Source organism: Periplaneta americana, chromosome 16 (genome assembly GCF_040183065.1).
Source record: "Periplaneta americana isolate PAMFEO1 chromosome 16, P.americana_PAMFEO1_priV1, whole genome shotgun sequence".
NCBI lineage: Eukaryota > Metazoa > Arthropoda > Insecta > Blattodea > Blattidae > Periplaneta > Periplaneta americana.
The window spans coordinates 12,568,148-12,826,182 of NC_091132.1; the positions used below are offsets into that span (position 1 = coordinate 12,568,148).

Genomic DNA, 258,035 nt, shown 5'->3' on the forward strand with positions numbered 1-258,035 from the left:
TATTTCAAAGTAAGAAGGAATCTCCTAATCGGAAGGTTTTCAATCGAATTTTACTGGCGATTATTATACCACAGTCTAGCATATACAGTCACGAAGCTTGAGTTTTGAGGGTGCTGGAAACAATAGACTGTGCAGGCACTATTTCGCATTGTCTGTAATGGGGAGATAGTAGCGATCCTAGTGGTGAGCAACTATCTATGGATGCATATTTACTACGTATTGAGCTTCGTGACTATATATACTAGACTGTGATTATACCGTATAAGCCTCTATCTAAAGTGAGGACATTTTAATACTACTTTTGAAAGAAAAAGTAACTCCGACAGACTAAAAAATGGTTATTTCAACAACATAAAATGGATGTGAGACGTGGCTGCCGTTAGATATGGCCGCAGTTTTTAATTATTTAAATACCATAACATGACTAGAACAGAAATTCTATAACGAAATCATAATATATAGCTACAGACAAGAGACTGACTTGAAATCTATCAATTACGTTGCAGTTTTATTAAGAACACGCTTTATGCTTTCAAACTCAGAATACACAAACGCACATTTACAGTTAGAATCACCTTCTAGTGTTAAGTTCATTACAGAGACATTATGCATGCCTTTTCTATTTAGCAGTAAGTTGTTTTCCTAACATATATTTTATTAATGATGTGATTATTATCTGTGCCGTAATTGCGTCACAAAACATTGACCTATGAAGTGTGAACTCTGAGGCAGGGAGAGCTTCTGGAGCTCTGACAATCTCCGGCGCTGCCGAATGCTGTTAGCAGATCAATGCAGCTGACCTTATTGTCCAATACCATCTGCGGCTAATGAACCGCCTTGAATGGCATGCTAATCGACAAGAGCTGTAGCGTACCCCCTGCCAGAATGTTAAGTGAGAGAGGGCGGATTCCTGAATCTACGAGTGGAATAGTACACGTACCTGATCTTGTAGAAAGCGTTCTCGTATTCGTTAGTGAATTTAGTAGGGAAAGAGTGTGAATGCTTTCATTGTAGCCAGTAGACTCTAGCAGTGCATCGTGCGTTACTTCGAAGAATTTCCATATAGATATTAACAGTTATTATTTTAAGGGAGGAAATGTGTGTGAAATTTTGGTCATTTTCCGATATAAAAACCCATTTCCATTTTTATTTTTGCACAAAAATAATCGGTGATTTTTTTATTTATACAGGGTGAGTCAGGAAGATAGTTACATGGTTTGAGGAGTGATAATATTGGTGATTCTGAACAAAGAAAGATTATACGAGTTTGAACATATGTCCTTTTCTTAACGGTTTCGGAGAAAGCTAATGCAAAAAATGAGGCACGGGAAAAGTGCAGGTGATGGTAAATTAAAACATTATTACCTTAGGCCCTGTTTACTGTTCTCAAACCAGGAGATTAACCGTGAAAGGAATGTGCTATCTATTGCGTCATCTATTGGAGCGAAGTAATAATAATAATAATAATAATAATAATAATAATAATAACAATAATAATGATGATGATGTTGATTTATTTAACCTGTCAGAGTTAAGGCCATACGGCCTTCTCTAACACTCAACCAGGAGTAAAACTGTGTTGCAAAAAACACTACAAATTTACAACGTACACTACAATTTTACACACAAAACTGAATAAGATGATAATAATAATAAAATGTAAACAACAAGTAAGTAGAAATCAGACATAATATATAACATACAGAAAGAATGAAAAAAGCATAATAAAATGTGAACAACAGGTCAAAATAAATGAGACATACAAAGTATAAAAAAATAAGACAATTATTGATAAATAGATAGATAACTAATATTATCGTTATAACGTCAGTTTAAAAAACATGCGCTCTCCTGCATATGTTATTTCCTGTATGGAGTGATTAAAAGACCAAAAGATTAACCATGATCTAATTTTGTAACTAGGGTAGTATAAATATGTGTGTATCAGTGTTATCGTTTGTGCTTTGAGAGTTAGCCAATGGAGATGCGTGTACCCAGGTGTGTGACCTTATGACATCAACATTCATTCACAGCATTACCCCGCAGCGTCTCATTCCCCTGAGACTTTCTCCTGGTTGTAGTACAGTAATTGTGTACTTTTCTTTACAGAGCATGTTCAAAAAGTCTACTATCAACTTCGATGCACTTTGCAGCTCTTGTAGACAACTGCTGTGTTGCTGATCTGAGCTGATTCGGACATTCCTGTACTTGAGCACGAGCATGTAAAATGCGAGCGAGAAATTCCACCCTTGTTTCCAATTTGCGCTTGTACACTTCGCTCTTAAAGCCAACCCCATACACAGTAACCCAAATGGAGTAAGGTCGGGTGACCTCGGTGGCCAAGAAATGACTCCACCGCGACCGATCCAACGCCCAGGATACGTTTCACTGATTCCACTGCAACCTACTGTCGTTTTGGTTGCGTCCGCATGTGAGTGAGACTGACGCTCGTGATTTTAAAATAGATGTATGTCAGATACTGTTAAGGACAGGACATATGTTCATATAAACATTTTTTGTTCGGAATCACCAATATTTCACCCCTCACAGCATGTATCTTACCTCCTGACTCACTCTATGTTGTTCGAATTTTATCAACATAGCCGCCCTCAAAATTCATGCTTTAGTCATATTTCAGAATTACAAACAGGTTTTCATGACAGAAAATCGACATTTTAAAGTCATTTTTTCACACTTTTATTTTTACTGCATTTACTCACATTCAAATACTGTAATTTTATGCTAATAAGTTGACATTTTTACTGCACGTTCTGAAAAATAAGGTTAATAAATCTACAGAGTCTTTTTTTGGTAAAGTAAATATTTTTAAAATGGAAAAAATAATGCATACTATCCGGACAGTAAGAAAAATAAAAAAAATTTGAAACTGATTGGATCAAATTTTTTTAAGATTATTCATACATTCAAAATTCAAATTATGGCTCTGTTGTTAAATTATATTAATGTAAAAAAAATGCTGTGCAGTTTTTTTTTCAGGCCTGTACTTTTTATTTTGTGGGAGTAAATACATTTTGAAAAAGTATTTTTTTTTTCGAAAAAAAATTCAAAAAGTAGCCTATTTAACTATTGGTAACGAAACTTGGGACCATTAACATTAATACCAAAAGGTTTCTCCATACAAAAAATTAAGTGTATATCTTGCAAAATGTGGAAAATAGAATTTTCACCCATTTCATCCCTTAAATTTGTTTGAAAATGACGACTTCTAAAAATCACATTTCATTTCTGAAATTTTCGATGCAACACAGAATGAAGCGTAAGTCATATCATTGAATTCAGGGGGTTAATTTTTGAGCTACTTCAAACAGAAAACTTTAATACAGTTTTGCTCCTTCTTGGTTACGTTTCGAGAAAAAATGTTTTAAATAAAACGTGTAGTAATGTATTTTAGGAAACTATTGACTAAATTCCCAAGTCAGTTTCCTGTAACAGACCAGTGAATTCTGATAATAAATTATTGAACTAATTTTAGTTTTTTCCTTAAAAATTTGCAGAAAATTGATTCGAACGAATGTAAATTTTTGTTTCTCAGGTCAATTTTAAGGATACACTGAAATGAAATTTTAATTTTCTAAATTATTCAAACTAGAGAGGTAAAATTTCGTATAATTATCATGCTGCTTATAGGGTAAAGGTTGGATATATTGTGATAGTTCTTTTTGAGAATTTATTACAATTTTCCTGAGCGAGAAGAAGATCGGTTTTTTGCGCCAACGGAATGTTCGTGGACAACTTGCTGCACAAAACTGGTCCTTCTCTCGCTCAGTAAAATTGTAATAAATTCTCAAAAAGAACTACCACAATATTACTCGTTTCACAATATTACCAACCTTTACCCTAAATAGTCTCTTTATAAAGTTCATGTAATTTGATTAAGAAATGTATGACATATTAACATTGTTGTAAAATTGTAATGCATTTTGAAAAATCGCTGTTCTTCCCACAAATTTCAAAATGTTTGCCTGAAATTTTGTCTACACACCTACAATAGTGTCAGAGACAGAACTTTTTGTCAAGGATTTCCATCCCATTTACTCAATAAATAAGAAAAATATTTAATGCACCCGAATATAAAAATTCCCCAAAAAGAAAAAACTGCAAGTGGATAAAAAGTAAAAAATGAGATCTAAAGGGAGTCGTGATAGCACACATTCAAGAACATCCACAAAAAAAAAACATGTGCTACTACATTTGTAGAAAGAATATCATTTTTAGTCAAGGAAAATGTTCATAAAATCTAAGCCTAGAAAAAATAGTTTAGTTTGGAACTACATAAACGAAATGCAATTTCTTTTAACTCTAACGGGTGATTGGATAGCTCTCTTTGCATGAACATTGGTGTAGGGTTATTTTAGACCTTAAGGGGACACGCAACTTAAAAATTGGAGAAGAAGTGTCATAGAAATGAAAAATTAAATTTTTACACTAATTTACGTGACAGAACTAAATCAATACGCAGAATTCTTCCCCTATTCATTGAGAAGTCACAGTCAAATGCACTAAGCCAAAAAATAAAAAATGATAATTAAAAGTGATATTTCAATTAATGATTGATTAAAAATTGAAATATTTTTTATTTTGAAAAGTATTGGATCTAATGAGCTGAGATTTTGCATGTTACTTTCCATGTGTATATTAAACTTTTTCTCCAAATTTGAAAAAGATTGGTAAAATAGGAAAAAAGTTCCAAAATATAGTTGAGTGTCGCCTTAAGCAATTTTTTAGTGATAACGGAAAATCAAGATGACAAAATTTTACCTCTGTGTACTCCTAAATTGTAAGGAACCGTGACAACGCAATGAAAAGTAATTGCCTGGAGTAAATAGATATGTACAGATCGCTTGTGCGTTTGTTAAAGCGATGGAGGAGAGAACAAGAAATGTGAACATAAGCAAATGCGTTTAAAGACAGGTCTGGAAATTTACTTTCTTTTATGAAAGTTTGCCTGTTAACTACTTTAAAAACATAAAAATTAAACAGCACATCATTTGTATTTTTTTTCTTGCGACATTACGTAAAAGCCATCCACATGGCAATAACTTTTCGCTCCTTTATTCAGAACAATTTCGGTTAATTATTCGCCGAAACACAACAGACTGTGTACTTTCGGCCACTGATTACAACTTTGTACGACGACACTACTGACTTGTTTAAAATTACACGTTTTTTTCTGAAAAAAAAAAAGCTATCCAAAACACAGCAAAATGGTGCCGGTACTTCACTTTTTTGTTGCTCGTTACTAAATAAATCACCCACCAAAATCAATGACATGACTTACGAATCACCCGGTATATTAAGTGATGCATAATGCATATATTAATAAGATGGATTAGGAAATTTGGCGATATTGCAACAATATTTCATTTATAATTTTTTTGTTATCATTTTTCCTCCATTGTGTAAATTAATTAATTCGTCTATATTTTAAATTCAGGTTAATGAGTGATTTAAGGAATCATTAGGCCTACGAACGTTCGAGGAACTGAGACTCATCTGTAATGGATACTTTAATGTTGTTCGAGAAATCGGCTATTAAAAAAGAGTACTGTAAACTCTGTAGTTTATGGTGGTCTGCAAATCTTCGAAGCTCTGTGATTCTAAACTGTATAAAGTTTGAGAAACGCTGTAGTCAGATTGTGATATTATATTGCCATTATAGCCTAGTTTCTGAGTCGTGTGCGTCTGTTTATGGGCAGAACATGCAAAGATCAGAAATGATGCGTTTAAAAATATAACGCTCGCAGGCAGCGTTGCCAACTCGATTCTTAAAAACCCGCTCAGATACAATGCAGAAACCGCTAAATTGCTATATTGTCAATGTAAAATAAGATTATTTTACCGCTGTGAGTGTTAAAAAAACCGCTAAATCCCTATAGCGCCATGAGCAATACAAATTTCATACATTTTACCCGTTAAACTTATACTGAAAAACGCTAGGTCTAGCAGTAAAACCGCTGTATTGGCAACACTGCTCTCAGGTCTAAACATAACGGTATTCCCGCATGATGATCGTCTCTTGTTTGAATATTGACTCCAAGTCGCTGGTGTATTGTTGAGTCTACTTTCATTCTCTAATGCATCATTCAGATTTCTTCTATGTCTTTGAATGTGCCATATTTCATTATATTTTCAAACTCCGTTATTGAGTCTGAAAATATGTTCACCGATCTGACTTCTATTGTACTCTTGTTGCGTCAAAGACTCTGGAGGTGACTTTTTTTCTGATATCATTGAAATATACTTCGAATTTCCGTCTAGGAATATTATTTTATCCTTTTCGTATATCACTACCAATATTATTGTTATTTTTAGGTTAGAAACGATTCTGCTAGGATGCACAATTATAGGAAACTCGGAAATACGGTGGATCATGAAGCGCAGTTTAAATGTACTGACAAGATTATCCATAGTTTTATTTTGCTTTTTAGCATGCGACATTGTCGTTATTTCGTACATGTTTCGCTCATAAAGAAATTCGAACAATTTATTCAAACCCGATGGATAAGGGCTACCTATCACCACAATGCGCAAAGAAAAACGTCAGCAAAAGTATGGTTCATATTTCAGGAGTACATTCGAGCAAGGAATGAGAGTCCCCCCCCCCACTCTTATAACCAATCCCTGACACGGAATCGCCCGCCAATGACAGAGTCTTGTTTGTCCCAGTCGGCCAATGAAACCTCCCCCATCCACCTGCTTCTTCAAAGACCCTGAGTTATAACCAAACCACCGTTTCTAGCGCGTGAAATGAGTTGAGAGCAAGTGCAGTGTAGTCCCTTCGTTGTTTATAAATGAGGGTAAAAACTATTAGCCAATCAAAGGCAATTTAATACGTTTGTACGTACTGTGTACTACGTTATTGGTCTTCTTTGCCCGCCCCTATCTCGGCGATGGAACCACTGCCCAGCGATGAACTCAGTGACTCGTAGAAAGAGGAACTGGGTGACTACAAACACTATTTAGTCTACTGTTATAATACTACATATTACTAAGGATGATGTATTTATCTTTAAGAATTTGAGGGACCACGTAAAAGATTTCCTACAAGCTTCAACTTAATTTTTTGTCTGAGTAAATGTACGTATTATGAAAGGGTATCAGTCTAAATGAGTTAAACATATTTTTTTTTTCGTTAAAGTTAAAACGATTATTTTATGTAGAGGAGTTAACCACTGTAATTATTTATTCTTATATACAGGGTGAGTCATAAGTATGTTTGGAAAACGCGTGAGCGTGCTCCTGGATCAAAAATAAGAACAATTCCTTACATGAAAATTTCACGGAAAAAGCTTATTTACTTTGTTTTTGTTCTTTTTTGTTGTGTCAAAAGTACATATTTGGAAACTTGTCATTTAACGTTTACAAAAGGTGCTCAATGTGTCCCTCTCCATTGTTTACACATGCCTGACCACGACGTACACACGACTGGCAAGTTCGCTCAAACACCATGTTGTCATCACGGATCAATTGGCATGCATTTTCAATACGTTGCAATAGCTCCTCTGCATCATTCATGTTGTATAGACGACAGCCTTCAAGTGACCCCATCTAATGTGGTGAGGTCGGTTAATCAGGGTGGCCAAGACACTGGTTCAACTAGTCCAATCAAAAGAAAAACAATGTGCTACTGTCTTGTCACTGTGTTGTTTGTAAACAAACACTGGTACAAAATCAAAACAAAAACAACACAGTAATATCATCAGATACTTCTGAAAACAAAAGTCATTATTACTAACTTTTCCAATAAACAAGCATTTTCCGTCAAATTTTCATATAAGGAATTGTTCTTAATTTTGATCCAGGAGCAAGCTCACGCGTTTTCCAAACATACTTTTGACTCACCTGTATTTGTATGTGTACATATTTAGATGCCAAAATAATTTTATTTAAGTTTGTATCTAAATGTATAAGTGAAAATAAATTTATTTCTTGTTCTTTACGTATCTTTTGATGTGAATGCCGAGCATGAACAAAGCGATCGCCTATCAGTAACGTATTTAGTGGTGTTCCTGTATTGGGTGGAATCAGCTAGTTTTCCAAATTAGAAATTCCCATAACAGAGGATTCCAACGGGGGAACTCCATTGTATCTTTTCTTTGCCACAGAATGTGGGCGAGAAAGCGGACTGTGATTGGCAGGTTGCTGACGTTACGTCTGTTTAGGAGGTGGTACCACTCTCAACCGAAGTGGCAAAAAAATGTCACTGAATGGACAGTGTATTCAAGGACACACCCCAGAAACGCAAAGTCCGAGTGTCTTGTCTTTGACGCAATAAGACTGACAACTTTGATTGGTAGATTGCTGACGTGATATGTTGGGTGGTACCTGACTGGCTTTTTACTCAAGGACACGCGCCAAAAACGCTGGCATTGGCTATATCAGCTTACCCTCCCCTCTTACCCACAAGGACCATACTCCCCTCGCAGGGCTCCTTTCGTTAAATTTTGACACTAATACTAGTGACAGACTACAGTCGCTAATCGCAATTACCGAAAATATGTGGAAACTAGGTTACGCTTGGTCCCGTCTGGTCAACAGCTGAATCACCATAGAGGAATTAATTTTCTCCATGTTCATACATTTACGTTCGTTTTCCCTCTCGACGACATCTGAAGTTCATACTTTCTTTCGATGTTTCTTCATTGTTTTTCCTTTTCTATATTGTTGTTTCTTGCAGCTTGATATGGGAATTTATTTGTTAAATTTTTTTAGAAATCTTATAACCTAAACTAATACAATTTATAGGCCTACCATTATTATTTATATTATTCTGCAATAAAACATATTTTTAAAATTAATCCTAACCTCAACTATATCTTCGTAATAGGGAGTCAGTTTAAAAATCTGCAAAATAAATAAGTTAATCCAAGAATCATTGAAGCCTTCTATTGCTCTCCGTCTGTCATTTGCTAATATATTTCTTTTCGCTTTTCTCATATCTGCATTACATTTCTCGAACACTTCAAATAATAACCAAATGTCATTTTCTAGCCAATCACTTCATTTTCTTTTCTCTTTCATAAACTACACGAAAGTGATAATAAAATTTCATAGCAGCTACTACGACTTCCTAAATAATAGAAAACTTCAAAATATCAAAGTGATTCGAAACTAGACATTACTAAAATGTTACTTTCGGCCACTGGGCTGTGCCTTGGCGCGATTATCTAGTTCTGGAAAATGGATTCACGATCGCGATTAGCTCGGTACCTAAGCTGTAATCAATTATCGACAAGCTGTAAATGCTACCAAAATAAATAAATTAGTCAAATATATTTTATGCTCGACCATGCCGAAATGTAGTAATTATACACCTGGAAGCAGCCCTTTAATGGACCTCATCAAAGTACACCTATTCATTAAAGTTCAGGTGTTCCACGAATCAGAAAATACCATAGTAGCAATACGAAAGCGCAAGTATCGATTATTCTCGCATATGAAATCGAAAGACAACTAGTTCTGTTACTATAATAATTAGCGTTAATTGTAAATAATATTCAAATAAATTCAATTTGTCATCTCGTTTTTCAATGTCTAATTCAATTTCAAGGTTATATCAAGATTAATGTTTATTTTACTCTCTAGATTATATCAAGGTCAATATCGACATTTCTTTCTCGGATAAAATCAATACTTTCGCGTCTGCGCACATCTCACAATTTACGAGGTATTGCACAAGGTCAGTTCCGCTCCTCAGTCAGATAAGAATAACATGAATACTTATGAATAATTTCAAGTTATAAATATGGTCGAGCATAAAAAGTCGTATGAAACTTGACTATAATGGTAATTAAGACGCTCGTATGAAAATTATGAAACTCGCTTGCGCTCGTTTCATAAACATACTCGCGTCTTAATTACTACCATTATAGGCTCGTTGCATAATGTACTACAGTATTTTCTGTTCCCCATGAAACACGTAATATGACAGGGGACTTTTCCAGTTGTCAAAACTAAAAGAGTAACACTAGATAGAGCATATGTTTCATTGAGTAAGTACATATTACAGAAATAGGTAGATGTTCAGCACATCAACCCTATATTGTATTTTTTTTTGTCAAGGAAAAATACTAGTCTACGAAAACACCCACCCTTACCACTTCGTAGCAACGTCGTATTGTATTTCTGGTCCAGGGAAAATACTCCCCTTGTACAAAAAAAATGCATTTTTACGAGTGTTTTTGTAAAATACGAGTATTTTTCTTGGACCAAAATACAATATGGCATTACTACGAAAACTGTCATTTAATTTAGAGACTGGCAGCATTTTATATAGCCAGTCAGGAGGATGGCCCTTGTAATACATGTATTCCCTTCCTGTATGTGATTAATGAGAAGTTTAAGAATATACAGAATAATAAAAGCAAAACTCATATACTAGATAACTTGGGATATTAAATTCCTGCATCTCTAATTACTTGAAAATTGTGCGATTTTCTTCCACGTTAATAGCACGTTATAATTCTCTGAATAGAAAGAGATCAGTTCCAAGATTCCGGACATCGGATAAAAATGATGTGACAATAAAAATATCTAGTTCGTTCTAAATCTGTTTGCTTCTGAAAAAAAAAGGTCGTATTATATCATAGCAAAAGTCTTTCAGAATAATATCCTTCAGTTATTGCATATTTTACATTCTGCAGGAAGTATCACATTGCAACATGCCGATAATAGATTTCATAACTGAGAGGGTTATAGAAATATATCTGAACGATTCAGCAATTTCATCTCCTAGATAACGGGTGTTGCCAGGCCAACGAAGAGACTAGACTATCCGGTTGTCTAAATGGAGAACAAGGTGCTGCAATACTGTTTCGTTGCCGTTATTTATTATTAACGCACATCCCATTACTGCTGCAATGGGAAAGATCTCATGGGTCTGATAACCACCTCGAAGCCCTACATTTGGCGCCAGTGCCTGAGTTATCATGAAGAGTTAACAAGAACACCCCAAATAAATAACGTGAATTACATCTCAAATTAGAATAATTATTTATGTTGCATTTTATTCACACTGCAAATGGGTATAGGGGAGAGTTGGGTAGTATCGGACATCGGGTAATATCGGACAGTGCGTTTCTTTCATCTACCACAGATGGTAGTACCTGAATGACGTGTTTACGTAATTGTATGCGACATCACAGAAACGTAACCAGGTCATTCAGGTACTATCATCTGTGGTAGATGAAAGAAACTCACTGTCCGATATTACCCGATGTCCGGTACTACCCAACTCTCCCCTATATCCAGTGACAGTGATAACTAATTACACTCAATAATGACAATTAATAATAAACACAATTATTAATAAAAATACAAATAATAATAATAATAATAATAATAATAACAATAACAATAACAGGGAACATCCTAAATTTAATGAAGCACGATCACTTAAAATAACATTTAAAGTAAATCTAATTTGTATCTTAATCCTAAGTTCGAACTAAAACCCACGAGTATGATATGTTCATACCTGCACAAGTACCTTTCAGCACTACACTCATTTCGCTGTCAACTCACTCACTACACTGGAACTACGACACATTTCACTGATCAAATACTTAGCATTGCCACTATAAACTATGAAACTTTACTGACAGAAACACACTTCACTTACACAACACACTTCACTGACACAAGACACTTCTTCACTGATACAACACTTCAAATAACAAAATATCATTTACACCCTTTAAATAGTGTGTATAATATACTACCGTCTATTAGTAAAATCCTTAAGCCTATTTTTAAATACATTTTTTGTTATTGGTAAAGCCTTTAGTAAGTCTGCAGGTAAAGCATTCCAGTCCCTGATAGCACGATTGAGAAAAGAAAACTTTCCAGTGTCCGTCCTCTGCCTTCTTTCCCTCAATTTATATGAGTGGTCGTTCCTTGAAGAGTAATTTTGCGGCTCCAACCTATTTTTTATTTCTCTCCAGGCAGGCAGGTTATCGTAAATTCAAATTGTTAGTAGAACTATAACGGACAAATACATGGAATTTCAAAAATAAATTTGGAGAAAAATAAAAATAATATTGAAAAATCGTCAGTGGGGTACTGTCCGTTACTCAGGAGAAGACGAGGGGCAAGAATGTGACCTTCTTGACTATCGCTGCTGATTATTATAAACATCGCTCAGATAAGCATCCCAATAGCCAGGTTATTACTCGTGCAGGAAACATGAGTAACAATGCGTATGGAAATTAAAGCTACGTTGAACAGAAGGAGACCTAATGTTTCCAGTTACTACTTCACAAATATTGACGTGTTGTCGTACGTTATCTGTTCACATCCCTTTCCCCTCAGTCCGCTCTCATCTTCTCCTGAGTCACCGACAGTAATTGCATTACCCCTATTGGTGACAGGACGGTTAAAATCAATCTAAGATTTAACGAAAGAAAGTAAAAATCTTTAACTATATTAAATGTTAGTATTTTTATTAACTTCATCCGAGGAATAACCACTAAATGAGGGGGATCCAGCAAGAAAGTGCCAAGCCACAGTTTTACACATTTGATACAAGGCAAGTTGAATGTTTGGTCAAATTCTCAAATCACAGAAAAAGTTAAATTTTGATTCTACAGAGTGATTTATATAGAATTGACACATTTCTTTCATTAATTGTTTCAAAACGAATTGTGCTAGCGACAACTTATTATGCCAAAAATGTAGAGGAATTTTGGGAGATTATTTACCTCTATAGCAAATGTTGAAAATGTCCTCCATCCTGCATAAGGCACAACTCAACACGTCGTTCCATGTTACTGGCCACTCGTTGGAGGACTCTGTTGTCAATAGCTTGAATCTCCTGTGTGATGTTGTGCTTCAGATCGTCCAATGTCTGGGGACGTGTGGCGTAAACCCTGTCTTTTAAGTAACCCCATAGAAAGAAGTCCGGCGTTGTCAAATCCGGAGATCTCGGTGGCCACAGGTTCCTGGAAATTATTCGGTCGTCAAAGAAACTTGAAATTAGTTCCATGGATTCATTTGATGTATGGCATGTAACGCCATCTTGCTGAAAATATCCTTGACTCAGCTCTACATCGTCCAGTTGCTCAACAAACTCCATGAAAATCAGTCGGTACTCTGCAGTGTTCACAGTCTGGTTAAAAAAACATTGGCCTCACTATTCTCTGTGCGGTTATTGCGCACCAAACTCCGATTTTAACCGGGTGCATAGGTGCTTCATGGATGACATGTGGATTTTCGATGGCCCAATGGCGTGAGTTCTGTGAGTTCATATAAAGAGTCGTTGATTTAATGTGTACTGCATTTTCACATTGACACAAAATGTCGAAAACAGCTGCCAACAATAGGAATAAAACATAAACATCTGCGCATCTAGTGACAAGGAATCGAAACTCCAGAACATTCTGCTTAATTTGGTGCTAAAATTGGGTCAGTGCTGCCAACAATAGGATTAAACATAAACATCTGCGCATCTAGTGACAAGGAATCGAAACTCCAGAACATTCTGCTTAATTTGGTGCTAAAATTGGGTCAGTGCTGCCAACAATAGGATTAAACATAAACATCTGCGCATCTAGTGACAAGGAATCGAAACTCCAGAACATTCTGCTTAATTTGGTGCTAAAATTGGGTCAGTGCTGCCAACAATAGGGTTAAACATAAACATCTGCGCATCTAGTGACAAGGAATCGAAACTCCAGAACATTCTGCTTAATTTGGTGCTAAAATTGGGTCATTGAATGAATTTCCAACGGAATAATTAAAGAAAGAAATATGTCAGTTCTATATCAATCACTCTGTACATGTATAATGAGTTTTCTTGATATATTTGTAATTAAAATGTGAAATATAGTGTACATATTTTTTATTATTTGATACTAAAAATTTATAATTATACAGTATGTGTAGTGTCCCGTGGCTTGACACTATCTTGGCCAAAAGAATTACTAATTATATAGTGTGAAGTTTTTTTGACATTAGAAATCTTATATTTTCAACTATTATTTAATAGTTAATTAAGCAACAATTTTAAATTTAAGAATATTTAAGAATATCTTGACTCACATAAGGTAAGAAAAGGGACAAAACGTTAGACATTAATGGACACTATCGTCACTTTAAATAAATAATGAAAAAAAAAACAATTAGAAACATGTTTTTTGAAACGAAATGCATATTTTGTCCAATCAACACATTTACATTTAACATTTATAAAGCCAAGCAACACTTAACTGTATTTCAGTTTTTGATGTTAATTCTTGTTCAGATAGTGGCAATATTCAGAATCAGAGCTGGAATCACTGCCTTCATCATTTGATTCATTAGAAAACTTCAGCTTCCTCCTGTGCACCATTCTCTCCAAACTACAGTCGCGACGCTGTTATTCCCGTCGTGACTCCTCTTTGCTTACGTCTTAGGAAGTGAAGGCTCTATAAAGTCTAGATAGGTAGTATCATTCGTCATTTTTGTTCTTTCGTTGCCGAGCTACCAGACGAGGAATCTATTAGCCACACCGTTAAATATTATCATGTCGGAGCTCCTACGATAATAAATCAAACACACTGTAATTCAGCAAATAATTGAGCGGCAAATAACGTCCTCGTGTGCTTTCTGCGAACGGCAACGAAAGAGCCAAAATGGCGGGCGATTATATTAAGTATTTATCGAGCTTTAGGAAACGCATAACGTCATCATCAGCGAATCACAAGACGCATACGTTTAAATGTACCCGACCTGGAACGTGATTAGGTGCCGGAAATAAGAGCGACGGGACTATACCTTTGTTGCTTGACATTGTCTTGCCGTTATAGAAGAAAATAAAACAGATAATAGAGCCATCTGTTAGGTTTTCTGCAGAACATCTCGTCACCTTAATTTTAAATATATTATTTCCCATGATATGGCATGATTAGTTCAATTTGGCCAAAAATGTGGTTTGGCACTTTCTTGACGGAACCCCCTCAAATAAGTTATACAGACGTGGACAAATTATTAGACTAAAACGTTTTTCTTGGAAACATAATATAATTCGTCATATCAACTACATCTTCTGGTATATTTTTCCAATGATTAAGTGTATTTTTTCTGGCTATGTTGGTACTACTGGTGTTATTAGTTATACACTACAAAAGATATTCAACAGTCTGTTCTCCCATGGCCTGTAAGAAGGCCGGACTTGAACGAAATTGAAAATCTGTGATCTATATTGAAGAAGAAAGTGAACAAAAAGAGGCTTACAACAAAATAGTCCACACCTGTGGAGTAACGGTTAGCACGTCTAGCCGCGAAACCAGGTGGCCCGGGTTACCTGGTTGAGGCTTTTTCCGGGGTTTTCCCTCAACCCATTATTAGCAAATGCTGGGTAACTTTCGGTGTTGGACTCCGGACTCATTTCACCGGCATTATCACCTTCATCTCATTCAGACGCTAAATAACCTAGATGTTGATAAAGCGTCGTAAAATAACCTACAAAAAAAACAACAAAATATGGACTCATTTAAGCAATGTCTGAAATCTGGCTGAATGATGCTGATATTCAAAGAAAGTGTCAAACTTTGGTTTCCAGCATCCCTGACAAAATCAACGTGTTAATAGAGAATAAGGGAATGTTCACAAAATATTAGTGACCTCCAGACCAGTGATCGCCAAAAGCTGTGTCGCGACACATGCCCCTGCCTCCACTCAAGCGTAACCATGGCATCATACCTCCACCCTCTGTTTACAGCCTTCACTTCGATATAAGTAAGGACATTTATCAGCAGCGGAAGTACGAATGTAATGTTGCAAGTATGTAGGATAATATGTTTCGATGTCTTTTCGAAAACAGATAATAAATAAAAACTTAATTTTAAGGAGCATGGAAGGAAAAGTTTTTATTTTGTGCAGATGGCAAAAATATGAGATACTTAATTTGTTGTAAAATTTTAAATGGAGTATAAAACAACAATGTACGTTGTCATTATTCTTCTTGTTATGAAGACTACCACGCCCTTACCTGTAACTTGAATATTTCATTAATAAACGAACAATAAAAAGTATCAGCTTTTATGTCCTAATCGGGGTAAAATACTTCGACGTTTTTTTCGACGTATGTAGTGTCATTTGAATATTTTATTAATAAACGAACAATAAAAAGTATTGGCTTCTATGTCTTAATCGAAGTAAAATACTTTCACGTTTTTTTCGACGTATGTAGTGTAATTTGAATATTTCATTAATAAACAAACAATAAAAACTATCGGCTTCTATGTCTTAATCGAAGTAAAATACTTCGACTTTTTTAAAGTATGTAGTGTAATTTACAAGTTCGTGACCAGCCTGGTGCGTTTTTCTAATTTCAGATATCTGCTGATGTAAAGTACACGCTCTTTCTATGGTAAATAAGAAAATTAATTTATTTTATTTTATTAATAATACAAAAATAATGACTAGGAGAATAAAAAATTAACATGGAAAAAGTGTGTGTAGTTAATAAGTAGAAGAATATTATATTGCTTACATTTTTTGGTCACAGTCCGTCTCTGCACTGTTATTTACTGCATTACCTGAGGAGATACCCACTCCACCCCTCCCCTTGCGATAGTGGTGTGCGGGTTGCATTTATATTACGTCACAATTTCGTGGCGTTTGGCAGCCACTGCTCTAGACTCAATTTTCTGTTCATTATTTCTGTGCCAAATACACTTTTGTTCATTATTTCTACCGATAAATACAGCTTTGTTGCACATATAGTTAATTTAGTGTAATAATTTGTCCACGTCTGTAATACATTTTCGTATATTGCATAGTTTCGTTATGGATCATATTTCTTCATAACCGTAACTCGTTCCCTTGTTAGTGGAATAGGTTGTACCAAAGGAAGACGAGGCTGAGAGTTGTGCAAGAGAGAGAGAGAGAGTACAATCTCTTACAGCTAGGGTGAAAACGTATGAATAATTTCGCAGGGCTTGAGGTAACGGTCAAATCGGGGTCATTAATACACCGAGGCAAGGACTCCGCTGCTCTAAAACCAATTATGTGGGCTGCTACCTGTCCTTAATACAGGATTACACAATAGCCATTCCGACACGTGCCCCTCACCTCCAGTTCATCAGTTTTTATTCTGCAACGAAGAATGATAGTCTTTGTTTATCGAACAGGCTTTGTTCATTGAACCACCAGTACCAGCCATTGTCGCGTCACGGACTGAACATGGACGCTGTATTGCTATTAATTTGCTATTTTCTATTTGAATGCACACAATATTGATTTTACGAAAGGTGGCTTTAATTGTACCACTATAACAATAGCTCTGTTTGTGCATATCAGGTATAAATCCAGAAAACATCCTAGATCTTTGTCATTTTTAAATTCGTGATACTGTTAAGGCCCATTCACAATGAAAATTAAACATAACCGTCACATAAACACAGAAGTTTGCGCCCAGGCTACCAAATGTGATCATTCACAATGATTCACATAAGCATTGACATAAACATTACCGTTAGACGTTAACATGAAAGTTTGCAAACTCCAAACTTTCATGCTTATGCTTACGTGATTTGCAAACAGAACACAATCTGAAGAGCGCTGAAGTATACGACAGAATATGAGGAAATGGCGTCGTTGTTATGTTTCCATGGTTACCAAGTATGTTTGCTGTTATGTTTATGTTCCCATCGTGAATGATGGTATGACTTCTTGATTTTACCGTAACGTTAAGTTAACGCTTACGTTATGTTTAATTTTCATTGTGAATGAGGCTTTAATATTGTTAACATAACAGTGTTTATGTCAGGGGTTTTCAAATTTTTTCTTCGAGTACCAATAGTTCAATGTACTTGAAAACTCAAGTACCACCTACCAGAACATAAGTAGGGGTTTACTATAAATTAAGGGGGTGTGGTACCCTTCATACTCGCAATGTTAAATTCGTCACATTGAGGTACAGTAGTGGCAAAAAAAACCAGACCGACCATTGTAGCTGATTTCAGAGCCTTGTTCACTCCAGAGCAGGATAGACTGGTAACTAAGACTTTCGTGGTTCGAATCCTGTCTGGGAAAGAACTTTTTTTTTTTTTTTTTTGCTCCTTATTCAAATTTATTCCCAATACTTTTCGATTGCAGCGGTATTTTAATACTTAATTAAGTTATTATTCCGAGAACATGAATTTTACCAGCAATCTCTCACAAGTACCATACGTAATTTTATCCATGACCATAACGAAAAATTATGTTTTATAAAAGAAAATATGTTGAAAATAAGTCCTCATATAATCACATACCATGGCATGAATTTTAGAATCGATACGTGTACTAGGTAGGTCATGATGTAGGAGGCCATGATTAGTGAAGAATGGTATCTAAGGCGTTGGATAAATAACAAATTATAATTAATTATATAATTTTATATTTTTTCATTTTAAACGTGTATTTTCGTCTTTTTGAAGTTTCAGGGATTATTTAGAAGTGTTCACGGGACCAATGTGATTAAAATAATTTCACATTTTACTTCTGTAAACTTAAGAGGAATATTAAAACGTATTTAATCATCGTGTCTGTTTAGCTCAGTTGACTAACGCGTGTTATAAAATTATAAAATCCTATAAACCCAACTTTGCAGGTTCAAGTTTCCTCGCATCTCAGAAGGTAAATTATTACAAAATTAAAAAAAAATATACGTATTAGATATGGATGCAATGCATAAATTACGAATTTCGGCGTAATACATAGAGAAAAGAGAAGGAGATTGAGTGTATGTATAAAGAAGTAGAGGTAGTGACATCTAGTAACTAGTATATTAACTTCTTGAGTAATAGTTGAATGGAAAAGTATACGTGTGTGCCCGGGTACTAAGAAAATACTAATGAACTGTGAGATAAAGTTCAAACTGTGAGGTAAAGTCTTTATCTTACTAGTGGAATAAAGTAATCTATACTAATAATAAATCTGTAGCCGAAATTTTTCTGGTAATTTTCGATTTTCCAAAAATAATTGGCCCTAACATATACAATTAACCACCCTGAAACCGAAAATCGCTTTTTTGAAATTTTTGTCTGTCTGTCTGTCTGTCTGTGTGTCTGTCTGTCTGTATGTTTGTTACCTTTTCACGCGATAATGGCTGAACGGATTTCGATGAAAATTGGAATATAAATTAAGTTCGTTGTAACTTAGATTTTAGGCTATATGGCATTCAAAATACATTATTTAAAAGTGGGGTTATAAGGGGGCCTGAATTAAATAAATCGAAATATCTCGCTTATTATTGATTTTTGTGAAAAATGTTACATAACAAAAGTTTGTTTAAAAATAATTTCCGATAAGTTTTATTCCTTGAAAAATTTTGATAGGACTGATATTTAATGAGATAAATGAGTTTTAAAATTAAAATAACTGCCATCTAAGGCCGTGTAATGAATTAAAAAACAAATGACTTCGTCTATAAGGGGCCTTGGATAACAACAATCGAAAGCTATCAAATAATGTAGCCTACCGAGAATGTTTCTGTGTTTGTATGAAGTAATATCGGAAGCTAAATTAACCGATTTATATAATTAATTATTATTTCACCATTGGAAAGTGTAGTTTCTCTAGATGGACATAATGCTATAATGTTATTACAGTAACTTGTGAGTGAATCGAGGACAGGTAAGATTAAAATAGCTTCTTATGCACAGAAAACTTGATAGGCTATTCTGTACATTCGTTTCCTGTATTTCCTAAAATAATTTTTATGACCAAATGAGTGGTCTCTGGTTCAAAATGATCGCATTTTAATTATGCAAATACAATTTAAATTAAGTAACATAATAAACGATTTATCCTTATATCAAACACGAATGTTCCCTGGATCAAATGTCCTATTTTAATTATGTAATTACTTTATATTTATTTCTAACGGGTGCAGCGGAGCGCACGGGTACGGCTAGTGTTGAATAAAAGTCTACTTTACAAACGCAAAAGTATTTAGTAAAGGCATGTTTTTCGTTATGGTCATGGATAAACAGTTTTAAAATCCAGTTGATATTACAGTAAAATCGTAGTTAATGTAGACGTTATACATTGAAGCCACGAGCATGTTTAATAAAGTCTGTCAGTATGTGGGCGGAGGTCCAGAGGTGTGAAGTTTGTTATAAATACGTGTATGTGGCACAATTAAGCCGCTTGAAGTTTTAAACAGGTTTTACGAGCGGACAGCTTATATTCCTGTAACTCTATTACGAGACTTAACTCAAGTTCGGGTGTGAGATATTTATGCATACAAATTTTTCAGCGGTAGCAAAAATTTTCACTGCCTCTTGTTGATTAATTTATGGCAAGAATAATCCGTCGAGAAAATCTAAATAATTCCATTTAAATGCAAATTTCATGCATCCATAAATATTACAAGTAAGTCCATGGCGGGGAAAATGTGTGTCCCGTCATCGAAGGACTGTTTACACTTTATTTTTTCCCCTCCGAAATGACGGCACATCGGCTGTGTGCATGCCGAGACCAGATGAAATCAATAACTGTCGTATAATATCATTATAATTTATATTATTATCATTACAATAAACGTCAGTGTTTTGTCTGTAGTATAAGCATGGCCGCATTCCAGGAAATTAGTAATTTGCAGGTTAGTCATCATCATCGTCATCATCATCATCATGGCTGTTATCGAGCTTTGAGGAATGTAGCCCATTGTCTTATATCGACTTAAGAATTTACCTGTCAATTTCTTCATTGGTCGGTCCTACTCTCATTCTCCGTTTGGAGTATTCGTTTTAGAAATCTTGATCTGAATATTCGATGTACAGTCCTAGAAAAAAGTAATGATCCGAGATCTGATTGCAGTCCTCCTGTATGTAGGCAACAAGTTTCGCAAGACTATCCACAATTACCATTATAGGTATACAGGCGTTCTTGTTTACCGTCGCACATGCGCAGTGAGTTGCATCTGGAACTTGCTAAAATTAGGCACCCCATTTCTTTTTTTTTTTTCTGGAAACTGTACGTGTTGAAGGGGAAAGGATTGTTAAATTTATTTTTTTTTCCTAAGTGGTGCACTCATTTTTTGTACATAAAATATCATTGCTGCAAAAATTTTAATTCAGAATTAGTTTAAAAAAGGGCCTAAATTTTAAAAGTACCACGCTATAGTAATTCATTAAGAGGTTAGGTACAGCTTAAAGGAGTCAAATTTAGGAAATATTCAACTTTTTTTTTCTTCCATTACTCTATCCTGTACAATAATGAAAATTAGTGTAAAACAGTGTCCTTCTGTTATATGATAAACATATTTTTACCATTATAAAAAATTATTTATATATTTTTTTCAAAGTTCACTGTGCAGTGATGCGTTTCCCTCACAACTCAAAAAGTATCTAACATTCTGTGATGAAATTTTTTGTGCATTTATGCATGTCATATCTACAATATGATGCAAGATCACTTCTCCACCTTTGGTAGATTGTCTGATAAAAAATAAATTCATTTTTAAAAATGGTCAAATATGTAAAACAAAATAATAAAAATATATTCTTTATTGAGGAATATAATTGAAAGAGCATGATATTGTAAACATGAGTTTCAGCAATAAAATAAAAGAGAGAGAACATGAAAAAGTTAACAAGTTTATGAGTTATGAGGGAAACGCTTCATCACTGCACAGTGAAATTTGAGTTTTGAAAAAATATATATACATATAAATATTTTTTTAATCGTAAAAATATTTTTTTCATATAGCAGAAGGACAGTGTTTTACACATACCAATTTTCATTATTGTACAAGATACAGTAATGGAGGAAAAAAATGTTAAATATTTGCAAACAATTTACTGCTGTAAGCTGTACCTAACCCCTTAAACTAGATACACCGTATCTCAGCCATTTTTAAAGATAATTCAAAGTTTCTATGACATTTTACTCCTGAAAGCACGTTCTTTAAAATGTCTGTAGCATACTGTCATAATTTTTATGATAAATAATTACATTTCAAGAATGAATTTCAGAGGTACTTTTATAGAAATATGTAGGTATGCAACAAAATAATAAATTTTTATTACAGAGAAAAGTTTTCTATTAAACTAACGGATATATGTAGCAAATATCATGCATGTAGCACTAATACTTCCGAAGATATGTATAACTTTCCGTATGGAATAAAGCAAAAAATTAAAGTTACGGGAAATTTCAGTATGTGTGTAATAGTAATATACGTTACAAGAGCGGTATGTTGACGTTTTCATGTTTGAGGAAAAGATTGAAAAAGCGAAACGTAGTTGAGCTTTTTTAATTTCCGAGAACATGAAAACAAACATACCGCTCGTGTATCGTACATTATTTTGTGCGAAGATCGTTTATTACATACCTGAAAGACGAATTACTAATTAGTTACAATGAAATCTCCATGTTGATTTCTGTTTAATGATGCCAACTTCGGAACACCAAAATATCTTTCTTCAACACTGTTGCTGTAAAATGTTTTCTGTGTTTACTATACTCCAGCAGGCCGTGATATACGTCTGTCTTTTTTTCCCCCAGTCTATAAATGCGAACTTAAAACAAACGTTAAGGTTATGTAATGATTTATTTTTCATTTTAATATTTTAACAATATTATTTATATAACATATTGCAGTAATAACATCGGCATCTGGAATCTTGTTGATTTTTTCACGGCTTCCTTAATGTCACTTGTATCATGAATGCAATAAGTTTCGTGGAGTAGTAGACCTTACTTAATTTTTGCAAATATTTAAAAACAATAATTAACATTGCAATTTAGGTAAAATTGCAGTGGTAAGTTTCCAATTTATAATTATTACTATGTTAAACGTCTCTAAAAATAATAATGTTAAAAGCCTAAAGCAGTAAAATGAATGTCGCGCTTAAGCGGTAAGAAGAGGGAAATTGTTATGTGTGTTACGTTGGGAATACTGAATGTGGTATTTCACACTTACCGCATATTGGTTCTGTGCGGAAAACAAGCAAATACGCACGATCTCGCACAAAAGGGAATTTTAAAGGATTTAAGGATATTACATGTAAATTTTGGTAAACAACCCCTCGCTCCAAATAGTAAGCCTGTAACATCCCAGTTGTAAAATGAAATGCCATATTTTTCACTGAGGTATGGAAGACAAGGTACATATTTAGCTCGCTTGTCATCATTTATTTCCAGTGCCTGATTCGTGTCTCATTCAAAGCAAATCGTAGGATCTAAGACCATCGCTTTCTGGGTTCTTCTATTGATGGAAATTATATCGACTCTTCTATGAGAATCATCTTCAGACACACAATGAATCTCCTCATATACTTCCCATCCTCTGTTTCTAAGCAGAGATGGTGTCTGTTGTTACGCAGTAGCTCTCCCTTCTTACAGAACCCCAGTACGTGGCCAAGTGTTTCACTCTCGCTGCAGCCGGGATGGCGACAACGGGTAGTACTGAAGGTTCTGCCAGGGACAGATCTCACTGCGGTGACGTTGCAAGACATCTTGATGGCATTGATGTATTCCGAGGACGAAAGACGCTTTTTACAACAAAATAATAATTTTTTATTACAGAGAAAAGTTTCCTAATAAACTAACGGATATATGTAGCAAATATCATACATGTAGCACTTACAGTTCCGAGAATATACGGGTTAGTTAAAAGTCCCGCACCACCTAAATAACTTTTGAAGCATACGGTTCAGTGACATGAAACTTGGTATGTGGGGATAACCGTATACTAAGAACTCAATAATGGTATCACCGAGTTTTTTCTACTTCCGGTTTAACCGGAAGTAACTCCAACTCTCTTATTTTAAATGGAACACCCAATATATATTTTTTTTATTTTTGAATAAAGCTCATTAAGAGATTTTCAAAAAGTACCCACTGAATTTGTACAGAAGTATCGAGTGTGGGTACTTTTTGAAAAGCTCTTAATGAGTACTATTAAAAAATATAATATTATATTGGCTGTTCCATTTAAAATAACAGAGTTGGAGTTACTTCCGGTTAAACCGGAAGTAGAAAAAACTCGGTAATACCATTATTGCGTTCTTAGTATATGGTTATCCCCACATACAAAGTTTCATTTCACTGAACCACATGTTTCAAAAGTTATTTAGGTGGTGCGGGACTTTTAACTAATCCTGTATAACTTTCGGTATGGAATAAGGCAAAAAATTAAAGTTACGGGAAATTTCAGCATGTATGTAAACGTTTTTACTAAACCAGCTGCATTAACTCCTTTTAAAGAAAGATTTGGTAACACAAACATGTGAATGACGTGGAAAAAAGACTTGATTGTAACGGAAGAGCATTTTAACAACATAGTGCATAAGGACTCTTTTTAGTGCTCGTTATTTTTTGTGATGCCCCTATTGAATTCAAATAATGTCTGTAGTTTTTTTAAATCATATTATGATAACTACAGTATTAAACAAAACACAGTAGAATATTTAACCCCTGTAAATATCAAGTTAACTTGCTTAATTTATTCTGCTCCCGCTTCCAAAACGAAAATAAAGATTCAATTTCTGACGTCATGTGCAATTGTTAAGTAATACAGAGCGTGAACAATACTTCGCTGTACAGCCATTCTGTAACTCTTTTATCCGCGGGTGCACCAATACAAGAAACGTATAACCACACGAAATCTTTATTCAATTCGTTTTTACAGCCTACTGCTGCTTGGAGGTACATTGAAGCTTTGTGCATTTCCTTCTTTTCAGTAGAATAATACAGCGCTGTACCTTAGAAAACTTCTATTTTCAGTTTGTAAAATGTTAGCACATGCAATTACGGAAGGAAAGAAAAGCTCTTACTTTTCTTTTTTTAGTGAACCTTCCTTTTACTCTGTTTTCTTAAGACTTGTAGTATAGGCTGAAGTTCGTGCAGATGTACGTAATTTCCCATGTTATCAGATTTTGCCTATTTAGTTTATATTCGTGCATTACATTAAGAATGACGGGTACTGTAAACCAAAGCCACATTGACTTTTGTAACTTAATCGTATCTCATCAACCCCCCGCATATATTTTCAGGACTTTTTACACATGATCCTACGAATATAAATATTAAGCATATAAACTTTTAAATTTCCAATGGCTAAATGTGAAATTTAAATATGATTTATGATATATATTTGATGTCAACATTTACATCCATGTAATGTGGACCCCACAATTTTTGTATCCGGTGCCACAATTACATTCATTACAGATATACCTTTTGTAGACGCTCTTATAATTTGACTTTCGACCCCATTTAAATTGATTAGTATTCCCACCTTTAAAACCTAACAACCTAATTTTGATCATCCAAAAATTACCACTTTTACGACTCTGTTCTTGATTTTCAGTACACTTATATCGAACACACACTGTTTTTAATAATACTTGTTACTAAAAAATACTACCCCATTGTCCAATATATTCGCTATTAATTATGTCTGTTTCTTGTTTACATTTCATTTTCAGATATCACTAATTTTCTACGTGTTATACTTCACTATCCTAGCCAGCCTCCCCCGCCATACTCCTCACCTATTTTCATTATCTCTATCGTTTTACTTAACTTCCTATTACACTTCTCTAATTTATTCAAAATTGACACTTTTATCACACCGTTCTTGATTTTCAGTTCACTTAAACTATACCGAACACACACTGTTTGTAATAATACTTGTTACTAAAAAATACTACCCCATTGTCCAATATGTTCTTTATTATATCTGTTTCTTGTGTACATTTCATTTTCAGATCTCACTCATTTTCTACATGTTATACTTCACTATCCTAGCTAGCCTCCCCCGCCATACTCCTCACCTATTTTCATTATCTCTATCGTTTTACTTAACTTCCTATTACACTTCTCTAATTTATTCAAAATTGACACTTTTATCACACCGTTCTTGATTTTCAGTTCACTTAAACTATACCGAAGACACACTGTTTGTAATAATACTTGTTACTAAAACATACTACCCCATTGCCCAATATGTTCTTTATATATCTGTTTCTTGTGTACATTTCATTTTCAGATCTCACTCATTTTCTACATGTTATACTTCACTATCCTAGCTAGCCTCCCCAGCCATACTCCTCACCTATTTTCATTATCTCTATCGTTTTACTTAACTTCCTATTACACTTCTCTAATTCATTCAGAATTGACACTTTTATCACCCTGTTCTTGATTTTCAGTTCACTTAAACTATATCGAACACACACTGTTTCTAATAATACTTGTCACTAAAACATATTACACCATTGTCCAATATGTTCGCTATTAATTATGTCTGTTTCTTGTGTACATTTCATTTTCCGATCTCACTAATTTTCTACATATTATACTTCGCCATCCTAGCTAGCCTCCTCCACCATACTCCTCACCTATTTTATAACCTCTATCGTCTTATCTAACTTCCTATTACACTCCTCTAATTCATATTTCAATTTACTTACTAAGTCCTTAGTCATCTCTTCCTTAGCCGTCTCTGGACCAGAAACATCCACTTCACTATTTTGTGTTATAAACTCGTCATTCTTTTTCTTCACTTCACTGAGCCCTTGCACTCACAAAAACAATTTCACTTTTCCTTTCGGCGCTGACCTTCCTTCCCACTAATCTGGTTAAATCACTTCCCAAATCACTTAAATTTTTACTCATGTCACTAAACCTCATTGCATTTGTGGTACTTAAGCCGCTCTTATCTGGTTTCTTCACATATGTTTTCTTCTTCTGTATTCTTGATGCCGGCATTTCCTGGTTCTGTCTCGCTTCCTCCGGCGCGATCTGCAATTCAGCCATTTCTCTGTCGTCTACACGTACCTGGTCAACGATTTTGTTATGATAGTTACTTTCCACCACAATTGCCGATTGAGCAGCCTGTCCATCACCTGTCACGTATATTTTGTCCCAGTTCGAATTCCGATCTTCACTAAACATATGTTTAGTTGGGCTGGTCGGTATTAATCCATGCCAATGATTTCCTTCAATTTCTCTTCTTTCCAGTTTATACGATAACTGCGGTTGCTTCATTTTATTTTTCTCTTGACCATTCTTCTTACTCACGATAGTCCTTCCATCAGTTTGCCCGTTCGTACATTGTGACCCCGTGTCTTCAGGTCTCCTCTGCTCTTTTGCATATTGATGTTCTCGCTTCTTCGTACTTGATCCAAATATTGGATGATATTCATTTGGAAATTTAAATATATATTTAATATAAAAATATAATGAATAAGTTGACCATACTATTGCCTCTTTTCTGAAAACTGCCAGAGGTTAGAATCAAAGTCTTGCACACATTTTTTCCTATTGTTCCGATCTGTAATAACAGATCAAACTAATAGAGTCGAAAATAATTAAAAGCAGGAGCAAAACAATAATGCAAATAATTTGATAAAAAAGGAAATTTTGCTCCTCTGATAGGGTTTTGTTTGTTTAGTTTAAATAGCTTTAATATAAGATATTAATATGCAACAAGTGTAGAATAAAACAAATTTTTACTACTGACTTAATCATATCTAAAGAAATATTTAAATTTTTATGAATGAAAACTTATCCACATAATATTGTGTACTACAGCCCTTACAAGATGTGTGCACGATTTGAGAACTCTAGCTTTAACAATTTCTGAGAAAGCGAGACTTAAGTTTTTAAAAGTGTTATTAATAGTTACAAACTGGGATAAGAACATTATTAACACAAGCGTGCTGGAGTTGAATGAATGCGTATATTAATAATCTATTATCACATGTGTATTGCACAGTATTTTATCTACGTCTGCCCAAAATTATAAAAAAACTAGTGGCTTGTGCAGCAAATGCTGCTGCAAACTAAGTTCGTTAGACGTTCAAATAAAAATTTTTCAGATTTATTTTCAATGAAGAATACTTGTCTTTTTGATAGTTATTTGCTTCCATAATAATGAAACATACTCCCTCTGAATGGATTTTATTAGGCCAAATACTTTTTCTTGAACTCATCCAACTTCAGTTTTTGAGTTTCAACGCGAAAACGCAAGTATCAATGTCAGGACGATAGCAGTAGATATTTCAGGTCATTGTGGATTGTAGGCAAAAGTTAAAAAAATGTCAGGTTTGCTAAGCTTTTGAACAATAACATTTTCGTATAGCTGCTGCATGTAGAACTTGAAATGTAGAGCGTAAAATCATTTTATCCTACTAAGAGATCTTGCTGAAATGATCTGGAGACTACAAAATTTTCTAGGCCTCTTATTTTATCAGTAAGTAATACCTTTTGATCTTTCCTTAGGAACTGTAATTTTTGCGCTCTCTCGAGCCAATACTGAAGACAATGACACATATCAATAACTACACTACACCGCCATTAAGTATATGAAAAAGACCCAACCCCACTGGTTTAATAAGTATAAAAATATTTTATTTTTAATAACAATATTATTATCTTACTTAAGTTTTGTAGTTATATATAGCAGTTAGTAAATTATAGAAATGTAGATCTAAATTAAGATATTCTCTACATTTACTTATATAACCTGAAAACGTTTCACTTTCATGTCATCAATATAGCATCAATATTATGTACAATTAATGAAGAATAGATGCATCATAATATTAACTATAATAATATTTAATTCCTAATGGTAATAATGTCATAAAACCACCTCAGGTTTTGTAGATTTGAATATCCAATATACAGCTGTACTCAGAAGATTATACACTACAGAATCAGTTTTTAATAACAAATTGAATTGAGCTCTAAATATGTCGGCAATCCTGCAGGTCATGGCCTTCGTGTAATAGCCTATTGTTTATTGTAGTGTGTGTTTTGTTCTGAAATTCAATCAAGTCAGCCGTGATTCTCAAAACTGACAACAGATGGATTTTGGAAAATAGGAAAATTATGTAGGAAAATTGACATTTCACTGAAAACTACTACTTTTCCGAAAAACTTTGGATGCCAATCATGAAAATGAGGGGTCACTCATTAAAATCCGTTCAGCCGTTTTCCCGTAATTTCCATTACCATTTCAAATTATATATATATATATAGATTTCGTTTTTTCATAGTACTATTAATATAATACTGAAACTATCTAAGCAGCAGTTATAAAAAATTGTAGATGTATCCATAGCGACGACAATAAATCTAAACTTTTTTATGTAGACTTGTGTCTATCCTGCAATTGAACGTGATAACTTCAACTCTGCTAATTAGATTTTAGTGTTCAATTTTCAAAGCCACCAAAGGTACTAACGAAACTTTTTTATTACATGCTTTTAAAGGTTTTTCTTTTTCAATAGAATTCATATTGAAGGGACACTAGGACTGAATTTTTGGCCAAAATTGTTAGGTACAGCTTACAGCAGTAAAATTTTGGAAATATTCAACATTTTTTCCTCCATTACTATACCTTGTACAGTAATGAAAATTAGTATTTGTAAAACACTGTCCTTCTGCTATATGATTTTTTTTTACGATTTAAAAAAATATTTAGCCTACATTTTTTTGTTTTCAAAATTTAGTTCACTGTGCAGTTATGAAGCATTTCCCACATAGCTCAAAAACTATCCAACATTCTGTGATGAAATTTTTTGTGTATATTTATGCATGTCATATCTGTAATATAATGCAAGATCACTTGTATAACTTTGATAGATTGTCTGATAAAAAAATAAATTCATTAAAAATGGTAAAATATCAGTATTTTCTTCTAACACAAAATAAAAAAAAATATTATTTATTAAAGAATGTAGTTGAAAGAGCATGATATTGTAAACATGAGTTTCAGCAATAAAATAAAAGAGAGAGAGAGAACATGAAAAAGTTAACAAATTTATGAGTTATGAGGGAAATGCTTCATCACTGCAATGTTAACTGCCACCATTTCGAATTTTGAAAAAAATATATATATATATTTTTTTTCTTAATCTTAAAAATATTTTTTCATATAGCAGAAGGACAGTATTTTACTCCTATCAATTTTCATTATTGTACAAGATACAGTACTGAAGGAAAAAAATTTGAATATTTCCAAAACTTTTACTTGTGTAAGCTGTACCTAACCTCTTAAAAATTCAAATATGTCCCAAGACCATAATATTTAAAGAACTATATTCTTCTGGCAAGTGTGTCTTCTATTATTTTTTAGTAGAAAGAGGTTATAATAAGCAAAAGAAAGAAAATCATGTAGCCTATTTGTGAGCACTAGAACCTAAGTTTGACAAAACAAAATGTAGTTATATTTTCACAAATTTCGCATTGCTTAGCAACCAACTCCTCTTAAATGTTTTAATTTTGTCTGTGTTGCTGTTTAACCCTCGTTACTTGATCTAATAATAAATCTGTAGCCGAAAATTTTCTGGTAATTTTCGATTTACCAAAAATAATTGGTCCTAACATATATAATTAACCACCCTGAAACCGAAAATCGCTTTTTTGAAATTTTTGTTTCTATGTCTGTCTGTCTGTCTGTCTGTCTGTATGTATGTATGTTTGTTACCTTTTCACGCGATAATGGCTGAACGTATTTCGATGAAAATTGGAATATAAATTAAGTTCGTTGTAACTTAGATTTTAGGCTATATGGCATTCAAAACACATTATTTAAAAGGGGGGTTATAAGGGGGTCTGGATTAAATAAATCGAAATATCTCGCGTATTATTGATTTTTGTGAAAAATGTTACATAACAAAAGTTTATTTCAAAATAATTTCCGATAAGTTTTATTCCTTCAAAAATTTTGATAGGACTGATATTTAATGAGATAAATGAGTTTTAATATTAAAATAACTGCCATCTAAGGCCGTGTAATGAATTAAAAAACAAATGACTTCGTCTATAAGGGGCCTTGGACAGCAACAATCGAAAGCTATGAAAGATAGCCTACAGAGAATGTTTCTGTGTTTGTATGAAGTAATATCGGAAGCTAAATTAACCGATTTGTATAATTAATTATTATTTCACCATTGGAAAGTGTAGTTTCTATAGGTGGACATAATGCTATAATGTTATTACAGTAACTTCTGATATAAAATAATATAATATAATATAATATAATATAATATAATATAATATAATATAATATGTAATATTACATAATATAATTTAAGTTATTTGAAGGGTTCAGAACCATAGTGGGCCAAGCGCCTTTTACTGAATACGTAGAAAACAAGGGTTAAAATTAAGTTATTACCATAATTCAATGGAAACCTATAACAAGTAAAATAAAATATACACATTAAATCTAAATGATGTGAATCTTCATTAAACTATGGTTGCATGTAATAAAAATTAAGAAACATATTAAAGGAATTGTCATTGCACCAAATGAGTGTCTCTGGACCAAAATGATCGCATTTTAATTATTTGGATGCAATTTAAATTAAGTAACATATTAAACGATTTATCCTTCTATCAAACACGAATGTTCCCTGGATCAAATATCCTGTTTTAATTATGTAATTACTTTATATTTATTTCTAACGGGTGCAGCGGAGCGCACGGGTACGGCTAGTGTAAAATAAAAAAAAATGAGTTAATACTATAGAGCTTCATTGGCTTCTGATTGTCGATTCTTAATAAAATACAAACTCACAAAGTGCACGGCATCGAAATGTTTGAATTATTATTATAATTAATTAATTAATGGTCATTCAGATGGACTTGTATTCCATTAATGCTGTAAAACAATTTATTCTGACTGCCGATACAAAATATGATCTGCTCTGAAAGTATGAAGCATTTCTGCGACCTGCAATAAACGGAGACATTGGTGGAGATTCGGAAATCGATTTTCATTAAACTTTTTTATCCTGTGAAGCTAGTCTGTTGTCATATCCGATAGCAGCAATGCACCCTTGTTGTTTTAATTTAAAAGGGTATTCTTGCATAAAGCCTGAAGATGAAAACCGCATAGCTTATGTAGATGATATAATCTCCACCTGGACGTGTCAAAATGTTGTGTCTTAAAACTTTGTTTTTCCTAACTGGTTTTGACTGATGAACTGTACTTCTTTGAAACACTGCCACAAGTAACTACGGTACATATCGTCGTTGTTCCGGCAATAACTCATATGTGACATATTTATGGATTTTCAGACTTTTGCTCTATTAAATAACTTAAATAGTGATACAGCAAATAATAAAATCTCCTATATGTAATTCTATTTCTTTCTTTCGAAAATGTAAGAATTCACAATCTCCTATGTACCACTGCCATAGAAGAATAAATGTTTTTTCTCTTCCTACTGAAAATTTTCATATTTTGCGCATAGGAGTTATTGCAGGAAAAACGACGATATATTCCTCAAGGAGTGACAAACTTCTTTAAATTTCTGCGACTTTAAGTGTAATTTTATGCGGCTCTTTTCGGTGTTTAAGAGATTGAAAAATGCCGCGTAGCTTAATCATTTTGTATGCAATGAATTGTCGTAGTGTAACCAAAGCTTCTCTAACTTGCTATTTTTTTACCATCACTATGTTTACTATCCTTAACAACTCTAACGTCTGAAGTCGACAAATTTTGGATACAGGGTGGAAGGGAACCTACTACAATACTTCACGGTGATAGTAAATCAAATCAATCCGAACAAGTTTTGTCAAATAAGTTTTTTGATACGTCCAATAGTTTTGAGAATCCGAAATGTAACGTGTTGCAACGCTGAAAAGACACAATGCTCCTTGAGGTGTAACTCCAATCATCTTCTTCGAAAGACTTGCGAGATGAGAATGTAAACAAAAACGTCTCATCAGATACGTTTCGATCAATATTTACTGTAGGGTAAAGTTGCCTAATGCCGTGATATCCCTAATCCCGTGATACTTTTTTAAACTGAATGTCAGTCAAAGCTTTGCCGTTGGACCATAGCGTCAGATATCTTTCTCGAAAGAGTGCATCTTTCTCGTACTTTTGAAACATCGGTGAACGTCCTAGCAAGACACCCAATCCCGTGATATTCAGTGAAAAAAAAGTATCACTAAATTAGGAGTATCACGGGATTAAGCAACTTTACCCTACATCAAAACGTAAAGTTATTCCATGAATTAATTACTCAAATTCTTTGGATGTCAACATACTTTATTACGCTATAACCTCTTTAACTCTAAATTTAATGCCATGATGCTTATTTAACATTCACAGTATCTGTTGATTTCTTTGTTTTTTACGTAATTACAAAATAGTAAAGAATGTACCTACATTCTTATGAAACAAAATTATTTCCATTAAGATTCCTTTACATTTGATGTAAAATCAAAATAAAAACATTATTACAAATACACATTCTGTAACTCAATCTTCATTTAAGTTATCTTTGAAGAAATTAAAAATTAGTTAATTTAGAAAATAATTTAAGTTTACAGTAATGTTAACTAATGTGTTAGGTGTTACGAATGTACAGTAATTTCATCGATGAGACGTTTTTGTTTACATTTTCCTCTCGCAAGTCTTGCACTCGCCCCCACTGCGAAACAATGACCTCAAGAAGCACTGGTAGGTACTCTTTGCAGCTTTGCAACACGTTGTATTTCGTGTTCTCAAAATTATTAGACGTATTAAAAAACTTATTTGACAAAAGTTGTTTGCATTGACTTGGTCTATTACTTCTGTGAATTAAAGTAACAGGTTCCCTTCCACCTGTAGTAATATCCTTCAGAGTCACGATATAAGTATAACTACAAAAATAATAAAACATCCAATAAAACAATCATTGTATAAGAGTCTTAATTACATATTTGTATGAGTTTTTTTTTATTTTTGAAAACTCAGAAATTTCTGTTTTCTAGAATTCAGGATCCTTGTGGTCTGGCAGTGTTATTTGTTATTGTATGTTTGTATGTATTTATTCACACTGCAATGGGTATATACCCGGTGGCAGTGGTAACTAATTACACTCAATAATGACAATAATAAACTTATTAATTAAAAATACAATTAATAATAATACTAATAATTAATACTAATACTAATAATTATAATTATAATAATAATAACAGGGAACATACTAAATTAAATGAAACGATCACTTAAAATAACATTTGAAATATTCTAATTTGTATCTTAAAACTGAGATCGAACTAAAACCCACGAGTATATGTTCATATCTGCACAAGTACCTTTCAACATTACACTCATTTCGCTGTCAACTCACTCACTGCACTGGAACTACGACACATTTCACTGATTCTATCCTGATTTCACTAACACTTCAAAAACATTTCACTGTTCAAATTCTTTGCACTGCCACTATAAACTATAAAGCTTCACTGACAGGAACACGTTTCACTTACACAACACACTTCACTGACACAACATAATTCTTCAATGATACAACACACTTCACTGACACAACATACTTCTTCACTGATACAACACTTCAATAACAACACATCATTTACACCCTCTAACTACTGTGTATAATTACCATCTATTAGTAAGGTCCTTAAGCCTATTTTTAAATGCATTTTTGGTTGTTGGTAAAGCCTTTAGTAAGTCTGCAGGTAAAGCATTCCAGTCCCTGATAGTACGATTGAGAAAAGAAAACTTTCCAGTGTCCGTCCTGTGCCTTCTTTCCCTCAATTTATATGAGTGATCGTTCCTTGAAGAGTAATTTGGCGGCTGCAACCTATTTTTTATTTCTCTCCAGGCAGGCTCACCTCTGTATGTTTTGAACAGTGCGCATAATCGAATTCGAGTTCTCCTGTCCGTGAGTGTGTCCCATTTTAATGGTGAATTTTTCCGAAAACACTTAAGAGCCCGTTTTTGAATCTTTTCCAGTGTCTTAATATGTTCTAATCTGTAAGGATCCCAACATGCAGCACCATATTCCATTACTGGACATTACTGGTCTTGCTTCTGTAAGTAGAGTTTAGAAAAAGAGCTCAAACAAGTGGATAAAGCATTTTTGGGACCCATGTTCATAATATAACACATTTTAATCTTCTACGTTGAGGAATGTTCCTTATTGTTTTGACGTACCTTTTTGTTACACCCTGTATAGCAATAATACGACTTGTACGTAAATCAGTGTGCGGCTTGTCAGCGAGTAAATGTAACACAATTTTAGGAATAAACTATAAACAAATTTTATTTCTCCTGACATCACGAATGACGATTGCTATAAAACATTTATTTTCTTCGCACCTAAGACACTGTTAATTGATGCCGCGACACGTCAATGTCTCACTGCTTACAGGTCGCCTCAAATAGAGGCAGTAACCGCCTTTATGACGCGTCGTAAACACCGTGCTATTTGATTAGGCGCAATAACGAGCGAGCTTTTATGCCGAGACGCTTGAGTGGGCACCAATGAACCTCGTCCCATATTATGAGATTTGTGGTTGTGGGTCAGGATTATAGAGATGGATCGCAACGTGCATGCTAAGTGCCAACTGTACCAACGAGTAGTATGTATTGCTTTTATAACTCTACACAAGTAAACACAGAGTAATTCCGTTATTTGACCCAATCCAGATTTTAAGCAATATTGTAATAGTATATTGCGGTACAAGTATGGTACGTGCATTATAATATAATCGAGGAAACAGTTTTTGTGCGAGATCGTGCGTATTTGCTTGTTTTCCGCACAGAACCAATACGCGGTAAGTGTGAAATACCACATTCAGTATTCCCAACGTAACACACATAACAATTTCCCTCTTCTTACCGCTTAAGCGCGACATTCATTTTACTGCTTTAGGCTTTTAACATATTATTTTTAGAGACGTTTAACATAGTAATAATTATAAATTGGAAACTTACCACTGCAATTTCACCTAAATTGCAATGTTAATTATTGTTTTTAAATATTTGCAAAAATTAAGTAAAGTCTACTACTCCACGAAACTTATTGCATTCCTGATACAAGTAACATTAAGGAAGCCGTGAAAAAATCAACAAGATTCCAGATGCCGATGTTATTACTGCAATATGTTATATAAATAATATTGTTAAAATATTAAAATGAAAAATAAATCATTACATAACCTTACCGTTTGCTTTAATTTCGCATTTATTTTCGCCCTCTGCGTTTTTATTCATTCTGTTTTCACTGTAACTCCCTTTTTTTTTTCTTCCAAAAATTTTATATTATTTTCTTTGTTTTTTTTTCTCTATCTTTCAATATTTTCATATTAAGTTATCTTTCTGATTTTTTATTTGCCCATTTCTTGCTGACTTTGGTTTTCTTACCATTTTCTTCTTTTTCTTCATGTATTAAGCTCTGAACTTCGTTACGTCTACCGTTGTTCAAGTCATTTCTTCCTCGGTCGTTCCACGCTTCTCCTTCCTTTTCTTTTAAAGTTAATATTCAATATTTATTTTGGATATGTCTTTGCATCCATTCTTTGTATGTAGCCTAGTCCAGCCAATGTTTTCTAATTCTAGTCAAAACGTCACTGAACAGCGAGCAAGGTTGAGTCGTATTCTACGTTGATCTTTAAGATTATAGCTAGTATAACAATCAACGAGTTGACTCTCTGACAGAAACAAAGATATTTCTGCAGCTTCTAGTAAATTGCCTGGGAGTAGCAGATAAACTCGCTTCGCGGAATCGACATTTCATTGATTTCTTTCAAATCGACAAACTCAATTTACAACTCAAACAAGACATTCAATTAATGGCAACAAAGCTGGTAATCAGATGAAGCTGCTCGACTGTGTACATCCAATGAACGAAATGTGTTTGATCTTACTTTATTATGCAGAGCAGATACGTTTATGAATCAAATTAACTTTTGCGTTAGTTTAATATCATATTTTCGTACAGAAATATGTCACAACATCCAGCTTTTTAAACTAGCGTCAAAATTACACGACAGCGTGTGTTTAAACTTTTCTTTATAGTACAAGTGAAATCTGTGGGGAAAGGTCTGTAAGCTAAAATAGCCCTGTTGCATTTAGAAGATTGAAATGAATTATTTTAATTTTTTTATGTTTATTGTTCCTCATATTTCTTATATTTTAAAAGCAAATTTTTCCCATTTCTACAAAAAAAAAAGTCATAATGTAATGAAATAAGGGTTGCCAACTTTAACCGGAGTCTCAGCCGGACCTCTTTATAAGAACATTAACGAATAACCTGCATTGTTGTAGTCTGAAAAATGATCTGATAGGCTGTTATTTCTTTTAGGGCAATGGAGAAACACTGACAAACCTCTATGTGGAAGTAAATTATCAGAACCAATCCTAATCCAATTTTGTTCCCGACTGGTCTCTGTTGATAAAACTTATGTTAAACCTCTAGAACTTGCTTCTAATATCCCGCATTTTATTAATGCCTGAAAACTTCAATAACTATAGAAGTATAATGTAACTCTCAGATAGCAACAAGAGTGAATGTAACAAAAAAAGTCTTCATAATAATAATAATAATAATAATAATAATAATAATAATAATAATCTTCTTCTTCCCTTCAAGTATTAGGCCAAATGGTCTGTTACGATCTCACAGTTGAATTTTAAATCCAGCGCTTCTTTGGACGACTGAGAGATCTCTTCCCGTTTGGACGATAGTGGAGCATGACTTTTGGGTTTCTATCTCCATGCATGCGATGCAGATGATTTACCCAATTGTTCTGATTATGTTTTACGTGATTAATTACAGATTCTAGTTATAATTATTCCATTACAATAATAATAATAATAATAATAATAATAATAATAATAATAATAATAATAATAATCTGAATTACCGTGACGCTTTCCCGCATTCATTTAATCAAACTTTACAGTAAAACTCGTGACAGATGTTTCATTTGTAACTAAAAGCGCATTCACGTCGTGGTGGTTAACATTTCTGCTATGTTTTACCTTATTCACGACGCAACCATTGTCGCCAAATAGCGGGAAATTTCCCGGGCAGTGGGAAATTTTGCCTATTTTGAGGACTGGACGAAAAGAAAGTAATTTATATTTAATAACTGGGATTTCTGAATCATCGACCAGTAAAGGATAAAGTGGAAAAACGCTAGGATGGAAATGTAGCGTATTAGCTTATCTGTAGTTTGGAGAGAAACAGTGAAAGATATTAACTTATTTATCAACATTCACACAATAAAAGATTATTATTATCATTACACACCAATGTGACAGGGACTTTTTACCGCTTCTCATCAGGCTCTGAAATAAACATTACTTCAACAATGTAGGTCTACATGCGTAATGAGCACCAACACCGAAACGAAAAAAATGATGCTAGTGTCCCAAGTTACTGTTCACAAATATTGTACTACTACTACTACTACTACTACTACTACTACTACTACTAATAATAATAATAATAATAATAATAATAGTGTCCCAAGCTACTGTTCACAAATATAATAATAATAATAATAATAATAATAATAATAATAATAATAATAATATAATATAAACACGCGAAAATATCAAACATAAAGAAGTTTCGATCGATCACTAATTGCAATATAGAGCAATTCGAAATGTCGTTACTCGTGGTTGCAAATCTGACTGGCAGACGGATACGCTTTTATGGTGAAAGTCTGACTGTGAGCCAGGAAAAGTTTATTTTGTCTTCTTAACTGAAAATTTCGTGTTGAAAAGTAAAATTTCAACACTGTAGAGGTAAAAATTTTCAGCGATCGTCTGGCAACATTGGACACAACTTCACAAAACACAAGCCTAACGCCTAACAACTGAATAACGAAATAGTAAACTTCTTTTTTTAACTAGCCCTCAGTAGTGAGCTAACTTAACAAATAATTCTTACTCGTCGTTTAGGCTTCAGTGTTACCAATAATACGAAATTGTAATATGATCTAAGATGTTATGAAAAAGTATAAATTATAATATATAGGTCTTTCGATAATTAGGCCTAAATATTATAATACTTTGGGTTATGAATTATGATTGATTAAAAGTTAAGTCTATATTTGGTACACTAATGGCTAGTTTGTTCAAGTAATGTTTAATTTTGCTTAACGAATGTTAAATTAACAGTCTGTTTATTTTTAACGCTTTGTTAATATATTTTCCATTTGTTCAACATAATTTTGTTTAAGATAACCAACACTTAACTAATATAACGTCTGTTAGCACTATTTTAACTACTGAAAAGCAGTTGGTAATGATTCTACACATGTAAGGCAATTTTTGATTGGCTAAAATTAATCTTTAAATTCTATATTATAGAATGAGTCATGAAACTTGCATAAAATGACAACCTGTTATAGTAGGCCACGCTCCATAAACAAACAGTTGACAAATGAAAGTTGTAGGTGACGTGCTGAATAATAATTACAAAGTCAGGTTATATTTCCTCATTGCTATTATGAATACGAAATACGAAAGAAATAATATAACACTGATGTATTTAAACAGTCCAAAGTATTTTTTAAATGTTATATTACCAGTCATATGCTAAACATTCCCTACAGAGAGACACAAAATATTAATTTCGCAACTTTTGTTCGAACAGCTGTGGAGACATCGGCCATATTTAAGTAACTGTTAAACGAGCCCGAAATCCTAAATTTAAAATTAACAAACTGTTAACAATCTGTTAAACCAAACTGGTGTTGAAAACATACAGTTTTATTAATTAACAAACTGTTTAGAATTTAACAGTCGTTAAATTTTCTAACAATACTTGGAAAAACCGGCCATAATTCTATAATAATTGTAATCCTGGTACGTTTTCAGTTGAAAATGTGTGAAATACGGACATACAGGATGTAATTTTAACACTATTTTTCTTTTACTACTTACTACTAAAGTGTGCCGTTACCATATGAAGGGACAAACAAAGGAATATAGACCATCATGTCATTTTTATCTTATCGGGTTGCATACCTTTAGAATTATAAGGCTCAGCTGGTTCAACTTGTATATGTGTACAGTAAAATAATATGCATGTTTATCTCGTGTGCTTTTGGGCATTGTATTACTTACTCAAATGAATTCTAAACTTTGAAATAATAGTAAGGCACCCTACTGTTGCATCGTAACTTAAGGGGCATATACAGTGTGTCCCTGATTGATGTATACACATTTTGAAACACTATTTCTCAGCAACGAGATTAGACAGAAATACTATTTCTGCGGTTTTGTATTCCTTAAGCCCGTAGATCTTCAAAATATCCCCTTTCCGCCACAGTACACTTCCAACAACGACGTACAACAGAGCGACATACCAACTGGATTGTTGCTAATAGAATATCATTACAGGCATGTTCAGTCTGAACTCTCAGTCCCTCCAGTGTTTGTGGTTTTGTGGCGAACACTCCTCAAGATGGAGTCTGGAGGGGTTAAATCCGGAGATCGAGGCGGGAACTCCGCAGCACTTCCTCTTCGTCCTAGCCATCTCTGCGTCGTCCTCATTTAGTGCTTGGACAAGTCTCGCAATGTAAGGCTTCCATTTTTGAGCTCGCAAAATTCAATGAACACTGGATTTGCTGATACCAATCTCACGAGAACGTTGCCTCATTGAATTCTTTGGGGATTGTGCAAAAGCCTGCATGACTGCATTTTTTTTATTCTTTATACCTATGATTTGACAAAAAATGTCTGTACACACAACCATTTCCTCTCATTTAACTGAAGAGCCTCTCAAAGGAAAATGATACAAAAATATAGATTAATTAAGGAAAAATGACAATTGTAAACAAATTCCTGAAGAGGTTTTATTTGTTATTTTATTTTTTATTCTTTATACCTATGCTTTGACAAAAATGTCTGTACACACAACCATTTCCTCTCGTTTAACTGAAGAGCCTCCCAAAGCAAAATGATACAAAAATATAGATTAATTAAGGAAAAATGACAATTGTAAACAAATTCCTGAACAGGTTTTATTTGTTATTTTATTGTTTATTCTTTATACCTATGCTTTGACAAAAATGTCTGTACACACAACCATTTCCTCTCGTTTAACTGAAGAGTCTCCCAAAGCAAAAAGATACAAAAATATAGATTAATTAACGAAAAAATGACAATTGTAAACAAATTCCTGAACAGGTTTTATTTTTTATTTTTTTTTTTATTCTTTATACCTATACTTTAACAAAAATGTCTGTACACACAACCATTTCTTCTCATTTAACTGAAAAGCCTCTCAAAGCAAAATGATACAAAAATATAGATTCATTAACAAAAAATGACAATTGTAAACAAATTCCTGAACAGGTTTTATTTTTTATTATTTTTTTTATTCTTTATACCTATACCTTGACAAAAATGTCTGTACACACAACCATTTCTTCTCATTTAACTGAAAAGCCTCTCAAAGCAAAATGATACAAAAATATAGATTCATTAACAAAAAATGACAATTGTAAACAAATTCCTGAACAGGTTTTATTTTTTTATTATTTTTTTTTATTCTTTATACCTATGCTTTGACAAAAATGTCTGTACACACAACCATTTCTTCTCATTTAACTGAAAAGCCTCTCAAAGCAAAATTATACAAAAATATAGATTAATTAAGGAAAAATGACAATTGTAAACAAATTCCTGAACAGGTTTTATTTGTTATTTTATTGTTTATTCTTTATACCTATGCTTTGACAAAAATGTCTGTACACACAACCATTTCCTCTCGTTTAACTGAAGAGCTTCTCAAAGCAAAATGATACAAAAATATAGATTAATTAACGAAAAATGACAATTGTAAACAAATTCCTGAACATGTTTTATTTTTTATTTTTTTATTCTTTATACCTATGCTTTGACAAAAATGTCTGTACACACAACCATTTCCTCTCATTTAACTGAAGAGCCTCTCAAAGCAAAATGATACAAACATATAGTTTAATTAACGAAAAATGACAATTGTAAACAAATTCCTGAACAGGTTTTATTTTTTATTTTCTTATTATTTATACCTATGCTTTGACAAAAATGTCTGTACACACAACCATTTCCTCTCGTTTAACTGAAGAGCCTCTCAAAGCAAAATGATACAAACATATAGTTTAATTAACGAAAAATGACAATTGTAAACAAATTCCTGAACAGGTTTTATTTTTTATTTTCTTATTATTTATACCTATGCTTTGACAAAAATGTCTGTACACACAACCATTTCCTCTCGTTTAACTGAAGAGCCTCTCAAAGCAAAATGATACAAACATATAGATTAATTAACGAAAAATGACAATTGTAAACAAATTCCTGAACAGGTTTCTTTAAATTTTTTTTAAATACTATTCAGTACATTGCAGTGTTATACAATACAAAAATAGTACAGCGCATCATAACGAGCAATTGTCTTCTTTTTCTTCTTCTTCTTCCTCACATGGTTTAGGCCTTTAGATCTGTCCCGAAGCTAACTAAACTGGTCGCTTCATCTCCTTCTTTGTCGTCCAACGCTTCTTCTTCCTGAAGGTTTGTAAGATAAGGCTTGCCGTGGATACCTTGAAGAGGGCATTCGTAGGACACGTTCTTTTCAGCGTTTTTGATACCTCTGTATTCCTTCAATAATGTTTTCTTCCATCAATTGCTCTCTTAATAATAATATTAATAATAATAATAATAATAATAATAATAATAATAATAATAATAATAATAAAAGCCGTAAATCCCCAGTGAGGCAAGGCCTCCTGCTTGGGCAGGGGTGGCTCGAGTCTTGACCATCAGAAGAGCCGACCTGATGATCTATTTACATTGTTTTTTTTTTTTGGTCCACAATTTCACTAGCCCTGGTTGTTGTTGCTGCCGCTTAAAGTTGGTTGACTGCGTCCCTCCACCGTGTTCTTTGGCGTCCTATTCTGGTCCACAGTCCTCCTAGCTGTAACTTGAACTCGTCCCCCCATCTGGTTCTCGGTCGTCCACGGTTTCTCCAGCCAATTCTTGGATCCCACAGTGTCGCCGTGTGTGCCCATCTGGTAGGTTGCGTTCGTACCACGTGTCCTCCCCAGCGCCATTTCATCCTATTAGCGAGTGTGACCACGTCCTCTATGCCGCTTCTTCGCCGTACTTCTTCGTTTCTGACTCTGTCCTTCAGGCTTATTCTGAGTATTTTCCTTTCCATTCTTATTTGACATCTTCCTAATTTTAATGTCTGTTTCTTGGTGAGTGACCAGGATTGCGCTCCATACAGAAGTACAGGTGCAATGCAGCTGTTGAAGATCTGCCTCTTGTTCTGCAATTTCTGGCTCTTGTCCATTACGATGAAGAACAGACTCCAAAACGTTTTCCACGCTGATGCTATTCGTCTATCAATTTCTTTATCCATGGTGTTCTGAAATGATATGGTCTGGCCAAGGTAAATGTAGGCTATTGCGTGACAAATTCAATGTTCGCATTGTTGACGATCATCTGCCCTTCTGCGTCGTTAGTCAGTACTTTGGTTTTGCTGATGTTCATTGTTAGGCCTACTGCCATGCTTTCTTCGCACAAATCGTTCACCATCTCTTCCAATCGTTTCCTGGATCTGGCAAACAGAACCACGTCATCAGCGAAGCGTAGATTGGTCAGTTTTCTTCCGTCAATAGATATGCCGTGCTTGCGACCCCAAGGTAACTTGGCTCCCTTATTACAGTATTTTTAATCCTATCTCTTCTATAATTCCCAACAATGATCGTAGACACCTCATTTGGGCACTACACCATGAAAAAGCCAAATCTGAGGTGTGTTTAAGAGAGAAATTCCTCTATAATTCGTATATTCATTTTTGTTTGCCTTTTCAAATAAATTTATAATTTTGGCATTACACCATTCATATGGGATTCTTCCTTCGCTCCAAATTAGGTTAAAAAGCTGTAATAGTCTATTTTTTAATTTCTTTCCTCCATACTTCCATAATTCCATATTGATATTATCGCTTCCTGGGGCTTTTCTATTTTTGGCTGCATTCAAAACTTCCTCTAGTTCAGGGTTGGGCAGAATTATGCACTCTGTGCTTGCACGGTGTACTACGAGAGAAATGTTCTTAAAGAGTGCACGAAAACCGGTTTATTTAAGTTGCGATACGTACTGTATGTTTCAAAAGAAAATGTTATTCTACCAAACTACATAAGAACACAAAGTAATGAAACACTTCCTTAAACACAAAACAAAACATGTCTGTTGCACATTAATTCCTATTACTCAATTTCTCAAGATTTGGAGAAACTGTATTAGCACAAGCTATGCGAAGAACTGCCGTTAAAAGCCCATCATTTCTCGTTTCAGATTTGTTTATTTTCGTAATAGAAAATAACTGTTCACATCTATAAGTGGAACCAAATAAACACAAAACTGCATAAGACTCGACCTTGAATCATATTTCGCTCGCATCTCGATCACATCGCAGGTCAATCAATTCACACTATAATGAAGGGGGGACGTTATCAATAATCAGTTGGAATCAGAACATGTAGCAAAAATACGCAAATCCATTTCCAGTAAATCTAAATCGTGGAACCTTGATGTAAATTCCTCTAATACACCGGATAGAATACATGCGTACATTTGGAAATTTTCGTTGTTCAAAATTCTATGCGCTTAGATAAGGATGGGAAATGATATATTTCGCCCTTTTGCATTCGACGTGTCCATAACAGCAATTTCTCCTTAAAAGCTGCAATTCTATCTGCAAATTGTGTATTAAGAATTTCTTTTCCCTGAAGTCCTAAATTCAGCTCATTTAAAAGCTGTAAGATCTGTTACAGCTGCTGGCACACTACAGCGCTCGCACTTGGAATTCCCCTTGCGCACGGAGGGCAAATGCACTCAAACGCCCATCGCTGCTCCAGTTCTTCTCTTGTTACCTGATTCTGTTCATTCAAACTTTGTGTAATAACCCTCTCTTCTGTCTCTGTGTATAATGGTTCTGTATAATATTGTATCCATTGTTCCTCGTTTATTACATTTATTATAGCTCTATCGTTTTCTTGTTGTCTTAAACTTTTGAATACTCTGAAACCAAAACGTTTGTCCCCTGTAACATCTCTTTCTATTCTGCTTGCGAATTGATTCCAGCTTTCCTTTCTGTCTTGACAGTTTCCTTACCACAGCTCTTTGTCTTTTATACGTTATGTGGTCTTCTATATTTTTGGTCGCCAGCCATTTTTTATATAATCTCTTCTTCTCTTTAATTTCCTCTTCCAACTCCTCATTCCAAAATTTCATTCTGTTCGGTTTTCTTTTACTTTGCATTCCTAACACCCCATTGGCTACATTTTTTACTACCGTCTTCAATTTGTCCCAATCCTTATTCCCATCTCCACTTCTTCCTCTTATTTGTTCCAGAAAATATTTCTACCAGGTATGCCGCGTATTTGTTCGTTCTCTATCAGATGTGGAAGTAACGGTTTTAGTCTGTTTGCCAAAACTTTCATCAAGAGTTTATAATCCGTATTAAGTAAAGTAATGGGACGGTAATCGGCAGTGGTACGTGGATTTGTTTTGGGAAGTAGAATGATTATGCCTTCTCCAAAGTTATGAAGCTCCTCTTGTGTAGTACAAATGTCATTGAAAGCTGCCAAAAGGGGATTTTTTACGATATCCCAAAATGTTTTATAAAAATCATATGTGATACCATCATTTCCAGGGGATGTGTTTTTTTCTTGTGCCTAATAATGCTTGTAGGAGTTCCGCTTCACCAATCGGCTGTTGTAGTAGTTGTTGATACTGTTTTTGCTGAATTTCTTTTCTTCGTTTTTATATCACTAACCATTGAAAATATGCGCTTTACAGATGAATTAGAATGGGGCAAAGAAAGGCAAATTTTGGCTAGTTTTCCTCAACTTTTTAACAAAAATTCAGAATTGAAATTGTGACATTCTTCTATTCGCTTCCAAAATTATAGTACAGGAAAATTTAGATAAGCAGTTTTCTCTTCAGAAGAAAAGTAATTGGGTAAAAGACTCCATTTAATACTGATTCTTGGTTTACTTTTGTCTTATACTTATCAACTAGTGAAGTAAGTGTGTTACTAGACCTTTGAACAATCTTACTGACACCTAATGCAGTTTTTGGATCTAGAAAAGTCAAATTACTTATAACATCTTGTTGAAGGGGGAATCTTTTCAAGGACTCATTGAAAGCTACTTGATATAACTCCAAACATCGTAATCTGAACTTTTACTTTGTCATCAGATGCCTTTGTTGTAAAAACACTGGTAATTCTGGGGACATTTTTCAACTATAATGCATTTTTTATGTGAGGGCGTGGAGTTGTGTCTTTCTAATTCACTCTTACCGGCCGATAGTTCCTTTTGCAACACAAACATTTTACTTTACAGCGATCATTAGATTTAGCCAACCAACCTTTAAAATGAGGTTTCTCCAACCATGATTCAACTAATTGTTTCCGCCAAGATTTCTCACTTTTAGATAACTCTTTCCTGATTTCACGTTTTTTTTTTCGGCGTGGACAGTCTTCTTGAGGATCACTCATTTTACCAATAAAATAAACACACGCTTAAAAACATCAGTAATTTAAAACTAAGAAAATAAACAGACACTTAAAGAATATAAACTTAAAACTATGGTCATAATGTACAATATGTAGCCTACATTTACCCCGGCTGTTAACACAAGAACTGAAACTACAATATATTCCTAACGTACTCATGTTCACAACAATCTACTGTCTACTGAAGTACTGAATCGATTTGAATATAAAGCGGGAAGACGCAAACGACAATGGTAAATGGCAGCCAACAAGCAGTAAAATTAAATCTCATTGGTCGTTTTTATATGAATCACTCAACTCTTTGAATTGAAATTGTATGTTGTAACAGCCCGTTATTGACAAACCAAATATTAAGCATATAATAGAGTTTTCAGTGTTAAATCACTTTTATGTGCTTTTAATGAAAATTAAGAAACTTATTTTATATCTGAAAAATAAAAATATTAAAAAAAAATAACAAAATTGGAAAGGTGTGAAAATCCCTACATTTTGTGTCATTCTGTCAAAAAATCCCTCAATCCCTTTTCGACCAAAAAATCCCTACGCCGAGGGATAAATCCCTCAACCTGACAACACTGGTGGCATCAACACTCTCGTTATCGGTGAAACTTCTCTTTCTTCCGCATCGCCCTTTCAATACATCTTGCGCCGTTCCGTCGACTTCAAACTTGTCTCGGATTCTTGTGATAGTTAACCTTGTTGGTGGTTGTGTTCCAAATACAACCCTCCAACGTCGTTGAACCTCAACAACATTCTCCACTTTCCAATAACATTTCAGTATCCACTTACGTTTATCAAATGATAATTGCACCGCCATGTTTGTTTATAAACAGATGAACATGTTTCCATGCTTTCCACTGCCTTCCGAATCATAAACCGCAAAAATCATCTGTCTCATTTTTTTGCTGTGAAATAGTATTTCAAAGAGTGTATACATCATTTTGGGACACTTTGTAAAGTCTACACCTTCGGAAACCGATTTTTTTTTTATTTTTGTTGAATTGACTTTCCTCGATAGTATGGTGAAAAAATGTTAAATATTTCTAATATTCATCCAGTTATGACTTAAAACGTGAGACTATCAGTTGACTTCGCCATTTAAATATGGACAAAACTTCACAGCTTCGATAAGTTTGTAGTTCATTTCCCATAACTTACGTTTTCCAAATCTGTTTTCCTCATAACTTCCATATTTTTAAGATAAATTCATGAAATTTTCCTTGCAAGTGTATTTCATAATAGATAACATATCCTCCTGCCTTTAGTACTGTTTCAACATTTAAGTTTTTTTTAATACTTCTTAATGTAATAATAATATTTTACAATTCATGGTAAAAAAAAATCGCATTTATCTTCCCCATATCCTTGGCTTCTGCCCCTATAGTGAGGCCCTTCGCAACATCCGTCCCCATGCTGTCCGTTCTATGCTGGCCGAGGCACTGAAGGAAGTAGGGTTTACAGTCCATCAAGAGGTGCAGGGACTAGCCACACAAGGAAGTGTTCGGCGAATTGATATCATTGCCATTAAGAACAACTCGGCATACATTCTCGATCCCACCATCAGATTTGAGACACATGCAGATCAACCGCATGAGGTGGACAGTGAAAAGAAACGGATCTATGAACCAACAATCCCGTTCTACTACTGGGTTCAAAAAGTTCCCGGAATTTTACTACCATTTTTCGTATTAATATATAACAAGGGATATTATACATTTGTTTTGTTGGTAACATTTATGATGTCATTTCCTTAAAGTTTGTTGATAATGGCGATTGTTGGTTTTGAGTTGTAGGCAATTGTTTATTATAGTGTTTTGTTTGTTCGTCGCACTTTGTAATTATATCCACAGAGCAACGTACAAACATCAAGTTCTGTGTTTTGTTACACAAAACTCCTGCAGAGATTTCTTAAACAAAATTATTGCTGGTGATGAAACTTGGTGCTACTTGTACGATCCAGTCCCTAAACGACAGTCATCTGAGTGGAAATTGAAAACATCTCCTCGGAAGCAAAAATTTCCTAGGGACACTTCCAAAGGCAAAGTTATGTTGGAAGTTTTCTTCGACTCTCAGGGTCTCATCCACCATGAGTTCATTCCAGAAGGTCGTACTGTAATGAAAGAATTGTACGTAGAAATCCTCCTTCGCCTCCGGGACTCAGTGAGAAGGAAACGTCCAGAAAAGTGGGTAGAAAACAACTGGTTCCTTATGCATGACAATGCACCTGCTCATCGCGCAATTATTGTAAAGAATTTTCTTGCCAGCACAACATAACTGCTTTGGATCACTCACCAGACTCTCCTGATCTCTCACCACCTGATTACTTTCTGTTTCCCCGTCTGAAAAGTCATCTGAAAGGACGGAGATTCAATGCTGAAGAGGTTATCGCAAACGCGACGAGAGCACTAAGACGGGTTTCACAAAATGGCTTCCAGGCCTGCTTCCAGGAACTCTACACGCGTTGGCAAAAGTGTGTTGTTGCGGAAGGCAACTATTTTGAAAGGAATGCTGTAGAATAGTGTTTAAGGTACGTTGTTTCTATGATACTAGCAAATTCCGGGAACTTTTTGAACCTAGTATGTATAAAGATAAATATAGCCTGTCCCACATTGATGTAATAGGTCTGATGGTGGGAGCACGAGGTACCATACCCTCCTTCTTTGCCAACAAATGTAAAAACCTGGGCCTAACACACAGCATTGTGAAGGAAATAGCCATTAGTGCCCTCAAAGGATCGATTCAGATATTGAGAAATCACTTGTATGGGAGTGATAATGGAAATTTCAAGTTATCTTAACCGATGGCTGTTGTGGTTTAGATATCAATGCCAATCACTCCGTATTATTATTTTCCTCGCGGCATTCAAATCATTCTAACCTATCTGATAATATCCCCCCTTTCTTAACTGCAAATGAGCACAAACGCTACTTAGGTATAAATTTTACTGACATTTTGCATATCTGATTCCCTAACCGTTTCTAATGTGTATCATTTTACCTTTTAGGTGTGTTTCCAAATTATATGTAATACGCTTTGTCAAATCTGGCAACCTTTTCATAAGGGAAGCTAAATTTATTTATTATATTATTCAACTGGAAATAGCAGGAATAATTTTATTAACACACTCATATGAATAAAACTGATAATAAGGAATGAAAAATATTCAACATTGTACAAGATATCAGCGAAAACAATTTTTCCTGTACACATAGCACCCAGCAGTTTAAAAATATAATTACCTTTAACAATAAACTTTTTTTAATTATAAAAATTGTTTATTAATCTAGAAGTATTGCCTAATTACTATACCAAATTTTAGTGCAAAATTAGTTCAGCATATTATAAATTAAATTTTGAATTTTACCAAAAATATAGCTATTAGCGAAAGGTGTACATATCCCCTTAAGGGCGTTTAGTTTCATTTGAAATGCCGAGGCTGAAAAAAAAATTGTACCCACTCCTCTGTTACTTCAATTTTGTGGAGTAATTTGATGTACGCCTACACGCCTTTTAGAAGCACAGAGGCAGAGCATTGGATGGGGGGGGGGGGGGAATAATGAACATATCGACGCTTGAACCTGTGACTTTTATGAAGTTATTAATAAGATTGTATTTAATTCAGTGTTCGTGGTGATTTTAATTTGCGCAGTTTGTTGAGAAAATTTGATTATATAAACATTAAAGTTGTTAAAAATAATTAGTATTTTTTTTACTCCAAATGTCAAAACAATCTTCTCCTAATCCCGTCAAAGCATTCGTTTCCGTTTGTACGATTTATTTATAACAGAAACATTTTCGCTCGACAAAAACATAGAAATGTAGCTATTCACGGAAGCAAGGAAGATGAAACGTGAATGATCTTTATAGTTATAAGTTTGGATAAGTAACTAATTATAAGAACCTAGAAAGGATCATTTCATTACCAAAAAGGCCGAAATAGGCTTCATAAAACCTCAGAAATCCAGGTTAATTATCAAATTGCATAAGTAACTTCTGTAGTTGCCTGCAAATAGTCCAGGAGTCCTCTTCGTTACAAATGTTTTGTAGTAGTGATGTCACGAAAATTTCAGAAGCTTTGATTTTTAACGGTAAAATGACTTTTCGTAGGAATTTCCAAAACTGACACTTTTCCACGGCTACATTGCTTTGCTTTGATTTACATGCAAAATATTATCAAAATAAAGACGCAATACTATAGGACTTGAAGTCAGACGATCTCATTGTTTATCTTATGAAAGTGACGCCTCTGGGCGAGACATAATTTTCCCATAACCCAGGATTGAAGGGAAATTCTTCTAAGAGGGTCTGGAAATTAATTTGTGGAATTGTGAGATTGTATACAACACTGTACATTTAAAATCCAGTACATAAGATGACGTAGGATAAATTGTCCACTTTCCGATTCCTTGACTGAGTGAATAAAGACTTAAGTTTACATAATAACCAAATTCCACTTACAAGGAAATCTTCCTCATCTGGTACAAACGCCTCTTAAAATTTGCACACGAATAAAGATTGTAAAGGATATGTTACTTACAAAATTCTATAAGACACTGAAACTGCAGAGGTGTTTAAAATATAAAACATACTTCTTGTAATTTGTTCGAAAAGTGTAAGTTTTATATTTTACATTCCAGTTGTCACATGGTTTTCCACTCGGTCCCTTCTCACACCATTCTCTATGTAATTATAATTGGATTGTGGATAAATTATATATTTACGTGAAACTCTTCGCTGACAATTTTATATTTTATGCTCGACCATGCCGAAATGTATTAATTATACACCTGGTAGCAGTCCTTTAATGCATGTCATTAAAGTACACCTACTCATCAAAGTACAGGTGTTCAGCTAATGACAAGTCAGCTTTGTACCGTTATAAAACCTCAGCCAATGACAAGTCAGCTTTGTACCGTTATAAAACCGCAAGTATCGATTATTCTCGGATATGCAATCGAAAGAGAATTAGCGAAAAGTCACGGAGGCTGGAACTCCAATACTGTCGCAGAAGGTTATGTTACTATAATAATTAGCGTTAATTGTAAATAACATTCAAATAAATTCAATTTGTCATCTCGTTTTTCAATGTCTAATTTAATTTCAATGTTATATCAAAGTTAATATTTAGTTTACTCTGTAGGTTCGTATAGGCTATCAAGGTCAATATGGACATCTGTTCCTCGGAAAAAATCAATACTTTCGCGTCTGCGCACATCTCACAGTTTACGAGGTATTGCTCAAGGTCAGTTAGATACAAATAAAATTAATAATTTCAAGTTGGAAATATGGTCGAGCATAAAAAGTCGTATGAAACTCGCCTATAATGGTAATTAAGAAACTCGTATGAAAATTATGAAACTGGCTTGCGCTCGTTTCATAAACATCCATACTCGCTTCTTAATTACTATCATTATAGGCTCGTTGCATAATGTACTATTATTGTACAGTCCTTGCTGATGAGGAAAATTGAAGGATCACGGAGGTCCGTGTGAAGCACGTATGTTTCAAGAGTCTGATAGAAGTATCCTCAAATGGAGATTTTAAGCTAAATTCTCACACTTTTTTATGCTTTGCAGTTGTACTCATACTCGGTTCAAAAAGTTTCCGGAATCTATTTTTTTCGCCGAAATGAATAGTGTTGTGTGGTATATTTCTGTTTCTGATGTTGGCATTATTCATTACGTCACTTCCACAGAAATTTCATGATCATAGTCCTTATTGTTGTGTGGCTACTGACTGTTATTGTTTATGTGATATTCATTCGTCGAATTTCAGAAAGTGGGATACAGAGCAACGCACAAATATCAAATTTTGTGTGTGTTTGTGTTTTTTTTTTTTGTACGTCTTCTTCACAGACGTTAAGAAACAAACAACAACCAGATGCAACATAACAACAATGACTGTAATCATGAAACTTCTACGCGTAGCTAACGAGAAAGACAGACTACGGCGCGGCGTCACATTCTTAGTCATAACATGGCCAACATTGAACAAGTTTATTTGTAAATGCAAGTTTAACATGAGTTTAATATAGAAATTCCTTTGTTTTTTAGAACTTTGTAGTTATATTAGGCGATTGTCAAGAGGGCCATGACTAGACCATGATAATCACGTGACTAATTCGTACGCGTCTACGGAAGTGATGTCATGAATGATGCCAACACCAGAAACAGAAATATACCACATAACATTATCCATTTTGGCGAAAAATATTTAACCCTGAAACTTTTTGAACCGAGTAATGTTAGCAGCTAACATTTGCAAGTAGACTTTCCTTTACAGTTTCTAGACGTATGAGAGTTTTCGAATGGAGTTTCTATCTACTGGTTTTGAAAGATTTCTTTGTTGAAGTGGTGGATATAGGGTACTAATGATACAATATATAGAATGGAAGATTTTAATTTTGAGCATTCTTCTTGCTCCTTTTCAAGCATGTATTTACAAATATTATGTGTTACAGTATAAACATAATTTTTCACACTGCTAATAAATAATGCATTATCATAAGTTTGTGTGATTTTCATCTATTGTTTTCAGTGTTCAACAAATACATTGTAATCCAAAGTTAAACATATATTTTAGTATTTCTGAACTATATATTTGTTCAATCACAGTGTTCATTTATAATAACTTGCATATGAACGTATGTGGAATATGTTACTGAATAATTTGTGCCATAATTCTGTAAAGTTAATTATTGTTAATTACTTCTTTCTGAGTAATAAATCACGTATGTCTGATTTTCATATTTCATATTTAATCAATGCACACAAGGTGAGTAATAATTCTCATATTATTATTATAAGAAATACGTAAGCCGTTCCTCAATTGGTATAGCAGTGACTTACGACCACAACCACGAGTTCAAATCCCGATAATGACTGATTTGTACTTATGGTGGACAAACGTAAGGCTATAAGGTTTATGTCGGAATTCTGCCACTTTCCCTTATTCCACCAACACTGTTCACAAGTCCCCTTTCATTATTTCAGCTTAGCTGAGCAACACAATCGGCAGCACATTCTCATTCTACAACCAGTGCACAGAAAGCCTACTTAGGCTGAAGTTTTTAGAATAATGTCGTCCCGCTTAGTAATGTCCTACACTACGTGTACAATGACTTCCAGAAAATTCATAGCTGTCAGTTCATCACCATAGAAACATGCTCAGGAAGAAGAGTCCGGGGCAGAAGAAGATATCAGTTGTTAGACGACATTCAATTTCAATTCAATTTATTTGGCCATTAGACATACAGTTTTAGGCTTCGTCAGAATACATTGAAAAACATGTAAATACATTTTAAAAAACACTAATAAAAGACACAGTAAGATTTAAATAATACAATGAAAACCTGAAGTAATTTGAAACTTTTAGATTAAAGAAAACTAACTAAATTGGAAGTAAACTTATTTATTAAAATGCAATTTCATACAAATTTGTGTTGAAAAACTCAGCAACAGAATAAAAAGGATTATTTAATAACCAATTGCAAAATCTAGTTTTGAAGCTATTGATTGGTAATTTATAATATTGACTGGGGAGCTTATTATAGAATTTCATCCCCATAATTAAAAAGTTTGTGTTGCTCTTGTGTAATCTACAATATGGAATATTAATTTGTTCACTATTTCTAATTTCATGATCATGTATATTGGTCACTAATGAGTAATTGTCGATATTTTGTCGAGTGTAAAGTACTAGATCATATATATATATATATCTTCTTCTTCTTCTTCTCCCTTCAAGGTTTAGGTGATATCACCTGTTCCGGTCTCTATCGTCCAGCCACCTCTTGCGAGGTCTACCCAGATCCCTTTTCCCGATCGGGCGATAATTCATTATCTTCTTTGGTAGCCTATTCTCTGCCATTCTGTCAACATGATCTTTCCATTTTGTTTTATTTTCTTCTACCATGTCGTGTACTGAGAAAATATTGAGATCTGATCTTATTGTTTCATTTTTTATTTTATCGGCTTTAGTGCATCTTCTTACGTATCTCATAAATTTCATCTCTGCTGATTGTATACGTGATTCTTCTTTTTTTGTTATTGTCCATGATTCAGAGCCATATATAAGAGTAGGTACAGCCATAACTTTATAAAATTTCATTTGAGTTTCTTTTCTCGCTTTTCTTCCTAAAGTTCTTCCAATTGTTCCACATATCATCTGAAATCTATTAACTTTCTTCTCAATATCTTTCTCATAATTAAAACTAATATCACATCCTAGATAATTGAAGTGGGATACTTGTTCTAAAATGTTTCCATTTACTATTATTTTAGATCTAACAGGATTTTTCCCTTTAAAAGCCATTATCTTTGTTTTGTTTGCAGATATAGTTAGATTGTAAAATATTGCGTTTTGGCTTAATCTATACACTGCTCTTTGTAGGTTATCTTCTGTTTCCTGGATAATTATTTGATCATCAGCGTATAGTAAAGTATTTAAAGGTGTGTTAGATTCTATTTTAATCGCAGTCTGTATTTCATCTTTCCACTTCAAAACTAGATCGTCAATATATAAATTAAACAGAGTGGGTGATAAACTGCACCCTTGTCGAACACCTAAATTTGTTAAAATTGCTTCTGACACTTTAAAACCTGAGCTAATAACTATTTTGGTATTTACATATAAACTCTTAACGGCACTAATAAGGTGCTTAGGAAAGCCTCTTATTTCCAGTATTTTCCATAAAAGGGGTCTTTTCACTTTATCGAAAGCTTTTTCATAGTCAATGAATGCTAAGTGGGTTTCCAAACCAAACTCTCGACGTTTTTCAATAATCTGCCTCATTATAAATATATTATCACTAGATGAGCGTCCTTTTCTAAAGCCTGATTGTTCCTCTGATATTACTACATCAGCAATAGCTTGTAATCTTTGATTAAGAATTTTTCCATAGATTTTATATCCTGCATCTAATAAGGTTATTCCTCTATAGTTTCCTGTGTCATTTCTATTACCTTTCTTGAATAGGGAAATAACTTTGGCTGTATTCCATTCCATGGGCACTGAACAATTTTTCCAACACATGTTCAGAAAATGAAGGAAACAGAATTTTAATATCATTCCACCATATTTAATTAGTTCAGCATTAATTCCGTCCAATCCAGTAGCTTTTCTATTTTTTGTTACTTTTAAAGCCGCTTCTAATTCTTTTATGTCTATTTGATCTATAGAACTACTGTCACTTTCTACATAATAATTCTCTTCACAGTTTTCATCATACCATAAGTTTCTGTAGTGTTGTATCCATTGGTGTTCTGTAATAATGTTAATACTTGCAGTATCTTTCTCTGCTTTATTTAAATGTTTCATAAGCTTAAAGGCTACGTTCTGTCTTCCGTGGATGTCATGTTCAATGTTAGCAATAAATCTTTCCCAAGATTCACTATGAGATCTTTTTATCAAATTTTTTGTTTCATTTCTTTTCTGTTTATATATTTCCCAAGCTTCATCCGTTCGTGTTTGTAAGTACGATTTATAAGCATCCTGCTTTTCTTTAATACTATTAGCTATTTCTGTGTTCCATATTTTCAGACCCCTTTTCCGATTTGATGTTTTACTTTTTCCAAGTACCTCATTAGCTATTTTCAATATTGCTGATTTTAACCTACTCCATTCTTCTTCAATATTGTCTTTAGTTTCAACCATTTGCAGTTCACGTGTGAGTCTTTGTTGGTATAAGTTCCTTATACTCTCTTCCTGTAGAAGATGCACCTTAAATTTAAAATTCTGATTTTGAAGTTTCGTTGAACATTTTAGTTTCTTCCATCTTGCCCATATTTCAACCTTTGAAGTAACTAAAAAGTGATCGGAGCTTATATCATTGCCTCTAAATACGTGGGTATCTCGAATTTGGGAAGACATTTTCTTATTGGCTATTACATAATCAATTATTGAGCGTGAGCCCCTTGCATTCCAAGTATATTTATTTATGTCTTTCTTTCGAAAAAAGGTGTTGGTAATTTTAAGCTGATTAAAAGTAGCAAAATCTCGTAGTGTTTTACCATTTTCATTTAAGGTAATTTCACCAAATGCTCCCACTATATTTACTATTGGTACATTTCCTACTCGGGCATTCAAGTCTCCTAATATTAACATGTGATCAGTTTTATTGTATTTATTCACTTGTTTTTGTAATTCTTCATAAAATATTTCAGTATCTTCACGTCTTCCTTCCTCAGGTGCGTATACCCCTATGACACATAAATATCCTCTATCGATTTTAAATCTAACAATCACTATTCTTTCATTTATGTAGACATAAGATTCTATCTTTCTTTTCCATTTTTCATCTATTAGGATACCTACTCCACCCACTGCTCGTTGTGTTTGTTCAACTCCACTGTAGATCAAAGTATAGTTCTTTAAGTCTTTTGTTCCTCTCAATTTCTTCTTAGTTTCTGTTATAACGGCAATATTGATATTTCGTTGTTTCAAGTTTTCTATGAGCTCCAGTTCCTTTATATTGAATCCTCCTCTTATATTCCAGGTTCCTACATGTAAAATATCTTTAATACCAGTTCGTTGTCCTTTATTATGGCCTTGTCGTCTTAATTGATTGCTATCCGGCTGATTCCTTAGAGACTTATGAGTTGGTAAGTTTTTACGTGAGTGGGTAACCAGCCCACTGCACAACCTCCGCTCTGGAGGACCGGGTTTTATTTCGGAGTACCTTCTCCTAGGTAGATTGCCTACCAAGGCTAAAGAGATCTACCTTCCCTGAGCTGATCGGTTTTATGGCGCCGAAAACTCGCCAGACACACCTTCACCTTCAGTAAAAGCAGCTCCACCACGTGCAGGTAGGTGATAGGAGTTTAATGGGAAGAGGCTATAAGCCGCAAGCTATGGAGGTATTTTATAGTTTGTAGGAGCTCATCCCCATAAACACCTCAGCAATTCCCAATCTTTAGGAGCCATATATATATATATATATATATATATATATATATATATATATATATATACACAAATTTATGATTGTTAAAATCCGTGATTGTCTGAAAAGTGGCCGACAATGTTCCAGATAGTTTGATTTACATAGAATTCTAATGGTTTTCTTTTGTAAAATCAACACGCTTCCAATTTTGGTTCCATTTCCTCAGAAATTTTAGGGCATATCGTATTATCGACTGAAAGAAAGAAAAATAGGCACATCTTAAATATTTTTGAGAAACGGAAGTCGTTAATTTCTTTAACAAATATAAAACTCTTGATAGCTTTGTGCATATTGATATATGGATCATACGCGGAGACTAAGAGGAAAGGCAGAAAATCGGAAAGATGGAGAATGCTGGGTTTTCAGTGAAAGACCTACTTCTTGTCAGAAGACTATGTAGTCCACACATGTGGAGTAACGGTCAGCGCGTCTGGCCGCGAAACCAGGTGGCCCGAGTTCGAATCCCGTTCGGGGCAAGTTACCTGGTTGTTGTTTTTGTCGGGGTTTTCCCCCAACCCAGTACGAGCAAATGCTGGGTAACTTTCGGTGCTGGACCCCGGACTCATTTCACCGGCATTATCACCTTCATTTCATTCAGACGCTAAATAATCTAGATGTTGATACAGCGTCGTAAAATAACCCAATAAAAAATTAATAAAAACACTATGTATGTATATTTATAGGCTACTTCTTGGTGCTTCTCTTAGCCATATTTCGTGTTTATCGCTAATAAAAAAAAAGCTCTGCGCATGCGCATGACAGTGAGGGGTCTTTCTGTCGCTAGACTCTTGTTTCAGTGCAGATATACGAGGAAAAAACGGAAGGTCGTACCATTTTACCTACGCAGAACATTTATTATTCCATATTACAAATTCAACAGTTGCATGCTTTCATATTCTGTTGTATAGAAAAGTGAATCTCGAAGATCCTACTTGCGGAAAATCGACACTGACGCCGAGTTTCGTGCAAAATTCTGAACAGATGTAAAATGCTGAAGTATTCATATTAGAGTAAGAACATTGTCACAGGTAAAGGGGAACCTTTCTGTGTACCATTTTAATTTAAAATTTAAAGGTAGGTAGAGTGCAGAGGAGAATACAGTGCGTGCGTGTGCGGACGACGCTACATTACACTCTGAATTATTGTTTCTGTTCCATTTACAGTAGTTGAGAGTTTAACTTTTTCAAATAATTGCCTCTGTCTAGACCAGGCCTGCACAAGGTTTGCGCTCTCCGAGCCGGCTCACAGCTTATGAGCGGAATGCAGATATTAGCTGCGCTCTGTATAAGGGTGGACTGGAAGAAGGGGTGATCTCGTACAAAATATACACAGAAGGAAGTACTATTACGAGTGCTTATGAAATGAATTCCCATTCAGTGTTTGCAGAACTATCTTGGACTATTATTAATTAATAAAGAAATATTTATTTTACAGAGGTAATAGAAATTCTATAGCTACTTAAATGTACAATATCATTTTGTTATATTTTTATTTATGAGTACATCAAAACGAGGTTTTATGCTGTTGGCAGCTGAAAGGAACAGTAGCCTACTGATCGTAATGAAATATCAGTTACATATGTTCGATGTCTGCCTTTATTAAAGTTGATTAAAGAAAACAGTTGCTCACAAATATAAATGTTGAGTCAAACATAGCAATTATTTTCACAGCAAGCCTGTGTAGTCGTGGATATTATTGCTAATATTTAGTCTTGTAAAACTCAACCAGGCTAGTAGTATTATACAAACGATGTTTATCCCTTAGGTCACAGTGAAGATCAATAAGTTCGAGCCGTAAATCGTTAAATGTTAAATGTTATGTTCCGTCTTTTAGATTCCTCCATACTGTTCTGTAGCAGAAGGTAAGCAACGTGAAACAGTTACTGAGAATAGGCCTACACACTGCACTCCACTAGATAACTGAGTGGTCGTTTCCCTCTCCTCTACCTATAGCAAGTCTATGTCATTCTGTCGTATCTTTCCGTTTCGGCGAGCGGTAAACACCGCTCTCCCGCTCCGAAGGAGCGCGCGCGCTCGTTGAGCGCTGTTTGTGCAGGCCTGGTCTAGATCATCTTCACTTTTCTATGAAATCATTGATACGTATGTTAAGAATTATGAGAATGAGTAACGAAGGCTAAAACATTAAAATGCAAGCATGAGCAAGTCAGCGTTCATATTATTAAAAATTTATGTAAAGGTTACTTAGCACTGACTGTAACCAAGTTAATGAAAAATAACAAACCCAGGTGGGTAACGTGGGTAAAATAATGTGCTCGAGCTAAAAAGAAATGGAAATATAAACTATAAAAGAACTCGCACTGTTTTTTTCCCTCCCGGTAACGGTATTCAGGGTACATTCTTTTTCCATACAGAGAGGTAAACACTGATTACTTTATAGGTCTTCAACCTCAATCGCCAAAACACATTACTATCACTCACGTTTACTTAATCCCTTCACTCGCAATGTTCACATCAATGGGTTGCTGTTGATTTGATTTGCAACCTCTCTTCAACACTATTGGAAGAGTTTTAAAAGAAATGAATACACATTCATTTAATGTAAACGAAATAGGAATTCAAAACATATTTCAATATAAGCACAAATGTATTAGAATTAAAAATTTACAGATGAAAAATGTTACAATTTCAGTTTAAATGTGTGTAAATACAAAATTTCATTGTGACTCCCGATTTTTTAAAATATGAATATGTTAGGAAAAGAAAACTACAATCACTTCAGATACGGCATTCAAATAAGGAAAATCTCATTGAGAGAATTGGCGTCTGGAAAGGTTCCCAAAATGCTGGCTGCGTTTCCAGTTGGATGGCTATTCCTATTCATTGCCGTAGATAATTGGTGCAGTGAGGGTCTCCAGTAACAGTCACCAAACTTCTACCAATTTCTTAAACCAATCTTTTGCTTCTTTACACCAGGAGCCTATTGTTTCAACAGCAAAAACGATGAATATGTAATTGTCTACTAGATGCACGTATTTATGACGTTTACTGCGTACGGCATATTCTGCTGCAGAGCTTGCGATTTTAGAAGTTGATGGCAAGTAGGATTGAGCTAAGGTATCCACGCATGTCGTATCCCACATTAGCGATTTTCCTCCGCTCCACGGGACCAAAGTTAACCCACAGGGCGCTTTCCACCGTGCGACTAATCCCAGAGGGTTCTAAAATAGCAGGGACACCAGAAGATGTTAATGCTCTCTTGATTATGTCGTTAATTGTAGAATGTCTATAAAAACGTCCCTTACTCTTGATACAGCTCAGAGCATGATGACCGTAAGTGTCTGTCGACAACTTCCCCACATACAAATTCATGTGGTAGGTAGATTTTGGATCCAAGACGCAGAGCGACTGCAGTCTTAAAAGATTTGTTATCCATCAGTGTTCCAATATTTTGGGAAGGTAGAGCTTGTATCCAGGAAACCGCTTCTTTTACGATAAAGAAAATAATAAACTTAGTATGCCCACATATTACACTGTTAACTTAATTCGCCGCTATGCTTCAGAAAACCGCGTAAGTACTTATGTACAAACACTGTGCATATTAAAAATAATTAAAACACATGTTTTTTAGTTGATGGCATAAGGTTAGATAAATAAATACATAAAAATATGCTCTCTGGACCAAAAATGAATGATTCAATAAGGCAATAAAATTTTATACCTACGTGGTATTCTGATGTCGTTCCTAATTCGCTTTATCACGTCCGTAATGATTTAATATAGGTAATTTCCTAGTACCCGGTTCTCGTTACATAGGTCGTTTTTATGTTTAACATATTTAGTATAACTTGTTACTTGTGGGCCATCCCAAACCCCGACCTCCAACCTTAAGAGCGCCAGTCCTTATATATCACTGCCATCGTGATCTAGACCAGGCCGTAATGCAGGTTGTGTGACGTCACTCGATGAGTCGGGCTTTTCTATTTGCCTATACGGAGCTGAGTGAAATATATTACTTTATAGCGTGTCGGCGCTCAATTTTATTTAGTGTAATGTGTGTATAAGACCCCTTCACACTTCTTATTGCATAATATGTTGCTGAAATAATTACAAAACTGTGTTATTTTAATGTGAACGGAGTTTTACATGTTAACATAATCTGGTTGCATCAACATTTTAAGTTTGGAATGGAAGCTATTTTTAGATTTAATAAAGAAGAATTATTTATATTCTGATTTTAATTTAGCACATCTACCTGCCTTACTTGTAGGTACAAAATTTACCACAGTCCCTCCTATGAAATTAGTGTATGTACAGTTGTGTGTTAATCTGGTAGGTTAGATAAATACAATTCATTACAACCCAGTATAGTAGGGAACAAATAAATAATACAATTAAATTTTTATTCAATGTAATATGTGCATAAGTTCCATTTATGTGTTGCATAATGTGGCAGGAATAATAAATAAAACTGTGTTATTTTTATGTGAAGAGAATTTACCATGTTAACATAACCTATCTGCGTCAACATTTTAGGCTTAAGTTGAGAACGAAAACTGTTTCGAGATATACTAAAGAAGAATATAGTTTTAGGATAAACTTCAGAACACGGTTACCGTCCTTACTTATAGGTAGAAAAATCAGCAGTTCCCCCTATGAAATGTAGCCTACATACGTTATATTACTTAGTAGAGCTGAGGTATAGTTCCGGTAATTTCTGAAATGAAAACAGTTGAATTTATTTTTTGTGGAGATGCATTTGATCCTATAAGCAAGGCATATTAAAATCCTGAACGAACCGAACTAATTTGTATATGCAAGATGTATGAATACGAAGGGAACTACCTCAGCGCTAGTTTAGCCCTAGTAACATATTAAAGTAATCAGACTTCAGACTGGAGTACCGTCTGAAACGAATAAATACAATTGAAGTGTAGACAAATTGCATTTATAAGTTATACGTAGCGTTATGCTTAATTATAATGCATAATTGTGAATATGGAAATAAGGCAAGTACTGATAGAATAAACATAACCTATAACTTCAACACATTAAAATATGCGTGCGATGCAACTGAAAATTGTTGAAACGTGCATAAATGAATGTGCAAGAATTTCGTAATGAAGCATGAATGCTTTATTTCAACCAATTACAATTCTAGATACTGTAACAGTAATGAAAACTATAGGGTATAATTTTTCGTAATATACTATATGTATCTCGTTTTTAGTTCAAATTCTGTATATTATCAAACGTCGTATTATTTACTCGTATAATGTAGGTTATTCACAAAATAAAAAGGGCGCAATAATTTAAATTTAATAAGACAAATACGGTAAACTAACAATAATGGATTAGACAAGAGTAACATCGGTAACGCTGCACTTAGGCCTAATCACAACTTACTTTACATGCCAGTCAATGTTTCACTTTCACGTATATATTATTACACATATTTAGCCTACTGTTTATAAGACCAAAATTTCACTTAACCACATAAGGGCGCAATATTTAATCGAAATAAAGGCAGGTATTACACATATGAACTTTGCCTGCAACAACGTAATTTTCACACCAAAAATAATATTATACCTTAAATTGCAAGTGAATTGTGTCTCAAGTGTCTCACAATCACTGTTTAAAATTTTACTGACGCAATTACACTGCATTTCAGAGAAATATATGTTATTCTTCATGCACTGCAACTAATTCATATGGTTGAAAGACCGCCTTTCGCGATCAGCTGTTAAGCGAGTCACGTGGTCTGCCTTACGGCCTGTATTAGATCACGATGGCAGTGTTATATATTCGTCAGTCAAGGCCTTCTGACAAATAAAAGCAAATGACAATAGATATCTCAGTCGTGACAACCTCATAAAATATCCTATCAATTAAATAATCTATCTTGCTACGTACAACATAATTATATTATATTATTACCCATTTCAGCGAGTACTGACGACCATTGCAAAATACGACAATTTGGTCCAGGAAGCATTCTCTTTTGGCACAAGGGTGATTTATGTAACATGTTTCTAATTTAGTCTTTTAAATAACGGTACATTCTTTAATAAATCACTGAAAAAGAAATGTGAATATAGGAAATGGAGTACGAAATTATTATTATTTTTTGGCGCATCATTTTTACGTAAATAACGACAAATAAAAAGGGAGAGAAGAATCCAAAAAGGATAGCTGCCCTTGAAAAAGGGGTACCGAGCGGTAACAGCACCTAAATTAATTGTAGATCAACAATATCCAATTTCAAATTTAAATTTTATTTTTATTTTATTTTAATTTAATTTATTTTGGGGGGGGGGCAGCTAACCTCGACATGAATAATTTATTTTTCATATATAGAGCTGTACAGATGGTTATTTACAATTAACAAGGAATGTCTTAAAACATTAATGGCTATATCTTGAAGTTCCAAAAGATCGATATGGAAACGATGAAAGAAATTGATACAAAATCTTGATATAGTGCCCTTTGCACCAAAGAGCAAGCCAATTACTTCCCAGCGACAAACGGGTATGCGGTATTTCTCTTCCAGATAAGGAAAGCAGGGTTCATAATCTCTTTTCTTTTCCAGATCTACTTCTTGTGGTTGGAATTCGGCACCCTCAAATCTTATAGTGGGATCGATTATGAAGCCAATCTTTTGGTTGTTATCAATTGCTATGATGTCGGCACGTTTGGTGGAGCCGTGGATGAAATACAATGTACTTCTTTATAAATGTCAAATTTTCCAGACTAGCAAGTACGTACACTGCGTTTGTCAAATGCGCATCACCATGCTTTCCAAAAGGCACTTTTCAGTGCCCGACACCCCGACTTATATTTTATGATGTGTTCTTTCTTGCTTTAGGTGGCTCCGCCCCCTAAAACCCCTCGGGACTTGGCCCCCAAACCTTCATGCAATTAATTTATAGTAATTAACCGGTCCATCACATTTGAGTTGAAGGTAGGAGTTACATTTTATAATGTATTCTTTCTTGTTTTAGGGGGCTCCGCCCCCTAAAAACCCCTGTTGGGGACTTAGTCCCCAAACCCTCATACAATTAATTTATGGTAGCCTAATAAACCGGTCCATCACCTTTGGGTTGAAGGTACGAGTTATATTTTATGATGTGTTCTTTCTTGCTTTAGGGGGCTCCGCCCCCTAAAACCCCTGTTGGGGACTTGGCCCCCAAACCTTCGTGCAATTAATTTATAGTAATTAACCGGTCCACTACCTTTGGGTTGAAGGTACGAATTACATTTTATAATGTGTTCTTTCTTGTTTTAGGGGGCTCTGCCCCCTAAAACCCCTGTTGGGGACTTGGCCCCCAAACCTTCATGCAATTAATTTATAATAATTAACCGGTCCATCACATTTGAGTTGAATAAATCACTGAAAAACAAATGTGAATATATAGTATGTAGAGTATGTACGAAATTATTATTATTTTTTGCGCATCATTTTTACGTAAATAACGACAAATAAAAACTAACATGCCACATAACATTATTTTAAGAAATACAGGAAACAAGCATGAATAATATTCACCATTCTTAATGATCGTGGGATAGAAAAAAAAAGTATGGAATAGAAATTACAAACAAATGTGCGTGTAATAAACAATAAGCAAACCATCTTCGATTAATCATTTCAAAACAACGTGAATATAGTGTGGATTGTGTAGGAAAATAATTTCTTATATGTTGCTCCCAATGTGCATCATTGTTAACTTATGAAAACAAATGAAATTTAACATGGCATATAAACACTATTTGAAGAAAGATAGGAGATATTAAGTAATATTCATCGTTCTTAATTATCTTCGGATGGAAAATAAAAATGAAATATGTATAAAATAGAAATTACATACAGGTGAGCATATAAAAAGCAGTAAGTAGAATCATTTATTTGATTAATAAGCTTAAATTACTCCAGGTTTAGTGTAAGAGTGGTCTATGTAACGAGTACCGGGTACTAGGAAAATACCTTAATATAATATACGGTACATTAAACTAGATGCATAAAAACGAAGTAGGACAAAATGTAATTCAATCACACGAGACAACTATATTGTAAGTAAAACGGTGAAACAGTGTCTGTAAAACGAAAAAATTATCACTTTCCGCTCAAGTATGGATCAGTTTTCGTATGTTTCTCATTTTGTCAATATATCGATAGTCGCGAAGATAATAAAATAAATATTTATAAGTTACCAGTATATATTTTTATAATTTTTACAACCATTTGCATTTTTACTACAATAAATTTATTTCGAATATCATAAGCAAATTGTTGTAACCAAATACACTTCTGTAAAAAATTGAAGTCTATGAAATGCTCGACATCTATTGCTACATTTGTAAACCAAACGACATAACTGACCTTGACAGATCATAATGCTTCCCTCTACTATTTCAGTGTAACGTACAGACCTGCTGGTAGGCAAGCTAGAAAACAGTTCAAAGACATTAGTTTTGTGTTCATCTCGTAGGAACGTTGGAAGCAAGTGTAAATGGAATTGAAATCGACACTAAATTACACAGGTATGTTTTTAAAGTATTATTTAATTGCTGTTATTGCATGATATTGAAAAATTGGTTTTGTGAAAATAATTGGGATGTATACATGTTCGTGTGACTCGTTATAGAAGATGATACTAACCAAACTTAACCTAGTACTGCCTTCGAAAATGACTGTGCTTACAACAATAATAATATTGACTGTACATACCATTCCATAGTATTGTAACTAAAGTGTGATCAACTAATGTTGGTATGTTTGTCCCATAATGCAGGTGATAGTTGTGCGGAGGAGGAATAAATCGGTCGTGGAAAGGTAAGAATTTCATTTTCACGCTATACGTGAGAATACCGCATAAGTAATGTACAAAGACTGTTCAAATTAGAATTAATTAAAACACATGTTTTATTGACGGCACAAGAATAAATCAATGAATAAGTACGTAAAAAGGATATGTCCCCTGGACCAAAAATAAACAATTCAATAAAGCAATAACAACAGATGTACTTACGCGGTATTTTTTTATGTACTATGGTGTAGGGGTGTTTTATATCAATAGAAATGCATGAGAATGCTTATAAATAGTGTGTCATAGAGGCCATACGGCGTCTGAGAACCTACAATTTTTTAATAAATCTTACGGGGAAGAGAAAATTTTGCCCGTAGGGATACACACAGCGTATGAAAACCTAAGTTTTTACACGGAGATCTTGGTAAAGGTTACTTATGTTCCGGCCATTATAGGAACTTGCTAAAATACCTTGAAAATGCCTTGGATTTAGAGTATTGATTATTATTAGAAATTGATGTGATAGACTTTCCCATATTTATTGTGCGTTTAATTTCCTTCCGAGTGTCATTTATATTTGTTACTGTTGCTCCATTTCGTACAATATTCTGGTCACGAGACATAATCATATACTGTATATTTTCGGGATTTACTTCCAAACCTATGTATATACTATCGGTCTTACTAATAAAAACTCTATATGCAGACGTTTAACTGTCTTATACTTATACAATGAGTAGCTCGTTTATAAGTTGTGTGTAAATTTCTTGCTAATAATCACTACATACGTCGTGTATAACAGTATAACTGTTACACAGCTACGTCATAGTTTCGTCATTACTTCATTACGAAAGGTAATAGAATATCTGAGATTCTCTATTGCATCCGGTAGAGCGCTCTAGTGTGGCGTGTTAAATATCGATAACTGGCTCTAATCGATTACCACACTACATTTTGGTCAAAGAATACAAGCTACAGCAATATTATTCTAATAATTTTATGATCTTTGGTTTGTTCTTCTGTGGTTTCAAGGTAACCATCATCGTAAAATGACAGTCGATACGAACAGCTGTTAGAGGGGCGGCCATTTTTTTTCGCTATATACAACGCTTAAACAAGGGGTTTCGTGTATATAACTACTGCAAAGCAATTCCCATTGTATAGTTACAGCCTGTTTATACGTCCATAGCTTATTCACGGTTTATTAGTAACGTTTTCTGTTTCAACTCTGCATAAGTCTCGTATAAAAACTATACACGGTTTATTAGTAAGACTGATACTGTATATTTTCGGGATTTACTTCCAAACCTATGTAAATACTATATATATTAATAATAGGGTATTTAGCCGAAAAAATGTGTAATTTATTTAGTTCAAATGTGGAGTATTTTTCTTGAAAATGAGACTTTTTGCGTGGCATTTAGAGACATTTATCATGACCGGTTAGCAACACTGATTCTGCTGGAACTAGCACGTTCGTCTATTCTGTTTGCTTCTAACATGTGCCGAGTAGCACGTACGACAGTACAGAGCTTCTGTGAACTCTCGCCGTACGTCGGACTGTCTCCAGCCATTTGTTTAACAAGCGCCATATTAAAGCAGCCTAACTGTTTTTGTTGTCTTACTTTGGCCATCAGAATTAACCTCAAGGCTGCACGCATGATATATCTCACCCTTTGGAATACTTTGCAGTGCAGTGATGTCACAGGTCATTTGACCAATTAGCAGACACCGGACAGGTTTATGATAACAGGAAATGTTGCGTGGACGTTCCGAATACTACCTCTGTCTATCATACCAATACAGTGAGTTTCAAAATTATGACAACACTTTCATACGCTTATTATTCGAAGAGGTGGAAAAATTCAAATATCTTGGAGCAACAGTAACAAATATAAATGACACTCGGGAGGAAATTAAACGCAGAATAAATATGGGAAATGTCTGTTATTATTCGGTTGAGAAGCTCTTATCATCCAGTCTGCTGTCCAAAAATGTGAAAGTTAGAATTTATAAAACAGTTATATTACCGGTTCTTCTGTATGGTTGTGAAACTTGGACTCTCACTCTGAGAGAGGAACATAGGTTAAGGGTGTTTGAGAATAAGGTGCTTAGGAAAATATTTGGAACTAAGCGGGATTAAGTTACAGGAGAATGGAGAAAGTTACACAACACAGAACTGCACGCATTGTATTCTTCACCTGACATAATTAGGAACTTAAAATCCAGACGTTTGAGATGGGCAGGGCATGTAGCACGTATGGGCGAATCCAGAAATGCATATAGAGTGTTAGTTGGGAGGCCGGAGGGAAAAGGAACTCTAGGAAGGCCAAGACGTAGATGGGAGGATAATATTAAAATGGATTTGAGGGAGGTGGGATATGATGATAGAGACTGGATTAATCTTGCTCAGGATAGGGACCGATGGCGGGCTTATGTGAGGGCGGCAATGAACCTTCGGGTTCCTTAAAAGCCATTTGTAAGTAAGTAAGTAAGTATTATTAAGTATTGGTGATACAGAATCGCCGACATAGCTCAGTCGGTAGTATATTTGTCTGCTGAAGTGCTAATCCGGAGTTGCACTCGGGCTTGGGTTCGATTCCCGCTTGAATTATTGCTGAGTTTTTCCCAACCGTAAGACGAATCCTCGCCCTCATCTCGCCAAATGTCATCTCTTAATGATTAATTCTGTCGACGCCAAATAACACAGTAATTGATACAGCGTAATTAAATAACCAATTAAAAAATTAATGGTAGGCGTACAATAACTTGGTGCATATAATTTGTTTACTTTAAACTCTCCCAAAGTTTTTATTGACATATTATAAACACCCAATGTAAGAATCCCTTGTTACACGACATACATGGATTGCATACTATTTTTGGCCGATCTCAATAAAAAATCAATTATCTATACTAATAATAAATCTGTAGCCGAAATTTTTCTGGTAATTTTCGATTTTCCAAAAATAATTGGCCCTAACATATATAATTAACCACCCTGAAACCGAAAATCGCTTTCTTGAAATTTTTTTTCGTCTGTCTGTCTGTCTGTATGTTTGTTACCTTTTCACGCGATAATGGCTGAACGGATTTCAATGAAAATTGGAATATAAATTAAGTTCGTTGTAACTTAGATTATAGGCTATATGGCATTCAAAATACATTATTTAAAAGGGGGGGTTATAAGGGGGCATGAATTAAATAAATCGAAATATCTCGCTTATTATTGATTTTTATGAAAAATGTTACATAAAAAAGTTTCTTTAAAAATCATTTCCGATAAGTTTTATTCTTTGAAACATTTTGATAGGACTGATATTTAATGAGATAAACGAGTTTTAAAATTAAAATAACTGCCATCTAAGGCCGTGTAATGAATTAAAAAACAAATGACTTCGTCTATAAGGGGCATTGGACAGCAACAATCGAAAGCTATGAAAGATAGCCTACAGATAATGTTTCTGCGTTTCTATGAAGTAATATCGGAAGCTAAATTAACCGATTTGTATAATTAATTATTAATTCACCATTGGAAAGTGTAGTTTCTCTAGATGGACATAATGCTATAATGTTATTACAGTAACTTCCGAGTGAATCGAGGACAGGTAAGATTAAAATAGATTCTTATGCACAGAAAACTTGATAGGCTATTCTGTATATTCGTTTCCTGTATTTCCTAAACTAATTTTTATGACCAAATGAGTGGTCTCTGCATCAAAATGATCGCATTTTAATTATTTAAATACGATTTAAATTAAGTAACATATTAAACGATTTATCCTTCTATCAAACACGAATGTTCCCTGGATCAAACGTCCTATTTTAATTATGTAATTACTTTATATTTATTTCTAACAGGTGCAGCGGAGCGCACGGGTACGGCTAGTTATGAATAATTTTTCATTTAAATAAATATTTATTTTTGGACGCTAACATTTTCATGTGTGATCGCCGTTTGTTTTTTGTCGATAAGCGTCATTCATTTGTTGTTATTCGTATTTGTTGATAGAAGTTAAGGTACGGTCACATGTCGCTACTTTTGCATAGCAACTTTTGTACTGCAGCTGCAAAAGTTGCGTGTCGTGTTCACACGTAAGCCAAAAGTAGTGCATTGCACGCTACTTTTCGTGCTGCGCAACCCAATTGCAACAAAAGTTGCAACTGGAGGTTGCGAGTCTGTTCACACACAAAGCGCTACTTTTTCAGCCGCAGTCATGCTGCAGGTTTCCATCTCCGTGTTGACTTCTCAATATACATTTTGTGGTATGTTCGCATTATTAATAAACTCATGCGAAAGCTTACTTATCTATTATTTGCTTTTCTGTCCTAACTAGTATTCAGAAATTGACATTATTTTTACTATAAAGCTTTTAAAAACGCCTATATACTTGAATGATAACCAACAGCATATTCACGTAATCAATGTTGGCAACCCTCCTGTTTGAAACTACGCTACAGAAAAAAAAAGAAAAGAAAAGAATTATATCGTCAGCAAATATGCTCATACTGTGTTGTGCATTTAATAACTGTTACAAATAATTTATTTTCATCACATCTAACATTAAAATACATCCAAGAAATAAAAGTATCATTGGCACATTTGGGTGGCAACACTGGTCGCAACCGCAGCAAAAGTTTCAACAAAACCGATATCAAAAATGCTGCGGCTGGAACCCTGAGAACCCTGTTCATTTCACACGTCGCTACTTTTAAGCTGCGCTCAGCATGAAAAGTAGCGGGCAGCAGGTTCGGCAGCCGCTACTTTTCGGGTTGCACCGTTGTTCACACGTCGCAGTACAAGAGTTGCGCAGTTTTTTGTACTGCATCGCTGCAAAAGTAGCGACTGTGACCGTACCTTTATTCTTTTTTTTATTATTCGGTGGCGATTTTGAAAATGATGTAATAAAATAAGTTGTAGAGAATTAAGTTTTGTCTTCAAAGAAGTAAATGGGTAATACATTAATTATACATCAATATAAATAAATAACACATAGAAAATGATTTTAGATGACACATTAATTATACATCAATGTAAATAAATTGCATATCGGTATAGGTTAATGCTCGAATACTTATCTTGTGCGAGATCGTGCGTATTTGCTTGCTTTCCGCACAAAACCAATACGCGGTAAGTGTGAAATACCACATTCAGTATTCCCAACGTAACACACATAACAATTTCCCTCTTCTTACCGCTTAAGCGCAACATTCATTTTACTGCTTTAGGCTTTTAACATATTATTTTTAGAGACGTTTAACATAGTAATAATTATAAATTGGAAACTTACCACAGCAATTTCACCTAAATTGCACTGTTAATTATTGTTTTTAAATATTTGCAAAAATTAAGTAAACTCTACAACACCACAAAAGTTACTGCATTTGTAATGCAAGTAACATTAAGGAAGCCGTGAAAAAATCAATAAGATTCCAGATGCCGATATTATTACTGCAATATGTTATATAAATAATATTGTTAAAATATTAAAATGAAAAATAAATCATTACATAACCTTACCGTTTGTTTTAAGTTCGCATTTATAGACTGGGGGGAAAAAAAGACAGACGTATATCACGGCCTGCTGGAATATAGTAAACACAGAAAACATTTTATAGCAACAATGTTGAAGATAGATATTTTAGTTTTTAAAAGTTGCCCTCATTGAACAGAAACCAAGATGGAGATTTTATTGCAATTAATTAGAAATTCGTCTTTCAGGTATGTAATAAACGATCTTCGCACAAAATAATGTACGATACACGAGCGGTATGTTTGTTTTCATGTTCTCGGAAATTAAAAAAGCTCAACTACGTTTCGCTTTTTCAATCTTTTCCTCGAACATGAAAACGTCAACATACCGCTCTTGTAACGCATATTACTATTACTTCATGGATGCTTTCGCGTTCAGCCACGACCCCACGAGTGGCGCTCAGAGCAACAATCGAAAGTCGTCAGAAAATTTAATGGTTTCCACGCTTATGTCTTATCTAAATTAATTCTTGTTTTCTTACAAATCTGCACTCCAATAAATTAATTTAGAAAGAATACAGGTATAATAAGACATTTAGTTATTTCCTCATAGCACATAGTGGTGCACGTCACTGATAGTTCGTTACTTTTAAGTAAATAAATAAAAGTTGACTTGGTTTATTTACTTACAGTACGTGTGTTGTAAGTTTTTACTTACAAGGCTTACCAACAAAATCGGTAAGGTTGTTAAACAGCACGATCGGCCAAAAAGGATTATAATATAAACTTAAACATGTTAAGAGTAGTTTCCCTGATACAGTAAGATTTTAAGTTAAAATTTTACATCAATTATTGTAATATTAGCTTAAACATTTCATTATGAGTAGTGCCTGTGAAGTAGTAACATTTTAAGTTTAGAGTTTACAGCAAAGACTATGTTTATTCTTTTGTAATACACAACGACAGTCTAATATATACAGTCACGAAGCTCAATACGTAGTAAATATGCATCCATAGATAGTTGCTAACCACTAGGATCGCTAATATCGCCTCATTATAGAGAATGCGAAATAGTATCGGCACAGTCTATTGTTCCTAGCACCCTCACAACTCAAGCTTCGTGACTGTATATACTAGACTGTGACACAACACAGCCCTACTCTTGAAAACGTTCTTCTATTTGTGTACTGTAGTTGTTGACCTTGATCCGGGAGCAGTCCTTTTTTAATCGTATAGCTCGACGCACCACTGCTCTTCAAGACATTTCGCTCATTGCACAAACTCCGTACTCACTTAATTACAAAGAATAGTTAATGGCTAAGACTCAGGCTTCTAGTCATGTACAGGGACATAATTTTATTTTTACTTGCATTTTTATTGTACCTGCATTTCTGAATGTACTTCACTCTCACCCCTTCACTAATGTCCTTGCTCCCGTCAGACACACAAACTTACGGCCGCTGTTGCATAATATAAATATGATTGCGTTTTCTATAGAAGAAAGAACCTACATTAATAATATCGTACTAAAAAATTATATTCAAGAAACGATAAATTCAATTTCAGAGAATATGCTTCAAAATGTTTTAAATAATATGCGTACTGAATTGAAGCCTGCATTGTAATGAACGGCAACCATTTTCAGCAACTTGTTTAAAAATTCAGATTAGCTTTTTTGAATTGAGGTGGCTAGAAGCAAAGGAATGCTAGTGACATTTGTAATAACATGAGTTAAGTGCATCCAGTGTAAGCAAAGTATCTAAAATTTTAGTGGCAAAGGGATATTTTAATCGCATCACACATTAAAATTTAAATAAATAAATTTCACCGATTTTACGAAAGCTTAAGTATTTAAACCCCATTTTCTCAAAAGTAACTTAAGTGCACTTACAGCCCTTTACTTATGACCCCCTCAATTTAAATGCACTCTCTATATTGTATGTTAACACCAATAATTAATATGCTAAGTAAAGTAGACCTTACATAACGAACATAGCCGCCTGAAAAGTTGAGTTTTGAAAAAAAAATGTTACTACTCTACTGTATTTTGATAAATTCCGTAAAAGTGATGATCAAACTGAAAATCTTAATATCGTATTTCCCTACAACATAAATGGATACACTACTTTTCTCTCCTCCTATACCTAGTAAAATGATTTGTTTACATATTGCACTAGTAACATCAAACTCCTGTAATGGAAGGGGGCAACAGTGTCCCCGAGTATAGCCAGATTAATGTTAAAAATGTTGGTAAAAATAAAGTGATGTCCCTGTATATAGTTTATAGTTACGGGGTATATACAGCTTTTTATAGGCCGCATAGAGAGATGCACTTCTCATTGCATGTCCAATATCCCCCGCCCCAAGGACGTCGGAGTAATTGACAACAGATCTCACTTCATTGTGCTAGTCTCAATTCGCTTGGGTCTTGTCAAATCCGATTACACGTAACCTGAAGGAAAACAGTTGATTGCGAGTGGCCAAGTGTTTTTGACAGTTCTGCGGTGTTTTATAATGGTTTTTCTTCTAGTGTAGTTCACATCAATGTCATATGCTCGCCCCGATCGATGTTTGCTGCCTGGCAGATATCACCTTCATTGAAACTCCTGATCCAGATCGTTGCAATACTTTCAGTTTAAAAAGTTTCTTCGACAGATACAGTAAAATGTCGTTATAACGAATTTGAAATTACATCCTAAAATAAATCGTTAAAACGTAATTTTTCTAAATTTACATTAATAAACATTGCCTCTAAAGAATCCACTAACTGGAATTAAGAAAAACCATATCTTTACAGTGTTATAAGAAAAATGTTTCCTGTTATTCAGGGATGTGAAAGAGTCGGCGCACTGATCACCGTGCTTTCTCGCCACATCTCTCTCCTTCACATCACTGTCATCTTCTATAATTTAATTTTCTCTTGTAGAAAGAACTGTTTTCATTGCTACTTGTTGCTAAGAACTAGGGTTGGGAAGTTACACAAAAAAAATTCTGCGCGACGCATAAAATACGCGTAAAATGCGTAATTTGTGTTATAAATTAAAAAAAATGCAATACATAAAATTTGTTTATGCTCGACCATGCCGAAATGTAGTAATTATACACCTGGTAGCAGACCTTTAGTGGACCTCATTAAAGTACACCTACTCATTAAAGGTCAGGTCTTTCAGCCAATGACGACTCAGGTTACAACTGTTCAGCCAATGACAGGTCAGCTTTGTACCGTTATAAAACCGCAAGTATCGATTATTCTCGGATATGCAATCGAAAGAGAATTAGCGAAAAGTCACGGAGGCTGGGAATCCAATACTGTCGCAGAAGGTTATGTTCTATTACTATAATAATTAGCGTTAATTGTAAATAATATTCAAATAAATTCAATTTGTCATCTCGTTTTTCAATGTCTAATTTATTTTTAATGTTATCTCTGTAGGTTCTTATGGCCTAGCAAGGTCATTGTGAACATCTGTTCCTCGGGAAAAAAAATCAATACTTTCGCGTCTGCGCACATCTCACAATATACGGGACATTGGCCAAGGTCAGATACAAAGAAAATTAATAATATCAAGTTAGAAATATGGTCGAGCATAAAAAGTCGTATGAAACTCGCCTATAATAGTAATTAAGAAGCTCGTATGAAAATTATGAAACGAGCGCAAGCGAGTTTCATAAATATCCATACTCGCTTCTTAATTACCTTCATTATAGGCTCGTTGCATAATGTAATATTAATACATTGAAACAAATTATTAATAATTGAGTTCCCAGGCTACCAACTTGCTTTTCTTGCGGTAATCCATTCTAGCTCTTCATATTAAGTCTTCATTTCTTCTTTGTTTGAAATAATAGATATATGCCGATACCACACGATATCCCCCGTGTTGCTTAGCTACTCGCCAGATTCCAGAGTCACTAATCATCAAAGATTTCCGACAGTTTCCATCATGTGCATTTTGTCATTGTTTTCTACTCTTCCAACAACATCTTTTTTTTTTTTTTTTTTTTTTGTAATACTCTCTTTAACATCTGTGGTCATATCGCGTGTTTAGAATCTGTGGGTATATAAGTAGGTCGTTTTTAATATTGTTGAGTTCCTGTTTCTATTGTGTGTTGTAGGTGGCTTGTGTTCATGTAATTGATTATAGATTTTGATTAACGTTTATGATATTGGTGACTGAGGCGGTGGCGAATCATGCCATGTAAATTTTCAATCCGGTATTTGCCTTTATGACTGAGAGAAACCATGAAAAACCCCAGTCAGATTGGTCGGTTATGAGATCTGAACACGGGACTCCAGAATGCGAGTCTCTAACACTACCGTCTGAACCAACTCGCTTGGTTATCTATTCTCACTGCATCTTTTGTTTTTATACTTTTTTTTTTTTTGCTGAACTCCTTGTACCATTGAGGTAATATATAGGGCCTAATATTTCGTGCTTAATGCCAACTTCGTTCATTTTCCTTTATTCGCTGACCGAAAAAGTAGTCCTGTTTTTATTTGGTCATTTAACGACGCTATATCAACTCCTGCGTTCTCCAGCGCCGATGGTATTGGTAATAGCCAGTTGGTATTTGGTGAGATGAGGCCGAGGATTGGCCATAGATTACCTGACATTCTCCTTACGGTTGAGAAAATCCAACAAAGTAATCAGCCCAAGCGGGAATCGAACCCATGTCCGAGCACATCTCCGGATCAGCAGGCAAACGTGCTACCGCCTGAACTATGCCGGTGGCCGTCGTCCTGTTCTCAGAAGACAATTTATTTTTCTAAGAACTGTCTGTGGACACTTCCCAGAGGTGGCGCCTTTGTTTTCTACTGCACACTTTCAGACTGTTCGTGATGATTTTGTGATCTAAGAGTGTAGACATGTTGAAAGGATGGAATATTGGAATGACTTAATGAACTTCAGTTCACAGAATATTCTCGAAGCGCTCAGTAAGAGTTATAATCAGTGAGTCCGAGCTTAGTAAGTTCTTGTATATTAGCCACCGGCGTAGCTCAGACGTCTAAGGCGTTTGTCTGCCGATCCGGAGCTGCGCTTGGGTGTGGGTTCGATTCCCGCTTTGACTAATTACCTGGTTGGATTTTTACCGAGGTGGTTGTCTAACTGTAAGGCGAATGCCAGGTAATTTACAGCGAATCCTCGGCCTCATCTCACCAAATACTATCTCGCTATCACCAATCTCATCGAGGTAAACAATAGTTGTTGATGTACCGTCGTTGAATAACCAACTAAAAATAAAAATAAATATCCTGTATTAAAAATAAAGCCCCGGGCTGTGACGTCGTGGTCGAAGGCATCCTGCCTAGGACTCGCGTTACGGAATGCGCGCTGGTTCGAGTCCTCATGAGGGAAGAAATTTTATCATCAAATTTCGGCCAGTGTATGGGACCGGTGCCCACCAGCATCGTGATGCACTTGGGGAGCTACGATAGGTAGCGAAATCCGGTTATGTAAACCAGCTATAACGGCTGGGGGGGGATCATCGTGCTAACCACACGATACCTCCATACTGGTTGGATGATTCTTCGGCATGTGGGCGTGAGGCCAGTAGCCGGATGGTCGGTCTTGGCCCTTCATGGGCTGTAGCGCCACGGATTATTAAAAACTAGCCGTACCCGTGCGCTCCGCTGCACCCGTTAGAAATAAATATAAAGTAATTACATAATTAAAATAGGACATTTGATCCAGGGAACATTCGTGTCTGTTAGAAGGATAAATCGTTTAATATGTTACTTAATTTAAATTGTATTTTAAAAATTAAAATGCGATCATTTTGATCCAGAGAGCACTCATTTGGTGCAATGACAATTCCTTTAACATGTTTCTTTTATTGTTATTACATGTAACCATAGTTTAATGAAGATTGACATATCTTTTAATTTTAATGTGTATACTTTATATTACTTGCTATACGTTTCCATTGCATTATGGACTAATAACTTAGTTTTAACCCTTGTTTTCTACGTCTTCAGTAAATGGCGCTTGGCCCACTATGGTTCTGAACCCTTCAAATAACTTAAATAGTGATACGTGATATGTAATTATATTTCTTTCTTTCGAAAATGTAAGAATTCACGATCTCCTATGTACCATTGCCATGGAAAGAATAAATGTGTTTTTTCTTTCTACTCAAAAATTTTATATTTTGCACAGGAGTTACTGCAGGAATAACAACGCTGTAATCTGAGGCGGCGGTGAAAATGTATTGTATTGTTGTTTTAAAAGTCTTGTATATCCTTAAATATCAGTTCTATCAAAATTTTGCATGGAATAAAAATGTACAGAATAGCTTATCAAGTTTTCTGTGCATAAGAAGCTATTTTAATCTTACCTGTCCTCAATTCATCAGAAGTTACTGTAATAACATTATAGCATTATGTCCATCTAGAGAAACTACACTTTCCAATGGTGAAATAATAATTAATTATACAAATCGGTTAATTAGCTTTCGATATTACTTCATACAAACACAGAAACATTATCTGTAGGCTATGTTTAATAGCTTTCGATTGTTGTTGTCCAAAGCCCCTTATAGACGAAGTCATTTGTTTTTATTTAATTGCAGCGCCTTAGATGGCGCTATTTTAATTTTAAAACTCATTTATCTCATTAAATATCAGTCCTATCAAAATTTTGCATAGAATAAAACTTATCGCAAATCACGTTTAAAAATACTTTTGTTATGTAACATTTTTCACGAAAATTAATAATAAGGGAGATATTTCGATTTGTTTAATTCAAGCCCCCTTATAACCCCCCTTTTGAATAAAATATTTTGAAAGCCATATAGCCTAAAATCTAAGTTACAACGAACTTAATTTATATTCCAATTTTCATATAAATCGGTTCAGCCATTATCGCGTGAAAAGATAACAAACATCCAGACAGACAGACAGACATACAAACAAAAATTTCAAAAAAGCGATTTTCGGTTTCAGGATGGTTAATTATACATGTTAACACCAATTATTTTTGGAAAATCGAAAATTACCAGAAAAATTTTGGCTACAGATTTATTATTAGTATAGATAAAAGCTGAAGATATATCGTACTGTATGCAGGAAGAGCTTCGCACAGCAAGTAGGCTACGACTTACTTGGTTTTATTCCTACAAAACTTGAAAATAAAAACTGCTCAAAATGTACATTTTGTGGCTCTATAATAATTAAGAACACACCAACGCAGCGAGCTGAAGCACATAGTAGAGTATGTAGCTTATTAATTTACTTCCATGAAAATAATTTATTACTCCGAGTATAAAATCGTGTAAAATATTAGTTTTTCAATGCGATGTAAATTACGTGTAATTTACAGACGTGGACAAATTATTAACAAAATTGACGATTTTTATGACAAATCTGTTTACAAAATTTGACTTTTCAATGTAGACTATAGTTGACAATTTTGCATATTTCTATCATTACAATAGATATCTATTGTAATGATAGAAATATGCAAAATTGTCAACTATAGTCTAAATTGAAAAGTCAAATTTTGTAAAGATATATAATAAAAATCTTCATATTTTGCTAATAATTTGTAAATATGCAAAAATGTCAACTGCTGTTTAAATTGAAGAGTCAAATTTTGTAAAAATATAAACAAAAATTTTCAGTTTTGCTAATAATTTGGAAATATCCAAAATGTAAACTGTAGTCCAAATTGAAGAGTCAAATTTTGTAAAAATATATAATAAAAATCTTCAGTTTTGCTAATATTTTGTAAATATGCAAAAATATCAAATGTAGTCCAAATTGAAGAGTCAAATTTTGTAAAAAAAAATATACAATACAAATCTTCAATTTTGCTAATAATTTGTAAATATAGAAAAATATCAAATGTAGTCCAAATTGAAGAGTCAAATTTTGTAAAAAAAAATATACAATACAAATCTTCAATTTTGCTAATAATTTGTAAATATACAAAAATATCAAATGTAGTCCAAATTGAAGAGTCAAATTTTGTAAAAAAAATATACAATACAAATCTTCAATTTTGCTAATAATTTGTAAATATACAAAAATATCAAATGTAGTCCAAATTGAAGAGTCAAATTTTGTAAAAAAAATATACAATACAAATCTTCAATTTTGCTAATAATTTGTAAATATACAAAAATATCAAATGTAGTCCAAATTGAAGAGTCAAATTTTGTAAAAAAAATATACAATACAAATCTTCAATTTTGCTAATAATTTGTAAATATACAAAAATATCAAATGTAGTCCAAATTAAAGAGTCAAATTTTGTAAAAAATAATATACAATACAAATCTTCTTTGTACATATACAAAAATATCAAATGTAGTCCAAATTGAAGAGTCAAATTTTGTAAAAAAAATATACAATACAAATCTTCAGTTTTGCTAATAATTTGTAAATATGCAAAAATATCAAATGTAATCCAAATTGAAGAGTCAAATTTTGTAAAAAAAAATATACAATACAAATCTTCAGTTTTGCTAATAATGTGTAAATATGCAAAAATATCAAATGTAGTCCAAATTGAAGAGTCAAATTTTGTAAAAAAAAAATATAAATACAAATCTTCAGTTTTGCTAATAATGTGTAAATATGCAAAAATATCAAATGTAGTCCAAATTGAAGAGTCAAATTTTGTAAAAAAAAAATATACAATACAAATCTTCAGTTTTGCTAATAATGTGTAAATATGCAAAAATATCAAATGTAGTCCAAATTGAAGAGTCAAATTTTGTAAAAAAAATATACAATACAAATCTTCAATTTTCCTAATAATTTCGAAATACGCAAAAATGTCAACTGTAGTCTAAGCTGAAGAATCATATTTTGTAAAAATATGTAATAAAAATGTTTAATTTTGCTAATAATTTGTCCACGTCTGTATATAAGATGCGTGTCATGTAATTTACGCGGTCATCCCTGGACGGTTATCTAGCGCCTGAATAAAATGATAATAATAATAATGCCAGCAAAATGAGTCCAGGGTCCAGTGCCGAAAGATACTGAGCTTTTGCTCTTAATGGGTTGAGGGGAAAAACAGGAAAAAACCTCAACCAGGTAACTTGTCCCAACCAAGATTTGAACCTAGGCCCGCTCGCTTCACAGTCAGGCATGTTAACTGTTACTTAACAGCGGTGGACATCTCCTTTCTTCATACCACTGTCAACTTTTTCTATTATTTCTCATGCAGAGAGAAATTTTCTTGTTGTTTTTTGTTGCTGGAAACAAAATTCAACTATATCTTGTTCTAATGGGTACTACTACCCCTCAAAATACTAGACCCTTTTTTTAGCACTCTGTATTACATTTTGTAAATATGGAGTTTGTTGGCGTACAATATACCTATTTTTAATATCTTATACTTACTTACTTATGGATTTTAAGGAATCTGGAGGTTCATTGCCGCCCACACATAAGCCCGCCATTGGTCCCTATCCTGAGCAAGATTAATCCAGTCTCTACCATCATATCCCACCTCCCTCAAATCCATTTTAATATTATCTTCCCATCTACGTCTTGGCCTCCCCAAAGGTCTTTTTCCCTCCGGCCTCCCAACTAATACTCTATATGCATTTCTGGATTCGCCCATACGTGCTACATGCCCTGCCCATCTCAAACGTCTGGAGTTTATGTTCCTAATTATGTCAGGTGAAGTATACAATGCGTGCAGCTCTGCGTTGTGTAACTTTCTCCATTCTCCTGTAACTTCATCCCTCTTAGCCCCAAATATTTTCCTAAGAACCTTATTCTCAAACACCCTTAATCTCTGTTCCTCTCTCAAAGTGAGAGTCCAAGTTTCATAACCATACAGAACAACCGGTAATATAACTGTTTTATAAATTCTAACTTTCAGATTTTTTGACAGCAGACTAGATGACAAAAGCTTCTCGACCGAATAATAACAGGCAATTCGTTAATAAAGCTATATAATCAACCAACAAACCTAATTACAATTATACTTGCCTCCTATCTATTTTTAACATTATTCATTAAAATTTCTTAGAAGTTGATAATATAATTTAACTGTGAAAGTTTTGTAATTTTAAAATCTACGTCTGATCTATAGTAGCGATAATGTCCCGTTAATATTTTCTGCGCTGTCAAGATTTAAACAGTAGCAAGCGTTGAAGTTCATATTTCTCAGAAACACCCTCACCATGATTTCAAGAAGGATTAGTTTACAACGCATCTAGCACGTGAATAATATGCTGTACAACCAATTATATTTCGCTACAGCTTTGTAGAGTTCTTGTGTGAAGTATCTCGACAGATTCTGTAAACTACTCGAATAAGCAACAATTAGCGGGAAATGCTAAACCCACTACAGATGGAGAAAGCTCATCCAATTAGCTGAACCCTTGTTAAATATCTGACAGATCTTTTGTTACTTCTAGTCCTTCACATGATCTAAGTCTGGTCTTACACTATATCTCTCCACCATTCACATCCCAACACTGTCCCATTGTATTGTCGTCTCTTCATTACATCGTCTGTAATTTAAGGGAACGTCAAAGTTGTTGTTCCGTCGGTTGTATAATTGGTTGATGAATTAGTCAGTTGATCGGCAGATCGCTTGCTTGATTAGTTAACTGATCGCCTGGTCAGTTGTTTTTTATTTTGGGTTGGTGTGCTTTTCTTTCACTTTGTTATTTAACGACGCTATATCAACTTACTTACAAATGGCTTTTAGAGAACCCGGAGGTTCATTGCCGCCCTCAGATAATCCTGCCATCGGTTCCTATCCTGAGAAAGATTAATCCAGTCCCTAGCTTCATATACCATCTCCCTCAAATTAATTTTAATATTGTCCTCCCATCTACGTCTCGGCCTCCCCAAAGATCTTTTTCCCTCCGAGTCTATATACATTTTTGGATTGGCCCATACGTGCTATATGCCCTCCCCATCGCAAACGTTTGGATTTAATGTTAAATTAAAACAAAAAATATGGTTTATTTAACGACGCTCGCAATTGCAAAGGTTATATCAGCGTTGCCGATGTGAAGGAATTTTGTCCCGCAGGAGTTCTTTTACATGTCAGTAAATCTACTGACATGAGCCTGTCGCATTTAAGTACACTTAAATGTCATCGACCTGGGCCTGGATCGAACCCGCAACATCGAGCATAGAAGGCCAGCGCTATACCGACTACGCTACCGAGGCCGATGGATTTAATGTTCCTAATTATGTCAGGTGATTAGGAACATTAAATCCAGATGTTCGAGATGGGCAGCGCATGTAGAACGTATGGGCGAATCAAGAAATACATATACAGTGTTAGTTGGGAGGCCGGAGGGAAAAAGACCTTTGGGGAGGCCGAGACGTAGATGGGAAGATACTATTAAAATGGATTTGAGGGAGTGGGATATTATGGTAGAGACTGGATTAATCTTGCTCAGGATAGTCCACTGGCGGGCTTATGTGAGGGCGGCAACGAACCTCCGGGTTCCTTAAAAGCCAGTAAGTAAGTACCGTAAGTAATTATGTCAGGTGAAGAATAAAATGGGTACAGTTCTACGTTGTGTAACTTTCTCCATTCTCTTGTAACTTCATCCCTCTAAAGACCCGCTCCCATTTAATGGAATCAGACTGAATCGAAATGAAACGTCTGTCAGCGCCCACATATAATGGAATCGAACCGAAGCGTGTAGAGATTAAAACGGATTTTAGCACAGTTATGTGAACACGCGGAAAGAGAAGAAATAAATATCCAAAATAAGAAAAGGAAATACTGGATGCATAGATTTTTTTTTTTTTAATTTTATTGGGTTATTTTACGACGCTGTATCAACATCTAGGTTATTTAGCGTCTGAATGATATGAAGGTGATAATGCCTGTGAAATGAGTCCGGGGTCCAGCACCGAAAGTTACCCAGCATTTGCTCATATTGGGTTGAGGGAAAACCCCGGAAAAAACCTCAACCAGGTAACTTGCCCCCACCGGGATTCGAACCCGGGCCACCTGGTTTCGCAGCCAGACGCGCTGACCGTTACTCCACAGGTGTGGACTTGATGCATAGAGAATGTTGATTTTATTTGACTATATTCTGAGAGATAAGCAAAATTTCGTTCTTCAACGCTGCTTTGGATTTTAATCTTTACCCGATGTTTCCGTTAATTTACTTCTTTATTTTCCTTAACCTCTGTTCCTCTCTCAAAATGAGAGTCCAACAGCCAGATAATCACCTCAAACGGGAATCGAACCCATTCCCAAGCGCAACATCCAGATCAGCAGGAAAACGCGCCACCTCGTGAGCTACGCCGGTGGCTGTTGATCGATTGTTAGTCTAGTGTTCGTTTTTAACTTGAAACGTTCAAGAAGAACCCTATACGAATAAAATTGTCCCATTTTCTTGTAATACAGTGGCGTCATTCGTGGGATTTGGAAACAGAAGAGTAAGCGGTTTTGCAGCTGTCGTCTCTCCCCAGTCTTTATTGAGAAGTGGCATATGACCCATATTTTTGGTCGCCTCAACCATCATGCTGCAGGTATCGACGGTATCCAAGGAATAGTATTGCAGCATCCCCCTACATCAGGGGCTCTCAACCTTTTGAAGGCTATAAGCACCGCCCACATGTGATATTAAGGCTGGTTCACAATAAACCGCGAACGGAATCGACGAGAACGAGAATGGTAATATTGTTAAAATAATAGTAATATGCGTTACAAGAACGGTATGTTGACGTTTTCATGGTCGAGGAAAAGATTGAAAAAGCGAAACGTAGTTGAGCTTTTTTAATTTCCGAGAACATGAAAACAAACATACCGCTCGTGTATCGTACATTATTTTGTGCGAAGATCGTTTATTACATACCTGAAAGACGAATTTCTAATTAGTTGCAATGAAATCTCCATCTTGGTTTCTGTTTAATGACGGCAACTTCGGAAAACCAAAATATCTTTCTTCAACATTGTTGCTATAAAATGTTTTCTGTGTTTACTATACTCCAGCAGGCCGTGATATACGTCTGTCTTTTTTTTCCCCCAGTCTATAAATGCGAACTTAAAACAAACGGTAAGGTTATGTAATGATTTATTTTTCATTTTAATATTTTAACAATATTATTTATATAACATATTGCAGTAATAACATCGGCATCTGGAATCTTGTTGATTTTTTCACGGCTTCCTTAATGTTACTTGTATCAGGAATGCAATAAGTTTCGTGGAGTAGTAGACTTTACTTAATTTTTGCAAATATTTAAAAACAATAATTAACATTGCAAGTTAGGTGAAATTGCAGTGGTAAGTTTCCAATTTATAATTATTACTATGTTAAACGTCTCTAAAAATAATATGTTAAAAGCCTAAAGCAGTAAAATGAATGTCGCGCTTAAGCGGTAAGAAGAGGGAAATTGTTATGTGTGTTAGGTTGGGAATACTGAATGTAGTATTTCACACTTACCGCGTATTGGTTCTGTGCGGAAAACAAGCAAATACGCACGATCTCGCACAAATGTATTTAAATGTGAGCATTCACAATTAAATTTCACGTTCCCGTTCCCGGGCTCCGTTAAGCTTCTTGTTGATTGTGAATGCTCACATTTAAATACTTTTATTTTAACAATATTTCCGTTCTCGTTCTCGTCGTTTCCGTTCGCGGTTTACTGTGAACCAGCCTTTAATGAGCGAGCACAATAAAATCGAATAGGTTGAATATAACTAATAGGAATAAATAAATACATAAACAAAATGTTAAACACTCGCCACAGTAATGATATCATTGAATTTGAATGTCACTCAGAATGTTAGTTGCAAAAGACGTTGTCTTGGTCTCCAGCGCGCCTTATCTACCTTCCTGCCAGTTGTTTCTTAAGGTAGTTACGAACATTTGCTACAATGCAATAACGCAAAAATAACAAAAGACTGACAAGCCCGAACGAACGAAACCCATATTAACAGCTTTTATTCGCTTCTGCTGCCATCTGTAAGTAGTTTTTGCCGGCAATTAGACATACCGCGATATTCAAAACAGGAATTCTTTGAGTCGTCCTTTCCTATGACGTTAGTACAGGGACATCATTTTATTTTTACTTGCATTTTTATTGTACCTGCATTTCTGAATGTACTTCACTCTCACCCCTTCACTAATGTCCTTGCTCCCGTCAGACACACTAACTTAAGGCCGCTGTTGCATTCGAAGTCTTCAAGCAGTGAAGTAAACACTGCAGTGTATAGTGTGTTTCATAAATATGGTTGCGTTTTCTATAGAAGAAAGAACCTATATTAATAATATCGTACTAAAAAATTATATTCTAGAAACGATAAATTCAATTTCAGAGAATATGCTTCAAAATGTTTTTAATAATATACGTACTGAATTGAAGCCTGCATTGTAATGAACGGCAACCATTTTCAGCAACTTGTTTAAAAATTGAGATTAGCTTTTTTTGAATTGAGGAGGCTAGAAGCAAAGGAATGCTAGTGACATTTGTAATAACATGAGTTAAGTGCATCCAGTGTAAGCAAAAGTATCTAAAATTTTAGTGGCAAAGGGATATTTTAATCGCATCACACATTAAAATTTAAATAAAAAATTTCACCGATTTTACGAAAGCTTAAGTATTTAAACCCCATTTTCTCAAAAGTAACTTAAGTGCACTTACAGCCCTTTACTTATGACCCCCTTAATTTAAATGCACTCTCTATATTGTATGATAACATCAATAATTAATATGCTAAATAAAGTAGACATTACATAACGAACATAGCCGCCTGAAAAGTTGAGTTTTTGAAAAAAAAATGTTACTACTCTACTGTATTTTGATAGATTCCGTAAAAGTGATGATGAAACTGAAAATCGTAATATCGTATTTCCCTACAACATAAATGGATGTACTACTTTTCTCTCCTCCTATACCCAGTAAATTGATTTGTTTACATATTGCACTAGTAACACCAAACTCCTGTAATGGAAGGGGGCAACAGTGTTTCCGAGTATAGCCAGGTTAATGTTAAAAATGTTGGTAAAAATAAAGTGATGTCCCTGTATAAAGTTCGTAATGTACACCGTTATGAAAGTACACTCGTTTGTAATCACGGAAGGTGTCTATGGGCATACTGTACATTACACTGCAGTGGTCTATCCCAGGGATGTCGAACAGCGCTCTCGAGCTGTGAACTGCAGAGCCTTCACTCCTCCCTTACCGTGCAACGGTTGAACAAAGGTAGCAGGCAGCCCGGCCGAATGATCGTAAACAAAAGCGAAATTGCGGCTGCTGGTACTTTGATTACTTCTATACATCTTACCAATTGATTAGGAACTCAGTTCAGATTTGCACTTGATGAACTCTGATAAACAAAGAATGTAGCCTACACGAGGATGAATTGTGATAATAATAATAATAATAATAATAATTTATTTATCTATCTATGTATCTATCTATCTATGTATGTATCTATCTATCTATCTATGTATGTATGTATCTATCTATGTATCTATGTATCTATCTATCTATGTATCTATGTATCTATCTATCTATGTATCTATGTATCTATCTATGTATCTATGTATCTATGTATCTATGTATCTATCTATGTATCTATCTATCTATCTATCTATCTATGTATCTATGTATCTATCTATCTATCTATGTATCTATCTATCTATCTATCTATCTATCTATCTATCTATTTATGTATCTATCTATCTATGTATGTATCTATGTATCTATCTATCTATCTATCTATCTATCTATCTATCTATCTATCTATCTATCTATCTATCTATCTATCTATCTATCTATCTATCTATCTATCTATCTATCTATGTATCTATGTATCTATCTATCTATGTATCTATCTATCTATGTATCTATGTATCTATCTATCTATCTATCTATCTATCTATCTATCTATCTATCTATCTATCTATCTATCTATCTATCTATCTATCTATCTATCTATCTATCTATCTATCTATCTATCTATCTATCTATCTATCTATCTATCTATCTATGTATCTATGTATCTATCTATCTATCTATCTATCTATCTATCTATCTATCTATCTATCTATCTATCTATCTATCTATCTACCTATCTATCTACCTATCTATCTATCTATCTATCTATCTATCTATCTATCTATCTATGTATCTATGTATCTATCTATCTATGTATCTATCTATCTATGTATCTATGTATCTATGTATCTATCTATCTATGTATCTATCTATCTATCTATCTATCTATCTATCTATCTATCTATCTATCTATCTATCTACCTATCTATCTATCTATCTATCTATCTATCTATCTATCTATCTATCTATCTATCTATCTATCTATCTATCTATCTATCTATCTATCTATGTATCTATCTATCTATGTATCTATGTATCTATCTATCTATGTATCTATCTATCTATGTATCTATGTATCTATGTATCTATCTATCTATCTATCTATCTATCTATCTATCTATCTATCTATCTATCTATCTATCTATCTATCTATCTATCTATCTATCTATCTATCTATCTACCTACCTACCTACCTACCTACCTACCTATCTATCTATCTATCTATTTAGGATATTAACCTGCGAAACAACAGCACAAGGCCAATTACAGTTTAGCACAAGATACAAAACAAAACAAAACAATAAATGATGATGAGAATGAATGATAGAAAATGGCAGTGAGATGAAATAGAATCAATATAACAGTCTATAAGTAATATTGTAAAGATATGCAATTGACAAGAATAGTATGATACATATCTTAACATATGGCATAAATTAATAAAACTGACATAAAAATTCAAAAGATATACTACACATTAAATGGATCCAAGTTCATTCCATACAAATTAGCATATTTAATACATCTGCAGACCGGAGAGAGAGATTTAGAATTTCTATTATAAAACATTTTATGAAATCTTAAACCTTTAGCAGGAATACGAAGACTGATATTGCTTATGAAAGATCCACAATCAATATCACCCTTAATGACTTTACAAAAAAATAAATAATCAAGATCCTGACGTCTGGTAAACAAACTACCGCAATTGAAATATTTGCAATTAATCTCATAGTTATAATCGGAATTTGGTAAAAATCTATAAGAACACAAGGAAATATCAGGATAATAATAATAATAATAATAATAATAATAATAATAATAATAATAATAATAATAGAGTTTTATCTACTGGGTCATTCCATGAATATTGTTCGTTAGTGACGGAAATAAATCATAATAATAATGTTGTTAATATCATGTTTTAAATATCAATTTTGTGTGTTTGTGTTGTAGCAGAGCAACTTCAAGTTCAGAAACGTAAACTGTTTTGATGTATAAAATTAATTACTTTTAGCGTGACCTGAAATTTCTTCATAGATTTTGTTACAGATTCAAAAATATCTCCTCCTCGAGTTCGATCCTTTAGTGAAATGACATCTACAAGATCCCCATGAACATTGAAATCTGAATCGACACTCCTTATGAATATACTACAGTTAGCTGCGCCGTATCTTTCCGGTCGGTACTTTCATCAACAGCTATAGTGAGTGACAAGTGAAGGATTTTATTCTTGCTATCAGTTGTTCCTCCAAGTTATCCCCCAATTATGATACGCGCTCTGCAACAATATTACGAGACAAACAAATAGATTTAAAATCATTCACGTATTCCGGACATATCCCTTTTGCAACAGCTATGAGACAGGCTTTCACAAATTCTCCGTCAGTAAATAGCTTTGAAGCCGTTGCAATAATTTCACAAATTTTGTAGCTAGCACGAACCAAGCTTATTCTACTAACACTCGATGATGATAGAAGGTTTTCAGAATTCAATCTTGATTTTAATTCTTCTACAGCCTTTTCACGAGTGAAACCGGATAACTTTTCTGGTCCATAAGCTTCAGCATGACGTGTAGAATTAAAATGCCTTTTAATATTATGATGGCTAATATATCCAAGTTCTTTTCTACATATTAAGCAATGTGCCTTTCCTCCTTTAAGATAAATAAATATTTATCTGTCCACTCACTATTGAATCGTCGTTCCATATCCATACCAGCCGCCAGAGTTGATAAACACACTGCGTACAGAACACTGCTACAGCGAGCTGACTGACTGTCGTTTCAGCTCAGCTACGGTAGGAAACAGTATTAATCGTTTCACAGTTTGAGAGCGCTGTTCGACATCCCTGGTCTAGACAATTCCTCAGTCAATGAATTACATTTTGACTCCATTTAATATTTTAAAAAGTCAAGTCTAATATTAAGGACTAGCCGTACCCATGCGCTCCGCTGCACCTGTTAGAAATAAATATAAAGTAATTACATAATTAAAATAGGACGTTTGACCCAGGGAACAACTTTTACAACAGCGCAAGATAATCTGCTTCGCTCATTACCCAATTTTTTTTTTTGCATTGCATTTATTGCATATATATTTTATGTATTTTAACACGATTCAATTGCGCATAGTTAAAATTTGAATTATAAAATAATGGATTGCTAAGCTAACGTACTATTACTGCTTACTAAATCAATACACTCTCGTTGTTCGTTAATTCTCTGAGATTAAAATATGAGTGTACATAAATATTATTTTAAGAAATACAGAAAACGAATGTACAAAATAGCCTATCAAATTTTCTGTGCATAAGAAGCTATTTTAATCTTACCTGTCCTCGATTTACTCAGACGTTACTGTAATAACATTATAGCATTATGTCCATCTAGAGAAACTACACTTTCCAATGGTGAAATAATAATTAATTATACAAATCGGTTAATTTAGCTTCTGATATTAGCCTACTTCATACAAACACAGAAACATTCTCTGTAGGCTATGTTTAATAGCTTTCGATTGTTGATGTCCAAGGCCCCTGTTTCGATTGTTGTTGTCCAAAGCCCCTTATAGACGAAGTCATTTGTTCTTAATTCATTGCACCGTCTTAGATGGCGTTATTTTAATTTTAAAACTCATTTATCTCATTAAATATCAGTCCTATCAAAATTTTGTAAAGAAAAAAACGTATCGGAAATCATTTTTAAAGAAACTTTTGTTATGTAACATTTTTCACAAAAATCAATAATAAGCGAGATATTTCGATTTATTTAATTCAGGCCCCCTTATAACCCCCCTTTTAAATAAAGTATTTTGAATGCCATATAGCCTAAAATCTAAGTTACAACGAACTTAATTTATATTCCAATTTTCATATAAATCGGTTCAGCCATTATCGCGTGAAAAGGTAACAAACATACAGACAGACATACAAACAAAAATTTCAAAAATGCGATTTTCGGTTTCAGGGTGGTTAATTATATATGTTAGGACCAATTATTTTTGGAAAATCGAAAATTACCAGAAAAATTTCGGCTACAGATTTATTATCAGTGTAGATTACTATACAGAAGAGCGTAGTCCTGACGGAAAGTTGTAACTGTTTCACTGCCATTTCATATTCTTACTGAAAAAGCATTGGTTTCTTACTCAAGCAGTTATAAATTTGTTTCTTTTGTAGCCAAATAATCTAATCATCGAAGTGTAGTAATTTTTGAATTGCGTTGTTGTTTTATAAAGGCTCTGTCTTCACTCGAGGTTGTGGCACGATTCCAGAAGGCCGTGAATCTCCCCGTTATGGGCTCTTTGTTTCGTCATGTCGTGATATGAAGTCGCGAATTCCCCAGTGTTCAATCAGTCAAGCAGTAAAACGCAGCAACTGAAGCGTAAGTTATTAACGAGCTGGTTCACAAGACGATCTGCGCATGACTGAACTTATCGTATTGCCTATGGTTTCGCGAGATGTATTAACATCACCGAAACAATTTTGCAAAATTTATCATCTGCTATGCGGTGCAAAATAACTTTAGGATCTTACGTTGTGACAATTTCAGATATATGCAACATTGATATCTTCTTCTTTTTCTGCTTCTCCTCCTCCTAGAGCGTAACCATTGTCAGTGATCTAATATTTTGATATTTATGTGCTGGACAACAGCCATTGGCCAATAAAAATCCAGCACAGTGATACAATTAATACATTAAAATGAACAACTATGGTACAAATTAAAGAATGGAGCGTGTAAAATGGACAAACAGAATAAGAAATAAAGCTCTATTGGAAAGAGTGGGTGAAGAAAGAATGATGCTGAAACTGATCAGAAAGAGAAAAAGGAATCGGTTGGGTTACTGACTGAGAAGAAGCTGCTTATTGAAGGATGCACTGGAAGGAATGGTAAACGGGAAAACAGTTCGGAGCAGAAGATATCAGATGATAGACGACATTAAGATATATGGATCATAATATGCGGAGACTAAGAGAAAGTCTGAAAATAGGAAAGATTGGAGAATGCTGGGTTTGCAGTGAAATACCAGCCCTTGGAAAAACACTATGCATGTATTATTATTATTATTATTATTATTATTATTATTATTATTATTATTATTATTATTATTATTATTATTATATACAGAAAATACCATTTTCATAAGAGAGATATGAGAACGTAGACTAGCCTACAGATAAAAAAAATATTTCGTCGAATGTCTCGAAATCTACTTCATAGCACCACAATACCTTGTCTTTAGTCTTAGTGTGATGATGAATTAGGAGGATGACAATATGGAAGAGACAGGTGAGAATAAAGTACGTTGTATAATATAGGTAGTGACGTGGATAATTGCGATGTTACTATGGTAACGGCGCGGCTGTTTAAATTGAAAGTCGCATGAATATAGCCTAACACATCGTTTAATTAGATTTGAGGAACAATAGAGCTGCTTCCTTGTGGACATTATTCCTTCAGCTTTGTATAGTGATCGGTCGGTTAGTTTGACGTTTGAGAGACTGTGATTTGTATCACACTAGTCTCTTCACCAGGACTGTCCAACACGTAGGTCATCGATCCTGATATTTGTGTCGTGTATCGTACACTTAAAGAAGAATAAAAATCAAGATTATAGGTAACATATTAAACTTAAGTTACTTTGTGTTTTTCATGTATTATTTTCTGTATTTCCATAGTTACCATTTTATTGAATTGAAACACTAATGATTTTATTAGTACTACTAGGCCTACAAGAATTCTATGACGTTTCAAACCACGATCCTATCAGGATATATCTGGCCAAACGCTATTATGAAAGAAATAGGAGCCTATCTAAAAGTCTGAGAATATTAGAGCACCTAACAATCACTACGTTTCCATGGAGTATTCAAATCGATTTGGATATATTACCGTACTGAGTACGGTCCCCCCCCCCCATCCCTATTTTCATGTAATTTTTGGTACGTATTGAAAACAATTTGAATACAGAAGTGAAGATATGGTGGGTAACTTGTCATCGACATGTTAGCACTCTGTAGAAGTTTATTACGTACAATATACTTAACTTTATTTCAATCGGTAGTTACGTATGGGATTATAGGATGGGATAGCTTATTTAAATCCAATTTTAATCCACTTTATTTATTACAGAAGAAAATAATTAAAATAGTATGTCTTCATATACCTATTGATTTCCCATCTCAAAAACTGCTTTTAGACTTTAATGTTCTTAACATAAGACAAATTTATTATAGTGTATTAATAAAATTCATACATAATAATCGAAATAATTTTGAATTCTATTATCACAGTTATGAAACAAAAAGTATGAATTCTTTAAGATTGTTTGAATCAAAATGCAACACTGCTACAGTATTTAATCATAGTAGTAATTTAGGCCCAAGAATATATAACAAATTTATATTTAAATATCCTAATCTTGTCAATTCTAATAATTCTAGTATTACATTTAAAAAGTTATGTATTGATTTTATATAAATTGAAAAATTGTAAATTTAAATTTATATATTCTTATTGCATAGTAGACATAAGACAATTGTATTATAAACTTCTTAATTTAAATTCAGTAATCCGCTCCTGAGTACGAGTTCTACTCATTCAGGGGCGAGCTAAAGTTTTTCTGTATATATTATATTTTGTTACAATTATTAGCAAAATAAATAAATAAATAACTCGACTTTTCAACATACAAAATTGCGCTCGCTCTTGGTAAAACAGATGACGCACCAAACAAATGACGATCGTTCACACATCACATTAATTTCATAATTAACTGTAAATGTCACTAAAACATGTATTTTTTTCGATGTCGCGTAGTTCCTACACATGGGTTTTTTACGAAAAATAATCCTCATTGTGAGATCTAGCGATTCCCAGAGTTTGTTGCAGAGATCTTGAATCACCCTGCATATCAGGCAAAACCTTATCACAGGTCATTTTGTATAGTTTTGGTTCATATATTCCTGCTATATCTTAATCCGTCTGTTGTAAAGTATTTAAGATATGAATCACAATTTTTATACATGATGTACCTATCTGGTGTGGAACAACATCTGCGGTCCACCAGTTCATTTGACTTCACACTAATTTTGGACTGTACAACCCTGTTGTACGCACATGCAGAGCCAGTTTTGTTCTATTGCTGGCAGTAATCAAGCTCTTGTAACAGCGTGACGTGTTACAAAGACGAACCGCTGATTGAATGTGTTGTCCATTGTTGCTAAGAAGGTGCAATTTGATGCAAATGTGCTGTTGTTGATTAGAGCTGAAGAGAATAAAGCTACGAAAACTTATTGAGCATTTCATGTAATAGTTGTGTTTGTGTATTAAATTATTTTAAAATGGTGTATATCCTTCAAGAGAGAACATAAATCATTCTTATTGATTAAATTGAGGAAATTACAAAAAATAAGCTGTGTTTTTATCCTACAATCAACAGATAATAACAAAAAAACACGTTGCTAGGCGACGATAGAAAACAAAAGAGCGAAAACAAATGAATGAGGTGTATAAACAATTGAATGCTCTTTCATATTTCAGTATACAAATATAGGGATGCCATTTGGAATTTCAAAGTGGAGGAAGCTGGGGTGGGGGGGGGGGATGAAATCTAAAATGCAATTATTAAGCCTGGTTTCAGACTTCCCCCTCAATATCTAAATTGATGTGTTTTTTCTTTGTTTAAATTGAATTAAATTTAAATAATTAGTTATTTAGACTGGGAGTTTTGAAATTAAAGCCCTGTACAGTACAGGGACATAATTTTATTTTTACTTCAATTTTTATTGTACCTGAGTTTTTTTAATGTACTTCACTCCCATCCCTTCTACTAGTAAACTTCCAATCGTCCTCCATACAGAACCAAGGCCGCGTATGGTGTCAAAGTCGCCTTACGGTCTTAGTAAACAGTATAGTACTTTCCAGAAATATGTTCGCGTTTTCCAATGATGAAAGAGCTTTCAATATTTAATCTATTTTCGCACAGATACTGTCGTCCGTTTGCCTACGTCGCTTCCCGGTTTCCCTCACTCGCTTCTGCTCGTCCCCCTGTAAAGGCTAGTGGCTGGGCTCTCTTAGCTCTTTTCTGAAAACATTCATTTCTGTTAGGAAATGGACGTCTATGTAATATTATACAACTATTTAAAATAACTTAAATAAAAGGGCCTCGTTAAGTACGATCTTGCGACAAAACTGCGTGGACGGACGGTAGATAGCATGTCTGAGTAATTTTATCTTTTCGGATCGGGCAAAAGTGAAGACTGAATTTACAGTACGTAAGGTACTCTTTTATAGAGTAGGTACAGAATTATTTCAACATGAGTTACTGGTACGAAGGACGAAACTGACAATTGTAATTAGGTGCAATAGTCTATAGTGCGATAATATGCACAAAAGAACTGAAGCCTGTATCGAAATGAACGGCCACCATTTTAAAAAATGTGTTTAAATATCCATATTATGATTATTTTTTAATTTAACTTCATTCTCTAAATTGTACGCTAATGTACTGTAAACAGTATAATATACACTGCGAATGAATAGCTCAGCTCGTGAGTAAAAACACTTATTGTTAACTAGCCGTACCCGTGCGCTCCGCTGCACCCGTTAGAAATAAATTTAAAGTAATTACATAATTAAAATAGAACGTTTGATCCAGGGAACATTCGTGTTTGATAGAAGGATAAATCGTTTAATATGTTACTTAATTTAAACTGCATTTAAATAATTAAAATGCGATCATTTCGGTCCAGAGACCACTCATTTGGTGCAATGACAATTCCTTTAATATGTTTCTTAATTGTTATTACATGCAACCATAGTTTAATGAACATTGACATCATTTAGATTTAATGTCTATACTTTATTTTACTTGCTATATGTTTCCATTGAATTATGGTAATAACTTAATTTTAACCCTTCTTTTCTACGTATTCAGTAAATGGCGTTTGGCCCACTATGGTTCTGAACCCTTCAAATAACTTAAATTATATTATATAATATTACATATTATATTATATTATATTATATTATATTATATTATATCATATCAGAAGTTACTGTAATAACATTATAGCATTATGTCCATCTAGAGAAACTACACTGTCCAATAGTGAATTAATAATTAATTATACAAATCAGTTAATTTAGCTTCCGATATTACTTCATACAAACACAGAAACATTCTCTGTAGGCTATCTTTCATAATTTTCGATTGTTGCTGTCCAAGGCCCCTTATAGACGAAGTCATTCGTTTTTTATTTCATTATACGGCCTTAGATGGCAGTTATTTTAATTTTAAAACTCATTTATCTCATTAAATATCAGTCCTATCAAAATTTTTAAGGAATAAAACTTATCGCAAATTATTTTTAAAGAAACTTTTGTTATGTAACATTTTTCACAAAAATCAATAATAAGCGAGATATTTCGATTTATTTAATTCAGGCCCCCTTATAACCCCCTTTTAAGTAATGTATTTTGAATGCCATATAGCCTAAAATCTAAGTTACAACGAACTTAATTTATATTCCAATTTTCATCGAAATCCGTTCAGCCATTATCGCGTGAAAAGGTAACAAACATACAGACAGACAGAAAGACAGATATACAAACAAAAATTTCAAAAAAGCGATTTTCGGTTTCAGGGTGGTTAATTATATATGTTAGGACCAATTATTTTAGGAAAATCCAAAATTACCAGAAAAATTTCGGCTACAGATGTATTATTAGTATAGATACTGTACTGTATTTTGATTAAAAAAACCTAATGAAAATTATCAAACTCAAAATCGCGATATTTCCTAGTTTACGTAAATGGATGAAATACTTTTCTTCCCTCCTATACCTATTAAAGTGAATTGTTTGTATTTTACGCCAGTATCATCGAACTCCAATCATGGAAGTGGGTAGCAGTCGGTGTTTCCGGTTCTCAGCCGTTAATTCAAAGGTATAGACAGGTTAATATTAGAAATGTTAGTAAAAATAAAATGATGTCCCTGTAGTAAGATGTTTTCACATCAAGAACTCATAAATTTAATCTGGTTACCACGAGAATTAAAATGACTGCAAACCACTGAGTTTAGATGGAATGGTGGCTATGGAAACGGGAGTACCTGAGTTCCATTGTCGTCGTTTTTTTCCCCGCAGTGTCTGCAAAAGCTGCGTGTTGATAGGAAAGCCCGGAAAGAGTCCCGTAGTTAAAGTTGTGCACTGCAGACCGCAGCACTGATTGCGCCTCGCCACACGCCCGCCACAACGGCATTAGCGTCCGTGACGAGCGGGTTGCCTGTCCGCTCAAGCTGCTGCGCTCAATTTGCAGGTCATCCTGCCAGCTACATTTCCCTTCAACTGTCCATTTTTACGGTCGATGTCCAACAACTTCAGAAATTCAAGCAACTAACTACAATTTGACACTCTTGTACGTCGTCTCTCTTTGAGGTACAGTATCAACCCCTTCGTATACAGTTCGTCGCTTTTGATATTCATACACTTGGATTTTATGAATACAGCAGTAAGATTTTCATACCAAAATTACTCTAATTGAATCATTTCTTTAACATAAAGTTTCCAGATAGAATTATTCACATAATACTTAAAATCAAATAAAATCAACAATTATTTAACATACGATGAAAGAGTAATAGAACGGAGAAAAATTCTCTCCGGCGCCGGGATTTGAACCCGGGTTTTCAGCTCTACGTGCTGATGCTTTATCCACTAAGCCACACCGGATACCCACCCCGGCGTCAGACAGAATCGTCTCAGTTTAAGCTCCAACTCTTGGGTTCCCTCTAGTGGCCGCCCTCTGCACTACGTCATAGATGTCTATGAACGTAGGACTGAAGTCCACACATGTGCTGAGGTGCACTCGTTATGAGTGACTAGTTGGCCGGGATCCGACGGAATAAGCGCCGTCTTAAATCACGAAGTGATTTACGCATATCATATATATTATTTATTTTTTTATTGTTTATTTTTTTATTATTTTAATGTACCGAAGTACATATATATATATATATATATATATATATATATATATATATATATAATTATTTAACATCTTGATTACACAACTTTTAACTTTTAACACTGTATCACTTCGGAATATGTATGATAAAACTTTCTTGTGTTAAATTTTAACGTACCTTGTTTACATGTTTCGACCTATTTATGGGTCATCTTCAGAACTGGTCGTTGTTGGTCTTGGCGCCTCTTGTTTTCTGTGTGGGTGCGTTCGTAGTGTAGAGTCAAAGAGTGTATGTGTTTTGAAATTGAGTTGTGTGTTGAGAATATCGTTGGGGTGTGTTTTCGTGTGTCTATATATTTCATATTGTTCTAGTGTGTTGAGGTTCTGGCTTTTTGGTTGGATGTGCAGTATTTCCATGTCTGTGTTGATGTCTCTGTAGGTGTGGTTGGCATTTGTGATGTGTTCTGCATATGTGGAGGTGTTTTGTAAATTTGTTATGGCTGTGATGTGTTCGTTGTAACGTGTTTGAAATGATCTGTAACACCTGCAACAAAATCTACATAGGACAGACAGGCAGGTCATTTCAAACACGTTACAAAGAACACATCACAGCCATAACAAAATTACAAAACACCTCCACATATGCAGAACACATCACAAATGCCAACCACACCTACAGAGACATCAACACAGACATGGAAATACTGCACATCCAACCAAAAAGCCAGAAACTCAACACACTAGAACAATATGAAATATACAGACACACGAAAACACACCCCAACGATATTCTCAACACACAACTCAATTTCAAAACACATGTCCACACCTGTGGAGTAACGGTCAGCGCGTCTGGCCGCGAAACCAGGTGGCCCGGGTTCTAATCCCGGTCGGGGCAAGTTACCTGGTTGAGGTTTTTTCCGGGGTTTTCCCTCAACTCAATACGAGCAAATGCTTGGTAACTTTTGGTGCTGGACCCCGGACTCATTTCACCGGCATTATCACCTTCATTTCATTCAGACGCTAAATAACCTAGATGTTGATACAGCGTCGTAAAATAACCCAATAAAATAAAATAAAAAAATCAAAACACATACACTCTTTGACTCTACACTACGAATGCACCCTCACAGGAAACAAGGGGCGCCAAGATCAACAACGACCAGTTCTGAAGATGACCCATAAATAGGTCGAAACATGTAAACAAGGTACGTTAAAATTTAACACAAGAAAGTCTTATCATACATATTCCGAAATTATTTAACGTGTAAAATACAGAGTGGAAGTGAAATGACCTTGCAGATTGAAACGGACGCTAGGGTGAAATTAAAGTAATAGAAAATCTACATTACGTTTCGTGATTACATCCACGGTTATTATTAAATAAAATAAAATAAAAGAAAAAGCAATATTTTAACAAGAATTTAGGGAAACGGGACACCATTTAAAAAAAACGGGACATTTGGCGTCCCGAGCATACTCTTCTCGGGAAAGGGGACAAGAGGCTGAAAAAAAGGGACAATCCTGTTAAAAACGGGACGTCTGTTCACCCTATTTTAAGGTTATCTCTGTATTTTTGGAACTCATGTCGTACACGTCATAATGATTGGAAACATGATGAATCAAAGTTTCATCAGATATCTATGAGAAATTTCTAAATACAGTGGAAGCTCTTAAGTTCGACAGAAATCAAGTTCGACATCCTATAGTTCGACTGCTGACATAGGAGAATTAGACACGCCCCTATACAGGCACTAAGAAATGGGTTTCCCATTTGAATGGGAATTGGTCTTGTGTCTTGTAGTGATACTTTTGTTAAAGAAAAACAGAATATTTTATTGATTAGGACATCCATATTGATCACTGATTTTAAATTAATGAACTCTTCTTTTTCTATTTGAGAATTGTGCCGTTTGTGAGACGGAACTGTCGAAACCCACTGTGGTACTAGAAGCGCATACACAAGTCTCGGGGCGGGCAGGAAATGCAAGTACAGTACTGTATTCGTTGATGGATAACCAATAAGAATTTGTATTAATTTCACCTGGCACACCCACTACCCTTACTGGACTGAACTTTTCAATTCTGTTTTGCCGAACTTAGGAGAGTTCACTGTACACAATGTTTTCAGCCATATTGTATTATCGTCATTCGTTTGCTTTCTAAATGAACGACGATCATCGCTGTTAATTCAAAGCGATGAAGTTAGCGGATTCAGACCAGTCCGAGGACAATGGATTTGAAGAACAATAAATCCTACATGCTAGACGAAATAATATAGTAGAAACAAAGGAAGGGACATCCAGAATATGCACTATGGAAGAGTTAAATGCCTATGTCCAAACCTTTGATTCCAACAGTGTTTGTGATTTATAAGTTCAAATGACGTGAATATGTTAGGAGAAAATCCACAAACGATTAGGGAAAACACGGGAATTTTACTGGAAGCAAGTAGAGAGACAAGTTTGGAAGTAAATCCCGAAAAGACAAAGTATATGATTATGTCTCGTGACCAGAATATTGTACGAAATGGAAATATAAAAATTGGAAATTTATCTTTTGAAGAGGTGGAGAAGTTCAAATATCTGGGAGAAACAGTAACAAATATAAATGATACTCGGGAGAAAATTAAACACAGAATAAATATGGGAAATGCCTGTTATTATTCGGTTGAGAGACGTTTATCATCCAGTCTGCTGTCGAAAAATCTGAAAGTTAGAATTTATAAAACAGTTATATTACCGGTTGTTCTGTATGGTTTTGAAACTTGGACTCTCACTCTGAGAGAGGAACATAGGTTAAGGGTGTTTGAGAATAAGGTGCTTAGGAAAATATTTGGAGCTAAGAGGGATGAAGTTACAGGAAAATGGAGAAAGTTACACAACACAGAACTGCACGCATTGTATTCTTCACCTGACATAATTAGGAACATTAAATCCAGACGTTTGAGATGGGCAGGGCATGTAGCACGTATGGGCGAATCCAGAAATGCATATGGAGTGTTAGTTGGGAGGCCGAAGGGAAAAAGACCTTTAGGGAGCCGAGACGTAGATGGGAGGATAATATTAAAATGGGTTTGAGGGAGGTGGGATATGATGATAGAGAAAGGATTAATCTTGCTCAGGATAGGGACCGATGGCGGGCTTATGTGAGGGCGGCAATGAACCTTCGGGTTCCTTAAAAGCCAGTAAGTAAGTAAGTAAGTAAGTATAGGTTCAAATATAAAGCGTTCATAACACAAATGTGTATAAATATCGCGACTACCAAAGACAGCAATTAGCTATGAAACGCAGATGGTACCCAAAGGTATGTAGGAATGTTTTTACCCAGATCAGGATGTACTCTAATTCCCAGAAGGTTTAGTAATAACTATATGAGTCTGCTTTCATCAAATAGTGATGCAGCAGTAATTAGATTTGACATATAACAGAATGACCCCAACAATCATAATTGAATAAGGAAATAACATTAACACCAACTAATGGAATAAATTAAAATGAACACTACAAGTAATAAAATAATATAATTAATAACAGAATGAAACTAAACATGTTTGACTGAATCCAGCAGATTAAATGAATAAAGAAGTTTCGTAATTAATACGCATGTATACAGTGTGTCCAAAAAATACAGATTTTAATGGTACATAATAGTTACCAGAATAAGTAAAAAGAAAACGTATAATGTATGTATTATGTATTTATTCACACTGCAAATGGGTATATACCCGGTGGCGGTGGTAACTAATTACACTCAATAATGACAATTAATAATAAACACAATTAATAATAAATTAATGATATTTTATTTTTTTATTTTAGTTTATTAGTAGGTTATTTTACGACGCTTTATCAACAGCTTAGGTTATTTAGCGTCTGAATGATATGAAGGTGATAATGCCGGTGAAATGAGTCCGGGGTCCAACACCCAAAGTTACCCAGCATTTGCTCATATTGAGTTGAGGGAAAACCCCGGAAAAAACCTCAACCAGGTAACTTGCCCCGACCGGGAATCGAACCCGGGACACTTGGTTTCGCGGCCAGACGCGCTAGCTGTTACTCCACAGGTGTGGAATAATGATAATAATAATAATAATAATAATAATAATAATAATAATAATAATAATAATAACAACAGGGAGCATCCTAAATTAAATGAAACACAATCACTTAAAATAACATTTAAAGTAAATCCAATTTGTATCTTAACCCTAAGTTCGAACTAAAGCCCACGAGTATGATATGTTTATACCTGCACAAGTACCTTTCAGCACTACACTCATTTCGCTGACAACTCACTCACTGCACTGGAACTGATTCTATCCTGATTTCACTAACACTTCAAAAACATTTCACTAATCAAATACTTTGCACTGCCACTATAAACTATGAAACTTCACTGACAGAAAGACACTTCACTTACACAACACACTTCACTAATACAACATTTCAAAACTGCAAATTCTTTACGGTACTATAAAACATGCTTTGCGATCGTAATTTGTTTCCTACATAGATAGTCGACTGAAAATGACGGCTCCGTTCAAACATTTTGGTGAAGGTAAATTAGTGAAATAGAATTTTAGTAAGTCAATTAATATCTATTTTTATTGTATTAGAGTACTTTATTTCTAATTTTTATATACCGGTACTTTCTTCTGTTTTTATCACTTCTCTAGCATTTGTTTCTTTGCTTGCCAACATTTCAAACTGCAAATTCTTTACAGTACTATAAAATATGCTTTGCGATCGTCATTTGTTTACCGCATAGACGGTCAACTGAAAATGGCAGCTCCGTTCAAACGTTTTGGTGAAATAGAATTTCAGTAAGTCAATTAATATTTTATTGTATTAGAGTACTTTATTCCTTCTAATCTTTATATACGTTCTTCTAATAGTGTAATAGTCAATTAAATCCCACTCGAGTTTTGATTTTCTCTAGATAAATCTGCTCTTGTTCCACTCGCATATTTATCAATAAAATCTAAACCTCTAGTGAGATTACTGTTCAAAACACGCAAATTGGTCATATTGAAAATTATGTAATTTTTATTATTTTTTTTAATATTTATTGATAATCTCTCCGTCAATAGTTGTATGATCCTGTTTAATATTGCTCCATAATCTGACTGTCAAGCTAGGATGACGTTTTAGAAAAAGTTTTGCCAACTTGTAACCAGGCATATTGTTTTTGAAATTAGTCACTTCGCATCCTGCTTTATCATGATAACTCTTCATTGTCCTTTTTCTTTCTTTCTTTCTTTTCGTTTTTTTTTTCTTTTTTCTGTTTTTCTGTTTTCCGCTTTCTTAAACCAGTACGTACACAACACCCATGCCCGAGGCGGGACTCGAACCCACAACCTTTCGGACCAAGCGATAGAGACATGCCGTGACCCTACCGCTTGAGCCATCCGGGCCGGCAATCCTTTGTAGATCTTGTTCGCCCATTGGAAATCCAAATTCTGCCATCTTTTCGAGATGTTTTGCAAATACTTCCTGTTCTTCATTTGAAGGGTATACCCCTATCCAATAACAATTGCTGTATATTCCAATAAATCTTTCCATGAAATTGTGTTTTCTTTCTGTAAAACGCCCCAGGGAAACTTATTTTTTTTACGGCCTCGAGTGGCCAAAATTTGAACTGTTTTGACATTATTAACACGGTGGAAGGAAAAAATGTGCATGACAGCAGTCTGCACTTCTCTGTTGATCCCATGATATGACAAATGTCTCAGTTCCAGTCGGGAATATGTTGAAAAATAGCTCAACAATTGCTGTATCTGTTGCAATATTTTTTCCCAATAAAATTGTGTTTTATTTTTGTAAACGGTTCTAGTCGAACTTATTTTTTACGGCCCTCGTAATTGCGCTCGAGTGGCCAATATTTGTGCAAGCACTTGTTTTGACATTATTAACATGGTGGAAGAAAAAAATTAAACTTTTTTATCCGCCCCCATGAGAATATTTGCTTGTTAAATACGCTCCCGTTGGCAAAGAGAAAACTATGTAGAGCGCTCTTTATTTTTTTCCTCTACTTCTAGCTGTAATTATTACTTAATTAACGACATTGCAACAAAAAGATTAATATAAAAAGCACCACATAGTTTGTAAATCGATGTAGTGTAATTTAATTAGCCTTATTTCAATTTGTTGTAGGATTTTATGTGCTACATATTTCTGGCATATGTGTTCGTAACTTTGAACAAAATCGCTTCGCTAAAAGTCTAAAATTAAACGTGGGTGAAAACTCTGCCTATACAAGGCAGTTGTTTACGAAACTACCTGCTAAATTAGGTTTTCTAATCCGCTTAAGTGTTTCCTGTTTACATACTACCAGTCTTTCTTTATCCCCTTGAAATAGAGAAGATGCATATTTAAGACGCTTGGGAAATCGATTTTTGCCCATTTGCACACTGCTGATGAAGAAGAATGTAACGTGTGAAGTGTACAGACAGAATAAGAAATGAAGCTGTGTTGGAAAGATTGGGTGAAGAAAGAATGATTCTGAAACTGATCAGGAAGAGGAAAAGGAATTGATTGGGTCACTGGCTTAGAAGAAATTGCTTACTGACGGATGCAATGGTAACGGGAGAAGAGTTCGGGATAGATGATAGACGACATTAAGATATATAGATCATAATTATGCAAAGACTAACAAGCAAACATTCTGATGGAGGCAGATAAAAAGGTTATTATTTTTCTTTCACCATGTTAATAATGTCAAAAGAAGTGCTTATACAAATTTTGGCCACTCGACCGCAATTACGAGGCTTTCCAGAGAGTGATTTTCCCTCGGGCTGTCTACAGAAAAAAAAGCACAATTGCATGGAAAGATTTATTGAAGCAGATACAGCAATTGTTGCACTATTTTTCAACGTATCCCCCACTAGAATTGAGGCATTTGTCATACTATGGGTTAAATTTTTGTTTATAGTTTAATAGTTTGAATTGCATGTCTAAAAATAGTATGTATAGACAAGGTCAGTTAAAATTGAACAATTACAAAGAGATTGTACAATCAAAAAATTCGTCAAGATTATAAAACGGATTTAAAATTAACCTTGTGTCACAGTCTACTATATACAGTCACGAAGCTTGAGTTTTGAGGGTGCTAGAAACAATAGACTGTGACGGTACTATTTTGCATTGCCTGTAATGAGGCGATATTAGCGATCCTAGTGGTGAGCAACTACCTAATGTTTGCATATTTACTACGTATTGAGCTTCGAGACTGTATATACTAGACTGTGGTTGTGTCGTAGAAGTCAGCCGCGTGGAATCGGAACCAGCGTTTCAGAACCTCTCTGTTGAAAAATAACTCAACAATTGATGTGTCTGCTTAAATAGATTTTTCCAACGAAACTGTGTTTTCTTTCTGTTAACGGCCCCTAGCGAACTTAATTTTACGGCTCTCGTAATTGCGGTCGAGTGGCCAAAATTTGTATAAGCACTTCTTTTGACATTATTAACATGGTGAAAGAAAGAAAATTAACATTTTTATCTGCTCTCATCAGTATGTTTGTTTCTAAGAGAAAGGAAGAAAATAGGAAAGTTGGGGAAAAGCTGGGTTTCAGTGGAGACTTTTCCTTGGGCAGAACACAATGAATGAATGAATTAATTAATTAATTACACTGTTATATCGACTGATGTGCAGTACACTAAAATACTTCAAGTTATGAAGGATGATGTCCCAGATCAATAGAGCAACCGTGATACACCTGATAGAGGATCCTGTGATTATTTTTTGATAGGGAATCTCTCTAGCCTGAAAAACCTATTGAAGGTGAAATGTACAGAAATAAAATAACGACCCACAACGTTACACTGCCTCGGGTGTAACAGCATTGCGCAAAACGACATTCGATTGTTTCTAGAGGATGCTGCGTTTGTTGGAGGGAAAATAAATATTTTGACGGGAGGAAAATGTGTTACTCATGATTCAGTATTAAGCTGGAAACTAAAAACGACGTAACGTTGTTATTCTAGGGAACGCCTCAATATTCTGTTCCTCAGACATAATGGCTTACATGTATTTCAAAATATATTAATTAGCGTTATAAGTTTTATTTTAATTTATCATGGAGCATATTTAAATATTAACAACAATACACACACACACACACATATATATATATACTTTATTTTGTGTATATATATATTTTTTTTTAATAATAATAATAATATTTATTAATTCTATACACTTGAGCTACATTAGGCATTGCAGCCCGAAAGAGCAGAAGCTCGTGCTCGGGCGCAGTTTAGATCAGTTATACAAAATATATCACAAAATTACGAGAGTTCATTGAGCACAATCACATTAATAAATGGTAAAATACATACAGCATGTAATAACAGGGTCTATATACAAATAGAAAATACAGAAGTACATGAATATTAGAGTAACAATTTTAACTCAATTAGCTTAAACAATTAAATAATTAATCTGATTTGTTTCTTAAATCTATGTGTGTTAAGTGTACTTAGCTCAGGGTAAGCTCTAATTAATGTATTATATATTTTGGGTCCAAAATTTCTGCTGTGTTTTAATCCAGCAGTTGTGCGGCATTTGGGAGTATTTAGAAAGAAACTGTAGTTTTGTCTCGTCTGGTATTCATGAGGATCAAATTTAAATTTATTGTGGTTTTTATGGAAGTAAATCAGCAATTTTTGTTTATAAATTTGTTCTTGATTTGATACGCCAAATTCCTGAAAAATTAATTTTGTTGGGTAATCAAAAGGTTTATATAGACAAATTTTGATAATTCTTTTTTGGAGCAGATTTAAAGGACGGAGAGTCGATTTTGCCATTCCTCCCCAACCTAAAATACCATACTGAATTATTGATTGAAACAGAGCTAAGTACACAGTACGCAGAACATAAACAGGTAAATAAGAGCGTAGAATGGAAAATTTGTGGATTGTTTTACGCAGTCTGTTACACAGAAAGGAGATATGCTTGTCCCATTTTAAATGTTGGTCAATAATAATGCCTAAATATTTAACTTGTGAGGATATACTCAAAGCGTTACATGAGCAAGTAGGTAGGTTACAATCATGTATAGTTATACTTATATTATTATTTATTTCTAGTTGCTATATAATAATAATTAATAATAATTTATTTAATCTGACAGGATTAAGGCTATAAGGCATTCTCTTCTATCCTACCAGATAGCACATATAAATACAAAAAAGAAATACAACAAACACTGATGAAAATAATACAAATTAAGTTAAAGCCCTATAGAGGGTCAACACAGTCAAAAGAACACTATACAGCTCTCATCGAGCTAATACAAGAAAAAAGAAAGAAAATAGAGATAGCAATGATGATAGTGATAACTGATAATAATAATAGTAATAATAATAATAATAATAATAATAATAATAAATACATTACATATTAATTGTCAATTTTACAACAGCATAGTTACAATATTTACTATATGTCATGGGTTAAGGCGAAGTTGCGCAACCTGACAGGTGTTCAACAAGCAATTCCATGAACTGGAATGTGATTTTTTAATTTAAATTTGAATTTTGATATTGTCCGACAGTCTCTGACATGATCAGGGAGGGAATTCCAGAGGCGTGGAATAGATAAGCTGAAAGATGATGAGTAGAAGGATGTTCTGTGCAGAGGAATAGAGAGAAGGTACATGTTCCGGGTTCGAGGTAGTGAAAGGTAAACAAAACGAGATGCTAGGTAAAAGGGTGTGGAGGTGTGGATGATTTTAAATAGTAATAAGAGAGAGTTGAAGAATCTTCTTTCTTTAAGTGAACTCCAAGACAACAATTCTAGTGACGGTGTTACATGATCGAATTTTCTAATGTTACAAACGAAACGAACGCAGATATTGTGAACACGCTGTAGTCTATGGGCAAGATCAGTATTTAGATTCGTGAATAGAGAATCGCAATAATCGAAGTGGAGCATCACTAAAGTTTGAATCAGGTTCTTTTTAAGGCTGAGAGATAAAACGTTGGTTAAGTGTCTGAGGGAATGAATTATGGAAAAAAGTTTGTGCGAGATCGTGCGTATTTGCTTGCTTTCCGCACACAACCAATACGCGGTAAGTGTGAAATACCACATTCAGTATTCCCAACGTAAAATTTCCCTATTCTTACCGCTTAAGCGTCATATTCATTTTACTGCTTTAGGCTTTTAACATATTCTTTTTAAAGACGTTCAATATAGTAATAATTATAAATTGGAAACTTACCACTGCAATTTCACCTAAATTGCACTGTTAATTATTGTTTTTAAATATTTGCAAAAATTAAGTAAACTCTACAACTCCACAAAAGTTACTGCATTTGTAATGCAAGTAACGTTAAGGAAGCCGTGAAAAAATCAACAAGATTCCAGACTCATCATAGACTGGGGGAAAAAAAGACAGACGTATATCACAGCCTGCTGGAGTATAGTAAACACAGAAAACATTTTATAGGAACAATGTTGAAGATAGGTATATTTGTTTTCCAAAGTTGCCGTCATTGAACAGAAACCAAGATGGAGATTTCATTGCAACTAATTAGAAATTCCTCTTTCAGGTATGTAATAAACGATTTTCGCACAAAATAATGTACGATGCACGAGCGGTATGTTTGTTTTCATGTTCTCGGAAATTAAAAAAGCTCAACTACGTTTCGCTTTTTCAATATTTTCCTCGATCATGAAAACGTCAACATACCGCTCTTGTAACGCATATTACTATTTCTTAAATACAGACGTGGACAAATTATTAGCAAAATTGAAGATTTTTATTATATATTTTTACAAAATATGATTCTTAAATTTAGACTACAGTTGACATTTTTGTGTATTTCCAAATAATTAGCCAAATTGAAGATTTGTATTGTATATTTTTCAAAATTTAACTCTTCAATTTGGACTACATTTAATATGTTTGCATATTTACAAATTATTAGCAGTACTAAAGGTTTTTATTGTATATTTTTTACAAAATTCGATTCTTCAATTTGGACTACAGTTGACATTTTGGATATTTCCAAATTATTAGCAAAACTGAAGATTTTTATTTTATATTTTTACAAAATTTGGCTCTTCAATGCAGTTGACATTTTTGCTAATTTATAAATTATTAGCTAAATTTAAGATTTTTATTATATATTTTTACAAAACTTGACTCTTCAATTTAAACTACAGTTGACATTTTTGCATATTTCTGTCTATTGTAATGATGGAAATATGCAAAATTGTCAACTGTAGTCTAAATTGAAAGGTCAAATTTTGTAAACAGAATTATCATAAAAATCGTCAATTTTGTTAATAATTTGTCCATGTCTCTATGTAGGTCACTTGACTTTGAAAATTTAAATTTGAATCTAAATATACCCCTAAACTTTTTACTGTCTTACTATATGTAATTGTAGTATTATTTATTTTTGTATTGATACAGTGGCTATATATAGGCCTACTCGTATTTAACCTAGTTCCTCCATTTAAAAGGATTTAACTTCTGCAACAAAACAGCGCAATCTTGCAATGTTGTCTACATCTTAGAAAACGCATTTACTGTAGAATTCCATACTTGGAGCGTGGTAATATGGGGTCTTGGCACCACATCTGTCAATACGGACGTCTGAAAGAGATGTATGGGTTTGCATATAGATGGAGCGCTGTGACATCTCTTTGCCTCGCATATTTCGTTACGGTACTTCCTTTGCCTCGCTAGCGAACTCTCCTGCATATTTTGTACGCTATAAATCTTTGCTGCAAAAGCCTTTCCGGAATCTGAAGAGCACAGCTTTGATTTTAAACCTGATTCCTTGTACTCTGCGCCAGAAAGGAACAAGGAGATCACGCAAGTAAAGATCTGGAAAAATGCTCCCACTTCACAAAGGCGTGCTGGAAATGTGGCGTCGTTCATGATGCCCCCCACCCTGAGAGTTGGAGGCAATTATTTTTCGTATCAGTGACAAATTAACTCGAATGTAGACATATACATAATTAACAACAATTAACGTCGCTAAGTACTCCACAGATGCCTGACAGCCGGTTATTGAATCTGAATAATTCAATAAACAGCGATTAGCAAACTGTGTTCCGTGAATCGGATCCAGAGGGACGTGTCATGAGTTAAGCTACGGTTTCGCTACGACGATCTTCGTCGAACGAACATCGCTGACGATTGAAATCGCCAGCGGCCATCGTCAGAGAATGGTTTTTTTACCGGCGAACTTCGTAGGTGGATAGTTTATTGTTTTATATAGTTGACCATGTCTGATCAGCTGATAAGTGGATGACAATATGATAACGTTATAATATAAGTTTTGCCTTGAAAAACAAGTACGGATCTTTAAAGTAGTTAATATCATGTCTAGAAATAGATATACAGAGAGGTCTTTTAATTAATTGATATTAAGACATCTTGAAAATGAATCCACCAAGTTTAAGGAATATTTCAGACTTTCTCCCGAACAATTTCATTTTGTTTTAAGTTCAATTGAAAATGATATTGTAAAATTACACACAAAATTTATTCACAAACCAATAAGCCCAGCTGAAAGATAAGCATAACTTTAAGGTAAAAACCAATTATATAAAAACTTTATTTTTACTTTTTACAATGTTATTTTTTTTCATTTAGGAGCATTTATTTAGGAAATAATATTACAAATTAAAAAAAATAATGTGAGAAGGAGGTTGTTGCACTTCTCTCCTCTGCTCGGAATTCCACTTCTCTTACTATTTCACACTCAAACTTTTGCTTCAGTAGCTAAATCTGCCGCATCGTGTGTGTCCTTCAATTATGAATCACTTTACTCAATTGTATTAACAGTTCTGGTTGTTGCAAAATATAGATTTGTTATTGTTTACATTGGTTCTTCTTTTTGGCTCATATCGAACAGGGATTTGTGTTTAATCAATTAATATATATCGTCCTCATTAGTGAAGAAATTGCAGAAAGATTTCAGTTTTGCCGCCATTATGGTATGTATGATGTATAAATCACATGTTATTAAATTATTTAATTCATCACCTACTGTAATTTTACAATTGGTTTCTCGGCGATGATCGCCAGGTTTTTGCCTCCAAGGCAAACGCCGACGATGTTCGTCGAGCCCAGCGACGTTCGTTGACGTTCATCGCCGTAAAGAAACCATGCACATTCAAATCAATGGGACAGAATCCCAGCGAAGAACGCCAGCGATGATCGTCTGCGAAGATCGCCGTAGCCAAACCGTAGCTTTACAAAGATATTCGGAGGTACATTATTCTAATGGAAGAGGGAAATTTGAATTATTTATTCTAAATGAAAAAGTTGGGGAGGATTCATCGAATCTCTATAATACCGTGAAACCTTTATGCTGTTCGTGACTGTTACTGTGGGCATGGTTAGGATTATAAGCTTGTTTGGGATTTGAAATAAAAGTGTGATAATGTTTTTAAACTTCCCGCATTTAAATTTTACAAGCCTGAGCTTTCTCGTTATTTACTTCATAATCTCTTCCTCATTCCATGAGGCCTAGTCTGCAGACAACAATGCAATTGATAGTCGAAACGATTCACACATCAATATGACGCCAATGGGTTGTTTTAAAATGTAATGAATTATTATGTTATTACAAAGAATTGGAGTCGTTTGAAAATTAATACTACAGTTAAGTACTTCAGAATTAGACTATGTTAAATTAATTGTTCTGTCTTTATAGTTCCCGCATTTATTAATTAGCTTGATTATGTTAGAATAATAATGTTTGATTAAATTAAGATTAAGTTTAATATTTCGTTTTCGTTTCGTATGAAACTTTACCACATGTGCTTGGGAGTTGCCCACAGGGAGAAGTACTCAGAATAAAACGTCACAACACCATACGTTCTATGATCGCAGATGCACTTCGATCCAAAAATCTAGGCGTTCACGAGGAAGTTCATTGTATTGCTGATGGTGGAAGTAATCGTAGGATCGATATCATAGCTATAAATAGGAATAAACAGACAGCCGGAATAATTGATCCTACCATCATATTTGAAATCTCAGCCACTCAACCATCTAAAATGAACGAAGAGAAAAAGAAAATCTACGAGCCCACGATTCAGTACCTATCGGCGAAATACAACATAGAAAAAATCACAGTTACCGGTCTCTTCTTCGGAGCGAGAGGCACCATCCCGAAAGCCTTTGTAAAGTGGAGGGAAAAATACAAGCTGACGAGAGATCTTCAAGATGCCATCGTCACCACCATAATAAAATTTTCTGTAGCGATATTTTGTCAGCATCTTTATGGTGCAGGCCCTACATTCAATTTAAATTACACTTGGTTCTATTTTTTTTTCTTATGTCTTATTCACTTTTGTCTGAAACCTGTTTATATAATTTTTTATTTTAAATTTTATTGTGAGCTATTCTGTGTCACAGGGCAAACCCAAAATATTGGGTCAGGCTACTAAATTAAAATTAAACGTTAAAAATGTTTCACGCGAAACTCTTTTTAACACGGTTCGTCTTTTATAAATCACGAATTAAAGAATTATCAAAACACATTATTCATTTATTAATTCATACGTCATCGTTATTGTTGGAATTGCTTATATGAAGGAACAACATCCCAGGTAAGGTTGCCAACTAGCCGGAATTTCACCAACACGGCCGGAAATCTTGACGGATCAATATAAGACCGGTGATCGATATCAGCCCCTTACCGGCCCTACTTGTGCCGGCAAATTTATTAAATGAGTTTGAGAACTTATAATAACAGCTTTCATCATATATGCTAAAAGGGATTTTTCTCTATTTCGTGGGACTTTTAACCTGTAATTCAGAGGAGCTAAAGATAATATGGAAATTTTAAAGTATTCTTCACAGTGGCGGCTCGTGCCTTTCTTTGATGGGTGTTCACAAAAGTAATATGAATAATGAACACATTGATATATTATCGTATAGCTGTGTCACATGTCAGAGATAAACGAGGTCTAATATGCATGTACCAAATCTACGCATATACACCAAAATTAAAACCATTAAACAAGAGTAGAGTAAAATTAATTCATAGGACTCACCTTCACTGCTGTTGTAGATAGCGTTAAAAATCTGGATTTATTTGTAGAGAAACTCCATGCGCCTAGTTTTGAGAGACGCAAACTTATCAATAACTTTATTATTGAAGTCTCTAATGTTGTTAACAAGTTTTTTTTCACTGCCAACATAGCCAATGCACTTAATCGGTCTTCTGTCATGATGTTACGGGGGAATGTTTTAATCCTCTTTTAATTTAACATACGTCCGTCTCCAAACTTCAAGTGTTACTGTTTCAGCTTTCAATACTCACCAATGCAGCTTGTATTTTCCTTACTTTGGTGAACAAAAGACAATAGAATCAGCCCCCGTGCGTATCGGTATTTTGAAAAGAAAGAGTAAAGAGAGAAAACGAGGAAAGAGGGAGAAAAGAACAGGATGCCAGACCCAAGAGAGATGGAGCATCTCTGTTTCTCTGTCACTTGCACGTTAAGACCTATGCGAGCAGAGCTATTGTAGCCATTGGAACAAACCAGAAAATATTCTCGCCTCAGGCTATTTCACCCTGCTAGAGAAAAACTGTACGAGCAGTCAACCTGTCCAATGGAGATTTAAAGACACACGACACTCGAACGGGAAATTTGAGACGAAAAAGGTAGGAATGTCACTGCACATTGGAAAGTAATACAGTAGATGTAATAATATTAATACAGTAATACCTATGATTATTGTTGGTTTTTAAGGTGTACACGTGCTCCTGTGCTCATATAGAGGAGCCGCCGCTGATTCTTCAGGCTAAAATAATACTTGATGATTGTACACCTAAAGTGGAAGAAATTTTAAGTATTAGACAAAAACTAAGGCTGCAACTAGATGAAGATATACTCTATGATGAACTAACTGTGCTTGTTAAATGACGTGGATTCTTCCTCGGGTCTAGGAAAGATGTCAGTGCACAAATTATAGCTAATCACTAAATTGTGCACCAATATGCCTGGGTTAAATCCCAAAAATCTCTCCGCAGTGCATATGAGGAGAAGGCATAATATGTCATTGTTAATAGCGATTCGTCCGTCAGATGGGGATGTTAAGCCTGGCGACCCCCTTAGTGCTATTCGACAGTAGGCTACGTGCCATCACCGGGTTTCCCCTTCTCCCTTCCTCACCATCATCATCCTCACCCATTACACGAACACTTACACATATACTTACCGTAGTACACGACATAACTCTTCATAGATACACATCATGCATAACGTGGCCCGCCGAAGTGGTGTGCAACTTGAAAATGGGTCACAGTCATGCCATCTATCCGCAATATGCGGAACCCGAATCACGCAAGTTAAATGGGTAGGGATTAGATACACACAGATTAACCATATTATTATTATTTTTTTATGTTCACAAAATTGGACAGTTCACTATTTTCTCCTCGAGTAGAAGATTTTGAAAAAAAAGTATATACAATTTGTCTATTTCGAGAAAAATTATTTTTTATACTCCCAATTACACTATATACCTTTATGCTCTACCATGCCGAAATGTAGTAATTATACACCTGGTAGCAGAACTTTAATGCATGTCATTAAAGTACACCTACTCATTAAAGGTCAGGTCTTTCAGCCAATGACGACTCAGGTTACAACTGTTCAGCCAATGACAGGTCAGCTTTCTACCGTTATAAAACCGCAAGTATCGATTATTTTCGGATATGCAATCGAAAGAGAATTAGCGAAAAGTCACGGAGGCTGGAAATCCAATACTGTCGCAGAAGGTTATGTTCTGTTGCTATAATAATTAGCGTTAATTGTAAATAATATTCAAATAAATTCAATTTGTCATCTCGTTTTTCAATGCCTAATTTAATTTCAATGTTATCTCTGTAGGTTCTTATGGCCTAATAAGGTCAATGTGGAAATCCGTTCCTCGGAAAAAATCAATACTTTCGCGTCTGCGCACATCTCACAACATACGGGACATTGCTCCAGGTCAGATACAATGAAATTAATAATATCAAGTTAGAAATATGGTCGAGCATAAAAAGTCGTATGAAACTCGCCTATAATGGTAATTAAGAAGCTCGTATGAAAATTATGAAACTCGCTTGCGCTCGCTTCATAAATATCCATACTCACTTCTTAATTACCTTCATTATAGGCTCGTTGCATTATGTACTATTTTATTACTTGTTCTAATTTCCCCTTCAGTATTTCTCCTACATTTCATTTGCTATTCTCTATTTGTTCATTAATCCTAATATATCTAATATTATATACTCCTTTCAAACCCCCTTTTCCCTCTCTCTAACTACTATTCACTAAAATCTCAATTTCACATTTTCTCTATGAATTATCATATTGAATTATTTGTCCTATTTGTTCTTTGAACTTTTCTCCTATCTTTCTGTTATATTCATTTGCTGTTCCAACGTTCAAATGTTAGTACTAATTTTATGCTGGCACTTGTTCACTTCTCTTAACTCTTTTCTCACTATTTTCACTCATTTCTATTTGCGCTCACTTTCACTTTCTCACTATTCCGCTTATACCTAATCCTTTCTCACTATTCTCACTTCCTATAAATACTTATATTTTATTCTGCACATCTGCTTATACACTTCCTCTCTCCCCTATACTTCTCTATCTCTTACAATTTCACTTTACTTGCACTTTTTGATCACATCCTCTTAGCAGGTATATTAACTTGACCACCTAGGACAAAATAAATGTGTGTTGTCGTATATTGCAAAATGTGGAGAACTATATAAAATAGCGCGAATTTTCAGAAATTACCTTCATTATAACTTCACGTCCGTCCGCTCTATCTCTCTAAATTTCAATTTAAAACAATTTTAAAGCAAGGGGTGGGAGGAGAGAGGTTCTCTTCGGACTATTTTCATCGCTGTAAATGGGAAACGTGACGCACCGAATATTGGATAAGATGAGAAGATATCGATTTGTTGGAACCGCTGCAGTTTGTAATCAAGGGTCCCATGTGCATGCTGAGGAGGACTGAACTAGGTGCTACAATCGAATGAAAAAATCAAGAAGAGTGCATGTGCTCCCTACGAAAAACCTTTTTTTTTTAGTAGGTTATTTACGACGCTTTATCAACATCTTAGGTTATTTAGCGTCTGAATGAGATGAAGGTGATAATGCCGGTGAAATGAGTCCGGGGTCCAGCACCGAAAGTTACCCAGCATTTGCTCGTATTGGGTTGAGGGAAAACCCCGGAAAAAACCTCAGCCAAGTAACTTGCCCCGACCGGGAATCGAACCCGAGCCACCTGGTTTCGCGGCCAGACGCGCTGACCTTTACTCCACAGATGTGGACAAAACCTTTGTAACACCCACTCTCTCACAAATATTTGCACCATGAAATCATTTCTGAAAGATATGTCGGCTCTACTTCCTTTTGCCAAGCATGCAGCAAATTCATACATTAACATATTAATCAAAATGGTTGTATGTTGTGATGCAGGGTTTATTTCATTTGCGTACAGGTAATATATAAGCTACAGTATTATTATTATTGTTATTATTATTATTATTATTATTATTATTATTATTATTATTATTCTTTTGAGAAGATTAACTCCGTACGTAGATGAAATTATTGGGGATCATCAGTGTGGTTTTCGGCGTAATAGATCGACTATTGATCAGATTTTTTGTATTCGACAGATAATGGAGAAAAAATGGTAGTATAAGGGTACAGTACATCAGTTATTCATAGATTTCAAAAAGGCATATGACTCGGTTAAGAGGGAAGTATTATATGACATTCTTATTGAATTTGGTATTCCCAAGAAACTAGTTCGATTAATTAAAATGTGTCTCAGTGAAACATACAGCAGAGTCCGTATAGGTCAGTTTCTATCTGATGCTTTTCCAATTCACTGCGGGCTAAAGCAGGGAGATGCACTATCACCTTTACTTTTTAACTTCGCTTTAGAATATGCCATTAGGAAAGTTCAGGGATAACAGGCAGGGTTTGGAATTGAACGGGTTACATCAGCTTCTTGTCTATGCGGATGACGTGAATATGTTAACAGAAAATCCACAAACGATTAGGGAAAACACGGAAATTTTACTTGAAGCAAGTAAAGCGATCGGTTTGGAAGTAAATCCCGAAAAGACAAAGTATATGATTACGTCTCGTGACCAGAATATTGTACGAAATGGAAATATAAAAATTGTCGATTTATCCTTCGAAGAGGTGGAAAAATTCAAATATCTTGGAGCAACAGTAACAAATATAAATGACACTCGGGAGGAAATTAAACGCAGAATAAATATGGGAAATGCGTGTTATTATTCGGTTGAGAAGCTCTTATCATCCAGTCTGCTGTCCAAAAATCTGAAAGTTAGAATTTATAAAACAGTTATATTACCGGTTGTTCTGTATGGTTGTGAAACTTGGACTCTCACTCTGAGAGAGGAACATAGGTTAAGGGTGTTTGAGAATAAGGTGCTTAGGAAAATATTTGGGGCTAAGAGGGATGAAGTTACAGGAGAATGGAGAAAGTTACACAACACAGAACTGCACGCATTGTATTCTTCACCTGACATAACTAGGAACATTAAATCCAGACGTTTGAGATGGGCAGGGCATGTAGCACGTATGGGCGAATCCAGAAATGCATATAGAGTGTTAGTTGGGAGACCGGAGGGAAAAAGACCTTTAGGGAGGCCGAGACGTAGATGGGAGGATAATATTAAAATGGATTTAAGGGAGGTGGGGTATGATGATAGAGACTGGATTAATCTTGCACAGGATAGGGACCGATGGCGGGGCTTATGTGAGGGCGGCAATGAACCTTCGGGTTCCTTAAAAGCCATTTGTAACTAAGTATTATTATTATTATTATTATTATTATTATTATTATTATTATTATTATTATTATTCCCGAGGTTCACTCAGCCTCCTATAAAATTGAGTACCGGGTCTTTCCCGGGGGTAAAAGGCGGTCAGAGCGTGGTGGCGACCACACCACCTCATTCTAGTGCCGAGGTCATGGAAAGCATGGGGCTCTACCTCCATGCCCCCCAAGTGCCTTCATGGCATTGTACGGGGATACCTTTACCTTCATTATTATTATTATTATTATTATTATTATTATTATTATTATTATTATTGTTACTGTTGTATAGCCGCCACTGTGATCTAGTGGCTAGAACTCTGGACTTACGATCCTGTGGACCAGGGTTCGATCCCCAGTGTACATCGGATTTGTAACTTGTGTTGGGAAGCTCTGGTCTTCCATAATTTTACTCACCTTGTATCTCAACAAAAGCCATTTCCGAGAAATCATTCTATTCAGATAGAAAGACGGACGGAATGACCATAACCACTTTTTTAGTGTGGTAGCTATTATGTGATATATAACATAGTTCTGTGAAAGTCTGAAAGTCAATGTTTTTTACCTTCATAATATTCTCTCTCTCTCTCTCTCTCTCTCTCTCTCTCTCTCTCTCTCTCTCTCTCTCTCTCTCTCTATAGAGCACAAAGGAAGAATAAAATTTTAGATTCATTTGTTTCTCTGTTTTGTGTACATTTAGCCACAATAATGGAAGCTTATTGGCAATATGTTGAGCTTTATTTAAAGAGTATCGTGTGGGTGAGTTTTGTCTGCACGTATCAAACAAAACTTCCATCTGCTCTTAATTTGTGACTTAATGAAAAAAATGTTCATATTTTCATTGATACACTGTCATGAGAATTTAATATTGTTTGACTGAATGATTTTGTAGGACTGCTACGTAATTTTGAAACAGAAATGAGGTCTTTCAGTACAAGGCCATGTGGTCTTTCTACAGATTTTTACATATGTCCACAATTCAAATTACAGCATTTCTAAGGAAAATAGATGCCGGAAGTCAGTTTTAACATACTTAGGACATTATTTATGAATTTTTATGGAACATTTATAAATTATCCTTGGCTTACTATATGCCAAAAATGTATAATTTTGATATGGATGGATGGATGGATGGATGGATGGATGATGTATACGAAATGATTTTGTGATGTGTAACTACAAGAAGATTTTTACATCATATCGTCGTTGTTCCTGCAATAACTCCTATGTGACATATTTATCGATATTCAGATTTTTGCTCTATTAAATAACTTAAATAGTGATACAGCAAATAATAAAATCTCCTGTATGTAATTATATTTCTTTGTTTCGAAAATGTAAGAATTCACAGTCTATGTACGACTACCATAGGATGAATAAGTGTGTTTTTTTCTTCCTACTGAAAAATTTTATATTTTGCAGATAGCACTCATTGCAGGAACAACGACGTTATAAACTATCTCTACGAATATAGTTAAAAAGTGACGGGAGATTTTTCAAATCCCATTGAATTACGTTAAACGTTTTTTTTTTTATTCTTGGTATGAAATTTTAGATTAGGATTTAAAAGGAAACTATGGTGAAATAATGGTGAAAAATTAAGAAACTCCAGTTTGTATTATTTTAAGTTCATAATTATATTTGAACCTTCTAGTTTCATAATATGGTTTCATTCCCTATTTGAGATCCCTTCAACTGTGTCACGTGACTTTTAATATTGTAATAGAGAAAATGCTGTTTTCTCGACTTTAAAGTGTTAAGCAGTTTCTTAAATATAAAAAAACTCCTTGCAGAAAATTGTCAGATTGGTCTAAAACCTCTAACAGAGGTCAATTAAAAGTTAATAAATGAAATTTAATTATCATTTTTATGAAATATTAATATTAAGTTCCTTTCGGACATATTTATATTGCACTTAGAATAAAATATTATGTGATGGTAAATTCATGAAATTAAAAAAAAATTGTGATTCTCTATTTAGATTGAGATTAAAAAGGATAATTAATTTTTATTTCCGTAATTATTTTCAAACTTTTTAAGCAAATATAATCTAAATATTTTGACAACTTTGTTGCACGTAGCGTTTTTAGTGACTTAAACGTAGGACACATAGAACTAAAGTGGGAAATTGGAGATTAAGACCAGTATATTTACAAATGTTAATCTATGCGGATGATATAGCATTAATAGCAGAAACACCTGAAAGGCTACAACACATTCTGATGGAATGGAACGAAGAGTTAATGAGAAAAGGGATGCGGATTAATGTCAACAAGAGTAAAGTAATGTGGATCTCTGAGGAAGATAGACAGGAAACAGAATTTAACATTGAATATGAAGGACAAAACCTGGAGAGAGTGGAAAGTTTTAAATATTTAGGAACAATAATAACTAGTGATGGGAGAGTAGATCAAGAAGTACTGAACAGGGTAAAGAAAGCAACATCAGCATACTATCAAATAAATAATACAATAGTTGGGAAAAAAGAAATAACCACCAAGACAAAAATACAGATATATAATTCAATAATTAAACCTATAATACAATATAGTACCGAAAGCTTACCACTCTTAGATAAACATCGAAGTAAATTAACAGCAGTGGAAATGAAATATCTTAGAAAAGCAGAAGAGATAGGATAAGGAAAGACAGGATAAGAGAAGAAGTTAAACTGAGAAAAGCATTAACAGAGGTGATTAATGAAAGGCAGTTGAAATGGTTTGGGCATGTATATCGTATGGGAGAGGAAAGGAAGGTTAAACAGGTGATGGAAATGAGAGTGGAAGGAAGAAAGAGAAGAGGAAGACCAAGGATTAAATGGGAGGATACAATAGAAAGAATAGGCCAACAGAAAGGAAAAACAATGGTAGAGATGAAGAGAATGTGTAGAGACCGGGAAAAATGGATGAAATGGACGGAGAGGGGCGAACCCGACGCTTAGCAGCAGAAGGGACTGAAGAAGAAGAAGAAGAAGAAGAAGAAGAAGAAGAAGAAGAAGAAGAAGAAGTTTAAAATATATTTAAGAAATATAATTTCGAAATTACTAGCGCGAATGCCACTAAATTTTGTACAGATGATAATATTGTAGGCATGTTTGTGTAGTTTAAATTTCATAAATTTTGGATAGAAATTGGAGAAGTTTTAAAAACGTATTCCTAAGCGTCTCTTTAAGTATTAAACAAATAGTACCTCAGACAAGAGAGTACACCCTATCCAATAAGGAACGAACTGTGTAGAATGACACAATAAAATAAGGTGAAATAATTAAAAAATCACGCGTCTTTGCAAGGGAATTTGGGGCTTTGAGAAAGAATCTGTGTGAGCTCTAAGCCTATTGGTCACTTGTCACACTTGAAGCAGTAATTAGGAGAGGGAGAGACCGATTTATTAGCGAAATGATATCTCCATATTTTTTTTGTTACATGTATTCGCGGGGATGTTCTGGCGACTTGGTTAGAATTAGCTTCCCACACAGATGGTTCACGTCGTCTGCGTCACTTGTCAGCATCGGACAGATTTAGGGCCACCTTGGGCAGGGTTCTACATTGACACTCGTCGAGGCGTAAAATCAGAGAGTTAGACTGGACCCGTGGGAAAGCAACTGCAAGCTTGGGATTTTCCAAAGAACGGGGTTCTCCAAAATTGAAAAACTAATTTGATGTTGTGGGAAGTCCAAAAGTTTAAATTTAGAGATGACATATTTCGCGCCCAATAAGAAGAGATCGTGGTTCAACTTATGAGGTCACTCTGGACCAATAGGGAATAGATTTTAGGCCGGTTAAGTGACGTAGTTGTTAGCCAATAGGATAGTTAGTTTTAGCGTAGGATAGGTTTTTATAAATAAGGGTGACGGGGAGCGGAGATGATCACAACTTCTCATCGTGTCGGCGGCCCTACATACAGGGCACAATAACTACTTCGTTTTGTGTCGACAGGACGACGACTTCTTTTCGTGTCGACGGCACGACACACTGAGTTTTTTTTGGTGTCGGCGGCCCAACTTAATAGTCTTTCTTTCGGCGAAGACTCGATAGATTGAACTTTGTCATCGGCGAGACTACTCGCCAACGTTTAGGAGCTTCGATCATAGTGTACGGGACAGAGTATTGAATTTATAGTATCGGATAGAGCTTATTCAGAGCTGCCATAGAGTCGACACAGAAGTGCGACCAACGATTGAATTATAAGTCAGCAGGAAATACATACTCTAGGGTTTACCAAGTGAATACGACAATAAACTTATAGTTTTGGAGTTTACACTGCCTTTTATATAAGTAGCCGGCTTGGTAATATTCCTGACATCATCCTACACCACAACCGTACCTCGGCTACCCTGAGTGAATCTCACGCAACACCGAGACGCACCCACCCTCACACTCCATCTTTCACCGTTCTGTTGAAGAAACTTAAAATAATTTTGAGAAGGTAAAGCCGAAATTGGGCGTAACTTAACAGCTACCACATGATGGAGAGAACAGTGTGGGATGAATCAAGAATTAAAGATGGATAAAGGAAGACGTGTAAATAAAAGGCACACAATGATATAATCGCGTCCAATATCCATAGAATTCATAGAAAAGGGAGAGGAGAACTTTCGAATCACAACATGTATGTCAAAACTGAATAGATACTGCAAATAATTCCTTAGTAAATTTTGATGCCACACGACCCACTTCCGGTTTTAAAAAATATGGTCCACCACTGTGGAATAACGGTTAGCACGTCTGACTGTGGAACTGTTGGGCATAGATTCAAATCCTGATTGAGACAAGTTACCTGGTTGAGGTTTTCCCTCAATCCATTAACAGCAAATGCTGGGTAACTTTCGGCGCTGGACCACGGACTCATCTCGCTAGCATTATCACCTTCATCTTATTCAGACGCTAGATAACCATAGCAGTTGATAAAGCGTCGTAAAATACCACAGTGAAAATATGTATAAAAATTGTAGTGACAATGCCATTTCACATATTTTGCCATTCCCTTTTACTTATTTGTGAGCAGGATTTCTCTGCATTGACATCAAATTAACACGAAACAAAGAAATTGCATTGCCTCGCTACTATAGAGAATTCCACGTTAAGAAAAAAGCTTTGGTTTTATGGGCCTTCCCTTATACATTGTTTCCATGGCAACTGGTCATTTGATGGAATAGCTCCATACGCCCAATGCTTTTTTTTCTTAAGGGTATATGTACGTGAACGACCTCAATTATTATAAAAAAAAAGCAGGCTCTAAATTTCTAAAATATTATAAGGAAATGAACTCATAATTGAACAAAAATTACAAGGTACCACAACAAGACTTATTATAATTTAAATATCTGATAAAAGTATGAAAAAAGGTTACTAATAATATTTTTAAGAATTCACTTTGTACTTTAAATTACATTTTCCAAATTTTGAATATTTTCACACATATTATTTCACAACTCCATTAGAAATGGAATTCTGAAATTTTGTACACTGATTTAACATGAATTGATCCAAAAGGTAGACTATAATAATGCGCATTTCTTTGAAAATAAAAAAATTAGGTCACGAAACATTATGTAAACTTTAATATATTTTATATAGGACAAATAAAAAATTAAGTATATTAAAATAAACAACTCTACATGTCTGAGGGTAGTCTACTTTTCAAAAATAAGTGTTTATTACATGCAGGAAAAATATTAAAGATGTCATAGAGACCATAACAATGTTATGGTTACCAAATGATGTAACTGCAGAATTTGTTTGTTTTTTTTTTTCATACTCTGATAAAACTGGTTTGAAAAATATTATTAGTAAACGTTTTTATGCTTTTATCAGATATTTAAGTTCTAATAAGTCTTGTTGTGATGCCTTGTATTTTTTGTCCAATTGTGAGTTCATTTCCTTATTAAATTTTAGAAATTTAGAGCCTGCATTTTCTGATAATATTTGTGGTCGTTCACGTACATATAACCTTAACGTGTTATAGGCCTCGTGGAATGAGAAAGCGATGATGAAGTAATTAATGTCTTGTTACATTTAAATGTGGAAAGAATAAAGACAAATAAGAGGATATATAAAAATGTTATTCAGATTGCAAACATCTGTACAATCCGAACCATATTCCCAGAACCACCGCTAAGACAACACGGGACAAAACGTGACAAGAGACAAACAACAGTACTGTGGACGAAAGATAATTTTTTTTTTTTTTTTGCCTACGCCGGGAATCAAACCACGAGTCGCTTGGATGGAAAACAGGAGTATTAAAAAAAATCGACGTGCAGTGACTTCCTCTGCCACAAGTATCAGAGATCGAACCTTGGTCTTTCATGAAAAATCGTCATCTCACAAGAACCTGTGAAAGATTAAAAACACAAAACTATAAGCCAGTGCGATTTTATTATTTTGAATATCGAATAGCGATGTTACTGCTTGCCTGTAATATTAAGTTATGAGGAAAACACGCCGAGGTTTATATTACAAGATGGGTTGTGGGCTTCTATAAGAAGTCGTCGGCGCGTTTCAATATCTCTTCCGCTACCTTGATCAAAACACGACAGATGCAGCAAGACACAGTATGCCTTTCGTTTTAGTATGTGAGCTGGGGTATTTTTTATACGCTCGCAGCTATATTGCTTCTTATATTTCTCTGTCATCGTGTACAGAATTGACTCATTTCCTATTCAGTGCTTCGTAAATCAACTTTCATATCTTGCTGTTCATAACAGATGCGTTTCTGTTACATCTGCATTCAATAATATCAGATATTTTTAACAAACACGGGTGAAGAGTAAGTATTACAAATGGTTGTTGAATAAATTATCAAGGGAATGAACAAGTAAGCCCGTTGAGGAGAGACTCTCCTGACAATGAACGAAAATGGAATGCCGATAATCTTTTTTTTCGTAACATCGATAACACAATTGGCAATGTTTATGTACGTATTGCCGAATATTTACCTGTTCTTTATGCTTGTGTATAGAAGAATTTAAATAACGACACCAAAAATCAGAGATTTCAGCATCCCCGGTCACGAAAAAAAAAAATGTATTTTAAGACCAACTGTAGTAACTTTCCAGGAATATCACTTTTGCTGACGTCATACAAAATTTTGTCCAATATTCTTTTGAGAAGATTAACTCCATATGTAGATTAAATTATTGGGGATCATCAGTGCGGTTTTAGGCGTAATAGATCGACTGTTGATCAGATATTTTGTATTCGACAGATATTGGAGAAAAAATGAGAGTGTAAGGGTACAGTACATCAGTTATTCATATATAATTATTTCAAAAAGGCATATGACTCGGTTAAGAGAGAAGTTTTATATAATAGTCTTATTGAATGTGGTATTCCCAAGAAACTAGTTCGATTAATTAAAATGTGTCTCAGTGAAACGTACAGCAGAGTCCGTATAGGGTAGTTTCTATCTGATGCTTTTCCAATTCACTGCGGGCTAAAGCAAGGAGATGCACTATCACCTTTACTGTTTAACTTCGCTCTAGAATAGGCCTGCACAAACAGCGCTCAACGAGCGCGCGCGCTCCTTCGGAGCGGGAGAGCTGTGTTTACGGAGAGGAAGATACGTCAGAATGACATAGACTTGCTATAGGTAGAGGAGAGGGAAACGACCACTCAGTTATCTAGTGGAGTGCAGTGTGTAGGGCTATTCTCGTAACTGTTTCACGTTGCTTACGTACTGCTACAGTACAGTATGGAGGAATCTAAGAGACGGAACATAACATTTAACATTTAACGATTTACAGCTCGAACTTATTGATCTTCAATGTGACCTAAGGGCTAAAGATCGTTTGAATAATACTACTAGCCTGGTTGAGTTTTACAAGACTAAACATTAGCAATAATAACTACGACTACACAGGCTGGCTGTGAAAATGATTGCTATGTTTGGCTCAACACTTATATTTATGAGCAACTGTTTTCTATAATCAACTTTAATAAAGGCAGAAATAGAACATCTGTAACTGATGTTTCATTATGATCAGTACGCTACTGTTCCTTTCAGCTGCCAACAGCATAAAACCTCGTTTTCATGTACTGATAAATAAAAATATAACAAAATGATATTGTACATTTAAGTAGCTATAGAATTTCTATTACTTCTGTAAAATAAATATTTCTTTATTAATTAATAATAGTCCAAGATAGTTTTGCAAACACTGAACGGGAATTCATTTCATAAGCACTCGTAATAGTGCTTCCTTTTGTGTATATTTTCTACGAGATCCACCCCTTCTTCCAGTCCACCCTTATACAGAGCGCAGCTAATATCTGCATTCCGCTCATGAGCTGTGAGCCGGCTCGGAGAGCGCAAACCTTGTGCAGGCCTGCTCTAGAATATGCCATTAGGAGAGTTCAGGATAACAGAGAGGGTTTGGAATTGAACGGGTTCATCAGCTTCTTGTCTATGCGGATGACGTGAATATGTTAGGATTAGCTTCGATTACATCTGTATGCTACCTGTAGGCCTAGTAGTTGTACAGAGTTGCATAGAAATATAATATATAGGAGAGAAGTTGTTAACTGTGTCTAAATGCACCACTATAAAGAGGCAATTCCTCTTATAAAACATAATCAGACTTTGTAGCCAAAAAAATATATTCCACATGAAACTTCTGTATAACGTTTAATAAAAATCTGTTAGCTAGGAGAGAATTTATTAATTTTGTTTAAATGCATTCCTAAAAGGAGTAGTTCCACTTATGGAATCGTAAATATAGTTTGTGCACAAAAAATATATGCTACCTGTAACTTCCGTACTATGTATCATAAAAATCTTGTAGTAGGAGAGAAGTTATTAATTCTGTTTAAATTCACCCACTATAAAGGGGTAGTTTTTCTTGTGCAAACGTAATCAGAGTTTGTACACAAATCACATGTGTCACTGTAAGGCATGTACAAAGTTTCATAACAATGCCTTAGACTGCAGAGAAGTTATTAATTATTTACATTCTGATTCACTATGCGCTTGTTAAGGTTATATAAAAATGTGTCCAATGTTTTTTTAAAGCGATATTCCAATATCATGTGAATAATATTGTAGGCCTAAAATACTTTCACAGTGATTAAAAATTTCCTTAGTCAATGATTCTTTTCTGCTGTTAAGCCAAACATGGAACAGTTATCGTGCTCCCCACCACTGAAAAAAAATAATTACCGATAAATGCGCAAGACCGCGAAACAAGGATTCAACACTCTAAATCAGGGTTGGGCAGAATTATGCACTCTGTGCTTACACAGTGTACTACGAGAGGAGTGTGCTTCTAGAATGCACGGAAACCGGTTTATTCAAGTTGCGGTACGTACTGTATGTTTCAAAAGAAAATGTTATTCTTTCTACCAAACTAAATAAGAACACGAAGTAATGAAACACTTCCTTAAACACAAAACAAAACATATATGTTGCACATTAATTCATATTACTCAATTTCTCAAGATTTGGAGAAACTGTATTAGCACAAGCTATGTGAAGAACTGCCGTTAAAAGCCCATTGTTTGAGATTTGTTTATTTTCGTAATAGAAAATAACTGTTCACGTCTATAAGTGGAACCAAATAAACACAAAACTTTCTCACACAGCTTATGCAGATTGGGAAAGCGTCCTCTTGGGAATCCATCATAAAACTGCATAAGACTCGACCTTGAATCATATTTCGCTCGCATCTCTCGACCATATCGCAGGTCAATCAATTCACACTATAATGAAGGCGGGACGTTATCAATAATCAGAATCAGAACATGTAGCAAAAATACACAAATCCATTTCCAGGCAATCTAAATCGTGGAACCTTGATGTAAATTGCTCTAATAGACCGGATAGAATACATACGTACATTTCGAAATTTTCATTGTTCAAAATTCTATGCGCTTGGATAAGAATGGGAAATATATTTCGCCTTTTTGCATTCGACGTATCCATAACAGCAATTTCTCCTTAAAAGCTGCAATTCTATCTGCAAATTGTGTATTAAGAATTTCTTTTCCCTGAAGTCCTAAATTTAGCTCCTTTAAAAGTTGTAAGATCTGTTACAGCTGCTGGCACACTACAGCGCTCGCACTTGCAATTCCCCGTGCGCACGGAGGGCAAATGCACTCAAACTTCCATCGCTGACATAAATGATGCTGTATTAAATGGTAAAAGAATTGTTGTAACGGACGTAACCGGCTATACTAAAACTCACATTATATTTGGAGAACTTTAAAAACATAAGTTTTTCAATTGTAATATTTAAACCCTCTGTAAGAAGGAAAATACTTTATAAACTTGTAATTGAAGTTACATTAGTGAGAACGTACCTATATGAACAAATTTCATGTTTCAGAACACAATAAATCACTAACAATTGGCTCTTTTTCACCCACATAGGAAGCCTCTCTCTCTACGACTGAACAGAAGCGAGAAGTGTTAGGAAGAACTCCTTGTTCATACCTTCTAAATATAGTTTTACGCTGACAATCAGTAAAAGCTATTACTCATAACATTCTTAAATATTAAAGAACACGAATTCATATTCACCTATGCATAACTAAAGTCGAAATTTGATTTTTGTCTACCTAGATCGGGAAAATTTCACACTGTGCGGCGGTCGTATTAGGATGTGCACAAAAGTCCGGTCTTCCTAGTGTTAAATCCTATTTTTTAAAACATTTGTGCTTTCTGGCAAAGTCTAAGTAACTATACTTGTTTTTTTGAAAGATGGGGTATGACAGGAGCGTTGCGATCGGCAAAACAACTGAATATCGCATAGCGTGGGAGGCTTGTTGCTATGGTAACAGCGGCTGAGTTGCCAAATGTTAATGACGCTAGGACGCTATTCCCACGTGTTCAGTCGCTTTCTTGGTACCATTCATTGTGTACACAGTGTCAGCTATTCGTACATTTCGTGTTTCGTTCTTTGTTGATATTTGCATCGTATTATTCATACCCTCGTGTGATATACCGTATTTCCTTTAGTTAATATTATATTCATCATTCATTGTTTCGTTAGTGTTTTATTGTCAGTGATTTATAGTGCTGTTTACTGTATCAAATTCTTCGTACAGTATTGTGTTTTATAGTGGTTTTTATATTTAGTACTATTTTAATATTGCTTTTTATATTTCTGTCATCTTGTTTTTGTTTACACTTTACTGCTGCTCTATTCGTGAGTGTATTTTAGCTGTTAAAATATAAATTCTGTTGTAACATCTCGTTGTATTATTTTAGATGCGAAGAATATGCGATATTTAGTTATATTGTTTCTTTATTTTATGTATCACAGTTCTATATAAAGCATGAAACATTATGTATTGTCAATGAATGTTTTAACGCAAGCCATTTAACGTCATCTGCTAGCTCACATCAGCTGATAGTGTGGTCTCACATGTTGGCAACATAGCGCTGTAGTTCCAAACTCGGCCGCTTAGCTGTCATACCCAAAGAGTTTGTAATTTCAAACTCTTTGGTCATACCCCATCTTTCAAAAAAACAAGTATAAGTCTGCAGAAAGAGCATTCTGGTCGATGATAGATCCGTTGACAAAAGAAACCTTTCCATTGTGCGTCCTACGATCAAGAAGGCCGTGAGCTTAGTGTATCTACAAAGAAATAGCTGTTAAATTATTTGCTTTAATTACAAGTTGTGGGAGTGTATGATTTTAATTTTATTGTGATTTCAGTTCATAATTATGTTTTCTTCGTGTTGACTACTTAATTGAAGTGAATTTCAAGATTTGTTTTAAATTAATTATAAAAACCGTTTCCTGAAGTGTTGCCAAGTAAACAAGTTCCTAGCAACCCATTACTCTGAACTTTTTCAAGTATATGTTATAGATTATTTCTAGTGTTACATACTATTTATTATCATTTTATTAGTGAATTATCGTTATTAATATTGTTCATCATGACCACTAATATTAATTTAGGCCTAACGACACATACTAATGAGTCTGCACATATGCAGTCCCAAGCTATCAATGCTTTAGTAGACAATGAATCCGATTCCGATAAGAAGACTTAAAAGAATGCTCTTGACCTTCCATTCATTTTTACTACAGCTATTTAAAACATTGTTATTTTTCTTTTGGAGTGTTGCCACGGGATAACATCTCCACTCTTGTCATATTCTTTTATAATATTTACGTATTGTCTATTGTAGACAGATTGTAAATGTGGCATAATTGTAAAAAAAAAATAAAATAAAGAAATAATAATAATTGTGCTTCCTTTGTTTCCGTTCTCTCAATTTATACGAGTGGTCATTCCTTGAATATTCCTGTAGAGTCTTCTAGCGATGTTCATATTTCAAATTGATTATCCCGATATTCGATCGTCAGGAATTTCTCTCTGGAAGGAAGCAGGCCACTCGGTAAGACATCGTGTACCGCAAAGCAGGTTGCAGGTAATCCAGGACTACACGCTTCAATTGATCCGCCTCGTCTTCTATAGAAAGTGTGTGAATGGAGGGATTGGGCGTAACCTTTCGAGATTCTCATCACTTATGCACGTCAAAATACTACTGGGTGTTCAGTTCAAAATGTGTCTTGGCTCGCTGCATGCCGTCATGTGGCTAGCTGATGAGCCTAGAGAATTCAATCTTCCTACACTTCCGCAGCTCAGGTGTATAATCTAAGAGGCAAAGAAGTTGGCTAGCAAGTACGGCGTTCATTCTGAAGAGTACGTGCCGATACGTACGGTAACGCCGGTAGTGGCAGGAATGTGAACTGTTTGGAAATACGTACTGTCGAGGTATGGGGAGAGGGTTAAGACGATTACTTACATATTTGTTGACATTAACTTCGACGGTCAACATGGACACGGAGCATTTGATTTGTATTGTGGAATGTTACCATACGCAACCGATGATAACAAATACCCTGCGTACGACTTGCCGGCGCAAAACACAGTTCGAAAGAGGTTATGGTAGCACACATACCGTACAGACCGCCATCTGTTGCTACGACGTTCAAGTTATACCGTACAAATTCTCAAGTTCAGATTGAAGAACGCCTTAAATAATAGGCAACTTCTCTAACATATAAACTGAAACTCGCTTCAAATCGGTGACCCAACAACAGTGACGTCATGACGCACTTTGAAATGAACACCCAGTATTGTTTGCGTAGGTACGCCTTTCACTAAATATTTGCGGTCTCCCAGAAGTTTTCGTTATCCCCATCTGCTTCTGTATCGGACAGTAGCTTATAAGTTTATAACAGATTCTCATATTTCCTTTCTTTAGCCAACAGTTTGCTCAGTATTTCGCATATATATAGAATGAAATGTAAGTAATGTCATTAATTTTATGGGTTTTTCATTGAGATATTTAAAAAAGCTTTCGTTTCTGCTTTCTTTCCTAAATAAAAATTGTTGTGTCTGAAAAATTTCATACCATGTTTTGGGAAAGCCATTGATTTAATTTCCAATGTGGTCAGTCAATTTAAGAGAATAGTGTGATTTTAATTTTTAATTTTAGTAAGTTATTTTACGACGCTTTATCAACATCTTAGGTTATTTAGCGTCTGAATGAGATGAAGGTGATAATGCCCGTGAAATGAGTCCGGGGTCCAGCACCGAAAGTTACCCAGCATTTGCTCATATTGAGTTGAGAGAAAACTCCGGAGAAAACCTCAACCAAGTAACTTGCCCCGACCGGGAATCGAACCCGGGCCACCTGGTTTCGCGGCCAGATGCGCTAGCCGTTATTCCACAGGTGTGGACGAGACCAGTGTATTATGATAATAAGTGATTAAAAGAATTTTAGTTTTGTCCTTTAAATGTGTAGAAATTTGCTCCGAAGGAATGTAACTTTTCGTTCTGAAAAGGAATTTTGAAATGTTGCATTTGTTCGGGTCAAATTTCTGCACATTTAAAGAGAACAGTACCATTTTTTTTTCAATCCGTTTATTATCGTAATACAGTGCTCTTTTAAATTGACTGACCATATTGGGAATTAAATAAATGGCTTTCCAAAAACACGCTATGAAATGTTTCATATAAAACTGTTTTTATCTCGAAAAGATAGTAAAAACAGAGCAAAATTGTATTAAACTTATTTGTTTGAAATATCTCAAAGAATACCTCCTTCAAATTAATGACATTGGGTTCACTTTGTATATTGTTTAGGCCTATATATTATATTTTTTTTAATGGGATATGATGATAGAGAGTGCATTAATCTTGCACAGGATAGGGACCGATGGCGGGCTTATGTGAGGGCGGGAATGAACCTTCGGGTTCCTTAAAAGCCATTTGTAAGTAAGTATTTTTGTGCGAGATCGTGCGTATTTGCTTGTTTTCCGCACAGAACCAATACGCGGTAAGTGTGAAATACCACATTCAGTATTCCCAACGTAACACACACAACAATTTCCCTCTTCTTACCGCTTTAGCGCGACATTCATTTTACTGCTTTAGGCCTTTAACATATTATTTTTAGAGACGTTTAACATGGTAATAATTATAAATTGGAAACTTACCACTGCAATTTCACCTAAATTGCACTGTTAATTATTGTTTTTAAATATTTGCAAAAATTAAGTAAAGTCTACTACTCCACGAAACTTATTGCATTCCTGATACAAGTAACATTAAGGAAGCCGTGAAAAAAATCAACAAGATTCCAGATGCGGATGTTATTACTGCAATATGTTATATAAATAATATTGTTAAAATATTAAAATGAAAAATAAATCATTACATAATCTCACTGTTTGTTTTAAGTTCGCATTTATAGACCGGGGGAAAGAAAAGACAGACGTATATCACGGCCTGCTGGAGTATAGTAAACACAGAAAACATTTTATAGCAACAATGTTGAAGAAATATATTTTGGTTTTCCGAAGTTGCCGTCATTAAACAGAAACCAACATGGAGATTTCATTGCAACTAATTAGAAATTCGTCTTTCAGGTATGTAATAAACGATCTTCGCACAAAATAATGTACGATACACGAGCGGTATGTTTGTTTTCGTGTTCTCGGAAATTGAAAAAGCTCAACTACGTTTCGCTTTTTCAATCTTTTCCTCGACCATGAAAACGTCAACCTAACGCTCTTGTAACGTATATTACTATTCTATGACCACTTTACGGTGCTTCCGTGATCTTGATCTGTCATGCAGGCGGTCATGATGCGAATCCCGATCAGGCGTGGGATTTTTTTTATTGAAATATACCCTTTACATTATTATATCATTGACTAATAGGATATTGGCACACCTGTAATATGTTTGGGAATGAAAATGAGTGGTAATAATCTCCTTGTGGCGTCTGTGTCACAAAAGAATTTGGTAGAAAAGCCGAGAAACATCTGCTGTATAAAAAGATAATGGTAACCAGATTTTTTCAGCCTACACAGTATATACACCTTAGCTTTGTCACTGATTACTAGTCAGTATCATCAGTGATGTAACTTGTGCAATGGAGGAGAAAAGGAACTGACCACTCTACTCATTATCTCCTGGCTTGATTGCCTCATGAGTGATGCTTTATTGGTGTCACTTATGGGGTTCCAACCAGACTGTTGACTTAACACAGGAAAGTTGTTAATTATGTTAGAAACTATTCCGGCATTTTATCTTAGTGACTAGTTTCGGCTTGACATCCGCCATCATCAAATTTATAGTGACATCCTGCGCTTGTTTCCGGTTTCTTCTTTTTGGTGCCTTGATGAGGATGCGTTTATGATCGGTAGTGTTGTGTCAAATAAGAAATTTACATGTGTTTTGAGAATGTGTTGTGCGTGTTTTTTATGTAGATCTACGTACATATTTCGTATTGTTCTAGTGTGTTTAGTTTCTGGCTTTTCAGTTCAATATATTTCCATGTTTGTTTCTTTGTTACTCTAATTGTGGTTGATGTTTATGTGTTTTTAATATATTTTTTATTTCATTATTTAACGACGCTGTATCAACTACGATGTTATTAGGGTCGATAGAATTGGTGATAACGAGATGAGGCCGAGGATTCCCCATAGATTATCTGATATTTTCCTTACGGTTGGGGAAAACCTCGGGGGAAAAAACCCAACCAGGTAATCAACCCGAGCAGGCAAGCGCCTTAGCCGACTGAGCTACGCCGGTAGCTTTGATTATGTGTTTTGCGTAGGTGGAAGTATTGTGTGATTTGGTTTTGGCTGTAATGTCTTCCTTGCGTCATGTTTGTAAAGATGTCCCAGTTTGTCCGATATAGAATTTGTTACAACTATTGCATGTTAATTTAAGTTGAAGCTATTTGTTTGTTTCTCATTTTTATGTTGACATAATTTAATTTTGTAATTCAAATATGTATTAAATATTAATATTGTTTAGTTCTGTAGGCCAACTTGTACGAAAAGAATGATTTTTGTTATTTGGCGTGCATCCATATTAATTCTTGTCTGTTTTTTTTTATGAAAATCCTTATTAATGCGTTGGAATTATCCTAGCAATTTATTTAATGTTGTTCTGTCCTTTTGTATCAGTAGCTGTGGTGATTAAAGGAAATTGTTAGTCTTCAAGTTTTCAAACGCAGATATATTTTTTAGAAATGTTAAATGTTGGGGAATTTTATGGTACGGAAGGGAATTTTTTAGTTTCTAGGAGGGAAATTTTATTAAGTGCAACACTGACTAGCCATGAAACAAATACATATTGCAGAAGCGAACAGAAACATGGTGGAGTTGTATTGTGTTTATCAACACAAATGTTGAAAAATTAATACAGATTTTTTTTTTAATTAATACAATGGAGTTATGATCTGTAGTTTCGTCACATCTTGTTCCAGATTTATTACATACAGCCACTTGTAAGGGTAATGCGGACTTAAGTTATTTGCTTAGCATTACAATTAGGTTATGAAAATGTTGGTAACGGAGATATACAATGTGTGTAAATGAATAGAAGAAAACCAATCCTGTAAGGGATAATAATACATTTTTATATTAATAAAGTAGTTATTATTAAGTATCCGAAATTCAATTAGGTGACTGGGTAGAATTTATGAAATGGCTTCTGATTCCGAATCTTGATTCTGGCTCCCACACCATCTTTTACTAATAGACTATTTGCTTATTTTATATCTCAGGTTTATAACAAAAAAAGTATTGTTCTTGCAGTAAAGGCTTCTGGAAATATTTAACAATGAATTAAATAGCACCAACAAACCCAATTTATTTTTTGAAATGTTATTATTTTCATTGGCAGTCGGCTATCTTTCTGTCATTAGTTCAATTCATTGATGATACCATTCTTTCGATACGGAATCAAGAGGAGACAAATACTGTTTCCTTTCGTAATTCTCATCAAAATTATTGAAGTGCTGTCCATGCAAAAAATTAGCCATCAACCACAATAAATCCTAACTATAAGGTACAATATTTGAACTATAGGCTAAATAAGATAAATGCTGAATTGTACCACACCCAGAATTCATTAATAGGATCTGTGTTTTTCGTTTTATTTATTTATTTTTTTTTTTGTGAAAATTGCCTTGTTTGTGTCATTTTTGCAGGTTTTTGGTGTTATCACGATACATTTAAAGATTTTATGAAAAAAAAATTTTCTTGTATGTAAAGCATTTATTAATGGACAATATTGAATTTTTATTAAAAGGAACATTTTCGTATTATGCAAAGTAAATAAGATGGGTACAATATCATCAATGAAAAGTAGGCCTATAATACTTTGTATTTAGCAAATAAATTGACAAAGGAGGACATTGCTCTAGGTCAGTGTTCTCTTCTTTCATATTACAACATAAGTTTCTCAAGACTTCTAAGTAGAAAGAAAAGAAATGTTCACATCAACATTGGCATATGGATACCAAACTGACTGAAGTACTCTGCTATTAAATTCACGGTGACTGTCATGCAAATTATTCAGAACTTTCCCAATATTTATCTTTACATCTCGCAACACATTTTAATTTGTTTACTCGTGACGTTCACTGTACCAATTCATGGTAACTGAATCATTTTGATTTCCAAAAAACGGAATAGATTTCACCTTTCCCACTATGGCAGCGTTCGAATTGAAGGGTAGAAAGCCGGAGAATTTTCCCTGTTCTGCATTTTTCTTCCCAACTTTTGCATTCCTGTGTTCATTCCCGACTGGGAAAAGAAACTTCCCCTCTCTAAATGTATGTTTTAATATTATTAGTACCATACCAGCCTGAATTTTTTTTTAATTCCTTATTTGTCCATAAAAGAGTTCAAAACTATAGGACTAGTCAAATTAAAATAAATTAGCACCAATGTAAACCCACACGTATTTCATCTAAATTGTAGGGACAGAGGTTTGTTAAAATTCTTTTGATGTATCTTTTAAAACACCTTACTAGTAAATCATTCACATTTTTAATTTCATCAGGCAAACCATTATATATTTTTAAGCCATAGACCATATAGCTTACAAGTTGTTGAAACTTGTCAAATGATGTGCTAGAATTTTAAAATTATCCTTAAAACGAATGTTGTAATAATGAAAATCATATACAGTAGAACTTGGTTATAACGACATCCAAGGGACCTTAAAAATTATGTTGTTATAAACGAGTGTCGTAGTAACCAAGATTCACATTATCAATCTAGTGAGGTGGAAAATGAAAAATAACAAACTTAATTAGACTTATTTTAGATTTATGTATTGACTTTTAAGCCTACCATGAACATAATAAAATACACATAGGCCTACAATTATAAGTACAGTATTCTGTATTAAAACATTTTGTTCAGTACTCACCAAACTATTTTACTTAGGAGTGAAATAATCAGTCATTTTACTCTGTTGTCTCGTACTTGCCCAATACACACTTTCTAGGACTAAATTACGTTCTATGTTCATAATTTCAGTTGCAATTTCACTGCTCTCTTCCTAGCTTCATAGAACATGTTCATAATTCTAATGACTTTTAAAGCGTCACTCACTTCTTTTAGTGACCATACTGCGTTAGAATGCGTGCACTTAGTGAAAACTTCCTGTCGAAACTGATCTAATACCGCATGAATTCGGGCAGGTTACAATGGGGTGGGGAATCCGCCTGCATTCCAGAGGTCTATGACAGAAGGGGACAGTAAAGAATTTGTCAGGGCCAGATTTCAACAAAATATTTCTTGAAATACTTTGGTTCTTAGAAAATCTTATTTCAAACTGAGATTGAAAATGACGTTATATGCGAGGTAGATGCATATACGTTTGTCATATTAAGCAAGGTAGAAAAGCATATGTCTTACGAGGAATTAGTTTGGACCACAGAATATTTGACGTTATAGGCTAGGTGTCGCACAAAACGAGGTCGCTATAACCAAGTTCTACTGCAGTTCATATTAGAATGTATTAATTTTATAAGCTTAAAAATATATAAAGCATAAACTGTTAAAATATGTATCTACTGCCTACCCACTTCACTTGACGTGATTCGGTTAAAATATTTAAACTCTTAAAAAATTCCATATAATTTATGATGTACGATTATCAACGCATGCCATGCATCTTACAACATGCTTCTGAGCAATAAAAACATCACTCATCTTCTGACTTGATTCCCAGAAGCATATGCTATATGATAATCTGGATTCTACTTCAGCATAATAGAAATGAATAGCGATATTTTTCCTGAAATTTCATTTGTGATGGCTTTAATTTGTTCCTCTAGAGTGAATTTCCTGTAGCGAGTTTGTTCTGAATGCCGTTTATCATCACCTGGCTCTCAAAAACAGGGTATTCATTAATATAAAAGAACTTACAGCCTATTACAACACTTCAGACTGTGTCTTTTTTTTTAACTATGTCAGAAAAACTATACGTTTTTATGAACGTTTGTTGCTATTGTTAGTTTTCATAATGCGGTTTTGTAATTGATTTGTGAATTATCCAGTACCTATTAAATCATAACGTAAGATAGAGTTACCATGGACTAGAAATTCAAAATACCATATTAGATTAGTGTAACATGTAACTAGTCAGCGATGTATGCAATGGAAGGGGGAAAAAACTGGCCATTCTACCCCATATCCTCTGGCTTGGTTGCCTCATGAGTGATGCCTTATTGGTGTCACGAGATTACAACCAGTCTTTGGACTTCTGACTAAACATACATACACACATCAGATGTCACAGTAATTGACATTAAGAGTAATAAATACACTTATAAATAGCTTTTAAGGAACCTCAAGGTTCATTGCCATCCTCACATAAGCCCGCCATCGGTCCCTATCCTGGGCAATCCAGTCCCTAGCATCATATCCCACCTCCCTCAAATCCATTTTAATATTATCCTCCCATCCACCTATCGGCCTCCCCAAAGATCTTTTTCCTCAAGTTTTCCAACTAACACTATATGCATTTCTGGATTCACTCGTACGTGCTACATGCCCTGCTCATCTCAAACATCTGTATTTATATATATTATTTTAATGTACCGAAGTACATATGATATTTCCATGCAGATATTCTGCGTCATCATACGATGAAAGAGTAATGGAATGGAGAAAAATTCTCTTCGGCACTGGGATTTGAACCTGGGTTTTCAGCTCTACATGCTGATACTTTGTCCACTAAGCCACACCGATTACCCATCCTGGCGTCGGACAGAATCGTCTCAGCACATGTGTGGACATCAGTCCTACGTTCATAGACTTCTATGATGTAGTGCAGAGGGCGGCCACTAGAGGGAACCCAAGAGTTGGAACTTAAACTGAGACGATTCTGTCCGACACCGGGATGGGTATCCGGTGTGGCTTAGTGGACAAAGCATCAGCACGTAGAGCTGAAAACCCGGGTTCAAATCCCGGCGCCAGAGAGAATTTTTCTCCGTTCCATTACTCTTTCATCGATCTGTATTTAGTTTTTCTAATGTGAGCTTTCTTTTCAAAATTCACTATCTTCAGAAACCTGATTTTAGAGGAAACGCGAATTTCATCCCTCTTTGCCCCAAATATTTTCCTAAGCACCTTATTCTCGAACACCTTTAACCTCTGTTCTTTTCTCAAAGTGGAAGACCAAGCTTCACAACCATACAGAACAACCGGTAATATAACTAGTCCTATTATAAATTCTAACTTTCAGTAGTTTTGAAAGAAGACTGGATGACACAAGCTTCTCAACGGAAACAATAATAATAATGATAATAATAATAATAATAATAATAATAATAATTTATTTACTAATAATAATAATAATAAAACTACCTCTGATTGAGGTTCTGGCTGATATGTATATCTATTATCAGACAGAACATCTCACTTGACAATATGTGTAAGATGAAGAACAATTGTTTGTATCCATCGGAAGTTTGAATAGTGGAATATGTAGCTAATCGGCGATGTATGTAATGGAGGGGGGGGAAAGGAACTGGCCACCCTACCCCATTATCTCCTGGCCTAAGTTACCTCATGAGTGTTGCCTCATTGGTGTTACTTATTGAGGTTCAAACCTGTCTTCGGACAGTTGACTAAACAACAATTTTATAACAATATACTTTAAACCCGAATATGTTATAATTATTGATATAAGTACTTAAAAAGAAATAAATAACAAATTATGCCAATGAGAAATTGTTCCCCGCTCTACATTTTTTCAATTGGAACACTGCACTAGGGTCTTATTTATATTACTTTGAATTATGAATCCTGGACTGAATACTTCAAGTATTGAATACAGCTAGTATGATGGCAGAAAAACGTAAAAGCAATTCCGTGATTTCAACTTAGTAAAGTTGTAATGCCTAGAATATTTTGGGATATGTTTAATAAGGCCGGTTTTATCGCAAACACGAAAAATTATTCATTTGCTGTATCAAGTTGCAAGGATTGAATTACTTTTTTTTTTTCAGAGTGAATGCACACTTCGTTGGGATGGATTCTGACATCTTGTCTCGTTTGATTCCACAAGGAAAAGAGACAATCCGCCCCGCATGCAAAAAATGTGGTTATGCAGGGCATCTGACATTTCAGTGTAGGAACTTCATTAAAGTTGATCCGAACAAGGAAATTGTGCTTGATGTGAGTAGCACAAGCAGTGAGAGCGAGGTGGAATACCTGACACCACTCACAGAACTGCGGGAGAAGGAGCTCAGGACCAAGTTGAAGAAGGCAAAGAAGAAGAAGAAGAAAGTAAAGAAGGAGAAGAAGAAGTCCCGAGACAGATCATGTTCACGGTCTGACGATAGTGGCACTGACAGTGACGACGACAAGAAGAAGCATAAGAAACATAAAAAGAAGAAGAAGAAAAAGAAACATTCACATCACAAAAGCCATAGGAAAGACAGAAATACAACTTCGGAAAGTTCAAGTGAATGAGACTAATGAAATACAAAACACTTATTCATGCCAGTGATATTCATATTGACAACTCCATCTCTCACACTGAAGGAACTATGCTATGTTTAAACTGGTTAGAATGAGAATACATATCGACGGCCTAGTTCAAAAGGAGGAAACAACTCAAAATTTAAACGATGAAAGAGTAATGGAACGGAGAAAAACTCTCTCCGGCGCCGGGATTTGAATCCAGGTTTTCAGCTCTACGTGCTGATGCTTTATCCACTAAGCCACACCGGATACCCACCCCGGCGTCGGATAGAATCGTCTCAGATTAAGTTCCAACTCTTGGGTTCCCTCTAGTGGCTGCCCTCTGCACTACGTCATAGATGTCTATGAATGTAGGACCGAAGTCCACACATGTGCTGAAGTGCACTCGTTATGAGTGACTAGTTGGCCGGGATCTGACGGAATAAGCGCCGTCTTAAATCGCATATCATATATATTTTTTTAATGTACCGAAGTACACATGATATTTCCATGCAGATATTCTGCGTCATCATACGATGAAAGAGTAATGGAACGGAGAAAAACTCTCTCCGGCGCTGGGATTTGAACCCGGGTTTTCAGCTCTATGTGCTGATGCTTTGTCCACTAAGCCACACCGGATACCCACCCTGGCGTCAGACAGAATCGTCTCAGATTAATCTGCATGGAAATATCATGTGTACTTCGGTACATTAAAATAATACATACGATATGTGTAAATCACTCCGTGATTTAAGATGGTGCTTATTCTGTCGGATCCCGGCCAACTAGTCACTCATAACGAGTGCACCTCAGCACATATGTGGACTTCAGTCCTACGTTCATAGACATCTATGACGTAGTGCAGAGGGCGGCCACTAGAGGGAACCCAAGAGTTGGAACTTAATCTGAGACGATTCTATCCGGTGTGGCTTAGTGGATAAAGCATCAGCACGTAGAGCTGAAAACCCGGGTTCAAATCCCGGTGCTGGAGAGGGTTTTTCTCTGTTCCATTACTCTTTCATCGTATGATGACGCAGAATATCTGCATGGAAATATCATGTGTACTTCGGTACATTAAAATAATATATATCGAAATTTAAAGTTTTGAGAAATCTATAGTTTAAAGCTTCATGTTGTTGTGAAAAAACAAAGAGTTGTTGAAATTACTCCAAATTCTGTTTGTTGTTTTATATAAGATGATTCACGAGGATTTACTGCCACTTACGGAGCTTATTTCCGAAGACATTCTGAGCAAAAAAGCCATATCAACATGTCCTAATCTCAATATTTTCAGAGTTACACCCTAGATCATATATACCCAGATTGCTCGGCCTTATAGACTTTGACGGTAACAACTCTTGCTGCCATCTAGTTGTTACATGAGGAGTCACGTCATAACTCCCATTTGAATTGCATTAGCGACTGTACTGCCATCTCGTGTTCATTTATGGCGTAAGGGTGGTGATCCTGGCAGTTGTTCTCTTCAAAGTGCTACCGATTTTAACATAGGGATGAGCTATCTGTTATATATATGATCTAGGATTACACTGATTTGAAGTTGTTTGTAAAATACCATTATTCTTTAGTTTTAAGGGTAAAAGAATATTACAGATAAAGATTGAACTATTCAGAAGTATAATTTCTTTAATTATCTATTATTTTGAAGCTAAAAATGTGTTGTAAATTCCATAGTTACTTTGTGCAGAATTTTTTTCTCGATTTTTAACTACAAAATTACATTTTTTTTTATCACAATTTTATTGTTACAAATCACGCCAATCTTATTCTTTAAGATCGTACATTACTTACTTACAAATGGCTTTTAAGGAACTCGCAGGTTCATTGCCGCCCTCACATAAGCCTGCCATCGGTCCCTATACTGTGCAAGATTAATCCACTCTCTATCATCATATTCCACCTCCCTCAAATCCATTTTAATATTATCCTCCCATCTATGTCTTGGCCTTCCCAGAGGTCTTTTTCTCTCTGGTCTGCACTCTATGTGCATTTCTGGGTTCGTCCATACGTGCTACATGCCCTGCCCATCTCAAACATCTGGATTTAATGTTCCTAATTATGTCAGGTAAAGAATACAATGCGTTGACTAGGGTGCATAATTAAACTGTAAAGAATCAAGTTCCTGAACTCGTATGATTTGTAAGAATTGTGATAAGTGCGTAAGAATGATGTAATTTTTAGTTAAAAATTGAAACTCGAAATCTATACAAAGCAATTACAGTGAAACCTGTTCAAGACGGAAATGACATGGTCCTAATTTTTTTTCCGTTGTGGACAGGTTTCCGTGTTATTCAGGTGTGAAGTTAAAATGGAATATTTTATCATTTGTATAAATAAAAAAAATGGCATGCCGAAAATTGTAGGAATCACAAAATATTCCGTTTAACACTACTGACATTAAATTAGCTTCCTGCCGCTTATTTAATTGGTGAATGATCTTGATGCAAATCTCATTTCCTGTATAAATTGTATCGTAACTCACTCATTAAACACTATAAAGTTTATTAATTACACTAAATTTAATATCTAACCCTATACTACAATACTGCACTGTATATCACAACACATTAGGCTATTTAATTGGACTAGAAGTCGTTCATTAGAAGCCTTGAATTCTGGTTTATCTAATTTCTTTTCCAGATCAAGGGTTTGCATTGCAGAATAGATCCAGAAATTGACATGATCTTTGAAAGGGAAAGAAGAATCCACTCCCACAACAGTTCATTAATTTCTATGTAACCAGTTGTTTTCAGTTTCCTTTTTATGTCACCATTATTGACCGCAAGCCACTCATGATACGGTCTTTATTTTTGAAAGTGTTAAGTTACACCTGAGATTTCCATTCCTAAATTTCAACATTATTTTCCATACGCTTTGTTTCTAATTTTCCTTGATAACTTTTACTTCATCAGTTAATGATATTGCAACATTTTTACGCAACTTTTTTTTATCACGAAATCACTAATAGACTTGCGTTCTACTCAGCTACGACAGTATACAGGGGTGAAGCATTGAATTTCTTTGAAGGGACTCGTCTACCAGTCAATAGGGTAATAAAATTTATGACCACCAGGCCAACACACCCTCGCACCCTCAAAAATTTTGCGAAGAAAACTTGTTTTTATCTTAGTGACCTACGTATTTCGTACATCCCTTGAAAGCACATACTGTTTCAAAATATAGTTTACATTACAGTAGTGTGTCGAAAATATTGTTTCCGTTTTGAACAGTAGCAGACAGTTTCCGTTTCCATGTTGGACAGTTTCCGTTTTATTCAGAAAAAATTACACATAATACATACGAATTTCGCCGGGACCAATAAATTGTTCCGAAATAGACAGGATTCCGGATTATTCAAGTTCCGATTTGAACAGGTTTCACTGTATTAACAACCAGTGGCGGTTTCTCGGGGGAGGGAAGGGAGGAATGTCCTCCTCACATTTTTCTTCTTTTGAAAGTAAATATCAAATTATATATATATATATATATATATATATATATATATATATATGCCTTGTTTTCGAGGAAGATTCGATAATTTTTAAGTTCACAGCTATAAGAAAACCTCGGTTGATCGAGTTTTAAACAACGCGCACTCATGTGCCGCTAGAAAACTGTGAGAAAGATGCGAGATTGTTTGTGTCGAGGAAAGCAAATCCTTTCCTCCTTTACTGCAGTTAACACACATAGACAACAGCGCACTAGCGGCCAGAGAAAGAAGCAGAGTTTTAAGGCAACCGAATGAACAGTAAGGGAGGAGATTCTCCTCTGAATCAGTGCATGGGCGGGAAATAGAAACCAACTGGTCTTGCAGCAAACTCGCTACCGCTGCCATCTAATGATGCTGCATTCAACCAGACTATAACACATCTAGGAGGAGGCACAATAAAAACAGTTTTAATGCAAAGCTATGAAAGACACCATATAAACTTTTTTTTAACTTATAAATCAAAATATATTATTCATTGCATTTTATATAAGCTACTACTCATGGTTTGAAACTTTTGAGGATATCTGAAAGCTGAAGTTAGATTTATATAAAACAAAGAGGAAGTATTTGTACGTTAGTATCGCAGATCTTTATGGGCCCTGAAATTCACTTCCATTCATTGTCTACTAGATAGGACAACAGCCAAGTTGTCAGTTTTGTACAAATATATTTTAAATTGAAAGTACTCCAAACTACATTATTTTTAACACAAAAAAATTAATCGGCCACCGGCAGCTTTGAACAATAATGGTAGTATGACTTTACAACAACTGACTTTCTTCAAAAGCATGTGATACTGAACTTGTAAAATGTACATGTGGCAACACAGACCATGTGAGTGGGTGCAGTGTTCTCGCTTTCCTAACAGATTATTTCTCAATCCCATTTCCGTAAAACGGTTCCAGTTACGAGTTAGTAGCTGGTCTCTACCAACACGTGTGATGCTGTAGTATGCGCTAAAAATGCTACAAGTTTGTGAATTTCCTTGCAATTGTTAATTTGTGCAATTATCCACCAATGAATGGAAGTGAAAACATATTTGGACAATTTAGGAAACTCAGTTTACAAGATTATTGCTATACGAAAGAGAAGGCCAACCCTAACACTACCTGGTGTCACATGTATGCATGTAGGCTAATTTGTAGCATGTTTCTCTCAAGAAGGTGTCATTTTGCGCTGTTAACTTCTTTCCTCCTCTTAAAAAACATGCAGGAGCCGCCACTGTTAACAACACATTCTTAGCTTCAAAATACTAGCCAATTAAAGAAATGGTACTTCTGAATAGTTCATTCTCTATTTGTAATATTATTTTATCCTTAAAACTAAAGAAAATGGGTATTTTACAAACAACTTCAAATTAGTGTAACTCTGAAAATATTGAGATTAGGACACATGTTTATATGACATTTTTTGCTCAGAATGTCTTCGCAAATAAGCTCCGTAAGTGGCGATAAATCCTCGTCAATCATCATGAGCTTTAAAATTCAGGTTTCTCAAATATTTTAATTTTGAGTCGTTTCCTTTTGAATTGGGCCGCAGCCAATGTACAGTAAAACCCCTATTTAACGTTTTTCAGGGAACAAATGTCTATTTACTTGTCACCATTGTGGTCTAGTCTATTGGCTAGAGCACTGGACTTATAATCCTGTGGAACCTGGTTTGATCTCCCTGGTATAATCCTGATCTATAACTTTTGTTCGGCAAACCCGTTGTCCAGGTAACACAGGGGTTTTCTCTGGAAGCTCCAGTTCTCCTGTAACATCCCAATAAATTTCCATCATCTCATTGCTGGTGTAGTGTAGACAAGCGTATGGTGCATGCTGGGTAATGACTCTGTCTATAAATTGGTCTACACAACTGGCTTCATATGAGTGAATGGTGAACAGTCAAATACCCAGCATTAGTTAAAAAAAATCTTTACCTTAAATAGGGGTTTACACTAATCAGAGTTTCCATTATTTTCATTCAGTGTACAAATTTTCTAGAAATCCCTCCAAACAACATAGAAAATTAATATTTAGCAAAATTGCAATATACCAGGCCCCAAAATGTATTCCCTTAACTAATCTGGATGTTTAACAATAAAAGATACATACTTAACATCTCAATTTTTTAAATAATCTAAAAGTGTTCTTTGATTTTTAACACAACTGTGCTTCAAATTCATAATGTCCCTTTCCAGTGAGTTTACAACTAAGATGATGTTCTTCTTCTTCTTCTTCTTCTTCTTCTTCTTCTTCTTCTTCTTCTTCTTCTTCTTCTCTTCAGGGAGTAGGAGAGTCTCCTGTTCCGTCCTCAACTTTCCACCTTGTTCTTGGCCGACCAATATCTCTTCTTCCTTGTGGTTTATAATCCAACACCTGTTTCGGTATTCGTTCCTTATCCATTCTTCTTAAATGATTCGACCAACGAATTCTATATCCCTTTATTTTATCTATAATTGGGAGCAGGTTTAGTTCATTCCTTATGTCATCATTTCTATATCTATCCAATCTTGTACATCCTTTTACTCCTCTGAGAAATTTCTTTTCCGCTGACTGGATTCTATTAATATCATTTTTCTTAGTCTGAACTAAGATGTTAATATATGCATTTAAATATGCAAAATAAACATATGTATGCATTTAAAGGGGAAACCCTGGAAATATGCAAAATAAAGTTGACTTCATTCGAACATAAAAATCATGATCGACAAAGATCCATTATTAAGAAAGGGCACATTTTATTTAAGAATTAGTGACATTTGTTACATATTTTCTCACAACAATGACCAATGACCCCATGACAGGTCAAATCGGCCCAGACAGTGATGGAACGTTACAGCTTTCACCTTTACAGACAATTGACATTTAATGGTGTAGGGATATCAGTCCTATGTGCCCGCAAGGAAATGCCCCTGGTACTCATTTCTGTTAGAACCTGAGTGGATCCCAGGGCCATAGTGTGCTTGGAATGATTAGATCAAGGGTAAAATCCATGACCCCATCGGGAATCGAGCCCGCGACCTTCCAGCTTGAAGCATTACGCAACGATAATAGTGAAATAATTTTTTTAATCCCACGACCTTCTAGCTTGAAGCATTACACAACGATAATGGTGAAATAAATTCATTACCGAGTGGAAGTATGCAAAGTATATTGTTTTTAATGATTGATATTTACTACTTCTTGCATAAATATAATACCAAAACATAATGAATTTAGTTTGGGGGTAATTTCTTTAATATGATTTTTCGAATTTAACATAATATATTGTCGATTTAGTTATCAATAAGAGAGAGAATATTATTGGATGCGTAAAAAATGTGTTGGGGGAGGGAAGAGGAAATGGTAATGTAGATCAAATATAAATTATTCTCATAATTGACAGTATGAGCGGTTTCCCCGCTAAACCTAATGGTTTTTTACAGTAATTAGAGGGGGATGAAAGTTTGAAATATATAATGCGGATATATTTATGTACTATTGGCGACACTGACGTATCTTCGCCATCTATTCATGGGCTATTTTCCAGTAGTCGAAGCTTCAATAATGGAAGAAAACCTTGACGTTTTTATATTTAAGTATATTATGCATGACAATTATGTAAAATAACGAAATGTAACTAATTTCGAATAAAGTTACACTGTTTTCACAATATATTAATTTGAAAACGTGTAGTCTCATAAAATGAGTAGGTCTACTCTATATTTTTAAAGTGAAATGTTATAGGCATATTTATGTTCGGAATGGCAAAAGAATGATGTCTTTAATATTGTATAATACCCGCTACCTGATGACTTTCAGTTGAATACAAACATGCAGCGAGCACATACATGAATGAGTTTAGCCAGGACGAATTTTAGCTACATTGAATTTGAGCTTTCTCTGTTGGCAACCGTGGTATGTTGACATTGAGAGTAGTCGTGTTATGGTGTGGGCAAGTTGTGTGCGTTTTGAGGTTAGAAATGGAAGTTGATAAGGGATTTTGTGTAATAAATTCCGTAAGATAAAATAAAATTAGCTTTGTGATTGATGTTATTGACGTCTTTATATTTTAATAATGTCTACCGTGAACAAAGACTCGACATCAAAGAAAAAGCCCCGTCTTCCTACAGGATGGGCCGTATATCCATCGAAGACCTATCCAAACAGAGTTTACTATTTTAATAGTTTTACTGGTTGTACAACATGGGATAAACCACCGGTAGGCTGTGATGATGTAAGTACGGTATTTGTTTAGAGTTATATCGCAAAATTAAAAATAAACCAAATACATATTGCATGTAGATTAGATGCGTAGTACGTAAAAGATCAGTCGAGTATGTTGCTAAAAATTGTATCTTTGTCATGCCCTATTGCTGGTAACTTCATAAACAGGAACAAAAATGTGAATTTTATTTATTATGCATTCATATAATAGAGCTAGAAATATTATATTTATAATAGGTCCGAAAAGTTTGAACATAAAGTTGTCGGTTACAGCGTAGTATTATCGAGTTGAAAGTACTTAAAAATACGGTGAATGTTACTTATGTCCCGCCCACTATAGGAGACATAGGCCAGTTTTATACTAATCCTAAACATCTTGACGTGATAATAAAAACCTAAACTAACCTAACCTAACCGCGTCGGTGTCTATTCCAAAATCGGAGGAAGTCGCTCAACGCTCCTTTAAACATCCCCAATATTCGTTCAGTGGGCGGTGGATACTCTACGTTGAACAAAAATACCACCAAAATTGTCATGTTGGTATAAATTAGATACTATTAGCAGCAATATTTATTTCTTGTCAACGAAGAATAACCAGGTGAGATACTGTGTATTGTAGCTGGTATTTTGTAGTAAACTATGAAACCTGCATTTGGTTAATTTTCCGTTATTTGAAATATGTAGAAGGCTTTGACCAACTCTGTAACGGGTGACGTTTTGTTCTTTAGGCTTTCTTTAGTTATGTGTTTAGTATTTTTACTTATATTTATGTGATTGAACATATACCGGTATCATTCTCAGGAGTAGACACTTTGCAGTTACCGGTAAGAAGAATCTATTTCTACACACTATACAGTGGCCGTTTTGTTTATTTCATTTTTTAACTTGGTTTATTTTACGATGTTTTATCAACTGCTATGGTTATTTAGCGTCTGAGTGAGATGGAGATGATGTCAGGAAAATGAGTCCAAGTTCCAGCGCCGAAAGTTATCCAGCATTTGCTTATAATGGGTTGAGGGAAAACTCAGAAATAAATCTGAACTAGGTAACTTGTCCCAACCAGTATTTGAACCCGTGTCCCTTCTTTTTACAGTCAGGCATACTAACCATTGCTTCACAGCAGTGGGCTTCTGTTCATCCAATTTTGGGATTTGAAATAGATGACCATAAATAATTGTACCTACTACTTTTGCAACAGTTATGGGCAATTATAAAGGGTTCTGGTTCTTCGTTTTTACCATGTAGGCTATTTCATTTCTGCTTGCTTTTGTGCCACTGCCTACTGAATCGGATCGTCTTCACAGGCAAATCACAACTCATGTGATAATAGAACTTCACAGAGCCCGGATTAATTAAACAAAAAAAAATAAAATAAATTTGTCTTACTTTAAGAATCTTAAAGTCTAAAAACAATCTTCGAAATGGAAATCAATATGTTGATGAAGAATATTTTAATTATTTTCTTCTGTAATAAACAAAGTGAATAAAAAAAATTTCACAGATAGCCTATACTTGAAAATAATGGTTTTATTTTCCCTGGCAGAGTTAAGGCCATCAGGTCTTGTCTTCCACTCAACCAGGATCAAAACACATTCAGAAAAATACATACCAGTATACAAGCATTAACATTTTATGTATATAATCACAAAATCAAAGTAGTAGTACAATTTGTATAATCAGTATGGCATAACTGAAACAATGACAATCACTTAGAAATTAGTGTTAGGGTAACAGAAACAACACAGTAATAATAATAATAATAATAGTAATAATAATAATAATAATAATAATAATAATAATAATAATCTAAACTAATAATAAATCTGTAGCCGAAAATTTTCTGGTAATTTTCGATTTTCCAAAAATAATTGGTCCTAAAATATATAATTAACCACCCTGAAACCGAAAATCGCTTTTTTTTAATTTTCGTCTGTCTGTCTGGATGTTTGTTACCTTTTCACGCGATAATGGCTGAACCGATTTATATGAAAATTGGAATATAAACTAAGTTCTTTGTAACTTAGAATTTAGGCTATATGGCATTCAAAATATTTTATTTAAAAGGGTGGTTATAAGGTGGCTTGAATTAAATAAATCGAAATATCTCCCGTATTATTAATTTTCATGAAAAATATTACATAACTTAACAAAAGTTTCTTTAAAAATAATTTCCGATAAGATTTATTATTTGCAAAATTTTGATAGGACTGATATTTAATGAGATAAATGAGTTTCAAAATTACAATAACAACGCCATCTACTGTAAGGCGGTGTAATGAAATAAAAAACAAATGACTTCGTCTATAAGGGGCCTTGGACAACAACAATCGAAAGCTATGAAACATAGCCTTCAGAGAATGTTTCTGTGTTTGTATGAAGTAATATCTGACGTTAAATTAACCGATTTGTATAATTAATTATTAATTCACCATTGGAAAGTGTAATTTCTCTAGATGGACATAATGCTATAATGTTATTGCAGTAACTTCTGAGTGAATCGAGGACAGGTAAGATTAAAATAGTTTCTTATGCACAGAAAACGTGATAGGCTATTCTGTACATTCGTTTCCTGTATTTCCTAAAATAATTTTTATGACCAAATGAGTGGTCTCTGGATCAATATGATCGCATTTTAATTTTTTAAATACAATTTAAATTAAGTAACCTAATAAACGATTTATCCTTCTATCAAACACGAATGTTCCCTGGATCAAATGTCCTATTTTAATAAAATTATGTAATTACTTTATATTTATTTCTAACGTGTGCAGCAGAGCGCACGGGTACGGCTAGTATTAATAATAATAATTATGATTATTATTATTTATTTATAGTGGCAGAGTTAAGGCCATAGGGTCTTCTCTTTTAAACTTGACCACGTCACAAAGTAAGTTATACAAGCAATAAAATTTAACAAAAACTTAAAGAACAGAATACTAACATATTACAAAAAATAATAGCATAAAAAATGGACACTAAACGATATGAAAATAATACCATAATAGAAAAAAGAAAGTAAGAAAGAGAGAGAGAGAGAGAGAGAGAGAGAAATCTCATCCAGCCACGAGGATCCGGAAATTAATTAATTAAATATGAATATTGTTATAAAAATAAAGTGTAATAATTAAGCACCATTGATTACCAATTATAAAATAAAATCTTAGAAGATGACTATAAAATTATACTGATAAATAAAAGATTTTATGTAAAATTAGCATATCCTTAATTAAGGCCTTCTGAGTGGTATAAATGAAATTGTATAATCTGCAGGGAATCTTTGAGAATTTGCGAGATGATTTTTTGAATTTAACTCCAGATCAAAACAATACCATTCAGTTCACAGCGTTATAGCTCTAAAGATTTGGAATATAATAAAAGCAACTTGGCCAATACAAATAGTTCACAGGGAAAACGTAAGGAAGAATACAACATGAATGTAATAAAATAATAAAAAAGAAAGAAAAAAAAACGAAATGGAATGTAATAGAAAAAGAAAAAAATACGAAATTTAAATAAATTCCACAATAAAAAGGGTATGATGATAAATTCATCTGGGGATAAAAAAATGAAAAGGAACAAAAAGAAATATAAGTTATATATGTTTTATAAAATTATCGGAGAGAAAACTGCTTATAATAGAAAGAAATCTGAATTGAAAAAGTGCAAATTTAGTTTATTTTTGAAACTAGATAATGTCCGACAGTCACTGACATGTTGTGGTAGAGAGTTCCAGAGATGAGCTGCAGAAACGGTGAAAGATGATGAGAACGAGGATGTTCTGTGTTTAGGAATGGAGAGTGTGATAGGGTGTTGTGAGCGAGTATCTATTTCGTGATATGAGGACAAATGTTGAAAACGAGAAGCTAAGTAGCTAGGGTTAGATTTCTGAAGAATATTGAAGAGTAAAGTGAGACAGTGAATAGTTCTTCGCTCTTTGAGACAACTATATTAAAAAAAATAAATAATAATAAGAAAAATGTTCTAGCTGCAAAAAAAAACTGATTCTCTGCATTTAAAATATTCCTAAATAACCTAATTTTAAACGACTGAGGACTAAGACTTCCCCAGATTTCAGCGGCAGCGAATTTCAGGAGTGAGCTGTGGCTATTGAGAAAGAATTTGAATACAGATATGTCTGATGATGTGGTATTGATAACAACAGATTGTGTTGTGAACGTGTATTACGATTATGATGTGAAACTAGAAGAATAAACCGAGAGGCAAGGTAGTTGGGTGTGGAATCATGTATAATTCGATATAGCAGGCAAAGAGAATGTACTAAACGTCTATCTTGCAAGCGGAGCCAGGAGAGTTGTAGAAAATATTCTGATTATATGATCATGTCGGTGGATATTGAAAATAAATCGGACGCAGACATTATGTACACGTTGAAGTTTTTGAGGAAGTTCAGCACTTAGATTGCTATATAAAACGTCACAGTAGTCAAAGCGTAGCTAACGAGAAGACAGCTACGGCGCGACGTCACATTCTTAGTCATAACATGGCCAACATTGAACAGGTTTATATATAATAGCACTTTTAACATGAGTTTAATATAGCAATTCCTTTGTTTTTTAGAACTTTGAACTTTTATTTATATTAGGCGATTGTTAAGATGGCCATGACTAGACCATGTTAATCACGTGACTCCGATTCGTGCAGAAGCCTGTCTTTCTCGTTAACCACGAGTCAAAGTGAGGTATCACAAGGGTCTGTACTAGGATTTTTTTTACTTTAGTAGGAAGGAAATTTTTCAGACGTTTCAAAGAGTGCATGATAGGGAAACCTTTCTACAGATATATTTGATTTGCTTATTCCAATTCATATTAGAGTTGAAATAGATGCCGAGGCTTTTTACAGTAGCACTGAAAGGAATGATTGTGTTGTTGAGAGAGACAGACTGAAGAACCTCTGTATCTAGATTCTAACTCGTGTATTTTCTGCTGTGCTACATGCATGACGGAGTACTGGCCCACTTTAATTTGAATGTTCTTACCCACGAGCTTCCAAAACAGGTCTATCAGCCATGGTTTACCAACACCATGGCCTCCCAAGTCTCCCGACTTGAATTTTCTAGATTTTTTTTTGCTTCAAATGTTTTGTTTATTCCAGGCCAGTTGATAATGTTAACTAACTCCAGTAACGCATTGTCAGTGGTTGTCATTGCATTAGACACACACCGGAGATATTCGAATATGAACAAATGAAGACTTCCTTGTCCCCCAAAAAAAGATATCTTTCCACAAATTGTTTTTAATCAGTTCCAGGATTGATTTGGAATAATTATACTATTTTTGATATGGGAAGTATCAGTACAAGCAGTCCACGAATCTAAAAGTAATGCACACTCGTGTTCAATAAATGGGGAAAAATGCTTCCAGGTACACTGGCGTTCAAAGATACCTGACCCTACTAATCGATAGTGATCGATAATTTGTTCGTGTAAGTGTCGCTTCTTTAGTTATTACTTCTATGAATAGATGGCAAAGGTAGAAGTCAGTGTCGCCAACATTACATAACTATACCTGCATTATATAATTCAAAATTTCATCTCCTTTAATGACCATGAAAAAAAAAAAAACTCTAGATTTAGGAGAATCCGCTGTTATATCTTTGGTTCTGACTTATCCTGTGGTTAGAAAGTTCGCTTACACGATCAGAAACTCTGTAGTCATGTATCTTTGGCGTTCAAAGATACCTGACCCTACTAATCGATAGTGATCGATAATCTGTTCGTGTAAGTGTGGGTGCTTTAGTTATTTTTAGTAGGTTATTTTACGACGTTGTATCAACATCTCAAGTTATTTAGCGTCTGAATGAAATGAAAGTAATAATGCCGGTGAAATGAGTCCAGGGTCCAGCACCGATAGTTACTCAGCATTTGCTCGTATTAGGTTGAGGAAACCTCCGGAAAAAACCTAAGCCAGGTAACTTGTCCCGACCAGGATTCGAACCCGGGCCACCTGGTTTCGCGGCCAGACGCGCTAACAGTTACTCCACAGGTGTGACGCTTTAGTTATTACTATAGAGTTAAATTATACTAACTCTGTGGTTATTGCTTCTACAGGGTTGTTTCCGATCTCTGATAACGAATTTGAGAATGTGCGTCAGGATCACACCGACAGCTGAACTGTGGCGCGAGGTGACAGACCAGTAGTGAGTGATTTCATAATCAGAGTGCACGGTGTATCACAGTAGCAATGCCCAAAAAAATCGAGCCTTTTTGCGAGGGGTACATAACAGTCCTTTCCGATGCCAAATACAGTTACGTGAAAATCATAGAGGCCTGCAAAAAACGTGGTTTCGTTATTTCCAAGAAAGGCATCTTGTGTGTACCGAATAAGACTGGCAAAGCTCGGATGGGATTAATTCCAGAGTGGAAAAAGCAAGCAAATCCACCCCCCCCCCGTCATAAGTCGCCGCACCCCACGAGATGATACAAATTAATCCCATTCGAGCTTTACCAATCTTAAGTATACAGAAGATGCCTTTCTTGGAAATAACAAAACCTCGTTTATTGCAGGCTTGTTTTGTTTTCACTTAACTGTACTTGGCATTGGAAAGGGTCGTAATGTACCTCGCCCAAAAAGGCTCGATTTTCTTGGGAATTTCTGCTGTGAGTCGCCGTGCACTCTGACTATGAGATCACGCACTACTGGTCTGTCACCTCGCGCCACAGTTCAGCTGTCGTCGTCGTCGTCGTCGTGTGATTCCTGACGCCCATAATGTCGTTCAAATTCCTTATCAGAGATCGGAAACAACCCTGTATGAATAGATGGCGACGATAATAGTCAGTGTTGCCAATCGTACATAAATATACCCGGATTATAGAATTCAATATTAAATTTCGTCCCCCTCTGCTGATTATAAAACAACAATGGGTTTAGTAAGTTATTATAGGCACCGTGCATGGATCTCAAAATCGTACTGGTGACGCCGCGCAGTGTCTCAATTCCTAATTAACTACAGGCTGGCAGTCATTCACTAGTCATGTGTGATATAGAAATTACATGCGGCTTTCTGCCGATAAAAAGTTGTAATATTGGTAAGAATGGGTTCATTGATTCATAGTGTTCTGCCCAAGGGCAGGTCTTTCACTGCAAACCCAGCAATCTCCAGTCTTTAATTATTTTATAGACTCAGTGGAAAGTTCAGTACTGCTAGAGGAGTGTAAAAATGTAACTACAAAATTCCTGAAATGTCAGTGAAGTTGTTTGGCATTTAAATCAGATTTCAGACCATTGAATGAGGGTGAACAGTCATATTACGAAAACATTGATATACTTATATTTGATGGCATGATATGCGTAATATTTGTGTGTATAATGTCTCTATAAATTACGTATTTTAATGTGATTTAATTCTAAGAGTAATCTTAATTACACTTCCTGAATAATGGGCGACTGCAAATTCTCTAAAACATAACATAATGAACAATATCATCAACATACTACCTCTGATTGAGGTTCTGGCTGATATGTACATCTGTTATCAGGCTGTACAACTCACTTGACGATATGTGTCAGAGGAAGAACAATTGTTTGTATGCATATGAAGTCTGACTAGTGTAATATGCAGCTAGTCTTCAATATATGCAATGGAAGGGAAAAGGAACTGGCCACCCTACCCCATGATATTCTGGCCTAGTTGCCTCATAAGTGGTGCCTTGTTGGTATCACTTATGAGGTTCAGACTTCTCTTTGGACAGTTGAATAAACAACAAGATCAACATGCGGAAGCAATTCAATTGATAGTTTGTGTAAAATGTTATACTGTATATTTTAATTCACTCAATGCACCTTTCAACATGAATTCGAACACTGGCAACGCTGTAAGTAGTTTCGACTTCTTCAGCTGTTAATTTACCATCGTGCAGATACGGTTTGTTATTATTCCGGGAAAACCTGACTTCATCACCACCTTCTATTAAAGTCAATAATCCGCAATCAGTTGTTACGAATGTGTCATTCGATCTGCCTCGGTAGCATTTAGATTTGAAGGCCACCATCTGATCCACATTGTGTGGCTGTTCCACTTCTGAACAATTAATTGTCACTCTACATTTTTCAATATTATAGGCATTTTTCCCGAATACTTTCTCTGCTAGGCCAAAACCCAAAATTACAGTAACCATTGTGGATGTCAACAACATTAAAGTGGCGGTAAAAATACATCATAATTATAATTGTACGATTAACTCCGAACATCACCCTCACAGCAGAATAGGACAATCCAGTTTTCATTTTAATTGTAAAATATGAGTAGACGATTTTCTTTACTAATCTTACTCTTGGACAGAATTTTTCGAAAGCTTTCGATGTGAAATTCACTAATAAAAATGGCAAAAATAACATGTATGGTCTAGCTACATCTTGGGGCGTTTCGACTATCTGTGGTAGCTATTTTTGGGTTAAATGATATAATTGGAAATATTTATTATGATTCTACGGGTATGATTGTGTTTCAATTGGCAGCAATTTTAACAATATATTCGAAACCACAAATGTCACTCCCATTAAGTCTGGTAGTTCTGTCTCATATTTTATTGTAGAATAATTTCGGAAACCTTGAATTTAATTAAACATATCATCTGTTCCTGAACGCTTGTCATAACATTTCTTATGTGACTTCAGTTCGGCATGTAATGGAATAGACACTTGAGTAGACAATTCACACAATTCAATTGTGAAAAAAAAAAACAAAATCACTAAGAATGGTTTCATTTACTTCTGCCTGTATGGCTAATTCATTTTTCGAAATAACACTTGTTGAGCATTCGCCTTCCATAAAACTTAAATTTTCATCTTTTCTTCTTCTTTATGCGTCTCTTTCGTACCTTTCCGGAGCTAGTTGAGATGAGACAGTCTTTTTCTTGTAATCTTTTATAAAAATACTGGGAACGGTATGTTAGTTTTGGGGGTGTTCTGATCTCGTTCCCAATAAAATTAATACCGCAAATTCTTGCTGCGGGTGTTGGTTTCCAAGGTGAACCATCAGCACTTGAAATCAAGAATTAAATATCGATATGAATAAATAAGTATATTATTATTTATTGTTGCTAATGTTATACATAATATATATGTAAAGAACTCAGTAATTATGTACTTTTTTTGAAATTTGAATGCTAAATTCCTGTCGTTGTTAACTTAATGGTTATTTATAAACATAATACTATATACATTCTGTTTTTTATATCAGGCCTAGTATGTAATAATACAATGATTACAAGCAGTATAGCCTTATTTACTTTCGTCTGCGTACTGCTTGGATTCACAATTAGCGTCGTTGCGCTTCAGTTTTCTGTTTTGGGAATGAATAAAAACAATATCGGTTTGAGTGTTCCTATAAGCATTACTCCACTCAAGAACACAGCAATTTGCGTTACCTTTCCGCTTTTTAGGATCATCCATATTTCTAATCATTTAACCTGAGATGTTAAGTATATTCATACGCTTCAAGCACAACTCTATCGCTGCTGTCCCGCAGTTAGTAACAACAGTCACCACCAGAGGAGCTTGCACGGTGCCTATAGTAATTTATGTTTAATCTACATCATACGATGAAAGAGTAATGGAACGGAGAAAAATTCTCTCCGGCGCCGGGATTTGAACTCGGGTTTTCAGCTCTACGTCACTCATTACGAGTGCACCTCAGCACATGTGTGGACTTCGGTCCTAGGTTCATAGATATCTATGACGTAGTGCAGAGGGCGGCCACTAGAGGGAACCCAAGAGTTGGAACTTAAAACTGAGACGATTCTGTCCGACGCCGGGGTGGAATCCGGTGTGGCTTAGTGGATAAAGCGTCAGCACGTAGAGCTGAAAACCCGGGTTCAAATCCCGGCGCCGGAGAGAATTTTTCTCCGTTCCATTACTCTTTCATTGTATGATGACGCAGAATATCTGCATGAAAAATCATATGTACTTCGGTACATTAAAATAATATATATTAAAATAACTACTGAAGCTTTCCTGGCGACGTGATAATTCTAAATTTTCTCGGGCTTCCAGCCAGGTCATAAGTTGGTGATCCACCGACGTTTCGAGGATGTTCATCTTCCTCATCTTCAGGGTTAAGTGATATCTGAGGGCTCAGCTCAGAGTTGTTTGCCCAAAGGGCAACCTGTTTTAGGGTCTTATATATGCCCTCTTCAGGTTACGATATTTTCTCTACAGTGACAGTTGAAGCGTGGTCCTGGCTAGGCTTCGCTCGTTGGACTCTGCACGGGTCAGCGTCTTCTCCGCTCACACCAGACTGCTGCGTTGGCCTTGGATGCTGTTATTCTTGCAGATTTATGTGACTGGATGAAGCTGCTCTCTGTGTTGATTGTAGTTTCCGTTTGTCGCGCGGCCCTATTAAGGGCCGCTGTTGGTTGTTTGTCTGTGGTTGGTCGTGTCACGTTTCAGTGGTGCTATTGATAGTTGCAGTTTGTTACCCACAAAGTGGTGAGCAACTTGTCTTCGTAGGAGCCGTCTTGCTGTCTGGTTAGCAGTTGCTAAAGTCGTTCGTCTTGTCTTGGGTTGGGCGTCTGTCGTGAGGAGTGAAATTATGAACATCACAATTTCATCTCGCAGTCTGTTGATCTGTTGGTCGATGTAGCTTTCTATTTTCTGCATTGTAGATTTTAGAGCTGTTGCTACTATTTGTTCGGTGTTAGTCTGTGTCGGTTCCGTTGTTGGTTCTGTCGTCTCGGTCGTTGTCGGGTTTACCCAAGGCTATCTCTAGTAAAGGCTGAGGCTTTAGACTTGGCAACTCCGCCTTCGAGGTTGGCCGACGTGCTGTTCTTAGATAGAGTCTTATCTAAACACGATGGACTGAATGAAGCTGAACTCTTTAGCGATAGGTACATAAAAAGCGCAATTATATTAATTGTCTATGAATATATTTACACAATGAACGTCTATCACATTTCATGATAACGAAATATTATACTGAATATTGCTTTTCTTCAGATTGTGTTCTAATTATAGAGCATGTTTAACCTAATGAAATCAATCATGCATTTTATTAGCACTCAAGGGTTGGTAAATTCCTAAACAAAACAAATACAATGAATACAATTCACATATTAAATCTTTAACATTTTCTAACTTTTCATATAACTTGTCTATCAAGTTAATTAAAAAACTGTTATCATTATTAATGACATCATGAAAATTGTCACAATATTTAAACGCCGCCTGTAACTGGCTCCATTCACTCAGAACAGAGTTCCTAAAAATAAGTTTGTTGTCAGTAAGCACACTTGCATTAGGCATTATTCCACCGTTGACATGAACCTCAGTAGTAAGATCCTTATTTATTCTAATACTACAACCAACCTTAGGAATAGTTGTAAAATCTAATTTATATCAGATATAAATACTGACAGTTGTATGTACACGCCAGTCTTGCGGATAAGACAGAACCTTCGAACGCATATTTAATAAAAAGTTTTCATAGGAAGTAACTTTATTTTCCTCTTCAATTCATCTTTTCTCGTCTTCTTCTGCAGTCTTCAGTCGCTTCTCCACTTCCTTTTTTCTTTCCTCCGGAGATTTTCTTTTCACACTCTCGTTAATGCTGAGGTAAGAAGGCAAGCCAGGGAATAGTTTTGGAACTGCACTTTTACTTAAAATACGAGTTCCAAGTACACGTTCACATTGTTTTCCATCCTTATCTACATATCTTTCAACTGTAATTAAGTCGGAATCACGAAAATGTTTTATGCACACAATGGATCTGTCATTTGGTTTCCAATTGTCACGTGGAATAGCACGAATTCATTCGTGTCTAAGCGTAATTTGTTTAGGGAAATTAAATGATCGAACATAGCCCTCCGTTTTAATTGACGAGGCATAATTGCTTTTATACCCGGGTACCACACAGGAACTAGGCATTTTCACATAAGACACAAATATAATCTACTTAGAACCGCTAATTTAACATTCTAATGACAAGCATTACAGATAACTTCCTTGCAATAAATGGCGCGAGTGACCGACTGTAGCACGTCGCTCCGACGTTGCCAATTTTCGCACGCCGCAGCCTTTACTAGAGATAGCCTTGGTTTACCGCACTGGCGTACGATAATCCAGGTCTTGGTTCGGGAAGCTGGGTTGGAATGGATTGTGAAGGTTTAGGAATTGGTGGAGGGATCTGTTGAGGTGTTTGTACCGGGATGTGGGTTGGTGTTTGTTGGGTTGGGTTATATCGGGGGTAGTTTGGACAGCGTGCTTGGCCCGTATAGTGGGTATCGCTCTTGCAGCTGACGCAGAACTTGACTTGGTTGTCTGGTGGGTGTTTGCAGTTGACGGGATTTTTTCCGCAAGTGAAACACGTCTTGTCGTTTCGGCAGTCGGTTTTGTTATGTCCATACTGGGCGCAGTTCTAACACGGCCTGTGGAATACTGTCTCGTGGGCTGGCTCGACCTTGTAATTACGTCCGGCTATGTTGATTCCACATAGAAGTTGGTCGGCTGTGGTCACGTCCTGTGCTATGAGTCGAACCATCTGCGTCGGCTGGTTAGTCTGGGCGGAGGTTATTCTAGAAATGCGCTTGATTCCAGGAAACTTTTCTCGTAGAATCTGCAACAATTCGTCCTCCGGGATCTGGGTGCCGACATTCTTCATGGCGACACTGATCTCTCGGTTTCGTGGAAGTCTTTGTCCTTGGCGAGATGGTGTATGGACGATGAAAAGTTGTGCGGACGGTCCAAAAGTTCTAGCCGGTATGGCTTTAACAAATCGTTTCGCCTCGTCAATCGTCGGGAAGGTAAGTGTCGTCGTTCCTGTAGAGTGGGCCCAGTATTGTCTCGGAGTTTCCATGTTTAAGTTGTTTTGTCGTATAAGTTTCTGGATGAACAGTGGGTTATTGTTGTCAGTCGTGTGTCTAGTGATTTTTACAGTCGTTCTGCTGTTAAGTTGTTCACTTGCGGCTGTGGTGTCTCGGTCTGGTGGTGGTGTGGGTGCAAGGGAATTCCGGGGAGCAGGTTGTGGAGTGGGCGTGACCTTCTCGGCTGCCGTGGTCGAACCGGCGCTCGCGGTTGGTCGAGTCTTCTTCTTGCGCCGTGACTTGACGTTCTGCCAGTCTTGGTCTACCTCTCCTTCGGATTCATTTGAACCTTCAGAAGGCATAATCGTGGTGTAGAAGTACGAGTCCTGAATGTGTTGCAGTGGAGGGGTTTCGGGTCTGGTGTGGTACCTAAGAGGTTACGTCCAATTTCGGCTTCCCCTTCAAAATTTTCTAGAGCTCCTTCAGGGGAACAGCGTAACCCGGAGTGAGACTAGTGGCCAACAGGCTTGGAGCTCACATATTTAGTTTTGTACAGCCCCCAACCCCTTGCAAGGACGCGTTTTGCGTACCTTTTAAATTTTCCTCCCAATTCTCCTTCGATTTTTTTCGATTTTTTCGGCAGATTCACTCGTGGTGTAGAAGTACGAGTCCTGAATGTGTTGCAGTGGAGGGGTTTCGGGTCTGGTGGGTTCGGAGGAAGGACCTTCTGAGGGCCGGTCGGGTTTCACGGATCGGGATGGTGCAGGAGGGTCAGTCGGTAGCGTCCAAGGTCCTTGTAGTGTTGCGGTCGGTGGCGCAATATAGCGGGCTTTCTTCCCGAATTGCTTTGGGTCGGGTCTCGTAGCTTTCTGCAGTTTGTGTCGTGTCGAGAATGTGAACACTCTCGTTCTTGGTCCAAGCGTCAATGTGTCGGCCCGATGAGGAGGTTGTAGCGTCGCTAGTAAGTCTGGGTCAGCGTCTTCGACCATTACTGATCGGTTCGCTCTTTCAGACGGCCAGTTCTTTAGTTCGGTCCACGGATCTAGTGTTGTCAATTTAGTCGGTCGCTTAGTTGTCTCATGGGTGTCTGTTGTAGGCTGGTCGTGTGTAGTCTCAGTCGTGTCATTTGTCGTAGTAAGGTCAGTCTTCTTTTTCTTCTTTCCCTTCTTCATAGTGGTCGGAACGATGAAAAGTTGACCACCGTGTTCGTCCGTGACGACTACTGCGTCAGGTGGTTGTCGCCGCGGTCCGCGCCCACCGCTGCTGGTGCTCATCTCAAGGCCACCCGGCGATGCTGTGTCGCGAAGTTCTCGAAGATGCAGTAGAGCCTCTGTTGTACGTCTCTGTACCTCGTCCGTCGGGGGTGTCAGAGTTGATTGCTGGCAGAGCCAGCGGTCGTTTTAGGGTCTTACATTACAATGCCCTCTTCGACCGTGAGTGCTTGTGAGTGCAGTGTTATTAGAATGTTGGATATTTAGGGCTTTTATGAGATTGAGATTGAGACGTGGAAAGAAGACAGGTGGGTAGAAAGTAAGAAAGAAGATTTAAGAAGCAGATTTTAAATTTTGATTTGTTGTTATTTGAGGAGTAACCATGAACTGTTTGTGATGTAATTTGTTTACTGGGCTTGCGTGAATTTTGAATGTATTTTTTTTATTGTTTAGTTATTCAACGATAGCTATCATGCATCACTAAGCAGTGGTGAGGGCAGTCACAATTTGTTTATATTGTTGTTATCCTTGTGTTTGTGCGTTGGCATTTTGACTTCAGCTGTCCAGCAGTCGGAGAGATGTTCGCTGGTACGTTATGGTGTGGGTGGAGTATTTGATTTCGATTTCCTCTCGTTGTAGATGAAAGTGGATTATTAATTGTATGTGTCGGGTTCTGGTCCATGACATGTATGTGCATTCCTCAACGATGGCATTCTTGTGGAGTATTTATGGGAGACAGGCCGCGAATGAGCCGACTCCAGGAGACGAGGGGTGTTGTAGAGAAGGAGAGAGAGGGAGGGGAGAGTTTAATAGTTATTTTGTGGATTGAAATGATCATGATAGGCTTGTAGGAGTTTTTCAATGGTTGTGTTCTTGTTGGTGTGTGGGGGATTGTTAAACATATGTTGTGTGTATGGGCGACGTAGTGCGAAGTGTGTGCATTTAGTGACTGTTCGGATTAAGTGTGTGGAGAGTGGTTTCGTTTTGGTGTGGATGTATACGGTGTCGTTTCTGGTATGTTTGGGTAGTCGAAATATCTAGCGCAATAATTTCCTTTCACGGGACTCAAATTTCTTTTGTGTTGAGGGTGAAGATTGCAATAGAAAGTAGGAGGAGTAGGTGCACTGGGATCGAACCAGTGCTTTATATAGGTGTAGTAATGTGTTGGCGTGGCAGCCTTGTCGTCTAATGCCGCTTAGGTAGCTTACTGCTTTAGTGGCTTTGTTGTATTTGTCCCATATTGTTTGCGCTATTGTAGTCCAAGAGAGTTTTGATGTGAGTGGAATGCCTAGATATGGGGGGAAAAAATCGGAAAAATCGAAGGAGAATTGGGAGGAAAATTTTATAAGGTACGCAAAACGCGTCCTTGCAAGGGGTTGGGGGCTGTACAAAACTAAATATGTGAGCTCCAAGCCTGTTGGCCACTAGTCTCACTCCAGGTTACGCTGCTCCTCTGAAGGAGCTCTAGAAAATTTTGAAGGGGAAGCCTAAATTGGACGTAACCTCTTAGGTACCACATACGCGAGGGGGGGCTGAGATTGATCAAGTGATCACGGAACGGGGCGAGGAGGAGTTGGCTGGTGTTTGCCGTTAGAATGGCAAGACGCCGTCATCTGTTGTTCGATGACAAAGCATGTGAAGGCCGTCGGAAGAAGCGCCGTGTAATCTAATCTGCAATTTGAGAGGTCCCTGTCCTTTCAATTTGCGACTTATTGAGTGACCTCGTATATTTAATAGACTACTTATATTATCTGAACTAGGGCATACATCGTTTATAATAAGAGTGGAATATATATGGGGAAGGGCATATAGGTCCGTGGCCCATTTCTTATAGGGCTCATCCCGACATTTGTTTTACGCCTGAGGAAAACCACGGAATACCTTAGGCAGGATGAGTTGTCTCATATATAAGAGACTAGCCAATTTGGCTATTATGTAGGAGGTGATTGTTGTCCTGAGCCTTGTTGAATCGTCTCAATTTTGAGACAAGCCATTTGGCTATATGATGGCTCAATTACGAAGAGTGGGAGAGATGTAATTAGTTAATTAATTTAAAGTAATTAGGGAGATTAATGGGGATATGAGTGCAGGTCCGTGGCCCATTTCTTTTAGGGCTCATCCCGACATTTGTCTTAGCGCCTTAGGAAAACCACGGAAAAACCTTAGGCAGGATGAGTTGTCTCAATATCAGAGACTAGCCAGTTGGCTCTTAGGTTGAATGACTCTATGAATCGATGGATATATACTAGCCAATTGGCTCTATGATACTTCCATCGATCAACAAAAATAGATATTGTTAGGGAGGGATTTTGTTTAGCCCAGTTAAGACAAGGTCATTTTAAAGCGGTTGCACTATCCAAGGAGTCTCATGGAGTTGAGTCGTGGCTACCAAAACCTGGGAGTAACGCCATATGGGGGGTACCTAGCTCCTTAATTTATAGTGCCAGAGGGAGTCAGCCGAGGAGCTGTTATTAGTGCGGACCGCGGCGAGAACGTTGCCGACGTGTCTTCTTGCTTTGTGCTTTCCGGCTGAATGACCTTGGGTCGACGGCCTTCACCTGCTTTGTCATCGAACAACAGATGACGGCGTCTTGACATCCTGACGGCAAACACCAGCCAACTCCTCCTCGCCCCGTTCCGTGATCAATTGATCAACCTCAGCCCCCCTCGCGTATGTGGTACCTAAGAGGTTACGTCCAATTTCGGCTTCCCCTTCAAAATTTTCTAGAGCTCCTTCAGGGGAGCAGCGTAACCCGGAGTGAGACTAGTGGCCAACAGGCTTGGAGCTCACATATTTAGTTTTGTACAGCCCCCAACCCCTTGCAAGGACGCGTTTTGCGTACCTTTTAAATTTTCCTCCCAATTCTCCTTCGATTTTTCGATTTTTTCGACCTTGGGTCTCACGGTTGGGCTCGGCGGACGAGTTCTCCGCTGATGACGGCCCGTCGTCCGGGCGGTGAGAAATTTAATAGCCGGTGACCATGCCGCGCTTAGTTCGAGACCCGAGTCCCGGTTCAGGTTACCGCGTTCCGCCGCTATGGCCAGGGTTTCTTTTACTCGTCTATCCCAATAGCCCGCATACTTTACCAGGACCTCGGTGTTATTGAAATTAGCCCTATGGCTTTTTTCAATGCAATGTTCAGCCAATCCGGATTTTTCGGGCTGCATTAATCTGATGCTTCTTTGATGTTCCGAAAGACGCGTCGCTATTGTGCGTCCAGTCTGTCCAATGTAAGCCGCATCACATTCACACGGGATGCGGCAGATCCCTGGTACTCTGACGCCTAGATCGTCTTTTACTGATCTGACCTTGTTCCTGATTTTTGGCGGAGGTTGTGGATTGTTTTTATTCCATGCTTGTGGAGCAGTCTGCTTATCTTTCCCGACAACTTCCCTGTGAATGGTAGACAGGCTGTGGCTGGTTTTTCCGCTTCTAGTGAGTCCGTGATGGGCTGCTGCTGCTGCTTCTTGTGTCTTGCTCTATTCAAAGAGGCCGTGATGTCTTTAGCCAAATATCCATTCTGCTGGAGGGTGAGCTTCAGGTGTTGAAATTCAGTGTCTAATTGCTCCGGGTCCGATATAGAGACTGCTCTATGGGCCAGTGTGTTAAGTATGCCCATCCGCTGCGCTTTGTGATGGAAACTATTCGCGTTCAGGTACAAGTTGGTATGTGTGGGTTTACGGTATACCGCATGGCCCAGAGATCCGTTGTTATTTCTGGAGATAAGGACGTCCAGAAATAGGAGTTTACCGTTCGTTTCAACCTCCATAGTGAACTGGATCTGGGGTCGTAGACTGTTTATATGCCTGAGAAAATCTGGTAATGTGTCTTGTCCATGAGGCCAGATGACGAACGTATCGTCTACGTATCTGAAGAAATGTGTAGGCTTTAATGGCGCTGTAGCTAGTATTTCATGCTCCAGATGCTGCATATAGTAGTTGGCGATGGCTGGTGAAAGCGGGGAACCCATGGCGACTCCGTCTATATGTTCATAGTAGGTGTTGTTCTGTAGAAAATATGTGGAGGTGAGCGTGTGGCGGAACAATTCCGTGATGTCAGGAGGAAATTGATCGGAAAGCAGTAGCATGGCTTCCGAGAGTGGAACCCTGGTGAAGAGGGACACTACATCGAAGCTGACTAGAAGGTCGGACGGTTTCACTTTGATGTTGTCGAGGATCTCTACAAATTGTGTAGAGTTCTTCATATGATGTACGCACCCACCCACCAGTGGTTGTAGTAGGTTGGTGAGATAGCCGGCCAAGCGGTACGTAGGGCTGCCAATCGCATCCACTATAGGCCTTAGCGGTACCTCCGGCTTATGTATCTTGGGTAGACCATATAACCTGGGTCGTATACTGCCTGACGGTGAAACTAACCGCTTACTCTCGGCGCGGAGACTGGATTTCTTGATTAGCTGGTTGGTGCGTCTCTCTACTGAGCTGGTGGGATCTTTCTGGAGAATTTTATAGGCCGGATCGTTCAGCAGTTGATCGATCTTCTCCTGATACTACGTTGAGGAAAGGATGACTGTGGCGTTTCCCTTATCCGCTGGCAGAACGACTAAGTTGTCGTTCTTCCCAAGCATCTGCAAGGCTCTATTCTCCTCTCGGCTGATGTTGGGCTTAGGAATGGTGGCCTTGGTAACAGCCCTGGCAACTTCTCGGCGTATTTCTTCCGCGCTGTCTGATGGGAGCTGGTGGATAGCGCCTTCAATACTGCTAATGATGTCTGCGACCGGAATTTCCTTTGGAGCGAGAGCGAAGTTGAGACCCCTGGCAAGTACTGATGTGGTGGCCTCATCTAGCTGCTGATCCGTGAGGTTGATTATGATGCGACTGGTCTCTAATGGCGGAACTGACTCTGTAGATTTGATTAGGCCTTCGAATTTCTTGGTGTGTCGTTTCGTGCATCGCAGAAGAGATGCCATGGCTTGTGTGAACGAGGACTGATCCACCCTGTCCCAATCCATAGATGAAAGTCTACTCGATAGAGCCAGACAGGATTCTAACAGTTTTTGGTCGATTACTGACAGCTCTAACCAGCGCTAGGCTAGTGCGTCTCAATATCTTGGCCGTTGTAGTGTTCTTGACTGGATAGCGGAGTCTGACAAACTTCGGCGTGACTTCCTTGTCTCTGCATCTTGTTAGAAAGGCCAAGGAGCTAAGTAATTTCCCCTTAGTCTCTCGCAGGTTTTGGTGTCTTCTGACTGACTTTTATTGGGGCAGTTAAAAAAGTATTGGGAAAAACGATGTAGATTAATATATATTAATTCGAAGGAGCCAGGTCATAAGTTGGTGGTCCACCGACGTTTCGAGGATGAGGGTACCTAGCTCCTTAATTTATAGTGCCAGAGGGAGTCAGCCGAGGAGCTGTGCGCCGATTGGCTGTTATTAGTGCGGACCGCGGCGAGAACGTTGCCGACGTGTCGTCTTCCTTTGTGCTTTCCGGCTGAATGACCTTGGGTCTCACGGTGGGCTCGGCGGACGAGTTCTCCGTTGACCTTATGACCTGGCTGGAAGCCCGAGAAAATTTCGAATTAATATATATTAATCTACATCGTTTTTCCCAATACTTTTTAAACTGTCCCAATAAAAGTTTGTTATACTAAAAGCCAGGTTATGAACCGACTAAACCGGAAGCAACGTTCTGTTGCTCTCTTTCTGAGCTCTGTTGCCACATAGTGGTGCGAGATTCAAAGCGTGTTCAGCGTTTGTCACCGATATGTTTAAAATAACTACTGTATATAGTTCTCGATAACACTATCAACAATATTATTAATTAAAATTACTGTTTTTAAGAAAGCACGAGCTAATGACGCTGGTACGAAATGCGACTCGTAATGCACGTGGTACTGCAAATGAACTGGGAAGTTTGGCTACACTGTCTCCGTGATTCCGTTGCCAGATTTTCGTTAGCAGACGACATTTTCACGTGAGGTCCAATGAAAAGCTCCATTCTCCTTCCCCCTTCGCCCCGCCATACTCAACGTGTCATCGCTGCACAGGCTACCCCTCTAACCCACACTTTCCTCTCGCCCTGCCAACTACTTCCTGTTTAGTCGGTTTATAACCTGGCTTTTAGTATAGTTTGTTATATATTTGTTGGTTCTGACTCATCCCGTGGTTAGAAAGTTCGCTTACACGTTCATAAAATCGTAGGTCAGGTATCTTTGAATGTCAATGTATCCCCTACTAATCGATAGTGACCGAAATTTATTCGTTTAAGCACAGTCTATGGTCTGTCCAAAACTACTTCCGACCTGACAAATGGTGCCTTTAGCATGTTACCATGGTAACGGGACGGTGTTACCGTGTCTATGTTTACAAGCTGCACGTGAATACCACGGTCTAGTGGTGAATACAGTGCCCGGAATGACTTTGAGTTGGCTGGTTAGCGCGTGCTTTGTGTGAATTAAAAATATTATTTAGTCGTATTATTGTTTTAGTGTATCGATAATTATTATGTTTAAATTATATTAGACCCTAGATCATATATGTAACAGATAACTTCTCGCTACGTTAAAATCGGCAGCACTTTGAAGAGAACAACCGCCAGGATCGCCACCCGTCCGCCGTAAATGAACACGAGATGGCAGCGCAGTCGCTAATGCAATTCAAATGGGAATGATGACGTGACTCCTTATGTAATAACTAGATGGCAGCGTAGTAAACCTGACAAAAGTTGTTAACCTTAAAGCCTATAAGCCCGACATATCTGTTACATATATGATCTAGGATTAGACGTATTATCTTCGTTGTTATTGGTGGAATGTATGGCTAGTGTGAGTTTTCTAGTTTCTGCGAGATTTTCTAAACAGGTGACTTGTGCAATGTCGGAAGGAAGGAAAGGCAGGCGGAGAACAAAGAATATTGTACAAGGTGCCCCGTTAAAGAGTCAAGCGCGAGAGATGGTGTGTTATGTAAGAGAGTATTTTGAGAGGGAAAAAGATAATGGCGGGCGTCTTTTACCTTTGGCGCAAGTCGTAATGAGAACTGCTGCTTGTGTTAAAATTAATAAGAGCACTTTATCGATATTGGAAAAGAAAAAGGCTGTGTATATTTTCAATCATAAATATTTTTACAGTTTACAATTTTTTCAACGCCTTTCTAACAACATTACATTGAATAATATCGACACTCATAAAAGTAAAGGCTTCGTATTAAATTTAAACCTGTTTTTACAGTTTACAGTCCTTTCGACGCATTTCTAACGGTATTACATTGAATAATACCGGTACTACTACTACTACTACTACTACTACTACTACTACTATTATTATTATTATTATTATTATTATTATTATTATTATTATTATTATAGACTAATAAAAATAATGTACACTAATTTTAATGCCTAATGTTCAACAAATTGGTTAGAAATGTATGTGTTCATGTCAGCCGTTCATTACTGCACTCTATCGGCAGCGCTCTCGCTTACACGAAAGATGGGCAACATGACAACACTGCTCCCCGTTCTCTGTAAGCTGTCAAGTCGGAAGTATTGTATATACAGTCACGAAGCTTGAGTGCTAGGAACAATAGACTGTGCCGGTACTATTTCGCATTGTCTGTAATGAGGCGATAATAGCGATCCTAGTGGTTAGCAACTGTCTATGGATGCATATTTACTACGTTATGTTATGTGGAGGAGTTCCGAACCAGTGGTGTATTTCTAAATAAAAAAAATGGCCTGGCTTTGGGATTTCGGTGGTACTGGTAGTAGTTGTTTTCGTCGACGACGCTGTTGTCATCATAATCATCATCATCGTTGTTAAGTCTGAAGAGTAGATCTCATTATGAAATTGTTTTCATATAAATAAAATATTACTTTTTATAAATGTAAAATTTTACAAAAATATGAAAATCATAAAAGTGCCCTGGCGCTGCCCGGCCACAAAAAATAATGGTCTGAAATACACCCCTGTTCCGAAATAGGCTGTATTACGGTCTAGCCAACAATGGAGCACATATTGAACATTTAATTTAGTAAATTTAAGTTTAGGAAGTTATTACCCAAGGTAAATTATATTTTCATCCTACAACCAACTGACGGTAACAATAATCTAGGTTGCCAGGTGACGATAGAAAACGAAGCGAAACTTCTCGTAGACTGAAGCGTTGTAGCTTCATCTAGCAACAGAAGTTGGTTTGTAGATTCGGTACTGGAATGTGAGTCCTATCTTTGATCATTTTGATGATTCCGCTACTTCTTGTCGAGGTGCTGCTAGGTACTTGGTTCACGTCGATAATTGTGTTGGTGTTGGTCTTGGTGTATAAAGCTGTAGCCCGTATTATGCAGCCACGCTAGTTATCTCCTTGATTTTCCATTCGCTCTTTGTTTTGAGCGTGTGTTAAAAAACGTTCGTGGTTTTTTATTTTTATTGCCTAACGTGAGAGTTTCGTAAGACTGGTCTGAAAAGGTAAGTACATGCGGTAGTTCTCCAGTTTTACTACATGTTGTTTTGAAGATTGTCTTACACATATGTATCTACTATTGCGTTATCACGTTAAGGTACAAATGGTCATTCCACGAAAATATCAACCTCCATGTCCATTTACGAAACTATCCAAAACGCATTATGTGATATATATGAAATCCTCAAACTCTACTTTTCGGATATGAAAACCGTTTTTGCATGGGAAAATGGATGTTGAAGTAAATTTGAAAAATTGTAGTGAAAGTAATTTATATTGCGAAAGTTGACAAAATGCATTAATATTACAGATTTATTAATTTGTCCATTAAATGTGAAGCACAGGAACGCCATTTCATAATTTCAATTAAGAAACATGCCAAACGAATTATTTTGCACCAAAAAGCGGATGCTCCCTGGACCAAAAATACACAAATTCAATCTTCTAAGACGATTTTTTTGTTTGAATACTTTCGTTTTATAGTTTATTTCAGCTATTTTAAAAAGGTGATGAATGTCGTTCCTTTAATTCACAACTACCTCGAACCCGGGTCCTTGATTCTACGTACCAAGCGCTCTGACCACTGAGTTCGATCCCCGGCGCCGGAGCGAATTTTTCTCCTCAAATATTAATTGTCAATATTACAGATATTATTCTGTAGGACAAATTAATAAATCTATAATATTCTCATAGCCGCATACATTTGTACACATTACTGTGCACGTAACTGCTGAATCCCGGCCAAACAAGTCACTCAGCTGAGTGCGCTCCTAGTATAATGGCAGTTGACATTGGACATATACGTCAACATATATGCCTAACTTGGAGTCAGGCCACAAAGGGAAACATTGAAGGAGGAGGTTTCGGTCCGGTACTGTGGATTGAATTCGGCGTAGCTCAGTGGTCAGAGCGCTTGGTACGTAGAACCAAGGACCCGGGTTCGATCCCCGACGCCGGAGCGAATTTTTCTCCTCAAATATTAAAATGCATTAAGTTTAATTGATCATATAATGCTTAGGAATTATGATTTAATAACGGGACCAAGTTCACCAGGAACTTTAAAGCTTTTCTTGTCCGTAGAGTGCCAGTTTGATTCGAAAATCTTATGGACTGCAATTTCAGTCGTTGATATCTAAAGGTTACCCTACTGCGTCATGTCTGGAACGAAATTGACGTTTTTTTTTTCTTTATAAAAAGCTAACCGTTGGATATTTTCTTTAAGCTTTATTTTCTCTTAGAAAATGTAATTTGTCATAAAAAATTATATGAGCGATTTTTTAGATTTTTTTTTTTTTTCATTTAAGGGCACTTTTTGTGAATTGAAAGTGCGTCATGTCCGGAACGAAAATTCTTCAGTGATTTTCGAGACAGAGTAATTGCTTCGTACTAGCGTACTTACTTAAATGAAGTCATATAAATAGGATTATGTTAGTGCTGCAATAATATCACTTCTCACATTCCCTTACCCACCACTTGTTCATTCAAGGTACGCGGTGTCAAAGTAATAAGGCAGGATCAATACTGGAATAGGTTGTTCCCAGCGTGTCATTATCGATACCAATAAAGAAATCCAAAGAAACTTGCATTGAAAAAGAAATGGAAGGAGAATTACTCCTGTTGTGAGTTAATTACACATCCATAATGAATAATGCGCAAGGTGCGAATTAACGGGGGGGATGGGGGATTTCCCCCCCCTCTTGGGAAGTTATGCCCCCTCTCATAAATTTATATTAACATCCCTGCCAGGGATAACTTCTATCCCCCCCTCACAAAATATAATTGTATTATTTTAATACGAATATACTTTATAAAGTAAGCAAAGAAAATAATATTGATGTATTATCATCACCGGCAAGCTGACAACAATCGATAACTTAGGAACTACACATCTTATCCTAAGTCTGCTCATGGATATAATTATTATTATGATCAAGATTGCAAGACAAACAATTCAGTGCGACCAAGTGTTGAACCGTATCGAATGAAGATAATAGTAATTTTATGTATGGTATTCTCTATCTAGGATTCTACCCCCGTCTCATCAGAAATCTTAAGGTACGATCACACGTCGCTACTTTTGCAGCGCTGCAGTATAAAAAACTGCGCAACTCTTGTACTGCGACGAGTGAACAACGGTGCAACCCGAAAAGTTGCGGCTGCCAAACCTGCTGCCCGCTACTTTTCCATGCTGCGCGCAACTTAAAAGTGGCGACGTGTGAACAGGGTTCTCAGGGTTGCAGCCGCAGCATTTTTGATATCGGTTTTGTTGAAACTTTTGCTGCGGTTGCAACCAGTGTTACCACCAAAATGTGTCAATGATACGTTTATTGTTTGGATATATTTTAATGTTAAATGTGATGAAAATAAATTATTTGTAACAGTTATTAAATACACAACACAGTCTGAGCATAATTGGTGACGATATAATTCATTTTTTAAATTTTCCGTAGCGTAGTTCCAAACAGGAGGGTTGCCAACATTGATTACGTGAATATACTGTTGGTTATCATTTAAGTACATAGGCGTTTTTAAAAGCTTTATAGTAAAAATAATGTCAATTTCTGAATACTAGATTCGACAGAAAAGCAAATAATAGATAAGGAAGCTTTCGCATGAGTTTATTAATAATGCGAACTTACTTACTTACAAATGGCTTTTAAGGAACCCGAAGGTTCATTGCCGCCCTCACATAAGCCCGCCAGCGGTCCCTATCCTGAGCAAGATTAATCCAGTCTCTATCATCATACCCCACCTCCCTCAAATCCATTTTAATATTATCCTCCCATCTACGTCTCGGCCTCCCTAAAGGTCTTTTTCCCTCCGGTCTCCCAACTAACACTCTATATGCATTTCTGGATTCGCCCATACGTGCTACATGCCCTGCCCATCTCAAACGTCTGGATTTAATGTTCCTAATTATGTCAGGTGAAGAATACAATGCGTGCAGTTCTGTGTTGTGTAACTTTCTCCATTCTCCTGTAACTTCATCCCGCTTAGCCCCAAATATTTTCCTAAGCACCTTATTCTCAAACACCCTGAACCTATGTTCCTCTCTCAGAGTGAGAGTCCAAGTTTCACAACCATACAGAAGAACCGGTAATATAACTGTTTTATAAATTCTAACTTTCAGATTTTTGGACAGCAGACTGGATGATAAGAGCTTCTCAACCGAATAATAACACGCATTTCCCATATTTATTCTGCGTTTAATTTCCTCCCGAGTGTCATTTATATTTGTTACTGTTGCTCCAAGATATTTGAATTTTTCCACCTCTTCGAAGGATAAATCTCCAATTTTTATATTTCCATTTCGTACAATATTCTGGTCACGAGACATAATCATATACTTTGTCTTTTCGGGATTTACTTCCAAACCGATCGCTCTACTTGCTTCAAGTAAAATTTCCGTGTTTTCCCTAATCGTTTGTGTATTTTCTCCTAACATATTCACGTCATCCGCATAGACAAGAAGCTGATGTAACCCGTTCAATTCCAAACCTTGCCTGTTATCCTGAACTTTCCTAATGGCATATTCAAGCGCAAAGTTAAAAAGTAAAGGTGATAGTGCATCTCCCTGCTTTAGCCCGCAGTGAATTGGAAAAGCATCAGATAGAAACTGACCTATACGGAATTAATAATGCGAACATAACCACAAAATGTATATTGAGAAGTCAACACGGAGATGGGAACCTGCAGCATGACTGCGGCTGCAAAAGTAGCGCCTTGCGTGTGAACAGACTCGCAACCTCCAGTTGCAACTTTTGCAGCACTCGGGTTGCGCAGCACGAAAAGTAGCGTGCAGCACGCTACTTTTGGCTTACCTGTGAACACGACACGCAACTTTTGCAGCTGCAGTATAAAAGTAGCGCTGCAAAAGTAGCGACGTGTGACCGTACCATTAATTCGCACCCTGATAATCCGTAATATTTAAATCGAATATCAAATAACAGAAAAAGAAATCATATCAAAGGAAAATGGAAAAGAAACTAACTAATATACGACACATTAAAATAAATTAAACTGATCTTTGCTTTAGCTTAGTCCACATTAGTCTCTGACCACGAAAACATGAACATTTTTAGCAGACTATAAATATAGCCAAACCTCGTGTCGATACATACGTTAATTCAGAAGAATTGCTACGGATTTAAAGACTGAAAACAGTAAAGTAGCAACAAATGGTACCTTAAGCCAGTGGTTCCCAATCTTTTTTGACTGACGACATACACTTTTCTGATCGCCCACGATATCTCGACACACTTATTTGTTTTTATTAATAACAATATAATAACAACAACCAGTGATTTTCTTGTGGAGGAAAAGGTGGTGAAACTCTGGGTAGAATATTTTATAGCGTACTGGGAGATGATTACTGTTCACTGCTCGGGAATTTTGTCGTTTTTAACCTCCTTTCGTCCAACTAAGACTCAAGGTCTAAGCGGAATTCAAAGAAAAATTAAATTAAAAACGTAGTTATTCACACATATTTCGCTTGCATGATCAAAAATGCAATGAAAAAAGTGCCGGAACGCCGTTCCAGCGCGTTCCGCCAGAAAAAAAGCACTGAAACTTCTATATCTGCAGTGCTTGAGAAAAGTGACATAAGTCAGTTTCCACAAACCTTTTTTGATAATTTATTGACAACTTACACTGGTTTATGTCGATTTGATTTTTTTCTGTATGAATTATTGTAATGGGAGGAATACTTATGTATTTTTTTCCAAGCGAGCAGATGTTCCGTAAATTGTCAATAAATTATCAAAAAAGGTTTGTGGAAACTGACATGTCACTTTTCCCGAGCACTGCAGATATAATATCGGACATCCACTGTTGTAGATAGTTCGATGTTAACACGCAACCGAAAATTCTTAAAAAACAAAAACAAAAAACAAAAAACAAGCGGCAATTTGAGTGGAATTAAAAAAATACAAACGTAGTATGTGTCAAAAATCCCAACCTATCTATGCTGGATGTCCGATAAAAGATTTTTTATGATCGTTTTTGAAAACTCACCTATTCAAATTAATGTGAAGTCTGCGCTTGGTGGGTTGCACAGAATTTCTCTATACATGGCCGTACGGTTCACAGGACAAGTAGGCCTAAATCATCGTCAGGATGCAGCAGTCTGTTACTTTGTTTAGAGTTCACTATTTGCATGGTAGAAAATGCTGATTCACACAAGTATGACGTTGAAAACGGTAGTTATAAATGTATTTTTAGTTTATTCGGTATCATCGAATGATTTGACAAAACATTTCCGCATATAAAACACTCGGGATTTTGTTTATATTCATCTCCACGCCACGTAAAACCATATTGCAAGTATTCATCACTACATTTACGAAACGCAGTACGGTTTTGTGAACCCTGAAGGGAATTTTCGCGCACATAATTTGAATTAGCACTGCTGTTATCTAATTCTAATCCAGAGCTTGATTTCGAATAAAAAATGTGTCCATGATAAAATCTAAATAAAGAACTTTTCATAAAATAGTCGCACTATCATACTGAAACTGATCAATAAGTTCTGACGATTCTAAACTCTAGGGCCTACAGTATTTATTACTATAGTCCCGTCGCTCTAATTTCCGGCAGCCAATCGCGTTGCAGGTCGGCTACATTTAAACGTGTGCGTCTTGTGATTCGCTTATGAAGACGTTATTCATTTCTTAAGGCTCGATAAATACTTAATATAATCGCCCGCCATTTTGGCTCTTTCGTTGGCGTTCGCAAAAAGCACAATTATTTGCTGAATTACAGTGCATTTGATTTATTATCATAGGAGCTACGACATGATAATATTTAACGGTGTGCCAAATAGATTCCTCGTATGGTAGCTCGGCAACGATAGAACAAAAATGGCGAACGATACTACCTACCTAGACTTTATAGAGCCTTCACTTCCTAAGACGTAAGCAAAGAGGCGGAGTCACGCCGGAAATAACAGCGTCGCGACTATAAGTGGATACAGTAAACGAATTACTAAGCATTGTTGCAGGTGTTCACGTTTCATTGGTAAAGTCTGTCTCAAAATAAAATGTACCATATCAAAGACTTCGTTGTAAATAAAACATTTTGTTGTAAAGAGGCTTTCAGGATGACATAAAATTTATTTTTCAATTCCAAAATTTCGCGACATATTCCATGGGGCTGTGCGACACACCGGTTGGGAACCCCTGCCTTAAGCGAGGTCGGGGATATATTGAAAACGTTGCTGCCCGAGGTCATCATTCACTGGATTGTGACTAAGCGACAGTCGTTACATTTAAGGAAAATTCGTAATTGTGCTAATGGTGAAAACTTGTAGATTTTGCGGAATACTTCACAGTCCAATACCAAGATGTCTACACCTGTGGAGTAACGGTTAGCGCGTCTGGCCGCGAAACCAGGTGGCCCGGGTTCGATTCCTGGTCGGGGCAAGTTACCTGGTTGAGATCTTTTCCGGGGGTTTCCCTCAACCCAATATGAGCAAATGCTGAGTAACTTTCGGTGCTGGACCCTGGACTCATTTCATCGGCATTATCACCTTCATCTCATTCAGATGCTAAATAACCTAAGATGTTGATAAAGCGTCGTAAAACAACCTACTAAAAATACCAAGATGAGGTACAAATTGCGCATTTGTGTCGGGATCAAATTTCAATTTTCATGACCGTAGTGTGGCTGGAGGTAGAAATTTAATTTCTTCTCGATGGAGCTGCCTCACATTGAAAACAGCGGTTCAAATTCCTGTACGAATATTTGAGAACAATAAACTCTAGTCACATTGTTGAGTTAGAGTTTTTAGTGGCCATCGCAAGTTGTTTTGAAGAATGCGCTAGACTTGTGTCATCAGAAACCCAAGGGATAAAGATTACGTTTATCACCGAAGGAAGATCAAAGGTAATGCAACTGGCACCTCGCTCGCTATGGAAAAAGTGATGAAAACTTTCGCCACACAAACTGCATCTTATTGAGCCTATAGCAGCGATGACCAAAACTCGAACGGCAGTGATTGTGATTACACTCGAGAGACAGTCTATAAAGTAAAGGGACGGGGAGAGGTACTTGGCATGAAAACTACAACCATTGGGGTTCGTGCACTAACATTGAGTTCTTCATTAACCTGCTAATAAAAATCGCAAGCTATGCTGTATAATCTAAGTTGGAATTTTCAAGTTAAAGAAACGATAAAAAAAATCTGTTCCTCCATTCACTGTTTGAGTCGCTTGAGAAACTTCTTGCCCCAGCAACTAAAACTTACCCTAGTACAAACCTTAGTAATGCCTCACTTCGATTATTGTGACGTTTTGTTAAATGACCTAAGTTCTGAATTGTTAGTCAAGTTACAGCGAGCTCAGAATATGTGCGTCAGATACGTGTGCAACATCCGACGATATGATCACATATCACCGTCCTTCGCAAGTCTTTCGTGGCTCCGACTTAAAGAACGCAGAACTTTACACTCTTTATCTTTACTCTATCGAATTCTGCACACCTCAACACCAAATTACCTTTCGTCTCGTTTCTCTTATTTATACTCTAACCACGACGCAAATACCAGATCACTTATCTGTGGCGCGCTAAGTATACCTCTTCATAGAACATCTTGTTATTCATCATCTTTTACAGTATCCACCTCGCGTCAATAGAATTCCTTGTCACAAAGTATTAGGGGCTGCAAGACAATAAACACCTTTAAAAACAGCTTAAAAGATAACCTTATTAGCATTTCACTCCAATCATACTGATTTAAAATATCACTGTCTATATTGTTACTTCATTCTTTAGACATCATCCTGATACTGCTGTATTTTCAAAATTTTCTCATAATAATCTCTTTCTATCATCTAATATTATTTGAAATATATTAACATTCTATGTATTTTAGCTTAATTCTGCTACACAGTTTATTTCAGTGTCTAATTAATAGTTCATAGTAGTTTGTTGTCTAATTCGTATATAACTCTTGTATACATGTAACTCTTACTTGATCAAATTATTGAATTTTTTGTAAGTTCATGCATATGTATATACACTTTTTGCTGGTTGAGTGGAAGAGAAGGCCTTACGGCCTTAACTCTGCCAGCTAAAATAAATCATTATCATTATTATTGTTATTATTATTATTATTATTATTATTATTATTATTATTATTATTATCAGTAATGTCACTACTGTCATCAAGAGCCAATAATATGTATATACATATATACATTTTCTTGCCTTTTTTATATATATTCCTCATGAACACAATCAGAAATGTCCTGAACTCTCTTCTGAATATTTAGTCGAGAAAGCGCAATGTTTCAAAATTAATTAACAACTTTCATTGGACAAATTATTTCAGCCACCTTGATCATTACGCTTTTAAAAAAATAGTAGAGTGATACGTATCGTACACAAAAGAAAAATTTAATTTTATGTTGTAGTTTCTAAGAATAGATTGCAGTTTGTTTAAAAACCGATTGTTGCAAATCATCTTCATTTTCTGCCATCAATATCTGGTCGTCTGAAAAAAATGACTCTTTGTAATAGGTTACTGTATTTCTATCGATGTAATACTCCCGAGGGTTATATTGATTTCCAATCTTTAATTATTTTGTCCAGGTATTATTATTATTATTATTATTATTATTATTATTATTATTATTATTATTATTATTATTATTATTATTATTATTATTATTGTATTTCAACGTATCAAAATTTATACCAAAACTCAATGAATAGAGAGAATTTTAATTCTTATATTTACACCATAATTCAAAGAGGATGGTGCAAAAGTAAAGACCTCTAGCGAGAGTGACAACAGTGGTAAACGGTAAATTATTAAAAATTGTGAAAGCGACACGTCTCAAGTTATTGTGTGTTTATTTGCTAGTTCATGTCATCACCACCAGAGACGTAGCGTAGTGCTACATAAGATAGTGACATCGAAGCAAGTAAGAGGAGTTTTGCGTCATTGAATTCGCACAAATGAGGGGCCGTTATAACAGGACAGTGAAACTTTAGAATTGAATTTAATAAGAATGCACCACATAGGAACTGCATTGCGCGCTCTGTGACGTAATTTGAAACTGGTTGCTGTTTATGTCCTAGGAAATGTCTGTGGACAGACCAGACTTCGGAAGATACAGTAAACAGGGTACGAGCCGTGTACGAAGTAATCCTAGCACGTCAACAAGGTGGACTAGTAGGTAACTATGGGTGCCATAGTCCACGGTATAGAGATCTTATGGAAGCGTAATAATATCCTTATAGAATGTTGGATCGACCATATAGGATATGAGTCACCAATGTCACTCTGACCCCCGCGATCGCCAGACTTAACCTACGACTTCTTTATGTAGGAGTATACCAAAGACTACGTGTCTATCACCCCTAGGCCACAGAACTTGAAATATCTGAGTGATGCATCACAAAAACAGTGGAGTCAATATCAGAGGACATGCTGTCATGAGTATTTTCTCGACATCTGTCATGTCATCAACAGGGCTCATGTCGAGGTTTTGTAGTGCACAAGTAAAACTTGGAAATTAACGCGTCTTTTCATGTTAATACAGTTGTGTTGAGTTCATTCAGTTATGAATAACATAAAGTTTACTTTTGCACCACCCTTTTTGAATTACCTTGTATTAGTACATTCTCAAAAAATTTCATCTAATTCAAATGAGAATAATTTTTCAAGGAACATTTTATAGATAGAAAAATGCTGAAAAATAAGAACATCTGAGAAAATATTGAAAGAAATGTGTACTGAATTTTTAAATTTTAGTATTTAGTATTTATTTATTTAACCTGGTAGAGATAAGGCCATCAGGCCTTCTCTGCCCCTCTACTAGGGGATTACAACTATAATATGAAGAATAAAATTACAATTAATATTAAATTTACAATTATAATAAATTTTATACACATGCTTTGGAAAAATGTCAAGTGGGACTTAGAATTGGCGGTACATTGAATTACAATTAATATTAAATTTACAATTACAATAAATTTTATACACATGCTTTGGAAAAATGTCAAGTGGGACTTAGAATTGGCGGTACATTGAATTACAATTAGTATTAAATTTACAATTACAATAAATTTTATACACATGCTTTGGAAAAATGTCAAGTGGGACTTAGAATTGGCGGTACATTGAAAGAGGAAGAAAGATTTTAACACAATATTATTACGTCACTGTGCATTGCGCCTACATAAAACGCAGAATCGTTAATAAAAAAAAGAAGATAGGCCTATAGAAGAAATTATTGTAAAGTTTATTGAACAGACAGTTACAGTAGAATGTGGGTGGGTTATTCAGCTTAAAAATGAAATGCGTATATGAGGGTTAAATCTGTGAATTTGTTTCCAGGAAGAAGATTCTGATGAAAGTTCAGATGTTAGACGAAGATCGAGCGACAATTCAGACATCGAATCACGTGCAGCATCATCATCGTCATCTCTGAGACATACAACTAGTGAGAGTGAAAAGAAACCCGATTCTACTGTCTCGAGTGAAAGGAATAAAACAATGAGGAATGGAATTAACGACAATGTTCGTGTGAATAAGAAGACACCTTCAACGTCATCATTGTTTGATGTCAAAGACTTGTGTCAAAACAAAGTTGATAATCATGGGGAAAAGAGGCAGTGGAAAGAAGGGTCACTAACTGGCAGTAAAACCAATCTTGAAAATTCACCATTAAAGAAACTTAAATTAAATTTTGCGAGTTCCAGTGATACTTCGGAAAAGAGGACTGACAGTGATAGTGATGTGAGAAACCAGACAGACCTATTGTTAAGACTTGGGGGAGATGCTTCATCAGGCAGCCCGAAGAAAAGTTGTGTTGAGTTACCAGAAGACGATTTACGTCATATTCTCAAAGCTAAGAGAAACCGTAAACACAAAAAAAGTGTTGAAGTGCCTAAGTCAGAAGCTCAAGGTTAGTGAATATTTTTTATTTCATGAATCAGTTTTAGTGACATTTCTATTTCAAGAAGATTAGATTTACTTACATTCTCATTATAGGTTATACAGGGTGTAATAGTAATATAGGCTACGTTACAAGAGCGGTATGTTGACGTTTTCATGTTCGAGGAAAAGATTGAAAAAGCGAAACGTAGTTGAGCTTTTTTAATTTCCGAGAACATGAAAACAAACATACCGCTCGTGTATCGTACATTATTTTGTGCGAAGATCGTTTATTACATACCTGAAAGACGAACTTCTAATTAGTTGCAATGAAATCTCCATGTTGGTTTCTGTTTAACGACGGCAACTTCGGAAAACCAAAATATCTTTCTTCAACATTGTTGCTATAAAATGTTTTCTGTGTTTACTATACTCCAGCAGGCCGTGATATACGTCTGTATTTTTTTTCCCCCAGTCTATAAATGCGAACTTAAAACAAACGGTAAGGTTATGTAATGATTTATTTTTTCATTTTAATATTTTAACAATATTATTTATATAACATAATGCAGTAATAACATCGGCATCTGGAATCTTGTTGATTTTTTCACGGCTTCCTTAATGTTACTTGCATTACAAATGCAGTAACTTTTGTGGTGTTGTAGAGTTTACTTAATTTTTGCAAATATTTAAAAACAATAATTAACATTACAATTTAGGTGAAATTGCAGTGGTAAGTTTCCAATTTATAATTATTACTATGTTAAACGTCTCTAAAAATAATATGTTAAAAGCCTAAAGCAGTAAAATGAATGTTGCGCTTAAGCGGTAAGAAGAGGGAAATTGTTATGTGTGTTCCGTTGGGAATACTGAATGTGGTATTTCACAATTAGCGCGTATTGGTTCTGTGCGGAAAACAAGCAAATACGCACGATCTCGCACAAACGATATAATCTGCCAAAATTATATAGACTGGTTTGCTTAACAAAATGTGTAGTGAAATTTAATTATTTCTTATAATTGTGATTTTAATTTGAAAAATACCATGTTTTTAAGATTGATAGTATAGTCTAATAAGTTATGTTTACATTTCAACTGAAAGTGAATGCCACCAAATGGCTTATAATGATGATAGTGGAAGCTTTCACAAAAATGCATGCATTTCATGTGCGACCACCCATAGTTCCATCTAGCGGTTCACAGTTAAAACTTCTCTTGAATGAGTATTCTGCTTGTAATTTTCAGGAAAAGGCACAAAAATTTTCACAATGCTAATATTTTTGTCTTGGTACGGAAAGTAATCGCAGAGTCCACTGCAAGAATGTTGGATGTCATTTGGAATACATTTTTCAGGAGAAGCAATTGAAAGTTTGAAATGCTTAGCTCTCAAAGCTTAACTGTGATTTTCCGATCATTACTGGACAATGACTATCAGTGTTAATGCCATAATATAACTCTCTATCAGGGGCAGACGCAGGATTTTTTTTCGGGGAGGGATTTGAGGAGATAGTAAAAATGGAGTAATGAGAAATAAGTTTATATACTCACAATTTGTTTCCGAGTCACAAACATTTACAAGTTGGCCTGAGTAGCGTAGTCGGTATAGCCTTCTGTGCTCGAAGTTGCGGGTTCTACCCCAACCCAGCTCGATGGCGTTTAAGTGTGTTTAAATGCGACAGGTCTCATATCAGTCGATTTACTGGCATGTAAAAGAAGTCCTGAGGGAAAAAATTCCGGCACACCAGCGACGTTGATATAACCTTGGCAATTGCGAGCCTTGTTAAATAAACCATAATTTTTTAATTTTAACATTTACAATGACTTCAATACAAAAATAATAACAGAATGACATTTACAGAAGAAGGCGACAAGGCTTCTTTGACATTTCATCCAGTACTTCATGAGCTTTTACTTCTACATTTTTATGTATATACATCAAGGCCAGTGCATTTATTCTGTCTGCTCCTCAAGTAAGTCTTCAAATACCGCAATGTTGAGAACGACCATTCTGGTGTTGCTGTAGTTACAGGCAACGTGCAGAAAAGTTTCAGCGCCTTGCAAGTGTAGGGAAAAATAATTTCATTGCACCTGTTCAAAGATGATATAAAATCAGTAGGTATTAGGTGAAGATTTTTCTGATCAAGGAAATTTCTTCTCCACATCTTCAATTCATTGAAGAAAGACTCTGGTGATGCATCAACATCATTGGGCCACTGATTTACTACAGCTTGAACAGCAGTTTCTAAATCTTCATCTGGTGCTCGCACTATGTTTTTAGGCAGAAAAGTTTGTATGGACTTTAGGATTCCCTTATGATTTAAAAACCTGTCCTTGAGCTGACTAATGAAATAGTCTAATAAGAGAAGGAAAATTAAAAGCCTAAAATACTCTTCATGACTCTCTGTCTTGAAGTAAGAACGCTGTGTTTGTCTTACTGCATTTCTTGGAATTTAACACTTAAGCAAAGAGAATTTTCGTGGAAAACTCTCTAATTCCTACGTGCATTCACGAATTAAAATTAATATTATTTTTGTTTCTTGTTTAGTATTTTTTCTCAAAATTTCGGGAGGGGATATATCCCCTTAATCCCCCCCCCCCCTTGCATTCGCCCCTGCTCTCTATGTACATTCTATATGTCTTAAGCTATGCATTGACAGTCTTGGTTCATTTTCGACAAGAAAGTGACATCCATCATTCTTGCAGTGGACTCTTCAATTGCATTTACATGAGTTATGAATTATATAAGACTTTTTAATATAAATAAAGCATACTTTATGGGTTTGAAATCACTTTGTGATGTACAATACTGGAGGTATTCACACTATTTAAGATTGCAAACTGTAATCAAGAGGTAGGCCTATTCTAAAAAAAATGTTTTCTCTCATGGAATCACCTTTTTTAAAAGTACTGGGCGCAGTCCAGAAAATGTTCAAGCTATATATCCACATTACAGATTAAGTTATATTAATTCATTGATTAAAGTTCTCGTTAACACTTTGTTAAAAACATAAAATTTACTTTGTCATACGTTAAAAGTGTTAAAATTGTTAAAAAAAGGTATATACCTTCGACAGACGGCCTGTTTCGACGCTGTGTGTCGTCGTCCTCAGTGTCTCTTGAACCACTGGTGATCTTGACTCTGCGATGTGCAGTTGTCGATGGTAGGAGTGGGGGTGTGTTGCTCCTATGGTGGGGGTTGGCTGTTTGTGTGTTATGATGTATTATGACGTCAAATAATGTGTGCGTATCGAACTGCAGTTGTGTGTTAAGTATATATTGTGCGTATGCTATTGTATTCTTATATATTTCGTACTGTTCTAGGATGTTTAATTGTGAACTTTTTGGTGTGATGTGTAGAATTTCCATATCTGTTTCTATATTATTGTAGTCATGGTTATTGTTGATAATGTGATCTGCATAGATATGGAAATTCTACACATCACACCAAAAAGTTCACAATTAAACATCCTAGAACAGTACGAAATATATAAGAATACAATAGCATGCCCACAATATATATTTAACACACAACTGCAGTTCCATACGCACATATTATTTGACGTCATAATACATCATAACACACAAACAGCCAACCCCCACCATAGGAGCAACACACCCCCACCTCTATCATCGACAACTGCACATCGCAGAGTCAAGATCACCAGTGGTTCAAGAGATACTGAGGACGACGACACATAGCGTCGAAACGGGCCGTCTGTCGAAGGTATATGCCTTTTTTTTAACAATTTTAACACTTTTAACATATGACAAAGTAAATTTTATGTTATATTAATTCCTGCTACGTTTAAAAATATTACACAGTAGGCCTGCTAATTTTGTAGGGAGTTTATAAATGTTATAAAATACTTACAGTACAAGGTGGAGCAAAATGTATTGTACATTTACATAATACAGTGCGATCGAGAAGTCTCTCCGCAGTGCTTGTGTAGCCACGGTGTAGCTGAGAACCCATTAGGCAGAGAATTCAAGTGGCAGTACTGGCTGCTAAGCATATGATGAAGTGAGGATGTGAGATTGTCAAACCGGAATTAATGGGGAAGTGCCAACTTTCTACAGGATTACTAGAACTAATGGAGCTGGTGAGGGACTTTGATCGCACTGTACAACGTTGCATAACAGTACATAGCAACAGCAGCTTTGGAATTGTTTATTCCAAGTGATCTGCCATTTAATTTGCGATGAATCAGTGGTCCATACAAATACGCATTCAGGTTGTGAAAGCTTGTATTTGTTTAAATAGTGTACAAAGTTTCTTTTGCCAAAGACATCGTCATCGTGTTCCTGACAGACGGACAATTGTGCGATGGGTCCAGTCTTGGAGGGAGCATGGAAAACAAGAAATCCGTAGGTAGGCCAAGAACTGGCCAAATGCCTTAGAATGTCAATCTTGTTCGAGCAGAAATGCAGCGAAGTCCACAGCACTCAGCTAGATGATATTCACTGGCAATGAAAATCGGCCTGCGATCACTTCACCGGATATTGAAAGCAGATTTGAAATTCCATCTTTATAAGCTGCAAGTAGTTCGTTGCTTACGTCCAGTTGACCGGCAGATGAGAATAGCTTTCTGTGCGCAACTTCAAGGAATTATTGCTGAGAACAACAATGTTCTGCCTAATTTGCTTCTGTCGGATGAAGCACATTTTCATTTAACTGGATTTGTCAAGAAGCAAAACTAATGTCTAATGTGTTGCATTTCGTTTTTAGAAACTTCACCTGCTAATTCTGGACTAGCAGCAAGACGCTTGAGTGATCTTCAGAGCAAACTTGCTGAAGAACGGAGAAAAAGAGAGAAATGTGAAGGTATTTATAGCATTATTAGTCTCTGAAAACGAAATTCTTATAAGTATTATGATGTATGTTCTTATCTTAAGAGTTATTAGTTGTTTTACATCTTGATGACACAACTTTTAACACTATATCACTTCGGAAAACATATTATGTGTCTTTCACATGTTAAATTTTATTACCTTATTAACGCCAATAGCAGGCCGAAATATGTTAACAAGGTAATAAAATTTAACACGTGAAAGACACATAATATGTTTTCCGAAGTTATTAGTTGTTTTTGATTTCCAAGAGCTGTAGTTCTGTGTAAAAAGATATATTCTTTTATAAAAAGAGAAATAGGCTAGGCCTATACCATAAAATGGAGTCAATTGTTAAAGGGTTGCTGTTATTGTCTATGTGTTCCTCAAGGGATTCTTAACCTACGGGTCTGACTTTCAGTATGGATTGCCATGGCTTTTGGAATGGGTTTCCATATCTTCTCGAAAAAAAAAGTTAAAGAATAACAGAACTAATCACAATCATTAACTATTTAATAAGATGAAAATATTCCTGTAGAATTGAACAACCTGTAATTATTATTGTACAGGAATCATTGTGCATGAAAAACAGTTATGCTATTACTTTAACTTTTTTAATACACGTGTGATGTTCAGAAAGTAAGTTCTGATTGTTATTAAACTTTTATGAGAATAGAAAGACAAATGGGTAATGAACTCTGAGATTGATAGGACCTATTGAATTTACATCATTAAATAGGCAATTTGTGCCTCATTTAGCAGGCATTAAAGACCTCTTCCATTATCTCACGCCCTTCCTTGATTCTCCTCTCTTCTTACTTGGCCTTGGGGTGACGTCATCACTGATCTCATCCAAGGGTCAATTCCCAGAATCATCACTAGGGAGCGGATTTTTATGTACTAAAAAATTTAAATATATTTATTTTTTATGTGCTAAAAAGTACGAAAATATTTGCTAAAAATTAAAAAAATATTTTGTTTTAAATATGACAAAAATACCTTACGTAGCCTGAAAAAAAAAATGTTACTAGGTACTCACCAATCACACTTGAGTATCAGTTGCTAGTAGTTGGCCGAGAATTGCAGTGAACAGCAAAGGTCATCTCCAAATTCTCCATCACAAATGCATGCCTATTATCTCTGAACAACGACTTATAGGCCTACTGTGAAAATGATCTTTCCACATCACAGGACGTCAGATGTGCATATTTAAAGAGAGGAATGTCACAAACACCTACACCGTCAATTTCACCTACAGACACACCCTCCAATACTTGAGCAACTTTACACATTTTTTTTAAATCCACTGTTTTTCCCAAATACATTCTGGAATTTGTCCCTTAGTACTTGTACTTCTGAACCTGGTAGCGAGTCTAGTTTAATTTCCACGGCACGCACCTCCCTGTTTCAGACAACAGGTTTTTGGATGTTTCGAGTTTTTTTTTATGGTGTCACACAAAAAGCTTAGATTTGCTAATAGGAAAGCCAAATCGTTTTTTAAACAACCATCTTTCAGCATATCTTGAAGGATATCGATTGACAAAGCCCGATAACAGGGAATCACAACAAGATGTATTGCCTTACTTGATGGGCATGAGTGAGAGGCGGGAGATTTGTTTAAATTAAATAATGTTTATACCCGAGCTCTTATCTGTTGTGTTTCACAAACAAAGCGTGGAATGAAATCATCTTCAGCAACAATAAACATTCCTAATTATGTGTTGCAAGATCTCTCCTCCTTGTCCATGTTAATTTATTCTCTACCAATAACATTGATATGCTGCCTAGCAGTTCTCAGAACTTGAGGCGATACTATTATGAAAATGGATACACCACACAGCGCTTAGAAACACGAAGCAACCAAGAATTCTTAAAAAAGATAACGTACTTCTGAGTGATATAATTGATTTAGTTTTAAAATATTTAAAAGTTCTTGTAAAAAAATTATTTAAGTAAAAAATCTCCAAGATTTATGTATTTATAATACATTTCCTGAAAATATGTATTTACATAATTTTTTTTGTGAAAATATGTGTTTTTATGTGAAATAAAATTCGGGTTTAAACTTGAAACTTCATGTTCGGAATGTTTAACTTTGTTAATTGTGTTTTATCACACGCAAAAATAATATTTAATTACATAAGAATCCGCTCCTTAATCATCACTCTATTCTTGATGTCACTCCCTGGGGTTCTTGCCTTCGTGCCTGAAGTATGTCCGGAATTTGCTGTGTTTTGCTGTTTCCCTACCTCATCACTCTTTTGTGTTCTTGACTTCTTGTCAACATCAGCTTCAACCATTTCTGTCATTGAATATTTTTTCACAGTATTCCTTATCTTTTGTTTTATACGTCTTCTTTTTTCCTTCGTTTATATTCTTTCCTATTTCAGTACTGTTAACACTTTCTAGGATGCTTTAGCAAAGCAGGGCAGCACTGCTACTTGCAGACCTGTTACTAAATCTACGTATTACTCTGTGAAAAGATTTATTAAATCTACATACTTAGACTTCAACAAACAAAATTTGATAACTCAATCCCATGGGCAAAAATGGAACTCTCTGCATCAAAATCCACAGTTAATTCCCGATTTACCACGAAAATCGTCTGTAGCTGCATTTAGATTGGCAACAGGCCATGATTGTTTGGCCAAACACCTGCATAGAATTGGAATATATCAGTCCCCTAACTGCCCATTGTGCAACTCAAACCAAGAAATGGATTCGGAACATCTCAAAATCTGTGCTTCAGTGGCTGGTCATGATAATATCTTTGAAAAATATTGGAGTGCAAGAGGTCAAATGACTTTATTGTCAAATGCCTGGCATTAGAAAACAACAACTTTCTAGACACATTCAATATCGAAAAACTCACCATTAATTTTCAGTTTGTCTTTATCTCGCGAAGTGCCCATTTTTTCTCACTGCCATCTAAAAGGGTAGCCTATCAAAACCTTTCTTCTACACCTCATTTCAAACTCGAAATAGTTTTCTATACTAATGTTTGAATATTTTAATGATTTTCTATTGCTCATAATCTTTTCCTTGTCATTGTATTTAGAAACTTCACCAATATACGCCTATTTTTTTTTCTCTATAAACTTCCTTGATTTGTCCATTCCTAGGACACCTTCTCTATCATTTCAATATTACAGTGACTGGAAACAATAAAACTGATATGCAATAGACATACTTCAAGGCTGCTACTTACACAGGGTGTATCATAATTATAGGTACAGACTACAGGGCGAGCAGACGACAATGATAGCAGGTGAAAAGTCCTAATAAACTGCACCGTCGCTGGGTCTGGTAGAACTTTTGATCGGTGGAATAAATGATAAATATCATAATTATACCAAATAACCCTGCCATGAAACGTTATGATCAGGATGGTAATCAGTTCGCCGAGGTAATTAAGTGACAACACACATTGCCTACGTTAAAGACAGACATTTATTTAAAATAAACCAAATAATAGCATCACACAGACTATATATATGTCACAGCGTAATGTTAAACCCAACTGGTTACCTTACATGAATGGTAATTCCTCTTTGTTGGCATCCATTTTGTCGACTCACCTCACTCATAACCAATACTTAACACACATATAATCGTTACACTGAAAATGGACACCCCTCACATGTCACACAACAGTGAAAGCCTCCATTTTGAATTCCATACTCGTACAAAGTTTATTGGTGAAATCTCTAAGTAAAACGTTCCAGAATAAGGCAATAAAACTTCTAGTAGCCCGTGGTTGACTGTTAGTTACATCACAGCTTGAGAGACCAGAACAGCAAATAAAATACCGATCGGTATTTAAACAGAGTTGACTGCCCGATAGCTAAGCAGAAAATCGCATCCAGTTCAATATAGGTAGCACATCAAATGACTGAGTATAACTTCCCGACCTTGGGAGTAAACGTTACCATCCTCTATCAGTCTTTCTTCCACGATCCAATCGTAGGTTTCCACAACAACGTGTACGTAACTGAAACTGTCGACACACTCCCGGTCTGTACGCTGCCCACCACCAGACAGATGCTACTCTAAAATAATCACTCTTCCACGGTCCTATCGCAGGTTCCCTCTACAACGTGTACACATCCAGCTAGCACGGCGCCCACCACCAGACAGACGCTACTTTAAAACAATAACTGGCCACACAGGCAAAATATAAACTGGCGCCACCATCTTAACCAATCAGCAAGCGCTATAATAAAATATTAACTGCTCCCTGGATCTTAACCAATCAGCAAACGTTATTATAAAATAATAACTGCTCCCCTGGTTTCAACTCATCACAGGTTATAGGAACAGAATCAGAGAAAACGGAAAAACAGAAAGATGAGAGGAAGTAAGCCATCTATATAAAAGAAATAAGACTTAGATCAGAAAGGAACAAACTACAGGCCATCTATGAAGAGTAAAAAGAACTAGAACAAACAGAGAAAGGTATAAGGATAGAAGAAGAGGAAAGAAATGGAAAGGAAAAACTGACGTGCCGAAATATAAATGGCACAAAACATAGGTCTGGAAACTAGCAGTTTTTGAAATCTATGGGGTTTTATTATATATCATCAGTACAGGTGCTCTGGAGTAACATAACATCAGATATATACTGGAGGAAGACAGCATTATAACATGTGCTCGGAAGGGCGCAAATAGCCATAGATGCTGACGCGCCCTTTAAACACCATCAATCAATCAACATGTGCTCGGTATGACCACCATTCATGATAACGCAGGCATAAGCACGTTTCCTCATTGAAAATTGTAAATGTTCAAATAACCCTTGCTTGTCTTAATGAGTTGACAACCATTGACAATGCATTCCCGGAGTTCTTGAATAGGCTGGAATACATAAAACATTTCAAATATCCACAAAAAAAAAATTCCAGAACATTCAAGTTGGGGTACCTGGGAGGCCATGTTGTGCCATTGCATAATACAATAAAGATAATGATTAGTAAAGTTTCGACAGCAATTAAATTTAATGGTATTAAAGACCAATGATAAATGATAGTCAAAGATGACAATAATCTAAATTCCACTGTAATATATTACGTATAACACATAATCGGAACTTACTTTCTAAAGGGTTTAGTAGTAAGTAATGTTTACCATGGACTTTATTTTTTAGAATGGACAGATGTGTCTTCATACAAAAGAAGGAGGTCTGCACATAATGTTTATAGTCATTCAGGTATGTTGTATTTTATGACAGCATGCCATGGCTAAAGGATTATTTATGTCTGTGTCTTGTTCTTTTATTATACCATTGCTTTATTTTATGCTGCTTATGGAGTGAACTGTAGATAAAATGCTTTGGAGGCAGAAGCACAAGATGGAATGACTGAAATCTGAAGTTATCACCTCTCCAGTCTGTATATCCTATAGGCCTATATTGTATTTGACTCTTTTTATAAGAAGCCCTAGTTGGTATTTGTGGTATCTATGTGGGACTTTGTGGGGTTTCAAGCATTGATATTATTTATTAATTAATTAATTTGTACCCATATCTAGGTAGTTTACCATTCACATGCTGAAACAGTTCAGGGATTATGTCAGAGAGAAAGAAGCATAATGGCTATAGCTAAAGATGCCTTTAGTTTTAGTGATGGTGAAAATTGTATTTCGTTTTCTATTCTAAATCTGTGGTGTGTGGCATATACAGCTTACCAGCATTATAACCACTTGTAGTACGTGTGTCCATTGGGGAAATGCAGCTACTATCTCGCATGAGAAGAAAACGAATTGGTGGTGAATGGCGGTGATTTAGACCTTTAGTTCCCATATTTGTGATAGGTAATAAGAAAACGTTACTTTGATCTTATCTTATATCAAAACATATGTTGAAAATGATGTCCACGTTTCTGGATGCAAGAATCATAACGGAGAAACTTGCATATATTCAGGCAAGAATACAGCTAAGTCTTAGAAAACCTTCATGCTGATTAGCACAAGAATGCGACATGTCACAAAGATCAGCATTAAAAGAATTGAAAATGCTGCACTTTTATCCTTATAGAGTGAGAGTGTTTCATCAGTTAGCAAGGACAAGGAAATTCAGCGACTCACATGAAGTTTTGTGAGTGGATGTTGCAGTTTGTTCATGATGATATTGTTGATCCAACTCAATTAATAATGACAAATAAAGCTTGGTTTCATTTAAACAGTTATGTCCACTCATAGATTACAAGGTACTGAGACACAAAAATCCTCATCTATTGCATGAAGTTCTTCTCCACGATCAGAAAATGAGCGTGTGGTGTGGCATTACTGCACACAGGGTAATAAGCTTATGATAGTTAACTCACAACATTTTGTGCGAGATATACTGCAGCTTTTTTTTTTATTTATTTTTTTTGTAATGTTAACTGAATATGAAAAACCGCATGCTTACTTCCAGCAGGATAACTCCACTGCACATACAGGTACTATATTGTATTATACTTATTTACATTCCATGTTTTTCATTCAGTGCTTTTCAGCTAGAATATGAAACATATCAAAAAATCTTTAATAGTACTACAAAGTCTTATTTCATAGTCACAATGTAGTTGGAATATATACAGAAGGGTTTTACAATATATTAGTACAATACAAGGGGTTACAGTATTATCAAGGCAAAAATATTCATGCAGCATTGTTGACTGATATAATTTCATGTACAAAATAGAAGGCGTGATAAATTAGGTTGTTATTTAATTTGACCCTTAATTAATCTTATGTTTTGATATATTATTTTAATGTACCGAAGTACATATGATATTTCCATGCAGATATTCTGCGTCATCATACGATGAAAGAGTAATGGAACGGAGAAAATCCCGGCGCCAGAGAGAGTTTTTCTCTGTTCCATTACTCTTATGTTTTGAGTTTAATATTTTATATCCATAGGGAGGCTATTGGTAATATTGTTATTGCCATATAATATACTCCTTTCTGATAGCACGACAGACTTGCCGATGGAGTATGAAAGTAATTTTTTTTACGAGTATTTGTACTATGAACTGTTGAATTACTTGTTAAGTTTTCATGATTACATACAAGGAAGTTTATTAATGAAAAAATATACTGACAAGCCATGGGTATTATTTGTAATTTTTTTATAATGGTCATGCACGATTCCAAGATTTAGCGCCTACTGTTATCCTAATTACTCTTCTTTGTAGTAGGAATATACTGTTACTATCTGTAGAATATCCCTAGAAGATTGTTCCAAAACTCATTATTGAGTGGAAGTATGCGAAGTATACTTAATTAAATTGTCTTTATAATGTTTCTAGTAAATAGTATTTTCTTCTAATTTAATGCTTACATGTTTACCATAGTGTAGAAATGATCGGGACGAAATTGAAATACAAACTGCTGAGCCATTTATACCCGAACCCACGCTTTCAGAAGTCGAAATTGCGATAGAAAATCTGAAAAAGTACAAGTCTCCAGGTATCGATCAAATTCCAGCAGAATTAATACAAGAGGGTGGAAGTGCATTATATAACGAAATTTATAAACTTGTACTTGCTATTTGGGAAAAGGAAATTGTACCAGAACAATGGAAGGAGTCCATAATTGTACCTATTTTTAAAAAGGGGGACAAAACCAACTGTGGTAACTTTCGAGGAATATCACTTTTGTTGACGTCGTACAAAATTTTGTCCAATATTCTTTTGAGAAGATTAACTCCGTACGTAGATGAAATTATTGGGGATCATCAGTGTGGTTTTCGGCGTAACAGATCGACTATTGATCAGATTTTTTGTATTTGACAGATAATGGAGAAAATATGGGAGTATAAGGGTACAGTACATCAGTTATTCATAGATTTCAAAAAGGCGTATGACTCGGTTAAGAGGGAAGTATTATATGATATTCTTATTGAATTTGGTATTCCCAAGAAACTAGTTCGATTAATTAAAATGTGTCTCAGTGAAACATACAGCAGAGTCCGTATAGGTCAGTTTCTATCTGATGCTTTTCCAATTCACTGCAGGCTAAAGCAGGGAGATGCACTATCACCTTTACTTTTTAACTTCGCTTTAGAATATGCCATTAGGAAAGTTCAGGATAACAGAGAGGGTTTGGAATTGAACGGGTTACATCAGCTTCTTGTCTATGCGGATGACGTGAATATGTTAGGAGAAAATACACAAACGATTAGGGAAAACACGGAAATTTTACTTGAAGCAAGTAGAGCGATCGGTTTGGAAGTAAATCCCGAAAAGACAAAGTATATGATTATGTCTCGTGACCAGAATATTGTACGAAATGGAAATATAAAAATTGGAGATTTATCCTTCGAAGAGGTGGAAAAATTCAAATATCTTGGAGCAACAGTAACAAATATAAATGACACTCGGGAGGAAATTAAACGCAGAATAAATATGGGAAATGCGTGTTATTATTCGGTTGAGAAGCTCTTATCATCCAGTCGGCTGTCGAAAAATCTGAAAGTTAGAATTTATAAAACAGTTATATTACCGGTTGTTCTGTATGGTTGTGAAACTTGGACTCTCACTCTGAGAGAGGAACATAGGTTCAGGGTGTTTGAGAATAAGGTGCTAAGGAAAATATTTGGTGCTAAGCGGGATGAAGTTACAGGAGAATGGAGAAAGTTACACAACACAGAACTGCACGCATTGTATTCTTCACCTGACATAATTAGGAACATTAAATCCAGACGTTTGAGATGGGCAGGGCATGTAGCACGTATGGGCGAATCCAGAAATGCATATAGAGTGTTAGTTGGGAGACCGGAGGGAAAAAGACCTTTAGGGAGGCCGAGACGTAGATGGGAGGATAATATTAAAATGGATTTGAGGGAGGTGGGGTATGATGATAGAGACTGGATTAATCTTGCACAGGATAGGGACCGCTGGCGGGCTTATGTGAGGGCGGCAATGAACCTTCGGGTTCCTTAAAAGCCATTTGTAAGTAAGTAAGTTTACCATAGTGTTCATTTTTGTGTAGTCTTTATTCAAATCTCTGTTTATGACTTTATTAGGCAAATCATGTTATCACTTAACACCAATACATATTCCATTATGTTTGGTTTTTATTATTTTTTTATTGTGTACATTTTATTCAGTTGTTGGTTCCTGGTTTAATTATGTGATTCATACTTGCTTGTAACTTAATTCCAATGTTTTTATTTTTACTGTATATATTTTATTGAATTATCGGCTTCTCATTTTATGAGATTCGTATTTTGAATCTAACAGCATTAATATGTATTCCACTGTTTTATTAGGTAATTTTTTTATTTAACTGCCTCTTTTGATCTCATCATGTAAATCGTATCTGTATGTAATTAAATCCAATACAGTTGTATGTTCAACTATGTAAACAACTTTTAATCCTGGTTGAGTGTAAGAGAAAGCCCAATTGCCTTAACTCTGCCAGGTTAAATAAAGTCATTATTATTATTATTATTATTATTATTATTATTATTATTATTATTATTATTGTTATTATTGTTGTTTTTTAAGGCATTGATATTTACAATCTCTTGCGTAAATCTAATAGCAGAATATGCTGAATTTCGTTGGGGGGGGGGGGGAGTAGTTTCTGTAATACGTTTTTTCCAATTTAATATTATATTATCAGTTTGTAAGTCAAGAAATATAATTAGAAGCATTAGAAAAATTGTTTAAAGATCGCGTAAGTAGTCACTGTTGTTCGCCAGCTCATTCCCTATATTTAAATATTTGTGATTTTATCTGTGGAGGGATTTAAAACATAAAGTATAATATGTGGACAATCCACATACCGGTACTCTTGAAAAACTGGAGAATGAAATTAGGCAAGTGTTGGATAAAATTACAAATAAAGAGTTGCAGAACGTGATTTTCTACATTGATGTGATTCTTGCATTCAGAAAGGTGTACGTCATTTTCAACATACTGGTATTCCCAAGAAACTAGTTCGATTCATTAAAATGTGTCTCAGTGAAACATACAGCAGAGTCCGTATAGGTCAGTTTCTATTTGATGCTTTTCCAATTCACTGCGGGCTAAAGCAGGGAGATGCACTATCACCTTTACTTTTTAACTTTACTTTAGAATATGTCATTAGGAAAGTTCAGGATAACAGGCAGGGTTTGGAATTGAATGGGTTACATCAGCTTCTTGTCTATGCGGATGACGTGAATATGTTAGGAGAAAATCCACAAACGGTTTGGAAGTAAATCCCGAAAAGACAAAGTATATGATTATGTCATGTGACCAGAATATTGTACAAAATGGAAATATAAAAATTCGAGATTTATCCTTCGAAGGGGTGGAAAAATTCAAATATCTTGGAGCAACAGTAACAAATATAAATGACACTCGGGAGGAAATTAAACGCAGAATAAATATGGGAAATGCGTGTTATTATTCGGTTGAGAAGCTTTTATCATCTAGTCTGCTGTCAAAAAATCTGAAAGTTAGAATTTATAGAACAGTTATATTACCAGTTGTTCTGTATGGTTGTGAAACTTGGACTCTCACTCTGAGAGAGGAACAGAGATTAAGGGTGTTTGAGAATAAGGTGCTTAGGAAAATATTTGGGGCTAAGCGGGATGAAGTTACAAGAGAATGGAGAAAGTTACACAACGCAGAACTGCACGCATTATATTCTTCACCTGACATAATTAGGAACATTAAATCCAGACGTTTGAGATGGGCAGGGCATGTAGCACGTATGGGCGAATCCAGAAATGCATATAGTGTGTTAGTTGGGAGACCGGAGGGGAAAAAGACCTTTAGGGAGGCCGAGACGTAGATGGGAAGATAATATTAAAATGGATTTGAGGGAGGTGGGGTATTATGATAGCAACTGGATTAATCTTGCACAGGATAGGGACCGATGGCGGGCTTATGTGAGGGCGGCAATGAACCTTCGGGTTCCTTAAAAGCCATTTGTAAGTAAGTAAGTAAGTATGCTTCATTAAAAGTTAAGATCAACGTAACGTTTTCTTATTACCTCTTACCGGCACATTATTTGTAATGGACTATAGGTACAAATCACCACCATTTACTGCTGATTTGTTTTTCTCCCATGCAACAGTGTGTTCAGATGTCCCTACTAAACATAAGCATTATGGCAGGTTATAATGCCGGTAAGTTGTATATGCTACGCACTGTATCTTTGCATCTCCACAGTCCTAAAAAATTGTGCCTTGTCTGCAGTTGGTGAAGAAGTTAATGAATCTGAGCAATCAGCTTGGTCTTTGAGAATAGAATCTCGAACATCATGGACTAATTACAATGATAAGCAGTCTTCACAGTCTTCAAGATCTTCACAGTCTTCACAGACTGCTACTTTAGCAAAAGGTACGCTGTTGTGTACGTTGGAAGTAGTTGTAGAGAAGTGTTGTAATTATTAGTAGATAAGTGTACGTACATCTTTCTTTTAAATGTAAATGTTATGTTACTTATATAGGGAGTTTTTTTTTTAAACTAAATAATTCTGTGATGTTCAGGTAAAGGGGGATAAGTCATTTTTTTGTGCAGGTGGAATTTTGTTCCCCAGATGAACACACAAGTTAAATTATACAAATGAGTGTGCAAAAATCAAAGAATACTAGCAGTTGTTGTGCTTTATTTGTGTAGAAAATTATTTGCAATAATGGTTCGAAGTTTAATTTTCATTTTTCTTCAAACTCATTTTTATGACTTATCTCCCTTTACCCAAACACCACAAATTATATTAAAAGTTGTTGGTAAAGGGATTACAAGACCACCAATATCAAATTCTGCCCGCCATTGTCTCTGCACCTTAATCATGTTCTCACATTTTCAAGAACACTTTAATAGTAATATGCGTTACAAGAGCGGTATGTTGAAGTTTTCATGTTCGAGGAAAAGTTTGAAAAAGCAAAACTTAGTTTATTAGATACCTGAAAGAGGAATTTCTAATTAGTTGCAATGAAATCTCCATCTTGGTTTCTGTTCAATGACGGCAAATTTGCAAAACAAAAATATCTATCTTCAACATTGTTGCTTTAAAATGTTTTCTGTGTTTACTATACTCCAGCAGGCCGTGATATACGTCTGTCTTTTTTTTCCCCCAGTCTATAAATGCGAACTTAAAACAAACGGTAAGGTTATGTAATGATTTATTTTTCATTTTAATATTTTAACAATATTATTTATATAACATATTGCAGTAATAACATCGGCATCTGGAATCTTGTTGATTTTTCACGGCTTCCTTAATGTTACTTGCATCACGAATGCAGTAACTTTAGTGGAGTTGTAGAGTTTACTTAATTTTTGCAAATATTTAAAAACAATTAACAGTGCAATTTAGGTGAAATTGGAGTGGTAAGTTTCCAATTTATAATTATTACTATATTGAACGTCTCTAAAAATAATATGTTAAAAGCCTAAAGCAGTAAAATCAATATGTCACTTAAGCGGTAAGAAGAGGGAAATTGTTATGTGTATTAGGTTGGGAATACTGAATGTGGAATTTTAGACTTTCCGCAGATTGGTTTTGTGCGGAAACCAAGCAAATACGCACGATCTCGCACAAAATCCACTTACATTGGTCAAAAGAAAATGTCCGAGCCATCTTTTTAATTACCTGTTGCTACTGGCAACCAAACTGAAAATAAAAGAAAAACAAATTAATGGCTATACACACTAGCCATGACAGTGCCAAATACTAACAGTTTGATCAGGTTATCTTTAATACTTTCTCTGTTATTAACGTTGAAAAAGTGTAAATATTATTGTGGGACACTCTGTATTTGTCATCGTCATCATTATCATAATTTTATTATTATTATTATTATTATTATTATTATTATTATTATTATTATTATTATTATTATTATTATTATTTAAGAAGATATATAATACAGCAACTAAAAACTTATTGGTTTACATGGATATAAGAGACCCACACTGTGTTCAAGGCAAGTTTCCCCTCCTTATCTTAAATCCAATACTAGGCATGTTTTATGACGGTTAAAATTCTGCAGTGCTCGGGAAAAGTGATATAAGTCAGTTTCCACTAACCTTTTTTGATAATTTATTGACAACTTACACTGGTTTATGTCGATTTGATTTTTTTCTGTATGAATTATTGTAATGGGAGGAATACTTAAGTATTTTTTTCCAAGCGAGCAGATTTTCCGTAAGTTGTCAATAAATTATCAAAAAAAGGGTTGTGGAAACGACTTGTGTGACTTTTCCCGAGCACTGCAGAATTTACCTAGAATATGAACTAACAATGTGACTTGATTGCAGTTGGTCATGAAGTTAATAGGCCTCAGCTGTCATCTCCATCCCCCAAAGCAGAGCTTCGGATATCAGAGAAAAATTGTGGTGTTTCACCTTTGTTTCAAGGCAAGTATCCCCTCCTTGTCTTAATTCTATTGCCCTGTCTTAGAAGCAAAATAGTTCTGTTTTATGGCCACCAAAATTATGATCAGTCTTAAAACATAACACTGTGATTTGATTGCAGTTCGTCAGGAACTGAGAAGACCTTGGGAATCACCTCTGACATCGAAAACAGAACCTCAAACACAGGTGAAAAGTTACAGTGTCTCACCTGAGGAAAAGAAAGTCGAACAGTCTTCACCACCTTCCCAGGTTGCTGCTTCAAAAAAAGGTATCTGGTATTATGTTCATTTTGGTTATATAGTAAAACCTCGTTTTAACTTTCCCGTTTTTTAAGGAATATCTGTTAAATCCCAGCCAAATTACCATAAGAATAATATAGCTAATTCATGCTTTTAATGAAACTTGGTTTAAGGAAAATCCCGCTTATAAGGAATACAGTAGAACTTCTTTTTAACGAATCTCTAGGGGATTACTTTTTTTTCCCCCCTTAAAAGGGATTTACATAAAATGGAAAGGAAAGGCTAAAATAAGTACCGGTAGTACTAGCATGTGTGATATATACCAAACTTTATTATAACCATTATTTATTATCTACAATACATTTTATTACATTATTTTTTAAATTTTCAAATGATGAGGCAAGAATGTTTTTCTGTTTGTTTGAACTCAAACCACACTGGAATTCTGCATTGAAAATTTCTTCTTTCTTCTTTATTATTCTTCATAATAAATTATAAGCTGTATATTTCTTATAGGCTATATATTTATTTTTCCTTCCTTTGCCCTTTTTGTTCTCTTTATCAGTCAATGAATTTATTATCATAGCCTTTTTATCGTGAATTTTATTTAATTTTTGTATTTCTTTTCTTTCTTATTACTATTTTATTACATTCCATTTTGATATATTCTTCCTTACGTTTTTCCATATTAACCATTTGTACTAAATGAGTTGCTTTCACTATATTCCAATGTATTTTACTTTTTTTTTTTCCTATTATGGTATTATTTTCATGTTGTTTAGTGTCTATTTTATTATGCTATTATTATTATTATTATTATTATTATTATTATTATTATTATTATTATTATTATTATTATTATTTTTGTAACATGTTAGTATTCTGTTCTTTAACTTTTTGTTAAATTTTAACTGCTTGTATACTTTGTGACCTGGTAGAGTGTAAGAGAAGGTCCTATGGCCTTAACTCTGCCAGTATAAATAAAGAATTATTATTATTATTATTATTATTATTATTATTATTATTATTATTATTATTATTATTATTATAAAGAATTATTAATGAAGTAGATGACAAACTATGCTTTTTGCCATATGTGATAATGTTACTTAAGGATTAGCCTCGACATCTCGTATTATTTTCACTTTCTGTTTCATAGTTAATTTCTTCTGTTTAGTCGTCATTATTTATTTGTATGTATTTATTTACACTGCAAGTGGGCAAGCACCCAGTGGCAGTGGTATACACAATATAAACAATACACAAAAAAAAAAAGATAAGCAATACACAATAAATTTACAATTTTATACACAATGCAATAAGAATACACAATATAACTTAACAAAATAATAATAAAACATAAATAAAATACCTAATTTTACATTACAACCTACATAATTATGTATAGGCCCTACATACAGTAAGTTTCAATAGTATTTCATTTTATTCTCATCTCACTCACTGTAATGGCACTATGACGCATTTCACTGACACTTTAGGACACATTTCACTGACACTTTAGAACACATTTCATTGATCGGAACTATTCACTGGACTGTAAAACCATAACTCCACTGACTCACCTTGCTTCACTGATACAACAGTTCAAATAAGTCAAATAATTACACCTTTATGCATACTGTACTTATAAACAGAACTACATTTAAACTAAACATTTCTAGTCTAAGGCCCTCTTACACGCTATTTTTAAATAATTTACAATTCAAACCAAGGAAGTAACTCGTCAGGCTAAATAAATACATGTCACCTTAAAAAATTAAATGTTAAATGTCACCTTAATTTTAATTTGCACTTGATACACAACTTTTTAAATTATTCTTGAAACTCCTTAAGGAAGGACAGCCCTCAAAGACCTCTACAGGTAGGTCATTCCAATCATTTATAGTTCTATTTAAAAATGAGAATTTACCTACATCCGTTTTCTGTTTCCTACATTTGATTTTAAAATCATGATCGTTGCTACCATAGTACGTTGGCTTTTCTAACCGAGCCGTTATGTCTACCCATGCTTTCTGACCTAGATGTGCTCTATACAATGATGTTATTCTAGTTTTCCTACGTCTGTTTTCCAAAGTTTCCCATTTAAGTTCTTTAGTGATGCATAAACAGCATAAAGTAACAAAAAACGTAGAAACAGGATCCACACAACTCGAGAGAACAACAAGGCAAGACCATAAAGACTGATACTACCACATTACTATCAATTGACATGCACTGTCGATGATGCTGGTACTATTGGTCATTGTAAGTCGAGTTGATATTTCGAGCTTCATTATCACAAAATCACTTGAAATGTGTTCCTTAAAGCGAGATTTTTCTTAACTGGGTTTCCTTAAAAAGTGGGAATTCATTACATTATTCTTAAGGCAAGTTTGCTGAGATTTAACTGATCATTCCTTAAAAATGGAAAAGTTAAAACGGGGTTTTACTGTACTTTTCAAAAAATGTAACTATGACTCACTGCACTTCTTTCAAGAACTTGAGTCTGGTGATCCTATTTGACTCTGGACTGAAGCTAAGGGTAAAGAAATGTGAGAAGGGAAATTTCCACTTCATAATTAACCAAGATATTTTCGCAGGATAACTTCAGTTCTCAAAACTGGTTCAAAGGTAGTGTGCCACCCAACACCTGTGTGTGTCACTGTTTTCCTTACAAGTAGACGTCTTTGTCATACCCCATCATTCTTGCACTTTCACTTGAATCCACGTCTTTGAGAAAAAACTTTACCTGCAGGACCATTATAAAGTTCTAAAAGTCTCATTTCTGTATTAGTGTTTTATCAGAAGTACTTTTTACTTGACATGCAGTGTAAGTAAGATGGGAAATTTACATTGAATTTAAATATGTTGTATTATTTTCAGGTGCTTCCAAGTGCCTTGCTGCAAAACGCTTAGAATCTCTTCAGAAGAAGTTAGCAATGCAGCAGAAGAATTCCAAACAGTCAGATTTTCAGTCAGCATCAATAGAATCTACTAACAATAACAAAGGTAGGAGAAATGTTTGTAAGACATGAAGGTTAATATTAATAATGATATTAATGAAGTCCACACCTGTGGAGTAATGGTTAGCGCGTCTGGCTGTGAAACCAGGTGGCCCGGGTTCGATTCCTGGTCGGGACAAGTTACCTGGTTGAGGTTTTTTCCGGGGTTTCCCCTCAACCCAATATGAGGAAATGCTGGGTAACTTTCTGTGCTGGACTCCGGACTCATTTCACTGGCATTATCACCTTCATCTCATTCAGACGCTAAATAACCTAAGATGTTGATAAAGCGTCGTAAAATAACCTACTAAAATAAAAATTTTAATGAAGATTCGTATTGCTGCATATCTAATTCTCAAGTAAAAGAAAAGTAGAGACATAATTTTAATAGTGTGTTCCATTTTAGTGATATAAATTGCTGCACATGCTGGTTTATCGTGGAGCTGTCACTGTTTTTTATGCAATCTCTAGCCCAAGAGAGTAGAGGAGGTTAATCCCTTGCATTTGATTTTTGGAATCTTTGAACAATATAAACAGAAGATGAAATTGAAATGGATCAAGATATACATGCACAATAATATTTGATGTTATTTCAGGGCTCAAGATGAATGTCACAAGTCCAACACTCAGCATAAATAAATATGGTAGTCGCACTTTTGACACAGTTTCAACTAAGGAGCAAGTTGATGTTGAGAAAATTGATGCAGATAATTCCTTCACTCAAGAACTTATGGAATGGGAACCAATAGAGGAAGAAAAGATTTTGTCACATGTAAGGATACTGCTCTTTGATTTCGTAGATTAAACAAGCATCTTTGGTTTATACAGGGTGAACCGTAAGTAATGTCATTAATTCCAGGAAATTATTCCTTGAGATATTGCAAACAAACAAGTTTAATTTAATTTTTCTCGTCTTTGCTTTCTTTCCGAGATAAAAATTATTTTATATGAAACATTTCATAATGTGTTTTGGGAAAGCCATTGATTTAATTACCAATATGTTCTGTCAGTTTAAGAGAACAATTTATTATAATAATAAATGATTTAAAGAAAATTAGCTTCGTCCTTTAAATACGCATAAATTTGATCCAAACAAATGTAACATTTAAAAATTCCTTCTCAGAATAAAACGTTACATTTGTTCAGGTCAAATTTCTGCACATTTAAAACACAAACTAAAATTCTTTCAATCATTTGTTATCATAATACAGTCCCTTCTTAAATTGATTGAATATATTGGGAATTAGATCAATTGCTTTCCCAAAACATGCTATGAAATGTTTTATATAAAACAATTTTTATCTTGGAAAGGAAGGGAAAAACGAACAAAATTGTATTAAACTTTTTCAATCGAAATATCTCAAAGAATAACCTCGAGAAATCAATGACATTATTTACAGTTTAACCTGTATATTTGATAAGTTTCTTCACAATAATTACAATTATTTTCATATGTGATGTGGCAGCAGTTAGTGGATTTAACAGGAGGATATCCTCCAGGACGGTGATTGCTGTTTGAATTTATTGAATTGAATTTCATTACAGTCTGTGTGCACAAATATGTACAATCGACAAAGTCAGTATTAGGACCATATCATCAGAATTATAAAGTAAACAAGCAGAAGACATAAAAGACTATAAAATCATAACAAAAACACTAAACATTAGTATTAAAAAAAATCATTCATATAATAAAAGATTTATTTACCAAGCAATCAGAGATACAACTGTTAAAAGACCTCCTTTGCAGATTAAAAACATAAGAAGAAAATTTATTTGCAATTTTTAAAGACATAAATAATAAAATAATTATTCATTGTTTTAGTTAGCTACATTTGAATAAGTCAAAATGGTCATGATTTCTGGTATTACGTAGGTGTACGTCACTCTTATATGTCAATATATTTTATGTAAATCATCTTTTACAAAATTTAAGGCTTGATAAATGTACTGTGATGTTACAGTCATTATTGTTAAACTGCTGAGATAAGGTTCGCAGTTGGATCTGCCGGTCGTTCAAAATTATCGTCTTAATGCCTGTGACATTCCGCTGGGTTGCAGCTGTTACCAGCTGCCCAGAAAGTGGCTAGCCACGAAGGTTCTCATGGCCGTCTGCAAAGAATGCACACCACCTGGAGATGTTGCTACGATCCATAGTCTTCCCCGTACATGCCACACACGCCCCTGTGAATTTCACTCGGGTTATGTCCTTTAGCCCACAAAAATCGCACAACACTTCACTGCTCTTCACAAGTTGACGACTGTAACATGTGTGCCATCTTTGTTGTGTAGTTCACGCTTCTCTCGTTAGACCTGCACTTGCAAAACAAATTGTGTCTGTAGTGGAAACTTCAAGCTGTATCTCGGGGAAATGTCATCCCAGCAGCAATACTAACGCAGAATAAAGGCCCATTCACAATGAAAATTTAACATAAACACAGAAGTTTGCGCCCAGGTTATCAAATGGGATCATTCACAATGATTCACATAAACATTGACATAAACATTACTGTAAGACGTTAACATGGAAGTTTGCGAACTCCAGGGGTGATTTCTCAGGGCATGCTATGCTTGCTGCGCAAGCCCAATATTTTCGTAGAATGTGTATTTCTCAAAATGGGATTACGTACATTAACATTTATTTTGATTTTTGGAATACTGTATAGGTATAATACCATCTGCAGGTTGCACATCGCAAGTATTACAACGCTTGCTCGTTTCTCGGAGCTACAGGAAAGACGTAGAAACAGCGAGAATATGATGCGTGCGCAAGTGCCTTCCTCCTAGGCGCACATGCTTCTGTTATATGTTGTTTGAAGCTCTGGTCCGAGAGCTACATCAACGACTATTTAACATTATACAGACCAGTATTGACAGCGGGAATGTACTGTGATTTGCGAGTGCAATGTAATTGTATGAGTGGAATGCATGTGTTAGCTGCTGCATGTATTATTAATTCTTAAACATTAATTTGAAGTATTGCAGTGAGTTCGGAATTGTGTGTTATTGAAACCTTATTATTAAATCCATTTTCCCGAAGGACTATTCAAGAGAAGACAGACATAGAGAATATGTGATGGTTGGCAGTGTCGAAAAAACTAAATAAACTGTTTTGTTGGCCTTGTTTCTTATATTATATCGAACTTCTACATCTGATAAGCGAATATGATCCATGACTCATAATGTTTTCATAATTATAAAATAAATTATTTATGTGGGTCTGATTATTTTTATTAATTAGGAATTATTATATCCTCCCATCGTCCCCTATGAATAAAAGAGCAAGCCTAACTTTTGTGACTAGCATTCACCTCTGGCGAACTCCAAACTTTCATGCTTATGCTTACGTGATTTGCAAACAGTACACAATCGTGGAGCGCTGATGTATACGACAGAATATGAGGAATTGGCGTCGTTATGTTTCCATGGTTACCAAGTATCTTAGTGGTTATGTTTATGTTCCCATCGTGAATGTTCTTGATTTTACCGTAATGTTTACATTTTTAAGTTAACGCTTATATTATGTTTAATTTTCATTCCTTAAAAATTATTGTGCATTACTTTCCTTGTAGTTTGATGTGCTGTATTTAATTTCTTTCAGATCCAAGAAGTTCGCAACCAGATTCAGCAGGATGGTGGAATAAACCCAGACGAGATTATGCAGAAGCCAGACTATGAAACTATGTCTGTGTTCTCTGAAAGTGGAAAGACTGAGTGGTTTATAGTGCTCGACACAAACATACTGCTGTCTAGTTTGACTTATGTTGAAGAGCTGCGGGACACTAATTTTAAAGGTACTAATTATTTTACCTTATTACCAAGTGCCTGTACTTGGATGAATTCAGGAATTCATAATTTTCTCGTTTTATCTAATCTTTTAAACTTCAATTTATTTCTGTTTCGTCCATATTTACTGTATATGTCCTGTTTCTGCTGTTATAAACGCATGCTGTTGTTATCCAATGCTGGCTGTCCACACCTGTGGAGCAGTGGTCAGCGCGTCTGGCCGCAAAACCAGGTGGTCGGGGTAAGTTACCTGGTTGAGGTTTTTCCGGGGTTTTCCCTCAACCCAATACGAGCAAATGCTGGGTAACTTTCGGTGCTGGACCCTGGACTCATTTCACCGGCATTATCACCTTCATTTCATTCAGACGCTAAATAACTTGAGATGTTGATACAGCGTCGTAAAATAACCCAATAAAATGAAAAAAAAAAATGAAATGCTGGACTTTGGCAATGAAGCCATTAGTTCGCTTGCTCTCCAATATTTCTCTGTGGTGGATCCAACAGGTAGAACTTCACAGGTTTGTAGATGCAAATCAAGATTTCAGGTATAACTCCCTGTAAAGTTGATTTGAATAATTTTCAAGGGAAAAATTGTTCCGGGGCCGGGTATCCAACCCGGGACCTTTGGTTTAACGTACCAATGCTCTACCAACTGAGCTACCCAGGAACTCTACCTGACACCGATCCAATTTTTCCCTCTATATCCACAGACCTCAAAGTGGGCTGACAACCGGAACAATTTTTTCCCTTGAAAATTATTCAAATCAACTTTACAGGGAGTTATACCTGAAATCTTGATTTGCCTAATACATGTCACTGTTCGTTAACAGAAAACCACAATTTAAGTCACACGGAGTTAGTGTGCACTCGAAGTTGGTTGCTTGACGGTTGTCAGCCCACTTTGAGGTCTGTGGATATAGAGGGAAAAATTGGATCGGTGTCGGTTAGAGTTCCCGAGTAGCTCAGTGGTAGAGCGTTGGTACGTTAAACCAAAGGTCCCGGGTTCGATACCCGGCTCCGGAACAATTTTTCCCTCGAAATTATTCAAATCAACTTTACAGGGAGTTATACCTGAAATCTTGATTTGCATAATACACGTCACTGTTCGTTAACAGAAAACCACAGTTTAAGTCACACGGAGTTAGTGTGCACTCGAAGTTGGTTGCTTGACGGTTGTCAGCCCACTTTGAGGTCTGTGGATATAGAGGGAAAAATTGGATTGGTGTCGGGTAGAGTTCCCGGGTAGCTCAGTTGGTAGAGTGTTGGTACGTTAAACCAAAGGTCCCGGGTTCGATACCCGGCCCCGGAACAATTTTTCCCTTGAAAATTTTTCAGGTTTGTAGATGTTCTGCAGTCATTTCTTCTTCTTTGTGGCATAGAGGACAATTAGGATTCGTATGTTGTTGTTGTTTTCTAATGCCAGCCGTTTGACAATAAAGTCATTTGACCTCTTGCACTCCAATATTTTTTCAAAGATATTGTCATGGTTAGCAACTGACGCACAGATTTTGAGGTGTTCCGAATCCATTTCTTGATTTGAGTTGCACAATGGGCAGTTAGGGGACTGATATATTCCAATTCTATGCAAATGCTTGGCCAAACAGTCATGGCCTGTTGCCAATCTAAATGCAGCTACAGACGATTTGCGTGGTAAATTGGGAATCAACTGTGGATTATGATGCAGAGTTCCATTTTTTCCCTTGAGATTGTGTTATCAAATTTTGTTTGTTGAAGTCTAAGTATGTAGGTTTAATAAATCTTTTCACAGAGTAATACGTAGATTTAGTAACAGGTCTGTAAGTAGCAGTGCTGCCCTTCTTTGCTAAAGCATCCGCATTCTCTTTTCCACAATGGGATGGTATCCATTGGAATACAATTCCTTCATTGAGTTTAGGATTCGTATAAATTCCTATTTTATTCAAGTGTTTGGCCAAATAATCATGTTCCGTAAGCAGTCTGAATTTTACTACTGCAGATTTACGTGGGATTTCTGGAATAATTTCTGTTTTTTTTTTTTTTATTAAAATGCTCCATTTTTTATCTTCGGCTTTGTTACATAGTGCTTGGTTTTGCTTGATTTTATATTTGTTTTTAATTAATCTTTTCATGGATTGAAAAGGTAGGCTTTTATTTGTATTCTGAATTAAATTCGATCCTTTTTTGGCAAGAAAGTCAGCATTTTCATTTCCAGCAATCCCGCAATGTGCAGGTATCCATTGCAATTGAATTCTTTTCTGTAGTTTTTGAAGTTGTTGAATCATTTTGTGACATTCTTTAATTTGGATTGACATCATTTTATATGAATTTGTTGCATATAATGCTGCTTTAGAATCAGAGAGAATGACAGCATTTTGAAATTTATCTATTCTGTATAGTAGGTGTTGGAGTGAGATATGAATAGCCATTATTTCCGCATCAAAATTTGTTGTATGATGTCCTGCTGGTTGATAAAATGAGAATAACGCACACGTAATTCCTGATCCTGAGTTGTTATCGATAGTAGACCCATCTGTGTAGATGTGTAACCATTCTTCTGGTGGGTATCTATTGTTCACAGCTTCTAATGCTAGTGCTTTTAGTACAGGTTTGGAAGTTTCAGATTTTGTAACTGGTTCTTCTAAATCTAGCTGAATATTAATTGGTTCGAAGGTTAGAGGGTTTTCTCTGGTTAAAATGTTTTCTTTAGATTTAGGGAGATTCAATTCTGTTTTTATTTCCGTGACTTTGGACAGGAAACTTGTTTGTGTTTTCAACTTAGTTGGTTGTAACAGTCTTTTTTTTTTTCCCATTTTGTTGTTAACCGTAGCATTTTTTCATGGTGTGTTAGTGCCTGCTCCTCTAGAGTTAGACATATTGCAAATACCATATGTATGCTGACGACTTGCAAATTTATTTGCATTTTCACCCTGACGAGACTAGTGACGCAGTTAACAAAATAAACGAAGACTTGAATTCGATTTCACTGTGGGCACACAAATTTGGATTAAGGTTAAATCCAGAGAAATCACAAGCAATCGTAATGGGACATAATCGTCTACAAAGCACTCTTGATAGTAGTACTATACCACATATAATATTGAATGGGATTATTGTTAAATACAGTGAAACAGTTAAAAATCTTGGCATTTTTATGGATAGCGATCTAAATTGGAACACTCAAGTGTAACACACATTTGCAAAAAAATATTTTCTCAGCTTCACTCCTTGTTCCATATGAAAGAATTTCTACCACTTACTCTAAAAAAGAATCTTATTCAGACGCTTGTAATGCCCCATTTTGATTATTGCAATTCCTTGCTAACTAATGTAAGTTCACTCTTAGCTGAGAGACTACAACATGTTCATAATGTGTGCATACTATTCATCTGCAATACTCGTAAATTTGACCATATAACACCATCCCTCCGGTTACTTTCATGGGTGCATCTGAAGGAACGAAGAACAATACATTCACTGTCTCTTCTGTTTAGAATCATGCATACTTCTACTCCGAATTATCTGTTATCGCGCTTTCAATTTCTTACAACTCTTCGAAACCGACATCAAGCACTTCTTTCTATCCCTCATCATAGAACGTCTTTATACTCATCTTCCTATACTGTAGAAATACCTCGCCTCTGGAATTCGTTACCTAATGACGTCAGGGACTGCCGGACTTTATCACAATTCAAAATTAAATTGGAAAATTTTGTCTTAGTTAATGTTTTTAGGTATTGCTAGAAGTATTGATTTGTGTTTTTTTTTCTTTCTTTTTCTTTTTTAATCTAGATTAAAATTGCAAGTTTCTTGTTTATGTTAGTTAATTAGTTAGGATACAATTAATTATGATACTTAATCACTCATTTAAAGTTTGTGTGACTGCAACCTGTGTTTATTTTGTGTGGCTTTACTTTGTTTATAGTGTTTTTTTTTCTCTCTCTCTCTTTATTTTTTGTGTGGCTTTATTTTGTATATAGTGTATTTTTTTCTCTGTTTATTTCTATTATTGTATTTATATTCCTGATGTTGTGGAAGAGAAGGCCTGATGGCCTTAACTACACCATAATAAATAAATAAATATTGGAAGGTTTGTTATTTACACATTTAATTAAACACGTTCTTAGTTGGATTTGTTATGCTTGGTTACTTCAAGTAAGTGCGTTTCCTCCCTTACTCACGAAAGACTTCTTTAGAAGCAGTATTTAGAATTAATATTATCATCATCAGCATAGCTTAGTCGACAGAGGTGCTTCCCTTCCCTTCTCATCTGGTGCTGCACTCAGGATGAATTCAATTCCCACTTGGACTGATTCCCTGGTTGGGTTTCTTCCTAGATTTTCCCCAACTGTCAGCTGAGTGTCAGGAAATCGATGGCGAATCCTGTCACAAAAATATCATCAATGCTAAATAACCTAGTAGTTGATAGAGCATCGTTAAATAATAAATAAAAAAATAGTATTCCCCTTACGTCATATTGCTCTTGCCCTTTTACTGGAGTCGAAAATGCTGCCTCTTTGTTAAAAGGATGGTGAAAGTGGTTAGTGTGTGCAGTGGCGGTGCGTCAATAAGAGCACAAGAGCACGTGAACACCTTTTTTCCATTAAAGCACGACTAGGTTTATTATTTGATACCGTATTGACATAGTGGGGATGTATAATATCAGAGTCGAGTATTTTAAACTTCCCGCATCTTGCATAAACTTCTTATGTAAACTTGGCAACATCCGTTCACGTAAAAGCCGTGCTCTTTTCGAGTTGGTTACAGGAATTTCACGCATGCGCGGGAGAAAATTGTCTTATGACTCGTCAAGAGCACAAAGCGTTAAGTAAACATGATGAGCATCTATCCTACAGATGTCAGGTCCATCGATGCCTATCGTTAAAGTGCTATATCTCGAGGAGGAAATTTAATAGACTGTAGATGTCAGCATCTGACTGTAGGAACGTTTACTTACGTGTACAGTGCTGCTACGAGAGTGTAGTTTGTGAATTACTACACTTCAATGTCGGCATAATAGCATAGTTTGACTTTCAAACACGTGCTGGCTGACTGTGGCGGTGGTATGAATTTAAGTATCTATATGGCAGTGTATAATATTTAAGAATAATATTTACTGGCATGTATTTATAGTAATCTATGCGAGTGGAATTACAGTACTGGTATAGGCTATAGTATATCAGTGTGTTGTGAATCAAAATATATTGCTGAACACACGCGTTTGTAAATAACGAGACCGTGGTATGTATTCATTTTTAACAAACGTAAACAATGAACTCAGTTCAAGTAATTTTGAACAGTAAAGAACTGGGTAAACTGGCTTACCAAGAAAAATTGGAAATAAAAAGACTGAGTTTCATTGTTGTTATTATTATTATTATTATTATTATTATTATTATTATTATTATTATTATTATTATTATTATTATTATATGTTGTTTTGAATTTATATACGGTTTTTTTTTCGATAGTGAAACATTGGAATCATGACATTTCATATTAGACTAAACGTACGGTTTCAAATTCTTTTCGATTTTGGAACCACAAAATTGTGAACACACATAATATTTTATCACGAGCCGCCACTGAGTGTGTGTGTTTTTTTTTTTATAAATTTATAGTGTGTTATTTAACAATGCTGTATCAACTACTAGGTTACTTAGGATTGATGAAATTGGTGATAGCAAGATGGTATTTGTTGAGATTGAGACAAGAATTCACCATGGAATTACCTCACATTTGTCTTACAGTTGAGTAAAGCCTCGGAAAAACCGAACCAGATAATAAGCCCAAGCGAGAATTGAATCCATGTTCGAGCATAGATCTTGTTCAGCAGGTAAATGCACTACCAGCTGAATTACATGAGAGAGAGTGAGGGAGGGAGAGAGGGACTAGCAATATGTGTATGTCCCAATAGATTAGAAGTTTTTTTTATCAGTATATTTATAATATATTCCTTTTATTAATTTACTTCAAGGATTAGGTTTTCCTATCTTGATCATTCCGTGGCAAGTTCTACAAGAACTGGACATCCTGAAGGATCAGCGAGGTGGTGTCAAAAATTCATCTGTTACTGCAAGAGCAAGAAAAGCAGTTTCGTTTCTACATTCCAACTTTGTCACAAAACATCCAAGAGTTAGAGGTAAGACAAGATTTCTTAAATTCTGACTTCAGAACTGATTTAATTTTTCTTCCAAACTAGTATAAAATGTTTGTCACTGTCTTAAGTGTACGTAATAAAATTTTACTGTATTCTCTGTGTGCCCAGATTTTTCTTTCTTCCTCGAAGCCTTATTGTGGTGATCCAAAGAAATGTTTGTTGCTGATACAATCATGTTTACAGAGACTGGAATAAAAAGAAGACCATATTCCTTGTCCCTTATTAAGATGAGCATCCCAATTTTTGACACAGTTTTATTTTTTTGTTTTTGTTAAATACTTTAGAGAAAGTACAGTATGCATCTATTGCGTATTTCATATCATAACATTTCATTATGATATTTTTTACGATAAAGTGAAGAGAAATGACAAGAAGCATTGAAATGCGACTATAGGGAAGAATGGAGCATGTGAAATGGACAAATTATAGACAACTTACTTACTTATAAATGGCTTTTAAGGAACCCGAAGGTTCATTGCCGCCCTCACATAAGCCCGCCATCGGTCCCTATCCTGTGCAAGATTAATCCAGTCTCTATCATCATATCCCTCCTCCCTCAAATCCATTTTAATATTATCCTCCCATCTACGTCTCGGCCTTCCCAAAGGTCTTTTCTCTCCGGTCTCCCAACTAACACTCTATATGCATTTCTGGATTTGTCCATACGTGCTACATGCCCTGCCCATCTCAAATGTCTGGATTTAATGTTCCTAATTATGTCAGGTGAAGAATACAATGCGTGCAGTTCTGTATTGTGTAACTTTCTCCATTCTCCTGTAACTTCATCCCGCTTAGACCCAAATATTTTCCTAAGCACCTTATTCTCAAACACCCTGAACCTATGTTCCTCTCTCGGAGTGAAAGTCCAAGTTTCACAACCATACATAACAACCAGTAATATAACTGTTTTATAAATTCTAACTTTCAGATTTTTTGACAGCAGACTGGATGATAAAAGCTTCTCAACCGAATAATAACAGGCATTTCCCATATTTATTCTGCGTTTAATTTCCTCCCGAGTGTCATTTATATTTGTTACTGTTGCTGCAAGATATTTGAATTTTTCCACCTCTTCGAAGGATAAATCTCCAATTTTTATATTTCCATTTCGTACAATATTCTGGTCACGAGACATAATCATATACTTTGTCTTTTCGGGATTTACTTCCAAACCGATCACTTTGCTTGCTTCAAGTAAAATTTCCGTGTTTTCCGTAATCGTTTGTGTATTTTCTCCTTAAGATAATTATTATATGAATTGTATGCGGAGACTAAGAGGAAGGCAGAAAATAGAGAAAATTAGAGAATACTGGGTTTGCAATGAAGGGCTTGCCTTTGAGCAGAAAACTGTGATTGAATAATATTTCGATAGTATTTTGAAACTGGCTATATTTATCCTACAGCAGAACAAACCTAATTGGCACTAACAACTTCACACGGAATAATGACACCAGTTGAAACAAATTAATAGAAATATAAACGTAAACAATGCTGACATGGGCTCATTGGTGTGTTCCCATCACAGAAAATCTTTGAAAACAATTTTTCCCATTCGTGCTAACAACGCCATATCATCAGCAAATTTTATGCACTTTATTATTTCTCCTCTTACTGTCACCTCTCCCATATTTTGAAAATAGTGCTTCACTAAATTCTCGAAGTAGATGATGAACAAGGTAGGTGATAAAGGGCATCCTTGTCATACTTCTCTCCCTTGTGAAAAGATATAGAACAAATTGATTTCCCTTCCAGGCCAGTCAGCATTAGATGCATTTCCTCAAGATTTCAAGATGGAAGTACCTGATGATGCCATACTCCAATGTTGTCTTCACATAGTTCACAGAACACAGCAAGTGGTAAGTCACTTCTGCACTTTTAAAATGTTACTGAGTGATTTTATTTCGTTATAACATAATACAGTGTATTCCACTCGAAGAGATATAGGTATCGCCATCGTTCTTGAAGCATGACCTTTAATGTCCTGAGGATGATCTTTAATGTACTGTCCAACTAGCAAGTGAGCCTCTTTAGCTTACCATCTTCATTGCAATAAACCTCCACTCATGTCCACATGATGCTACGAAAACAAACATCACTGTCAGAGTTAAATTCCACTACACATATTACAATGGCGGCCGGATAGCTCAGTTGCTAGAGCAGCTGGCTACAGACTGGAAGGTCCGGGGTTCGATCCCAGGTGGTGACAGGATTTTTTCTCGTTGCCAAACTTTCAGAACGGCCCCGAGGTTCACTCAGCCTCCTATAAAATTGAGTACCGGGTCTTTCCCGGGGGTAAAAGGCGGTCAGAGCCTGGTGCCGACCACACCACCTCATTCTAGTGCCGAGGTCATGGAAAGCATGCTGCTCTACCTCCATGCCCCCCAAGTGCCTTCATGGCATGTTACGGGGATACCTTTATCTTTTTTACACATATTACAATTGAGTTAAATCATTGTGTGTTGCGAGTGCTGTGCTGACTGCAATCTGCTATTGTGTGATTCATTTTGTCACTTTGCCTCCTGTCATTTCGAAATTGAAAGGTAAGACATTATATAGCCAAAGTCGGAAGATTATTGCTTCTGTATATGATTATATGAGAGAAGAGGCAAAACAAAGAGGCCAGTATTCACCTGAAATGTTTAAAGAAATTCAGAAAGTCCAAGAACGAGTTGCAGCAGCCGCTGGATTGTCACTAAGTTCTGTTATAGAATTTTGCGCGATAGGAAGAAGCATGTAGAGGAAGGAATGTCTTTTGGCACTTCTGGTGAGAAACACAGTGTCCGCAAAAGGATAACAGAAATAGACGATTTCGATACATACATCATTTGCTGAGTCATTCATAATTTTTCTATACTGACAGTAGCAACACTGCAGGAGAAACTAAAGGAAAATATTAATTTCGATGGAAGTGCTACGAATCTTCGTAAAATTATCAAGAGCTTAGGTTTTAAATGAAAAAAAAAAAAAGATCAAATGAGGTGTTCTGATTGAATGACATGAAATTCGTTCACAACATGAGAAATACCTCACATGTCTTCGAAGGTACGAAGCTGAGGAACAGTCATTAATATATACAGACGAAATCTACATACACAGTATCATATTGTCCCCAAAGGTTGGACTGATGATAGTACCACCGGATTGATGGCACCCATAGCGAAAGGAGAACACCTTATAATCATCCATGCAGGTGAAAAGCAAGGTTTCATACCAAAAGCTTTCCTTATGTACAGATCTGATCTGAAAGCAGAAGATTTCATAAATAAAATTATGAATGCTGAAAATTGCACCAAATGGCTCCGTACTATATTAATACCTAGTTTACTTCCTAATGCCATCCTAGTTGTTGACAACACATCATAACACCCAACCTAAAATTTCTTTAAAAATGACATGGTTAACAAAAAATCACATCCTACTCAATGAAAGTAACACAAAACCAAAATTATATGATTTCATTAAAATGAACAGACCAGCACAGAAAACATATTTGATTGACTGTATATTAGCTGAAAATAATCACAGAGCCTTATGACTTTCAGTTTACCCTCCAAACTTGAATCCCATTGAATTAATTTGGGAAAACATCGAACAATGGATTGGTAATAGGATTGTGACATTTAAAATAAAAGAATGGGAAGATGAATGCAATCTCATTGAAAAAAATGAACAGCATTATTATGAGAAGGACAGTATTGTGGAAGAAAGAACGGAAAGAATCATAATTGAAGACAATGGAATGGAAAATATTGAAGAAGATATAGAACATGAGAAGGATAGAACAGGAGACATGTCAGGTGTGGAAGAAATAGAAGACAATTTTTGGTGTAGGTAAATGTTTAGGTCTACATTGTGTGATATTGCCTGTGATTAAAATTGTGAACCAGAATAGTGTCCATTATATTTAGTAGTGACTGTACTGTTACTGTTTCAATGTGCACGTGTTACTGGTGACATCATCACCCAGCGAATTTTATAACACAAGCATAAGGTAAGCAACTCGTGTCTATGCTTTCATTAAATATTTTCATCCTTCTAGAACAGTGGCGCTACCTATACAAATTGTATTGAGTGGAAAAGTAAAATTCTCAAAGATGAACTGAATCAATGGTCACTGAAAATAAAGTTGCAAGTTAATGGAGTAAACGAAATAATAATAACTCTGAGTGTATTGTTTAGTTCATGTTTTTATTCCATTCCCTTACAGTAAAAATGTTGAGCCTCAATATGTTGAATTGAATTGGGCATGATAGCCTTGAGCGCTTGCCCCTTGTCATGGATTGTCCTGTAGAGATGTTGGGCTGGAAAGAAAGTGCGCACACTAATCCTTTACAGATAATTTCCCTGACATATATTGCAACCATTCTGTGAGATGGATTTCATCTGGTGTACATTCTTTTGCAGTCAGGAAACTAATCACAGCACTCTGTTCACTAGTAGTCATTTCCATCTTGCACCATTCGGTTTTGTTTTTGTTTTGTTTTGTTTGTTTGTTTTTTTTTTAATTTATATGGAGCAACAATGACAGATATTCAGGCTGTTTTGGTCACAGTTTAAATTAATTAATGCCTATAATTCATTATGCTCCCCTTTTCTTTCAGATTCTTTTATCAAACGACAAAAATCTTTGCAACAAGGCTATTGTAAATGGAATAAGAGCATACCAGAAGTCTGAAATAGAACAGGCACTTCAGGGTTTCCATCCAGACAGTATAGGAGAGGTCCCTAACAATTCAGCAGGGAATGGTAATGTGTATATATATTACGTAATGCAGAGTCTGCTGGCAATTTTTTTTTTTTTTGCTATACCTGAGATTGTTACAATATTGAAAAAAGCTGTAATTTATTTTGGATATATTTCTTCTATTATGTATAAAGTATAGAGAAGTAGTAGTATTGCTTCTTACATTATTGTAGTGAGTGATAACTAGAGCCAGAATTTATATGCACAAAAAAGTCTGATATATGAAAAATCAAACCAGAAATATGCAAAAACATGCAAAATGAATTTATTTAACATTTTGAGTATTGATAACAATTTTATCGAAGTTCCAGATAAAACACTGCCCACAAATGCAGTGCTTGTAGTTAGGCAATATTGAAACACATGTTTAAACCTTCTTATCTACATACAAGGCGATTGATCCATTTATTTATCTAATTATTTATGTTGTTATTTATTTATCTAATCATTTATCTATTTATTTAATTATTTATCTATCTATTTATTTATTTATTTATCTATTTATTTATCTAATCATTTATCTATTTATTTAATTATTTATCTATTTATTTATATATTTATTTATTTATCTTTTTATTTATTTATCTAATCATTTATCTATTTAATTATTTATTTATTTATTTATCTAATCATTTATCTATTTATTTAATTATTTATCTGTCTATTTATTTATTTATATATCGATTTATTTATCTTTTTATTTATTTATTTATTTATTTATCTAATCATTTATCTATTTATTTATTTAATTATTTATTTAAATATTTATCTATTTATTTAATTATTTATCTATTTATCTGTCTATTTATTTATTTATTTATATATCTATTTTTTTTATTTATTTACTTATCTGTTTCTTTATTTATTTATTTATCTACTTATTTATTTATTTATTTTTTTTATTTATCTGTTTCTGTATTTATTTATTCATAGATTTGTTTATGTATTTATTTATTTATTTAATTATTTATTTATTCATTGATTTGTTATTTATTCGTTCATCTGATATAATTCAAATATGCCTCCTCTTGGTGAGCTGTTCCTGTCACTGTGTAATATTTCTTCCTTCTTCATCTGACATAGTGCTTTTTTCCATTTGCTAATCATAGTTGGTAATCTCATCTTCTTCATGTAGCAGGACTGTCTGATTCACGTGTTGATACATCGACATTGATTTGTGATACACAAGAAGAGAGGGAAGCGTCCAAAGCAGATTTAATTATATGCAAATTGAAGTCTGTTTTGAAAGACCTTCTAAGCAGGGTAAGTTACAATGCTTTTTTTTTTCTTCGGAAAACTGCTGTTAGTAGAGATTTTTCTGTTTAGTCATTGCTTGCCACTAAGATCTGTGCGACTATATTGCACTGATGGGTGGTGCTGATGGTGATGCTTTAGTGGGGGCATGAGCTTTTGTTTCATTTGCATCAAAGTTTGTTAAGAAATATTTATTACTGCACAAACCAGTGCTGAAATTACCGGAACAGATAATATTATTATTATTATTATTATTATTATTATTATTATTATTATTATTATTATTATTATTATTATTATTATTATTATTCTATTAGACACGCTGCTTTCTGCTGTCTTTCATTTAAATAAATTGTGAAAAGAAATTCTGTTTGATTCGATTCCGCTAAGTGGGAACGAGTGTTAGGACTTCTTCACGTTATGATATTCTTGTGGACGAATTCCGATCGCATACTCTATCCTTTATCATTTGTAATTTACTTCCCTCTTGTGCAGACTATTTTCCATTCATTGCCACCAAATCCAAAGTTTGAAAAAGTTGAATACGTCTAATGTACCAGCTTGCCATTCACTGTTACATCCCTGGCAGTAATTGGAAGTAACAAATTGTATGCAGTGTATACACTTACGTGATGTAATATTTGTTGGTTATTATGGTATACTGCATTCAGTATGCATACCCTGAATTTTAGGTGTTACTTTAAACTTTATTGCTATTCGTTGTCCTTGGTTATATTTTAGGTGCTGGAAAATGAAATGAACAAAGTTTATGGACAGTCATGGCTGAAGGTTATTGCAATAAAACCTCCATGGACTCTGTCAGAAATACTAGTTTGTATGCTGAAGCACTGGATAGCAGTTCTAGGATTTGTTTTACCTTCAAACATAAAACCTAGTCTCGAGTGTTTACAGACATTTTTTGCTAAAACTACAGGTAAGCAAAATGCTGTCATAATTACAATAATGTAAAAAAAAAAAAAAAAATTGGTGGGTAAATTTTCATTCTGAAGGAATCCGAAATATATGTTGTGTAGTCAAGATTCATAATTACTAAGGCTCGGAAGTTCAAGACCTAAAAAACACCGAAAAATGTCCTATAGGATGACATTAAATTTCTGAGAATATGACATTAAAATGTAAAAAATGGCCATGATTTTAATAGTAAAATATAAATAAAATAGTTTACTTCCAGCTCTGAAAAATACATTGTCACTAACTGTCGCAAAAAATCTTTGTTTCCTTTGTTTTACTTTCGGCACTTTTACATCTTCACTTGTGTAATACAATATGCAGACTGCAGGCACTGCGGCTGCAGTATTTGTTCTGTTGCATTGAATAGGGGGGGAAGCACATAACACACGTGATCATGAGTCAGAGCTGATGCAATCATAAGGACCATTGTTACTGAATTTGTTTCCACAAGCTGCAGTATGCGAAATTATTTATGTTGTGAAGTTGCCATTTTTCAACAGCAATGTCTCCCATGACAACAGAAATGTGAAATAAGTTTTCAGAAACTTAGAACTTTAAACACTGAGAGTTTAATTATTATCAAAGGGTGTGTACCATGTTAATTTCTCATAAATACTTAATAATAATCATGTGAAAGTGTTGTTATAATTTTGAAATACTGTGTGCTGTGGACACAATGCTATCACTATAAGTCGAGAATGATTGATTCAACTATCTCCGTAAAATCGTTGTAAAAGTATTCATAATGGCAGCAGAAATTAGTATAATATTATAATTTAGTTTGTGACGTAATATGAATTTTTTTTTCACAGTACTTTTATATTTCAGGTTATGGACATTCAGTATCTGACATAAAGAAGATATTAAAAACAAGTGCCAAACTGTGTGAAAGCATCCATAATAATGAATACAGTAATTACGTCTCCAGTTGTATTTCTTCTATTGAGGTAAGCTGTTTTTGTAATTAGGAATGATCTTGTAGAGTTTGGATTTATTGTAAGCGGTTTTGAGACACTGATAGAACTTTGTTAAAATATATGTATATATATGTATTTAAAAAAATTGTGTCAAAATATATTCTTATTTGAGGACCTCGCCATAAGAGCACTCAGCGTGCAAGCTGTGGGTCCCTGGGTTCGATTCCCAGTGCTCGAAGGAATTTTTCTCCATTACTAAGTAAAAGGATAATGCCTTGTAACAGATTCACCATAAGAAATTAGAAATTACGATACTTAAAATCGAAAATTCATTATTAACTATTATTATGTCTTCAGAAATAGACTTTCGAGTATTGTACCATTTGCTAAATTTAAAATCTATTTCTTAAGGGAAGTTGCTTCTTATTACATGCAAAATAATGGTAAAAATAGCCTATCTTCAAGCAGTCATAAATATAATACTACAGGGCAAGTCAAAATGATGGACGCGATTTCAGTATAATTTATTGCGTGAAATCTAATGAATGTATTGTATTGTGAGATGTTTGCTTTGAAAGGTAAATTTTTAAAGTTTGGTTTCCCCACATTGTTTCCACTTTTGCCCGCAAGGAGTCAGCAGCAGAGCAATGACTGGAGAACATAAATTCTTTCGTGTGTTTGATTATCACGTAAACAACTCTGTGATTAGTGTTCAGCAGCATTTCCGAATCAAGTATCGCATAAACTCACCTGCTGGGAAGGCCATATGTAACACGCCTACCAAAAAAATTTTTGATGGTGAAGATAGGTGTAGGCCCTATGCCCATAATATTGCAGATATATTAATAAAAAAACTTAGTCTGACTTAGTATAATATATAGCTAGTTGGCAGTGTATGCAATTGAGGGTAAAAGGAACTGGCTAAGCTATCTCATTACCTCCTGGTCTAGTTGCCTCATAAGTGGTGCCTTGTTGGTATCACTTGTGAGGTTCAAACCTGTCTTCAGACAGTTGCTAAACGACAACCAGAATTTGAACCCAGGCCCGCTCGTTTCACAGTCAGTCAAGCTGTTACTCTACAGTTGTACAGAGCTGTTTTCTTACTGTAATGTGTTGTATACTGTTTATTTTTTATTAAAGGTTATTAAAATTTAAATTCCCAATGCTTGTTCTGAAATAGCAACACAAAAGTATAAAAAATCAGTCAACCTTGCACAAAACAGAAATCTCCTAAAACGGAAATTATTTCTGGTTTCAAGCACTTCCGATTTAGACAGGTTTCACTGTATTGTAAATTATCAATGGTACAGTTATAATATAACATTTATGTCAGTTGTATAGGAAACATCTGCAATGGCTCTTGTATGAAACTTGTTTTATGTTCTCTCTGGTACATTACGTATATGTAATGTGTGTTTCTATTCTTTTTTCAGAAACTTCAGCAATACTGTGAGGCGACTGAGAACTTACGCAGATCTCCTGTTAAGACACAGACTGAAGACCTAAATCCAGTAATAGAAACATTGGAGAAGTGTTGGAATTCTGTCCATTCCTTTTGGTGAGAGTTTTGCAATTAATTTAATTATAGGGGAATTTAAAAAGGTTTAATGGTTTTATTTGCAGTCAAAAGAATCCAAAGTAGGGTGCACTTATTTCCTGTAAATGGCTGGAGTGCTTCTTGATACCACTCAATTTAATTCTTTCTTACACATTTTCTTAGATTTTGAAGACTTGGCATTCCACAACACTTTATCCTTTGTCTTCCTCCTTGAACTGTTATATATGAGCTTAAAGTAAATGCTGGAAGGGTTAACGAAAAGGATTGAGTGCAATGTAGAAGCTGCTGGAATGAACCCCCCAAGAGGCTCGATAAAACAGAGTCAGGTTTCTCTAAGATAAAATTTGTTAACAAGAAGAAGAATTAATTCCATAACAATGTACTGAATAAATTAGATCTTGGACAATATCACAATAATGCTTCTCAAATCTCACTCGTACCAGTATGATAGTACAACCAACGAATAATCATATTTGACAATAGAGGAAGCAGTATTTACATAAGCTTAATGCTTATGGTGAAATCCTAATAGTGAATTGGACAATATGAAAGAAACTTCAGCAATACTGTGAGGCGACTGAGAACTTACGCAGATCTCCTGTTAAGACACAGACTGAAGACCTAAATCCAGTCATAGAAACATTGGAGAAGTGTTGGAATTCTGTCCATTCCTTTTGGTGAGAGTTTTGCAATTAATTTAATTATAGGGGAATTTAAAAAGGTTTAATGGTTTTATTTGCAGTCAAAAGAATCCAAAGTAGGGTGCACTTATTTCCTGTAAATGGCTGCTTCTTGATACCACTCAATTTAATTCTTTCTTACACATTTTCTTAGATTTTGAAGACTTGGCATTCCACAACACTTTATCCTTTGTCTTCCTCCTTGAACTGTTATATATGAGCTTAAAGTAAATGCTGGAAGGGTTAACGAAAAGGATTGAGTGCAATGTAGAAGCTGCTGGAATGAACCCCCCAAGAGGCTCGATAAAACAGAGTCAGGTTTCTCTAAGATAAAATTTGTTAACAAGAAGAAGAATTAATTCCATAACAATGTACTGAATAAATTAGATCTTGGACAATATCACAATAATGCTTCTCAAATCTCACTCGTACCAGTATGATAGTACAACCAACGAATAATCATATTTGACAATAGAGGAAGCAGTATTTACATAAGCTTAATGCTTATGGTGAAATCCTAATAGTGAATTGGACAATATGAAAGAAAGTAGAGATGCTCAATGAACTGAATTTAGCCGGCCCAATTTAACTTTCTGTATCAAACATACCGAATATGTAATGAAAAGTGAAATAACCTTGATACATTTTAGAATCCTAAATGCAGTAGAATTTCTCATATGCGGCAATTGTGGAACAAAGCCACTGCCAGATAACTGATTTTGCTGGATAATTGGAAAATACGTTTATAGGTTATGTAAAGACATAGTGTACTGCACAAACATTTTTTTACATGTTGAAATTTAGTCATTTTCATATAGATATTTAAAAATAAAGTTTTGAAATATGTACAATGTTTATTTTTAGTACTGAATACGGTAGTGTACATTCATCAGTTCATAATTTATTGTAATGCATAATAGTGTAAAAAATACTAAACATTTTCGTAACCTTATGACAATTTTAAATAGCGGCCATGTGACGTGAAGATCAGTGTAGCCAACGTGAAGATGAAGTAGCGATCGATAATTTGAACGTCTTTAACATATCTCTAATGTGTTCTTGTTTATATATACTATCACTCGAACGAAACTTTTAAGTGCTATAGGAACAGAGAATTTCACACTTTCCTATTTAGACTCGTCCAAAACCCCTTCAAACAGGCGAGTTCAAGTGGTAAATTTAAAGATATTGCCTCTGCGAATGCTACACTGACAACTGATTTAACATTACTTTCTGTTGTGGACACACACTATGACTGCATGGCTTCCATGATGCGACATATGACATTTTGTGATACCAATCCTTACCTTTGAAAAAAAGAATAGTTGCCATGACTTATGCCTCAACCCTCATATAAACAATCATACAGTCCTCTCTGTAGATTGAAAACTCAAAAAAGTTTCATATCTATTGTTCAAGAATTAAAACAGAAAATCAATATTCCAAATTTAAAAGAAAACCTACAAATTAAACCAAACCCTGTAACTCTATTAAATATAGAATATAATCTAAATTTAACAGAAGAAATACTAAAATCAGAAGTAAACACTGAAATACTAAAACAATTGTCTTTAGAGACAATTAATATTAGGTACCCTCCACAAAACTGGCTTCATTTATACACTGACGGATCCTTGATCTCCAGAGAACAAGGTGCCGGTGCAGGTGTTACGTGCTGTCTCTTCTCACTTTATAGATCTCTTGGATATGGAACAAGTTTTGATGGAGAAATCATTGCAATAAGTGAAAGTCTCAGGAATCTTCTATGCCACATCAATAAATTTAGGAATGCAGTTATATTGTCAGACTCCAAAGCAGCTATTCTATCAATAGAATAAACACACACCTTCATCTCAAACAGCAGAAATAAATAAAATGCTCTCTCAATTAATAACACTCAATAAAAGAATTGTATTCCAATGGATACCATCCCATTGTGGAATCCTGGGAAACGAGAATGCGGATGCTTTAGCAAAGAAGGGCAGCACTGCTACTTACAGACCTGTTACTAAATCTACGTATTACTCTGTGAAAAGATTTATTAAATCTACATACTTAGACTTCAACAAACAAAATTTGATAACACAATCTCAAGGGAAAAAATGGAACTTTCTACATCAAAATCCACAGTTAATTCCCGATTTACCACGAAAATCGTCTGTAGCTGCATTTAGATTGGCAACAGGCCATGATTGTTTGGCCAAACACCTGCATAGAATTGGAATATATCAGTCCCCTAACTGCCCATTGTGCAACTCAAACCAAGAAATGGATTCGGAACACCTCAAAATCTGTGCTTCAGTGGCTGGCCATGATAATATCTTTGAAAAATATTGGAGTGCAAGAGGTCAAATGACTTTATTGTCAAACGCCTGGCATTAGAAAACAACAACAACAATCAAGTGAAATAAATCTTCCGATAATTGTCACTCTCCATAGAGCCAAACTAAATGAAGATGCAGGAAATATATCACCTGATTCCCCATCATAGCAACATCAGCAGTAGACCACGACCTCTCATTCCAGAAAATTAAATGGTAGTAGACCACAGCATTTCAGCCCTGAAAATACCTATTCTATTGACTCCATGTAGCTATTGTTCCTTGTGTTGTATGATTGAAAAATATATATAATAGTTTGTTCACTGATTGTTGTGTTTTTATGTTACAGTGCAATCACTTGCGATATTCTTAATATGAAACATAACTTCACCTATGTTCGACCTGATCCAATGCCCACAGTAGATTTTGTACGAGATAATCTACCAGATGTGTATCCCAGGGTTCATGCATTAACAAAAGCCATCTTGAGGTAAGATATTGCCTAATAGTTTGATTTCTAATGGCTGGTCTTGGAAATTACTCCATTTGCCATATATTAGCCAATTATATCCCACTGATTTTCTCCACTATGTAGTTGCTTCTTTTGATGGAGCTGTGAAAAATGTAGTTGCACTTCACTAGACTATGACAAGAATATGTAGCTTACGTCATAAACTGTGTTGACGTGCTTAACTTCATACAGTGTGGCATCTGTTGTTTCCGTCTAAATTTCATTACATTTCTTGGCATTAAATCTGAAGACATTGAATTTTTAACCAATTATAGTTAGCTTGCTGAATGAAAAAGCAGAGCTGAGAAATGTGGCTTTGCAGATTTACTGTATAAATAGAAGCCCTCAACATGCTGAATTTTAACAGTGTTATGACAGGTAGAGTGTTGTGTAGGTGGGAATATACTGCAAATTGACATCAAGTTGTTGGATACCTTATATCGCGACCTCCATTAAATAAAAAAAGACCTTGTGCTGATGAATGTTGCCATATATTGTAATACATAAGGTATGGCTTACTGTTAAAAACTGGGTAAATCTGTGTTTTATTTTATTACTTAATTTATGTGAACATCTATGTGCATATCATGAGAAAATACATTTTACATCAAGAATTCACTAATAATAAAATTGTCTCTAGCTGCATTCACCTCACTGGCATAAACTCACTGCCTACAGTGTAACTTAATATGCAGAGATGTTTTTTTTTTTAATCCAAGAAAACTTTATTGTATAAAATATACATTATAATTGAGCTTATATAATAATAATAATAAAAAAAAAAGGAAAAAAACACATTGAACTTGTATCTGAAGAGCCATCGTATGATGGTCCCGACATTAAAACAATTTTACAATAGTCTCACAATATTGAATCGGGATGTCTTTTCATTTTCAATCTTCGAAATGATGGAGCAGATTGGTGATTTCCTGGAATTTGTCAGATTAAAGGATTTTCATGATGATCAAAAGAAGTGTAGTGGTTGCGAAGAATTGTGTTCACCTCCGGAAATCCTAAACCAGAATGCAGTGTGGTGTTTTGCACATACCAGGGTGTTCCTGTTATTAATTTAAGACAGCGATTTTGGATGGTTTGTATTCTCTTAATTTGGCTGTGAGAAGCAGAACTCCAAATTGAACAGCCATATTGCCAGATGAGTCTGATTAATGAAGTATATATGATCCGTTTATATTTTAGTGCTATTATACTGGACTCACCTCACTGGCCCTGTGAAGAATGCAAAGGGAATGTGTCAACTGTTACCTGAAACTATGTCCTTATTCACCAGCTTCTGAACCGATAACGTCCACAGTTCAAGCTTAATAAAAGCATTAACGAATCACCGTACATGTATTAACCTCTGTGGTAACTGAATGGTCAGACATTTAGCCTGTCAACACCTCTTATCAGTTGCACTACAATCCCCTGTGATGTTCTCTGTCCAAGACCTTTGAGATGAGTCCAACACTGTAATGCTGATTTGTGTGGAATTATATGCTTTAGTCTGTAGATGCGATATCTGCGTTTTTTTAACTACAGTAAATCCCCAATAAGATGTTGATCAAGGGACTGCGTATTAGGGGCGGGTATACTAATTTTGACTTATATGCAGTATCTATTAGCATTTTTCTTTATTGAAATACATGATTCATGAAAAGTAATACAGTATTACTCCATTATGTAGTTACTGTACTGTACATCAAAGATATTTACAATAATATGTACTGTACTTAATTCTTTCGAAAAATGTCATTTATAGTTGTTTGCCGTGTGTGTGTTCTCCAAGACCTCATGTTTACCACACTTCATTTTTCTGCGCTTACATCCTCTCGACGCAGCAGCTGCAGTGATTGAGTCGCGATTTTCTATTATCATCCTTAATGTCGATGAATCCTCTGATTAATATTCTGGCTGATATGTACACTACCAGTGAAAAGTTTTCGATCACCTATCACAACTATGGATTTGTGGTTAAAACAGGGATTTCGTTTTGAATATTCTATCATATCATAATGCTAGAGAGAGAAAATATTTATTTTGTTGGTCTATTTAGTTTTTCCGATGTGTTTGTACATTGAAATAAAGTATATAGTTGTTTTCATAGCTGATCGAAAACTTTTGACTGGTAGTGTACTTCTATTATCAGGCAGTACATCTCACTTGACAGTATGTGTCGGAGGAAGAACAATTGTTTGTATACATCTGAAGTTGACTAGTGTAATATGTAACTCTTCGGCGATATATGCAATGGAGAGGGAAAGGAACTGGTCATCCTACCCCATTATCTCCTGGCCTAGTTGCCTCAGAAGTGGTGCCTTCTTGGTATCACTTTTGAGGTTCAGACCTGTCTTCGAACAGTTGACTAACAACAACAATGTCGATGATGGGATTCCTAATGAATCAGACAGTTGTTTCTGATTAAGAGTACTGTTTTCATCGTACTTTCGTAAGATTTCCAATTTTTCTGACACAGAAAGCGCTTTTCGTTTAACACTCATTGTAATCACACTCACAGAGACTTCAGTACATTAAGGACAACAAACTGACCAGCAAAAATTTCCAGAATTCTCTTATGGACAAGTGAGGAATGTTGTTTGAGAGAGAGGGTTAGCAAGAGGGTGAGGTATTGTAACTGTATGTAGGCTTTAAGCGTGCAGGTAAAGAGTCAAATAAGAGATAACAATATGGTGGGGTATTGTACAGTATGAAGGTTTAAGTGCGCAGGTAAAGGGTCGAATAGCAAGCTTACGAAAAATATCTGAACAAATTGTTTTTACTGCATATAATTTATTTTATAATTCATATTTTAATAATTTTAAGTGCATAAATGCATTTTGTCACACTAAAATTTTTGCTGGTAAACAGGATAGAGCAGTTTCCTGTAAGCAACCTGGATGTGAACAACGAAGCAATAAGAAGCTTGTACACCACTCTGACGAACTTGCTGAGATCAAACGAAGTGGATGAGACATTTACACCTGAACTTGTTTTAAAGTTCTGCACAGTACCTAATACAAGGTAACTCAGTTACGCTATAGCTTTTATAATTATGATTACCTCGTTATATTATACAAAAATTAACAAAACTGGTAAGTGAGAAACTGTGCATGATTATTTCAACAGTGTTCATTCACTAATGAGTCTTAAGCCTATGTCTGTGTTATGAGTAGGAACATTGTAAAACGGTGAATAAAATACATCAAAGTCTGTAAATGAAACTAATGTAATTTGTGAAAAAAGTCGTTATTTAAATATGTAAATTATGAAAAAGTCTGTATTTCAACATGTAAATCGTGAAGAAAAAGTTTAGAATTTAGAAATGGAAGTCCTTTTAAAAAAGTTTGTAGTAAAACACTCATTTCCCTACAGACTTCCCCGGTATTAATAATTGGCCGATTACATACTATACTAGATGGCATTTCGGAAGGCGGTTAGCTGCTATGTGCACTGTAGCATTTCTGGTATGTGACGTCACAAGCTTGTACAGTAGAACCAATCAGAATCAGTCTATAACAAGTACTTCCCGAGTTCGTCTGTTCACATGTGAGTGTTTCAATACATTGAATAAGTAAAACTAGACCAGCCTCATGGTCTAGTGGTCAGAGCTTCTGGCTATAGTTCATGAGGTCCCGGGTTCGATTCCCGGTTAGAGCACAGGAATTTTTCTTTAAAGGGGATTATTCCTGTGTTCGTCCATGGTCTGGAATTTAGGTTAAGTTTAGATTTAAGACCTCTCCTGGCACCACATTATCATAATCATCCTATCACATCATCGGGGTAATGTAACTCCGCCTTCCAGGCGCCCCAACCTCAGAAGTGGGTTACAACTAAGCCACGGCCAGGAGAGAAGACCAGAAATGTCGAAAAGACAACCTGGTGGCATTGGATAAAAATAAAAAATAAATAAATAAAACTAACATTTACTGTGTATGTGTAAGATAAATAAATGGAAGAAGAGACTATAAAAAGACAAGTATTGCAGAGGCAGGCGCGGAAAATAGTGTTTAAGGAGTATAATTATTTTAAAAACGTTGAGGAGCAGAATGCTGCTGACCATCTTGATGCTGGCTGCAACGTTGCCAGTGCGCAAGAAACGACTGCAGAAGTGCGATTGAGAACCGTGCAAAGAATATTGTGAAGGAAAGGGGGTTTGTTTGGTGTCATGCTTGCAGTAATCGACGGCTAAGGTCATTATTATCTTTTAATAATTTAAATTCTCTTCTGCGCTATTTGTATTGCACGTGCGCGTGAAGTACAATGTGGCAATGTTGTACGCTGCCTTGCTCTCTCTATCTGTCTCTCTTGATGCAAACGCTAGCAGACTACCGCCTTCCGAATTGCCGTCGACTTAGATGGAGAAAAGTGTTATGTGAATATCAAAAACATTAGGCCTATGTTCATTTGCACACTATGAGATACTGTTTGGCTGCCGAATTATAAAAATTCGTTATTCCTTAGTCTTCGTTGCATAGTCTTGCTGAAAATGTGGTAAATCTTTTTACATATTTCATATTGTGCTAGTGTATAATGAACCTAAGCGCTGCATATGCACAACACACAGATTTTCATTCTTCACAGCTGAGCAGCCATGCTTTCCACGTAATAAAACATGAAAGACAATTCCATTTTCGTATGTATTTTGAATGTTTCATTGTCGAAAATAAAACAACGGAATTTTGTGAGCAATGAACGTACTCTTTAGCAATATTCGTAAAAAAAAAAGTCTCGTTTAATGCAAAAAATTTGTCAAATTCACAAAACATAGGAAAAACGAGCAAAATTCGCGAGAAATCGCGATCGTAAAACGTGCCTACAGAACGAGTCTTGTTCAGGCCTATAACAGTTTTAAATCTGTGACTGAATTAACAGAAATTCGACTTTCAATAATTAATAGTATCAGCGTATTCAGTAACACATCTCAGTCGATAGTAGTGCAGTGCCACTCAGAGGTGTTTTCTTTATGGTCTTGCTTTGAGTTATATAGTGGATAAAGCATCAGCACGTAGAGCTGAAAACCCGGGTTCAAATCCCGGTGCCGGAGAGAATTTTTCTCTGTTCCATTACTCTTTCATCGTTGCTTTCAGTTGCTTTCACAGAGTGGTTGCCTTGCTTTGTTCTCGCAAGTGTGGATCCTGTTTCCGAGTTTTTTTTTTTTTTTTTTTTTTTTTTTTTTGCATTGTTATAATGGCGACTAAATGGAAGAAATAAACTATTGGACAAAAAAATGAAAATAATAATGGATGTCGAAGATAATTCGTAAATAACATTATTGCATACAGCAAAAAAGCATGGTTTACCAACTCCTCAGTATGACAAATAATTGAAGAGTTAGAAGTGTTAGAAAATATTATAATGAAATGTATTGTAAATAATATTTGTAGGTCTAATTAAATGATTATAATGTTTGGTATATAACACACTTTAGTATTAGCTATTTTCCTTCCCATTTTATGTAAACCCCCTTTCAAGGAAAACTCCTATTTAATCAAAAACAAGTAATCCCTCAGAAATTCGTTAAAAGGGGGTTCTACTATATGTATATGTATATATGTCTCTATTTTTTATTTTTAAATAAAATAAACTGTATAGCAACATTATTAAGGAATTGCATTATTATAAAACACACAAAACTTATATTGAGAAGGTATAGTATGTCATCTTTGTTATACAGTACTTGATTATTTCTTTTTGTTTACAGACAAATGCTGATAAAAGCTGGGACTATGTTTAAAGAAATTCAAGCTATTTTGGATACAGCAATCAACCGTCTTGTACAGTCTGGTATGGCCTAATTCCTTGTAAAGGAGTTGTGAAATGTAATATATTCCTAAATTAATTGGGTGGGTATATTACATTGTCTAAATTGTATATAGTTTTATATCTTGAGTAAATCATGATGAATCATATCGTGAATATTTTTTTAATGGTACAAATTTGTCTGTATTTGTGTGGAAATGCAAACCACTATACAAAGTACGTGATTATTTAAAGTTCTGAGTAGTTTGTTTGATTTATTGGAAGACAGTTGTTCTGATTAATTTTTCTATTATGAACCTGAAATTTAAAAAAAAAAAAAAAATCTTAAACTAAACTAATAATAAAAAAGTACAGATATAGTTTTTTAAGTTCACTATATTATTTTCACTTTATTTAATATTTCCGACCTTTATCTTAGCTAAATCTGACTTCACTGGTAATAGGTTTTTTCTTCTTCTCATGTTAGGACATTACATACTCGTTGGTCAGAGTGAGGACAAATAAGTGACAACATTGTTACCTAAAATTTCGCATTAGCATAGTCAACTTCACCCTGGAACAGCTTTGTGCCATTACTGTCAACATGTTTTTCTTCTTAAATACATAGTGACACATTCAGGCTGACTTGGAAAACTGTTTATACCGGTACCTAACATATAAAAACATCTGTGTATAACTAATCTTTACACAAGTATTTTTCGTATTTTAAATAAGTTTGATATTTTATTTAAAGTTGAAAATTAAATTTTAAGAGTATGATCTTTCTTTTATCAGGCAGTATATCTCACTTGACGATTTATCAGAGGAAGAACAATTGTTTGTATGCATCTGAAGTCTGGTTAGTGTAATATGTTACTAGTCGCAATGTATATAATGAAAGGGGAAAGGAACTGGCCACCCTACCCTATTATCTCCTGGCTTAATTGCTTCATGAGTGATGGTTTATTCGGTGTCACTTATGAGTAGGGAAAGGAAGTTCATGCATTTGCATATTTGTTCTCTATTGTTGTGTGAATATGCTGGAAGATTATCTACATGAACCATAAATTTCTGAATACAATGATATTACTTTTATTGTGCATAAAAGTGTATATTTTGCCTTTATTTATAAAAGCATAATATTTTAACATTTATGCAGGGAAACTGCATATTATGTATGTTTGTCTTTCCCTCATTTTTAAAAGTGTGTAACCTCGTAAACACGACTAATTTATGTTTATGAAATTTGAATGTAACGATGACGCCCTCATAGGGAGCCTCTCAAGTTAGCAATTGGTATTCCTCTACTGCAGTCTTTAGCAGATTTCGATAGAACAATATCCAGTTTAACATCAGTTCCAGGAAATGTTGTTGTTTTCTAATGCCAGGCATTTAACAATAAAGTCATTTGACCTCTTACACTCCAATATTTTCAAAGATATTATCATGACCAGCCAATGAAGCACAGATTTTGAGAAAAATGAGTCTGTACTATTAAAGTAGTCCCCGCCCGGAGATCCGATTGGGGGACTATTTTACCTCCGGATAATTTTACCTTAATGGTACTCATTTCATATCGGAGTGAAAAATGGCAAGTTGTAGCCGATTTAAGTGAACACCATATTTTAACGTTTTGGTGGCTACTTCATTCACACACAACCCCCAGAATGCCTGGAGGACCACACCTGCTGTTGGTTGACGGGTCCATTGGACCTAGCTGGGAGATCTTGTTGATCACCAGCTTTCCCTCCTTAAGCCACTGGACGACGATTTTAGTGCCATAGCAGGTCAGCACACGGAACAGAAAAGTAGAAAGAGGAGGAAGGAAAGGGAAATGAACCCCTAGGCCTCGAATGCTCTAATGCTGTTGGGGTCGAAGAAAGTAAGAGTTCAGTCAGAGGACTGGATAGGAAAGGGTATAGAGGGAATTAGGTATTGAATAGAGGAAAATTATACCAAATTCAGTCATTAACTCATCAAGCTGACCAATGCTAATGGATGAGTAGCCCCTCCCTTTAGTTCAGCTCGTAAAATTATGCTTACTAACAGCTGCACCACGGGAAGGTAGGGATGGGACATTGGGTATTTGTCCAGGTTGGTTCCTTAAAGCCTTCAATGGGAAGAATTAATGGCTCTCCCCCCTGTATCCGACAGATACTCTTTTGCAGCCAGTGACGTATGTTTTCTGTTGTCATTCTTCACTTATTGTCTCTCAACATAGCTTTGTAGTGCGAAAAACTTCGTTCTAAGTCACAAGAAGTAAGAAGGGCTTGCACAAAAGCTGTGAGCTGTTCTATAGAAAATTTTGTTGGTTCTGGGGCGTTTTTCCATCGAGAATATCTTGAATTTCTTTAAGTTGATAATAGCCAGGGTTTTTGGAAAGAATATTTGCTGTTTTCTCGTTCCAAGGAAATGTAGGAGATAAAGTGAACGAGAAAACAGCAAATATTCTTTCCAAAAACCCTGGCTATTATCAACTTAAAGAAATTCAAGATATTCTCGATGGAAGAACACCCAAGAACCAACAAAATTTTCTATAGAACAGTTCGCAGCTTTTGTGCAAGCCCTTCTTACTTCTTGTGACGTAGAACGAAGTTTTTCGCGCTACAAAGCTATGCTGAGAGACAACAGGCGAAGAATGACAACAGAAAACATACATCACTGCTTAGTTGTGAACTGTAACAGCATAAATGGAGCATTCAGCAATGAGGCAAGCACTTCAAAATCCATAGACTATTATTCTGTTAAAATAATCTCAGACTGATAATGCATATTTTGTAGTATATTTATGTGTTTTTATGGCATAAATGCATACATAATATTCTTCACGTTTTTAGGGCATGAACTTCCTTTCCCTGCTTATGAGGTTCAAACCTCTCTTGCTTTCAATAATAATAAAATGTCACTACTACAATCAAGAAATGAATATTTTATTATTAAAGATCAGATTCATCTCCACCAGAATCTGAACTCTCGTTCCCATCTGAACCAAGAATCCTGTTATAGAATGAATGGTTCTTTTTGTTAAAGTATCGGAGTTTTCTCACGTTGTTTATCTTAACGTATATGGAGGTCTCTGTTGAGGAATGTCATGCAAGTTTATTTTGCACTTAACAGGTATATGTTGATCATCATGTCATTGTAACATTCATGTACAATGACAGTGTTATTTGTCTTGTAAGTTAGCTTTGTTGCTTTAGAAACCATTTTACCTTTGAGATTTTTCCTTTTACAGCCATTTCAAAATCGGTGAATATTTCCGCCCCCTCCACCATGATAAACTCAAGTGTTTTACTTCTTCGATTTAAATTGACGTATTCAGTTTTAACTTCAAGATGCTCATATTTTTTTTTAATTTCTGGGAGTATAGTCCAAAGTTTCTATCGCACACACAATAGGAACAATCTCGAATAGGGAACACATGGACTATTTCGGTGTTTAAAACAGTATAGTTTCTGTTCTGACCACTACAAGCATCCGAGAAAAGTACCAAGTTTTTGAATACTAGACTTGAGTTCTTTAAATATAACAACAGAAAAAAACTGCATACTGTGTTTGCTCCCTTTTTTGCTTCTCCCTCTATAAAATGGAACATGTATGATCTGTCAGTATTATGAACGTGGACATTGAATACAAAACACTACAACAGTTGTTAACAGAACTAATCAGTGACAGGTAACTTGATCTGTGTATAGTCGAACTCAAAGATGAGATTTTCTTCACTCGGTTTTAGTAGATCATCCTTCAGTGTTTTATATTTTATGTATTACAGATGAATCTCTAAATCCTAATAATGGGACATCAGGAGCAGGGTATTATATTCCAAAATATCAAGAAAGTTACTTCATACCATGTTCACCCTCCTCCAGTCTTGACACTGAATTGCTAGCTATTGATGCTGCTCTTCAGTGTGTTACTCAAATTTCTGAAAAATCTATTTGCATACTTACTGACTCCAAGGGGGCTATATTTAATATAATCAAATATGTACCAAACCTATATGCACATAGAATTATTCCAATTCAGAAACAACTAAGTAAATTAAAAGAACTCCAAAAGGAAATAACATTTCAATGGATACCTAGTCATTGTGGTATACCTGGAAACGAGAAAGTCGATAATATTGCAAAACAGGCAACATATTTGCAACCAAGACCTCTTCAAGTGATATCTCTATCCAATGCTTTTGCTTCAGTAAAATCTAATTTTACAAACCTATGGAACAACAATTGGCTCTCTTCTGACAAAGGAAAAATTTTACAGTCTGTACAAAAGAAACCAAATGACCTGGAAATGTACAAAAACTTGCCCAGACATGTTCAAACATTTTTAACAAGGGCCAGAACAGGTCACATTGTCACACACAATTGTACCTACACCCATTTCACATTTCTGATAATCCTACTTGTCTGTGGTGTAATAATCATGATAAAGATCTGGAACACATTAAAATCATCAGTACCAGTTGCAGAAGACACAGCCCTGCAGTATATATTGACTACACCCCACCTCTGGCTACTAGCAACAGGCATCTATAATGAACACCGATCAAAATACCCCTCATTTCTCGTGAAAAACAACAACTGAACAGACTACAGTGGATGTTATGTTGTCAGCAAACAGCTGGATACATTAAGAAGATTGATTATATTTTATGTATAGCTGCATCTGGGGTTTGGGTTTCTTTGATATTACTTTCATAGCATATATTGCACACATCTGTTCGTGGCAATCAAAATGAAAAATTCACATGTTTATTAAAATACTTTGAGTATAATTAATTGATGAACTAGTGGACTTACTTGTGTTAAATATGTAATATTTGTCCGGCTTACAGCTGTTTCACTGCTTCACGCACCATCATCAGAGTATATTTGAGTATATTTTATACGACATTGGATCATCAGTCACTCCTCTTATGCTGCTGTAGTAATCACAGAAAAGTTCATGCAGCTTGACAAGATTGAGTGAAGGATTGTCAAAATATTTCAGTTTTGTGTTTTTATGGGCATAGTGAGATTCTTCATGTGGCAGACTAGCACAATGTTCATGAATCAAAACAAACACGTCTTCGGGGATCTTATTTGGTCTGTTATTGTGTTCCCACGTTGATCTTGAAGACTTTCCCCTCGTTTTATTTTGGTCTGTAGAGTTTCCACATGTTTCTTAGTAATCTGAAATACCTCGCAGAAGAAGACTTTGCATACCTTAAAGTGATTCCCCATACACTTTAAAGTGTAGTTCCATGTGCACTGCTTGTGTTGTATTGCTCTTACTCTTTGCAGTTTTGTAGGAGAGTGGACAATAAACCCTGAGAGATATATATTCTGTTTGTGATAATTGCCCAAGGCCCAGAATGTATCAGATAACTCCTGTGCGGTATCAGATATTTTACTGCGACATATTTTTTTTTTTTTGCAGCAAACATGTACATCAACAAATTGTTTTGTATCTATACTGTTTTCACTGTAAGAAAAATCCTAATGTAAACATAAGCACGTTGCTGTCATACCCGTGATTGGCTCCCAGTCGAAACACTCACATGACGCAGGAAAATATAGTTCGTATTTCGAAACCACAATCTTGTATTATTTGAAAATAAAATATTGAATTCTAGTTGTTAAATACGATTAAACATTTAACTTTACTCATATGTAAAACGCTATGTAAAAGAAAAGCTACTTTTTTATTTGTTATGTACTATGAACGTGGATGAATACCAACAGTAATACCGAGGTAGTCTGTTCTTGTAACAAGCTGGCGTCACTTGAGCTCGTAGTTATTCACGTAAGCACGTGGTACTGAAGTATGGCTCCTGTATCCTCAACTGTCCATTGTGAAGACATAAGACTTAAAAATAATTTAATTACAGTAATTATAAAGTAAATGTTTCCTAAGCAAACAAATGCATAGTAGTGAGGTTAGACCTACTTGACGAGTAACGGGAAATGTTTAACATGAAACAGAATGTACAACAGTAGGCGGGAACACATACTGAGAATCTATGGTGCCAAACAGCGGCCAATGAAGCCTCACTTCAGTCACGTGCTATTGTTTATATTAGGATTTTTCTTACAGCGAAAAATTATACACATGTTCCATTCTTGGATACATATTTCTTACCCATATTTCGAAGTTTTTTTGAGGTAGTTCTCTTCCAATGTGATGGATTTCCACTTCTTTTACGGCCTTTGCTTCTTTTCTTGTTCTCCAAAATAATATATTCCAAATCACTCCAATCATCCGATTCCATGTTGCATCAAGTAAACAAATTGTTATGTATGCCGTGGCACATTGGAACATCGATGTTTATTGTAGCTACGGACACTAGCGCCAACTAATGAGACTTTAGAGAACCTCTGTTTCTAAGCATAGAACTAGAACTAGTGAATGTGTGTCATAGGAACAAAATAAAAATATGTTCGTTCCTGCAATAGCAAGGCAAGTGTACTAACATTGATTTTATAGCAGTAAGCCTGTAATCAAGGTGTGTCAACTTGCCTTGTTATGCATAGAGCCCTGTAATTATTGTCATATTAAACAAATTAGTATGTCGGGGTCTTGCAGGATGATTTATGCAGTTTTTATATACAAATTACATGAAAAATGTAACTGTCACTCACTCATGATAAGAAATTGGTAAAATTAATCATATGAACGTGTTTTTATATGTTAGAATAGTAGTATAAACAAAAAATACGAGGCAAAACAAGTTTTACAAAGAAACAGGACAGAATAAAAGTCTATGTTGACAAAGATATTTTTGTTTCATACATTTTCTTGCATTTAGAAAGCTGAAATGTTATAGAAATTAGTTTTTTTTAGGTATTATTATATTTAATATTTTTGTTTCTTTTTCTGTCTGCTCTTTTTCTTTCTACTCTCTTTCTTTCTTTCTTTCTTTCTTTCTTTCTTTCTTTCTTTCTTTCTTTCTTTCTTTCTTTCTTTCCTTCCTTCCTTCTTTCGGTGTTCATTATATTTCCTTTCATTTTTCTTTATGAAAATAAAGGAATATCTCATTCATATTTAGCTTTCAAAATTAAAATGAAAGCGAAAGAAAGGTCATGTGCTTGAAGTAGTGGTTAGCATTTCCACAAACATTGTATTTTATTACATCGTTAGAGGGAAAGTTATAAACTACTAGTGAAATGTTGGCATACTGTTACAGTAGTGCAGGACACTCCAGTCAGTGTTCTGTGGTTTATGATGTTATCTGGCTTAAAGTATTGGATTGCAATCCAGCTTAAATTTAATGTACAGTAGAACTTGGTTACAACGTCATCCAAGGAACCTGAAAAATTGTATAGTCTTCAATATTCAATCATTCTTGATTACACACTTTCAACACTTTTATATCATTAATGATCTGTATATTTGTCAAACAATTTTCTAACTTCACTGTGTTGTTATTGAAACTGTGTTCGTAAATATATTTTATGCTCGACCATGCTGAAATGTAGTAATTATACACCTGGTAAGAGCCCTTTAATGCACCTCATTAAAGTACACCTATTCTTACAGTTCAGTTGTTCAGCCAATCAGAAATTACCATTGTAGCATTATAAAAGCGCAAGTATCGATTATTCTCGGATATGCAATCGAAAGACAACTAGCGAAATGTCACGGAGGCTGGAACTCCAATACTGTCGCAGAAGGTTATGTTCTGTTACTATAATAATTAGCTTTAATTGTAAATAATATTCAAATAAATTCAATTTGTCATCTTGTTTTTCAATTCTAAATCAATTTCCAGGTTATATCAAGATTAATGTTCATGTTATTCTCTAGATTATATCAAGGTCAATGACATTCGTTCCTCGGAAAAAATCAATACTTTCACGTCTGCGCACATCTCACAATTTAGAAGGTCAGTTCCGCTCCTCACTTAGATAACCATAACATGAATACTTATGAATAATTTCAAGCTAGAAATATGGTCGAGCATAAAAAGTCGTATCAAAACTTGCCCATGATGGTAATTAAGATGCTCGTATGAAAATCATGAAACTTGCGCTCATTTCATAAACAAACATACTCGCGTCTTAATTACTATCATTATAGGCTCGTTGCATAATGTACTATTAATGACTAGTTTCGAAGTAATGTATCGTCATTAAGATAAAATTACAAATACAGTTTTTCAGTAATAACACAATGAAGTTAAAAAGTTTATTTAACAAATACAAAGATCATTAATGAAAAATAGTGTTGTTATAAACTATTGGTATTGTAATCAAGGTGTATACTGCAGGTATTTTGCTATCAGTCAAGAGAAATGGGGAATTATACAGTTCTTAAGATTTTATTCTGTCATTTACAGTATATTTTATTTAAATTGTAGTACATTCTAAATTTAAGTTTATGGAACATGTTAATTCTTATAAGAAGAGGACTGCTGTCACTTCTTCGTTGCTTAAGCCACTTAGAGGGAACTGCACATTTATGGGTAAAAAAGTACATTTTCCAATATATGTCTTACTGAATACACTTTTCTCTTTCTTCTTTCATAGATATCTCTCATAGTGTTCGAAATATGCCTTCAAATCCCCCCATTGTTATTTCACTGTCCCATTAAATTTACTCTTTGTCACTCTTTCGTATTAAGGAGAGACTCCACTGAAAATCATGGAAATATTCCAAAAAAAATTTTATTGGCTATTTCACGTCTTTAGAATGTATATTTTCATACCTCAAATGGATTTAGTTCAATTCTGATTACAAATATGTTTTAAAATGTTTTTAAATTAAGAGGGTGTGGCATTTAAGGAGCTGTCAAAATTATTTTTTCATCAAAGAATTCTATTTTACAAATTTATGATTACAAATCTTATAACTTTTTGTTCTAAAGTTGGTTCCTGAAGTTACTAGATTAATGTAGTTGAGAAGTTTAGTAGGTATGTGTTATATAAATATTAATTTTACTTTCAAATCCATTCTTCTGTAAGTTTATTTTTCTTGATTCAACACCAACTGTTTGATGCCAAATATTAATCAGTCTGGATGAAATTTTTACTTCAAGTATTTATGAGGTAGCTGTATGTTTCTATGCATTTATTTTGTAAGAAATGCTGCTAGTTTATTTTATTAGTATATTTTTTAATTAATTATAGTAAAAAACGTTCAAAATTTAAAAAAAAATTGAAAGTGAATAAATGAGATATTTCATAAAATAAATGCATTGAAATGTTTCTCTATGTCTTGTTAAAAAAAAGCTTAAAAATTGAGATCTTGTATTAAAAACTTGGGCTTGAAAATATTTTTTAAAAAGAAAAGCTAAAAACATTTGGGAGTTCAAAATTTGGATTTTGTTAGTCCTTGACATAGTAAACATGCTCTCAAAATTTGGTTGGAAAAAAATAAAAAGTAATTAGGAAAAAAGTTGTCAATTTTAGTGGAGTGTCCCCTTAAATAAGGCAAAAAGCACGTTAATTAATTGATATCTCAGAATATCTGATGCTGTGGACGAGGTGTCTTATAAAAGCTGTCTTTATAACGAAGTTCAACTGTATTTCAGAATTACAGCACAGTTATGATCTCATTTAATTATATGTTACTATGTGCTGTATGTTGTACCAAATACAGTATAAATTTACAATTTATGTTATCTCAGGTTCTTACAATAACGTATTACATGAGTTATACTTTGGCCAGATGAATCATGATTCATGAAACTGGAAAAGAAAGAATTAAAATATTACTGGATTAGAGTGGGTAAGCTTTAACTTAGTTACTTGAATGTATAGTACGATATATTTTTGACTTGGTTATTAATTTGATCTGAAATATTTTTATGAAGGTAAATGTCTCTTAAGTGCTCCATACACGCAGAGACTTGCCAAGTCTGTACAAACCTAAATTCTCAGGCAAATCTTTTGGTGTATGTGCGAAAAGTATTAAGACTTTTGGCCTGAAGGTAAGTCTTCAGATTTCTGTGGCAGCTAGGATTTTTCTGACTGTAGCACTTTCCAAATTAAGTGGTAGAAAAAGTAAACATAGAAACAAACGATACCACGAGCATGTGATTGAGATTAAGTCATTGTTTCGTTTTAAGCTGTTGTCTGTAGCGAAATGGCAGTAAGTTGTAAAAATACAGATTTGAGAAACTGTTCTTACATATTTCTGTGAATGTAAAACCACAGTCTAGTATATACAGTCACGAAGCTCAATACGTAGTAAATATGCATACATAGATAGTTGCTCACCACTAGGATCGCTAATATCGTCTCATTACAGACAATGCAAAATAGTACCGGCACAGTCTATTGTTTCTAGCACCCTCAAAACTCAAGCTTCGTGACTGTATATAATAGACTGTGGTAAAACCACGAATGGTATTTCTAGATCTTAATTCTCCATGGCGAATTATTGAGATCAACAACTTTTTTGTGAACTATAAGTCTAAGAGGTGAGTCTGAACGTGCATGAATAATCATCCAGTTCAGACATACCTCCCTGAGGTAAGTTTGTACAGATAAGTATCCAATAAGTCTTTGCGTATATGGAGCCTTCAGAAATATCTCTAATGTATAGGTTAGGTTATGTAAATCGATATTTCGTTTGTTGATAGTTGGTAAATTCTTGTAGACCCTTTCATTTACATTTGCAAGCTTTCCCCAGTAATGGATTATTTTATATAAGTTGTGTAGCAGGTTCGATATAGTTAAAGTTTCAAGGATTATTATTATTATTATTATTATTATTATTATTATTATTATTATTATTATTATTATTATTATTATTATTATTATTATTATTTCAGTATCTCAGAATATTAAATTTTCTATTTGATCGTTATGCGTTCATGTAAATATAAATACTGGTAGTCTAAGAAGTGCCAAAGTAAATTTAGGTATAAGTTTGCAATTAGTTACTTGAAATTAAAATATGTTATCCAATATTTTTTATATACCGGTACTTGTCTTATGTCACGTCATATTTCTTTTTACGTAGAAGTGTCACTTTTGTTGTTGTGTTTCATACAAGCATTATATCGCTTCTGACTTGTAAATTTTCTCGGTAAATTAAAGTAATACTGTAATATTTTAATGATATTTTCAAATATGATTTACTTAGAGCGTATAATAGCTACTTGTAAGCAATTGGTATAAAGTCTGACAGTGAAAATTATAATGACAATGATGAAGAAAATAGATATGTTATATAAATTTATATTATTATTATTTATTATAAAAATAATAATATTTCATTTTAAAATAGTTCTGAAGACATGGAAGGCAAGAAATGCCATCAATGACAGACTATGAAAGAGACATATTATTATCCTGCTGATAGTTGGTAGACTTACTCCCTGCAAGTCTACAGAAACTACTTTTTCGAATTAATTTGTTCATGATAAAATCTAAATAAAACACTTTTGATAAAATAGTTGCACTATCACCTGCTCACACATATATATACTGAAACTGACCAATATGTTCTGACGATTCTAAACTCTGTTAATTACTATGGGAAGAGTACTAAGCATTGTTGCAGTGTTCACTTTCATTTGAATTATAGCCAGGCAGAAAAATTAAACCGAGCACTTTTCCAAGTGTTCACATTTCATTGGTAAAGTCTGTCTCAAAATAAAATGTATCATATCAAAGAGTTCGTTGTAAATAAGAAAATGCGTTGTAAAGAGACTCTCTGGACGACATAAAATTTATTTTTGAATTTAAAAATTTCGCGACACACACCATGGGGCTGCGCGACACACTGGTTGGGAACCCCTGCGCTGAGGAACATGAGCAGCTTCAATAATTTCCTAGATCTCCTCAGTATTCTCGGAAAATTCAACAATTTCCCAAATATCAGCCATTTTCCTTATATCCACGAACGAAAGTCGAAGTCAAAGTTTAGATTTTCGGGTAAATACGATTCTCTATTGAGTACATACCGTTGTTTCCTAATGCAACATTCCAAGTAAGTTTGCACACCTTTACAGTTACTATGAGCAGCTAATTTATTATATTTCTGTTTATCTGCTGTGGAGGCTTGTGTACAGTTTGAGGGGAGGCTTCGACATGAACTCATTAACAGTTACCTTGTTAGATTTTGTTAAGTATTCTACTGTTAATGGTTTGTTATGAGAAAATGCTCAGAAATTTGATTACTTGTAAGATGTTGTTGTTGTTTTCTAATGCCAGGCGTTTGACAATAAAGTCATTTGACCTCTTGCACTCCAATATTTTTCAAAGATATTATCAATTAAATGGCAAGTTGTAGCCGTTTTAAGTGAACACCATATTTTAATGTTTTGGTGGCTACTTCATTCACACAAAACCCCCAGAATGTCTGGAGGACCACACCTGCTGTTGGTCGATGGGTCCACTGGACCTAGTTGGGAGATCTTGTTGATCACCAGCTTTCCCTCCTTAAGCCACTGGAGGACGATTTTAGTGCCATAGCAGGTCAGCATTAGGAACAGAAAAGTAGGAAGGGTAGGAAGGAAAGTGAAATGAACCCCTAGGCCTCGAATGCTCTAATACTGTCGGGGTCGAAGAAAGTAAGAATTCAGTCAGAGGACTGGATAGGAAAGGGTAAAGAGGGAATTAGGTATTGAATAGAGGAAAATTATACCAAATTCGGTCATTAACTCATCAAGCTGACCAGTGCTAATTGATGAGTAGCCCCTCCCTTTAGTTCAGCTTGTAAAATTATGCTTACTAACAGCTGCACTACGGGAAGGTAGGGATGGGACATTGGGTATTTGTCCAGGTTGGTTCCTTAAAGCCTTCAATGGGAAGGATTAATGGCTCTCCCCCCTGTATCCGACAAATACCGTTTTGCAACCACTTGTAAGATGTACCAAGACATTTCTTTGCAATAAAAATGCGCATGATGTTCTTTCTCATACAGGGTCTACCTGTTGGTTCTGACGAATTTCAGCATGTTATTTTAAAGTGACTATAAGGTTCAGAAATATCAAAATAACATAGGATACGACTTAATTCAATTTATTAGCAAGTTATTTTTTTTTTTTCGAAATGACACATTTCAAGTGATCCCCTCGTTATCTTACAGCTTGCTGCTATTTTAACTGGAAATTGTTCCTGACATGTTGCAATAAACCTGGAACTTCTGCCTATATCTTGTTGTTCAGATCCTGGATACAGTGTAGTCTGGTTTGAAACACCTATCTTTGAGGTATGGGTGATTCTACAATTCGAGGACATTTTCAACTTTGTAAAAAATTATTTTTGAAATTGAAAAAAGAAATACGAAAACAAATTTTCTCGGTACTAACTCAGTCATATTTTGATGATCTATAGCCAGCAGAGCTCAATTTTCATAAACAGCTGTTTTTCAATTATTAAAAAGTAGATGCTCCATGCTAATGACATTGTTGGCATGGTAATCACTCAATCCTTAATTCTAACAGTGAAGTCTTGTAGAAAACCTAAAACCTAATAAAAATCAATTAAGTAAAAAAAATCACTTAATTTTTTTAATACACTGAAACCTGTTCAAGACGGAAGTGACATGGTCCTAATTTTTTTTCCGTTGTGGACAGGTTTCCGTATTATTCAGGTGTGACATTAAAATGGAATATTTTGTCATTCATAGACATGAAAAACAAAATGGCATGCCGCAAATTGCAAGAAGTACAAAATATTCCATTCAACACTAATCACATTAATTCAGCTTTCTGTTGCTTATTACGTTGGTGAATCATCTTGATTAAAATCTCATTTTCTGTATAAATATTATCGTAACTCACTCATTAGTCATTAAACATTACTAAAGTTTACTAATCTCATTCTATTTAATATCTAACACTATACTCTAATACTGTACTGCATATCACTGCACATTATTAATTAATTGGACTAAGAGCCATCTATTAGAAGCCTTGAATACTGGTTTATTTAATTTCTTTCCCAGTTTAATAGCTTGCTTTGCAGAATAGATCCAGAAATTGGCTTGTTCTTTGAAAGGTCATGAAAAACTCACTCTCACAACAGTTCATTTATTTTCACATAAACAGTTGCTTTCTGGTTCCTTTTGTATCACCAATATTGGCCGTAAGCCACTCACTCATTATGATCTTTAATTTTTAAAGTGTCACACCTGAGTTTTCCACAACTGTACTTCAGTATTATTTCACATAGACTTCGTTTCTAATTTTCCTTTATCTCGATAACTTTTACTTCACCACTTAAGTTAATGCCACATTTTATGCAACTTTTTTTTTTACCTGGAAATCACTGCACTTGCGCTCTGTTTAGCTACGACAGTATACGGGTGTGAAGCATTGAAAATCTTTGAAGGGACTCGTCTGCCTAGTCAACAGGGTAATAAAATTTATGATCGACAGGCCAACACACCCTCACAGCCTCTAAAATTTTGCAAAGAAAGCTTGTTTTTATCTTAGTGACCTACATATTTCGTATATTCCTTGAAATTACACGCTGTTTCAAAATATAGATACAAAATATAGTGTGTCCAAAATATTGTTTCCGTTTTGAACAGTAGCAGACAGTTTCCGTTTCCGCGTTGGACAGTTTCCGTTTTATTCAGGAAAAATTACACATAATACATACAAATTTCGCCGGAACCAATAAATTGTTCCGAAATAGACAGGATTCCGGATTATTCAGGTTCCGATTTGAACAGGTTTCACTGTATTCATATGTTTCGTAACTAGGCTCTATATACATAGAAATTGTTACTGTGAATGTACTAGTAAATGTAATTTAATTTTAATTTAGTTTGTTTAATTTGGGCTAATAACTTGTCAGAAAATAAATCACATATGCTTCAGAAAAACTGTCATTAGTATGACAAAGCATCATTGAAATGGACAAAATACATCCATGCCAATGACAAAGTAGTCATCTTTGATTTGTTTCTTTTAGAAATTAGTTGTACTGCCCACAAGTTTGGGCTCTTGACATTGAACATTTCCGTAAGTAAATGTATTATGTTATCATAATTTTACTATTATTACCTGAATTATACATAGTCCATGCTAATGACAATTTGCATACTAACCTCAGTTTCTGAAGAAAAATATTTGTAGAAATATCGGTCTCACAATTTTCATCCACAACACACTGCCACTCACTGTGGCTTGGATCAGTCCTACTACATACTATTAAACTAAAGAAAAAATAATTCCCTTCCTTCCTATGGTTAAATTAAATTCATCCGTGCTAATGACATAGAACTTGGAGGACAAAGTTTAATAGCTCCTCATTGCTCTTTTATTGATGTAAAAATTACTCTTTATAACAAATATTAATTATTATATCTATATTGAAATGTTTACTTCAGAAAAATAGCATGAAATTTGGGAAAATATTTCATTTGATCTTCAACGGGCCATATGAGGGACATCTATGCTAATGACAATTTGCATATATATATTTTTTTCTTCCTATTTTGCAGTAATTTTCCAAGGTAACTTGGGAGAAACTGAAGGGATGTAGGCCTTCTTTATTGAAAACTGTTTGAAATTTCTCTGCCAGCACAGTAAACAGTTTTACAGAGCTGAGACCTGAAACTGTCCCCTAATTGTAGAATAATCCGTACTCCTACTGAAAAATAATTAGCAGCTGTATTTGATATTTATTATTATGTCATAGAGTCCAAAATACTATCGACAGAGAGTAACCAGTTGATATTTCCAAACCAGGAAGTTAAGCATCCAGAGAAAAGATTTCTCAATATCTGGAGTGTGTGTCTGGTATATGAACTGTAACCTCGTCTTGTTGAAACCAAATGCCATCCCTGTTTAGTACGTCTGTGAATAATTATGTCTATAACATTTGCCAATACCTTTCACCATTCACTCTCATTTTCAGCTTGGAAAAAAGTAGAGACTAATGTTTCTAGCAGAAACAGCAATGCCTAGGCAATGTTTAATTGTTGCTGCTCTTATTTCATTTTACAGTTCTGCCAAACTCGTCAGAAACTTACAATAGCTGCCAGTCATTTTATTTCTCATAAAGATTCAACCACAGTCTAATATATACAGTCACGAAGCTCCATACGTAGTAAATATGCATCCATAGATAGTTGCTAACCACTAGGATCGCTACTATCGCCTCATTACAGACAGTGCGAAATAGTACCTGCACAGTCTATTGTTCCTAGCACCCTCACAACTCAGGCTTCGTGACTGTATATACTAGACTGTGATTCAGCCATATTTGTTGGTTTCATTATGCTCCACTTATAATTTCATTACAATAAGATTTTTAACGATAAATATTTTTACATAATTCAGTTAATCTGGTGAGGATTAATAACAAAATTATTTTATTTTACTGTTTTGTTACTGTGATATTCATAAAACAATTCACTTTATTTTATTATTAAGATGTAACTCCAGATCATTATTTTAAGTTGTGACTTTAGATAGCCAGTATTTTATTTGTATATTTACATATGTTATGTATTTTCCCGAAGACATATGTTTACTATTCAAGTTTGTAATTTATTTCAATTTAAACACCTAATGCCAACATTTCACTGTAATTGAACATGTATACATTGCGTGTGCGCATATATCATACTTTTTCTAAGGCTGTGTTGTTATGCAAATTTCTAACTAGTGATTGGTAAATTAAATTTTGTATTATATAAGTTGCATAATTGAAGTTTTCTATTGTTGTTGTAATGTCATTGATGGGATTAGCATTGGAATGCAATGTCTTGGATTTTATTCCAGGCAGGGAAGGTGTTTCTCTATGTTGTCATTACTGCTGAACAGCTATAGGTTCGGCACCTTGGCATCAGAAAATCCTTTCTGCAGCCTGTTGATATATTTTTACAAGATATACAGTCTGGACTATTTATTTCCAAAGTTAATGTGAATACAGTTTAAAGACTGACATAGTTCATATTTCGATACTCTGTTCATTGGAGGAATAAAATGATGTAAACCATGCAACACCAATTTTGTCACAAACATGGTACCAGGCTTTGTGACTCTAACACGAAGAAGGCCATGCATCTGTTCACATGACAACAAACAAAAGAAGTGCCAGTCAGAGATCTCAAGACCACGTGCATGAGTTTACAACATTTTATTAGCTTCAATCGTACACTGCTGCCACTATGAAACGAATCCATTATAAAAAGTGCCATCCATTCTATATTTGATGAGTTAATTTGTAAAGAAATGGCGAAAAATATACTTTAAAGCCTGAGACTAAAACATAATTGAATTGGTCATTGCTAAAAGGCCCTTTGTCCAAAAATGTTAGTTCTGAATAAATCGAAAAAAACTGTTTTTAAGAAATACTAATCTTCGTAGAGCAATGTGGTCACTGTCCATCATAAAGGTACATTTGTGCTTTCTAGAAGCACAATTTTTATTTTCTTGTCACGTGTAATTTGTATAATATTATTAATTAAAAATTCAAATTTAAGGGCCTTTTAGCAGTGAACTTAAAATAATTTCACATTTGATTAAAAATGGAGTACTGTAATAAAATACAGGATTTTAAATTAAGTAAACTACCATTATTTCAAGTTATAAGAATATTTCTCTTCTTAAAATATATTTCAATTACGTATTACAAAGTTTTAGGCCCTTGTTTTAAATCTAACTTGATTTCATTCTGTATTTTCTCTATGTTCTGCTAGTGGAGAATTTACATCTTTCTCATAATCAGCTAACTGTTCATGGGGAATGTAGCGTACAATTTTCCTGATATCCTGCATTTTGTCTGGGTTGATTGCAATCAATTCATCATAAGCAGGACGTTGGGGAAGGACTATGTTTTCAATTCCAGGTAAACAAAGAGCAAAGGTATGCCTAATACAACCATCAATGAACTTGGATGTTGAAACAGTATGAGGAAGAGTGGCATTGTACATATATTCATAATAACTCGCAGGGGCGAATGACAACTTCGAACGCCGAGGTACCTTTCTACCATAAGATTCTACAGAAAGACCTCCTCTTTTGCAAAACATGGGCCACCAGTTAATGAGTGACTTTATTTTTATGCATGTGTAAATATTTTATATAGCCTATAAAGATTTTTGTGGCCCTTAGGAAATAACATTTTTATGCAAATTCATTTACGTCGGTGATTTCAGTGTAAATATTTTGAACTTACCTACAATCCTCACCAGTTCGTCTTTCAGCCATCAATTTTCCAGAGTAAATCACATGTTCAGTGCCTTTAACTTTGGCTTTCTTTGGGTATTTCGTTTCCAACTGCAAGTATCACTACGTCTCTTTTTGATTTTCAAACTCTCAGTCTCCATTTCAATTAGCCGAAATTGCGTATAATATAATAATTAGTATTAATACACAAATAAAGATCAGAGCAGAATAAACAGACCGCTTCAAACAATAAAGATAGCTGATAGTATAGTAAGTATAAAGGATTGTCATCAGATGGAAACACCGCTAAATCCCAAGTTCACAACTAGAAGGCCCTCTATCCTGGAGAAAGGGCATTTTAGCATGACACTAAAAATGAAACACTCAACTGTGCGTGTGTATGAAGGCTTGAGGAAAGTCCTTTTAGCACAGATTGTGTATTTATATGTAAGGATGTTGAATCTGTAGTTAACTCATTTTTGCAAAAATACGGAGAAAGGGCCTTTTAGCAATGACCAATTCAATTAATGCCTCTTCAAAAATTATCACCTCAACCACACAGGATCATCCATAAGCAGAAGACTACTGATTCACATGCATTAATGAACTGCAAATTCGTAGAGAAATACAGGGTGTTTATAAAGTCACTATCCATTTCTGTGATAAAGCTTTTAAAACATTAATTTTATACTATTAATGGCCAGTTACATGACAACGTTGAAAATTAGTGCAATTCCACATTCCCCCCTTGCATGTCAACACACGGATCCCAGCGTTCATTGGTAGCATGTTACACTGTTTTCAACATTTTAGGTGTAATCTTCTAAACAGCAGCTCTAATCACTCCTTCAGGTGATTGATGCTGTATATCTTCACTTTAATAATAGTAATAATAATAATAATAATAATAATAATAATAATAATAATAATAATAATAATAATAAAGGAGCATTCTATCGAGCAATAGTCCACACCTGTGGAGTAATGGTCAGTGCGTCTGGCCGCGAAACCTGGTGGCCCGGGTTCAAACCCCGGTTGGGGCAAGTTACCTGGTTGAGGTTTTTCTGGGGTTTTCCCTCAACCCAGTACGAGCAAATACTGGGTAACTTTCGGTGCTGGACCCCGGACCCATTTCATCGGCATTATCACCTTCATATCATTCAGATGCTAAATAACCTAGATGTTGATACAGCATCGTAAAATAACCCAATAAAATATAAAAAAAAATAAATATCGAGCATTAAAAATTCAGTCCTTTGTGAACTCATTCATTCATTTTGTCCTCTTGGTGTACCTTTCTAAGTGGTAGCATTCACATGTTTGATTGCAAAGTTCACAGATGCATGTTTCTCCAGGTTCATGGTATCTCTTGATTGTGCATATTTTTTTTATGGAATCCATGGATGGCGTATTATGATATACCTCTGTTCCTGTTTCTCCTTTGTCTAGTTCCTGTCTGTCATGATGCTGATGATGTAGAATTCGGGTCTATTTCCCGCTGTTACTTCCTTCTCTTCGCCATCTGCTTGTTTTGTGCTGCAGTAGTATTTTCATCCAAAGTTCTTTTTGAATCACCCTGTAGCTTACAAAGTTATAAAATTCTTTTTTGAATCACCCTGTAGTTTATTACAAAATTTAATAATATTAGAATGGTAAATAATGCCTTACTTGGTATAATATAAAATTATATCCTTCCATGCCCAGAGTCAGTGGAATTTGAACAAAATTGGTACCATGAATTTATAATTAATTTCAACTAAATACCTCAGTATCTCTAAAAAGTGATTTTGCTGGTTGGTCTGTTGTTACATAACTCTGTCCATAATATACTGAGTGAGCAGATTATCTATGAAACCTGGATTTCAAGGGCCACGGAGCTTAATGCTTCCAGCTAGCTGCCAACAAGTTTCCATAGTTGAACCCACGACACTAGTCACTATCTTAACAAAATACTATTTATTGGAAAAAAATTCATTCTAGGACTGGGAATTGAACCTAGGGTCTGTCAGCTTTGCATGCTGATCACTCTTTCCATCTGAACTATACTGGGACTCGATTCATGGTGCTGGCTGAATTCTTCTTTTATTTATATATCAATGTTGACAGTACTTATTTATATTCACCCATGTCATGTCAGGCGATGATGGAACTCACTACTTTCATTTTCCGCACATTTTTCCTTAGAAAATTACCTATCACCTTTCTTCGTTCTCTTTGAAAAATATTAATCTCTTGATGGATGTCATTATTTAGTTCTTTGAGAAAGTGATAGAGTTCATATTGTGTATCTCTGGTACAAATGGAAATGTTGAAATATTTTTCTTCTCCACGAACTCACCGTAAACTGATGAGGAACAAGTTGCATATAAAGCCTGCAAAATCAATGTTTATTGTCAAATAATTTTTCAGTGAGAACTGTGTTTCAATTCATGAATATGCTTCGGAACAAATAATTGTTACAAGAAATCCATTCTTCAGAATAATATATTACGATACAAGTTGCGAAGTGCTTTGTACATACTCGAAAAGAGCGAGATTTTTAATTTCCGAGATTTTGTAATTCTCATCACAAACATGTATTATACAACATTTTTTGCGTAATCATTTTTTTTAAATTGCAAATACAGTATATTTTGCATTGAAAATTTAGATCAATATTATTTCAAAGTCTTCACAAAACTATACTGTAATGGTAACTAAGCAACAATAAGTCTATTTCAATATAGTTTTATGTTATGAAGAATGGTTTCCTTAGCAACAAGTTTCTGTGTGGGAATTCTAACTTTCAAGGCCTAACAACAATAGCTGTAAATACAAAAAAAAACAAACAAACAAACAAACAACAATCGTGCAAAATAGTACTGCACTACAGTCCATGAGGATTTACTTGTCTAGTCCCTTTTAGAAAGAGAAAGAATACTCACCATCTCTCTCTACCCTCATTTATGGTGACGGCGGTATGGTCTACACTCCTTCCAGCGACCAGGAGTTAGCAGCGGTGGCACTCTCTTCCTCTTCAAATTCTGACTCCTCTCCGCCAGAAAGTTCCTCGTCCGTGTCCGTGTCGTACCAAATTTATTACGAATCGATCGCTAATTTCGTCTACTAGTCCGTCCTTCTCCCAATAAAATTGTTCGACTTTTTCCACGTGTTCACAGGCCTTTCTCCAATTATCTTCCGTCACTTTTGCAAGAGCGCTCTCAAACAACAATTTCACATCTTTACTTTTGAACGAAATATTACGCTTCGCAATGTCATTTTTAACCTGCCCCCATATTAATTCGATCGCGTTTAAATCACAATGGTATGGTGGCTGTCTCACTACAGTATGGGAGTGCATTGTCGCAATTTGGTCGATTTCGTATGTTTTGAAATTATCTTTTTTAGTTTTTACAAGTTCATATAATACAGGTTTCGTGGATCGTAAATCAAATTCAATGTTATTGTTACGAAACCAGGATTGCATTTCAGATTTCGGTGTTGATGAAATTGGTACCTTATTGAGTTTTGTTGAATGATAGGGGGCATTGTCCATTACAATGATACTATTGAGAGGAATGTTTGGTAATAATTGATTAATGAACCAGTTCTTAAATACAGTGCTGTCCATCTCCTCGTGGTAGTCCTTAGTTGATTTAGATTTGAAAGATAGAAGCGCGTTTGGAATGAAACCTGTCGAACATCCGGCGTGTAAAATAATAAACCGTTGACCTTTTCCTATTGAGGTTTGAAGTGGGAAGTCAATTTCGTGATCATCGCTTTTCCAAACTTTGCTTTTCGTATGGTTCACATTAACCCAAGTTTCGTCTAGATAAACAACGGCGCGTCCAGTGGCGCGTAATTCTTTCAGTTTTCTTAAAAATTTAAATCTCTTTAAAATAACATCTGACCTTTCCATTAAAAATTTTCTGTCTTGAGTATTTTTAACATACCTAAATTTCATTTTTTTAAGAATTTCTCTCAAACTCCATATGCTTCCAGTGAATAAGCTTTCCTTAATTAATGCGTCATTTATATGCTTCAAACTAGGCAAAAAATCAGTCCGATACAAAGAATAAATTACTCGTCTTATAGCGGCGGCAGAAAATGAGTCAATTGCAGTTTTCTGAGAGGTCCTGTTTGGGCGTTTCTTTCCTGGAGTTCGCAGAACACTTCCACTTTCTAGCGCCTCCCTTTGTTTTTTTAAAATCCTGCTAACACTACGAGACGATATACCTGTCGCTGCAGCAGTTCTTTCGATAACACTCGACACAGATATTGTTTGCTTTCCGCGTTTCAGTGCCTCATATTCTTCAGTAAAGAATTTGTGTACATTAATAACCATGTTCATACTGTCCGACTTCAAGGCTTTCCCGCGTTTTCCCATATTGCCTACCATGATTATTAAAAACAAGAGCGCAACACTCATTACAATGTTTAAGATAACAGGGAAACCATGCAATTCCGAAAACATTTTGTTTAAATTGTGAATTAATGTATATTATATTAAATTGACACAACGAGACAAACACTTACTTCACTATTCACAAAATACTACTGAATAAATGAACTCGAACAACGCCAAGATGCCACTGAGAGACCCACTAATTGGGTTTGCAAAAGTGTGTTCTAGAAGGGCCAAGGGAGAAGGAGGGAAGGGAATTCCAAGAATTCTACAAAAGAAAACCTTTCCCCCCTTACATCTGTTGACAGTCGATAGACAAGGACCGTAGAAATCACGCCAACTTAACCCTCATGCACTGTAGTGACTCAGTGTATTCTCAGGTGAACCTATTTTGTAAGGAATACATTTTCAATTGATTTTGATCAATATATTCTTTAAATAATTTATTTTCAATTAAAATATTTAATTTGATTTAATTGTATTGTTTTAATCTATTCAAACATAACATGCATGAGAATGATGGAAATTATGCACCAAAGCTCAATTTAAAATCAGTTCTGAGTGTACCTTATTTTCTTCTGATGTTTCTGGGAACCTACATAGTGATGATGACACAAAGACATCTAGAACACAATTTCATTTGCAAGATACTGCTGCTGGCAGAATATGAAATCTAACTCTGATATGAGACATGCAAATATGAAGCTTTTGTTAATTTGAATTTGGTGTCAAAAATCGTTTCTTCTTTAAATATGTTTTTCGTAATCTTACTCACTTGCTTACAAATGGCTTTTAAGGAACCCGGAGGTTCATTGCCGTCCCCACATAAGCCCGCCATTGGTCCCTGAGCAAGATTAATCCAGTCTCTACAATCATATCCCACCTCCCTCAAGTCCATTTTAATATTATCTTCCCATCAATGTCTCGGCCTCCCCAAAAATCTTTTTCCCTCCGGCCTCCCAACTAACACTCTATATGCATTTATTGATTCGTCCATATGTGCTGCATGTCCTGCCCATCTCAAACGTCTGGATTTAATATTCCTAATTATGTCAGGTGAACTTAAAATCCAGACGTTTGAGATGGGCAGGGCATGTAGCACATATGGGCGAATCCAGAAATGCATATAGAGTGTTAGTTGGGAGAGCGGAGGGGGAAAAAGACCTTTAGGGAGGCCGAGACGTAGATGGGAGGATAATATTAAAATGGATTTGAGGGAGGTGAGGTATGATGATAGAGACTGGATTAATCTTGCACAGGATAGGGACCGATGGCGGGCTTATGTGAGGGTGGCAATGAGCCTTCGGGTTCCTTAAAAGCCATTTGTAAGTAAGTAAATTATGTCAGGTGAAGAATACAATGCGTGCAGTTCTGCATTGTGTAACTTTCTCCATTCTCCTGTAACTTCATCCCTCTTAGCCCCAAATATTTTCCTAAGCACCTTATTCTCAAACACCCTTAACCTATGTTCCTCTCTCGAAGTGAGTCCAAGTTTCACAACCATAAAGAACAACCGGTAATGTAACTGTTTTATAAATTCTAACTTTCAGATTTTTTAGAGTAGACTGAATGATGGAAGCTTCTCAACTGAATAATAACAGGCATTTCCCATATTTATTTTGCGTTTAATTTTCTCCCAAGTGTCATTTATGTTTGTTACTGTTGCGCCAAGATATTTGAATTTTTCCACCTCTTCAAAGGATAAATCTCCAATTTTTATATTTCCATTTCATACTGGATTCTGGTCACGAAACATAATCATATACTTAGTCTTTTCGGGATTTACTTTCAAACCTCTCTCTTTACTTGCTTCAAGTAAAATTCCTGTTTTTTCCCTAATCGTTTGTGGATTTTCTCCTAACATATTCACGTCATCCGCATAGACAAGCAGCTGATGTAACCCGTTCAATTCCAAACTTTCTCTGTTATCTTGGACTTTCCTAATGGCATATTCTAGAGCGAAGTGAAATAGTAAAGGTGATGGTGCATCTCCTTGCTTTAGCCCACAGTGAAGTGGAAATGCATCTGACAGAAGCTGACCTATACGAACTCTGCTGTATGTTTCACTGAGACACATTTTAATTAATCGAACTAGTTTCTTGGGAATACCAAATTCAATAAGAATATCATATAAAACTTCTCTCTTAACCGAGTCATATGCCTTTTGAAATCTATGAATAACTGATGTACTGTACCCTTATACTCCCATTTTTTCTCCATTATCTGTCGAATACAAAATATCTGGTCAATAGTTGATCTATTACGCCTAAAACCACACTGACGATCCCCAATAATCAAAAGTTTGTTCCAATTCCTCATAGAAGCTATCCTTTATATGGTCGTCTTTCTCTTCTGTAGGGGCGTGAGCATTTATAACTATGATGTCGCACCATCTACCCTTAAGTACTAAATATAACCTTCACTGATAAATTCGACCTTTTTTACTGCTGATTTTATTCTTTTATGAACAAAAAATCCTGTTCCTAATTGGTGATTATTGTTTCCTTCCCCATAATACAACAAGTAATCTCCTATTTGTGATATGCCATTCCCTTCTAACCTAACCTCTTGTACTCCCACAAAGTCTATTCTATACCTAGCTAGTTCTTTTGCTACTAATGTTATCCCTCCTGTTTAATTCATTACTTACATTTTTATTTATAGGATATTATATAAAAAAAGTATTATTTTTGCACCACTAAGTTTAAAATTTTACAAATAAAAAACTAATATGCATATGGTATTTATTATAGTTCAGTAATCTTACAGCAGTGGTAGCTTCATAGTGTAAAAATTTCAAATGAAAAGCATAATTAGGATTCATGTTATGACTTTCATACAAAAAAAAGCATAACTGTTAAATGTTTTATAATATATTTATACACGTGTCTTACTCTTAGGTATCCCATTATATTTTTTCCATTGAATACAGTTCTTTGTCTTTATGGACACAAAATTCATGTCTTTAACTTAAAAACTATGGTTGTAATGATTTTTTAAAGAAAAAGCTGTATTTCCAATGACATCCCACCTTAAAACTAGAAATGATTAGTCCAGTTTATGTGTCTTGTAAACTTTAATATGACTGATCCTCATATTGATGGGGCAAAATGATATCATCATTCTCCACATTGGAGATAAAATTCAGACTCCTCTTTTGTGCCTTCCTTTGTGACCATGTCAAGGTTACCGGTAATTATAAGTAATTTTTAGCGTAATGTTTGCAATGACATATTAGATTAAATTAGTTTGTAACATTAAATGTTCGTTTTTTTTTCTGGGTTTTTTTTATGATTAATATTCGTTCCTATATAACATATGTAATATAAAGTAAAATATAAATGGTAAAAATTTTGTATTTTATTGTGTCAAAGGAATTTGAATAACACACCATGAAACCACAATATCCTTAACATTTCATCAGCATTTCAGTTAGTTTGTACTTTTACCTACATCCATAACATAATAGCATCTTATCCCATTCATTTTAAGTGGAATAAGTAGTTTATTACCATACTCGTTTTTCTTACTCCTTTGTTTTCAGGAATGAATAATAGCATCAAGTATATTTCTTTGGTCAGTATTCTTGATTTTTTTTATTTGTAACCTTCAGAATTTCGTTTCATAAAAGCAATCAAATTCGTGTAACTTTATTTATTTATTTTGCTAATAATTACTGTAACATAAAATATAATATAAACAAAAAAAAAACTTTAGCTCGCACCTGAAAGAGTAGAAATCGTGCTTAGGGGCGGATTCCTGAATTGAAATTAAGAAGTATATAATACAATTTGTCTTATATCTACTACGCAATAAGAGTATATAAATTTAAATTTACAATTTTTGAATTGTTATAAAATCCATACATAACTTTTTAAATTTAATACTAGAACTATTAGAATTGACAAGATTGGGATGTTTAAATATAAATTTGTTATATATTCTTGGGCCTAAATTACTACTATGATTAAATACTGTAGCAGTGTTGCATTTTGGTTCAAACAATCTTAAAGAATTCATACCTTTTGTTTCATAACTATGAGAATACAATTACTTACTGATGTCCACATTCTTTTTTATGGAAAGCACAGTACGTATCATGGAGTAATAAACCCATAAAGATGGAGGTTTACAAACTTCAGGTAAGTTACTGAAATATACTAAAGTGCCTTTTCATTCGCATTGTTGAGAATCTTCTTTCCAGTGCACTATTTTTCATATTTGGCATATGCAATTTCATATTTTGATTTGGACTTCTCCGCATTAAGTTGGATATGGTTTTTAAACCTTGCTCTTCAATATCTGATAGCAAACTTTCAGAATCACTCATCCTAAAACTTACAAATTACAAATTTACAGTAAAAACGAACTTTTGTTTATACAGTGAAACCTGCCTTTGCGGTCACTTCATTTAGACTGTCACCTGGCCAAAATGCCAATTTTCTCTGGGACCAATTGGATTTTCCATAAGAACAATATTTGATATTTGTTATATATTTAGATTTAGATTTAGATTTAGATTTTATTTAATAACAACATATACATAAAAACATTACATTAAAATACCCCGAAAGAGCAAAGCTCGTGTTCGGGGACAGTTCCATTACATAGATATACATACTTTGTAGACAAAATACTTAATAAAAAAGCTCACATAAAGATGATAATAAAATTAGTAAATAATAATACTAGTAATAACTGAGTGAAAAAAGAGACGATGTTGAGATTGATGGATTAATATTAAATTATTATTAGTAGTATAATTAGTGCAGGTCA

At 35.1% G+C, this 258,035-nt stretch overlaps 3 protein-coding genes across 6 annotated transcripts; all 3 read left to right on the plus strand.

Annotated features, from left to right (window-relative positions):
• The first annotated feature begins 66,011 nt into the window (after positions 1-66,011).
• LOC138691066 (protein SREK1IP1-like) lies at positions 66,012-140,193 on the plus strand. 3 transcript variants are annotated; one of them, XM_069812744.1, is made up of 2 exons: positions 66,012-66,030; positions 139,369-140,193. In XM_069812744.1, the coding sequence occupies exon 2, from the start codon at positions 139,391-139,393 to the stop codon at positions 139,832-139,834; it is 444 nt and encodes a 147-aa protein (XP_069668845.1). In that variant the 5' UTR covers positions 66,012-66,030; positions 139,369-139,390; the 3' UTR covers positions 139,835-140,193. The 3 variants fall into 3 exon arrangements, with proteins under 3 accessions (XP_069668845.1, XP_069668843.1, XP_069668844.1); XM_069812742.1 differs by lacking the exon at positions 66,012-66,030 and adding an exon at positions 134,203-134,343 and having other exon boundaries at positions 139,369-140,192; XM_069812743.1 differs by lacking the exon at positions 66,012-66,030 and adding an exon at positions 134,203-134,349 and having other exon boundaries at positions 139,369-140,191.
• A 6,643-nt stretch (positions 140,194-146,836) lies between these two features.
• On the plus strand, positions 146,837-199,066 carry LOC138691787 (uncharacterized). 2 transcript variants are annotated; one of them, XM_069814180.1, is made up of 6 exons: positions 146,837-147,533; positions 180,249-180,819; positions 185,515-185,610; positions 190,759-190,821; positions 196,793-196,936; positions 198,860-199,066. In XM_069814180.1, the coding sequence occupies exons 1-6, from the start codon at positions 147,375-147,377 to the stop codon at positions 199,048-199,050; spliced, it is 1,224 nt and encodes a 407-aa protein (XP_069670281.1). In that variant the 5' UTR covers positions 146,837-147,374; the 3' UTR covers positions 199,051-199,066. The 2 variants fall into 2 exon arrangements, with proteins under 2 accessions (XP_069670281.1, XP_069670282.1); XM_069814181.1 differs by lacking the exon at positions 190,759-190,821.
• A 5-nt stretch (positions 199,067-199,071) lies between these two features.
• Positions 199,072-233,274, plus strand: Swt1 (Swt1 RNA endoribonuclease). The gene is made up of 14 exons (XM_069814179.1): positions 199,072-199,223; positions 202,078-202,203; positions 202,793-202,968; positions 205,798-205,990; positions 211,936-212,100; positions 213,871-213,974; positions 216,720-216,864; positions 217,998-218,125; positions 218,858-219,050; positions 219,917-220,035; positions 222,116-222,240; positions 224,914-225,054; positions 227,941-228,093; positions 230,774-233,274. The coding sequence occupies exons 2-14, from the start codon at positions 202,134-202,136 to the stop codon at positions 230,865-230,867; spliced, it is 1,806 nt and encodes a 601-aa protein (XP_069670280.1). The 5' UTR covers positions 199,072-199,223; positions 202,078-202,133; the 3' UTR covers positions 230,868-233,274.
• The last annotated feature ends 24,761 nt before the right edge of the window (positions 233,275-258,035 follow it).

Excerpts from the sequence above, each read along its gene's own strand:
- Swt1 (XM_069814179.1), top strand. The coding sequence starts at position 202,134 with ATGCAGCAGAAGAATTCCAAACAGTCAGATTTTCAGTCAGCATCAATA. Across the intron at positions 222,241-224,913 it reads AATTCTGTCCATTCCTTTTG|TGCAATCACTTGCGATATTC; the intron begins GTGAGAGTTTTG and ends TTTATGTTACAG. Across the intron at positions 228,094-230,773 it reads TGCACAGTACCTAATACAAG|ACAAATGCTGATAAAAGCTG; the intron begins GTAACTCAGTTA and ends TTTTGTTTACAG.
- LOC138691066 (XM_069812742.1), top strand. The coding sequence starts at position 134,291 with ATGATCTGTAGTTTCGTCACATCTTGTTCCAGATTTATTACATACAGC. Across the intron at positions 134,344-139,368 it reads TTTATTACATACAGCCACTT|AGTGAATGCACACTTCGTTG; the intron begins GTAAGGGTAATG and ends TTTTTTTTTCAG.
- LOC138691787 (XM_069814180.1), top strand. The coding sequence starts at position 147,375 with ATGTCTACCGTGAACAAAGACTCGACATCAAAGAAAAAGCCCCGTCTT. Across the intron at positions 180,820-185,514 it reads GCCTAAGTCAGAAGCTCAAG|AAACTTCACCTGCTAATTCT; the intron begins GTTAGTGAATAT and ends TTTCGTTTTTAG. Across the intron at positions 196,937-198,859 it reads GACTGCTACTTTAGCAAAAG|TTGGTCATGAAGTTAATAGG; the intron begins GTACGCTGTTGT and ends ACTTGATTGCAG.